This window comes from Notamacropus eugenii, chromosome 1, assembly GCF_028372415.1.
Source record: "Notamacropus eugenii isolate mMacEug1 chromosome 1, mMacEug1.pri_v2, whole genome shotgun sequence".
Taxonomy (NCBI): Eukaryota; Metazoa; Chordata; class Mammalia; order Diprotodontia; family Macropodidae; genus Notamacropus; species Notamacropus eugenii.
Genome location: NC_092872.1, coordinates 112,091,248 through 112,379,605, shown reverse-complemented (window position 1 = coordinate 112,379,605; position 288,358 = coordinate 112,091,248). Strand labels below are relative to the sequence as shown.

Sequence of the window (288,358 nt, the reverse complement as noted above, 5' to 3'; positions counted from 1 at the left end):
CCTACTTTCAAAAAGTTTATGCTCTAATGAAGAGACGACATAGACATAGATAGATACATATATAATAAATATGTCTATGAGCATATGCAGATGTGTGTACATATATGTATATATGTTTGTTTGTATATATACATATATGTGTACAGAATAAGTATAAAGGGAGTTCATAGAAATGTACTGGAGAGCTCCAAGAGCCAAGATGGTGGAATACGCAGTAGGTTCCTATCACTCTCCCTTTTTGACCTCTTAAAAAACCCAGAAAATACAACCCCAGGAAAAATACTGGAACAGCTGAGCCAGCAGAAAGACTGGGTGGAGCAATTTCTTAGCCTGGAAAATCTGGAGGCTCAGCAAGAAAGGTCAATTTCGCTAAGGTAAAAGGGGAGCACATTCCAGGATAGGAAGTATCCAAGAAAACTATCAGCAAGTCCCACCTCAGCAAACCAACAGGAGATCCTGAGCCCCAGGATGGTGAAGCAGGAAAATGTCAACACCAAGACCTCCCATTTACCTTACAATAGTCAAGAGAACTGGCAGACTCCAGTTCAAAGAACCACTGACATAGCCCTAGGCAGGCTGGCATCCCCCATCAGTGGACCTCCATGTGATTCAGTACAGTCCCTGATGGGTAAGCATCCTCCAGTGGCCAAACCTTCTTGTATTCAGGGACAGTCATGAGCAGGCAAACATCCTTCAGTAGCAGACCTCCAAGTGTTTCAGTGCACTCCAAGATGGGCAGGTGTCCCACAGTGGCCAGATATCCATGTGCTTCAGCATGGCCCAGGGGACCTCCCCAAAGCTTCAGTGCAGATCCAGGGAAAAATTTCCAACTGGTCTTAACACATGCCAGAAAACACCACTAGAACCCTAGCTCAGGACCAGGTAAGCTGCCAGATCCCTAGATTCCCTAACTGCTAGCACATGAGGCCCCAGCACATAAAGCCCAGTGACTCCAACAAAAGAAGTGTGGGACAGTACCTCCTGCACTCTAGGAGGAGATCTCAACTTTAAAAGTCAGGAAATAGACAAATATCATGAGTAAGAAGCAAAAAAGAACACCGACTATAGAGAATTATTATGGTGGCAAAGTATATTAAAATACAAACTCAGAAGAGGAAATCATTGTCAATACCTGTACAACTGAAACCTCAAAGGAAAATATGAATTGGTCCCAAGCCCAAATAGCCTTCCAAGAAGAGCTCGAGAAAGATTTTAAAAGTCAAGTAAGAGAAGGAAAAGATAAATTGGGAAAAGAAATAAATATGTAAGAGTCAATAGCTTAGAAAAGGGAAGGACAAAAATGTACTGAAGAAAACAACTCCTCTAAAAATACAATTGGCAGAATGGAAAAGGAGGTACAAAAATCCACTGAAGAAAGGAACTCATTACAAAGGAGAATTCCCCAAATGGGAAAGGAGGTACAAAAGCTAACTAAGGAAAATAATTTGTTAAAAATTAGAATTGGGCAAGTGGAAGCTCGTGGCAGTATGAGATATCAAGAATCAGACAAACAAAAACAAAGAATGAAAAATAGAAGAAAACATAAAATAACACGTTGGAATAATGACTGACCTGGAAAATAGATCCAGGAGAGATAATTTAACATCTATTGGTCTGCCTGAAAGCCATGATCAAAACAAAAGCCTGGACAGCATCTTTCAAGAAATTAGGTCTATCTTACACAGCTTAGAGTGGAGCACAGTCCAGCCTTGGCCACAGGCATGGAATGGAAAAGACTAGAGCTGGCTTCTGGGTACAGCATCACAGGTAGCATCTGCGGTTCCCAGATTTTTCAACCCACAAACACCAAAGACAGCTTCAAAGGTGAGTGAGAAAGTTCTTTCACCTGCTTGGGCAATCTGGCCTCAGCCCGGCCCCAGGGCAGCAGCAGCCACAGCAGCAGCAGGATCCACCTTTGGAGTCCTCAACCAAAAGAGCCTGGGGGAATCAAGAAGCCGATCTGGGTCTCAGTTCTGAGTGGCAGTCCTGGGGTGAGGAGGAACACTGGAGTGGTGGAGCTGGTACAGGTTCTGGAGAGGGAATCCTACTTGCAGTTCCAGAGCAGAAAAGAGTACTTTCAGTTGCTCTCAGACCAGAGCACAGGCCAGAAGAGGAGTAAATTCCTCTTCCTTGAATTGGGCCACCTTGGAGGAACTGAGAATTTACAGGTCCCTAGAGTATACCCTCAACTTGACAAAGGACTCAAAAGTCAAGTAACTGGCTGGGAAAATGCCCAAAAAAGGGGAAAAAATAAGACCATAAAAGGTTACTTTCTTGCTGAACATGTATTGTCTTTCATCCTTTCTGATAAGGAAGAACAATGCATACCATCAGAGGAAGACGTAAAAGTCAAGGTTTCTACAACCAAAATCTCCAAAAAAAAAAAAGTACAATGGCCTCAGGACATGGAAGGGCTCAAAAAGGATTTTGGAAGTCAAGTAAGAGAGGTGGAGAAAAAATTTGGAACAGAAATGAGAGCAATGCAAGAAAATGATGAAAAGTGGGTCAATGGCTTGCTAAAGGAGAACCAAAAACAATGCTGAAGAAAATAACACCTTTAAAAATAGACTAACCCAGAGGCAGAGCAAAGATGATGGAGTAGAAAGATGCATATACTTTAGTGCTTCCATAACAGCCTACAAAACACCTGTAAAAAATGACTGAACAAATACTAGAGCAACAGAAGCCACAGAACAATAGAGCGAAAGAGGTTTCCAGCCAAAAGTAACCTAGAAGGTTGACAGGAAAGGTCCATCTCACAGGACGCTGAGCAGAGCAGAGCCCAGCCCTGGACAAGTGGCAGTGGTAGGAACAGGACGTGAACAGACCTCCAGGGCAGAGTTCCCAGCATGGAGGGCCCCAGCTACCTCAACCCACAGGCCACAATGGTCAGTGTGGGAGGACTTTCCCAACTGGGTGAAAGGGGAACGGGGTTGCTCCAGAAAAAGCCCCAGGTCACAGCAACAACAGCAGCAACAGACTGCAGGCAGCTACTGTGGTAGGGTCCATAGTCCAGGCAGCTCAGCTTGAAGCCTCTGGTGGTAGGGAGCAGCTGATCTAAACCTCAGCCCTGAGTGACAGCCCTGCCCCCACCCAAAGCCCCAGGGAATCGAGCAGTTCAGTCAAATCTCAACTTTGAAGACAAAACTGGGGAGAGAGGCAATAGGACCATCCTCTTGACAAAGGATTCAGAAGTCAAGTAACTGGCTAGGAAAATGCCCCCAAAAGGGAGAAAATAAGACCATAGAAGGTTATTTTCTTGGTGAACAGGTGTCTCCTCCCATCCTCTCTGATGAGGAAGAACAAGGCATACTGTCACAGAAAGTCAAGGCCCTTGCTTCCAGGGCCTCCAAAGGGAACTTCAATTGGGCTTAGGCAATAGAGGACCTTGAAAAGCGAGTTAGCAGCTTGCTAAAGGAGACCAAAAAAATGTTGAGGAAAATAACACCTTTAAAAAGAGGCTAACTCAATTGGAAAAAGAGGTCCAAAAAAACAATGAGGAGAAGGAGGCTTTAAAAAGCAGAATTAGCCAAATGAAGGAGAAAGTTCAAAAGCTCCCTGAACAAAATAGTTCTTTGAAAGAGAGAATTGAGTTCAGGGAAATGAATGACTATGAGATAAATCAAGCAGTTAAAAAACAAAACCAAAAGTTTGAAAAATAGAAGATAATGTGAAATATCTCATTGGAAAAACAACTAGCCTAGAAAATAGATCCAGGAGAGAAAATTTAAAAATTATGGGACTAATTGAAAGCCATGATCAAAAAAAGAGCCTAGACATGGCCAAATATCAGAGTTCTCAGGTCAAGGAGAAAATACTGCAAGCAGCTAGAAAGAAACAATTTGAGTATTGTGGAAATACAATCAGGATAACACAAGATCTAGCAGCTTCTACATTAAGGGATCAAAGGGCATGGAATAGGATATTCCAGAAGTCAAAGAAAATGGGATTAAAACCAAGAATCACCTACCCAGGAAAACTGAGTACAAACTTCAAGGGAATAAATGGTCATTCAAGGAAATAGAGGACCTAGGAGTAACTGAGAACTCTTGACACAGGACTCAAAACTCAAGTAACTGACTGGGGAAATGCCCAAAAAAGGAAAAAAAATACGAAAAGCAGGTTCAAAAGCTCACTGAAGAAAACAGTTCTTTAAAAATTAGAATGGAGCAGATGGAAGCTAATGACTTTATGAGAAACCAAGAAATTACAAAACAAAACCAAAAGAATGAACAAATAGAAGATAATGTGAAATATCTCACTGGTAAAATGAGTAACCTGGAAAACAGATCCAGGAGAGACAATTTAAAAATTGTGGGACTACCTGAAAGCCATGATCAAAAAAAGAGCCTAAACATCATCTTCCATGAAATTATCAAGGAAAACTGTCCTGATATTCTAGAACCATAGGCCAAAATAAACATTGAAAGAATCCACTGATCACCTCCTGAAAGAGATCCAAAAAGAGAAACTCCTAGGAATATTGTAGCCAAATTCTGGAGTTCCCAGGTCAAGGAGAAAATATTGCAAGCAGCTAGAAAGAAACAATTTGAATACTATGTAAATACAATCAGGATAACACAAGATCTAGCAGCTTCTACATTAAGGGATTGAAGGGCTTGGAATATGATATTGCAGAAGTCAAAGGAACTAGGATTAAAATCAAGAATCACCTACCCAGCAAAACTGAGTATAATACTTCAGGGGAAAAGGTTAAAGGACTTTCAAGCATTCTTGATGAAAAGACCAGAGCTGAATAGAAAATTTGACTTTCAAACAGAAGAATCAAGAGAAGCATGAAAAGGTAATCAGGAAAAAAAAATCATAAGGGACTTTCTAAAGGTGAACTGTTTATATTCCTACATAGAAAGATAATATATGTAACTCTTGAGACTTTTCTCAGTATTTGGGTAGTTGGAGGGATTATACACACATACATATATTATATACTACATATACATATACATATATATATATACACATATATATATATAAAGACAGAGAGCACAAGGTGAGCTGAATAAGAAGGGATGATATACAAAAAATAAAATTAAAGGGAGAAAGAGGAATATAATGGGAGGAGAAAAGGAGAAATGAAATGGGGCAAATTATCTCTCATAAAGGAGGCAAGAAAAAGCTTTTTAAATGGAGTAGAAAGCAGAGGAGGTGAGAGGAAAAAAGTGAAGCTTACTGTCTTCAAATTTAACTTAAGGAGGGAATAACATGCTCACTCACTTTGGTATGAAAATCTATCTTACACTACAGGAAAGTAAAGGAGAAAAGGACAGAAGGGCGGGCAATGGGAGGAGGGGGAAATTAGAAGTAAACACTTTTGAGGAGGGGCAAGGTGAAAAGAGAGAATAGGATAAATGGGGGCAAGATAGAATGGAGGGAAATATAGTTAGTCTTATACACATATATAGCCTGTATTGAATTGCCTGCCTTATCAGTGGGGATGGGTGGGGAGGGAAGAAGGGAGACAAGTTGGAACTCAAAGTTTTACAAACAAATATTGAGAATTGTTTTAGCATACAACTGGGAAATAAGAAATACAGATAATGGGGTATAGAAATCTGTCTTGCCCCACAGGAAAAGAGAGAAGACAGAAATAAGGGAAGGGTGGGGTGTGATAGAAGAGAGGGTATACTGAGGGAAGGGGTAATCAGAGTGCAAGGTGTTATGGCGTACAGGAAGGGGAGAGATGGGGAGAAAATTTGGAACTCAAAATTTGGTGGAAATGAATGTTGAAAACTAAAAATAAATTTTAAAAAAACTTCTTAAAAAAAAAGACAATGCTCCCAAAAAGAAAAAGAAAAGAAAAGAAAATGCTATCCACATCCAGAGAAAGAATTATGGAATCTAAGTGCAGATCAAAGCATACTACTTCCTCTTTTTTTGTTATTTCTTCTTTCTCATGGTTTTCCCTTTGGTTCTAACTCTTCTTTACAACATGACTAATGTGGAAATATGTTTAATATAATTGTACATGTATAGTCTGTATTAGATTGCATACCATCCTAGAAAGGGAAAGCAGAAAGAGAGGGAGAAAATTTTGGAATTCAAAAATCTAATAGAATGAATGCTGAAAGCTAAAAACAAATAAATAAAATTTTTTTTTAAATATTTAAAAAGAGATGCATGAGATAGGGGTGCAGGACACTAGCAATTGGGGGTTCAAGAGGTTCAAGACCCTACAGTCTAAGAGTAACTTGGTCACTTTAGAAGTTACTTATGGTTATGCTTATATCTCTTAATTTATGCAATTTTTTTGTTTGTCATTGCAAAATAGAATTTGCTGAGTGTGAGAAAATTGAAGGTGAACTGGGGTTGTGCCTATGGGAGCAAGGTTTGAGCTGCCGATGAGGGATATTTTGCTGAGTCTTAACTATTCAGACGCTCAGATTGCAATAAGAATAGGCAGCCAACTAATGTGTAGGTCACACAAATATAGTGAAATCTAAATAACTGGAAACATAACTAAAAACTAAATATAAATAAATAACATAAATATTAAACAAATGTAAAAATAAATAAAATAAATAAATAAAATAAAATAGCTAAAATAACTAAAAAACTAAAACTAAACAAGTGACACACAGCAGAGAGCCTAAGAATCATTCAATACACACTGGCAGGAAAGCACACAAGGAAGATTATAACAAAGTAATAATCAGCTGTGTAGGATGTAACAGGTGGAATAAGATTGCATAGAGTGAGACAAGAGTATATAAGAGCCTATAAGGCCAATATTAAGCCAGGGCATTTCTGGTTCATAGCAGAGCTATTCTCTTAGCCTTGTAGAAAAGCAAGTTTAGCTAAATTACTATATGAGACTAAATATGTTACTCCACAGTTGCAAGACCATCACTCCTGGTGAGTCAAAGGCTCACAAGAAGTATTTAACATACTTTCCATCATTTGGTCAGAGGACTATAAATGGTTGTATAGTAATAGTAGTAGTTGTAGTAGTAGTAGTAGTTGGAGGAGGAGGAGGAGGAGGAGGAGGAGGAGTGTTAACACACAGATATACTTATCATCTGAAAAGTCACCATGCCTCAGGGGAGCAGATAAAAGGGAAGAGAAGTTGCTTCCTTTAAAATCTGAAGTAGTACAAGTATCATTTGTTATTTATAAGATCACAAGATATACAAAAGTAATTTTATTTTTTTATCAAATATTGCATGTAGGCCTACTTAGATTACAGAAAATTAACATTTTTAAGTAGAGCAATATTGGAGAAAAATGAAACGAATCATTTAAAATTATTTTCTCCAAGAATATTTGATAGAGGAGTCACAGAACAATTCTTCTGAACTTTATAAGAACAAATAGGGCTTCTGTTACACAAATAGAAGGAAAAGGGGGATATTCCTCAATAATATTACAGGATAAATAAATTTTAACACATACATGTATATATGTATGTGTATATTTTACAAGTATTCATTTTCTTTTCCTCCAAATACTCACCCTCCAAGTGAATGAGAAGAAAGGAAAAGGACATTTTTTATAATAAATATGTATAATCCAGAAAAAACAAATTCTCACATCAGGCATATCCACAAGTCTTCATTTTAAATCTTTTACCTCTCTGGCAGGATGTGGATAGTGTATTTCATCTTCAGCATTCTGGACTCTTGGCTTATCATTGCATTGATCAGAATTCTACTATCTTATAAAGCTGCTTTTCTTTATAATGTCCTCCTATAAATTATTCTCTTAATTCTTAGTGTATCAATCTGCATCAAGTTATAGAGGTCCCAGTTTCTTCTGAAGAATTACAGCATTCTTTATGGCACAATACTCCATTACATTCATATCATTTCTTTAGTCATCCCCAAATGATATGCGCACCCTTACTTTCTAATTACTTGTCACTACAAAAAGAGCTGCTAAAATATTTTTGTGCTTAAGAGTCATTTTCCTCATTTATTTTATCTCTTTGGTGTATAGACCAAGTAGTGGAATCAAAGAGTACACACACTTTAGTGACTTTAAAGGCATGGTTCCAAGCTGATTTCCAGAATGAGTGGACGAATTCACAGCTCCACCAACAGTATATTAGTGTGTCTGCTTTTCCATAGCCCATCTCACATTTGTCATTTTTCTCTTTAGTCATCTTTGCCATTCCAATAACTATGGGGTAGAACTTCAAAATTACTATAAGTGATATGGAACACTTTTTTCATTTAATGGTTGATATTTTTTCACGTAATGGTTAAATTTATTCCTCTGAAAACTGCTTGTTCATATTTATATTTATCTATTGTGGAACAGCTCTTGGATCAACAATATGAATTAGTTCCTTATCAGAGAAACTTTCACAAAATATTTTTTCAGTTACTTCTTTCTTTTTTCCTTCATACTTCATTAGTTTTATTTTTACAAAATCTTTTTTCATTTTATATAATCAAAATTGCCCATTTTAACTTCTGTAATTCCCTTTTTCTCTTATTTAATGATGAGTTCTTCTTTTATCCGAAGATCTGAAGGGTAATTTCTTCCTTGCTGATGTAATTTGTTTATGATGGTATCTTTTATGTCTAATGTGATGCTAATTTTAAAGTAAAGTTTATAATAAAGTGAAGTTAATAATAAAAAATAATATTGTGGATCAATATCTCAAACATAGAAAAACTAAACTACTACTTGAAATATTAGCCAATAAATATATCAGCAATATATTAACAATATTAGCATATTAACGTATCCTCACCAAATAGTGTTTATACTATGCATAAAACTACATAAGAAAATTAACATAAAGCTATAAACCAACAAATAATACATTATATCAATATATGCAGAATAAGTCTTTGATAAAAATCCAACTCTGAGTCATGATTTCTAAACAACACTAAAAAGAAGACATATTGAAGTTTCTTCCTCAGCACAATACAAAAAATCTAATTAAACCTAAATGCAACATAACTGTCAGTGAAAAAGTGTTAGAAGTATTTCTGCTGAAAACAGGTAGAAAGGAAGAATGCTCACTTTTCATTATTTTTATTTGACATTGCATTAGAATTTCTAGCAATTATAGCAACTCAGAAGAAGAGGCATTTGGGATAAGTTTTAGAAAAAATAGAGGGAATTGTTAGAAATGACAATACATGAAGTATTTTTTAATCTATATAGTTAAAATATAATTGAAGAAGACATGTCAATAAAAACAAATTAGGGAAATAAGTATGACAAATATGATGCAAAAATCTTGACATTTAAAATATATAAAGAACTATTAAAATTCACAGCAGTAATTCTCAAAAGATAGTCTAAGGATGTGAACAGAGAAGTTACAGAAGAGAAAATTTTGTAACTACACACTTGAAAAAATGTTCATCCTCACTCATAACCAAATTGATACTAATTGAAGTAGCATTCTAGTGCCACCTTATACCCATGAAACTGGAAAAAGTAATTTAAAAGAAGAAAAGTCAAAACTGATAGAGTTGTAAACGAACAGGTGCAACTCATTCAATTGCAGGTGGAATTGCAAATTTGTAGAATATTTTTTATAAGGAATACACAATAAAAGCTACAAAAACAACCATACCATTTAACTTGATAATTTACATTGTAAAAATAATTGCTGAAAGTGCAATTTTCTTTTTTTAAGGGGTAACCATTCAAAGATTTTCACAGCAGCATTATATGTAATTGCAAGGAAGAAATGGAAATTACCTGAATGTCAATAGGGAACCACTCAAATAAAATTGTGATACATGAATGCAATGGAATACTAGAATGCAATTAAGACTGACCGATAGAACTACAAAGAAATCTGGGGCAGAGGGTGGGGTGGGAAAGTGCACAGGAAACCATTGTGAAATACTGAAAAACAAGGGGAGGGGGGAATGTACCAGCAAAAGAATATAGTTCATGCTAACTATGGCTATATAAAAGGAAAAATCAACAAGAATGAAGAAAGAATCCTGATGAAGACATAGAGAAAGTGATTGAAAACTAAAATACCTTATGAAATAAAATTAATTTAAAAATAAACAATTACTAAGCAAATTTATTTGACTACATTAATGGTCAATGTTATGTTTTAATAAAACATTTAATTTGAAAAATAAAATGCAGTTTGACTAAATGAATTCTAACATACCTCCAAACTTTAAATCTATGGTTCTATGAACTTCTCAGAACTTGGTAAACCTCTTTCATGAATCACTGTGGACAGAATCCACAGAATCTCAGAAATAAGAAAGCTCACAGAGGTCATTCAATTCAACTCCTATCTGAACAAGAATTCTATCAAATCCTTCCTGAAAGCCTTTCCTTGAAAATTTCTGGTGAAAAAGTCTGGCTATGGGGGAGACAAACTTTTATACATTAAAAACAATCAATCAAATAAGGCCAATTACTAAAAAGGAAATAATACATTAGGCAATCTGACTTCTAATTGGATAAATGATTAGGGACTTTCCAAGTGGGAGGTGGAGAGTGGAAAGGTGCAGTTCCCTGAATTTGGTAAAAGAGGTGTCTCACTCTACCAAGGTCTCTGTAAACAATCAAAGAAAAATGGAAAAAATAACTGATTGCTCAGATGGAGCAAGTTTTCAGATAAGACATATGCATTGTTTGAGATGTACAATTGTGACAAAACTCCTTGCATCACTCTCTGGATCTTACTGGGTTTCTGGTCTAATCAAGCATAACCGAGGTCCTTAGTTAAAGGTCTCTAAGCAGCAAATAGAGATGATTCAGTTTTCTAACCACACAGGGCTTTGTTCGAACAACAAAATAACACAATTCTTACAATTCTCACAATTAAATAAAGTTTTCTCATAGGACAGAATTTATACTTAGACCCACAATTGAATAGAAAGCTTCCAAATTGACTCAAAAGATGGAGTCAATTCAATATAATTTACTTAATTCCCACAACTGTCCACTTGCTGTCCTAATTCTCTCAATGCCCTCACTTTTCTCCTTTTTGATTTTATAGGGGAGGGAACAACCCACTCCCACACCATGGATCACTTATCTATAAACCAAATCTATAAGATTTTTCACATATTCATGATTAGAATTGTATAAATCAGGTGACAGATCAAACTACTTAGAGGGCTCACACTGCACTAATTTTAGGAAGGGAGATTTACATGTCATCAAGGTAACCAAGAAAAGTTAAGTGTAAACATAAACATTATGAAAATAAAGGCCAAAGCAAGACAGCGATGATCATTAATATTAACTAACATCTTTCCTTGTATCTTAATAACCCATGTCCAATGTCCTTTTCATCAACATATTTTGTTCCAGAGTCTCAGATGTCCCATGTAGTTGTCTGATACCTGGAAATCTTGTCTTGGACATTTTGGAAATGGCCTCATTCTCAGGACAGCTAAGCTGGGGGCTCTGCTTCTCTGGATCCAAATCACTTATCATGGTTTCTAGATTAAAATCTGCTAAAATCTGACAGTAACAAGACTTAATATAACATAGTACAATCTCTAAAATGTGGTTCTCCAAACATTTTTTAAAAAAATTCATGAGTCTAACTTGTAAAATGAACTCTTTATTTTTTAATACTACCAGACAATTTTAAAATGGGGGAATAATTTCAATTTTTTATCATTATTAGTAAATTTTATATGTAAAATATTTTTATATGTAAAAAATTTCATATGTAAAATCCTTAATTTGATTTTCAGAACTTATTACTAAAACATAATCAAAGTCTGAATTTCCATACTAGATACATTTGGTAGCCAGTTTTACACATACACACACATACACACACACACACACACATACTTGTGTGCACATATTTATTAGAGAAAAAAAATCTAATTGGATTGCTTTCTCAAAAGTTACTATTCTGCTTAATTAAAAAACTTTTTTCATTACATCTTTATCTTTGTCTAATTCCCCCATTGGGAATATATTATATACATATTAAATTTGATGACAAGTACAGATAAAAATTGTAAGATCTGTTACACTTATATCCTATTATAATAACTTAGAAACAATATCAATCTATTAATTAATAGATTTGCCTGATTAAAGAAATTTGCTAAGAAGGGAAAAAGAGGGCCATAGTTAAAGCAATATCAAAATTTGTCTCCTCAAGGGCACAGAGTGACCTGAAATATACTATAACAGGGGAAAAACTCCTTTAGCTCTGTTTGATTCCAGGCATGAGCTATATCTGACAGCCAATGTAGTCACAGGGCATCAAAAGAGTCAGGATTTACCAGGATGATGAAATTTCCTATTTAGAAAGAAAATAGCACAATGATGAAACTGAGTGAAGAGCAGCTTACCTTAGGCCATGCCAAGGTCATTCCCCTAAACTTTTCTCAGATCCTCAGATTGGAGTACCTGTCATTTTGTACCACTGGCTTCATGATAATTTAGACAACTATCACTGTAATTAAAATTCAAAACAATAGTAAATAATAGCCCTAAGAGTTTATCACAACTTAGGGCTTAAATATCTTTACTTACGTTTCTCTGACAGTTAACATTTCATTTATCCTTTACATATAAATTACAACAAACCACATTCTGCTGTTTGAGACATACAAAAAATACCTGATACTTGATTTATTCATATTAAATGCATTGAAGTTCAGCATTGTTGAACCACCTTATACATTTTTGTAAGTGATAGCCAAAAATTTTCAAATGAAAGCTCACTCTTTACTATAGCAAACTTACAATTATTATTATAAGTTTTAAAACAAAATATACCTCATTAATTATTTAACAGATTTCAAATAAGTTTTATTGTGTTTTTAAGAACTCAATTCATAAACTAACAGCATCCAGATAAAAGAGCTGTTTGTCTAACAGCATTTCTAATAAATTGATTTCTCAAATTTCATAATACTAGGAAATTTTAAAATATAACATACATATATATTTAAAACATGAAACAGTCAATTAGCAGTCAAATGACATCAATTCAGCTGAATGCATTTCCAGATTATCCTATATACAAAATCATTAATCTTATTATCTTTGGAATTTTATACTAATCACATCTAAATCCAGTATAGCATTATCAAATATGGAGTAATCACATTCAATTAAAGAAATAATAACATTGATAATAGCAGTCAACATTTATATAGTACTTACCATATGCCAGTCATTGTGTTAAGCACATTGCAATTATTATACTCTCTCATTCTCACAATAAGTTTGAGAGGTGGGTACCATTATTAGTTTCATCTTCACAGATAAGGAAACTGAGGCAAACAGAGATAAGATAACTTGCTTAAGATCCCACAGCTAATAAATTTCTGAGACTGGAATGTAATTCAAGTTTCTCTGTATTTTTCCAGCACCTTTATTTGAGAATCTGATCTGAGATGAGAGGAGTTAGAGGGTTAGAGGGTCTCTAAGCTGGAGGAGTCATGGTGTCTCTGAGCAGGAGGAGTCACAGGGAGTCTCAGATTAGCTGAGATAGAATGAGAGGAGTGTTAAGGCAGGGGGGATGCATGCCAAATTAGGCAAAATATGCAAACCATATATTCTTTTTAAAAATTTCTTTACTGTGGGATTGCTTTCAAACTACATTACATTTAAATACAACCACATTACATTACATTTAGGCCATGACTACATTACATTTAAAACAATAGGGCTATCAATCATTGGGGGAATTATCTAAGTCCTGTTTAACCCTAAAACATTCATGAACTTAATTCCTTTTATCCCTTAAAACAAATTCTACAGAGTAGTATCCCAAAACTCACTAAAATATAAGCATATTTTAAGCTCAGCTAAGTAAAAACTTAATAATTAATTTTCATTCTTCTTAATCTCTAAACCTCTCAAATCTATTAAAATGTTTTATCAGTTTTAAAAACCAGAAAAGTTTTCCTTTCTGTGATTATCTGACTTTATTTCTCTGATTCCAACATGGTCAAGTCTGAAATGGAAGGGGAAAAAAAGAATTTTGTAGGGCTTTTTTCCCCTTGTAACCTTGTGTCTTGACTGTAAGCTTAGAGTGGGGGTTAGTCCTACTGAGACAACTGCTTCAAGTATGAAACTTCATTAATCTTTCCCAGCATTCCAAGTTCTTTGACTGTAGCTTTTAGCAGTTTTTCTGGCTGGATACGTTTTCCTTTGAGAAATTTTTCAAGATAACAGAACCTACAAACAAAACCAAAACACACACACACACACACACACACACACACACACAACTTTTGTCTTCCTGCAACTTTATAAAGACATATAAACACATATGAAATAATAAGACAGAAAAAAATGGCACTGACAATTTTAAAAAAATTTACAGTAATTGAAAGTCCCTTCTTCAGATCAATTTTGGGACCTATTTAGATTTTCACATATTTCAGCATAATTTGAGAACTTAATCTTTTAATCACCTCCTCCAGTTCTATATGGGAATTTACACCTGTTTCCAAACTATTAAGAATTTTCCTAAGGGAGTATCAATTCAACACCTTTCCCTGGTCTCGTGTTAAAAGAAATTTTTCCACAGAGGAACTCTTTGGTATTTTACTACCACAGGAACCCATAATTCTTCTCCACCTCTGAGGGAAAATCTAATCCTAAATTACCCCACTCTCTGGAATAAACTTAGCCTAAATCTAAACCACCCCATTCCCTGGGGAAAACAAAATAAAATTTAAACCACCTATTTCCCTGGGGCATTTTGGAGAAAAATTTGGAACTACATCCAAAGGGTTATAAGACTGTTCATATCCTTTGACTCAGCAATACCACTATTAAGTCTATATCTCAAAGAGATTTTAAAAAAGAAAAAGTAGCTATACGTACAAAAGTATTTATAGGCACTCTTTTTGTGAATTGGAGAATGGCTGAACAAGTTGTGGTATATGGTTGTGTTACATTATTATTGTGCTATAACAAATAATGAAGGCAGTGGTTTCAGAAAAAACAAAACAAAACATGGTATGAACCTACGCAAAGTGAAGTGAGAAGAACCAGGAAGTCACTGTGCACAGTAACAGTAATATCACAAGGATGATCAACTGCGAAAGACTTGGCTACCCTGATCATTATGATGATTCAATACAATTCCAAAGGACTCATTATTTTTTAAAAATGCTATCCACTTCCAGATAGAGAACTGGTGAATTCTGAGGGCAAATTGAAGTATAATTTTCCTATTTTATTTTTCTTGCTTTTGAAAAAAAAAACTATTAATATAGAAATATGTTTTGCTTGATATCACATGTATAATTGATATAGTTTGGTTTCTCAGTTGGTAAGGAAAAGCATGGGAGGGAGGGAGAGATTTGGAACTCAAAATTTTATTTTTAAATTTTTCATTTTATTTTAATTTTTTTAAACTTATTTATTTATTTAACTTTTAACATTCATTTTCACAGAATTTTGGGCTCCAAATTTTCTCCTCCCTTGTCCCCTCCCCCATCCCCAAAACACCAAGCATTCCAATTGCCCCCATCACCAATCTGCTCTCTCCTCCATCATTCCTCTCTGCCCTTGTCTCCATCCTCTCCTCTGTTCTGTTGGGCCAAATAACTTTCTATACTCCTTTACCTGTATTTCTTATTTCCTAGTGGCAAGAACAGTACTCGACAGTTGTTCCTAAAACTTTGAGTTCCAACTTCTTTTCCTCCCTCCCTCCCCACCCCCTCCCTTTGGAAGGCAAGCAATTCACCATAGGCCAAATCTGTGTAGTTTTGCAAATAACTTCCATAATAGTTGTGTTGTATAAGACTAACTATATTTCCCTCCATCCTATCTTGCCCCCAATTACTTCTATTCTCTCTTTTGATCCTGTCCCTCCCCGTGAGTGTCGACCTCAAATTGCACCCTCCTCCCCATGCCCTCCCTTCCATCATCCCCTCCACCCTGTTTATCCCCTTATCCCCCACTTTCCTGTATTGTAACATAGGTTTTCATACCAAAATAAGTGTGCATTTTATTCCTTCCTTTAGTGGAATGTGATGAGAGTAAACTTCATGTTTTTCTCTCACCTCCCCTCTTTCTCCCCAAATTAAAAAAGTCTTTTGCTTGCCTCTTTTATGAGTTATAATTTGCCCCATTCCATTTCTCCCTTTCTCCTCCCATATATTTCTCTCTCATTGCTTGATTTCATTTTTTTTAATATATGATCCCATTCTATTCAATTCACTCTGTGCATTCTGTCTCTATGTGTATGTGTGTGTGTGTGTGTGTGTGTGTGTGTGTCTGTGTGTGTAATCCCACCCAGTACCCAGATACTGAAGAGTTTCAAGAGTTACTAATATTGTCTTTCCATGTAGGAATGTAAACAGTTCAACTTTTATAAGTCCCTTATGACTTCTCTTTGCTGTTTACCTTTTCATGCTTCTCTTCATTCTTGTGTTTGAAAGTCAGATTTTCTTTTTAGCTCTGGTCTTTTCATCAAGAATGCTTGAAAGTCCTCTGTTTCATTCAAAGACCAATTTTTCCCCTGAAGTATTATACTCAGTTTTGCTGGGTAGGTGATTCTTGGTTTTAGTCCTAGTTCCTTTGACTTCTGGAATATCCTATTCCATGCCCTTTGATCCCTTAATGTAGAAGCTGCTAGATCTTGTGTTATCCTGATTGTATTTCCACAATACTTGAATTGTTTCTTTCTAGCTGCTTGCAATATTTTCTCCTTGACCTGGGAACTCTGGAATTTGGCCACAATATTCCTAGGAGTTTCTCTTTTTGGATCTTTTTCAGGTGATGATCGGTGGATTCTTTCAATATTTATTTTGCCCTCTGGTTCTAGAATATTAGGGCAGTTTTCCTTGATAATTTCATGAAAGATGATGTCTAGGCTCTTTTTTTTGATCATGGCTTTCAGGTAGTCCCCTAATTTTTAAATTGTCTCTCCTGGATCTATTTTCCAGGTCAGTTGTTTTTCCAATGAGATATTTCACATTATCTTCCATTTTGTCATTCTTTTCATTTTGTTTTGTGATTTCTTGGTTTCTCATAAAGTCATTAGCCTCCATCTGTTCCATTTTAATTTTGAAAGAACTATTTTCTTCAGTGAGATTTTGAATCTCCTTTTCCATTTGGCTAATTCTGCTTTTGAAAGCATTCTTCTTCTCATTGGCTTCTTGAACCCCCTTTGCCAATTGAGTTAGCCTATTTTTCAGGGTGTTATTTTCTTCAGCATTTTTTGGGGTCTCCTTTAGCAGGGTGCTGATCTGCTGTTCATACTTTGCTTGCATGTCTTTCATTGCTCTTCCCAGTTTTTCCTCCACCTCTCTAACATAATTTTCAATATTTTCTGAGCTCTTTTTGAGTTTTCCCATGGTCTGAGCCCATTGAGTGGGCTGGGATACAGAAGCCCTGACTTCCGTGTCTTTCCCTGATGGTGAGCACCGCTCTTCCTCATCAGAAAGGAGGGGAGGAAAAACCTGTTTACCAAGAAAGTAACCCTCTATAGTCTTGGTTTTTTTTCCCTTTTCTGGGCATTTTCCCAGCCAGTGACTTGAGCTCTGAATATTCTCCTCACACCCACCTCGCCTCTGGATCCTCCCAGCCAGTGCTTGGGGTCTGAGACTCAAATGCTGCTTCCCAGCCTCAGGGCTTTGGGCGGGGGCAGGGCTGCTATTCAGTGTGAGATCAAGTTCAGCTGCCTGGGTTGGGGCAGGGCCACCTCAATGGGCTCAGTTCCCTCAGGGGGTTTATGCAGAGACCTTCAACAATGGATCAGGACTCCTGCCTGCTTGGGGAGCCCTGGTCTGTTCCCACCTCCGCTGGTGCCTCCCGAGGGGTCCTGAGTCATGAGGGCTCCCCACTCCCCTCTCGACCCGCCGAAGAGACCCTCTCACCCACCCTTGTTACCTGTGGGTGGAGGGACCCACGTGGCTGCTGGAGATTCTGTCCCTGAAGCCTGCTCGGAACTGCTCCTCTCGGTGATGAGCGGCCAACGCAGGGCTGGGTTCTGCTCTGTGTCTGCAGCGTGAAGAACCTTTTGCGAGAGGTTTTCAGGCTCTCTGGAACAGAAATCTTGTCCACTCTGCTGTTCTGTGGCTTCTCCTGCTCCCGAATTTATTGGCAGCTCTTTTCTACAGATATTTCATGGGCTGTGGGTTCGGAGCTAGCGTATTTGTGTGTTTCTACTCCGCCATCTTGGCTCCGCCCCCGGAACTCAAAATTTTAAAAAGAAAAGAATGTTAAAACAAATAAATAATAATTTTAAAAACTTATGAAGAAGGACTATGGATAATTATAAATAACTTCATCTCACAAAAGAGAAAGAATATGGAGGGAGGTAAAACCAGTTTAAAGAGAGATTGGCAAGATCTCCACCTAAACAAAGTTAACCCAAGGAAATTGAAGGATAAAAATGGAAAGAGCAATGAAAACATAAGGAAAATGAAAAAGTTTTGCAAAAATAATTTCAAAAGGCTTTTTTTTCCTTCAAGGATGGTTGAACCTTCACACTTGGACACCAAAGTAACAGGCCTTCAGGAATTAAAAAGAGAAAGTAGAAATGATACTAAAGAGAAAAAGTACTCAGATTGGATTAAGTATACATAGAAGTCATCCAGGACAGAGAAAATACAATTTTGAGGGCACTGAAAAGTTGTTTTGCAAGGTATTTAAAGAAGGTGAATATATCAAAGGCATGATAAAAATCTTGAACTTTATTGATACCAAAACACCAATGATAACAACCACCACCACCAGTTACTAGGAAAATATTACTAACTACTAGCTTCTAGACCTACTCTCCTATCTATACAAAATCTTTCCGAGGGACATCTATGCATTAATAAACAATATTTTGTTTTTCTCAGTTGCATATAAAAATTATTTTTAACATTTTTTTTAAATTTTGAATTCCAAAATTTTTCTTCCCTCCCATGGCTCCCTCCTCCCTGAAATGGTAAGCATGTGCAATCATGCAAAACATATTTCCATATTAGTCATGTTGTGAAAGAAAACACAAACCGCAAAAAAATGGAAAAAATAAAATGAAAAATAGTATCTTTTGATCTGCATTCAGACTCCATCAATTCTTTCTCTAGAAGTGGATGGCATTTTTGATCATGAATCCTTTGGAATTGTCTTGAATAACTGTACTGCTGAGAATGGCTAAGTCATTCACAATTGATCATCATACAAATATTGATGTTACTGTGTACAATGTTCTCCTGGCTCTGTTCAGTTAGTGCAAGTCTTTCCAGGTTTTTCTGAGAGCATTCTGCTCATCACTAACTATAATACAATGGTATTTCATTACAATCATATACCACAACTTGTTCAGCCATTTCCCAATTAATGGGCATCCCCTCAATTTCTAATTCTTTGCCACCACAAAAAGAGCTGCTATAAATATTTTGTACAAATAAGTCTTTTTCCTTTTTCTTTGATATCTTTGGGATACAAACTTAGTAGTAGTACTGCTCTTTCAAAGTGTATGCATGGTTTTATTACTCTTTGAGTATAGTTCCAAATTGCTCTCCATAATGGTTGGATTAGTTCACAACTATACTAACAGTACATTAATATCCCAAATTTCCCAAATTCCCTCCAACATTTATCGTTTTCCTTTTCTGTCATGTTAGCCAATCTGAGAGGTATGAGGTAGTACCTCAGAATTGTTTTAATTTGAATTTCTCTAATCAATAGCAATTTAGAATATTTTTTATATAACTATAAATAACTTTGATTTCTGCATCTGAAAACTTCTGATTCATATCCTCTGATCATTTGTTGACTCAGTTCTCTAAGGATTTGAGGAATGAGGCCTTTATCAGAGATACTTTCTATAAAAAAAAAATTTCCCCCAGCTTTCTGCTTTGCTTTTATCTTGGCTGCATTGCTCTTGTTTGTAACAAGCAGCATTTTGAAGCATTAGTCTTCAATTGAATACATCTTTATCATATCACAATCATCGAAAAGATGTAGTGAACAAAAGATTCCATTGTGTTTAGTTTTTTTATTACAAAAAAGCATTTGATTCATTAGAACAAGCTGCCACTTTCTTTTTTATATCTCCTATCCGTCTATCAAGACGATTCAAGATCTTTTAAAAGATGTAACAACAGAAATAATTATCAATTATTACTATTCCGTATATATCTTGAATGTTATTTACTAGTTATTTACATGTATTTCAAATTAGAATGTGAACTTCTTGAGGGCAGACACCTTTTTTGCCTTTCTTTATATCCCTAGCATTTAGCATAATTCCTTTCACATAGTAAGTGCTTAATAAGGGTTTGTTGGCTTGCTGACTTGTCTTATTGCATCCCCAGTGCCTAGTATAGTGCCTGGTGGATGATTAATAAATGTTTGTTATTTGATTGATTTCTAACACCAAAGCTATCTTTTTATCCAAGACAACACTGTCATATTAGGTTTGAATTTTATAAGATGTATGCAGAAGGCAATGTAGTAAATTTCAAGTCTTTCTCTTGGAATTTAAAGATGTATATCATTCATGTAGTATAGTAGGTATATCGTTGGAGTTGATGTCAGGAAACCTGAAAGTAAAAACTAGCTCTGACACTTTCTGCTTGCGGTAGCATTATTTCCTTTTCTCTTCTAATTTCATTTTTAGAATGTTTTATTTTATTTTTAATTTATGGAATGAAACAAGCATTTCTATAACAGTGTAATAAAAAAGATACTTGCACATGAAACTGCACATCTATTATGTACAATTTGCTTCTTTTAAACATATAATGAAGTTATCATGTAAATTTTTTCTTTCTTTTTTTATTCCTTCCCCCATCCTAGAGATTGCTACCATTAGACACAAATATGTATGTGTACATGTGTATGTACATATACATGCATGTATATATATATACATATAAAATCATTTTATACATACTTTTATTTATAAGTTCATTCTCTGGATGCAACTGTGTTACCAGGAAGAAGTTATTTTATTTCTCTGGGGCTTAGTTCCCTCCTCTGCAAAACAGGAAGAATAATGCTAGTACTACCTACCTCTCAGGGTAGTGAGGAATATGCTGTGTAAACCTTAAAGTAATATGTAAATGCAAGAATTTTTTAATCTACATCAGTGATTATATCAATAATCACTAGGGTAGAAACCTTTACAAATGCAGATTGGCAGTATGTCTATAGTTTATAGTTTTAGAGAGTTGCCTAGGACATCAAGTGGTTAAATGACTTTATTGCTGGTTAAATAGCCTTTACCATGTGTCTGAGGAAGAATTTGACCTCAGGTCTTCCTCATTCGCAGGCTACATCTCTTTTATACTACGTCTTCTCAAATATGAGTTACTACTAATTTTTTAAATAAATGAATAAATTAATTTCCCTGTTTATATTATAATCCTATAAAAATTAGAGGTTTTTGTTAAAAGCAGAGTTCACAGGAATTCAAACTGTAGTGATAAATTATTTATTTTGGATTTATCAGTACCTATTGTGTTCACCCTCCTCAGTCCTCCTGTTTGTTACTTGAGGGTCAAGGATGTTGCTTTGTTTAGCTAACTGGGTGGTATCACTCATTCCACAGGCAGAATCTTTACCTTGGCAGTCCAATGGTCACTCTAGAAGTTATAAACATTCACTGGGGAAGAACAGAATTCCCTGTTGCTCTCAGAATCAATAAACCTACTTATCTATCTAGAAAGTGTGAATTATTCATTTAGAAATTAGTTCTTGAGTCTACAACTCTGGCAAACCCTACTCCTTCTCTGAACTTGTTATGTTTCTGATCCCTGGTCACAGAGCCTTGGCATAATGAAGTCAAATTTTCATAGAGACTAACAAACGTATAGCATCTGCTTAGGTTGGAATGTTGAAGGGACTCTTCCTTCTACTTCAAAGCAAGTGTTGATATAAGTACCTGTTTCTTGTGCCATAAGGATACTTTTGATTGTCTGACTGCTTCCTTTGTCATGTTGTTATTTAGTCATTTTCAGTCATATCCAACTCCTCATAACCCCCTTTTCTTGGCAAAGATACTGGAGTAATTTGCCATTTCCGTCTCTAACTCATTTTCTAGACTAAGGCAAACAGGGGTTAATTGACTTGCCCAAGGTCACTCAACTAGTAAGTGTCTGAGGCCAGATTTGAATTCAGGAAGATGAGTCTTCCTAACATCAGATCTGGCATTCTACCTACTGTTCCCCCGAGCTGCTCCATCCTTTGCTATAAGGATACTTTCAATTGACTGCAGAGCTTGAACTCCGTGGATATACTGAAAAAACAACATCTGCTTGGCAGGCCTTTCCTTCTTTCTCATCTTGAGGAGAAAGGATGATTCCTTGCACTCTGAAGGAAGGACAGAGGGATGCTGCCAAGCCACAAGCTATTAGCATAGGGCCTCACAGAGAAAATGAAGTCAGGGGTAGAGAAATCTCCTATTTGTGTCTTCCTTTCTTTGTACAGGGCTTTGTAAAACCATGAAAGGTAGCTGCCATATCTCTCCACTTCCTGGGTTATGGTTGTTGTTGTGTTTGTCCTTCATTCTTGAAAAGGACCATGACATCAAGATGATGACATGACTTGCAGTTGACTTTGATTTGAGTGAGGGACCAACCTCACTTTCTTCTCCTGTGCCATCTGGATCCAGTGGCCTGATATTCATCAGGACAGCTGGAGATGGCCCAGGATGCAATAAGGTCTTATAGCATTCTCACTTTGAGTGAGATACACCCATTCAATGAATAGACTTCATTAAGTAGTTGCTCAAAGGATGGCCCCTTTAATCAAAAAAAAAAAAAAATCAAAATGGGAGGAGAAGATCTTCAGGGTTCCTAGGTAAAAGAGAAACAATTACTATTTAGTATTTAAATCCACTCTGTGCTGGGTGATGGGGACTTGTCCAGTCTAGCAGCTCCAGAGTGAATTGGGTTTAAGGCTTGATCTTTGAGGAAGAGATATAGCCAGTAAACTCAGAGGAAAAAAAGCAGCTATTGTACTCAAGCGGTGAAGTAACAGCTTCTGAAACAACAACGTCATTGACAGAAACAGAATCAGGCTGGCCAAAAAGGAAAAAGAAAGATGCTCTCTAAAAGGAAAAGAGCTCACTTGGTATTGATCAGGGGAAGTGAAATGGCTAATGAGCAGCCCTGTTGCAAATGCCCCAATGTGGCTTTCATACTCCCTCTCAATCGATTATAATCATTCTATGATTCTTTATTGCTTTGTGTTCTCTTTCTGTGTGGAAATAAAACTGTCTATTCTATACCTGATTCATGTCTGAGTTTCTTACTAGTTCCTCCCACTCTCTCCTCCCACTTATGCGGAGGACTTCTTAGACTAGAGTCAAAAATGTGATTATTCTTCAGGAGTCTGGGGTGGGGGGTGGAACTGAAGTATCTGACAGTTCTACTATAGGACAGGAGAGAGACAAGTGCAAAGCAATGAACCCAGGACAAACTTGAAGGGAAGACAAAGAACAGGAAATGACAAAAGTTGGCAGTAATCTAGCAGTGCTTGGCTAATCACAACACTGGACATGTTTAACTGTAGACACTGATTTGGCTCTTGGCAGAACAGTAATAGTAACAAAATAATGTATGATAAAACATTGAAAGGGACTGCTTGCCAGCTACCAATCCCAGACAAAGGCAATCCCTAAACAATGCCCAAGTGACTTAGAACTCAGAAGTTCCAGGGAAAAAAGTAGTTTGAATTTATTTCGTTGGCTAAATCATTCCTCCTTTGAATGGGCAGAAACGTGGACAATTCAATACATTTCCCAATTGATGATCATCTCATGCTTGCATGAAGGCACTGAAACTCTGAACTCTTGGAGGAAGAGGATCTTGCCTCCCTCTCTAGCATTAGGATCTAATACACTTGGGAAGACAAAACCTCCAGGGACCAGTCTTTGAATAGCCCACTGAAGAGCAGGGTGAGTAGACTCAACAGATGACCCTGTCATTCTACCCTACAATACTTCTTTAATCTTGACTATGGTACTCCCTTGCTTAAATGTGTGTTTCATCATACTTCCTATGACAAATTTCTTCTCTTACCAGCCTCTTCTTGCCCCACTGCTCCTTGATGTATAAGAAACAAACACCACAGAAAGGGCACTACATTTGTATACTAGGACACTACGCATACTAGGCACTTAATAAAATGCCTATTGAATTAATTGCAATCATTTAATTGAATTTTAAAGTTTCTTATAAAACTGAATTCAGTGTAACAGAAGTTAACGCTCTGGAACAAAGATATTGATGGAACATTCCTTATAGGGAAGCTAGTTCTTTTGTTAAGAAACTCATGCTCAGACTAGTTAATCCCTGCCCAAAACCTGTTGGCAGTCATACAGACAGTCTTATTGACATCCAGGGATTCATTACCAAAAGAAAGGAAAGTATTTATTAAATGAGAAATCAACTGTTTATTTCTGTGCTGGTATTTGGATGCTAATAATCCACTCATATAAATAATAATTGCTGATATTTATGTAGCACTTTAAGGTTTGTCCTGTGCTTCTTATCTGATGTGGTCCCATGAGACAGATACTACTGGAATTAATATCTCCATTTTTCAGAGAAAACTATGGCTCAGAGAAATAAAGTGACTTGGTCATGGCGAGGAAATACCAGAGACAAAGGCTCGACTTAGTCTCTGTTGACCTCAAGCCCAACACTCTTTTAAGTGCTCCAAACAATTATATCACCCCACCTCATGTAAAAGTAATTTTATGTTTATAACATTTCTCCTAAAGAGTTCCAGATTCTTTGATGAGCATTTGTAGCTGGAGGAATATTAAACAGCACAACACCCCTGTGAGGGAGGTAAAATGGGATTACTTACTTGAAAACTTCATTTAAAATTTATTGCTAGTTAACATAAATACACCATAGAGCACATGATTTTATTTGCCACTGGCTTCCTTTAGAGTGTGAAGCACATAATCAGGACAAAGAAAAAAGTTTTGTCTTAGAACTAAATTACTTTTCTTTGTATCAAGGGATTCTAGAGACAGTCTATGAAAATGAAGGTTAGTGATCAAAAGATAATGTAGGGCAGTGATCAGGAGAGTTCCCCTGACACACTTGGTGAGCTTATAGGGTAGTAAGAGTTTGGGTCTTTAATAGTATTTCATCCATTGGGGATGCATTGAATTGGCTGATTGATCTATTATGGACCAGAGCCAACTCCCTGTGCTGGGACTACGAAAAGGGGAGACAATTGCAAAATCAGCCTTTCCCTTTTTGAGTCCCTTCCAGAGAGATCCTGAGAGAGTAGCAGAGCTAAGAGTGAACCTAGATCTTGACTGGGGGACAAGGGAACTGGATATGTGGCAGGAGGTAGAGGGACAGAGAGGAAGCCCAGGCATTAATAATACCTTGCTGGAAAATCTGATGGGTATTTTGAGTAAGAGAAATTGTGACTCTAAGAAAAGATTTCCTGGAGACTTCTGGACCCCAGCCTCCTGGATAGTATATGGAGGGGGGAGGAGAACTTCTTGGGTAACATCACTTCTAACTTCTGAACAACCCCAATTTACTATACAAAGAAAGGAGATTTTGTACAAGAAGACTTGAAAAAGAAAGAAAAATTGGGGTGGGGGGAGGGGAGAGATGGGGAGAAAATTTGGAACTCAAAATTTTGTGGAAATGAATGTTGAAAACAAAATAAATAAATAAATTTTTTAAAAAAAGAAAAGAAAAAAAGAGTACATTTTGGTCTGTATTTGGATAATATCAGTCCTTTCTCTGGAGGTGGCTAGCATATTTCATCACGAGTTCTTTGGGATTGTCTTGGATCAATTTAGAACTCAAAACTAAAAAAATGTTAAAAAGTTTCAACAAGTAATTGGGAAAAGAATAAAATAGTATAAAAAAATAGAGGGAACTTCCAGGGCAGCATCATCCTAATGGATGTCAACCCTGAGAACAAATGACCAAAGAGTCACACGTTTTGCAACTGTTGTTAACTCTAAAAATACCAAAGAGCTCACACAGATTCTCACAACCAGAATTAACTCTGAAAAATAAAATTATAAATAAATAAATAAAAAACAGAGATAACTGGTCACAAGTAAAAAGCTTTCTTTTTTCCATTGGAAGAGGGAAACTAGATAGATATATGTGCCAGAACTCCCTCTAGTAGCTTTAAGTGGGTAAATCTCAGTACATATACTAGTAGCTACAGAGTGAGCTATAGACCTGACAGTGAGGGATAAGAGCAACATTGTGGTAAGTCTGACTCATAGCAGGGTTTCATGACTAGAACACAGGTACTGCAGGTACTTGTCTGAACTCAGGGGCCACCTGGTACTGGTGTGAAACAATTCTGGGATTCTGCCGCTACTGAGTTCATCCAGAGGGTGAGCACAAAGGACTGTTGTTGTGCCAAGTTCAGGGCACAGTTTGCTTGCTAGGCTTTAGCTCTAGAAAATAGGGTGTGTCCTAATGATAAAAAGAGAGGAGTAAAAAGAGAGGGGTGGTCTTGGCATGAGGATTCTGACATGGGGAAGAAAGGATTAAACTCATGGAACCTCATAAATGCAGAAGCACTGAGGTAAGATTGTGCCATTAAGTGAGGTAAACAAAAGACTTGGATTGTTTATATGAATTATTCAGAGAATACAGGTGTGATGGGAAAGAATTTACCCCTTTAGCAATCTCAAGTTTGTTTTTCTTCCAAGAAGAATCCAAACCCTTAGATTAGTACTATAATGATGGAGTCCTGGATGTGCCTCTGAGGTGTAAGTGGAACTCACCAAAATTATTAGGGGGTGCCTCTTTAGGATTTACTTTTAGGATTTATTTCTTCTGAGAGGAGTCCAAACTACATGGTATAGTAAGAAGTTTGAGGGATAAGATAACATGGAGGAAGTTGGGAGGAGAATAATTTTACTTGTGTACTGACTATCATAAGTTCCTTTTGTGTTTTCTGTATTTTTGAGAGGTGAAATAAATGCTGTTTTGTACCTGGTATTCATTCTTAACCTGAACACTCTTTCAAGAACTGGGGATCCTTTCACCTAGTTCTGTGGAAACAGAGACATGGGCTATGTGAGAGCTAAATTGTGAGATTTCTAAGATGGAATTTTGGGTAAAGGCAAAATAAACCAAAGAGATCTGATTTATTTTAGACATACAATAAGGGAAAAGAATCAAATAGAGGGAAAGGATACCTCAAGGTCTAACCTGGTCCATATAAGCTAAGAGCACGAAGGCCCTGTACCACATGTTATATAATAAGAAATTAGAAACTAAGACATTAAGACACACCTACGAGCTTCTGTTGTGCTTTAACCATTTGTATGAGCACAGCTCTCATTGGCAACTAGGCAGCACAGATACAGAGCCAGCCCTGGTGTCAAGAAGACCTAAGTTCAAATCTGGTCTCACAAATTGATTAGCTGTATGACCCCGAGCAAGTCACTTAACTCTGCCTCAGTTTCCCTATCTGTAAAATGAGCTGGAGAAGAAAATGAAAAGTCACTCCAGTATCTCTGCCAAGAAAACCCCAAACAAAGTTATAAAGAGTCAGACATGACTAAACACCAATAAAAAGCTCTCATCAAGCATCACAGCGGTATTGTAGACTCTTGTTTTGTCAGAGTTTTTAAATTAAAACTTGGAGCATTAAAGTTCATATAATACAACCTTCTCATTTTATATATACTTAAACTGAGGCTCAGAGAGGTAAATTCACTTGTCTTGGGTTTCACAAATAACCAAAGTAAAAATTCATAATAAGCAGAGTTCCCCTCATAAACACTGAATTACAACATAGTAGAGTGCGAGTGGGGAAGCCAAAATAGAAGAGATAATATGGTCCAAAAGTCAAGATCAGGGGTAAGACTTCCATCAAGAACACTTTGTCAGGAGCAGGATGGGACAATGTCCAAGGGTCTCTCATCTGGAAGTCTTATCTGTAACTTCCCAATCTGGAGCCACATGTTTGGATTAGAAGATAACCCATGCAGTTAGTTAACAAGCTGTTTAGTAGCCCCTGCTCTCTGTACCCTATTTCCAAACGACAACAAATGATACTACAGAAACCACTCCCCAATAATTATACTACTAAAGCTCAAATATACTTCAGCTTAATCTTTACAAGGCTCTTCACTGTCCACAAATTACCATTTAACTCTTTCCAAATGGTTGTCTTCTGTCCATCAAAATGGAGACAAATAGCTTCATCTGCATGATCAGACAGGTTAAATTAATGAAAAATCAGCAGTAGTCTAACATTTCTGTGACATTTAGAGTTCAAAAAACAAAACCAGCTTAGATAAGGGGCCCAAAAATCACACATAAAGAGTTGTTTCACAAAAGAGAGATTGAATGTGTTCTAGCTGGTCCCAGAGAGCAGAACTAGGAACAATGGGTGGTAGTTTCAGAGACTCAGATTTCAGCTTAATATATAGACAACTTCCATAACAATTAGAACTCTCCCATAAAGGAATGAGTCATTTCAGGAAATACTGAATTCCTCAGCAGTGAAGGTCTTCAAGCATATGTTGGAAAACTACTTGTAAGGGTATTTTTATTCATAACCTCTGAGGCCCAACCTTATATTTTTGTGATTCACATCAGATAAGTCCCTCAAGAGAAGATAAAAGAAGGGAAGAGAAGGAAGAGGTGAAGAAGAAAGAAAATTGAGGAGGAAAGGAAGAAGGAGAAGCAGCAGTAAAGGAAAGGCAAATTTAAAGAAAAATATATTTTCATCAGCCAGGAATGGGATAACCTGACAGCAAGAAAAAGAAACCATGTGAAGCTAGAGAAGTCTATTTGACTGCCATAATGAGTGGTTATGAAATGGACAAAGTAAAGAGATTCTTGACTCTTTTTAATCATTTTAATCCAGTTGAAATAAATTTAAAAATATTTAAAATATATTTAAAAATAAATTTTTATTGCTGTCTTTGTATCTCTCGCATTTAGCATAATGCTTTTGCATAGTAGGGGGTTAACAAATAACTGTTGATTAATGAAAACCAGTGCTTATTTTACTATCCAATGCTGCCTCCCCTTAGCTAGCACTGGTTGTGATCTTACTCCCTGACAATGATTACAAATTGCTCCTGGATCTCTAGTGCTTATTCCTTAGACTTTGCCGATCTACTCCACTGCCCCTAATTGTCTATTTGACATTCAAGGTCCAATCCTTCGACTGTGCTCCTCTTATGACAACAGTCTTGAGAAAACTACAGTCCTGAGAAATATGATGGAGTAAGAAAGGAAAAGGAATGTGATAATGTGATTGATCCCTTAAGGCTTTCTCCAAAAACGACTTCAAACTTAGATGCAATCAGAGTTGGACTCAAACGTCATTAGGCTATTGATTTGAGGAGGTAAAGAAAAATCTAGCCTACAAGGAACAGTACAATATTTCATTATGTTAACATGAAATCTCAGGACTTTACTGAATAGGACCTACTGTGTATTCATGCCAGGCACATTGTCTTTCCAATTAAGTCATTTTTATGACCCACTGTGAAGAGTGCTCTTTCTGAGGGTGTTATTAGTTAAGCTTTCAAGCTTTGGAAGGTATTCTCACACTACATGGAGAAATAATTGATTTTCCCATCCTCTTTGTTTTACCATTGTGAATATGCGTTTTGCATTATATATAATCAGAAACAATGTCTGAGGTGAAGCTGGAAATTAACAGCTCAAATTATTGATTCTTTCTATTTTGAAACCATTTTGTTAAATTATTCCCACTACTTTTGCCTGACTTGAACATATAATGTTCTATTGCAGCCAGTTATCAGAAAAGTCTCTCTTTTTTTTTTAAAGAGACCAGCACTGCTCTTTGCTATTTTCTGTGTATTTTTTAAACTAGAGCTCAATGGAAATTCACAACTACTCATGGTATATGAATTGTAGTTCATTAACTATTACCATCTCTGAACATTGTTATTCTTTTTACTATTACATATTCCTGGAATTAAATTTTTAAGATTTCTCTCCATACAGTAGAAGCAAAATTGAATAAGGAGTAAATAATTACTGATAATTTTTGCCAGATATTTTTATTAGAATTTCACAGTAACTGCTGAAAGAATTTTGTATTTTCCTAAGGAATATTCGTTTTAAAATTAAGTAATATGCATGACTATTTTAAAGTCAGACTGCTACACTTAATGTCATTAATAAACAATGTAATATTTCCATACTCCCACACTGTACAGTATGTTAGCATATTATCATACCAACCTATCTCTCCCTAAATGTGATGGCGAACCAAGAAAAACAACTTACACTATAAAATGAAAGTAAAATGTAATATTGAGTTAACGCAGAGGCTGACTCTTGTCTAGATTCCCCAAAATCCTGTCAAAAATATCTTTGTTTTGTTTGACAAAGCTACTTTTTGGTAACTTTCTGTGAATTTGGGGGAATTAACTTCTATAATTCACATCAATTCACCGAGTTTTTTAGGAAATCACCTTAGTTTCTATAATTTAGTATTGCTACATAAGTAGCTAAAAAGATAAAAAGAGGTTAAAAGTAGTGAAAATATTGATAATGTTTAAAATTGAGGATGTTGACCCACAAGATATTGAAAGGGTGTTTATAATATCAATGGTATAAAATTAGATCAATGTTAATTTACCAGTGTAATATAATAGTTTGTCACCATTTCTTCCCCTCTCTCCATAGGAAAAGCCATCATCTGGCTGACTATAAGTACACCTGGCTAGTATATCTCCTAGAGAGGATAATGTTATAATCCATGATATGATTTAACTGAAGGGAAAGGAAATAAGCATTTATACAGTGCCTATTGCTAGGCTGCTAAATGATTTACAATTATTATCTCATTTGATCCTCACAACAACCCAGTGAGGTAGGTGCTATTATTATTCCTATTTTACAGTTGAAGAAGCAGACAAACAGAAGTTAAGTGACTTGTCATAGGTCACACAGCTAGCAAGTATCTGAGGTCATATTTGAATTCAGGTCTTCCTGACTCTTTTCCAGCAAGGATCCTGACATACACAGGAGGGTCTGCTGCACAGGTTCTTAGATCTGCATTTCTAAAAGGAAAGCAACTTTTGAGGGGTCAATAATTACTTTAATCAAGCACATGTATCATTCACTTAGTTCAGGAGAAAAAGTCAGCACCCTGAACTTCAGAGAAAATACAAATAGAGAAACAAAGATCAACAGACAGGGTTTCCAACTGACTGACCATAAGCAATACATACGTGGTTACCAGAGAGAGAAGCACCAACATCTGGGTTTTCAAAGCCGGGGAGCTCCATAGCAGCTGCCCAGAGTCTCATCTGATCAAACAAACACTTCCAGTGAGTAAGCCCCAAAATAAAACCTCACCTCAGAATATTTACACACTTTTCAGAGCTGGAGGGCAGGACCTTCTGACCCAGTGCTTCTATAAATATTAACAAAAGGTACTTGAGATCTATTAGTGGGTGGGGAAGATCTAAATATTACAGATTTCAATCCTAATGCACTATCTACTGTGCCATCCAGCTGCCTCTGAGCTGAATTTAAATTTTTCCTCAGGATCAAACTGACTGAAAGAAACCAGGACCAGTGTACTTATGAAAATCAGACATGGCAACACAGAATCAGTATCATCACGAATGATCCTTTTCCTCCCTCACCTTAAGTTTTTATGATCCTTAAAGCAGACACTCAAATGCTGCAATTATTTTTTTTCTGCAATTGTTTACTAGACAATGACAGAAATGTTTATAGAGCCCATCTTTTGGGGAGAATACCTGCCTCAGGCTGGAACCTTGTTATTTAAGTTTCAATGTTAGAATAAAATGAAGCACTTAAAATCATTCAACAGTTAAGAAAAGAGGGTTTACCTAGCCATAACATATAAAGGATATTTACCAAAGATACTGCAGTACTTAGCTAGAGTAGATGTGGCTCCCTTGCTATCCACATAGAAACATATATAATGACTTGAATGGTCTTAGTATATCCACCAAGTCTAAGGAGTTTTAACTCCATGTGGGTGGGCTTTTTTATGCGCTCAGATTAGTAGAGGCTGCCAAAAAGCTACATTGAGGAAGGCATAACTTAAGCGTTGGTCCCTGTGCCAACTAAGTGCCAGGGATGGTTTTTCATGTTTCAGGGGAAAACTAATCCAACTCATATTATTGGGGAGAAAAAAGAACCCTGGCACTATCATACTGTCAGAATCAGAAGAAAAAAAAAAGGTTGACCATGACATAAAGGGAAAATAACAAGTCATGGAGGAAATGTGGAAAAATTGGGACACTAATTCAATGCTGAAGGAGTTGTAAACTAGTCCAGCTACTCTGGAGAACAATTTAGAACTATGCCCAAAGAGTATGAAGTGGTACATACCCTTTGAATCAGTAAAACTACTACTAGGTCTACATCCCAAAGAAATAAAAGAAAAAGATGAATATATTTGTACAAAAATATTTATAGCAACTCTTTTTGTGGCAGCAAAGAACTGGAAATGAAGGAGATGCCCGTAAATTGGGGAATGGCTGAACAAGTTGTGGTATATGATTGTGATGGGATACTATGATGCTACAAGAAATGACAAACAGGATGATTTCAAAAAACCTGGGAAAAACTTATATGAACTGATGCAAAGTGAAGTGAGGACATGGTACAATATAACAGTAATGTCATGTGGATGATCAACTGTAAAAGACTTAGCTACTCTTATCAAGACAATGATCCAAGAGAATTCCAAAAGACCCACTGAGAAAGATACTATCTACCTTGAGAGAGAGAACTGATGAATTCTGAATGCAGTCAAACATACTTTTCATTTTCTTTATTTTTATTGCTTTATTCTGTTTATGTTTTTTTCACAATGTGGTTAATATGGAAATGTTTTTTCATGACTTAAAAATGCAAATAATAAATACCTTGCTTTCCACACACATACAAAAATATTAACCAAAGAATACTTCTAAGGATCCATTTCTGTTCAGTGAATTTACTCTATAGAATTCAACATGCATCTCCTGCTTCTATGCAGGAAGGAGTCCCTCCTCATCTCTTTTCAACATCCTTAACTTCCTTAATGACTCAGCTTGAGTGACACTTCTTTTCTGAACTTTTTCTTGAGATCCTTACCTAAAATTGTTCCATTATCAAATTTTCCTAGATTACCTGTATGTCTCTTCTGTTCCAGTCTTTATCTACAGATTTTTGAGAATGTGTCAGGTATACATAAAGGTATAAGAATGGAACGGGTTGACTTTTTTACATTATATTATACCTGTAGTATACTACATCATTGCCATCATAGAGGTGACTATAAGGTGCAGAGAATGCAAGATCCAACTTCACTACTGATTTACTGTAAAAGAGCATCTGCTTTGGTAGGGTAAGAATTACCTTAAAAATTCTCTCTCACAGAGAGTACCCTCCACACAAGTGTTAAAATCATATAAAATTCCTTGAAAAATGTTACAGAAGAAAACTTTTCAGTGAATCTCTGATCATTAATATCAAGCAAAGCATAAAACAGCAGGACATGCTCTCACCAAAGGCAGTTGTCACTTTCACTGAAGATATCCCGTACAGATACCAAATCCAAGAAGGATTTCCTATAGATGTTACTTCATGAGAAATACAGAAAAAAGAGAGACCAGAGCTACAAGAAGACAGAGACCAACAGGAGCCTTCAGTTTCCCCTCTTGGTTTTCGAGAAATCTAAAAGGAAAATAAACAAAAGGGAAAACACAGAACTGAACAAATTTCTGGAGAAACTAGAGTAAAAAGACTTATGGCATTTTCTAAATGGGATAGCAAAAGAAAGAAAATATATATTTCTCAATACCACACAGAGCAATAAAGACTTAATAGCACAATGTTTTAAGTTTTTCAATAACTTGACTGAAAAAGGCAAATAGAAATTCACATTTATTTTTTAAAAAATGATATGGGTTGAGAAGGAATGTGTGAGTTGTTATCTCATTATCATCAGCAAATGTTTATAAATTGTGCTAAGTAAGCACTGGTAATACAAAGAAAGGCAAAAACACGGCCCTTCCTTAAAGGAGTTCACATTCTAGTGGGAAAGGTAATATGCAAACAACAATGTACACACAAGATTTGTACAGTGTAAGTGAGAGATGTTAAAGGCACTAACAGAGAGCTTGGGGATGGGGGAGAAGATGAGGACCTATTTCTAGTCACTGAAATGGTAAATTCTTCTTCCTATCCAAAATAAAGAGTGTGACTCTTTTTCCCATGTATTTTTCTACTCTTTTTCCCTGAAGTTTTGAAGGCACTACTAATTGCTCAGGCAAAGAGTAGGGAGGGACATTACTACAGTCCTGTAATGTAACAGAAGTTCGATTTGGTTAGATTAAAGAGAATAATGAAATTGTATTCAAGTACTAGATCTGCATCTCCTTTAGTGCTCCATTTCTTCATGGCTTCCTTTCTATCAAATACCAAAATTAGAGTTACAGGACATTTATTCTCATTCCAATGTAGTAATGGACTTGAGAAATGAAGCATCTGTGTTTTCCAGTATAGAAAACCTGGCTTTCCGCATCCTAATTTACCTCCCTTGGCTTTTCACAGTGCTCATACACTTTCATGGCATAAAGAAAGGAATTCTTCAGTAGCCACCAAACGTCTTTATCTGAGCTAAAACACTTAAGAGATCGCCATGATCTGATGAATACAGTATACTTGTGCTAATTTACATAAGTTCTCCATAGACTTTATTTAAGATACATGGAAGTAGAGAGGTGAGCTGTCTCAAGATGGCCTTGAGTAGTCCCAGCTGTTCCACTCATCCTGCGACCCTCTCAAATAATGGGGATATTAGGGGTATCACTAGGAGCTTTCTCAGCATAAACCTAGACCTCTGCTAAACTTAAAGAACCATTCTTTGAGGTCTTGGGGTTTGTGGCTAAATAAATAATCAGCTCAGTTTTTGTATGGCCCCAGGTTAAGAATGTTTTATTTTTACGTTTTCAAATAAATGTTCATTGTATTTAAAAATGTAAAAAAACAAAAACATTCTTAGCTCATGGACCACATAAAAATAGGTGGTAAGTTGGCCATAGTGTGCCCACCCAGAAATAAACCAAGAATAATGTGTTAAGGCCCCATGGCTGGAGATCAGCCCAGACCAGGTTAATTTTCTCTACCCTTGAGCCAAGTACCTAACATATTCTCAGGCTTGGGTGATATGTGTAGTCTAGGAGTAACTCCAATGGCTTCTGGCGTCTGTGTATTTCCACAACACTATTAAAGCAACTAAAATAAAATGAAGAGTAAGTATGTTATGGTCCACATGTATCTCATGGTGCCAGACAGACAGGCTTAGGAAATTTAGGAAAACAACCTCCTAGTTATCTTTCATTCTTCCCACTCTTTTACTAAGGCACATCCAACCAAGTTGCCAAATCTTGCTGATGCTGCTACCACAATATTCTCGCATGACCTCCTTCACTTCACAAATGCCACCACTACCTTTATTTAGTTCTACATTTCCTTTTATCTGGACTATTGCAATAATCATCTAATTGTTCACCCTCTAATTGCTCATTCCAGTTTCTGTTTCTCTAGTCCATTGTTCCACATATCTGTCAAAATAAACTTCTCTTAAGTGCATATTTAACCCTTAACCAGTAATCTTCAGTGGACTATAATTTCCTTGAGGATAAAATTCAAATCTCTTAGCCTAGCATGTAAAGACCTGTATAATCTGGCTCAAACCAACTTTTCCAACTTTATCTCTTACTACTCTCTGACAAACTTAATGTAAACTTCCCCTTCACTTCCCCCTTTTTTCCTTCCCTCTCTCTATCTGTCTTTCTCTCTCTCTCCACTTGTTCATTCTATACTGATGTTAGCAAACTGGGTGGCTCCCAGAAGGAGTGGTGATTACAACACATTTTCACAGTTCCAGAGCTAATGTCAGTGGATAGAATACACTCCTATTACTACTTAAATAAGCTGTATTTCTCATTTAACAATACAGTCAGGTGTTCATTAACTCTTCATGAGACACATGTACTAAACAGAAATCAAAGCACGAATTATAACAGTGTTCCACCCATAGACTGGGGATACATAATCAAACTAATGCACACAATTTCTGGGGAGTAAAAAAAGGGACACAAATTTATACAATCATACCAGAGAAGTATATATACTTATACACACACACACATACACACATGCACGCACACACACACATATATACATATACATACATACATACATACACATACATATATATACATATACATATATATATACATATATATGCATATATATATATATACATATATATATATATGCAGAGAGAGATAGAGAGAGAGAACATACACTTCTGGCCTTCAGGCTTTGATGTCCTTTTTCTCCATCAGGAAGAGTCTTTGCAACATTTCACTATGGGCCTGGCCTCTTCATGCTACTCTTCTGGACTGCTCTTTTAGCAAAAGCAGAAAACCCTAAGCCTACATTCATGCTTAGGTCTGCTCCCTTGACTAGACTCTAAAGGATTTCTATCTCTCAGGCAGTAAGCAGGTAGCTGTTCAAGGAAAAGCAAAGGAAAAAACCTGCTTTCCTTCAGGCCATTCTTCAAAGCAGCAGGTGGTAGTACCAAAGTTTGGAAGTCTCTGGCTAGCCCTGATTAGATGCTTCCTCCTAAGATCAGTTCTCAGTTTTGAGCTCTTTTATTAGCTCTACACCCAATTCAGTTTGGCTCAACTATATTGTATTGGTTCAAAGCATAATCCTCAATGAGATCATTCACCTCTATTTCAAGTTGATAAACCAAAATCAGCTTTTCTGCCATCTATACCATAATTAGAAAATATAAATTTGTCCTATAACCACCAAAGAGATTTCAGTTATTACTTTCTAAATACTCAGGTCAGTCACATGCAAACAAATGCTTGGAAGCAGGGACACTGCCATATTTTTCCTGAATTAATGTTTTTTCTCTCTCTGGTTGCCTTTTTCCAATGTTTTTTTTCCACAAATGTTCCTATTATTCACTTTTCCACCTCCCCTTTCCAATCAGCTAAACTGTCCACACCTCAAAAGGATATCGACCTTCTGGATAAGCTGAAGTTATTCCCCAGACTCAAGATTGGATCTATATTCTATCAGCATTTGTGCAAAATATACCCATGCAGCGTACCCATTTCTTCTCTCTGCCTTTCAGAAGCCTTGACTTCCTTTACCTCAGCTCAGGTGTCATTTCCTCAGTGAAGTCTACCTTGATCCTCCAAGTTAGTGTTATCTCCCTCAATTTCCTTTGTATTATATTAATTTGTGCATATGTTGTATTTCCTTACCTACCCACTCCACATCACAAGAAAATGTAAGTTCTTTGAAGTCAAAGAGTGTTTCATTTCTGTCTTGGTATCCCCAACCTTTTGCCTCTAGGATTGCAGTGGAGCTCAGAACTCTTTGTACCTTTGGGCCTTAGGATTTGCTTTCAACCTGGACTGCAAATCCACGGTTATTCACATCCCGAAATAGGGTCATAGATTGAAAAATGAAGGACAACACAGAGGTCATTTTATAGATCATGAAAATGAGGGCCAGAAAAGCTAACTGGTTTACTCAGGGTCACACAAGTGGTAAATAATAGAGGTTAGATTCAAACTCAGGTCCTCTGACTTAAAATCCAGTTCTTTATCCCTACCACCATGGATAGCCATTAGCAACACATTTCATTTTGCAGAACAAGTCAAATAAAAGGCAGGGAGAAGAAATAGCAGGGAGCTCTTCTAAAACAAGAAAAGTTGAGAAAGTATTTGCAGGAAGAGGCCATGCCAATCCCTCTCAGAGAATCAATCACTGAAAGTGTGTCAGTAATCATTCCTATCTTTAATTGGCAATAACACAACTGAAATTGAGCATTTAAGTACAGGAAGCAAAACTGCTGACCTCAATATGCCTATCAAGCTCATCTGACTGAAGACAAATATGAAGGGTTGAAGATGTAAAGTGAATTAATGTTTAGCCAATAAGAAAATTGTGTATAAAATCAAAAGTTTATTCTATAGTATTCTTTTTCAGAATCTTAAACTAAGCTAACTGGAATTCTTATTAGGAAACAATTTTGAAATAACTGATTTTACTTCTACATGGATATAAGCACTAATTTTTTTAATGAAGCACATGTTTGGATTAATAAATTTTCAAAAAGATATTATAACCCACAAGTCCAAGCTCTCAGTATTCTAAAAGCAGACATCACACACAATTCATAGACGTAATACATGTTTTATTAGACTCTGACATTTGTCAGTGTCATTTTTTTAGTTTCTCATTTAGTTTAGTTTCTCTCTTTGGGTCTGTAGATGCAACTTTCAAGTATCTTTTACTACTTTAATGAATTAAACCTAAACTTACACTAGAGTAGAGGAACCAGGTGGGAGTTATGTCTTGGCCAAGACCAGGAAGATGATCAATAAATTTCTGTTATTGGTATGGATGTCTCTGGGATGGAGACAAGACTTTTCTCCCCTGGAGGAAAAAGAAACACAAGTTCTTTAATGAAACAGCTGAATTATAAAGAAATATTACTAAATGACATCTGCAAATAACACTTCCACCCTTTCTTTCCATCTTTCCTTGTACTTCCCTTCTAATAGCTACATTTTCCTCATACTTCAGTATCCATGAAAGCCTTCCAGGAATGATCTAGAGATGATTTCTCTGTCCTCAAAATTTATAGTATTCATTGTCTGTACCATGACTCATTAGGCAATTAATATACATTATATTTAAAATGTATTGTCATTTAAGGTTTTATTAATTTTTTTCATTTTAATATTTTTACAACTAGATCACAAACTCTTTTAGGAAATCTGTTACATGTTTCTTTGTATACCCCACAGTAGTTAGCACAGTGCTTTGCATATAGTCAATAGTTGGCTCTCAGTACTTATTGAACTAGTTTAAAAATAATCTCTAGTGAGAGATAGAGGTGTTTTAATGGTTAAAGAGCTAGTTTCAGTCATGATAACCTGATTTCAGGCTCTGCCTCTGATACATACTTGTGTTACCCTAAGCAACTCAATTAGCTAAGCAAGGTAACAAAATAGTTTCTAGTCTCCTTTGGTAAAGGGAGTTTCCTCCCTATAAGTATCCTACACCAATGAAATCAATGGTCTGTACTCTCATACTCTCCCTTTGCCTCCCCTCTCCCCCCAAACACACAAACTTTAAAGACTACTAAATTTTAAACTCAGTTCAGATGAGGTTTGTTACCAACCCCTGAAGTAGGTTCTAATAACTTCTCTAATCATAGATCTTCATTAGAATGTTGCTTTGCAATTCTCCCAGTTTGCTTTGTATGGAATAGTAGTTTAAATTGGCCTTTAGAATTCAAATCCCAATTTTGATCTGTGCTGACCACAAAACCAAAAGCAAATCACTGAACTTCTCTAAGACATGGCATACAATGTGCCTACAAGCTTTAGTTCCTTTACCCCGAGTTTCCTATACCAATGAAATTATAGACCTAGTGTTGATCTCAATTTGCCTTAAAAGTCAAAACACAAGAGAACACGTTGAGAAACAATTCATTTGGACCCCTATGCTATGCCACTCAGTATTAATCCGTTTGCTACGTTTCTATAGGATAGTAATTATAAGTTCTGCATATAAGGCCCCATAGCTATAAGCTGCAGATTTTAAGTTTGCTTGCTTAATCATAGAAAGATAACTAGGGGCCCTCCACCCTTTTTCTGCCATTATTGTGACCAAGTGCAGCTTGGCAGAGGTGATTCAATGACATGGAAAGTCCCCCAACTTATTTGTATACCTCCACATTTCTCTCTAGTCCAACAGGAGCAGCTGACCATCATACAGCCACTTAGTCAGTGGGGATATCCCATGCTTCACTCAACCTGAGACCTCCTCTGTTGACAAACCATTTGTAGCTGGTGCATCAACTTTTGGCCCCTGAAGAAAGATCTATCAGTTAATAGGATTCTGTACTTTGTGCGGCTCTTTGGAATGTTCAGGTATCAAATCTGGTATCAAGTCTTATAAAAATAAGACCCTGGAAGAAGGAAGCATCTCAAATTGTGAGGAAGATTTGAGGTCCATTTTATTAGAGGGGACTATAGATCCTTTAATAAAGTGCCATTGACTCAGAGCTTTGCCTCATTCACTTTTATTGTAGGTTGGACACTTTTAATCCTCACAACAATTTCCCTACTTCTTTAGAAAAATACAATTCAGGACTGGAAGGAATTCAGAACTCCAACATTTTCATGATTAGAAAAAAGAAGCACAAAAAGGTGGTTCAAGATAACAAAGCAACAGAATCATGACTAAAACTCCTGCTTACTATTTTCTAAAACAATGTTACTTCTCAAGACTGTGGGATTCCTGGACTCCTGATAAAAAGATCTGCTTGACTCCCAGGCTGTAACTGATTTGTTTTGTTGTTTGTTTGGGTTACTTCAGACTTCCTATATGTCAGAAAGTGACCCTATTTGGGTTTTTTTTTTGGCAAAGATACTTGGGTGGTTTGCCTTTCCCTCTCCAGCTCATTTTACAGATGAGAAAACTGAGGTAAACAGGGTTAAGTAATTTGCCCAGAGTCACACAGCTAGGAAGTGTCTGAGGCCAGATTTGAACTCATGAAAATGAGTCTTCCTGAGTTGCAGCCTGGCACTCTATCCACTGTACCACCTAGCTACCTTAGAGATGATTTGTAGCTGGAGCGATTTACCCCCTACCCTGTATTCAAACACTAATCTTCAGTATCAGTCAGTGTGTGCTTTTAATGGGAACACAGTCTTGTTCTCCTATAGCTGAGCCCTCCATTTGATACCCTTAAGTAACTGGATTTATGCTTAATTCCTCTACATGGGTCCCTGCCTGATATCCAGCTTCCTCTGAGACTTGAGTCTTGCCTAGTTCCTATCTTTCCCTTTAAATTCTTCTGGGGATTAGAATCTTAATCTCAAACACGATATGAACGGGCAGTCTTCAGATAAAGAAATCAAAACTATCCTAGTCACGACCCACAACCCATAGAACAACTACAAAGAAGTAACTCACGGCGAATTCTGCACCCAGAGGCCACAGAACATTGGAGCGAGGGAGATTTCTGTTCCGGAGAGACCTGCAAACCTCTCGTAAAAGGTCCTTCGTGCTGCAGACTGGGCTCCGGGACTGAGAGCTGAGTACAGCCCTGCCGTGGCCGCGGCACCGAGAGGAACAGATCCGAGCGGGCTTCAGGGACGGGATCTCCAGCGGCCGCACAAGTACCTCCACCCACAGGTGACGGGGGTCGGTGAGAGAATCCCTTTGGCGGGTCGAGGGGGGAGTGGGGTGCCCCCATGGCTCGGGCCCCCTCAGGAGACAGAAGCTGAGGGGCAGCGGCAGACCAGGGCTCTCCAAGCAGGCAGGAGCCTGGATCCATTGTTGAAGGTCTGTGCATAAACTCCCTGAGGGAACTGAGCCTGAGAGGCAGCCCTGCCCTCACCTGAGCATCTGAATTTAATCTCACACTGAATAGCAGCCCTGCCCCCGCCCAAAGCCCTGAGGCTGGAAGCAGCATTTGAATCTCAGACCCCAAACACTGGCTGGGAGGATCAGGAGGTGAGGTGGGTGTGAGGAAAATATTCAGAGGTCAAGTCACTGGCTGGGAAAATGCCCAGAAAAGGGAAAAGAAATAAGACTATAGAAGGTTACTTTCTTGGGGAACAGGCATTTCCTCCCTTCCTTTCTGATGAGGAAGAACAATGCTTACCATCAGGCAAAGACACAGAAATCAAGGCTTCTGTGTCCCAGCCCACTCAATGGGCTCAGGCCATGGAAGAGCTCAAAAAGAATTTTGAAAATCAAGTTAGAGAGGTGGAGGAAAAGCTGGGAAGAGAAATGAGAGACATGAAGTCAAAGCATGAACAGCAAATCAGCTCCCTGCTAAAGGAGACCCAAAAAAATGTTGAAGAAAATAACACCTTGAAAACTAGCCTAACTCAATTGGCAAAAGAGGTTCAAAAAGCCAATGAGGAGAAGAATGCTTTCAAAAGCAGAATTAGCCAAATGGAAAAGGAGATTCAAAAGCTCACTGAAGAAAATAGTTCTTTCAAAATTAGAATGGCACAGATGGAGGCTAAGGACTCTATGAGAAAGCAAGAAATCACAGAACAAAGCCAGAGGAATGGAAAAATGGAAGATAATGTGAAATATCTCATTGGAAAAACAACTGACCTTGAAAATAGATCCAGGAGAGACAATTTAAAAATTATGGGACTACCTGAAAGCCATGATCAAAAGAAGAGCCTAGACATCATCTTTCATGAAATTATCAAAGAAAACTGCCCTGAGATTCTAGAACCAGAGGGCAAAATAAATATTCAAGGAATCCACAGAACACCACATGAAAGAGATCCAAAAAGAGAAACTCCTAGGAACATTGTGGCCAAATTCCAGAACTCCCAGGTGAAAGAGAAAATATTGCAAGCAGCTAGAAAGAAACAATTCAAGTATTGTGGAAATACAATCAGGATAACACAAGATCTAGCAGCTTCTACATTAAGGGATCGAAGGGCATGGAATAGGATATTCCAGAAGTCAAAGGAACTAGGACTAAAACCAAGAATCACCTACCCAGCAAAACTGAGTATAATACTTCAGGGGAAAAATTGGTCTTTCAATGAAATAGAGGATTTTCAAGCATTCTTGATGAAAAGACCAGAGCTGAAAAGAAAATTTGACTTCCAAACACAAGAATGAAGAGAACCATGAAAAGGTGAACAGCAAAGAGAAGTCATAAGGGACTTACTAAAGTTGAACTGTTTACATTCCTACATGGAAAGACAATATTTGTAACTCTTGAAACATTTCAGTATCTGGGTACTGGGTGGGAGTACACACACACACATGCACACACGCACACACACATAGAGACAGAGTGCACAGAGTGAATTGAAGAGGATGGGATCATATCTTAAAAAAAAAAATGAAATCAAGCAGTGAGAGAGAAAGATATTGGGAGGAGAAAGGGAGAATTGAATGGGGCAAATTATCTCTCATAAAAGAGGCAAGCAAAAGACTCATTAGTGGAGGGATAAAGAGGGGAGGTGAGAGAAAAACATGAAGTCTACTCTCATCACATTCCACTAAAGGAAAGAATAAAATGCCTACTCATTTTGGTATGAAAACCTATCTTACAATACAGGAAAGTGGAGGATAAGGGGATAAGCAGAGTGGGGGGGGATGATAGAAGGGAGGGCATGGGGAGGAGAGTGCAATTTGAGGTCAACACTCATGGGGAGGGATAGGATCAAAAGAGAATAGAAGTAATGGGGGACAGGATAGGATGGAGGGAAATATAGTTAGTCCTATACAACACAACTATTATGGAAGTCATTTGCAAAACTACACAGATTTGGCCTATATTGAATTGCTTGCCTTCCAAAGGGAAGGGGTGGAGAGGGAGGGAGCTAAAGAAGTTGGAACTCAAAGTGTTAGGATCAACTGTAATGTTCTTACCACTAGGAAATAAGAAATACAGGTAAAGGGGTATAGAAAGCTATCTGGCCCTACAGGACAAAAGAGAAGACAGAGACAAGGGCAGAGAGGGATGATAGAAGAGAGAGCGGATTGGTCATAGGGGCAATTAGAATGCTGGGCATTTGGGGGGGGAGGGGAGAAAAGGGGAGAAAATTTGTAACCCAAAATTTTGTGAAAATGAATGTTAAAAGCTAAATAAAAAAAAAAAAAAGAGGAACAAAGAAAAAAAAAATATCCTAGTCACATAAAACATGCTCTAAATCACTATTGATCAGGGAGATGCAAATTAAAACATCTCTAAGACACTACTTCATACAGTCAGACTGGCTAACATGATAAAAAAGGAAAATCATAGTTGCCGGAGGGGATATGTGACAACTGGGACACTAATATACTGTTTGTCGAGTTGTGAACTGATTCAACCAATTCTGGAAAGCAATTTGGAACCATGTGCAAAAGTTTATAAAACAGCACTTTTAGGTCTATATCCCAAAGACATCCAAAAATGGTGAAAAGGACCTACTCATGCAAAATTATTTATATCAGCTCTCTTTGTGGTGGCTAAGAATTGAAAATTGAAGGGATGCCCATCAATTGGGAAATGCCTAAACAAGTCCTGATATTTAATTATGATGGAATATTATGCTATAAGAAATGAAAAGTAGGATGATTTTGGAAAAAACTTGGAAAGACTTACATGAATTAATGCAAAGTGAAATGAACAGAACTAGGAGAACATTGTACACAGTAATAACAATATTGTACAATGAAGAATTGTGAATGACTTAGCTATTCTCAGCAGTATGATGATCCAAGACAATCCCAAAGGACTAATGATAAAGCATACTGTTTGCCTCCAGAGAAAGAACAGATATTGTTTGAATACAGACTGAACTATGCTATTTTTCATATTCTTTTTTCTTTTACTTGAGTCTTCTTATGCAAAATGATTAATAAGGAAATGTTTTACATGGTTGCCTATGTATAACTCATATCTGATTGCTTATAGTCCCAGGAAGTGGGGAGAGGAGAGAGGGAGGGATAGAATTTGGAACTCAAAACTTCAAAAAACCCCAAATGTTAAAAAAAAATTTGTTTTAACATGTAATTGGGGAAAAATAAAATATATTAAATTTGAAAAATAAAATATTTACATAAAAAGAAGGTATGCACATATGAAGAAATTCAGGGACCACAGAGTTGGAATCATAGTGGAGAATATTTGAGCAAGGATCAAAGGATGCAGCAATCAAAGTAAGATTATTATTGGAATATACTATAGACAACCTAGATGGAATGGAGAAAGATGAAGACTTCAAGAATCAAACAATAAGCCAGGCACAAAGACATAATGTAGGGATAATAAAGGGATTCAACTATCTAGAAATCTGCTCAAGCTCTCCAGAGCACCCAATAATTTCTTGACTTGCCTTAATGATACCTTAATCCTTCAAAAGATAGAAGCACAAACAAGAAAAAATCTTATTCTGTGTCTGATTCTCACTAAGAAATACAAACTGGCAGCTTTTGGCTGAAACAAAAAGGAACTTATAGGAAGGAATCGTTTTATTTTAGGGTTTGTTTTGGAGAAAAGAGAGCAAATCTAGGAATAGTCTGACATGCTTCCCTCATTTGGGAGAGGTAGGATCCTGGAATCTAAAATTCAAGGGGGAAGTAAGTTGAGGGGGGAGGAAACTCTCAAGCATGAAATGTTGAAGTCACAAAAAGAGAAATTCTGGTATAAAGAAAACAGGAGAGTTATCGAAGAAGAACAATGCAAATGAAAGGGGAACTGAAAAATCAATTTGGATTTGAAAAAGACACGAACAACTGACACAAATTGTAGCAGCAAGGACCCTGACACGTCCAGCATGGCCTCCTTCCACAGCTTCTTAGATCTGTTTTTCTAAAAGGAAAGCAACTTTTGAGGGGTCAACAATCTTCTTTAATCACTTATACCAACAGGGAAAATGCAAGCAGAGAAATAAAGACCAACCAACAGGGCTTCTAACTATCTGACCACAGTTCAACAAACAGGTCCAACTGTATGACCATTATGTACATACATGATTACCAGAGAGAAAAGCACCAGCATCTGGGTTTTCAAAGTGAGGGGGAAGGGGGAAGGAGGACTCCTTAACAGCTACCCAGAGTCTCACCTGGCACATGAACCTTCTTCCAAAGAGTAAGCCCTCAAAGCAAAAATCTCACCTCAGAGTATAGATACACTTTTCAGAGCCAAGGGGTACTACCATCTCATTAGCAATTAACAAAAGGTGTGGGCCTTCCTACAAAGCAAGCCTGACCTAATCTCAGCCCCATTAATGGGTGGGGAAGATCTTTACATTACACAAATATACAAGGTGTCTCAAAGATCTTAGTGCAGCTTTAAGCTTTTGGGGACATCAGCTTTAAGCTATTAAAACTTAAAACTGCACTATCTTCTGAAATACCCTATACAAGAACCAGAGCAATTTCTTTAAAAAAAATTAGTGGTCAAAACTGTCTGAACAGGCAGTCCTCAAATGAAAAAAAAAGGAAGCTAACAAACATGAATGAAGCAAAAGAAATTCAAATCAAAACAACTCTGAGATTCTACCTCACACCTATCAGTTTGACAGAGACAAAAAATAAGGAAAATAACGATTGTTAAGAGACTGTGGGAGAACAGCACAGTAATGAACTATTGCTGCAGCAGTTAATCATCCAACAATTCTAGAAAGCAATTTGAAGCTATGCCCCAAAAAGTCACTAAACTGATCCAGTGTGAAAATACCACCATTAGTGGCATATACCCCAAGAAGGCTGAAAAGAGAGGGAAAGGACTCGTTTACATATGTGTGTGGGTGTATACACACAAATATATGTGTGTATATGTGTATAAAATGCATCAGCACTATTTTTTTAAGCAAAGAATTGGCAGGAAACTGGGTGCTCATTGATACAGAATGACTGTAGAAATTGTGGTATATGAATGTAATGGAAATCATGTCACAAGAATGTGACATATTCAAGTAACCTTGAGAGACTTACATGAACTGATGCAGAGCGATATGAACAGAAGTAGAATAATTTTCATGGTAACCTTTATCATAAACGATAACAACTTAGATTTTTAGATATCTTATTAAAGCAGTGACTAATCATGACCTCTGCAATAGGGCACACATTCCCTTCATAACATGGATTAGGAAAAGGAAAAGGTCATGAAGCTAGGATTGATTGGTCTCTGGATGGGAGAGAGTCTCAGGCTGTACCTTCCTTAATGCAACTTCTTGGTGGCCTCCAATTCCTTAGGGTCCCATCTATGTGGGTACCACCATATGAGTTATCCTGCTTTAATACTAACCAGACATATTTCCATAGGGGCAGGGGTAGGAAAGAGAGGGACAGTTATAGAAACTAAGTGCCACTTTGCTCTTATTGCTATGTTAGAGCTAAGCAAATCTCCTTTTGTTACCTGTTCAAACCTAAACTCACAGGATGCCCAGTGTCAGGCCTGCTTCTACCACTTCAAGAGACTGATGGTGGGAGGGATAGATAACACACTGGATAACAGTCAGGATTTAAAATTATTTTAATAGTAAGTAATAGCCAGTTCTGGGCACCACATTTTAGAAAGACCATTATAACCTGGAGAGCAAAGAACAGCCAAGATGCAAAGGATCTGTAGTTCACACCATATGAGTCTAAGAGTTGTGTGGTGGTACTTGAGCTGGCAAGCAGCACACAGAGCTGTCCAGCCCTCTTCTCCACCCCCTACATTTTTGGACATAAGCTTTTTGCTGATCTGTCTTTTCAATCCTGTTGGATTCTTTGTGACCCCATTTGGGGTTTTCTAGGCAAAGATGCTGGAATAGATTGCCATTTCCTTCTCCGGGGAATATGTTAATCCTCTCCTTTTAATGTAACTTTATTTCCTTAGTCATTTCCCATTAAGGAAATGGCTTTGGTTTCAAAACACTCTTGAAGATTTGGAAAAAATGCCAGCTGCCACTTCTCAATGTCCGTACCCAATCATTGCCCCAGATATTACTGACCCATTTGCCAAGAGGAATCCTAGTAAAAATATTTCTTATGTTTTGGGAAGTTGTAATTGTAAATAGACAATAGTCTTCTGTAGATTTGAGCCCCCAGACTGAGATTGCATTCTGGTAAAATTATCATACTTTTAAATCATTCTGCCTTCTCTCCCGGGATGCTCCACAACTGTATTCAACTGTATTTGAATAATAATAAGCAAAGATTAGTATTAAGAGTGGTTAATTGCTTTTATCACATTTTTTGGCTTAACAGACAAACTTTTAAACACAGAAAGGTAAACAACTACTTAATACTACCTCTTGGGAAATATCAGACTTGCCTTTTAGGTAAAGAGGATGGAGGGTGGAAGAAATGAAAAATCACTAGGTTCCAGCTGTATATTAAATGGATTTTCAGCAGCAATTCACCTTAATATGTCTTATGCATGATATGCCCACAAAGCCTTGGTACTAAAGTGTACAAAAATCTTATCACAGCTGACCTTTGCAATTTCTTTTCTCTGGTTCCCATAGGGCCAACAATTCTGTTGCTGTGCCACTGACAATTCTGGATGACTCTCTAGGCTTCCTGTCACAACTCTCCCCTAGGATTGGAGGGATATGTTTATGAGTTACATCAGCCTCCTCTACCAGTCCCAGAGACAGGATAAAATGCCCCAAGGGTTGAAGAAAGATGAATGGTGTGAGATTTCCAACTGACCAGCAGTCACTCAACTGCAGCATCCTAATTTCCTTGGTGTTAGGCATGGCCAAGTCATTATTACATGAAGATCACTTGAAGAAACAGGAAAGTTTGGTCTAGAAGAGGAAGGGTTTAAGGGAAATACATGCAGATAGGTATTTTGGGGCCTGTTTATAAGGAAGAGGATTTAGCCTTTTTATCTTTGGTCTGAGAAGAAAGAACTAGGACCAACAGACGAAAGCTGTGAAGAGGCAAAGTTAGACTTGATATGAGTAAAAAGAAGTAGAGGCTACCTCAGGAGTGTGTTCTCCTTTACTAGAAGTCATCAATGAAGAAAGGCTAATCACTTGTGGTGTATGATATAAAGGGAATTCTTGTATTGTGTGGACTAGATAGCTTCTGAGATCTCTTTCAACTCTAAGATTATGTGATTCAAGTGTTTAAAAATGAGATTTATTATGTCAGGAACCAGTTTGGGATTATGGAAAGTGCTGTCCAATATGTCTAGTACAGTCTACTCTTTCTTTTCTTCTATTCTGGGCCCAGATCATAGTGTATACAAGATGTATGTACTGATAGACTGAATCAATGGGCTACCCATCTAGCTGCATAACCTAGTCTGGATAATACACATCCCTCATCTGTTTGTTTTTCTAATATGGACTGTTTGATCAACTGAGTTGAAATTAAAGATCTCGTTGAAAAAGAACTGTAGTATTCCAGGGCCTGATGCCATGAGCACGGCAATCTGCATTAGCAAACAGGAACATCTGAAAGATAATCGTCCATACTGATTTCCCCTTCCACTTGTATTCCATGTAGGATAGCTTCCATAAGACTAGATCTCTTGGCTTTATGGTTCGCTTGTTAGTCAAGAGGATCCCTAAACGTAGTACAGCTTTCTCATTTTACAGGTACGTTTTGCAAAGAACAGAGCGCTAGACCTGCAGTCGGGAAGACCTGATATTAAATCCTGCCTCAAACATTTCCTACCTTGTGTGCTCCTGTGCAAGTCACTTAACTTCTGTTTCCTTCTTTTTCCTTGTTAAAATTAGGATAATAATAGTACCTACTTTGTGAAGATGAAATTGGATAATATTTGTAAAAAATGCTTGGCACATACTAAGGGTTATATAAATACTTATTCCCTTCTCTTCTCCTATTTCATTCCTCCTTTTCAATGATTTGAGGATACTTGGTCTGGACCTTGAGAATATTAAGTGGATGACTCAAGCAAGGCTCTGTTCAGTCATTTTCAAATTGTTTTTAAAAGTTATAAGCTTTCATTCAAGAACTGGACTAGCAACAACTACTGGCACTGCTGTAGCCTTAATTTACAAACGACTTTCCATACAATAACCTCATGAGGTAGATAGTGCAAATATTATTATTATCTTCTTAGGGAAGAGAAAAAAAGAGGATGTCAAAGAGGTGAAATGATTTGTCCATGGACATACAGTATGGGAAATACTGGAACCAGAATTCAGATTTCAGTCTTTCTGCTAGGGTCTTACAGACTAGTTAAAGTATTTCTATCTATGAGAGACTTTAGAGATCACTATCCTCTAACACAACAAGAAGACAAACAAATTACATTAATAATAATGATAATTTAAAAGGGTAGCTAGGTGGTGCAGTGGATAGAATGCCAGGCTTGGAAGCAGGAATACTCATCTTTCTGAGTTCAAATCTGGCTTCACACACTTACTAGTTGTGTAACTCTGGGCAAGTCACTTAATCCTGCTTGCCTTAGTTTCTTCATCTATAAAATGAGCTGGAGAAGGAAATGGCAAATCACTTCAGCATATTTGCCAAGAAAACCCCAAACGGAGCCACAAAGAAACAACTAAACAACCACAACAGTAATTTAAACAGATAGCACTTGAAGTTAACAAAGTACTTTACATACTAAATCATTTGATATTCTAGTCTAGCAGTATCAAACTCAAATAGAAATGGACCCCTGCTGCTGGTGCATGCTGCCGTAGAAAACTACGAATTAACATTATCTATGCAAGTTTGACACTTCTGGTTCTAGTCTATCATCTTTTATTTTTTTCAGATGATGAAATTGAGGTCCAGATCTCTGGATTATTTCCATTACACAATTTTGCCTTACAAATGTAGAACCTTCTGACTTACAGTTTTAAAATATATTTCCCAGGTTTCTGGTTTATGGGCTTCATTTTAGAAAAACAGTGATAACTTTAAGGAAGATAAAAATATACATTTCTTATTTTCTTTATGATTGCATTTGAATTAGAAAAAGAGTTTACAAAAAGGCAAAAGACAAAAAGTCAGAGATGGGACTTGAACTCAGACTTCTCCCATCTGCCAGATCCAGTACGCTTCATACAACGCATTGTGGTTTTTCTTGATCCAGAAGGACATGAAGAGAAATTATAAATATCCTGAAGTCAGCCAGAAATTGGCTCTTGTTACCAACAGTGAGCACTTTAGCCTCATCTTCTGGACAATATAACTCCAGGCTACATATGTAGAAAGGAGTAGATCTGTAGAAAGACAACACAGAGCAAAGTTTGATCAAAGACTTTAAAATTTTTAGTTTAAAAAAAGAGAGAGTGCTTAAAAGTAAGCTGACTTTTGCAACTACTTTTGAGTTTACAGAATTAAAAATGAAATGTATGAGATACAGTCAAAACAGGACACAATTATTTTTCAACTCTGAGCCCAAAACAGTAGTTTTCAAAAAAAAAAGTAAACTTCATGTTTTCAATCTCTCTTAAGATTGTCTCTGTAATTGGGTAGGCACTTTTTCCCATTTGTAGACAGGATAGACAATTTCAAAATAAGTTGGCTTCTCCCTATAGAACTCAACACAGACTCCTGTCTTTGTCTTGAAAGTGGCCAGGGGCATGAAAGCGAAGCCAGGACCGGTGGGGAGGTTGTAACCAGGGAAAACTGCTGAGTCTCTGATCTTTGATGAGTTGCAGAGGATTGAGAAGTGTTTAGGGTGTGAAATAAAGATTTATGAAGTGATGTCTTGACCTCAACAAAATTTTTCTTTCTCTAATGCTTCTGCTACTTACATCTATATCCAATTCATCTGATCTCTGGTCTTCTGAAGTGAGTCAAACTTTGCTCCCTTTTCTCCCTGTGAATGTAGATCGAAAGCCTCCAGGTGAGATAACAACATTTAAAAGAATAGGGATTGCAGATGTAGAAATTCTGTTAAGTATTCAGGAATTTTTCTGCATATAACACATTTTCTTCTAAAGTTTTTAAGTGAATTCCTAAGGTCAAATAATTTGGTGCCTATTTTAAAGATTAGAGTTGAATCAACATAGCTTTTAGAGAGAATCATTTCACTTTGTACATAGTCTATTTCTCTTCCATATTAGAATAATAATAATGATGATGATAAAAATTTTAAAAATATAAAAGTTTGCCTATCTTATCCTTTAAGAACAGCTTTCTCAATATCTGGGGTTTTCTTGGCATAGATATTAGAGTGGTTTGCCATTTCCTTCTCCAGTTCATTTGACAGATGAGGAAACTAAGGCAAATAGGTTAAATGACTTACCCAGGCTCACATAGTTAGTTAGTGTCTGAAGCCATATTTGAACTCATGAAGATCAGTCTTTCTGACCTCAGGCCTGGCATTTTATCCACCGTACCTCCTAGCTGCCCCAAGTGACTCATTCAGGATCACATAGCTAAATAAGTGCTGAGGCAAGATTTGAATTCACATTCTCCTACCCTCAAGTCCACCAATCTATTCACCTTGCTACCCAAACATACCTTAGAGTCTGGTGAAAAAGGAAAAAAAAGAATGAGGCTTGGAGTCAGTTTTCTGAGAATAGAGATTTGGGGACTGAGTCCAAAAGCAGGGCTATATCCAAAACTTAGAAATCAAGCCAGGTGTAGAAGAGACAAGCAGGAATAAAATACTGTAGAAAAAAAGGTCCAAATTCAGTCTGAGCTCCAGGGAGTCTATACAAGCAGAGAAAGGGCAAACAAACAGCAAAGAGTCAAGCGACAGGTAATTGTCAGAGATCCAGGTAAACAAATCATCAGTGGAAATCCAGCAGGACTGCATTTGCTAGGAAACTTTATCAGAGAAACACAATGACAAAATAGATTCAATGCTGAGCTACCAACCTAGAGCTCCTTATACTTCTTTCTAAGAACAAGTCTGGGGTAGGCCTGAAAAAGAGTGGGCCTGGGGAGCCAAGATGGCGGAGTAGAAAGACGCACATACACATAGCTCCAAACCCACAACCCACAGAACGGCTAGAAGGGAGCAACCCACAGTGAATTTTGCACCCAGACGCCACGGAATATTGGAGCGAGGGAGATTTCTGTTCCGGAGAGACCTGCAAACCTCTCGCGGGGGGTCCTTCGCGCTGTGGACTGGGCGCCGGGACTGGGAGCTGAGTGCAGCCCTGCAGCGGCCACGACACTGTGAGGAAAAGATCCGAACGGGCTACGGGGACGAGATATCCTGCGGCCACGAGGGTCCCTCCACCCACAGAGGGACCTGCAAACCTCTCGCAAAAGGTCCGTCGCGCTGCAGACGCGGAGCCCAGCCCAGACCTGCGGTGGCCGCGGCTCCGCTTTAGCAGGCTTTAGGGACGGGATATCCAGTGGCGGCACAAGCCCCCCCACCCACAGGTGACGAGGGTCGGTGAGAGAGTCTCTTTGGCGGGTCGAAGGGGGAGTGGGGTGCCCCCATGGCTAGGGCCCCCCCCCCGGGAGATAGAAGCTGAGAGGCCGCTGCAGACAGGGGCTCACCAAGTGGGCGGGAGCCTGGATCCATTGTGGAAGGTCTGTACATAAACCCCCTGAGGGAACTGAGCCTGAGAGGCGGCCCTGCCCTGACCTGACCATCTGAACTTAATTCTCACACTGAATAGCAGCCCTGCCCCCGCAAAAAGCCCTAAGGCGGGAAGCAGCATTTGAATCCCAGTCCCCAAACGTTGGCTGGGAGGACCAGGAGGTGAGGTGGGTGTGAGGAGAATATTCAGAGGTCAAGCCACTGGCTGGGGAGAATGCCAAGAAAATGGAAAAGAAATAAAACTATTGAAGGGTACTTTCTCGGAGAAAAGACACCTCCTCCCTTCCTTTCTGACGAGGAAGAACAATGCTTACCATCAGGCAAACACACAGAAATCAAGGATTCTGTGTCCCAGCCCACCCAATGGCCTCAGGCCATGGAAGAACTCAAAAAGAATTTTGAAAGTCAAGTTGGAGAGGTGGAGGAAAAACTGGGAAGAGAAATGAGAGGGATGAAAGAGAAGCATGAAAGGCAGATCAGCTCCCTGCTAAAGGAGACCCAAAAAAATGTTGAAGAAATTAACACCGTGAAAACTAGCATAACTCAATTGGCAAAAGAGGTTCAAAAGGCCAATGAGGAGAAGAATGCTTTCAAAAGCAGAATTAGCCAAATGGAAAAGGAGATTCAAAAGCTCACTGAAGAAAATAGATCTTTCAAAACTGGAATGGTACAGATGGACGCTAAGGACTTTATGAGAAAGACAGATATCACAGAACATAGCGTGAAGATTCGAAAAATGGAAGATAATGTGAAATATCTTATTGGAAAAGCAACTGACCTGGAAAATAGAATCAGGAGAGACAATGTAAAAATTCTGGGACTACCTGAAAACCATGATCAAGAGAAGAGCCTAGACATCATCTTCCATGAAATTATCAAGGAAAACTGCCCTGAGATTCTAGAACCAGAGGACAAAATAAATATTCAAGGAATCCGCAGAACACCGCATGAAAGAGATCCAAAAAGAGAAACTCCTAGGAGCATTGTGGCCAAATTCCAGAACTCCCAGGTGAAAGAGAAAATATTGCAAGCAGCTAGAAAGAAACAATTCAAGTATTGTGGAAATACAATCAGGATAACACAAGATCTAGCACCCTCTACATTAAGGGATCAAAGGGAATGGAATAGGATATTCCAAAAGTCAAAGGAACTAGGACTAAAACCAAGAATCACCTACCCAGCAAAACTGAGTATAATACTTCAGGAGAAAAAATGGTCTTTCAATGAAATAGAGGATTTTCAAATTTTCTTGATGAAAAGACCAGAGCTGAAAAGAAAATTTTACTTTCTAACACAAGAATGAAGAGAACCATGAAAAGGTGAACAGCAAAGAGAAGTCATAAGGGACTTACTAAAGTTGAACTGTTTACATTCCTACATGGAAAGACAATATTTGTAACTCTTGAAACATTTCAGTATCTGGGTACTGGGTGGGAGTACACACACACACACACATGCACACATGCACACATACATAGAGACAGAGTGCACAGAGTGAATTGAAGAGGATGGGATCATATCTTAAAAAAAAAATAAAATCAAGCAGTGAGAGAGAAATATTGGGAGGAGAAAGGGAGAAGTTGAATGGGGCAAATTATCTCTCATAAAAGAGGCAAGCAAAAGACTTATTAGTGGAGGGATAAAGGGGGGAGGCAAGAGAAAAACATGAGGTCTACTCTCATCACATTCCACTAAAGGAAAGAATAAAATGCACACTCATTTTGATAGGAAAACCTATCTCATAATACAGGAGAGTGGGGGACAGGGGCACAAGCAGGGTGGGGGGGAGGATGGAGGGGAGGGCATGGGGAGGAGAATGCAATCCGAGGGCGACACTCATGGGGAGGGAAAGGATCATAAGAGAATAGAAGTAATGGGGGTCAGGATAGGATGGATGGAAATATAATTAGTCCTATACAACACAACTAGTATGGAAATCTTTTGCAAAACTACACAGATTTGGCCCATATTGAATTGCTTGCCTTCCAAAGGGAAGGGGTGGAGAGGGAGGGAGCTAAAGAAGTTGGAACTCAAAGTGTTAGGATCAAATGTAATGTTCTTACCACTGGGAAATAAGAAATACAGGTTAAGGGGTATAGAAAGCTATCTGGCCCTACAGGACAAAAGAGAAGACGGAGACAAGGGCAGAGAGGGAGGATAGAAGAGAGAGCAGATTAGTCACAGGGGCAATTATAATGCTTGGGTTTGGGGGGGGAGGGGACAAAAGGGGAGAAAATTTGTAACCCAAAATGTTGCGAAAATAAATGTTAAAAGTTAAATTAAAAAAAAAAAAGAGTGGGCCTGTAAAAGGGTGGGAGTTTCTAACCCTGAAGGTTGGAGGATTTAAGGGAAAGGAACCAAATATAACCTTCCTGCTAAAACATTCCTGTTCTGTGTCCTATTTTCATAGGGTTCTATGTTTTGTTAGTTGGCAGTGGGGGTAAGGTGCAATGTATTTAACCATGTAAATCAATCTGTGCTAATGTTAATTAGCCAGTGTATTAACTGTAATTTGATGATTTGCCCTAGTTAAATTACATACCTCTTTAAGAAGTCATTTTTAGGAGGGATTCTATTAGTGAATATTTGTGCGCACTAAGATAGTTGGTAAAATGAAGATATTATTTTTAGTCAAAAAGGGCCCTTTTGCACCTTCCAAGTACCGCCAAAAAGGACTTCCGCTATAAGTGTGTACACAGATGGGCTGATCTACTTGAATAAACCAAACTGTGACTGAATAATGGAACTTTATCATTAGGCACTTCCAAATTGTTTAATTATAATTCTCTTTTTTGTTAGATATATGCTCTTCTAATTAGGTGAATGATGACTTGTGTTCTTTGAAATGGACCACTAAACATTTTAAATAATGGAAGAAGAATATTTTGAGATTGAATATTTTCTATCTCCAGTGTCTGGGAGAGAGAGGGAACACAGTGACTCTTCCCTGGTGGGGCACTCACGTGTATTTCAAGAAGTGCGCTTATTTAATTTTTGTTTTATCTAAAGCTCTATTACTCAAAGAGTAGAACAAGGACCAATGAGTAGGAATTACGAGGAGGTAAATTTTAGTGCAATATAAATAAGATCTTCCTAAGAATTAGGCTAACCCCAAAACAAGAGGCACATTCTGGTGAAACAAAGATTTCCTGGTGGCTAGAAATCTTCAATTACTTGTTGGGAATATTATGGTAGAACAGATTCATGCTCTCCCTCTAGAACAGGGGTTTTTAATCTGAGGTTTGTGAACTTCAAAAATATACATGTATTTTAGTAATTATTTCAATAGAACTGTTTCCTTTGTAATTATTATTTTATTCACTGAAAAACATTATCCGGAGGAGACAATCACAGGCTTACCCGGCTGCCAAAAGGGTCCATGACATCATCACAAAAATGGTTCAGAATCCCTGTTACAGAAGTTGAGGCTGACTCAACCCCAGCCACTGTTTTCCAGAGGAACAGCTTCTCTTAGAACAACATCTTAAGGAAACAGTTTATTACATTGGGAAGGAGGAAAAGGGGAGGGGGGAAGGAAAGACAGTTAGACAGGGACAGAAGGAGACAAAGAAGAGAGAAGAAAAATAAGAGAAAAGAAGAGAGCAGAGAAAAGTTATTGCTGTGAAAATGTTGACTTACTATAATGCTCACATGGATAATTATTGATGTTGGCCCAGAAAATTAGGGAATCTCAGAATTCTAGAGTTGGAAGGGTACATTCAAGGCCGTCTAGTCTAACATGTACTTAACAAGAACTTCCTCCAAACCATCCCTAGCCTGTCATCCTCCAGCCATCCTCATGTCCTAAGGTAGCCCACTTTACTTTTGGAGAGTTCTAATCTAGGAATTCTTAATTTTTTTTAATCATAGATGCCTTTGACAGTCTAGTGAAACCAATGGACCCTTTCTCATAATATTCTCTTAAATTAATAATCAAATTAAATGCTAAATTTCAGTTAGAGGTTAATAAAAATAAAGATCTATTTCTAGACCTTTTTAAATCTTTTCATGGGCTCCTGAGGTATCTGTTGTTCATCCAATAAAATATGAGTAGTTTCAGTTAAAAGTGGGAATTCCTTCTATTTTCCCAATCTGGTAGAATTATACTTGATTCAACTTCTTCATTTTTTCCTGTTTCCGTGGCATAGGTGATTTATCATTGATTTTTCCCCAAAATCAACCTGATGGAAACTTTGTTTTATTTTTCAGTAAATGTTATACAAAAAAATAATAAAAATAAAAAGATGTTTTCCCTTATATTGACCCAAAATCTACATCTCTTCAAGTTCTAACCAGTCTACAGCATTTATTAAGCATTTTCTATGAACCAGGAACTCTGCTGCACTCTGGGTATATATACAAAGAAAAGTAAAAGCAGTTCCTCTCCTCAAGAAGCTCAATTACATGGGGAAGACAACACTTAATAACTAGATGTCTACAAGATATATACAAAGTATGCAGAAAACAATTTCAGAGGGAAAAGTACTAGCAACAAGGGAGACTTGTAGAAGATGGAATTTGAGTTGAATCTTGAAGAAAGCCATGAAAGCTAAGAGGTGAAGGTGAGAATGAAGAATATTAGAAGCGTAAGTGCAAATTGTAAAGATATAGAGACAGAAATGGAATGTTGTATGTGAGGAAGGGCCAGTACATGGAAGGAAGTAAAGTGTTGACAACTAGAAAGGCAGGGAAGGGCCAAGTTAGAAAGATGTTTAAAGATAGAAAGGATTAATGGAAGGAAACAAGCATCTATGTAGTGTCCACTATGTAACAGGAATTGTGTGCTAATTGCTTTTTATAAATATTATCAATATTTTTTAATTGTATAAATATAATCAAATATTGATTTGACCTTCACAACAACCTTTGCAGATAGGTGCTTTTATTATTCCCCTTTTACAGTTGAGGAAACTGAAGCCGAAGTTAAATGACCTGGCCAGGTCACACAACTAGTAAATGTCTGAGGCTGAATTTGATCTCCTGACGCCAGATCCAATGCTCTGTCTACTGTGTCCTTCCTCAGATGCCTTGAATGACTTTATATTTGATCTCAGAATTAATAAGGAGTTACTGCATTTTATTAAATAGGGAAATGACATGATCAGATCTATTTTTAAGAGGGAAAAAAATCACTTTGGAATATGAATTGGAGGAGAAGGTAGGGGTGGGGACACCAATTAGAAGTCTATTGAATAGTCCAAGAAAGAGGTGATCTGGGCTTGAGCTAGGGTTGTGGCTAAGTGAATAGAGAAGTGAATACATGTGAGAGGTGTTGGAGAGAAAGAAATTACAAGATTTAGCAAAAGATTAGATACATGGTGTGAATGGGAATGAGAAGCTGAGGAAGACAATGAACTTGTGAGCCAAAGTGACTGGAAAAGGTGGTGGTACCTTTGACAGGAAATTTAGAAGAGAGGTGGGTTGCCTGAGTTGTTCTGTGCACATATTGAGTTTGAGATAGCTTTGGAATATCTAGTCTGAAATAGCTAATAGACAACTGACACTATTAGAACTGTAGCTCAGGAGAGGGACTAGGGCTAGATATATAGATGTAGGAATCATCTTCAGAGAGATGATAATTTAACCCATGAGATCTCTGAGTGAGACAGGAGAGTACACAAAGAGAAGAAGGTCTAGGACAGAGCTTTGGGGGATAATACAGATTTAGATCTCACAAAGGAGAGACTGAAGAGTGGTCAGACAGATTCAAGGAGAACTAGGAAAGAACAGCTACATTAAAAAACAGAGAGGATAACATCTAAGAGGAAATGAGTGACAAAAAAACCAACAATGACAAAAGCTGCAGAGAAATCAAGGAAAATGAGGACTGATCAGTGGTTGTCAGAATAAGCAATTCCGATTTTACTCTCTGGAGTCAAGAGTTACTAGTCTCCTTTCTTTTCTACAAGGCAGCCTTTCCAATACTATCATATCTTCCTCCGGAAGTCTTCTCTACAAACTAAACAACCCCTATTCCTATGGTGTGAATTGAAGGTCTTACATTGCCCTAAAAAACAGACCCTCCTCTGGAAGCTCTGCAACCTATCCATTTATTTTCGCCAACTCTAATTCTTTGCAAGCTAAACTACTGTATTGTGGAAGTCCTCAGGAGCCTGTAAATGGCCTAAGTAATGAAAAGGCCTTACTGTTTCATTGACTGAATTGTCACCATTGCACAGATTCATGTAGGGTAGTCTAGTCACAGGGGTGGGGAACCTGTAGCCTCAAGGTCACATGCAGCCTTTTGATTAGTCCAGTGAAGTTTGGATTCAATCAAAGGGCTGCACTTGAGGATATAGAGGGTCACATGCGGCCTCAAGGTCACAGGTTCCCCACCTCTGGTAGGAAACCAGTTTAGGGTAACAAACATTTTGCAGGCTAATATTTTCGGGAGTTTTCTGAGCAATTTTTTATTTATTTTAACCATCAACAGAAACAACAAACTTTTAATCAATAGAAATTTCCTCTCTGTCTTTTTCTCCCTTTCTCTCTTTATATATATATGCAAATATTCATAGCAGTACTTTTAACACATCAATGACACCTATTAATTAGAGAATGACATACAAATTGTGATATATGAATGTAACTGAATATTATTGTGCTATGAGATCAATGGATATGAACTTAGAGAACCATTGAGAGACATAAAATGACAGTGAATTAAGCAGAATAAGGAAAACAATATAAAGACTACAACTATACAAGGGTAAAGAATAATAAATGAAATTGAATGCTGTATCATTGTAATAGTTGTGAAAGAAAAGAACATCCTATTCCAATCCACTTTTAACCAAATTTTTTATAAATACACTGAGATACAAGCATCCTGATTGGAAAGAGAGATTCTGGGTAGAGTTCCACCTGCTAATAAGGAAAAATCTTTCTTCCCCAAGCAATTTCCAACTCTCATTTTATAGTGACTGTGAAAAGAAATATAAAATTCTATAGCACCAAAAGAAATGTCAAAATATTAGGAGACATCCTTTTTTCCAGAGCTAAGGCCCAGCAAGCAAGCTTGTACCGTGAGCTTGGTATAACAATAATCCTTTGCACTTACCCTCAGTAATTGATGTTCCCTAAGCTCAGGCAAGCACCAACAGGCCCAGACATGAAGCCCTAATATGATGAGATTTTTTGTCACTAGACAACCTTGCTTCACTGTTGCTATTGTGCCTCACAGACTGTTGCTACACTAGATTGTATGACTCTTTTATCTAGCCACAAGTAAATAAATCAAGGTTCAGCCACACTGCAGGGGGTCCCCCTACCAGGGGCAAGGCTCCAGCACACGAGTCTACCTCCTTGCTTGCAAGCTGTTTCCTTCACTTTGAAATTAAACTTCTGTTTGGTTCCTGATTCTCCTGTCTTTCGCCTGCTCTGTTCAGCTCTGGCCATCCAGTCAGAGGTCCGTATAAAAGTATATAATTTTCATTAGAGATATAAACTTATTAAACAAAAAGATCAAAATTAATGTTGGCACAAACCTTTGGAGAAGATCTTGCTTCCTGAGAAACTAGGGACTCTTCCTCTCTTAAATAAAAGGGAAACTCTCTTTATCTGGTCCATGATATACTGACAGCACACTTCTCTCTTGGTTTCATTAACAACAGAACTTACCTTCTGTATATGCAAACACTGATTCTGCCTTCTAGGAGGGGACAGGTTTTGATTAGATTCTAAATTCAAGAATGACAAGGTAGCTTAAGAATTCCAGACCAAGAACACTGCTAAATCAGTAATTCTTAATTTTTATAATACAACAGAAATCTTAGTGCTACAAGTTTCCCCATCACCAAGCTCAGTCTCAGAGCAGAGTTGGGACAATGGACCTCCCTCCTTTCATTACTAAGGTGGGGAACAATGGGTTTGAATGTTCGGTTAGATGTGTTTGAAGGATTGCTTAGTTTTGCTTGTGCTTATTCTCTTTCTTTTTAATATCTTTGTTATGATAACAAAATGACAACTACCATTCATATAGCACTTTCAGGTGTGCAAAGTGTTTTATAAACATATTCTCATTTTATCCCTACAACAACCTCTAGGAAGTAGGTAACATTATTATCTTCATTTACAGATGAGGAAATTGAGGCAAATGGAGTTTAAATGACTTGGCCCAGGTCACACAGCTAGTAAGTATTTGAGGTCAGATTTGAACCAGGTGTTTCTACCTCTAAGCTGATCCACTGGGTCATCTAAGTTACCTCAAAAGAGGCATGTCTGTAGAGAGATGACCACTGAACCAACTAAAACTTTAAAGGTCACCAGAGGAGGGAATATAAAGAAAGAGAGCCCAGAAGAGAGTCTTAAGGAATATCTCTTGTTAAAGGAAGGGTCATGAGTGATGATAGAACAAAAGAGACTGAGGAGTGGTCCAAAAGGTAGGATAAGAATCAAGAGAGCAATCTTGTGAAAACTCCAGGAAGTAAAGACTATAAAGAAAGATAGGGTGGCCAATAGTGACAAATTCTGGCCATCAAATTGAAAAATTAAGAATTTACTAGTAATATTGGAGTGAACAGTTTCAGTTGAGTGATAAGTTAAAAAGACACACAAAAAAAAATAGGTAGAGAAGTGAGTAGGAAGGGGGGAAATAGAAACAACAAGGAGTACCAGCAGCTGACCTCTTGTTTTTCCCCCCTAAGAATTTGTCTACGAAAGGGAAAGAAGGAGCAAAGTCTTGGGGGAGATAGCAGAATCAACGAAAGAGTTTTTTTAAAAAAAGGATGAAGTGAGACCTTGGGTATGTTTGGAGATAACAAAGAAGTTAGTAAGGAATGAAAAAAAAGACTGATGGTCAGAAGATCAGAAAGAGATGGAATGATTTGAAGAGGAATTGACAGAAAAGATAGGATCAAGTGAATAGGTTGGCCTTGGCTGGAAGGACCACCTCTTTCTAGCACTCTTATCATCTTTACTCTGGACCATTACAATAGGCTCCTAATTGGCCTCTTGGTCTAACTGGCTGCCTCCTCCTCTTCCTCTTTTTAATCCATCTTCTACCAAACATTTCTTAAGGCAGAAGTCTAACCATGCTACTTCACTGCTCAGCAAACTCCAGTGACTCTCTATTATCTCTACAATCAAAAGCAAAAACTTCTTTTTGACATTTCAAGCCCTTAATAACCTGGTTCCAATCTACCTTTCCAGCTTTACAAAAACAAACCAACCCTTCACACACTCAATGGTTCAGATAAATTGGACTTCTTGCTATTCCTCCAGGATCTGTTGCTTTTCACAGATTTTTCCCCAAGCCTGGAATGCACTCCCTCCTTCCTCACCTCTCTGCTCCTGAGAATTCCCTAAAATTCCCAGAAAAGCTCATCTCAGAAGACTACTTTTTACATAAGGCCTTGTGTACCTATTGTTTTCCTAGGGAAAATGTAAGTTACATGAGGGCAAGGACTCCTGTTTTTCCTTTGGTCTTTGTCTCCCTAGTGTTCAACATGTTTCCTGGCACCAAGTGGATATTTGATAAATGCTTGCTGATTGACTAAGGAACTGGTGGAAAGGAAGAGAGTGTGGGTGAGAATGCAGATGAATTTGAAGCAAATAAAAATGAAAAGGGGGAGCTCAGTAAGCTTCAAAAGCTCAGTAAGATTTAAAAAAGAGCTCAGAATGGATATCTTCCATCTTTTTCAATAACAGCAGTTTTCTCTGTTGAATTTTTCTGATGCTAAGAAAGCTTGATCAGCCACTTAATCACTCTTTTTTTGGAGAACTTGTCTGTTCACCTAACTTGCCTACTTATTTACTGGAGAATGAATGGAATGGATCTAAGTAAATAATTTTCAACTGATTTGAGGGGGACAATTTATCTGTTTTTCTTCAGGTTTAAGTTACTGTTCTATTTTTAAAAAATGTTTTTTGATTTACATTAAAGTAACAGGTCCTTGCCAATCATACAACTAAGCTCCTAAGTTTTTCTCTAAGGCATTATATCAGGTGATATGTCTTAATAATTTCCAACTGTATAAACTTCTAAGGTTATTTAATGTATACAACTTAAAGTCACTTTTAAAAATCACATCTCAAAATTTTAATTTGCTAGAAAGTTACCCAATCTCTAAGTTCCTCATTCAAATTTGAATTTTGTGTAGATCTGCACTTTGGAAGTACCACAGAAAAAACAGGGGCCCCATTAGTGATCCTACCTATTCCTTTCAGTTGTTTTCCCTTAAAGGATGAAAGTCTGAAAAGTCATAAAAGTAGAAAACAGTAAAGCATATTTTCCAGAAGTCCTGAAAAAATATTCGACAAGTTAAATAAGAAAAAATAAGCTTTCCATTTTCCCCATTCCTCCCCCCTATTAATGGCCCATTTTTATTTTTTAATTTCTTAGCATTTTTACTAAAATGTTGCAGCTAGTAGAACTTTGTTTATCTGTTTATAAATGACTTGTAAATGGAGAGACTGAAAAGCATTATACATTTCGTGACTGTATGGTAATAATATGAAGTAAAATCTCAGATAACTCAGATTTTGAGATCATTCTGAGAGAGGCCATGCAGAAATTTACTTTTGCTTATCACATAGTTTCTTCATTCAAAAGGCAAGATTGCAAAGGGATGTCTAAAACGCTGGAAAGAACAAACTTTCACATACACATAATAATATTTATGTGATCTGTGAACTCTTTTAAAAATATATTTTGATAACTATTTCAATATAACTAATTTCCTTTGTAATCCTATGTAGTTTATTTTATGCATTTGAAAACATTATTCTGAGAGAGGGTCCAAGGGCTTCACCAGACCATCCAAGACACAAAATAGGTTAAGAACTTTAGATTTAGCTAGAAACAATTCATATGCTAATTGTAGATCATTAGGCAGCATTCTATTCAATTAGATGGGGTTACAGCAAGTACTCAGATAATAAAATTGTGTTTAGTTAGATATTGTATAAATTCAGATTTTTCAGTAATTAAAAAGGATCTTAAGTTAGGCCAGACTGGTAAGTTGCCACAAGTAAGCTTTAGAGCTGAAACTGAGAGCCAGGAAACTTTATTTTCCCTAGGCAAAAGTTGAAGATTGTGGTTTGTATATGGAATATGGTTTTATGTCTTCATTACAACACAAGAGATTTGGTCTAGTTAAAAATATTGAGAACATGATTTTTAGAGACATAATAAAAGATCATAAAAAGGAAGTTTGACTCTTATTAATTAAAAAGCAAATAATATTCCTAGAGAACATTACTGTGGGAAGGTGGGAGACTACAAGGGCAAAATGTTGCATACATTGTAAGGTTCAAACAATATATAAATTTCTTTTGCATTACTGCTTTTCTTTGTTACAATTCCAGCGCAGCGGTGGTTATTTCCAGAAATTATTGCGATTTAAAAAACAAATTAAAATATGGATATAAATAGAAATATTTTAATATTTAATCATTTATTATTATTAAAGTAGCCTTCAAAGTGGCTTCTAGACTGTTGCGCCCTGAATGGTTGCCTACTTTACCACCCTTGATGCGAGATCTGCCTAGTCCTTCTGAAAATTTCAAATTCCAAATAAAAATGAAAAATAATTGATTAAAATGGGCCAAATGCCTCGTCACTAGGAGGCAGATGTTAGACTGTGGTCACGTCAGGTTACAGTAACAATCTTTCCCTACTGAATGTATCCTTTCAATTTCTTTTAATCATCAGAGGGTCAGTTTCATTGTTGATAGCAGTTAACCTTTTTTTATTGCTTTCTCCCCACAAAGACTGTAAAAGCCTTGAAGGCAGACCTTTTTTGGTTGTCAATTTACCAAGTCTTTATTAAGCCCCTAAACTTCAATTAGGAAAAGAGGAATGAAGTATTTGGGAACACCTGGCAGCAGGGTATAGTGGAAAGCTTTGGAATCCGAGGCCGTAGGTTTAAATCCTCTCTCTTTGCGATCTTGGTCAAATGTTTAACCCCTCTGAGCCTCAATTTTCTCTCATCTGCAAAATAAAGGGGCTTAACTAAATGACCACTAAGATCACTTCCGGTTGAAATCTATAAGTTTATGTTTCCCTCGGCCTGTCCACTCATTGCAACTGCACTGACTTGGGGAGAATATTCATTGGTAAAATGTTAGCTTTAAAGGGCAGGAAATTCTTCAGATAAATAGCCCAATATACATAACTATCTTTTAAATTTTGATCAAATTTCTCTTTTAAGTCCTACTAAGTATTTGAAGCCACAGAGTCTGGTACACAATATATCATACTAAATTGAAAATGAATTTAAATGTAAAATGAAAATGCAAAGTACCCCAGAAGGCTTTCCTTAAATTGAATAATGGGTTGTTGTGAACCAGGCTCTCAGAGGTATTAACAATATTCAAAAGAAGAAAAATATCAGCGTATGTTTTCATCTGTTGAGAAGGAGCAAGAAACAGAAAAGTAAAGTGGTAGAGAAGGCACTCCTCTTCTATCAAAAGGTGGGATTGGGGTAGAGGAGAGAGATTCTGTCTCAATCCCTATGTATATATAGAAAAGGAGCTCTAAAAGAGATGGAGAGAGGAGGAAGAGGCCGGGAGAAGGGATGAGCGAGTGCAGAAAGGCGTTGGGCCTGGGACTGAGGCGGGGAGCGGCGTCCAAGCCAGGTCGGTCCCCCGCGGCCGCGTAGGCGCGGCAGGGAGCCCCGGATACCAGCACCTGTGCACACCGCGCTCTTCGCAGGCAGGCGGCAGCAGCTTCGGTACGGGCCCTTCCCTTCTCAGAGAGGAGGCTCGGAGGCTAACGGCGATCCTGGGAGCCTGTGGAAGGAGCAGCACGAGGACGGAGGAATCCACAAACTGTAGGGAAAGAAGTGCAAAGTGGAAGCCTTCAGCAAAGGTGTTGATGCAAAGGGCCGGCGGGAGGAAAATAACGGCGAACCAGCCCGGCGTCTTGGAGCCCGTTTCACTCAGCTCTTCTCTAAGCCAGGCTCTCGGGAGCCTCGGAGAGTGTCCCCAGGAGCTGCATTACAACGGGCGGCTAAAAGCGGCGATTTCGAGGAGACTTGGGGAGGGGGGCGCAGGATTTTGCTCCAGGAACTAACGCCTCCGCAGCCTGCCGCCCCTCTTTTTCTTATTTTTCTCTCTAGAGCCAGACTGCCACTGAGCCAGACAGATGCGCGCGCGGACAGACACACACACACACACACGTGTGTCCCCTTCAAGGAATATTAATAAGGGAGCAGAGACGCACGCACACTGAGAACAGCTGCTCTCCTCATGACAATGCCATGTTTATTTGGTGGTGCGTGTTTACATACAGCTTAAAATTATTTTGCCACTTCCTTCATTTCTTCTAGTTTCCCTCTCCCCCACCCCAAGTTTCTCCCCCCTACCCTTTTCGGCTCCTTTAGCTCCTCTGTCTTTCGGATTAATTCACTGTAAATAATCAGCTCAGTATGGAACGTCCCGCTTGTTTCCAGACTCTGAACGCTTTATTACTTCGGGGAATGTGATTGGGGGCAGGAGGGGAGGTGGAGGGGGGTGTAAGAAAAGGAGGAGGGGGTTAGGAAGAGAAAAGACACTGAATGACTTGGGGGGAGGGCAAAGGGATTTCCTCTGCTGGTAGACAGAAACAATTATATATACTATCATTAACAAAATTTACACACACACATACACACCCTTTGATTGCATCCGCCGTACGACTGCTAAAGAAGGGCAGACGGGCCCAGCTTCCAGGTCTCTCTGGCTGGCTTAATGAGGTGCACCCAGCCCCGGCTATTGTGTTGCACGGAAAGAGAGGCAAGAGAAGGCACCGATATTAGCTGCTGCGAGGAGCAAGAACCAGCCAGCTTACCGCCCTGACTTCAAGTGGATTGTGTGGCTTTGGAAGTATTTTACTGAAACGAAATCATCCATCACTGGAAGATTTGGGGCAGGGCTAAGTGAACTTAGATGGGGCTTTTCTCTTAGGTTAGCACGGTAGTGGTGCTGGTGGTGGTAAGCGAGTCATTTCCTCTAGTCAAATGATAGCACAGGTCAATTTCCTCTCTACCTACGCGGTCATCCAACCCCTCAGTCCTTCACCTTTCTGTTTTGTTTGGGTGGATCCCTCTTCCCGCTTCCTCTTCTTCCTTCCTTCCTTCCTTCCTTCCTTCCTTCCTTCCTTCCTTCCTTCCTTCCTTCCTTCCTTCCTTCCTTCCATCCACTGCCCCTCCCCCCTCACTGTTGGGTCTGAGACCTCTTTGATTGTTAATTTAAATGTATTTCTGATTGGTTAACATTTTCTCCCTTTTTGTTGTGATTATTAGAGATTCTTTAGCCCAAGCTTCCCCAGTTCTGCGCCCTGAAAAGCAGTTTTGAAAAATTAGTGCAAAAAGCATGACAAAGCATTATGAGGTTGCCATGGTAAGTGTACTTTTAAAAAAAATTACAATTCTTGTATTTTCGGTTTGTGGATTATTTAAAAAGACTCATTACACACAAAAGGCTGGGGGTTGGGGAAGATAGGGACAGTTAAAAACACGGTAGATTTTATATCTCTTCACTACTACTGGGGGGGAAACAAGACATTTTTATGTTTTGTAAGTGTAACACAGAACCTGATTTGGTTATCGGTTTAATGCTGAGTTGGGGGTAGGCGGTAAGACAACGAAGGTTGTGGGGGGAGGTGAGAAAAACATGAATTAGGTCTATTGTCTATTTATGTGAACATTTGCAAAATTAAATCCAGTGGTGATTGAGTCGTTTCTGATAAAAAAAAAATGCTAGGGAGAGAACACTGGCTAGTTAAAAATGTTCTTAGCTTACTCCCTTCAGCAGCAGTTACACCTCTGGTCTTTTTACCTACCTCAACTCTTTGGTTTAATCCAGGTTACTCTTAAAGATTACATACCGACACCCTCAGGTACCTTTAGCCCTAAGAAGGGGCACCAGATATTCAGTTCTGAAAGGAAAGGAAGATCGGGCGTGGAGGGGAGGAAAGGAGAAAATGCTTGTCACACACACACTCTCTTCCACCTCCCCCCCCCCAAAAGAACAAAAGCCCTAAATGGATAGTTTAAAAGTCTCCCTGAAATGTCTTCCCCCTTTTATTTCTCTGTTTTACACTATGAAGAATAGATCTGAAGAATTTCGAGAGATCTATTTAGCCACTTCCCTAGCAAAACTGTCCAACTTAAGCAGTGGTATCAAACTTTAACAATATCGAGTTTGGTGAATCTTTTCACATCCTTCAGAGAATTTTGTTGTCTTGTGGGTTATACATTTTAGAAAAAGTTAATTGTGCTCAGTATTCTTAAACTTTTCTGTTTGGGGAATCTACTCGCCTTCTAAATCGTCAGCAGCTGTTGCCATGGAGATGACTGTGATGCCCTGTATTGTAAGGGACCTGCATAATCAGTCGTCCACTCTTTCATTTCTGAAAGGTGGGATAGGAAATACATTTCTGCCAAAGAAGTTTGTATGTTTCATTTGAAACAATTTATGAGTTCTTGATGTATGCTGAAATGTACATATACGAATGCATACGTGAATGTCCATGGATTGCTGTCAGGATAAGAAATTGGAAAGGACCTTACAGATTTTCTAATCCAACCCCTTATTTTTGGGGGGAGGAGGGGGGCAGAACTAAGGTGTTTTTTCCAAAAGCTAAGTAATACCCCAAATATGAGACAAAGTGTTCTCTTCATTTTGCATTTTAATAATGATATACCAATTTTATTTGCTGGATATTTGTTGTAACATTTACTACATCTGCCTATATGCCTATGAAGCTTTCCATAGGAAACTGTTGTAATTTACCAGTAACCTTATATGCCTTACTTTCCAAACAAATCATTCTTCCTTTTCATCCTGCTACCTATACCTTGTGTGGATGTAGTTCTTTTTAGTTTATGAGAACTTTTAAAACTGAAAGTATTCCACCATAGTTGCCAAAAAAGGAAAAATAGTGACTGCAGGCAGCCCTTCAATGTGTATTTAGCATAAATTGCAAGTCTCTCAGAAAATGTCAGAATATATTATGGAAGAGGATAATTTGTGGTAGCCAGAATTTTCATTTAGAAAATTGTTTTTTTTTTTGGATACTTTAAAACACTAAGCAGTTAATTAATGAATTAATTGTCAAATCACACGAACATTGTCCCAGATGATGAAAAGAGATTAAATTCTGAAGGAACATATTTGATTCCATAACTCCCTTTTATATCAAGTAAAATAAGTAATAATCATAACTTAAAAGTATCATCACAGAGTAAGTAATCACCATAAATTAATGGGTTGAAACAGCTTAACCTGGATGTTTTATTAAATGAAAATAATCCATTTTAAAATATACTTCTTTATTCAGTTTTTCCACCTCTGTGTGGATGAAAATGTCATTGCAACTGAAAACAGCAAAGAATAATTTCTTAAAGCGGACAGTTCAAATTCTGGACATTCTTACAGTAAGCAGAGAACGAAGTGCTTTTCTGATGGCAGCACAACTATTACCAAGTAGGTTTATCTATGTATTATACATAAATATGTATGTAGACATACACCTAAATACATTTTTCTCTACCATTTGGGAATATTTTGAATTCCCAAGCATTATAAATATAGAGATTTCCTTTCATTGGAATTGAATACTATCTAACATTGTCTGATAGGATATGTTATCACCTTTATCATTCACTTTTCTCAGAATTCTAATTCTAATTGCTATTATAACAGCCATACAAAAGCCAAGCAGTGGCTATGCTCTGATACCTAAGAGTTCTAATAAGGCAGAACTTGGTGTGTTAGTCATTGACAGCAACCTGTAGCATATTCAAGATTCTCTTTCCGAGTGATTGGATTGGTATCTTTAGTTGGAAGAAAAACAAAAACTGGAACAAAACTAAGAAGGGGTGTAAGGGAGAAATGCCAAGACTGGGAACATTTAGCTATTATATTTACTTTTATAAAAACACCTAAGGCAGCAAATAGAAGGGAAAAGAGCCAAAGTTAAGTTAGTTGTAGCAGTAACTACATTAATAAAGCAGTACAAAATGAAGAATAAAAAGATTGCCATATTTAGTAGAATATACAATGAATATTTTATTCGTTTTTTTTCTTATATTCTTTGATAAACCAAAATGGTTACTCTTAGAATAAAAAAAGTCAAAACTAAGATGTGTCTGTTTAACATAAAGTATAAGTGCTGTATTAGAAAACTATGAGAGAAAATACAATAAATTACAGTTTAATACAAAGCTGAATTTCTATCAGTTTTTTTTTTTTTACATAATCTTCATTAGTGTTGAAGATGGGGAGAATTTTCTTTTCAAATACGCATCTATTTGGTAAAACACAAAATGTATGAAGACATATGCACTAAGTTGGTTCTGAACATAAGGGCTTAGTATAGCTAGTCATTTTGTCCCTGGCATATATAACTACTCAAGTCTGAGTTAATTGCAAAAATACTGTGCCTACAAAAAAGTATGTGTATATGTGAAACATATGACATTATAACAGCTATTTCATAAAAAGAAAAATTTATCACAAACTCAGTTATGCCTATTAAATGGCCTGGAATAAAACAAATTACATCTGCTTCAGAGAACAACATAGTATTGTGATTTTCATTAACTTCAAATTCAAAATCTTTTGGATCATTATAGTATGTTGAAGTTGTTTTAAGGTATAAATTATTATTACTTGATTTCACAAATCTTCTTAATGGATATTTTGATCCTTTAGGTTAAGTTTTATTCTGGTACATAGCCAAATGTGATTAAGTTATAAGCTTTATCTTTCACTAATAAGAGACACATTTCAAGAAAAGAACCTCTCCATATACAATTCTATGAATCAAAATAATTATATTGTAGAAATTCTTGATAATAAACAAATAAAAACTAATGGGAGAGGGAAATAATCTAAATTTATTGTTTTTCTATAAACAGAAAAGGCCCTAATTTTAAATTTATAATATTTACTGTAAGAATAAGTGAGAAATAAAAATATTTTCTTTTAAGGAGTGAAAAGGTCCCAACATTTTTCCTTGACTAAATGCTCTATTTTTATTGTTTTTCTTATGCACCTTTTTTATAAAACCTTTTTTTGTATAGTCTTACGTAGAAGAAGGTAGGAAATGTATTTTGGGCCAGCATAGTGAAAAAATGGACCTGGTAATTTTTTTTCTGACTTATTTACTTATTGTTTCACAGGTAAAATGAAATGTAGATTTGATACACTTATTAAGATAATTTAGGGAGGAAAACCAAGATAATAGTAGAAAAGATATTTGGATGAAAGTTATCAGTATTCAGCAGAAAAATGTATAACTATATTTTGCTATAGAAAATTGTCTTAAAGTACTTAAAATAAGTGCATATTCACTCTGAAATAAATGTGTTCCTAAAAAGTATATAAATCAAATTTTTGAAAATCAGTTTACTTTTAGTCTATTGAGAGAGCTTACCACTCACAGGAGACTTGACTCCTTTTACCAAGTGAAGAATCCTTTTATAATGCAATTTATCTTTTTTATATGTTTCAGACTTTCTTAGGATAAGAACACATGTATTATGTTTTAAGCTACATTATTATAAAGGTTTTATAGGTTTTCTGGGTTTTTTTTTTTTTAGCTGAGTCTATATGGGAAAGGGGAATACACACACATATACACATACACACACACAGCCTTATAGGAAAGGATTTTTTTTTGCACTGAATTAAGTATGTTGAATGTCTACATTAACAATACCTGCCAAATTTGAACAAACTGTATTTTTCACACGAAGACCTATCTGAAAAGATTCTTGAATTTGGACTAAAGAATGATAACAGTTAAAATTCTCATTTGGGTGTAAAATTCAGATCAACTTTTGTTCAATAGTGTTAACAGTAAAAGCTTCACATTGAATAAAGTACCCAAATGATTTCTATTATTTTATTTGTATTTATAAGGCACCCTTAACTGTATTTTATTGGTAGGATTATAGCTTACAGATTTTTTTGGATCTATTTTAACTCCAGCTTATTATAGCCTATTTTGTGTATATCCATATATTCAAGTGCCTATTGAAATATGTGTCTAAGTATATACATATGTGTTACAGATACTTAAAACTATATGTGTCATCATAAAAGCTTAATGGAAAAAAAATCAGGCACTCTAAATTATAGAGTTAGCAGTGATAGGCTGTTGTTAAAATATAAATTTATCATTACACTAATAAGTAAGTGCAATTATTCTTCAGCCAAAACCCACAAATCTTTTAACTCTAAACAATTCATTCCATTCTAAATGTGCATTCGTTATTTTTAAAGTTGTCTTTCTACTAAAATGAAAAAAAAAAAAACCTTACCACCTTTTTTAGAGTAGTCTAGGTTTTATGCATGAAATGGATTAGTCATTGTATTTTTTTAATTTGTGATTTTCATGAAACTTTCATAAATAAATGTTCATAAAATTTTCCTTTAAAATGAATTAGTCGTTTTTATATTTCAGCAAGCTTTATAAACATCTTTTTAAATTCTCATTTTTACAGCACCTCCTTTTTCTTCACAAATAGGAGTGATAACCCTGTTTTGATTTGTTGTATACATTGAAAACCACTGAAACAAATCTTGTGTTTTTTTTCTCTCTGGTCTTTTTAATTGCTTTCAGAATTCTTGTGTGTTCAGTACAAGGCTATGCATGCTGGGCCTTGAACTCATGAGTTTTCCAGAGCTTTTCAGAATATTCAGAAAATGGAAAAGATGGTTATAATAGTCTAGCTTAGAAGCATTTTACTTTCAGTTCAGAAAGGAGGAAAGCAGGTATAGCATTCATTGCTTTGGCATCAGTCTGTTGATATGTATTAAGTGCTTACTATGTTTGAGGCACTGTGCTAAATACTGGGAAAAGGCAGCCCCTGCTCTCAAGATGTTGGAAGTTTAATGAGAGAGATAACATACAGCTATTTACCAGCAAGCTATATGCAATAGGATAAATGAGAGGTTATCAACAGAGGGAAGGCACTGGCAATTAAATGGGATTGGGAGCCATAGAAGCCAGAAGTCAGATGAAATCAGGAGATGGGGTGTCTTCTATGAGACTCAAAGGATCTGAGTTAAAATTCTGTCCCTGACTCTTACTACTTTTGTGACTATTTTTGTGACCTGGAGCAAAATTTCCCTGAGTGCCTCAGTTTCCTTCTCTGTAAAATGGAGGAGGGGAGGGGTGAATTAGAACTGATTGCTTCCATTTCTAGTTCTATAATCTTATGACAAGTGTAATTTTACATTTCATAAAAGGATAAAAAAAGTAATCAAAAGTCACTGTAATGTGAATTTTAAAAAGTGAATGTTTACAAGAGTACTCCCCCTCACCCCACCCCATACATCCTGGGATTTTTGTCAGTATGGAGAATTTTTTGTTGTGGAACATTTCTCCTCTGGTATATATCAGCAATTTGTAGGTTCTAAGGGTTAGAGTTAGTGCCTGGGGCACGGAGAGGATAAGTAGCCTGCTCATTGTTTTACAATTCCACAAGTCAGACTTGAGCATAAGGCTTGCCCTATCTGTGATAGCCTGCTGCCTCTTCTAAGAAGGCACTGAAGAAATTAAAATATTAAAGCTCTGACAAAAATAACCAGAACCATAGATAAGATGGGGGGGATGGGGCTTTTGACTCAATACCTAATTTAGAGCAGACTGCCAGTACTTTCTGTCCTTCAGCAGGTAGAAACAACAGAGCTTAGCAACTAATTAGCAATAATATTTAATTAAAATAAAAAGTGACCAGATGGTGTACTGGGGTGAGCTCCTTCCTCAAGCTGCCCAGCCTCCACCTAACTGGCAGCTTTCTCCAAAAAGTCATCGATTTGGAGTTCCTTCCAGAGTCTATGTTCTCTCTCTGTCACCACAAAAGAGGGCATGCTTTACAGTAGTGACCCTAAGAGTGTTTGGTACTTTACCCAAGCAGAAACAAATTCCTAGTTACATTTCTGAAAATAACGATACTTAAAATTCACAAAGCATTAATTGGCACAATTAAAATTTAGCATAAGTCCAAAATTATTACCTATCTCCTATAGTGTTAGGGTCAATGAATAGCTAAAGTTGCCACAAAAAGACAAACTTTAAAATTCCTGAGTTATTGTTTATTCATCAGTGTGAAATTTGAATTTTGATTTAAACAACATTGGATTTGATATCAGAGGACTTGGGATCAAGTTTTGGCCTTTTTATAACTCAGTGTGTCCTTAGGCAGTGACCACCACTTTTATGGAAGGGGTTGAACTACATGACCTCTGTGGGCCTTTCTCCCTCTAAATCGATGATCTCATAAATATATGTTCTGGTCTTAACATAGAATAAAATAATATATTTTTTAATAGATAATAATGACTTCTGTTCTCTTGGTGCAAATGAAGAGATCTATCACTTTTCTTCATGAAAAGATTAAATGTAATGAGTCTTTGTATGTAGAAATATCCTCCCCCCCCAATTTTTTTGGCTCTCTTTTGCAAGGACCATAAAAGGTAATTTGCTTACAAAGGGGAAGTACAAGTTAGTGGTTATATGAGTCTAAGTTCTTCATGATTAGTTTATACTATTGTGCAAAAGTGAGCCATGTTAGAAAACCTTTAACATGTTGATTGTGCATATGTTTTGTTGTTAGGAGTAAAATGAAGGGACGTTAGTAGCACGGAAGGGACCTTAGAAGTCATCTAAACCAACTCTAGAATTTTACAGATGAGGACGATGAGAATCAGAGAGATTAATTCATTTGCTCAAAATCACACAGGTAATCATGCTTTCCATGCAAGATGCAATTTTCATGCTTTCCGTAACAGAAAAAAAACAATACCTGACAGTCCTGTGAAAAACCATAGAAATACAAAAGTTATTGAATCACACAAATGCTGATGGACACTGTCTTTAAATATCGTAACAATTTGTTTGGGAGTGAAGCTGTAAATTATTTTAAAGGAAATTATATAGGCATTTAAAAATGGTTCTTTTAAATGGAAAAAATATGGTTTCACTTAGTAAGAATATAAGTATTGACTCTGGAATCATAACTTTGCTTTTTTGTCATTATTGCCTTTTCACTTACAACTGAGGGAAAAAGAAGTATTATTAATATGAAGTTTTCCTTATATATACTTAAGTTTCTTCCTTACCTTATATTATCTTATTATTATTATTATTATTATTATATTATCTTATATTATCTGATGCCTTGAAGAAATGTGAAAGTAATTGTCCCTATAATAGTTCATATTTAAAATAGTTTTTATCACAAAAATTACAGAGTACCACCATGGAAAATATCTTTCTTTTAAAGCCCTGTAAGTTAAATGCCAAGTAAGAATATCATTACAAACTTTGCTTTCTTAATGATATAATTGGGCTAGCCTGTTCCTGCTGGGAGCTTCTCCAGGCATCCATTTCATGTTTCCATGTGATCAGTTTTAAGGAAAATCCTCTCCTCATTGTTATATGTATGATTTTATAGGAAGGAAGCGTGTGAAATACTCTTGAACTCATTTTACTTGTGATTTTGAATAGCTTTCAGATTAGAATGATTCCCCCCCGAATTTTATAGGCTTGCCCAATCCAGCTGTATATTTTATATGCTAATGTAAATTCTATTTTTGTTCCCGTTGGGGGTTTAAGTGATTATAATTGTGGCTCTTCAAAAGCCAAACAGATGATGATTGCTGCTTCAGGAATATACCAAAAGAAACTGGCTTTCATTAAACCTGCTCATCCACTTCATAATTATCTCCATTTTATCGAGCTAAGAAGCAGGAAAATGGCAAGTACAGTTCATTGAAGCCAGTTCAGTTATTTAAACATCACTTTACTGAGCTAGCAGGAGGTGTTAATGGGGGGAGTGTTTTTATTCTAAGGCTGTTATATAGCCAGTAGCCCAATGGTGCTGCCATCTGGGAGCCTATGGACTTGAGAGTCAGAGGCCATGGGAAGCTAAGTCCAGGGGTGATGAGCTGAGTGACTCTGAGGAGGGGTTCAGACTGCCTCTAGTGGATACAGAACATAGTTGTATATTGGCAGCTGTTCTGAAACATTTTATTTGCCTTTCCTCTGAATTAGAAGTAGAAAATATAATGAGGCTTCATCCAAAGTGAGCATATTTAGTATACATAAATTAAATGTGTAGGACAAATTAAAATGTAGTTTCCTGGGAAATATAAAAAGCATCCTGACAAAAGATGATCCTTTACATGACTCAAAACATGACACTTGCTTTCAAGGAGACTCCTGCAGAAATTAAAAAAAAAAATAACACCACTTAGTTTAATTCTATAGTAAGGTAGCAAATTCACCCAAATTTCCTGAAGGATTAGTTTTCATAGGTTGATGCAGTGAGGATGGTGTTTTCTCTACTCAAAGTTATGAGCCCCTTGGTTTAGTAGCTATGTTCTGAGGGTAGGGCCATATACACTGACCATATACACTGTTGTATATAGGGAATAATGCTACTGATACTGCCTCCATAAGATTACTGAGAAGAAAGTGGTATCTTAAATATAAGGTTCTTTAGAAATATGAGCTGTTATTTTTGTGGCTGGTGGTGATGAGAATTCTCTTTCTGGGGACACAAGATGATCCCTGCAACTCTCACTCTGTGAACTTTTTCTATGCTAGGGATGTTAGAAATGTGCACATTATATACAAATACATACATACATACATATATATACATTTATATATACATCTGTGCACACACACTTACATGATCCAGCAGATACTCAAGCTACCAACTATAAGAAAGCAATTCCTCACTTAGGTGAGAAATCCAGGAGTTTTCTTCCTTCTGTAGGTTCTAAAATAGTTCAGTACACGGTAGGGCCTAAAGGGAAGAATTAGGATATTACATTTATTTAGAAATGTAAAGAAAAAAACTTTTGGGTCTTTTCTGCAATAATCTCTTCCCATGTCATAGTTTAGCAAATTGAGTGCCTTTTTACCTGATACCGGTTAGCATGAATGTTGATGTCTAAGTGTTTGGGGAATCATAATCAAAAAAGTGTTTGGGGAATCAATTAAAAAAATTTTTAAAAAACCAACAAAATAGAGCTTTTGCATAGTCATGAAAAGACAGTACTTTTATGGTGAGGTATTAGGTAATAAAAAAAGTTACTGGAACTGAGGTGTGTGTGTGTGTGTGCGTGTGTGTGTGTATGTGACTGCGTGTATGTGTATGTGTGTGTTGGTCTAAGACTCATTTTTCTTAAATTCCATTGTCTAAATCATGTTTTGTTTTTGTTTTTTGACCTGTTTGCTTTTGACCAGATCTGTCATTCATCATTATGGGGAGTTCTTGGTTTAAAATTTTGTTTTCCTCTACTAGTACACAGGGCATTTTTTTTGGAGAGTTGCCTAGGGCATTGAGAGATTAAATGAGTTGTTCATGCTCCTAATGCCAGTATATGATAGAAGTGAGACTTGAACATACAGCTTTGTGATTCTGAGGCCAGCTTTTTATCCTCTATCCCACACTGCATTTTGTTCTTATTTTATCTTTCCAAAGAGTGTCCAAACGTTATGTCATTTTGTCTGCACAACCATGTAAAATTAGTAGGTCAAGTATTAAAGAATCACTGAATTTTATAGCTACAAGTAACTCGAGAATACATCTCATCACCCCTCTCCTTCCCTGGCTCTTATTTTAGAAATAAAGAAACATAGGCCCAGAGAGGGAATTGCAGAGCCAAGGCTAGACCTCAGCTTTTCTTATTGTTATTCCCATTTTAAAACGGAATAAATTATCAAGTACATTACTTGCTTAAGGTCACATGTAATGTTTAGAGGAAAGGACGCTGCATTTGGAATCAAGAAATCCTGGGTTAAGTTCCTATTTGATAGCTTTGTAACATAGCCATGTCAGTTAACCTCTAGGTAATTTCCTTATTTGTAAAATTGGGATAATGTAGCCAATAGTATTTATTTTCAAGGTTATGGTGAGTATCAAGTTTATATAATACATATGAAATATTTTACAAACTTTAAAGCATGATGCAAAATGTCAGCTGTTATTTTGACTACATCATGTCGCATTAAGGTGATGATTTAACCCCTCTGCTCATGCTGCCACCAGAGGGCAACTAGGCTTTTGCATGGGTAAGCTCCGTGGTGACTTGTAGGTTTTGCATTTTTAGACCAGAGGTCTTTTGACCAACAAAAGCCTAAAACTCTCCCAGGTGACCAGGTACCATAGAGATTTCTTTAACTCTTTACCAAACTAACTAGATTACAGAAGTGGTCTGCAGGAGCAAAATTCCTTGGTTGATACACTAGGTATTTGCCTCCAGAATTAGTTAAATTACCTATTGTCTATTCCTCCCGTTCTGGTACTGCATTTTTTTCAAGATATTCACAGCACCTAGAACTTTATATGTACCTTCCCCTCCCAATCCCCTGCTACTTGCCGTCCCCTGGTCCCTCTCCCTGTCATTGGCTGTGTCTGGGAACTCAAGGAATTGCTGGGAATTTTTTTTGAGTTCTTCTGGCTACTTCAGTCAAGCTTAAGTTCTGGCACCAGTGGAGTGACAATTGAAGTTATTCTTGACAGTTTCTTGCAGAGGTGTGAAAAACTTTATTTTCTACAGAATGTGAAAGATTTGAAAACTAAAATTAGGACCAGGTCTTCACTTTATGATGGTAATCCCAGTTTATTAAAGGCTATCCTGACTGAATAAAAGCTTCGACAGGTCCTGCCATGTCTATATACTAAAATAATAGCACCTATCTCTTAGGGTTGCTGTGAGGATCAAATGTGATAATAATTTTAAAGCATTTAGCAAAGTGCCTGGTGCATAGTAAACACTATAGAAATGTTAGGTTCATCATCATTATCATCATCTTCTCCTCCTCTTCCCTTTATCAAATGGAAAGCCTTAAAATGTTTGCCTGGTGGACTGAGATTTGTCTTCTGAAGTTTAGTCTGCTTAACTTCAGAGGGACTCATCATCATATTGCTTGCTAAGGTTATCAATTCCTCAGTCATTTTGGTTCAGTTGTTTTCCAGTCCTGTCTGATTCTGTGACTTTATATGGGGTCTTCTTGGCAAAGGTACTGGTTTGCCATTTCCTTCTTCAGCTCATTTTGTAGATGAGGAAACAGGCAAACAGGGTGAAGTCATTTACCCAGGGTAACACAACTAGTAAATTTCTGAGGTCAGATTTGAACTCAAGGAGATGAGTCTTTATGACTCCATGCCCGGGACTCTATCTACTGTATCACTTAGCTGTCCTTTTTCAGCCATAGTTATTCTCAATAAATATCTACTGAGTATTACTGGGACTTGTGTCAAAACCTTAACATCTCAGGAGAACGTACAAGAGTTCATGTTCAATTTGTGTAATCTTTGAGAATCCAGGATCACCTTCATGCCATAGTGAGAAATCAGAGCAGGACTCTGGTGGAGGTATTCTAAGTGTATATGTTTGTATGTGTGTATACATACATGTATGTATCTATTTCATATATATGTGCATATATATAAATAGAATATTTGGTATTGCTAATAAAAATCAATATCCTATCTAGGTATATATGCTTAATACACATATAAAGATAAGCATGTATGTAATGTATATGTGCACATATGTACATATATCATTCCTAGCAAATTATAAGAGGCATGGCAAAGGTCTTGCCACTGTGGGAAACTGGATAAACCCCTTTCTGTGTCCTTGAATTTCTTCAGTGATGGTGATCTCTAATGTTCCTTCTGGCTGTTGTATGTAATTGAATGGAATAAGTATTTATCAAACAACTGCTACTTCTTCTACAACACTGGTGATTATGACTACTACTACTACTACTGGTAGCTAGGTGACTCAGTGTAAAGAGCACTGAGTCTGGAGTCAGGAAGACGTAAATTCAAATCCAGCCTCAGATGGTTGCTACATGTGTCACCCTGGGCAAGTCACTTAACCTCTCTTTGCCTTAATCCACTGGAAAAGGAAATGGCGAACCACTCCAGTATCTTTGCAAAGAAAACCTCTTGGCCATTATTGGCACACTGTGGTCCACAGGGTCCCAAAGAGTTGGACATGACTGAACTACTACTACTGCTATTATTACTACTACTACATAGCATTTGGATAGCACTTACTATGTGCCAAGCACTATGCTAAGCATTTATTATTATTATCTCATTTGATCCTCACAACAGTCTTGAGAGGTAGGTGATATTATTATCCTCATTTTACAGATGAGGAAACTGAGGCAAATAGAGAGCTTAAGTGACTTGCCTGATTTACACAGCTAGTAAGTTTCTGAGGCCAATTTTGAACTCAGGTCTTCTTAATTCTAGATCAGTGATCTCTAGAAGAGACTGCGCTTACGTAGCTTATAGAACAGTGATTCCATTGGTTCTAATTTGGAGCCAGGGTGGACCTATGGCAGGCTGCTGGAGCTGGTTTAGAGCAGACAGAGCTTCAGACTACACCATGGAGGTGAATGTTCATTCTACCCAGATTGTACCACTTGCCCTCTTGAAATGGTGGCAACAAGCTAAAGAGCAAAAAAAAAGTTAATATTTTGAGAGACATTTATTAGTTTACATTTAGTTTGCATTAGTGTGCTGAATGAGAATAGGCTGAAAGAGAAATCATCAAAGACTACAATAAATCTATGACTGGTAATCAATGACCTCATTGTTTTGCTAAGATATCTTATGGAGGTTACTTATGTCTCTTTGTCCTTTAATTCAGTTCCCTGCAAATTAAAAAATAATGCATACTTTGTATCTTTCATAGGCCCATTATGGCACTGAATATGATGTTTGAAAAACATCCTTAGTTGTATCTAACGTGGCAGAAAACTAAGAGGTGATTTGTCAGTAATTCAAATTGACTTGTATAGATAGCCAACTGGAATATGTTGGACTCATGAATCTGATTTCCATTGATCATAGAATATAAACAAAATGAAATTGAAACAATCTGTTATAATCTAAACAAAGGCTAGATGTATTTTATAATGACACTGAATCTAAAGAGTGACCATAATAAGCATAGGGGAAAACTTGTCTTGTTTTAGAAGTATCGTTGGAACCTAAAAGCCCGATTTTCCTGTTCAGATAACCCTAAAAAAAACCTAGAGTAGGTAGGGTAGGGAAGACAGTATTTTATGATGCCACATAAGAATCACTACAGCCATACTATAAACCCATAAATAGCTTACGCTTAATTGATAAAAGATGTACTTTTAAATTACTGGGAAGGAAAAATACTCCGTCATTGCACAAGGGCTGTCAATGTCTTCTACCTTTGTTCTCAAAGAGAAAACAAAGGTGGGTATCGTACAATTTTTATTTTAATCTATCTGCCTCCTATTTTTGTGCTAAAAAAATTGCTCAGTTTTGGCTCTTATGTAAAGTCACGATGAATGTCCTTCCGGGTCAGTTTGTTCTCTAAAGGAATATTAGCAATGAATCTAAATCCTTGCTAACTACATAATTCACACTCCTGGGATTTGCTGTTTTAGGATTTTTCCTTTCTGATTTGGGCTTGGCAGCATCATTTAGAATAGTGATGACTCATGGTATGAATAAAAGTTGTTTTTCATGGGTTTACACATCTTTACACACCCTTGAATTGCAACAAAAAATGATTTTTTTAATTGGCTCTAACTCATGCCCAATAGATAAGACAAAAAAAATGATTATAGCAACCATGTTTGGTGTAAAACATTATTAGACTACAACGTATGTCAAATGAGTACATGAATGAAGACATTTTTTACTTTCTGTCTTCTCTTTTTAAATGGTCATATCTCACATCTGTAAGTTATTAACTATGTTAAGTTTTTAAAGGTTAAGACAGTAAAAATATAATTTATTACATTTGATTTAAAAACGTAATTTCTAATTTTTGTTATGCTGCTTATTTTGCAATTCTGATAGTATCAGAAATTCAATTTCTTACTTGTAAAATGAGTTAGAATAGATGATCTCTTAAGATCACTTTATCACTTTAAGATTGTTTTATAATCTTATTCTAGTGATACTATTCTTTTTTTAAAAAATTCATAAAATATAAAGCTTAACTAAATGGCAGAAAGTCAGGAATTTGTTAAAGATATAGAGGGTTATGGTGATATTCAAGGAACCAGTCTTCCACTGTTTGGAATTCGATATCAAAGGAATATATTAAGACTGAAGACTATATAAACTATTTGGGTAAATAGGGTACCTGTTATGGCATCTGAGCTGTACTTAACTGTGTGAAAGCTATTACAAAGCCAATTTTTGTTCAATTTCATTATCTTATTATTACTTATATTAATTTTATTATTCTGTTTATTGTGTGATACATGCTTATTATAATATATTTTATTATCATGGAAATGTTCTTTTGGGGATGAGGGAAGCAATGGCAGCATGTACTTAAGGTGTAAAAGAAATCTAGGGATGGCTCTTTAAGGGATTCAATTTCATTGATTAAATATTTATTAAGCATTTATTGAAGAAGAGAGGCTTTTGGGGTGGGAGGAGATCCTGAGAAAAGAATGACAGCCCTTCGGCAAGATAGGTAGGTTTTTACACAGAGGATATCTAAATCATTAACTGATGGCTATTAATTGAGAGAAATAACTTGGCATTAGACTATGCAACACTCATATTCTGAGAAGGGTAGAGGTGGTTTCAGTCAGAGAAACTGGGAAGGTTTTTAAGAGTAGACAATATCTTAGAACTTTAGAATTGAAAGGGACCTTAGCCACCATTTGGTCTAAACCATACCTAAAAGAGATTTGTACATTGAACTATTATTAACAACTACATTGTTAATCTGACTATTCAGCCAATTCCAGATTCATCTGATTGCATTATTATCTAGTCCATATTTTCTCCATCCTTTATATAAGAATAGTATAAGATATATTTTCAGGTGCTTTGCTGAAATCTGTAAAAATCATGTCTATATGATGGTCATATACATACATGTATGTATGTGTGTATACACACACACATACATATATATATATATATGACTAATGGCTATCCAGCCTTGGCATGAAAGCTCCCAATGAGGAGAATCTACCATCTCACACAGCAGACAATTATACTTTTGGAAAACTAGTAACTGTCCCCTGATCTATTAGTTTGATAACCCTGTAAAAAAATGAAATAAGGTTAGTTTGACATCACCTATTGATAAGACTTTATTGTCTCTCTTTAATCACTACAATTCTTTGTAGACATTCACAAACTATTTCTTGGATGATACATTCTAGGTTACTGTTTTTTTTGTAAGATCCTATATTTTCCTCTTTGCAGTTTCCATCAATTATTTCTCGTTACTATTAAATACTTGAAGATAGCTATCATTTCTCTGCCCCTCACTCCCTTCTTGTCCTGAGATGTCTTTTCTCCAGGAAAAATATCTTCACTTCTTTGAACTGATTATCTTATCACCATCCTGGTTGTACTCATTTGGATGTTCTCCAACTTATCAATTTCCTTCTTATACTGTGGTACCCAGAACTAAAAACAGTATCATAATTATATTTTAAATAAAATACAGCCCAGATGTGGTCTGACCAGGGCAGAGTAGAGAGGGACTTCTTTACTTTTTTATTCCTGGAAACTTGGTCCTCACAATGAAGTCCAAGATCACATTGGTTTTAGGAAATGTCATACCATACTTTTGACCCATATTTATTTTGCATTGCACTAAACCCCCCAGATTTTCAGATAAACTGCTTTCCAACCATGCTGCCTGAATTCTGTTCTCATAAAGCTGATTTTTAAAATCCATATTTAAGATTTCATATTTATCCCTATTGAATTTCATCTTATTAACTTCAGCCCAATGTCTTTCAGTCTTGTAAAGGGCATTGTTGGATTCTTACTCAGTTACCGAGTATGCTACCTATCCTTTTCAGACTTGTGCCCTATGCAAAATTGATTAGTATGTCATCTATCCCTTTATCTAATTCATTAACAAACCTGTTAAACAGCATAGGGGCCAAGCACAGATCTCCAAAGAAGACCTCGTTCCAAATTGTCATTGAACTATTAACAAATACATTTTTTAATATGCCTACTCAACCAATTCTAAATTCATCGGATTGCATTATTATCTAGCCCATATTTTCTCCATCTTTTACATAAGAATAGTATGAGATGCATTTTCAAATGCTGTGCTGAAATCTGTGCAGATCACATCTATATTATTCCTTTGATCTATTGCCTTAGTAACTCTGTTGAGTTACTTGGGCACTTTCTTCCTTTTCAAGATGTTCTTTAATTATTTCTCTGATCTATTCTAGAATCTTCCCAGGAACTGAGGTCGGTTTCACTGGCTTATAGTTTGAAGGCTCTGTTCTTTTTCCCCTTTAATGAACAAGATGGTACTTGCCCTTCTGCAGTACTCTGGTACCTTTCCCATTCATCACAATCGTTCAGTTACCACTGACAGTGGCTTAGCAATCAGATCTACCAGTTTCTCGAGTTCCTGAATGTGTACTTCATTTAGGCCGTTTGGATTCACCAGAGCTAACCAGGAGCTCCCTTCCTATAACCTCCCATATGTTTGGTACCAACTCTGATTGCTACTATTGATATATCAAATCCAGTGAAAAGGTCATTCTTTTTTGACAGAGGAAAGAGGAAAAATAGGAATTCAGAAGCTTTGCCTTCTCCAAGTTATCTGTTATCATCACATTGACTTCAAACAGCAGTCCTGTACATCGTTTGATTCTCCTCTTTTCCACAGTATAGCCTAAAACAAAAACCTCCTTCCCAAATAAAACAGCCAAAAATCCTTACCCTTTTTGCTGTCTTTTGGTCTTCTCATCAACCAGTTTCATCTGAGCTTTCAGTCTTCTGATCCTTTTTACAGAATATAGCCATGCTTAGGTATTCGTTCTACGTTGCATGTCCATGTTTCCATCTTCTTTACAGATCTATTTATAATCTACATTATTTGTTTTGTGAATTATTCTGTGAGCCCATATTGGTCTCTACAAATAAGTTCAGCTATTCTTTCTCATTGGAAATTTTTCTCTTTTGTCTTCAGAATTTCATTTTTTAGTTTCCCATTCTCCCTGGCTGATGTATCTCATAGAATTTTATTCCAGGGGATCTGTATTTTTCCTTGGACTCCTTTTGAAACCTGATTGGTCAATATTGAGGGTGTTTGACAGACTGGCTTTCCTGTCCTGTCCTCCCTCCTCCCTACAAAGGAGGGAGTGTTTCCTCTCCAAGGTTCTCCTCATTTCTACCTCAGCAACCAATTTCTCCCTATTAGTGAGAGATAGTCAGTATAGAATTTTACCTTGGTGGTTCCTCCACCTTTTGAAGGATGAAGTTAACATTGACAAATCAACGTTCTGTTGTTCTGCTTAAGGCAGAGAGCTCCAGTAGACGTCTGGATAATTAAATTTTCCCATTATTACTATATTGTTCCTATGTGACAGGCTGGTTAACCTGTTTTCTGAACTCCTCATCTATTTTTTTTTTCTTCTTCTGGCGTTCTGTGGTATACTCTAATGACAAAAAGTAGTTCTCTTTTTCTCTCTACTGATCTTCACTCACTCCATACTAGTCTCTGGTTCCTAGATTTCCTCTTGTAAATATAGTAGGAAGGTATATACCTTCCTAATCTGTACTGTTTACCTCCTCCTCTCCCCACACACTTCTTTAGCTATTCTCTTTCTTTGGAATATTAGAGTCATATTGTAGTTATAAGTTTCATCCCATCAAGTATCAATAATACCTGTGAAGCCAAGAGTGCCTCCTTGTGATTGGACCTCTTATTATATTCCTAAATTTGGGGCATTTGTGTATACATATTTCAAGCCATGAATTTTACTACTAATTCCTTTCTTGGATTTTATTTCTTGAGAGCTTATGGATGCCTCAGTCACTCCTTTTGTTCTCTCACTCTATGATATCCAATTTGGTGGATCTGTCTTTCTTTCTATTTATTTGCAGTTTTTTTCTCTCCCAATCTTTTTACTTTAAAAAGACTTTTTGATTGGTTATCTCACAAATAGATATCTTTATTAATTAGTTGTTTTATTTGTTTTTGTTTATAAATTAATAGTGTATGTAAAATTTATTATTTATGATATAAAAATATCACTGCCATAGTAGATAGGGATCTGATCTGGAGTCAGAAAGACCTGGGTTCATGTCCAGCCTCTCACAAATAGGCTTTGAGACCCTGGGTAAGTTATTCAGTCTCTTAGTGCCCCTAGCAGTTCTGTGACTTAGTCCTACTTGCTGGTCAACATCTGGTGGGAGGACTTTCCTCACCAGAAGTTCCTCATGATAATGAAGTCATAGTTCTGTTTCTCCTGCCTTCAATTCCTCCATCCTCACCCACTTCACAAAATCCAAATTCAGAGCCCTTACTTTTATAATCTCTAACTATTAAGTTACTGATTCCTGAGGGGAGAGAGCACTGGAGCTAGAGTCAGGAAGATCTGAGTTCAAATTCAACTTCAAACACTTAATAGATATGTGGTCCAGGGCAGGTCACTTGTTTTGCCTCCATCTGCCTCAGTTTCCTCATCTGTAAGTAAGGAAAATAATATCACTTACCTCCCAGTGTTGTGAGGATAATATAGATTTGTAGAACCTTATGGTAGACTTGGTATAAGATGTCAGAAATGGAACAGTGTGTGGGGGGGTGCAGAATATCATACCATTTATCATGTTTACCTTCTCTGGTTTTAAGAGACAGTAGGGCCTAATGGATAGGATGATGGATTTGGAGTTAGGGAGATCTTGGTTTGAATCCTACCTCTTGCATTCCTTACTCATATATCTTAGATGAAGTACTTTACTCTTTCTGAGTACAAATGTCCTCATTTGTAAAATGAGGATAATAATGCCAGTGTTGCAGTTTTTACAGAGTTGTCATATAGCCACATATCATGTTTTGTGATATATGCCATAGGCTTTGCAAAATTTTAAATAGTATGGAAATGTCAGTTGTTATGAATTAAAAGAATGATACTGCTTTTGATAAGGCACAGAAGGGGTTATAGCTTTGCAAATAGCCATTGTGTTTCTATAAATGTTCACTCCTTAAGACACTAGTCCGTGGACTACATCAAGGACCCCTTTAGACCCCAGGGGGTTTCTGACCATTCTTTGGGAAATACTCTGCTAGGGAACTGACTGCACTCTCAGATAAGAGCTCTCTGTTATAGAACTTAGATGGGTTGGCAGAAAGAGAATCTGCTGACTTTTAAAGCACCGTACAATGTTCACCTTTGGCATTGCTCCAGAGGAGAGCTAGCTAAATGGTGTTATATTTGGAATAGAAATTGAGCAGCAAATAAAGAGGCTGAGTTGACAATTTGTCACCATGTTACTGCTTGAATATAATACAAAGAATAAAATAATCTGAGGTGGGTTTCTTAATCCATAAACTACCTGTAGGTAATTTAGCATTTTTTGAAAGCTTCATTCCTGTACATAAATCAAATATTAGTGACTATGAGACTTAAGATAATTCTAAATGTTTATTGTTGCTGTAACTGGCTTAAGAGTGAAAAAAAATTATGGCAGAGGAAGGTTAGATTGATGATCTCACAGTAAATCGAAAGAAAAGCAAAACTTGTCTTAATGTCCAGTGGCACTGTTAATTAACAAGCTTAATCTGGTAGATAACCTATATAAGTTGGTTCATCAAATAGATATATCTTGAGCAGATATAGATGGAAAATAAGTGAGGTACAAAATTGAATAAGTCGAAAAGAGCAGATTGAATTACATTTGTTAAATTGTACAATGCTTTTAAGACCCCAAACTTATTGGGGAAAAAATTTCTTTCTTTTTAATACCAGTCTTTTAATACTAATCTTTGGAAGATCCTATATGATTGCAAAGCATTGAATACAGTGTCTGAAGAATTAAAATTGCAAGTCATCCAAATAGTACTTTGTTGAGCATGAATAGGCAATAGCATATCACCAAGTGAGAAATGCTCAGGAGAGGGTAGCAAAAATCAGAGAAAAGGGCGATTGGACCAGGAATTGGACTAGGGATAACCAAGAATTAGGAATAACCAATGGCCAGACAGCATGTGTGGAGAATTGATTGAAGAACATGAACTGCACAGGATTAGAAGCATGACTGTGAGGCAGTCTTGATTGTTGAGAGTACTGTCCTCAATGACATTTCAATTCTATTAAAGCAACTAAGAAATGAAAGAAAACACTCATGTTAAGTACCCTGAACTATGTTCTCCAGAAGTTCACATATGCATATGTATACATACGTACATAATAACGTATACATACGTACATAAATACGTACACACATACATCTATATTTATGTTTATATATATATATATATATATATATATATATATATATATAAAATACATCTATATTCAGTGTGTTGATGGTGAGAGGAAAGTTAGCATTTCACTTGAGGCACTCTACTTAGGAATTCTTGAGGGAGAGGGATATAAAGCAAAGACGAAAGAAATATCTTTAAAACACACAGAACAAATTCTAAGATGCTACAACAATTTATAATATCTTGGACTGACTATGCCTCATTAAAAAAAGAATGGGGCCTGCTATGTGTATTTATGTTTTGTGTTTTACTTTTTTTTTTTAAACCTGTTCAAAATGCCTGCCTTAATATTTCATCTATCTTTTCCTGTCTTGGTAGAGCTGGAAAGGATTTAGAGGTCATCTACTCTAAGCCTCATTTTAAATATTAGAAAACAAGTCTAGATAGGGAGTGTGATTTGCTTAGGGTCACACCAACTGGTTAGTCAAAGAGCCGGGACTAGTTCTGACTTCTAGCCTAATCATTCTGTTTCCAAGTTGCCTTTTCTTTAAGGGGGGGTTATTCACAAAGACTACCTCAAGTCAGTTTGTGCTGTTTAAAATTCCTCCATACACCATTTATCTGACTTACAGATGTCAGAAGAATTATAGAATACATTTTAAAATTTAAAAAAGAACAAACTAGACTTAAAGATGTCTCATTTATTCACCAGTTCTGAAATTCAATGATTACAAAGTAACCTCATTTTCTTTTTTTTTTAATGGGTACTTGATTGTTAGATCAAAGGAATCCTGTAGGTATAGTGTATTTGGACTTTAACTAGGCCTTTGGCAAATCCTCTTATGATCTCCATTTCAAAATGGTAAAATGTGGGCTCCATGACAGTTCGGCTAGGTGGATCTAGAAGTAGGTAAATTATTCTATCCAAAGAGTGTTCATTAAATTAATGTGGAGGAAGGTGGTTAGTGGCACACATAGTAGTCTCTGTACTTGACCCTATTCTAGCTAGAATTTTAATCAAAAACTTGAAAGAGAAAAAACATGGAAGGCATATTTATTAAATATGAAGGTGATACAAAGTAGGGCTGGATGACAATCAAAATTCAGAAAGAATGTGACAATCTGCAAAAATGGGCTAAAACTAATGATATGAAATTTCAGTGAAATAAACATAAAGCCCTGAATTCAGGTGACAACATTAATTGCAGAAGAGCAGTTCAGTGAAAAAAGACCTGGGGGTTTTAAATAAACAGAAGCCCAATTTGAACCATATGTATGGCATAGTACCCCACAGATTTGGGGGTTGGGAATAGGAAAACTAGAGCAACCTTAGACTGCATTAAAAGAAGGATCATCTCTAGATAAAAGTAATAGATGCACAGCAGTCAGTACTACTGATTAGACCACAGCTGAAGTACTGTTTTCATTTTGGGGAGATATATTTAAAAAGGATATTGATAGAGGAGTACAACAAGAACGGGGAATAGTTGGGAAATAGTGTCATATAAAGGTGAATAAAAGGAATCAAGGATTTTTAATTTGAAAAAGAATATTTAGTGTAAACATGATTATCCATCTTAAAATATTTGAATTCATTCTGGAGGGCAGAACTAGAACTAATAAATTAAGGTAATATGAAAACAAATTTTATTTAAGTATGAAAAAACTCTGAAATAATGTGTCATTTGAAAAGTTAAATAGATTGCCTTGTAAAATAGGAAATTAAAATAGGAAATTCCTTGCCACCAGGCATGTATAGAATGTTGTAGCAGGAGTTCCTATATTGGGTAGTAAATTGACCTAGATAATTTTAAAGGTCCCTTCAAAAAGTCTAAAATTCGATTAGGTAATTGAAAACAACTTTTTTTTTGTTTTTAATTACTTTCTATTATAATTTTACAAACCAGGTTCAATTTTTTACACAACTCTTGAATACTGTCGTTACCTATATATACAATCTTTTTAAGTATTCATTTTTTTGAGATTAAGAAATAAAAAATATGCTAGAAAATATCAGGTCTTCTATGAGTTAAATAACTGACATAAAAGAGTTTTTCTTTTTATTTTCTCTAGTGAAATCTAGAAATCTCAGCAAGAGAAAAAAGCTATTTCACAGTAAATGGTGTCAAAATAATTCAAGGAAATGTCTGTTTTGTTACTCAAACAGCTTAAACAGTCTGTAACACCATTTATGTTAAAGCTTCCAACTCATGTTTATAAAAACTGACATTTCAAAATAGCAGCATTACCTAATTTCCTATCTTGGAGTGAATATGATCAAATGATTAGGGTATTATTCACATCACAACTCCATTACAGTTTTCTTTAAAATAACACATATGTATACTCTCAATATTCAAGCAACAGATTTGTTTACTTTAGACACATGAAGGGTTAAAAGGAACTATGTGATGTTGCATGCTCTGAGATACAAATACAGGCTAGAATGATACAGGCTAGAACTGTGTATTTTTTCACTTGTGTTAATCATATTTTCTTGTGACTATCTGACATTCAAACTATTTGACTTGACCTTGAAGGGGCCAATCTTGCCAAATTTATAAGAATTATCTTATAATATATGCTGATGTCTATGAAATAATAATACAAGGGTATTAATTTTGCCATTATTTATAGTTTCATATTAATTTGGACCTAGCTTTCCAAAAGTGGATTCCAACATATACATGATATTATGAATGAAACAGACTGAAATAGACAGACAGATATATACAAACAGATAGACCTTGGGCAAAGTCAATTAATTACTCAGTACCATAGACAATTCTCTTGAGACTAAATTGCAGAATGGTTACCAGTTTCCAATGGTTGAGAAGTTCCTTACACGAATTAAATAGCATGCTCAAACAAATACATATTCTGCATAAAAAATACATATATTTGTATTTATGAAGAACTCAATGCACATTTCTCTTTCTGTCTCTTCTCTCTCCCTCTCTCTCGTCCCCTTTCTCCCTCTTTCTCCCCACAAAGGAATTGCTTTATTTCATTCAAAAATAACAAAAGTTCTTATAAGAACCTATTACACTGTCCCTCACTATATTAATTTGATTAGTTATTTGGAGTAAAAATTCCATATGTAAACACCAGAAATAGAAAGCTAGAGCACCTGTGATACAGTTAGAAAAACAAAAAACAAACAATGCCAGATTTAGAACTAGAAAACAAGCTGAAATTTTATCTCTGACTCTTTTAATAAGCTGTATGACTCTAGGAAAGTCACCAGGCCTTTCTGAACTTATTTTTCTCGTCTATGAAATGGAGATAATCAAACTTGCACACCCTAACCAACAGTTGTGGCAAGAAAAGTACTTTATAAATCTTAGAGGCATGTATACATATACATGTATATGTGTGTATGCTATAAATGTATAATTGTTAAATGATTACTTTTGGGAACAGAATGGGCATAGTGACATTATGGAAAAATCAATAAGAGAAAATATCTAGATTAAGATTGAAATTGTCTTTCATGAAAGTAAGAAGTTTTAAAATGTAATTTACATTTTATTAAACTGGATTGTTGTATTGGGGCCAGTCCAGTAGATCCTAACAGATACCATCTGCTACTGAGCAATAAAGTTGCCTATTGACATTAAAGATCAAGATGTTTTTGTTATACTGATGTGGCCCTATTCAGTCTGATTATAGGGAGTAGTTCACTGAGCACTTAATGCTAATATCAAAAAAAAAGTGAGCCTAGTTATTGCACTAAATTAGTCAAAATTGAAACCAGGAAGTATAGTGAATTGCCTTAGACTGTAATTAAGGAAACTAGGTTTTTAATTCTAGTTCCTTCTATGATCTTGAAAAAGTTATCTAGCCTATCATTTGTCACCTGTAAATTGGAACTAATACATATCCCTCCTTATTTCTTTGTACAAATATGTTAAAATGCTTTGACCTCTTAGGATAAAAGCCATCAAGTCATATCTCAGCCTCAGGTCTGTTTTTAAGCCCCCATCCCCTGAAGATCCAGTGCTTTTTAATATCTAGACCTATGAAAATATAGTTTGGAAATGTGTTTTGGAGTTTTAAAAAAGGAATAGAATTTGCCATATTTTGTAAACTCTCAAACCATGGTTATAACTGGAAATACAATAACTAAAACATTTAAGAAACAGATGAAGATCCGTAGAAGAAATAATGATTTTAAAATCTCATTGTTACATTAAGTATGATTTTGGTGAATTGGGGCTATGAAGACAAAGTAGTATAGTTTGGGGAAAGGAAAAGGCAATTTATTAAAACTTGGTTACTGCTATGTCAACAATCCCCAACTTTGTTTTAATAACAGTGCAGTGTTCAGTATATAAACACATAACATATAATAAATAGAATTATTTAAAACTTTGTCACAGAATTCTCAAAATAAACATTTTGATTTGGTAAAATTTGAAAAAAAACAAATATATGGAAAGTGCTTAAGGACAGGAGAGGAAGAGCATCTTAAAATCAGTAATAATAGCTCACATTTATGTAGCACTGTGTCAGAATAACAAAGTGTTTTGTATCCATTATCTTTCCCCCCCACTATAGGCACCTCATGATATAATACAAACATTAATATCCCCATGTTATAGACAGAGAAACTGAGGTTCAGGAGCTTAAATAATTTGCTCAATAGGTCAAAAAGCTAGCAAATGTTGATATCTTGAGTGGGCACTCAGGCTTTTTATGGTGAACCTTTGAGGACAATTACACTGTGCATAACAGGCTGGAATTCATGTGGAGAATTTTTCTTCAAGTGCTTGTACCATAGTCATTACCTCAATATGATGACAGGAAAACGATGATTTAGAAGGAAAAGCTGCCTTACACTAACATGCACTTTTCTCTCATTAAGGGATTCACTTAAGGGCCTGCTTGTAGCCAGGGAGTGCATAGGCATATATACACACAGAACAATATAAACTCTTATCTGTATTACAAAGCAGGTAACAAGTACAAAGGGTTTTTACACCTATAACTATTGAGCAGGAGGCTCCTTGAAATGATATGATTCATATTTTAACTTTTAGATTTGGCTTATTTTCTTTTAAATATTCAGGGATTAACGGTTTAAGATTTAATAATGATTAAATTATTTTACAAAGTACCCCAAATAGAATTGGATTTTGAGTTTTTTTATAACTACTTTATTTGAAATGCATTTTTATTCATTTCCATTCTTGTTCCTAAATTAAAAAGATGTCCGTAAAGTATCATTTAAATGCACATTGATCTGAGTTTCCTGGTTAAGCAAATAAAAATGGTTCAATGCCATTATTTGCCAAGTGAAGGTATCTAACAATACTTGAATTCTATAATATAATACACAATTTTGGAAGTACAGTGTTTCCTTTGCCACCTTGTACATTTACATATACACTCCCCTGAAGAACAGATTACTTTTTATAATCTACTTCTGACATAAAGGTACAAGATGCAGTACATAGTGATCCATGGGTTGTGCTGAGAGTCATGGGCCATTCATTTGGTCTATACAAATATCTTACACTTTGTTTTTGAACTCTTTTACTCAGGGAAAGTGTAATACTTTAAACATCTAGAACCATAATATCCAATAGTTTGTTGTAAATAACTCAAACAGTATATATTCCTATACTGCAGTTTTCTGCATAATTCCCTGAATCATTATCTATAAATTATCTGAGTAAATGCAACAAAATGATAGAATGTGGGGATGGTGGGTGGATGGGGGAATGGGTAGACTGTATATTTAGTAAGAAGCTAAAATATTAGTAGCTTAAAGGATTGTATTTTGTAAGAGTAAGTTTTGCTTAGAGAAAGCAAAATATCCTGATATCTCTTTCAAATCAATTCAGTGATAAAGCTCTGTTTGTTTACTGGGGGGAAGAAACAAAAAAAAAAACCCTAAACTTCAGTTTACTGAAATAGCTTTCTACTAGGATTATCTGTTTATTCCATAGTGAACACAAAACCACAACATTTGTTTCCAGTATAGAAGACACAGATCTTTTTGGTTTCAGGAAGAGAAGACATGAACATCAGATTATTTTAAACTTGACTTAATTCCCTATAACCATAAACTTTATAAAGCTTTATAGCTTTGTTTGTTTGCTTACTGTAGGAATTAGTGGGAATAATGGCAAAGATACATCCCCCCCTTCTTCCCAGAAGCAATTTTTAAGACAGGTGAGCAATTAAAAAAAAAAAACCTCAACAATATTTAATTATAGAAACCCCTTCCTCTACCTACTGAAAGCATTTTAATGATAGTTTACTTTAGTGGTCTATCAGCAACATGCTGCTTGTGCCACCTGAATTTCAATTTCTTAATTTACAGCACTGATAAAATAGAATTGAGCTGGATCTGTGCTGCTCTCTACATTGGGTTGGTCTTATCAAGCGTGAAGTTTGGCGCATTGCAAACCTATTCAAGTGATTATCTGTTGAGGACCTCTTGAGCCATCTCCATCTCTGCAGTGTGATGATAAGACAGCTGTTTCTCTAGCTGCCGTGTCTCTCCGGGCCTCAGTCTTCTGGTACAAACTAAGGCTTTGTTACAGTGCCCTGGTGCCGTCACTCTGTTGTGCAAGGGTTTGATCTGAACACACAAAAAAGGTGTGTGTGGAGGGGAGGGAGGTAAGGGAGGGAATAGGAAAGGAAGGAAAGGAGAGGGAAGTTGTTGAGGGGGAAGGGAGAGTGTAGATCTGATTGACTAGCTGGTATGCCCAGTCTTATTATTTTAAATTAAATGTGTATTGCACATAAGTGGAAACATAAATCTTCAATGTAAGAAACAACTGGGAAGCAGGAGCTCTACAGCAAAAAAAAAAAAAAAAAATGCTTGTTTCTAGTTCATTGTAAGATGTAGATTGAAATAACTGAATTGTAGCTGAGATGAACAGCTTCCTTAAATTTCTGAAACTTTTATTTTTATTATGATGAGGAACTTTGAATGAAATTTATCATCAATAGAAGAAATTTTAGTGATATCTTTTTAAACAGAAATTCAGACTCAGAATCAGATAGTACTAATTTTCAGTATCTCATCTCCATCTTTTCTCACCCTCTCCTCCCATTTTGGGCAAATAAGTAGATTTTTTTCTCTTGCAGTAGCTGCTGGTGAGTAAAAAAACATCTAGAACATTCGTGGAAATGTTTACAGACCCAACTATTTGTATATATCTATATATCTTAAAAACATGTGCTGTCTCCTATATTGCAATTGGTATGATTCTTAACAAATCCAGGCAAATTATGGTTAAGATATGCAAATATCTTACTTAAGCTAAGCAAATATGCTACTAAATATTTTCTCTAGCAATATCATTCATTTGAAACATTTTGTCACATTTAATTAGCCATAATTTAAAGAAACGATGTTTCTTTCAGTGTTAAAATGTGAACTAAAAAGTTAAGAGTAATTCCTCCTACATGGTCCTTCTCCCCCACCCTCCTTTTCCCCCTTCTCCTGATCTTCAGGCATGTTTTTTTTTTTTTCAAATGGGAGTGGAGGAGAGAAAGGAAATGAAGTCTACATTTGCAAGTTTATTTAGTGCAAATCTCCTAATTGTGAATGTCTCTGATATTAAGAACTCTTTACAAAACAGTCGTCTACTTTCATATTAAAGGACTTTTTTTTTTTTTTTTTTTTTTGGAGGGGAGGGAGTGTGAGGAGTGGGAAAAAAGGATAGAGATAGAATGGGGTGGGGAGAAGGGAAAGAGAAAGAGCCGGAAAGCACATTTACTGGGATGTCCCCTGGGAGTTTGCTTGGATAGACATATGAGCTGTATACATCAGTCTTTCCAAAAGCTAACAGCATTCAAATTTATTTTACGAGAGCACTTTAAGTGAAGTGAAGATCATTAATGGGTAAGGGAGCTTCTGTAAAGTAAGAGGATTACAAAGGGTGTTTTGGGTGTCTAGTATCCAGATATTGTCCAGTTTATCATGATTGTCAAGCACTGAGAAAACCAAACCTAATTGAAAACAGCTTTGTGTCCTTGTGGCACACAGCACCTTCTCCCCCAACCTTCGTGTAAGTCTGAAAGATTCCAAAGAGATGCAGTGTCTCTATCTCATATGAAGGCAGAAAACTCCCGCCCTTCAGGGAAAAGTTTTAGGCAGGGGGGGGGGGGTGGGGGGGGGGTCTACATATCTCTGTCCATGGTCCTGCATTATTTTTGTTCAGGGATGCAATGGACAGTACATACCTATCAGGTTTCTCTATAATTTTTCTCCTTTTTTTTGGAATAGGAGTTCCTAAACTGCTGAAGTTAAACTGGCATGTTAATATGTTAAGAAAAGCCATCAAAAAGTTACCTATAAAACCATTTATCTCTTTTCATTCAGATTTTAAAATCTCATATTTCCAACATTAAAAACAACTCCCTTCCCCCTCCCCCAGGCGCAACAATTTATGCAGAATGATCTTCCTAAACGGAAGAGGAGTATTGTTTTGGTCCAACAGCTCTAAACCAAACACAGTAAGATAATTTACATAGCTAAAAGGGTTTATTGATTTTCAGGGTTACCGAGGTGGTTTCAGAACCCTTCAGGCTAATGCTAATGTCTAGACCTAAAGAGTAGGAAAGAAGACAAAATGAGAGGATTTTTATCCAAAAGGTCATTGTCCTTACTATCAAATGGACATATAATAGTTTCATAACTCTATGTTAGGAAAATACATAAATTAAGTTGTAGGTTTTCATTATTTTTGGGAAAATAAATCAAATTCCCCTTTTCAACTTCTTGGTATACCACCACAGACCTCGTCATTCTTAACTGACACGGACCCCTTTATGTCTTTCTCTGTTGCTGAAAACCCATAGTTTGTAGAAAACTTTTTTTTTAATTCACAGATAATTATTACAATTCTTTCCTAATACGGTCATATCAAATAATGCCTTTTCTTATAATAGTACTTTGCACATAGTAGGTGCTCAGTGTTTGCTGAAATAATTCATGAATATTAGTAAACAGGAGTTTTTAAAATTCATTTATTACTGGAAAAATTTAAACTTAAGTACAAACAATGAGTTCATAGTTTATTATATTCCTGTTTTACTCTCATATGATTTGCATGTAATAGTACTTCATTAATTATAAATATATCTTCATGTAACATGTTAACATAATGTGAGTTTAAAAGTGGAGGAGGCTGTATGTAGGTAGCATTTGTTAGAGGCAGATTAATTCAACTTTTATTCAAAAAAGTTGAAGTATATGGTGCACTTGGAATATAAGTTTGAAGTGGTTATTAATTCAGAAATCATCTGTTGATAGGATGATAGTTAAAGTATTTTAATTGTCAGTACATTAAATTATTTTGCTCAGAGTTTCTAATATACTAAAATACGTTGAAAATAACTGCTGGAATTGCTTTTAAAAAAGGCAAAAATAAAACAAAACCTTTAAAAAAAAAAAGCGTAACCCTCCAAACACCTCATTTCACAAAACCAACAGGAACTGAATTTAAATGAAAATGAAATACCTATATCTACTTAATCTCGGTATTGGCATTTTGAAGACACAAGCTTATATTTATTTGGTTTACTTTCTCCCCTCCCAATTATTCTCAGTATAAATTGTAACCTTAAATCTCTTTTCCTATCTTTCTGTATTATTATTCATCTACCCCACTATCCTCTCCCCAAAGAGGGGAATAAAGCCCTCTTTGGAAAAGTTATTCTAACTGTAATCTGCTCATCTCTTTTTTTTATACACATACACAAACACATATAAAAAATGGAGATATGGCGATACCACAGAGCCTTGATTTTAACATCATTGGAAGGCATGGCTATACTTAAAATCTTAATGCTAAGATAGTCTAAATGCTAGGCAGTTTTTCAAAAATCTCCCTCAAAAAACTAGTTATGCTAACAAAGTAAACTTATGCATTTTAAACTATGAATAACATCCATTCTTGTACATTATTAAATGTAAACAGGTTTCATTTCCAATTACACAGCACTCTACTTCACCCATGCTGTATTTTTAAAAAAAGTTATTGCTGTTTATAAGAAACTATAAATTCCACTCTTTGTTCCTTAGGGTATGTGATCTGTTCTAAGTGGTGGAGTCTTTTCTTCTTTTTGTCTTTCTCCACCCAGATCTTTTCCCCTTTACTTCAGTCATTCAAACACCTATTCTAAGCCATCGGGTTCCAACATGAAACAAGAGGGTTGTAAGTTCAAAAGTAAGACCCCCCAAAAAAACTATTGCAAAAAACTAAAATAATTTAAAACATAAATCTTAAGATTAGATGTTGAGTCAGGCCCTCTTTTACTCACAGTTATTCATGCTGAATAATAGAACATGGAGGTTGTTATACGACCAGAAGGGAAATAAACAAACAGGTTTTCTGTTCTTTTCCATTAATCATTCATCAACACTCAAGGACATTCTCAAGGAACACAGTTTTACTTTATATGTCTCTTCCAAATCATTATGATCGGCATAGATCTGTACCTCTGCTTTCCTCCCACACTTCTAACCCCTAACTCCACCTTCTCTTTTATGGTATTTGCAAAAAAGAAATAGCTGATTGTACTAAATAAACACCTAAAGGAATTCCTCTCTGAAGGATTGGTATTGGTTATTGAAAACATCCTATTGTTTGTGTAAGAAAAAGCTATTACTGTTTAGGAAGTTCTCTCTCTCTCTCTCTCTCTCTCTCTCTCTCTCTCTCTCTCAGGAATTCTGATAGGAAAAAAAAAAGTAGGGTCAAGTGAAATCTGTCTACCATACATCAAGGCAATTCTGAAAACTATGTATTCACTTAGAGCAGGAAATGGATACCAGTAGGTAAAGGTATTTTTCAGTCTGCTGAATGTTGCTGAAAATAGGTTGGTGGTTAAAAAAACAAACAAACACAAAACCTATTCTTGACCTGTAGAGGAGAAATATGAAGAGTTTACAAGTTAACCTCAAATTCTGAGAGAAAACATTGATGAATACTACCAGCCTCTTTACCATCAGCAATGCATGTGTGGTCCCACAAGCTATTCTGCTAGCCAGTGTAGGGGGGTGGTTTGCTCCTGTTTCACAGATAGCTGAGCAGTTCTTTTGGGTGTCATAGAAAACTTAGTCAAATGCTGAGCCTTTGCCCCGAAGCTCTGTTCTTGGCCCCAGGGGGCTGAATTCACATCCTTCTGCCCCAGCGTGTGATAAAGGTAAACTGGAGCCATCCTCTTGCACAGGATTTCTGCTTTCAAGTCTTGTCCTATAGGCATCTCTTCCCCTCAGTCCTCCCCCCACCCCCAGTTGCTAACAAGATATCTGCAATACAATTTTTATATGCATATTTTAAGATAGACACAAGGAATGCATCTGGCGACTCTGCTAAGACCCGTCCGAAAACACGCCAAAATAAACTGCGAAAAGCATGCGGGGGGAAGTCACGGATGGACATTCCATTATTTTCTCGCAGATCAAAGAGAGTGAGCCACCAGTGACTCATACATACCAGGCAGATAGTTTAATGTTATAAAGAAACGTGCAATGGATGCGGCAGTAACTGCAGGGGGTGGAATTTCGGTGGCAGACATTTAAGAGGAAAAGGAGGAGGGAGATCATGTCAAATAGCAAACTCTGGAGTTCAGCCCAACCCTCCCACGCTGCTTTCCTCGGGCTGCTCCAGGCACTTCCCTTCGCCGCCAGCCTTCAGTGTGTACCTCTCGGCACAGCTTACCTTGAAAAGGGACTCCATTGAGTGCCTCGGAGTGACGCGGCGCGGCAGCCAATCGTGGCCGGGCTCCGCGCTCGGGCGGCCCCGAAGAGCGCGCCGGCACCAATCGCGGGCCCGCAGCCGTGAGCAAGTTGCGTTGCAGCCAGGTTCGGCGTATGCTTCCGCGCGTGCCGCCCGGGATAGGATCCTGGCACGGCTGCTGCACACACGCCTGTGCGGAGGCGGAGGAGGGCTCGGTGATACGGTGCTATAAATCTGGGGTCCAGTCCACCTCCCTTTTAAGACGTCCTCCCCCCTTATTTCTGTTCTCACTTAGAGATGCAGCAGCTTACTTCTGTAGCGAGCCGCTAAAAGCCGACACAGAGAAAGACATCGGCTTTTTAAAAAAAAGACGTTCTTTCAGTCCCTTTTCTTTGTTCGTTTGTTTCTTTCTCCCTTTTTGTGTAGTTGAAAAGCAGTAGGATAGTGTCTTTCTCTCTGTCTCCTTTTTTTACTCTTTTTAAGTTTCCCCTCCCCTTTCCTTTCCCCCCATTCCGTTTAGCGTTGGACGTTGGGAGTCGGAAGCGTTTTCTTCTATTTGCTTCTTGAACGCTGTCCACAGTTTAGGTTCCGTGCTGTCTTAAGAGAACTGTCCAGCTGCTTCTTGCTCATCCTTATTGGGAGAACGGCACCGTTACTTTAAACACACACACACACACACACAACCTTAAGGGAGAAAGGTAAGTTGCAGTTTGGTTTCTTTAATCGTTCCTTGCAGCGATTCCCTGGCAAACACAGACAACCTGTAAGTAAGCGAAATATCAAGTTAATTGCACATGATTGTCTTTCGTGTCAAAGGCATTGCTCTGCATTATGAGAGAGACTTAACTATGTGTAAACATTTTTAATGTGCTGCATATTCACAGTTACCACTAGCAGAAACTAAATAGTCCGTGTGGACAGAGGCATAGTAATGATCGTACTAATGTGAAACTAGACAGACTGAGAAATAGTCTCTGGATTGAGATTCGAAGTTCATTTCATAAGAATACATTTGTAACTTTGGTGCTAGTACTTGCATGCCTTTAGTGTATATAAAGGAATATAGATCATTTAGAAGAGGGTTAGCGGTTAGCACGTCGAAAAGACAAGCCTGGGCTTTCAGATTTAGAAGAGAGAAACCTCCAAGTTTAATTGCATTAACTGAATTCATTTTGTTAAGGATGACTAGATGGAATGAAGAGATGAAATTGGGCATTGGGTTGTAGTTGACCGAACCAAGTGCACGCAGCCTGTGTTTTGGGGGTGGGATAGGGATGATTGGGGGGCTGTCAAAATCGATGAATGGCTAAATGCGTAAGATCCAATTTAGGGAAGTTAATTACCATAATTCGACCAACACCATTGAAGCCAATTTAAGGGCAGATTCTTCAGTCTATCCAGCATACGAGATTCTCTTTGTTCTGAAAAGCCTAAATGAGATCCTCTGAGCTGTGTCAGTAAAACGGCATTTTTTGGTGAGGGTGTTCGCGATACTCAAGAAGCAGAGAAGTAGATTCCAACCTCTGTCCTTGGTCCTATGCGTTTGACTTCATCTTGGGGGGGGGGGTGGTGAAAAGGGGGGAAACCCCTTTTCAATCTGGTAGATTAGGGATTCGCTGCAACTACAACTATAGCTTGCCCGACTACGTAACCCTCTACCGAACCCCTCCTTCCTCATTGTATCTCCCCCCACACCCCCATTTCCTCCGAATAGCTATTGTTAAACTGACACTAGAGAAAGATGGTAAAGGATGTGATTCGTTTGTCTGGTAAGACAGATGCACATTTCAACTTCTGTTATTTCTCAGCGTTTAGGTGATACCAGCCCCCTTTTTCTTGCAAAAAAAAAAAAAAAAGGGAAAAAAATGTAAACCTGGGTTAGGTATGGGGGAAGGGCTCGAATAGGGACGTGGAGGTGAATGATGGGAGATGCCCGATTTACCTATGAGAAGTTTAAAATTATTGGCACTAGCGAAATTTAGGACTGCATGTACGTAGATGTACCCACGAGTGGGGGCAAAGACGAATATAAGGTTTAAAGATTTTTGTAATTGTTCAACTCCTGATGCTCTCCACCCAATTCAGTTTGTGAACCTTTTTTTTTTTTTTTAGACACTTCTAACCTTGACTGTACTTAGGGATCTGATGATAAGACAGTGGTGGTTAAAACTGCAGGCAATGTCTACCATGTGGGTTCATGGTTGGAGAGGACCTAGCATTGCCATTGTTGTTCAATTTATGCCCAGCACGTTGCCACATACCCACCTATTTCACATCTGAAAAGAATTAATATGAGAGCTCTACAACTGTGGTAAATTGGTGGTTGGAAACGTTCCCCATTTTCACTTTCAAGTATTGGTTAGGGAACCTGGTGTTGAGACTGTGTATTTTAACTCATAATTACTAGTTGCAGAACTAGATTTATTGTGGTAGAATGTGAAAAGAATAGGAAATTATTTGATATTTATGATTCACATCGTGGATCACAGATTGGCTATCACTGTACCTTCTCCAAAAAAAAAAAATCAGAATCTCCTCTCCAGTTAGGTTGAATAAAATTCGTCACCTTCATCTTTCCCTCTTATCTCTACTTTTTTTTTTTCATTACTCTTAGGACTAGAGAATGTTTTAGAGAGAAATGATCTATTCCTTCAGATTGGATTGTCGATTTGAGACCTACAATGAAGGCTTAAATTTGAGGAACTGCACAATAGACAAGTAATTGAAGAAAATGCATGTCACAACTGAGCTTTATTTTCTTAAAGGAAGAATGAGGGTGTGTGTGTCTGAGGTGTGTGTGTGTGTGTGTGTGTGTGTGTGTGTGTGTGTGTGTGTGTGTGTGTGTGTGTAGTTTAGAGGCCTCTACTTAGGAAAGCCCTTGTGTTTTTTTTTATAAAAATTATCTTAATTGGACTACACTAGAAATTTCTGCCAGAAACTGATCCATTTGAATTGCTGCAGACCATAAATTTTAATGTTGAGGACTTGAAAGTCTTGGCCTCACTTGCTCTTTTCTCCACCATAACATGCTTTTGAGGTGTGAAGTAAAAAGAAAACCAGATCAGCCCTTTCACATGCCACCATTCATTTCACCAGCTCTTTAAACTAGTGCTGAGGAGTTCAATTTAACAAGAAACCAACTACCAAGTTACAAAATTTGCCACGGAAATACTGTATTTGGATGTGGCATTAGAAGAACTAAATTCAAAAGAGAACCAGACCTACCAGTCAATAAAGAAGCAAACTAATAAAAACTAGGACATTCCAAGACTTTTCAGTTAGGGTAGGGAGATTTGGTAGAACCATTTTACAGCTAATGTGTGCCAGCAAGCACTAAAGGGTATTGTACAAATAGCTGTTGAAAGTAAGGTCAAAACAAAAGGAAGCAACCAACTGAGCAATTACCGCTTTAATTAGGTGCAACTCTACAAACAATAAGGGTCAGTTAGGCGGGAACGGGATGTAGGGCTAGCATGGTCATAGGATAATCCCGACACTTCTCAAAATCAAAGGGAGCGTTCGCCCTCTTCGTGGAGGATCTGGGCAGAGCGTCCACACTCTGCAGGACTCCCTAAGTAATTGCCGAGTTCCCTACCTCACTTTGGCCGTCTACTTAGTCCAAGTAGTTAAGCCGTTTACCTCCCCAGCATGAAGAGCCTTCCTTTCTGCCGTAGGACCGAGGTGAATAATAGGCCGGGCTGGAATGTCCGGCTCTTTTGCTACCTACGCTCGCCCCTCCTCCCTGCCCCCTCTCTGTCTGGGTGGGGGCGGGGGGAATGTTTGTGCACTCCTTCCTGGACCTCGCTGCATCAAACCGCATCATGCCCTTGAAGTGACAACCTCGGGCACGTTCTTGCGGCGATTCCAAACGCCTTCTGCTCCATCAGTCTCCTTCCCTCCCATATCCTGAGACTTCAGGTAGGTGTGACAGGTGATTTTTTTTTTTTCTGAAGGGAGGGAAAAAGCGAGGGGCTTCTAATGGAAGAACCACAGGTGTTTTGAAGGAATTAAGGGCTGGGCAGGTGTGAAAACGTGCTGCTTGGGTGTCCCCGGTGATGTGTGTTTTGACTTATGATCTGTAGGATATAATCTGACTATGCACAGGCTTTTTGGGGGAAAGGCGATTGAATGGAGTGGGGGCGGGAAGAGGATGAGCGTGGGGACGCCCCCTTGTTGAAGAGTGAACAGTTTCGAGGCTGCTGCTGGGGGGCGTTTGAAGGATGCGGCGTTTGGCTGACCATGAGCTAGCACAGTACAGGATATCCTACTTCGCGTTCGAAGCTGAGTACAGCACCCCGCACAGGTACTGAGGGTTTCATCGTTGAACATTCGGTACCCTGGAGGATCAGAGAAAAGGCGGGGGTGGAGGGACCTTTTTGAGTTTAAATGAAGGGCAGGAACCTTTCAGCCGAGAGTGTAAAAGAAGCCTTTTTAAACTTTCTTTGCAACAATCTCAAGAATATAAGCAGAACAGCCCGAGTGACTCCCCGGATGACCCTTTTAAAGGCAGTAATAGTACGACCGCTTTGGTCAATTGGCACCTGGAGCAGGCTGCAGGAGGAACCGGCCAAGTCCTCCTCTCCTGCACGGCTCAGCCGGGCGGAGGGTGGGTGGCAGGTTTGTCGGGGATGACCTGTGCAGGCTGGGGAAGGAAGGGTTTAGCCTCTGCGCTCCGAAGCGCTTCGTGCCAGCGGCCGGGATTCTCTCTGGCCGTCCGAGACCGCCGCTGCGGCGCTCCCTCGGAGCCTGGGGCTCCGCCTCTTGGCGCTTTTCCAAGGAAGCCCCTCCTCCCCGCCCTTCTACAAACGGCGGGACTCTGCCTCCTCTCCTCTCTCTTTCTCTCTCTCCCAGGCCTCCCTGAAACAGGAGCAAGAGGTGGGGGTGGGGGCGGGCGAGGGTTGGGAGGGAAGATCGTTAGCATCTCGGGGCGGGGAGGGGAATTGCATGTTCGGCGCCGGCTGGTCCGTCCCCGGCTTCCTCTCCGCCTTCCCGCCACCCGGGCCGACGCGGGGACTGCTGCGAGCCGCTTTTCCACGGATCCTCCCCCAGCGATTCTCCTGCTGGTGTGACGGCGGCGGGAGCAGAGGCGGCGGCGGGAGCAGCAGCTTTAGAGTCGGAGAAGGCAAGTGTGGATTCGGGTGGGCAGGAGAGAGGCTGGGGGGAAGCAGGGGGTGCCACTCGCCTTCCACCCCCGCCCCCCTTGATCACGGCTCTGTGTCTTCAAGCGAAGGCAAAACCCGCGATGCACACCACCCGCCTGGGCTCCGTACATCTTTACACTCGGGTTCCAATGTACCCGCCCCCTCCTCCCTTTTAAGGACTGGGGTGGAGAGGATTCCCCCTCCCCCCAGGGAGGGAATAGTGTGGATCTAGGGAGGGGAGAAAAGGGGGGACTAGAAAAAAAGAGAGGTGATAAGCTTTAAGTTTTTGGAATGCAGATGTTTGTGCGGGGTGGGGGGCGTAGAAAAATCGGCAGCCTTGGGAGCTACAGCCGAGCGTCTTTAAGGGGTTTGGGTCGGGGAGGGAGGGAGCCTCGAGCGAAGTGTGCCGCTCTCTTTCCCTGTGGGGTAGTGGGAAGCCCCAGGCGTATTTGGGGGGGGGGTGACTGACGCCTAGGTGGAGAGGGAAAAAGCCGGAATCCAGGTGAGCATCGGGGGTGGGTGCGGTTTGGGACTAAAAGGTCCTCGGTTCGAGAGCGCGACCCCGCCTGGCAGCCCAGAAGGGGATGCATCCGGCCAGAGCCTCGAGGTAGCATCTCTCGTGGGCTCTTTGGAGCTGCACCTCCTCGTGCGTGGTCTTCCGGGTGGGTCGTTTGGGGATTTGCAGCAAAGCTGTCGGCAGACATGGCTCGTAGCCGTAGACACCCAGGGACGGTGGCAGGATTGTCTCTAACACGCTTTCCTTCCTCCCTAAATGGGGTCCAGGGCTCGGGAGGATGCAGCTGAGCAGCTGCATTTTCAGGTTTGCACGTGAACAGGACGCCGAGCGCCGGCGAGGGGCAGGGGAAGCCGCAGAGCGGGGTGCGCTGAGTGCAGGTTGGGCATGCCGGGGAAGGGACCCCGCTCCAGCGACCCTCCGGACTGCAGCAGCCGCACCTTGCCTTGGTGGGGGAGAGGCGGGGCGGGACCGTGCACGAGGGGACTAGGGGGGGGTGTGCCGGTGCTTGCTGCCGCGCCGTGTGACCCAGCGTCCGTGTGGTCCGTGTGTCGGGCGACGGTCAGGAGGTTGGAGGTTGTAGCTGGCAGGTCCTTTTACAGTTGCAGGAAAAGATGACCGGCGTTTCTCACAAAGCAAAAATCGAAACCATGTAGCAGAGAGCTGATTATTCCTGGGGGGATAAGCTGCAAAGCCTAATTTAAAAAAATTCAATTTGCCTGCATCTCTCTTTTCCAGACTTTGTGATTAAATGGCCTTTCTTTTACCCTGTTAACCAAAATGTGGAACACGGGGATGTGTTTAGTTGTTTTCTTTACCCCTAATCCCATGTCTTAATATAGTGGAAGTAGCGTAGGATTTGGAGTCACAAGACCTGGCTCTACTGTGTGACCTTGGACAAGTCACTTCTGTGACTAGTGTTTTTCGTGTATAAAATGACAGGATTGAATTAGATCTTTCTCCGAATATATTTCGGCCTTAAATCTAACCTTGTGAGCCTATTTCTTTTTTTTTTTCAAAATTGTTCTAAGGACTTAGGGCTCTTGTAAATGTGTATAGTGGGGGGGAGGGGGGGGAATACTGTCTGACATCAGGATACAATTCAAATCCCAAATCTACTATCTGCCTATATGACCTTGGGCAAATAGGGGCAAACAGTTCTAGACTTCACATTCTTCATTTATGAGTAGATGAGGGCATTGGACTAGATGATTTCTAAAGTCCTTTCCATGTCTATATCTGACTATAAGAATTTTTTCCACTATCATCCTGTTCTTAGTAGTTTATGACTTCATAAAGATACAACTTCCCATCAGAAGTTTTTGTGTTGTCAGCTTCATTTAAAACTAAGCTAATCACCCCCTAGCAACTGGAGATCAATTTCTTTATTCCCTTAGGTAAAGCCTATTTGCCTAAAATGACTAATGTACTGGCCTTGAAATAACTTTACTCATGAAATATTTTTCCAAGGCTTTTTTCTTTTTTCTTTTTGCTAAGGTTGTGGTAATTTGAGGAAGCCATCCTAAAAGTCTCCATTTTGTTTAGTTGGTGAAACTTTAACATGCCCACTAACAAGTCCAGACATTTTGGCATAAAAATGATATTTTTTGATCGAATAGCAAGTTGATAAGAATATTCATATTTTACTTGTTACTCTGCTACGTTTCAGGTCAAAGGTACATTTGAAAGAAGATACATTTTAAACTATCCCTTGGAAGGTAGGAAGGAAATGGACTTGGAAGTAGGGGTTCAGAGAGAAAACAAATGGTTTACGTTAAATTTTCTCAGCTCTCACTCTTACCATCTACTTCTTAAGTCTTTTTTTCCCTTGACAAATATTGTCCCCATTGGGTAATCTCTGAACAAACGCTTTTGGGGTCAAAGTCTGCTTTGAATAACTTTCTGCTGCCACCATTTGGCAAATTAAAGTTTTTTTTTTTTTTAATCTGAAACCCCTTCTTTTTGGGAGGAGGGTGCTCCTTCATTCACCATTATCTAAGATATATTGTATAGCTCACAATGTCAGCTGTTTTAAGGTAACTCCAATTATACAGAATATTAACACGTGAAATATAGAAAATAGAAAAACTTACAGGTGCTTGTGTTCCTTATACCTTGATGGACTCCTCCTATTTCACTTGTTGCCTAGATCAGTATCTTACATGTTTGGATCATTTGATTCACTGGATTTTTCTTTGTTAATTCACCCAGCGTCTTGGGGCACACATTTATTTTTTTTCTTTCCTTATTTCTCTTGTGCCGCTTTTATACATAAGCTTAGCATTAGGTTGAAATTATTACTTGAAGCAACCTAAGTCTCTCTGGACTTGGGTTTTTCCTCCATTCTGGACGCACAACCTGCTTTCACGTTTCATAGTGTTGTTTGGTCAGTCAAAGACTGTCTGATGTCTTTGGCTTTTAGGGCTTTTGTTAATTGAGTTAATCATTCCAAACTGATTGGTTGTTTCCGAACTACTCTAGATAGTGTTCTTTTATTCTAAAAGCATTAGGCTTTTTTTTTTTTTTAAACAACAACTACAAAATGGTAGACAAGGAGCCTAGGATGATCTTCACTCTCCCCATCCCCCAAACCATTTTCCTAAGCACTCAACTTTGGGCATTTGCCTCATCTCAGACATTAGCATAAAATAGCACATGAAGCAATTACTTTTTAGTTCTTCTTGCTCTAGCCAGGCTATCTATACTCTCAAATCAGCATGAAATGTGGGGAAGGAAGATTTTTGGTGTACTCCAGCTTTTCATCTATACTAATTTTGCATTGTGACTTGTGATTGTGGTGTCTTTAGAGCCAAATAATCCTGCTTCTTGATCAAATGATGTGATGTGTGGAATATTTTGAAATCTTTTAAAGCATTGTATATGTATATGGATAGGGGTTGGACCTGCCCTTTTGTAACAGTGAAAATCATCTGGTATTCGGTGCAGATTGACGACATACATGATGGCACCCAGGGTGGAGTCATGGCAGGAACCTGCATTTGAGAGAGAAGACATTCTGCACACCCCCGCCACTTGGGTGAGGAAATTCTTGTACCAATGCAAACAGGCATTTTCTGTAACTTAAAATCTTCAATGATTATTTAGAATGCTGAAAGATGGTGAAGTGATTTGCCCAGCATACACACGAAGTGAATTTAAACGTGGCCAGTTCTTTCATATTACCCTACTATCCCAAGCTGCCTTTCTACATTCATCCCTGTCAGCTATCACTCTCATTACTTGTGAAAAAAACCAGAGTGCATGTTAAGGTCATAGTTCTAGAGTTGGAACATACTTCAAAGACCATCTAGGCCAACCCCATGATTTTATGGATGAGGAAAGTTGGGAACCTTGAAGGTTCAGTCGCTTGCCTGAGGTCATCCAAATTGTGTCAAAGGTGGGATTTGAACCCATCGTCTCTGATTGGAACAGATGGTCTTTCTACTGCTTGTCACTTGCCAGCCATTGCCTTCCTTAAGAACTATTAGTCAAACTGGGAAACTTAGAGTGTGGGTTTGTCTTAAGGAGAAAAGTGTTGTGTCAGAGGGAATGGGAGCTGTTGGGTGAATTCCTGGTCAGATTCTGGTTTTGGTTCAGGGCTTTTTTGTTTGCTTGCACCTGGAAGACTGCTCTACTCTGGAGAGCCAAAGCCATTGCATTTTACCTGCTTGAGTCTAATGAGGCAAGGCCAATCAGTATTCATGGTAACTATATCTGTTACCTTTCACACATCTTTTAAACACTGACTTTGAACCTAATACTTGGTTAGCGTCTTATAGTTTCTATTGCCAGGCACTGTTAAGTAATATAAACTGTTGAAATGTTGAAATTTAGAGTCATTGATGTAAGGATAGGTTCCAAACTTCATCATAGTTTTAATAAACAGAAGCAGTTTCTGATTTAGAGTTTTTAATAACAGAGTGTTCAAAAAAATAGTTGGCATTTTCACAGTATTTTAAGGAGAGTTAATAAATTCTTTACATACATTCTCATTCTCACAACTCCATGAGGGCTTCTTAGGTGATATTGTCCCCATTTTACAGAGAAGGAAACCAAAAGTAGAGATACTGACTTTCTGAAGGTGACACAAACATGTGACTTTTTTTTTTATTTTTTTAAGCTTTGAAACCCGAAGGCCTGGTGTTTCTGAAGAAAGTAAGTTTTATAAAATGATAAATGTTGCTTTCTTGCCATCCACAAAAATGTATCAGTGATTGTCGTAATGTGAACAAAGATGGACAAAACCAAGTACACTCAACTACATTTCTGTATGTAGGTTTTCCTCATGTTCATAAAATTGTTCTTCATATTAATAACATGGAACCCAATTTATATGGCAACCAAAGTATACTTCTTTTTTCCAGAAAAATATTCAATTAAGAACACTTTAATCTTCATCCTGTAGAATTGCAATTTTCAGTGGTTGTGAGTGCAGTGACAGAAAATTAATGGTGTTTTTAAGGGGGAGTGAAAGGAAATAGGTTGAAGACTTTAGTGGATATTTTAACAACTAAGTCTTGCACTTAATGTATGCATGTACTTTTTTTATCATGAGTACTAATCTAAATAGCAGGAAGTTTATTTACAGTATTTTGAGGGGGGATTTGTATAAGATTCCCATATATGAAATTGAAGTTATATTTAATTAATTGGGCATGTGGCGGATGGGTTGTTCTTTAATAACTCAGATTGTAGAACTTCACTTAAAAACAACCAAAAAAAAATCCAAACAAATAAAATGATTGATTAACCCTTTTATTGCCAGATGTTTCCCCTCTCACATATGTTCACTTTGATTTATAGTTCTGGATGCATAATCAAATTAATTCTATCATTACTCCTGGAAAGCATGTGTCAGTTTTTTCCCTACAGCTCCACTCACCATCCCTGTAATTTTCCAGACCGAAATATCCCTCCTGGCCACTACTGACCTATGGATGTTGTCCCCCCCATTATAATATAAACAGTTTGAGGACTGGGGTGTGATCTTCAATTTTGTGTCTGTATTCCCAGCACTTAACACAGTGCTTGGCACATAATAGGTACATAATTGCTTTTTCATTAATTTATTATACAGCAGAGATAGAACATTATAGAGAATTAGAAGTTTTTCTTGATTATCTGTGGTCTAAAGAATTAATTAGAAATCTTGAAAGAACCAGTAATTTTTCATGCTGCTTTTGGATTTTAAAAATAATTTTTCATTAGTTGAAATGTTTTGGGAGTTTATTTTTTTTTAATTCTTTCTCCATCTAGCAGCCATTTACCTTTTATCTCAATCCCTAACTTTGTGGGTATTGGGTGGGAAACTTAAGTGGTAAAGTTCATATTAGTCTCTGTTTTTGACTGATAACTTACTTACACATTGATAACTTGTTTAGAAATTCTGAAAAGAAATCAAATTGGTTAGCTCCACATTTCCAACAAAATTGTTTGCTTTGTATAAATGTATGAACTTATTTGTGTATGGACATTCATGTGTATACTTCAGTATTTCAAGGATCTGTGATCTTAACTCAGATGTCTACCATTTCACATAGCCTTTGTCTCATGCCTTAGTATCATGTCCTCTTGAATTGCTATGGCACAAACAGTATACATTTTACCCATTGGCCAAGGACCCTATGCTCTAGTTTGATAGATTCAGAGCCTCTTTTCTGGTTTATCTGTGCTTGTCCTTGGGAGACAGATGTACAGTTTCATCCTGCAACCAGTGCTTCAAACTTTTCTTAATTGGTAGCCCATGCCTTACCTTATTCTCTGAAAGCATCAGAGAACTTTAGTGGGGAAGTAAAGAGTGTGGTGGTGACCTTAACTTTTTTATGGGAGTTATCCATAAATTAACAGTGTCACTGAAGATGAAATCTTGAAACTTTCTAAACTGATCTTAATTTTAGATAGCTTGAAAATAAATATTTGCTTTTGAACCCTAGCTTTATAATAAATGCTATTCCAGAGGTTTGTGGTATGAAACAGTCTTAAAGGTAGAAATGCCTTAATGATGAAGTATTTAGACTTTTGTAACCAAAAGCTTTTGGCTAGAAATCAACAAGAACCTGGTTTATCCTGAATTAGACTTATTATGAGCAGTGCTTTGATGAAGTTCCAGTGTACCTAGGAATGTAGGTGTCTTAAACAGCCATTTAAGCTGTCTTGTTAGACTTACCAGAGCTCTGGAGGATTTATTTTACAGCAGTTCTAATCTGCTGTTGTTAGAAGAGTCACTTTTGCCCCTTGGTGCAATCAGAACTAAACATGTTAGTTGTTTGTCTTTAAGTGCCTCATGTACCTACCTGTAACCAAATGCTTCAGGTCCCCGGTTAATAAAACTCTTCCTGATCAGTTTGTGTTATAGGTTTTCTTTCTCTGGCATCTAATATGAATTTAATCTCGGCAAATAGGAAGGACAGGACAGGACTGGAAGTCTAAAGTTTTTAAAGTATTTGACAGGAGATGCTGGTGCTAATTATATATTTGGGCATTTAGCCTTTCTGTGACTGTTTGCACTTAAGTAAAATGGACACAATAAAATTCTTCCTCCTATTTCACAGGGATGCTATTAAAGAAATAAAAAATCTAAAGAAGTGAAGGGGCGACGTGTTCTACTATAGCTAGAATTCCACTTTTTTTCCACGGAGCTGCTAATGGACAGTGGCCTTCTTGGGTGAATTTTTACAGTGTGTATAGCATATATTTGCCATTGTAATAAAGATAAATCTGAAACCACAGGGTATTTTTTTTAAGGTTGTTACTTTATTTCTGTGCCATGTTTATAGCTGATCTTGACTTGTAAGAGCACAATTTTATTTTATTTCTTTATGGGTTGCCACTCCCTCCCTGCATAAAGAAGTGGGATGTGATGGAAAAATGCTGCATTTTGGAATCTGAGGGTGTAGGTTAAAATTTCTGTCTAGGTGTCCACTTTTCTGGTTATCTTGGTCAAGTTATTGAACCTTTCATCTCCTTTGTTTTTTTAATCTATAAAATGTAAGAGTTGAACTGGATGACCTTTAAGATCCCTTGTTCTAAATCTGATATTATGATTAAATTTCAAATTACTTTATAGGTAAGTTAATGGTCTACAAGTGACGTTGATATCAGGCATATTTTAAACATGCCTTTAATCTGCCTTAATGTTAATTTCATCCTCCTGTGATGTATATTAATTTCTTTTAAGCCCTAGTCAGGGAATTTGTTTCTATTTTATGAAGTGGAATTGTGAGGAAACAAATTTATTTCCTGTTCATTCCCCAAAAAATCATGGGGAAGGAGGGAAACTTGCTTACCAAGACATTTTGTCATCTGGAGCTTCATTGGGAGATAGGCTTTGACTTCAAAGATGCTGCCACTATTTGGGGTTAAAACTTCTGGATTTGCTGGCGTCTTGTCCTCTGTCCTTTTTATAACTCCTCTGTAAAAGTGATGATCTTTTTTAAAAAAAAAAAAAAAAAAAAGAATGTCCTGCACTTTAGGATCCTTACTACAATGGCAAATATATGCTATGTATATAGTAAAAATTCACCCACTAGCAACTGTCCACTACCAACTCAGTGACAACATGGAATTCCAGCTATAGTAGGATATACATATAATAACCCTTCCTATTTTGTTCCTATGGCATTTTCCTTGACTCACAGGAGTCAACTCATTTAGGTGAGGTGCACAGCTAACCTTAAATTGAAGGAATATGAAATCATCAGTACAGTGTCAGGTTTTCATTATGAAGGTGTTGCTTGTCAGACAGTTAACTTTAACCATTTTGTGTTGTCAACCTGTATATAGTGCAGATGTTTTTCAGGCTTCTCCCAAATGTGCTGTTATCCATTCTGTCACCGCCACCTTGTCTTCTCCTTTCTATAACTATTTTCCTTTTAAGGGTATTTCATTTTCCTCCCCCTCTCCTTTCTGAGGTCCTGATTCCACTCCTGTCTCCAGCCCACTAGATGTCACCCATTTGCAGCTATCTCTGGCAGTCTTTGGCTCCACCCACTCACGTTGCCCTCTGCCTGGCTTTCTTTGACAATATCAACTTTGTTTTTCTGTGCAACATGTGCTGTTTAATTTTTTTTTCAGCTAACAAGCATTTATCATCCCTTCCCCCCAATTGAGGGGAACAAAATAGAAAAGCAAAAAACTTGTAATAAATTTGCATTCAAGCAAAACAAATTCTTACATTGACCGTATCCCAGAGTAGAGTCTGTAACTTTTCAGTTAGGAGTGTGTTCTTCATTCTTGTGTATTTATGAATTTACATGCAGTGCCTCCTCAAAATTATATAGTCATTCTCTTTGGGAAGAAGGACTTTTTTCTACAATTAAATTTGTAGATGATATTTATTAACTTTTTATGTTTTGTTCCTTTTAAGGTGAAGGGTTGCCACTCCCCTTAAGTGTGTTTAACTAATCTGTGCAAAACAAGTCTCTTAAAATTCATCTCTACTGAGAAGAAAAAGGAATTTGGACAGCAGTGTAAGGAGAAGGGCCCTGGATTTGTTATCTGAAGAACATGGGTTTGAATTTTGACTCTGCTACTTACCCTGTGACATTAGAGAATTGAATTTGCCTGGGTGAGACTTAAGTTTCCTCATCTGTAAAATGAGAGATTTGAGCTGGATGAGAAGTGGTAAAAGACATGATGATTGACCCTCATTCCTTACGCCTCTTGAGATTCAATTTGTAGTAGTATTTGTTATGAAAAGCTTCATTTAATGAACACCGTGGGCAAGACCTCGTAGGAAAGAAGGTGGTATAAAATACAGTTATTGGACCTAACAGTCATAAGAATTAGGTGGGATTTTGATAAGCAGAGGTTGCAATAGGACATACAAGGCAAAGTGAAAAACATGGGGAAAGGAGATAACCGTGTGTATTCAGTGAAAAATAATACAATTTGTATATAAAAGTGAGTCAAATTGAGATTGGGAAATATGGCTAGAAAGATAACGTTAACATTAGATTGTGGATTGCCTTGAATTTTAGTCTTTGCTAATAAGTATTTTTTAAAAATGCTTTCTAATAATGGGCAAGTGACAAGATAAGTGAGATTACTTGAGGAAAATGAATCTGGCAGGGCTGTGCAAGGAGTTAGTATGGGCAGAAAACTGCTAGAAATGAGGGTTGATAACAAAGTTTAGCTAAAACAGAATTCATACCCCCAAGGAACTTAGAAAAACTAGATGAAAGTCTGAATGGGCATTTGGGAATGGGAATGGGGGAACAAAGGGAGGAAAGAGGGTTGAAAGACTTGGGCCTTTCAAAATGTGTGCAGTTTTTAAAAAATACTGGCTTTGTAGAAAGACCTGGGTTTGAATCCCCTCTACCATTTTATTACCAGTATAAATTTTGGGGCAAGTCACATCATCTTTGGACTTTGGTTGCTTCAATTGTAAAATATTGGAATACATAATTTCTAAAGTTGCTTCTCTCTAAATTTGATATGGATGAAGTCTTACTTTGTGAAATGTGCAGAGGGAGTTGATTCTGTTTTATCCTCCAAATGTGAACTTAGGGGCCAGTGAGTATTTCGGTAGTGAATTGAACATATTCAGAATCTTGTGAGATGAAGAAAGACAAATGCAGTTTTAAAAAATCATCTTAAAAAGAAGGATTTTAAATGATGTGAAAGTTGATGAAATTTACTACAGTGTTATTTTCTTCATGTTACTTCTAGGACTTTGTTCTAGATGGAATCCAGGGGTTTAATCTTAGACACTTATTAAATATTAAGGTATTTATACTTTTTTATGATTAAAGTCTTATGACTCAATACTAACAGTGATCCTTAAGTTGAATAAAAATATGTGAAATGTGAAATTTTTTTTGGAAAGCACATTAAAGTGTGCAATTTTCTTAATGCAATTCTACAAATCCTTTTGAGGGCCTGCTGATGTAACAGATACTGTAGCCTGTTGGGAAACTCTGGGTTTTGGAAAAATGTGTGGAATTAGCTGTGAGATCCCACTGATTAGCTAGAAGTTTGTACTGGATCCTAGGAGGCTAAATTTTTCTCTCTCTCCCCCCCCTCCCCCAGTTATTAAACAGAAATTGTTAACATTTGAGAAACCCATAGAACAGTGGCTCTTAGCATTTCTTTGGCCGTTTGCTGAAACCTGTGAACCCTTTCTCAAAAGAATGTTTTTCAACTCATAAAATACAATGTATAGAATTAAAAGGAAACCTTGTAAAGTGAAAGTTTTTTTCCCCCAACTCTGAAATCTGTCTTTGGACCCCAGGTTAATAACTTCTGCCATAATATATTATGTAGAGCAGGTGTATCTGTCTTTTTACATTACAATGCATACTTAAGGAGGCCTCTGGGACTGTTGACTTGTCTTAATCTCAGTTCTTAGTACAATATCTTATACATTAGTACTTAGTTAATGTTTGAATTGAATTGAATTTTTTTTCTAATGAATTAATTGCTTTCGTGAATTCTGAACTAATATAAATTTTGTTTTTAAGACAAATTTTATTGGACTAATCAAGGAGATATCGGACCCTTTGTCGTTTATCACCTTTTTACTTTTCTCAGCAATATAGTTTAAAACCACAGGAATAGCAATGGAGGTAGAAATTTTGCAAAATTAATCTTAATAGAATTCCAGAAAACTTCTGAAAGAAGCATACTAACTACTTCTTAATGAAGAGATTTTGGACTTGGCATGTTGTAGAATAAGATTTTTTTTGGAAATGGTCAATGCTGAAATTTGTTTTGAATATGTTTATTACAAGATCCCGCCCCCCCCCCCCCCCCCACCATGGGCTGCGGGAGGAGAGTGGGAGACAAAATAATCAGAAAAACAATTAAAAACATGTTAACTTTGAAAATCTCTGCCCAGATATTCACAAATAACTAGGTGTTTTTTATTTGTTACTGTTCCGATTCCTATTATTTCTCCAAAGTGTATTAGACTTTTTCCTGTCCATTGCCCTTCAAAGTGTCTCTTTGGTTTCTCCATTTCTTAAGCCTTAATTTCAGCCTTTTATATTAACCTTTCTTTTCTTTTTCTAGATATCCTTCTACTTCTTACCCAAACCCCAAAGGTTCTCCCTTTAATTTTATGCCATCTTCCTTTCCCAATTCCAAGCATCTACTTATGTCATTGTGTTTTTAGGAAAAGAAACTGTAAAACTTAATAGGACTTTATTAGGTGCTATAAGAGGACTAATAATTTTTCCTTAAACTCATTCCTAATGAGCTTTTTATTTAAAAAAAAAAAAAAAAGAAAAAATCTTCAGATAGCTTTAAAAAAACCTTGAAGGACTGATCTTCAAATATTGTAGAATAATGTTGCATTTTTTATCTGTCGTCTTTGGACTCCTCACCCCACCCCAACAACTGCATATGAATGTGGTGTCTGGAAGAGTATGAGATAATTAGCTTTCTCTTTTCTGCCCTTCACACTCTCCCATTGGTAGTAATCTTCTCTCGGAACTTACAATAGTGTTTTAAAAAAGAATGGCTAATACATAATATTAAGTGATGTATTAAACTTTACCACCGTATTAAACTAATTTATCTTGAGGTCAGAAATAGTGTCTTCAGTGTCTTGTCTTTATTAAATTTTGTTTTTCTTAGCATGAAGCATTCTGCTTTACCCTCAAAATATAGGATGTTAGTAAATGTAAGTCTCGTAATTTCTACTTAGTATGAGTATTTCAAAAGTATATTTTTCCTTGAGAGGTAGATGCATAATGAATAGGAGAGGGCTAGCCTTTGAGTCAGAACCACCTTTCTTCAAACTCTACCTTGGACACATACCAGTGTAACCATGGATGAGTCTCTTTAACTTTGAGTAATGATAGTAGCTAACATTTGTATAGTATATGATGTTTACAAAGTACTTTAAAATTTTCTGGATTTTATTCTTTCAACTACCCTGAAAAATGGCTGCTGCTGTTGTTCTCATTTTACTGATGTACATATATGCAGGTTAAATATTTTGCCCAGGATCCTGCTTTAAATATCTGAGGCAGGATTTGAACTCCTGGTCTTCCTGACTTCAGATCTAGCTCTGTCTCTCTATCATTTATTTAGTTGTGCAGAAGCCCAGAGTAATCCACAACCAAACTTGCTCATCCAAATCTCTGGTAGAATTTCTTACTATACTGGGAGCTCCCTGTACTGATAAAATCTGAACCCCACCAAAAACAAAACACCATCTCTCTATGACTGTCAAAAAGCCTGGTGCCAACAGTTAAGGGAAACTTTGTGTATGTTTAGTGAAATTAATATTGATAAATTTTAAATAGGTAGAGAATATTTCACTGCATACTTCATGTTTGTGATTCAGGCTCATGTTTTTAAAATTGAAAAACTGACCAGTCCTCAATGTTTACTTAGCTTAACTTTGCAGGTGTCTAGAAGCATCACTCAGGTGCTAATAAACCTGTTTAAGATCAGAAGTGTTTAATTCTAACAACTTTATTTATTCAATCACTTTAACGTTCATCAGCCTTGACATTCCCAGTCAGACTCTCTCTTACTCCCTCAATCCACCTCCATTCCCTTTTCAGTGCTGGGGAGGGAGTAAGAAATAAGACCAGCTGTTTTGTGAATTATTTTACCAGGTATTCTTTCTCCCATGAGGTTTGTTACAGTTAGCTTAGTTTCAAATGACATATAGTTAAAGGTATATATGTGGGTAAATAAAATTAAAAAATTTTGAGGTTTTGGCTTTGGAAAGAAGCACTACTACAGGCTTAAGTATGAAGCTGATATGGGTATACTGGGATGAATGGATCCAGAATTCATATGTCCCCATAATGCCTGTAAATGATGTAATGAAATGTGGGCTTCCTTTTGCCTGGAGAGTTGGTGCCACTTATTGGAACAAATATGTTCATTTTTTGATAATACCTTCAAGTGAATCCTTATTTCACAGGGGAGGACTAATAGTAAATAACAGAGGTGAGAAGTTTTGAGGTTTTAAAGGGGTGGATAAATCTGGCACTAGCATAATCTGTCAAACACCATGTACTTAATTTGTCAATCTCTTTCTTACACCTAAGACCATAAACACAGCTGAGATATAAAACAGTAAGATGGGGTAACCGAGGCAGCAACAGCTTCAGGTGAATTCATAGCCAAGAGTCTCTAACTTCCCACTCCCTACATTTTGTTACTCTTGAGAGAGAGCTGGGTTATAACCTCTTCACCCCTTTTCTGTCTTTTTAAAGATTGAAATTACAGTAAAAATTCTGTGGTTGAGTAAGAAGAAATCAGTTATTGAAAGGCCCATAGATTGTTGTTAATTTTAAAATGATCTAGGAGAGGCAACATAATATAGTAGTGGACAGAGAAAGATCTGACCTTAGAACCTGGAAGACCTGGGTTTAGATCCCATACTCATGCTACTTTATGACCATGTCAAGTTACAAGGTGCTTGAGTGTGTGTGTGTGTGTGTGTGTATGTATGTATGTATGTGTATGTGTGTGTGTGCGCGTGCGTGTGTGCCTGTGCCTGCCCCTGTACATAATCAGCTTTCTAAGACTAGAGGTCAGAAACAAATTGCTGACCTGCATCTGTGGAGTTTCTGTATTAGGAGTTTTCCCTCTTTACTCATGTTTGGGACCCTTTCTTGTATACTTTATAAACTTAGCAGGGTGTTTGGTGTATATGAAGGATTAGAAAAGGAACATGGACTCAGCAAGATCCAAGTTCAAGTTGCCATCTAACACATCTGCTGTGTGACTGTGGGCAAGTCACTTAACCTTGAGAAATGGCAGGGAATCTGCCCTGGTAGAGGAACTTCCTTATCAGGAGCTTGAGCTTTCTACGTTGATGAAATCTTAGGATAGCTTGAAAAGGGGAAAGGACATTTTTTATGCTTTTAATGACTAGGTTTTCGACAAAACTTAGGTTTGTAGTTGGGTTCTTTTATAATCCCTCCCTACTCCCCATTCTCTTCCACTGAAGACAATTCCTGTTTAACTTTACTTATCTGAAGAAATTTGCTACAAAAGGCTTATACACATATTTCAGAATTTTGGTTGATAATTTACATACCAATAGGGACCTCAAAAAGATATTGCTTGTGAGTTGCAGATCAAGGCAGAACTTTGATAAATCTTAATCTCATTCAAATGATCACATCTTCACCTCCAGTTTACAATAGCAGTGCTAATACTAGGGAAAAGTGACATTTAAAATACTTTAAAAATTGATATTTACAGCATGGAGAGTTTTTTAAAGAAAAAAATGCTTTTATTCAGAGGTAAAAATCAGATATGCTACTGATTTTTGCCAGAATTTGAATTGACGCAGGAATTTTAGTAAAGCATATTATCTGATGTTTTTCAGTCAGAAGTTCCCAAACTTACTTGGCCTATCCTCTTTTCAAAAAAAAATTACTGGGAGGAGGTGCCCCAGGAAGTCTTTCTTTAACCTTTTAACTTTTTAAAAAATTTGTATCATTTAAAAATATATCAAATTTTTTAAGTTTTGCATCTTAAATTTAATAATTTATTGTAAATTATGGGATTTTTTTCCTGCATTGAAATTTTGATGCAGTATGGCATCATGCCACTGTATAATTGTAAACAAGCCATTACATGCACATATTCCTGCAGATGCATGCTGGACTTCCCAGCAATGCAAGAAGCTGGCGTGCCAACACTTGCTTGTTAAGACCTATCAGCAACTTGACCACTGATGGTTATAATTCGCATTTTGTATGTTTATTTGGAAAATAATGTAATCACTATCAAATTAGCTCTGTTATGCAATAGATGGAACATGTACAAACGGTTTTTCAGAATTTTCTTCTCTTCTTTCCTTATGCTTCCACTGTCCCCTTATTTTCATTCAAGGCCATCCAGTTGTACCCCAGGCTAATCCTTCCTCCCCCATTGTTTCAGGGTTCCCCTCAGTGGGCGGTATGGCCTACTTTGGGAACCTTTGGTTGCTGTTAAGCCTGTGAGGTGATATTTTTTTAATTCATATTAGAAACTTTTAGTAGTATGGTTTCTTAATGAATTGAATTCTTGTGAGTATCTTCAAAAAGATTTTCAAGTGCAATATTTTCCATTATTTCCCTTTACCCAGGTGACTATCAGCAGCCCAAATTAATGCTATTTTAGTACTAGTACTGTTTCATTTCTTTATTATTGTCCTTGCTTGCATTGGAATTCTTATTTTAATTTGCATAGCTGAGAATCTTGTTCTTAAATATATGTAGAATAATGTATTCAACAGCTCTGTGTTTGACAAAAGTCTATTTATACAAATTGTGTCTTTACTTATAAAAGCTCTACATTTATTATAATATTCTATAGAGTATCAAATGATGAACCATCAGGGTAGTTAATTTTTTTTAAGGCTAGAATTGGATGAGGAACAGACCTGAAATCTGTTAAGTCAGTGATACATCTATTTAGACAGGAAAAGTGCCAACATACTAGAGACATTCAGCTAGAGACATTCAGCTGTGGTTCCCGTTAACCTCCAGTTTACCCTTTTTGGAGAGTGTAGGGAGTTGATTAAAAAGATTTCACCAGTTTGTTAAATTTATATTTGAATTACTTACTTTGTGACCTTGGGCAAATAATTCACCCACATCACCTTGGTTTCCTTATCTTTTAGAAAAGAGGGGTGGCTATATAGTCCTTTTTAGCTCTAAATTTGTCATGTTGGTGGTAATATTATAAGAATAAACAGTATGATAATATGATATAGGGGAGTTAGATGAGGGATATTTCATAGCTTTGGGAAATTGTTGTGGGCATCTTGGGCAAACTGTTGTCCCTCAGTTCTTTTGTCTGTAAAGTGGGGATAATGATATTTTTTCATCCCAACTCACGGGCTTATTTCAAGGTTCTATAATCTCAGAGCTCAATGGACTTGAGCTATTACTAAAATTGATTTTGGTGTAGTCACCTGATCTTTCAGTTTCACATTTCAAGTCCCTTCTGTCTCATTTATAACCTTATCTGTCTGGAAGATAGACCAGAAAATTTCCAGAACCCTCTTGGATCCATTTAGAGATGGAAATAACAGCAAACTCTACTTTTAATGCTTAGGGGTCATTCGTCATTCAGTTCCCAGGCTACTGGGCTTTCTAATTCAAGCCAAATATTAACTTTTGTATTCTGTTTCTGGGTAATTTAGGTTCTTAATGTTCTCTTCTGTTGTTCCATACCCATGTAGCAATCTTTTTGTTCAATAAGTAATTTATAATAATTTTTAAAATTTACAGATTTGTAAGAACTTTGAAACTTAAATTTAGAATTTTAAAACTACTTAAAATTAAAATTTAAAATCTTTAAAAATCTAATGGATTGCAATGGCCAAAGAATTCGTCACCAAGTGACCAAACTACTAGCCTCAGCTAGGCTATAGTATACCCTGAAGGTAGATAGGGATTTGGAATAAGAAAAATTCCATTAAAGTTACATTTTTAAGCCCTATCAGGACTTATCTGTGTTGCAGTGATTCATCCCTTGAAATCCCAAGGTTACCTCCATACCATATTGAAGCATCTCGCAGTAGGATTCTTGAATTTTTTTTGTACACAGAGGGCCTCCACATTCCCTTTCATATTAGTACTGTATTTTAATGATGGAAATGTTAATGGAGAGTTAATCTTTTAAAAAAAAAAAATGAAAGAATAGAGGAAGGTTGAGAAGGTGACGTACAAGCTGGGCAATTATGCTATGGTATTAATTTTAATATTTTAAAGTATATATGACAAGTTTAACAATCTTCTTTGTTTACTGAAATACTTGAAATTGAAAAAAAGTTATTGCCAAGATTGGGTTAGTTTTATTGTAAGGAAAATAAAGAGAAAGACTGAAGCGCTTTACCATTACAGAACACTAGAAATGTGAAGTTCTTAGATTCTCATGCTCTTTTTAGAGAAAGAAATTTCACACTTCCTTCCCCAATGACATTCTTTTATCTTAATTCAAGTCCTGTTTAAAAAAAAAAAAAAAGTGACCTTATCACAAAAAGTAAATATGCAGTAAGGGAAGTAGGTGGCTACTTAAGAAAATTAGATTTCATTCTAAATAGGTGGAGCTATTTTAAAAAATCACAAAATATTGACTTAATGGCAGTTAAATTGATGTAAAGAGTCTCCCTACTATTCTCACTTTCAAGGAGGTAACCCCTTTTGTAAAAATGTGGTTTTCCCCAGTCTGAAGGGCCAAGTGAAATAAGGATTAGAGCCTGGCCTTCCAGTGTAAAGTTAATGAAAGTTGAAATTTCTTTGCCACAATTTAGGATGGCAAATTTAAATGTTCAAAATTTAATAACTGACTAGAATTTGAAGTTGGACAGCTATTGGAGCTCTATTTTATAGGCTCTTGTAAACTTTGGGTGTTAACATTTTCAGTGAGGTCTTCAGTTTTTCCTCCTCCAGGCCTTTAATAGTTAGTGTATAGATAGTTCTGTATTTCACTACCTCACCTTTTTTACTGAGTGAAATGAAATACTAAAGACTTAAGAAACTTTAAGAGATTCTCAATGAAACCTTCACCCCTTTTTGTAAGTAAATCATGGAGTATCTTGTTTGCAATATAGTAGAGCAGAAAGTAGGTGCTTGGAATGAGAAAAACCAGCACCCATAATGTAATAGCTCTGTGTCCCTGAGCACAACAAATACTATGAACCTTAATTATCTTAGTTGTAAAATGAGCATAGTACTTCTTGTAATTTTTACTCATAGGGTGGCTGTCACAAAAGGGCTTTTGAAACTTTGACACCTGATGAGCTTATTAGTTTTGTCTGGACTTTTCATTGGTGTGGGGAGTTTGCATACTGAGAGTTTACCTACACCAATATAAACACTCAACTCCTCTGTACCTTAGCCTTAAGGTTGCCCATTATGTGTATGGCTAATGTGTATGAGATGGGGTCTGGACTTCCAACGAGGTCTTCCAGAGCCATGCCCCTTATCCATTCTGCTGTTATTATTATCATTTGTAGAAGCAATAATTGCAATCTCTCAGGGTGTTTTCCTTGCTTCTCTTGGGCACTTCCTCATATACAAAGTTAATCATGACTGACTGGAATCAAAATGTTTCATCTGTGAGGGTCTTTGGAGATCATCTGGTCCAGTCCCTTTCTTTTTTACAGGTAAGGAAACCAAAGCTCAGAGAGATGAAACACTTCCTTTCTTTTATTCATCTCTCAATTTCTTCCCTTTCCTCCTCCCTTTTCTTTCTGAAAGAGAAAAACAGTCTAAGAGCTTTTATACACTGTCACTAATCCTTTTCTTTTCAAAAACAGAGTCCCCCTTAGCACTTTTCTTGAATTGGAGGAATTTCCCTGTGCTCTTAGTTTTTGGAATCTTAATCTAGACATAATGTAGTGACTGGTACTGCAGTCATCCTTGGATCTAGTAGATGTTATTCCATGTGTTAAGTGCATGATACATTGATGACATCCTTCTCCATGACTGTTACACCACTTCACAATATTTCATTCCTAACTTATTTGATTCTTCATCTTTTTGTTTCCCTCCCTTGTCTTACGTTAATAATTACTGACATTTATATGGCACTTTGAGGTTTGTAAGCTGTTTTACATTTGATCTTCTAAAATATGATCATAAGTAATATTGGACATCGATACCACCAATTATATTGTCTTTTCAGCTATTAACATTTAAATAAATTAAACGTAACCTATAAAATGTCATAATTTCTCCTTTTGTCTCCCACTGGAATTATTCCCATTCAGTTTTCCTTTCATATGGCTCCAGTTTATATGTAATTTGTTCTTTTGGGGTTTTCTTTTGACTTTTCATTGATTCCTAAAGATCTTTCAATGTTTCTGTTCCTCACACTTGTCAGTCTTAACTGAATTACAGTATTCTTTTACATTGTGGGACATTTAGATTGCTTCCAGATTTTGTTATTAGAAATGAGATTAATGTGAAAATCTTAAAATAGAGCTTTTTTGAGCTTAATAATTCTTTAAGGGGATATTTCCAACAGAATAATTTTTGTATCAAAGCATATTTCATGTGATCTTCACACCAACTTTATTAGGCAAATAGTATAGATATTATCATTTTTATAGATGAGAAGCTTCAGGCTCAGTAAGGTTCATTGACAATAGGCAATAAGTATTATGAGTCAGTCACTCCTCTTGTCTTCTGTGCTTCTTGCGCAGTATTCGTATTTTATTGTCCTACCTTGTATCACCAGCTCTTGATCTGTATAAATGTTATTCACATCGTGTATCACCCATGGTGAATTTTGAACATTGGCACTGCTTCTCATTACACAACATGCTTCCCAACACCTACCAGGCATGCACTGAGGGAATATAAACTAATTTTAACAACTTAAGCAGAACATAGTTAGGAAGGCAAATCTCCTACCCCCATAAAACCTACATAGTGAATGTCAAGGCTGGATAGCAGTAGCTTTTGTATTTCTGGTCCCCCGAATTAACTGAGCTTAAGTAATAAATAATTTTTTGTGTTATTGCTTCTCAAATTTACTAGTGCAAATGTGAATCTTAATATTTAAGGATGTAGTCAGCTCATCCAAGTTTATAATTTAATCAGCATGCTTTCTATTTCAACATGTTTGCCATGTACTTGACATATTAAGTAGAAATGTCTTATGAGCAGACAGTTACAGAATCCCTTCTCCTCCTTTACTGCTTAATCTCTTTCCGTCTCTGGATTGTCCAAGTCACTGTTTACCTATTAAACTAGTCCGGGTCCTACTCTATTACCCACTGCTATTTCTGCTTAGATACTTAATTTTAAGAAAACTAATTTTCTTTGTAGAAACTGCTGCCAAAAGCCAAGTTGGAGCATTAATTTACTGCTTGGGATCATAGAATCATTTATAGCTGGAAGAGATCTTTAAGGGTTATTTGGTACAACCCCTTCATTTTTTTTTCAGTCGGTGAAAATGAGGCCTGTAATAGATAAGATGACCTGCCGAACATCACAGGGGTTGTAATAAATATGTCTGGTATTTGAACCCAGACTCTATGACTCATAATCTTGGCTTTTAGACAGTCATTTAATTCTAAAAATATGTGTTAAATGAATGGTAATTTTTTCATTGTTTAGTTGTTTTCAGTTGTATCCAACCCTTTGTAACTTCATTTGGGGTTTTCTTGGCAAAGATACTGGAGTGGTTTGGCATTTCCTTCTACAGCTCATTTCTACAGGTGAGGACCTGAGGCAAATAGGGTTAGCCTAGGGTTACCTAGTGAGTTTGAAGCCAGATTTGAACTCGGAAGATGAGTCTTCTAATTCCAGACCTGGCACTTTTTCCCAATGCTAATTTTACTCCTGCTTCACTCCTACCTTTAGCTCCATGAATTTCATTGGTATGGATACTTCTTTCACTGATTTCTTTTTCTCCTTCTGTTCCTGATCATAGATATGAATCTAGAAGAGAAGATCTTCAAGGCTCTCCATCTAGTTTAACTCTCTAATTTTGCAGATAAAGGAAAATGAAATCAAGGAAGTTACTTGTTCAAGTTCACATTCATGGTAATGTGAAAGGTGAGATTTGAACTCAGGTTTTCTGATTCCAGAGTCTGAAGTCTTCATGAGCTGTAACTAAGGTCAGGGTTAAGAACCCCATGGAATTTAGCTAGCCTAATTCTTGAAGGACAGATATTGGTAGTCTGTCCTTAGACATGTATTCTAAGCCTTCTGAGATTGGTAAAACCTGCCAAAGCTTATGTTTTCTGGTGTAACTTTGGGGCTAGCTCTCACCTTTATGCCATGACAAATTATACTAAAATAGCACTTCAGTGGAAGAAAATAGTAAGAACTAAGAAATAGTTTGGGGTAAATATTAAAGCAAAAGGAAAGAAGAGATTAGGAAATAGAAGCAAAAATAGAAAGTCTTTTTCATCAAGTTTGCTTGTTTATTTGACACACACTGAAAAAAAGAGGATACAGAATGTTACTATTAAAAAGACATGCATTATCATTGATTGTGGACATTCAAAGATCAGTAGATATACAGTGACTAAACTAGTAAAGATATACACTGACAAATTACTGGCCCCAACTTTTATTTCTATAGATGATACCCTCTAGTATTTGTGAGAGCGTTTTTGTTTTAAGTATCTTTTCAGTAAAAGCCTTGCACAAATCTCATTTTAATACCAACACTTGATTTTAAGAGTCTGCCTTTCAAACTAGATAGCACTTGAGAACTTATTTGATATGACGCTCATTTTTGAAAACACTTATTCTGCTTAGTTACAGTTTTTCTCTTATTTCAAGTTCAACTTCTTTGCATGAACCAAAGCCCTTTGAAACCTCCATATTTCCTTCTTTTGCTTGAAGGAATTTGATTTGCTTGATAGAAGTTCACATTTCAGTCTGAGAGCAAGGGAATTGGTTCTCATTTGTCTTCAGTCAGCTCAGCATGTAGCATCATCAGCTAGTTCACTTTTTCTAGGATAAGATTGACATCTGCTTGATTCCCTTCTCCTACCCTCCACCCCAACAGATTATATGGACCTTTGTGCAGGTACCTTAATCAGTTGCATAGCACAGAATACAGGTGCTTAATAAATCTTTGTTTTAGTGATATTTACCTATTTGAATCTATGCTGAAGACCACTGTTAAAAAATTTTAATTGGGGGATGATCAGGGAACAGGGTCCTTGGTTAATAACCATATGGAATCAGACATTTACAGTTGTAGAAATGAAACCTTAGATCATTTTGGTAAAAGTTTCATTTTTCAGATGAGAAAATGGCTGGGCAACTAATTTATCAACATTAGTAAAATACTAATACACTAAAATTATTCTTAACATGTTAGATTTGATTTGGCATCTTGCTATTTGTTAAACTTGACTGATACTTTCGGCCAGTTTGGTCTTGAACAGGTTATCTCACTTGGCCTATTTCTTCATATGTAAGATCCTCTAGGGGACTAAAATAGATGACCTTCAAGATTCATTCCATCCCTAAATCTGTGATCCTGCAAGGATGCTGTTGTAAACATCAACCAATACTATAGTGAACGAGAAATGAACAGAAGACCAAATAACAATTTATAGTATAAAATGAACTGTGTTTATGTCACTGCTGTTTCCCTTATGGATAGAGACTTAACCACATATCTCTTGGGTGTGACTTAAATGGTGATTTTTATGTCTGTCATGACATGAAGGAAAAGATTGACTTTGGTAGCTTTCTGTTGCCTATGTGGCTAGGATGTTAAAATCGGGGTTGTGTTTATTTACATAACTCAGAAGCACTTCTTGTACAAAAAAATTTGAGTAAAGATTTACCCCTTGTTTCCTTTTTTCCCCCAGCTATGAAGTAAGTAGAGTTTATAAATATCCTGAATTAAATGCAACTAAACTGGGATAAGAAGAAGGCAACTGAGTTTTCTGGCGATTAGGGAACCAAATTCTTTAATTCTGTATTGTCTTTTATGGATCTTAGGGAATGAACGTTTTTATTCCTGGTATCTTCTTTCCTTCTGAAGGTTTAGAACAGGTTACCTCAGGCAAACACATTGATCAGTGATGGTTAACCTCATGCTCTTGTGTGTGTGTGTGTGTGTATGCACACACATTCTCCAAGGTTGAGCAACACCATCTGGTGTGTTGTAGACCTACCTTGACATAGGGTTGTTTATTTTAAAGCAACTCCTTTTAAAGCTGCGGTATGTTTAATGGGCAATCCTGCATTGAAGACTTCTGGTATGTTGGCAGTTCATCAAAGCAAGGTTGTGATCCTGTCACTTCTCATTAATGAAGGCTTTTATTTAGCTTAACAAATCATATCTCCTGTTAATATCTAGTCTTTTCATAGTGGTAAACTTGAGGGGATGTTTGACATATTTCATTAGTAGTGACCAGGATTGCATTGTTATAACCATTTGTTTTGCTGAGGTGTAATTTTAAATTATAAAAATGCAAATGAACAAAGTCAACTGTGTTTTGCCCCTTAAAAAACACAACTTTTTCTTCAGCTAAGTAGATGCTTCCGTTAGACTGAAATTCTTGCTACCATATATTATGTGTTAAATATTGGATTGTGGATTTAAAAGAAGGGATATTAGAGGTATTAGAGGTCTAGTTTCCTGCTAAGAAATAAGGAAACTGAGGTCCAAAGAGTTTAAAGTGACTCATCTGAAGTCATACAGGTAGCTAGTAGCAGAATTGAGATTTAAACTTGAATTCAGTGACTGAGAAGGTCAGTTCACTTTCCACTGAACTCAACTATTTATCACTATACTTTTGGCTAGGATATCAGTTCCACAAACTAAAGACATTTTTTTTCTTGGTAGATAACCAAGTTGAAGGCATCTGCAGCATATTAAGACTTGAATAATAAATGTGAAGAATCATGCAAAATCTTCTTCATGAACATTTCTGCTCCTAGGATATCATGAAATTATTCTTCTAATTATGTCAGGAAGATAATTCACTTTGTGTCTATCTATTCCAGAACATTCCTTTTATAGATGAGAAAAATGAAGCCCTGGGGGAGTTTGTGATTTGCCCAATGTCAGAAGTGGAATTTGAAGCCAGGTCTTCCGACTTCAGTGTCAATAATTTATGTCAGTGTCCTTTCAATCATAGCATTTGACTTGTCTTTTTAACTTTTTCAATATGCTTCAGTAGATTTTTAGAACATCTTTTATGCTCATGCTGCATGAAAGTAAGTATTCAGTTACTCCTAAACATGATATCACCATGACAGGCTTTGATAGGGATATAGGAAAAAGACATAACCCTCACCATTTTAAGCAGCTGGTCTAGAATAAGCCTGAAATACAGGAAGTGACAGCAAATAAGAGAGTATTTTCGAATTTATATGAGAGGGAGGGAGCAGTAAGGAGAACTGTTATGAAGGTAGGTGAAATGATTTTGATTGTGAATGGGGCAGGTATGACTTAGGCAGAGGGAGATAGGGAGATTCAGACAAGGATAGTAATAAGAGCAAAGGTAATGAGATAGGAATGAAAATGATTTTGTTTGTGAGATAGGGAAAAAGGGTCAGTGTTGATTCATTAGGGAAGGAACTACTGAAGGTATTTGCATTGGATGGTAATGTGGTGATGAAAGTGATGGTTAAGAAAGGTTAATCACGTGTAGGGGGTATGGTGGATGTTTTGGATTGAGGAATATGGGATGAGAGAGAACAGTTAAGAAGTTATTACAATAATGGAGTATGTTGTCAACGGAGGCTTAAACTTAGAGTGCTGACAGTAGCACTGGAAAGAATGAATGCATATGAAAGACTTTGATACTTCTGCCAATGGAAGAGGTAGGAAGCAAAGATTAGTTTTTAGCTTTTATGCTTAGGTAATAAGAAAAAATGGCATGACTATTGACATAGGGAAAGTTGGGAGGGAGATCTTATTTGGGGGGAAAATGACTAGTTCTCTAGTGATGATTCTTTGACCATGTATTTGAGATGATGGTATATGCAACTTGAAATGTCCAAGATAGAGATATGTTATGTGGAATGGGAATTGAAGCTGACCGGACTAAAAGATTTTGAAATACCATTTGTAAAGATTGAAACCAAATTTAGACTTTCTATGTTGATATTGTACAATGGTGCTCATAGTAATAGTCATTTCTGTGTCCCTTTTAGAATAAGGACTGTGCTTGTGATTTCATTGATATAGGGAAACTCTCCAGCAATGCAGGTCTGCATCTTCTCTGCAGTTTATCATCTTAGCTCACTGAGAGGTTAAGTGATTTGTCCAAGGCCACATAGCTGCTACATGTCAGAAGAAAGACTTGACCCAAGGTCTTTCTGGCTTTGAGACTGGCTCTCTATTCATTTTCCCTTGCTACATTTCATGGCACTCTTAAGGCTAACATACTCTTTTCTTCACTATAACCCTGTGAGGAAGTTATTGTAAATCATCATCATCCACTCCTTACATGCGAGCATATATACGGCTATGTAGTTGGGTATTAAAGGAGCCAGAATCTTTGTCCTTGTTATATATTACATTTATGTGCTGGTTACAGTTCCATTAATTTAATACCTACTTATTTTATAATTTGAGGGGGAGAAAGTACAAGATAACCAAGGGGAATAAGGAAATTCTTTTGGTGATGGTATTTCTTTGGAAGAATGCAAGTTTAAAAACTGAAGCAAGGTTTTCAGAATGAAAACTGATGAGTTTTCTGATCTGATGAGAGAACTAATTAAGAATGAGAATTCTGAATTACATAGTACACTGTCTATGAAGTGTCTATTTAACAAAGACAAAAAACAAAAAAACCTTTCCATATCATCATGGGCAACAATAAAATAAAGTAATTTGGTTACTCAAATCTCCAGTGTTAAGTATTCTTAGATAAAGGTATTTATGGGGCCCATGTATAAATATACTGTCACTTGCTCTTTATTTAGGATGAGTCCAAATGTGCCATGTCCACTGGGCTTAAGTATCAGAGAATCCTGGCACATAAATACAAAAATATTCAAATTAGCTTATTTGTTATGTCTCTCATCATACCATAAGCACCATTTTTATTCTTACTGTTCATTTTTTGCTGGATTTGGAGTTAGAGGACCTTGACCCCTGACCTCCGTTTCCTCATCTGTAAAATGAAGGATCAGACTAAATGTTAGATTTTCTGCATGTGTAAGTGTGTGACTACTGGTGAGGGCTCCTTGCTGTGCTCCCTAATGATTGAGAATAACATTGTGTTCTAACTGAAGTTGACATAAGGAAAGATGACTGACTGTTTCTTAGGATGTAACATGCTGTAGGGCAGAGGTATCAGACAGTGGCCCAACTAGATTTAAATGTAATTGGTAAATACTTAAAATAAATAAAAATACAATAAAACATAGGTAATATTACATTTTAAAGCTTAAGTTAATATATGGCTTGTAAGGATTCTTACATTTAAATTAGTGGCACCGTTTCTCTTTGAATTTCAGATGGCTGCTTTAGAATATGGGAAAGGGTAGGATAAGGAGGTTGGGAGGAATATATCTTAACATGTACATTGATTGATTAAAAAGTAGTATTTTTGATTCTATAAAATTCTACTTTGGCATATGGGTATCTATTCTGGATGCCAGCTTGTCTCTGCCGTTGCAATGCAAACTCATCTGCGAATAGAGGGATTGTTTCATTCTTTTAATTTGTAATTCCAGTGATTAATAAATATTTGTGCTTAATAAAAATTTTAATAGTAACAGCTACCATTTACATAGCATTTGCTATGTTCTGGACGCTGTGCCAAGTGCTTTACAGTTCTCTCATTTGATCCTTACTACCTTGTGAGGTAGATGCTGTTATCACTCCCTTTTCCCAGAAGATGAGACTGAGGCAGATAGAGATTAAGTTACTTGTCCAGGGTTACACAGCTAGTAAGGGTCTGAGACCAGATTTGAACTTGGGTCTTGTAGACTCTAGATCTGGCACTCTATTTCCCGGGACACCATTTGACTAAGGACCAAAGTCCCCTCTTTTACATAGAAGCAGCACAACTTTCAAATATGAGAAGGAGCAGGTGGTGTTCCAGCTTAAACGTTTTGCCTAGATTGTGGAAATTCCGTATCCTGACTCTAAGATGTAGGTAAATTATATTAAGTATGTAACTCAACTATGTAGAGAAATTTCACATTTTTCTTTATTCATTTCTTCTCGTTTCTAAAGTAGAATTGATTATCTTTGGAAAGAAATTTGGATGTTTGCCTCAAAATGAATGAGTTTCATTATGGATGTTGTTATAGGAGTCATCAATACCCAAAATATTATGTGCTCTTTAAAATCAGATATGATCCTTGCTGAGGGAACCTGGAATCATAGACAAAAGGAACCTGATAATAATCATTAAAAGTGAAGGTGTTAGCATGTCATGGTGTAAACCTGCAAGTGCTAGATATAAAACTGTGAGGTGGTAGTTGTTGGTGTTACTGCTGCTGCTGCTGTTGGGAAAAACCTACATTTATTGGGGAATGAGAGAAGAATGTAGAAAACTGAAAAAGCCCGGACTCTCCATTTTATTTAATAACTACAACACTTGCAGGGAGTTTTGACTGTCACTTTTCTCACCAGACTGTGTTTCTTGTTTGGCTATTGGATATCTAAAGAAGTTTCAGTCTAGCTGGAAGGAACTTTGCATATAGCAAGGCAATTAGAAGTTCTTAATAGAAGATGTGCTAATTAGTGATCTACAGTCTCTTTAAAATAAGGGTAGGAGAGCTACTTATCAAACATCAGTGTTTGAGAGTTAATCTTATTTACCCGGAAATAACTGTAGAAACTTTAACTAGAACATAAGCTCTACTTAGCCTCTCAAAGTTAGCATTTAGTCGTAGGGTTGAGAAGGTATGAACTGATGTGCATTGGAGGGGGGGGAGTTACTTCTTTTAAGTGTTTTTGGTGCCAGTGGAATCAGTGGTCTAATTCTGACCCTGAAAAACAGAATGATTTTCGAGGCAAGGTTCCATAAAAATCAGGAAGGGATGTCATCCAAGAGTGCAGGTAAAAGGATTGATCTTAGTAAAGAGTCAGAGAGATGAAGGGGAAAGAGTAGGTGATGTTGAATTTTGAGAAAATGAGATTTCTTTCATGAAATGACTTCATCTCAGCAAAGTAGGTGGCTAGGTAATCTGCAAATCAGTCAATGAACAGATGTTTGAAGTTCTTCTATGCCAGGTACTATGCTAAGCAATTTTTACAACTATGATCTCATTTAAAAGGTAGATGCTATTGTTAGATGAGAAAACTGAGGCAGAAGTTGAGTGACTCTCCCAGTGTCACACAGCTATTAAGTGTCTGTAGCTGGATTTGGACGTAGGTCTTCCTGTCTCTTGTCATGATGCTGTATCCACTGCACCACCTAGTTCCCACTATGAATTTGATGGATCTTTCTCTTGAAAGGAGATATGGGGAAAAAGGCTGGAAGATGGAGAGTTGTATGTGAGAGGCAAGGAGAAGGCTGTTTTGCAGAAAATGGGAAAGGAATAATGTATAAGGAATGGGAAAGGAATAATGTATGAGGCCAGAAAGATAACTTGAGGATATAATCTTTTGGAGAAATAGGAGTTTTGACCTTGGCACAGAGAATGGCCATGTCTTTCTCAGAGACTGGAGGAAAGGAGAAGTCAAATGATTTTAAGATGAAGAGAGAGTCCAGAGAAATAATGAGTGATGTCAGTTTTTTCTCCCATTAAAGTAAGAGGCAAGATACTCAGCTAAGGGTTGTGGGGATTGAGAAGATGTGGGACTCTTGAGAAGAGAGATTTTGGAATAGGTTGACTGAGAAGTCAAATAGGGAATCAGTAAGGGAGAAATAAAAGAATTACTTTGCTGCAGTGAGAACCAAGTTGAAACTGGACAACATGAATGAATAATGACCTCAGACAGGATGGTTGTGTTATGTTCAGCTTATAAGTAGGAGGTGAGGAGGCGGATTGTGAGAGTAATGCAGGGTTTACATTTGGCAATGAAAGAACCTAAAATAAGGGGGCAAGGGATTTGAGAGGAGGAGAGGATAGAGCCAAACTGGGTAACAGTGGGGTTGATTTTGGAAGATGAAGTTCAGGCAATAGAAATGACCTAAGAAAGTATGAAGGGATTGGAAGCTTGGGAGGTCTCTGAGGAGGAAGGTAGTGTGTGTGTGATCTGGGACTTGAAGAAAAGGCTTGTGTCACCAAAGATCAGAAGATCACCAAGTAAGAGTGAAAGTCCAGCTAAGGTTAGTACCATAAACTTATAATGGTTGAAATCCAGGCATTCCATGCTTATCTAAAGGGGAAACGTACTAATTTTATTGTTTTTAGAATCTTAACATCTCTAGGCAAATTGACTTGTAGATCAAGAATGAAAAGGGACATTGGAAGTCATCTAGTCCAGCCATCTATTTATATATTAGGAAGCTAAGGCCCAGATTGAAGAAGCCTGCCTGCCCCAAATTTTGTATTTAATAAGAAGGAAAAACAAGGTTTAAACCCAGGTCCTTTGACCTTGTCCAAATGCTGTGCTCCATCTTTTGAAAGCATGGTTTTTTATTATGAGACCTCTGATGGGAATTGAGTGAATAACGATTCCAAGAATAAGAGTTTATGAATAGAGGTTGACATAGAAGACAACAGCTGATCTCAAAGCTAGATTGTAAGATGGTAGTATTTTTTTTTTTTATTTCTCCTAAGTTACCAAGAATGACATTAGGACTTTGGTGTATCTGAAGATATGTTGTTAGTATTTATGCTGTTTCCTAAGCCATCTTCCTTAGTAAAATCATTCAGTTTTGTATAGGCAACTAGACTTAAAGAGGTAAAGGAATATTAATATTTTCCTTTCATGTAAATAGGTTTTCAAACCTAGGCTTTCTTTTCTTTCTTTTATTTATTTATTTATTTAAAATTAAATTTATTTATTTAACTTTTAACATTCATTTTCACAAAATTTTGGGTTCCAAATTTTCTCCCCTCCCCCCCCAAACGCCAAGCATTCTAATTGCCCCTATGACCAATCTGCTCTCTCTTCTATCATCCCTCTCTGCCCTTGTCTCCGTCTTCTCTTTTGTCCTGTAGGGCCAGATAGCTTTCTATACCCCTTTACCTGTATTTCTTATTTTCTAGTGGCAAGAACATTACTCGACAGTTGATCCTAACACTTTGAGTTCCAACTTCTTTACCTCCCTTCCTCTCCACCCCTTCCCTTTGGAAGGCAAGCAATTCAATATAGGCCAAATCTGTGTAGTTTTGCAAATGACTTCCATAATAGTTGTGTTGTATAGGACTAACTATATTTCCCTCCATCCTATCCTGTCCCCCATTACTTCTATTCTCTTTTGATCCTATCCCTCCCCATGAGTGTCGACCTCAAATTGCACCCTCCTCCCCATGCCCTCCCTTCTGTCATCCCCCCCACCCTGCTTGTCCCCTTATCCCTCACTTTCCTGTATTGTGAGATAGGTTTTCCTACCAAAATGAGTGTGCATTTTATTCTTTCCTTTAGTGGAATGTGATGAGAGTAGACTTCATGTTTTTCTCTCACCTCCCCTCTTTATCCCTCAACTAATGAGTCTTTTGCTTGCCTCTTTTATGAGAGATAAGTTGCCCCATTCAATTTCTCCCTTTCTCCTCCCAATATATTTCTCTCTCACTGCTTGAGTTCATTTTTTTTTTAAGATATGATCCCATCCTCTTCAATTCACTCTGTCTCTCTATGTATGTGTGCGTGTGTGCATGTGTGTGTGTGTGTAATCCCACCCAGTACCCAGATACTGAAATGTTTCAATAGTTACAAATATTGTCTTTCCATGTAGGAATGTAAACAGTTCAGCTTTAGTAAGTCCCTTATGACTTCTCTTTGCTGTTCACCTTTTCTTGGTTCTCTTCATTCTTGTGTTTGAAAGTCAAAGTTTCTTTTCAGCTCTGGTCTTTTCATCAAGAATACTTGAAAATCCTCTATTTCATTGAAAGACCAATTTTTCCCCTGAAGTATTATACTCAGTTTTGCTGGGTAGGTGATTCTTGGTTTTAGTCCTAGTTCCTTTGACTTCTGGAATATCCTATTCCATTCCCTTCGATCCCTTAATGTAGAGGCTGCTAGATCTTGTGTTATCCTGATTGTATTTCCACAATACTTGAATTGTTTCTTTCTAGCTGCTTGCAATATTTTCTCCTGGACCTGGGAACTCTGGAATTTGGCCACAATGTTCCTAGGAGTTTCTCTTTTTGGATCTCTTTCAGGCGGTGTTCTGTGGATTCCTTGAATATTTATTTTGCCCTCTGGTTCTAGAATCTCAGGGCAGTTTTCCTTGATAATTTCATGAAAGATGATGTCTAGGCTCTTCTTTTGATCATGGCTTTCAGGTAGTCCCCTAATTTTTAAATTGTCTCTCCTGGATCTATTTTCCAGGTCAGTTGTTTTTCCAATGAGATATTTCACATTATCTTCCATTTTTCCATTCTTCTCTCTTTGTTCTGTGATTTCTTGGTTTTGCATAAAGTCATTAGCCTCCATCTGTGCCATTCTAATTTTGAAAGAACTATTTTCTTTAGTGAGCTTTTGAATCTCCTTTTCCATTTGGCTAATTCTGCTTTTGAAAGCATTCTTCTCCTCATTGGCTTTTTGAACCTCTTTTGCCAATTGAGTTAGGCTAGTTTTCAAGGTGTTAATTTCTTCAACATTTTTTTGGGTCTCCTTTAGCGGGGAGCTGATCTGCTGTTCATGCTTTGACTTCATGTCTCTCATTTCTCTTCCCAGCTTTTCTTCTACCTCTCTAACTTGATTTTCAAAATTCTTTTTGAGCTCTTCCATGGCCTGAGCCCATTGGGTGGGCTGGGACACAGAAGCCTTCATTTCTGTGTCTTTGCCTGATGGTAAGCATTGTTCTTCCTCATCAGAAAGGAAGGGAGGAAATGCCTGTTCACCAAGAAAGTAACCTTCTATAGTCTTATTTCTTTTCCCTTTTCTGGGCATTTTCCCAGCCAGTGACTTGACCTCTGAATATTCTCCTCACACCCACCTCGCCTCCAGGTCCTCCCAGTCAGTGCTTGGGGTCTGAGACTCAAATGCTGCTTCCCAGCCTCAGGGCTTTGGGCGGGGGCAGGGCTGCTATTCAGTGTGAGAATTAAGTTCAGGTGGTCAGGTCAGGGCAGGGCCACCTCTCAGGCTCCGTTCCCTCAGGGGGTTTATGCACAGACCTTCCACAATGGATCCAGGCTCCTGCCTGCTTGGGGAGCCCCTGTCTGCAGCCGCCTCTCAGCTTCTACCTGGGGGGGGGGGAGCTGAGTTATGGGGGCACCCCACTCCCCTCTCGACCCGCCAAAGAGACTCTCTCACCGACCCCCGTCACCTGTGGGTGGAGGGACTTGTGCGGCCGCTGGAGATACCGTCCCTGAAGCCTGCTCGAATCTGTATCTCTCGGTGCCGTGGCCGGGGCAGGTTTGGGCTGGGCTCTGCGTCTGCAGGCGACGGACCTTTTGCGAGAGGTTTGCAGGTCCCTCTGTGGGTGGAGGGACCCACGTGGCCACTGGAAATCCCGTCCCTGAAGCCCGCTCAGATCTTTTCCTCTCAGTGCCGCGGCCGCTGCAGGGCTGCCCTTAGCTCCCAGTCCCGGCGCCCAGTCTGCAGCGCGAAGGACCCCCGCGAGAGGTTTGCAGGTCTCTCCCGAACAGAAATCTCCCTCGCTCCAATGTTCCGTGGCCTCTGGGTGCAGAATTCTTCGTAAGTTACTTCCCTGTAGCCGTTCTATGGGTTGTCAACTTGGTAGTGTACTTTCCAGGGATGTACACATTGACAGTGAGGTTGATGCACGCATTGCCAGAGCTAGCTCAGTGTTTGGAAGGCTCTTTGGTATCTAAGGGCTGTGTGATCCCGTGGACATGACCCTTAACTTTTCATTGTCGTGGGCCAGTAACTTGTTGCTATAGTTACCACAGAGAGAAGCACTAACATCTGGGTTTTCAAAGCTGGGGGCTCCTTAGCAGCTGCCCAGTCTCATCACACCAAACAAACACTTAGGATCAGTAAGCCCCCAACCTAGGCTTTCTTTGTGGGATGTTTTGATTAAAAATTTGATAAAAATAATACCTTTTTCTCATTAGGTAATTATTGGGATTGAGGGAAAACTTTGTGGTCTGGTTTAAAACTTGGTTTCCACCAATAATGGGAGGGTGGCTTAGACTGCCTTTTGGTTGAACTGAATAAATGATTTATTCTGTTTGGTTTTAGTTCAGTTGGAGATTACTTAACCCTGATCATCTGTAGTAGGGGATCAAATAGAGCTGCTAATAGTCTTTTTTTTTTTTAATTTTAGGTTTGTTCCACCCTAATAACAGCATAATATGGTTAGCTCACTTCGGTGTCACTGTTGTAATATGATGTGTTCAAGGACCAGTTACTTTGGCTTTCTTTGGCAGACATAGATGACAGTTCACAAATTCATAGATATTAGATTTGGAGTCAGGGGTGGGGGTGGTGGGATGGTGGACTGAGATTTGTTCAACTTAATTCATTTCTAGAATTTGGAAAAACATATTATTGATTATAATGATGATGCATATTTTCATGTGCACAGTCATTCGCAGAATATTGAAGTACACACTTGCATACTTAAGGTTTTTTTTTTAATTGTTTTAAAGGGACATACAGTTAATAGAAGTGATTTTTTTTCCCCAGTGCTCACCCAAAAAACGAAAAATGCTCTGTGTGATTGAATTTGGCAATGATATTAGTAATTCAGTAAAATTCAGTAAAAACATTATGTAGCTATAGGAAATCATTTTTGCAGTATGGCAAATAGTAAATCTTTGGATCATAGGAGTCAAGCAACAGAATTTTTGAATCAAGAAATTGGAAAACCACAAAGCAAGATTATGTAGCTATAGCCTGCCTCTGAGCAATGTTTAGTTTTCATAAGAATGATCTCAGCTTTTATTAGGTTTTCATCTTAATTGAAAAAATTGATTTTTTTGGTAGGAGGAGTGAGAGTCCTTTTATATCATGTCTCAAAAGACAGGAGCTGTAGGTCAGATAATTCTTTAAATGGATGATTAATGTAGGGAGGAAGGGGGAGGTTTTTTAAAAGAAGTAGTAGTTTATTGGAAGGGAGAACCTGATCTGTAATAGGTTTTCATGTGTGTAAGGGGACCTTGATAAGAGATAGAAAGGTTGAGATGGAGATGGATGGAGCAAGACTCTTGTTTTGTTGTTACCCTGCCTTCTGCTATACTGACCACTTCCCTAATAATATTGTTCCTTTGTGTGGGAGGGATTATACTTTTGAACTAGTACTGGCAAAGTGTAGATGAAATGCCTTTTGTTTTAAACCTGACTATTGCTAAAAAACTTTTTACTATTTTTGAATGGTTTAAGAGAAAAAAACTTGGGAGTTTACCAGAAAGGTAGAAGTTTGTTTGTTCTCACTACCACAGTGGGAGTCATTGTGCCTTAGGGAAGAAAAGAAAACATAGGTAAAAACCTTAATAATGTATTTTTATCATGCATAGACATACTCTCTCTCTCTCTCTCTATATATATATATACCTACACGCACACACATATATGTGTGTGTATATATGTATATATGCACACACATATACATAAATGTAAATAATGCCTGCCTTTTCCTGGGATTCAGTTTTTTTCTGACTTGTAATATGGTGCCACTGCCATGAAGAAGCTAGGAGAAAGAATAGTTAATATTAAAACTGGTTGTAAAGCACTTGGGGGAAAATTTAGCTATAGAAATACTGAGCCACAATAAATCAGTTCAAGTAGATTAGACATGTTAACATTAAATGTCTTATTTTGTGCCAGTTTTGAAATGAATAAAAATAGATAAAATAAAAATGTATTTTTCCACATTTAGGGTTGCTTTAGATTTTATTCCATTTAAATCCTGACAATCTTAAATTCTTCATCTGTGCGTGATGTTCTGAATCATGATCACCTCCCACTGTACTTTCTGCATGTCAAATTTTACACTATAATGTTCACAGTATATTTATCTGTTTAGGACAATGATTTATTTTTCTTCTTATTGACTCACTTAGGTGTTCTGACACAGGCACCTGCTTTATAAAACCGACACTTCAAAGCTGAATCAGCACACACATTCAGTATGATCTTTTGAAACTGGACACTTAAATTTGGTTTTTAAGTTTTGAAGAACTACCAAGATACTCTGTTAAAGGTCTAAAAGGAGGTGCAGGTCCTGTTATAGATATCAATTTATTTGAGGTAAGAGGTGGGTGTGTGTGAGAACAATGAAATTTCAAAGGAGAAAAATTGGTAGTGAAAGTAGGAATATCTGACCTTATTAGAATTCTAAAATTTGTCATAGGTATCGTATGTAACAGAGCCTGTAGAATTTGCAGAGTACTGTGCCTCCTGATAAGTCATTGTCATGAGGAAAGTGGGAACACAAATGCCTTTTTACCCCGTATTTCATTTGTATTCTGTTTGCCAGAAAATCTGCCCTTATCTTTGGAGGTACTGCCAAATTGTCTTGAAATAGTTAAATACAAAAGATTAGAGTTTAACCAAGGGTTTTTAATAAAGTTTTCTCAGTTGCTAGAGATTAGTTAAGCATTCTACATCTGCTTTTCTTTAAAATGCTTTTCTTTTTTGAGAGGCAGTATGATGTGTCCTGGAATCCGGAAGACCTAGGTTTAAGGCTTTGTGACCTTCAGACTTAACCTCTCAGTGTACCAGACTAAGACTGCAAAATGGCAAAGCAGGTGAAAATATACATGCATCCCTATTCGAATTTCCTTACTTGTACTTACCTATAGCAATTAAATCATAGGACGGGTAAAAAAAAATCCCTTCCTTTGGGGAAAGGCACACAGCATTACTAAGATTTTTAAATTAGAGTTCTAAAAACTCCATTTGTTGTTTCAAAAGAAATTTATTTGTCCAGGAATAATTGGTACAATGGGGAAAATCTTTTTTTCTCCTTGTCTTAACTTTTTTTAAGCTGCTTTTAAGTATTCTGGTGTGACAGCTTGCCTTTTTTCTGCAAGGATGTTTTACATTTGTTTAAACAATCTGCCTTGGGAAGTAGTAGATGGCTCTTTACAGAACCTTTTGGATGGGAAGTTGGAGAGTTCAGTATTCCAGCTAGGCAGAAGTGGGAGAAAGAATGAAGGATGGGAATCCAACTTTAGCCTTGATTTTATTGATTTTTCTAACTGCTTCAGTGCTTGTTTTAACACCTTGATCTATAAATGCCCTTGTGGTATCTGCAGTATTTGTTTCACCAGCAAATGCTGTATGTCCTGGGCCATAGTAGGGTCTACAGGAAAACCAAGCCTTCTAGCCTTTTACAACTTTACGTACTTGGAGGAATAGTAAACATATTTATTATAATTCCTTGGAATTTCAAAGCAAGGTAATTTAATATGAACAAATCAGAACTGAGGTGAAAAAAGCTAGGCAATTTGGAAAGACTTTTCCAAGACTTCCTTGGAAGCGATTTGGAAGTTAGAAGTAAGAGAAAAATGTATTGGTAGTATTGTGACAAAAGAATGATTTGAAAAAGTCTGTTTTTAACCTTTTGGTTGAACTCAAGTGGGAGTGGATGTTTATTCCGGGAGGCCAGCGATTCAAACTCAGTCCAGGCCTAAGGGAATAAGGGCCTGAATTAGGATGGTAGTTCTAGAAAGAAGGAAGACACCAATTTGAGAAACATTGATTGTAAAAGCATCAGAGGAATAGAGGGGGAAGGGAGGGAGAAGAAAGCATGATAAAAAAAGCAGTGAAATTTAATTTGTAATGTTATGCAAATTGTTGCTCATTTTTCTAAATGCTTTCTTTGATTCTAAAACAAGTACTATAGATTTTTCGCTTATCTAAATTCTGTCTTTTATTACCTTAGGTCAGTAGCACTTGGATGTTTTAGAAGTTTACTACCTCTCCTGTTTAAAACTTATAGCATGTAGTTTTGTGGATGGTCATTAACTTGAGTAACTTACTTTGATCTTTGACTGATACAAAGAACTGATGATTCTTTGACAGAGGTGATTTTTTGGGAGACAAATGGTCCAGGATTACTTCTTAGCCTAAAAAAATTGAAGGAAACTGTTCTCAGGAGTAGTATTTTTTTTTTTTTTTTTTTTAAAACCAGAGCTTTCATTAGTACAGAGAATTCTCAATGTATTAATTCAGATAAGTGAATCCACTTATCTGTGCCTGGAGCACTGAGGGGTCAAGTTACTTGCCCAGGATCACATGGCCAGTATGTATTGGGAACAGGGCTCAAACCCTGGTCTTCCTGATATCAAGCTATAGCTCTCTATTCACAACTTCACAACTATGACTCTTCACTTTTCTCCTTTGCATATGTGGAAACTGAGGTCCACAAAGGCTGCAGTTTCTTAAATTCACACTATTAGTGGCTATGGCTAGGACTTGGAACCTGTTGTGCTTAGCTCCAGTTATTGGGGATGAGAGAAGGAAAGGAGCATTAATAAGGCATGTTTTTATGATAATTGCTCAGTTTGGGGAGAACTTTGGCCAGAACGTTCTTTTCTGTGTCTTCAGTTGCTGTGGTTGCTAAATCTCATTTTCATAAGGATTCTTTGTATCATGCGTATGTGTTCTGTCTGGTATTTGGGGTGGAGTTGGAGGAACTCTACTCCTGCTGATGGTAGGAAGTCTTTAGAGGTAAGCCACGGGGATCGATCCCTAGTGTACTCTCCATCTTGCTATGCTTATCAGTGACTTGGAGGAAGACGCAGTATTTGTATTTGATAAAAAGCTGAAAGTAAGAGCGAATAATGTTGGGTTTAAGTCTTCTTATTCAAAACTCTTAACAGGCTGGAACAGTGGGCTGAATCTAACTAAAGGAGATTCAAAAAGGTTAGATAGGGAGTACAGCTCCTACCTCCAGGGAAAATCATATGCAGAAGTATACGATGGTGGAAGATAGGCCTAAGCCGTGATTTTTGTGAGGAAAAAAATACTTGGGATTTGTTTTGGACTGAGGGGGTTAATGTAAGTCAGAATGTGGCAGCCCAAAAAGCTATTGTGAAATTTCTGTATTAAAGTGTCCAAGGGGAGAGATCCTTTGTACCACATCTGGCGTATAGTAGTATTCAGTTTTGAGTGACACGTTTTGGAAAGCACATTGGTGAGTTGAATTGTGCCCCAAGGAAGGCAGGAAGAATTGGGAAGGGTATTAGATGAAATAATAAGGAATGTTTAACTCAACAAGAGAACAAATGAGGATAGGAGGAGCAGTGGTGCAGAGTATGGTTTCTACTTCCAACTATTTGAAGGGCTATCATTTTTAATAGGTGTTAGATGTGTGGTGCTGCTGGCAGCAGAATTGGAATCAGGGAGAGAGGCAGATTTTGGCTTAATGGAAGGAAAAGATTTTTCAATGTGAGCTGAAGAATCAGATGGTTTGCTTCAAGTGGTGAGTTGATTGTCATTAAGAAAGATTCAGATTTTTATTTAATGACCTAATATCAAGGATATTATGGAGGGGAATTACTACATTGACTCAGAGCTTAGGTTTGACCTATGAGAGATCTCAAAACACTTAAAATTTTGAGAATGTTATCTTGTTTAATTATAGGAAGATAGTTTATCCATGCATTAAAAAAAGGGGGGAGGAAATCCTTCCCCAGGCCCAACTTTTTGCTTGCCAGAGATCTTGGCAAAGCTGTTTATTATGTAGCAGGTAACCTTTTACAAAAGGTATATGGAAAAGAATAGCTAAATGTCTGACTGCCAAACTTCAGCAGCACAAGTGTCAGATTCTGAGCTGTATGGATTATTTTGAATAATGATTGATAGTAAAGCCAGATCTAATTAATGAGGATGTTTTCTAAGCATTTTTCCTGAGAATCCATTCACTTAAGAAAATACTTGTATTATTTCATGTAACACATAAAAATCCCCAAATAAATTGATAAAATAACACTTACCTGATGCTCCAACTTTAAAATTTTCAGTTTTATAAGTCATTCTTTTGCCTCCAAGTGCAGGTTTAGTAGAATGTAAAATGCCAAACGTAGAAACTGGAAAGGCAAGCCAAGGTTCTCATTTAAAAAAAAAAGTCCTAGCCATCACAGACCAATAAAAAAAGAGCCTTTTTTATTTTGAAGTGCTCCTTCTTTCTGTTTGTGCCCTTGATTTTATCACCTGCCTTTTCCAATTCAAGGCATGCGTACCTTGTCCATTAACACTGTTATGACCATCACTATCTTTATCCCCCACCCTACTTCCAAGTTGTAGTTCCCCCTCACCTCTTCCAAACTTGTATTGTGAACACTTTTTTCTAGGTTCACAACCTCAGTGTTTACCCTCAGCTCCTCACTTACCTCACATATAGTCAGTTGCCAGGTTTCTGGTTTTTTGTTTTAAATTGTGCTTTACTTTCCCCAATTACGTATCAAGAAAATTTTTAGTATTCATTTTTACTAAATGAATTTTTACTAAAATTCATTTGCGTGATTTTGAGTTTCCAATTTTTTCTTCCTCCCCTCCCCTCTTCTGAAAATGGTAGGCAGTTTGATATTGTATTATTATGTAAAATGTGTTTTCATATTAGTTATGGGAGAAGAAACATATCAAAAGGAAAACAATACAAAAAAAGAATAACCCAAGTGAAAAAATTACACTTCAGTCTGCATTCAGAGTCCATCAGTTCTTCTCTGGATATGGGTAGCATTTTCCTTCATGAGTCCTTTGTACTTGTGTTACATCATTGTGTTGCTGAGAAGGGCTGAGTTATCACACATTGTTGCTGTTGGCTGTGTACAGTGTTTTTCTGGTTCTGCTCATTTCACTTTGCATCAGTTTGTACAAGTCTTTCCAGGATTTTCTGAAATCTGGTTGTTCATTCCTTATTGCATAATAGTATTCCATTACATTCATATACAGCAGCTTGTTTAGCCGTTCCTCAATTGATGGGTGTCCCCTTGATTTCCAATTTCTTTGCCACCATGAATAGGGCTGCTATAGATATTATTGCACATGTAGGTCTTTTCCCCTTTTTTTATGATCTCTTCAGGATACAGATCTGGTAGTGGTATTGTTGGATCAAAGGGTATACTCTCTGGGCATAGTTTCAAATTGCTTTCCAGAATGGTTGGATCAATTCACAACTCCACCAATAGTGCATTAGTGTCCCAATTTTCCCCACATCCTCTCCAACATCTATCATCTTTTTGGTCATATTAGCCAATCTTATAGGTGTGAGGTGGCACCTCAAAGTTGTTTTAATTTGCATTTCTCTATAATCAGAAGTGATTTAGAGTACTTCTTCATTTGCTCATAGATAGCTTTGATTTCTTCATCTGAGAACTGCCTGTTCATATCTTTTGACTATCAGTGGGGAATGGCTAGTATATACTTTAGAAATGAGGCTTTTATCAGAGACCTTAACTGTAAAGATTATTTTCCAGCTTCCTGCTTTCCATCTTGTTCTTGGTTGCATTGATTTTGTTTGTACAAAAGCTGTTTAATTTAATATAATTAATATTTATCTATTTTATGCCATCCACATCCAGAGAAAGAACTTCGGGAGTCAGAACGTTGAATGAAGCAGACTATTTTCTCTTTTGTTATATTTTATTTTGTTTTTCCCATGGTTTCTCCCATTCACTATAATTCTTCCATGCAACATGACTAATGTGAAAATGTGTTTAATGGGAATGTATGTGTAGAACCCATATAATATTGCATGCTGTCTTCGGGAGAGGGGTGCAGAGGGAAGAGGAGAAAATTTAAAACTTATGGAAATGAATTAACAATTTAATTGTTAATAAATTAATTAATAAATTTGGCAGGGGGGATTGTCTATTTTACATTGTGTAATGATACTCTCTGTCTCTTGCTTGGTCATGAATTCTTCCCCTCCCCATAGTTCTAACAGGTGGACTATTTCTTGCTCTCTTCCTTTTCCACCTCCACAGTTTTTCTCATCTGACCTCTTTTCTCTATTTACATAAATTTCACCTTAGTTTGAGCCCTCATTACCTTTTGCCTACTGTTGCAATGGTTTCCTACTTTGCTGCCAAGCTCTGCTCAAATATTGCCTTTACATGAAGAGATTCAGAATCCTGATGGTGTTAATGTGGTATCGTACTATCCCTGGCTCTAATACAACCAAGTCCATGGCATTTTATCCAAATCCTGGGTATTTTGTATATCCTTATAGGAGTATCACTTGTTACCCAATTCCCTTATTACCTAGGTTGTAAGACTGGAACAGGAACCCATCACGGTACTTAAAAAGTCATTACTTATCTGTTCAGTGTCCAGTGGGCTCCCCCTTTACTCTAGGATAAAATAGAGCCTTCTGTTTGGCAATTTTAAGTGTTTAAAACCTGATCTCAACTTGTCTTTGTAGCCTCATCATATGTGACTCATTTCCTAGTCTCTGCCATCCAGCCAAATTGGCCATCTCTAGTTTTCACACACAGACTTCCATGTCTTGTCTCTATACCTTTTGGTGGCCAACAATTTCCCTGGCCCCACCCCACCCCCATGCCCTGACACCTCTGCCTTAGACACCTCTGCCTTATAGAATCCCTATTCAAGACATGTTTTCTACATTGTCTTCTACACAATGTATTTTCTGATGTCTTCCTATTCTGAACTGCTAATGCCCTTTCCCCCATCCCTTTTTTGGTTTATTCTGTATAGATTTATGTAGATTGACATTTTCTTGATAGAATGTGTGTTCCTTTCTGGTACCCTAAGTGCCTAGTACACGATGCCTGGCAAATAGCAGTCACATAATGTTTGTTGATTGATGATACTGAGAAAAGTAGCTTTGTTGTCCATTAGAATAGATTCCTCCACGAGACTGGAACGCATGGTATCTTCTCTCACTTCTGTGAAGTTTTGATCATGGTCAGATATCTCAGAGCATTAACCCTTTAGAGGATGGTCTACTTTTGTGTTTATAGAGCTCTTTTGAATGTGGCAGGAGGCTCGTAGAAAAAAGTCCTCAGTTCCACAAAAGGGGTGACAGTTTTCATGTGTCTCATGAAATTCAATCTCAAAATGCTGTTAATTTTTTCTTTTATAATTTTTCTTGCAGCTGTACCTTGTCCATTATACTGGTGTGACCATCATAAGTAGTACTTTAAGGACTACCTAATGGAAGCTAATTAAGAATTAGCTCTTGAGTCCGAGGTCCTAGGTTCAAATCTTGGAGCTGCCACTTAGTACTCTATGTGATATTGGAGTAAGTTACTTTTCTTTTCTGGACCTTAGCATCCTCATCAGTAAGATCAGGAAATTGGATTTGATGACTTCTAAATTCCCTTTTAACTCTAAATCTGTGATCCTATGACCTTTTCTCATATCTGCCAGTCTCATTCTTCCAATTCATCCTGTATATACATCCCTCCAAGATTAAACTGTTTAAAACATTGCATCCAAATGTTACTTTCCTACTAAAAGGAAGCTTTCTCTTGCCCAGCTGTCTCAAGTTCAGATTCATTAACATGGCAATCAAGCCCTGAAATCTGACCTCACATCATCTTTTCACTTTTACTTTTCGATATTTCCTTTTGTGGGGGTAGCTAGGTAGCACAGTGGATAGAGTATTAGGCCTGAAGTCAGGAAGACTAATCTATCTGAGATCAATATTAACCCAGACCCTTACTAGCTGAGTGACTCTGGCCAGGTCTCCTAATCCTCCTTGCCTCAGTTTCCTCATTTGTAAAGTGAGCTGGAGAAGGAAATGGCAAGCCACTGCAGTATTTCTGCCAAGAAAACCCCAAATGAGGTCACAAAGGTCACACTAATGTAACAACTGAATGACATTCCCTTTTATGGGTGTCCTGATCCCCCAAGATCATTCTACTCCTTATTCCCTTCAAGCAAGCCATGTTTATTCTCCTCTCTACATCTTTTCTCAAGAATCACAGAATTAAAATTTTATGGGACCTTTAAGTATGTATATTCCAAGTACCTCCTTTTCTAAATGAGAACATTGAGTCGCAAAGAAGTTGTTACTTACTTAAAAGCCACATGGCCAGATACCACAACCTTGGATTGAAACTCTGGTTTTATGATCTGTATTGGCAATTTTTAAAAATTCTAAAGCACTTCATAATATAGCTCTGAGTTTTGTTTCTAATCCATAGGTTCTTTGGTCTCAGGACCTCTAAAATTGAGGACCCCAAAGACCATTCTTATGTGGTTTATATATCTATTAATGGTTAATGCATAAGAAACTAAAACGGATATAGCAAAATATTCATAAAAAACAAAAAACCCAATATATATACACATGAATAGCATTTTTATGAAAAATAGTTATTTTCCAAAACAAAAAATGACATTTTACATTTTTTTTTTTTTATAAATTTCTTTAATGTCTGGCTTAGAAGACAGCTTGATTCTCCTATCTCCTTCTGCATTCAATCTGTTGCAGTGTGTTATTTTGTTTGAAGTATATGAAGAGAATTCGGTCTCATAGATAAGTACTCGGAAAGGTGAGGAATATTTTAATAACAAATCTTAGTATTATTATGAAAATAATTTTGACTTCATAGACCCTTTGAAAGGACTTTGGGGACTCCCAAGAGGTGGGCTGCAGTCTGTACTTTTGAGTACTCCTTTGTGTAGCCTTTAGCTTTATGGAGAGCCGTCCCCATACCTGACTTTCACATACCTTATACTCCCAGCAAACTGAGCAGTGACTTATTTACTGAACATATCCTGCGCTAGCTTTTGTATATATGGTTCTCATTACCTGGAATTTATGCCTCCTGATGTTGCCTTTAAAATTCTATCTGTCCTTCAAAATCCAAATTTTATACTATGTCCTTCATGAAGGCTTTATAGAAGCAACTTTGGTGGCAGAGTGGGTAAAATGCTGGGCTTGGAGTCAGGAAGACCCAAGTTCAACTCCTACTTCTTTGATGTATGACCATAGGTGAATCACTTTTTTTTTTGCTTCCTTATGTATTAAATATGGGAGTTGATGGCCTTTAAAGCCCTTTATTCTCAATTATGAGCCTGTGAGAGGCAGATTTCAGCATTTGTAAAAACAAGAAAACAAAGTAGAAACTAACAAAGCTGTACAAAAATGTAATGAAAACTCTCTTGAATGAACCCTCTATGAATCCCATGGTCAAGGAGATAATGAGTTCCCTATCACTGAAGGTCTTGAAGTTAGAGGCTTAGATGAATTTACTTGTTGGGGATGATGCAGAGGGAAATTTTACTTATACATAGGTTGGACTAGATAGTGGTGTCAGACTCAACTAGAAACCATTGCAAGGGTATGGAGGGCGCAGGGCAGGTAAACCATACGTAAGGATCCCTGTGGGCTCTCAATTGACTTAGTTTTAAAATGTGATGTTATCTATATTTTGTTTCATTTTTATTTATTTTGTTAAATATTTCCCAGTTGCATTTTTATCTGATTGTATGTTTGATACCTCTGAACTTAGATGATCTCTTCTAAACCTGCGTTTTTAAAAAAAATTTTATAAGGACCACATGCTTTTGAGACCACTGTGTAAGCTTCCTGATAATGTACTTATGAAAATATACCTGTCTTAATTTTTTGTCTTAATAAACATTACTTCATCCGCCTTGCTCTGGGAAAGATTTGCTCTCTTCTTGCCTAAGATTCTTATAGCTTCAGGGTGACTTTCAAAGTGATGTACTCCATCTCTAGTTATAAAGGACAGATCAACACCAGTTGGGTACTTGAAAGGATAAGTGTGTTTCTATTTTTAAAGATAGGTTTTTATTGAACAGCATATTTTTTTTTAAAAGGGAAGAGAGGCTCTTACTCTCCCTCATAAAACTCCTGTTATTACTCTCCTGATCTGCCAGTAATCATCTTTAGGTTGTCAAGGTTTAGTAGCCAGGGGAACAGATTTATTTCTAAATCATTCATGTTTATAAACTGGAGTACAAAGTAAGCAGCCGTAAAAACCTCTTTTCCTGGAATATTCTAATCTACCTAATTTCCTTCTATATATAGATTAGCATTACTTAATGCTTGTGCTGCCATGACCAAGTTTTTATTCTTTAAGATTGAGATTTAATTTTCTGTACTTAAACCATACTTTTCTTTCCAAATACACTTCTATTCACTTCTTTAAAAAGTGAGTATCAGCTAATAGTGTATGCAATTTTAGGCTTTCACAATGGGAGCATGTTAACATTACTAGAAAGTTACTTGTTCAGCAACAAATTCAGGCAAAGAAATATCCTTGATGACCTTGAGATGCTTTCCAAATAAAATCCCCAAATTCCTCAATCTTGAGATGCTACTTCTGTCCTTAATATAGCATGAGAAGGGTTGTTATTAATATCAGATCCCTAAATTTAAACATATACTTTTATGTATATATATATATATATATATATATATACAGTGTGTAAACTGTATCTAATATAATTGATTTCCTTTGTAATCCTATATTTTATTTTACACATTTAAAAACATTATTCTGAGAAATGGTTCAAAGATTTCACCAAATTGCTAAATGGGTCCATGAGAAAGGAAGTTAACCCTTAAAGTATAAATAATATCAGTGATCAGCCAAGCTTTTTACAAAGAGACTTATCACTCATAATGCTCACTAATTAAGGATATAGTATGGAGGAGCCTGTATTATATAACATAATCTTAAGAGTCTATAAAGAAGCACCAAGGAATATGAAATATTAGTAAAGCAAAAATACAAAAAATCTGGATGGACTGCCAGATAGACCAACCTTTTATATTGAAAACTACATTAGCCAGACACCAAAGTTGGATCCACCAACACATTGATCTGATTTCCCTCTCCATATAATCATGTTTTGATCCGTCCTGGGAAGCATAATGTTAACTCCATATATAATGTTAACTCCAATACTACTATTGTATCTCTCTAAAACACATCTTTTTAACCTTTTCTTTAGTGTGTCATGAACCCCTCTCTCAGCATGTTTTTAAATGCACAGAATAAACTATATAGGATTACAAAGGAAACTGATTATATTGAAATAGTTATAAAAAGTATTTTTAAGAAGGTTGTGGAATCCAGATAAAGATCCCCTGCTATAGAATTTAGTGTTCTGCTCAGCATTTCAGCACCAAAGAAGTACTTGTTAGTAATTCATTTGCTCGCTCTCTCTTTTTTTCTTCCTAGGTTCCTGTGTTTCCTTAGTTATCAATGTGATGTTATAGAAGAGAGCATTGGATTTGGAGTCCAAAAGGCCTGGTTCAAATACTGACTTTGCGGTTTATCTCTGAAGTACTCATTTGTTCCATCTTGCCTAGAAAAAATTTTTTTCCTTAAATTAGAAGTATTTTGGCATGATGCAGTTGAAAAGAACTCTAGCCCAGGGATGAAGAAATTTCTAAATGTTTCTGAGTATCTGGATTCCTAATTTTTTATACCTTTGGGCATGAGACTTGCTGCAAAATTGAGAGGATTTGACCTAGAATAATATATTTAAAACAAGAATCTACATATGAGGAAACTGAGTCCCAGAGAGGTCAAATAAAAGTGCTTCAGGTCACATAGGGAACACACACAGCAGTCAGGATTTGAACTCAAGTCTTCTGGCTCCAACATTCTTTACACTGTGCCATTCTGCCCCAATCTTTCATTTAATTCAACATCCACTATGTGCTATGTGAAAGGCATCCTACCATCTGCTGAGACCCTGCCTCTTCTGTCTTAACTAGGTCACTTATATAATGCCCTTCATTATTTGCTTCCCAGTTGCTAATACCAACATCCCCTGACTACACTATCTTCATTTCACATATCTTTATGAGTCTCACATATCTTTATGCTGTTTTGCCTATCCCAAAAGGATGTATGATCATGTAGCCAGGGATATTTGGGAGGGGGGAATCTTTTCAGCTTCCTGATACATTTGAGGTGCTTAATAAATACTTGTTCTTCCTTACTGGTACCACTATTTTTATAACCACACAAGTTTATAAACTTGAAGCTATTTTGACTCCGTATCATTTGTCCTATGTATCCATCAATTGCCAAGTCTTATTTCTGCTTCCTTTCTTTTTCTATTGTAACAGTGTTGGTTTAGACTCTTATCTCTTCTCCCCTAGGCTCTATTGAAGTAACCTATTAATTCCTTTTCTTGTTTCCAGATTCTCTTCTCTTGTCCCCAACCCATTTTTCACACTGAAGTAATCTTAATATACTGCTATGGTCCTTTCAACTCTACTCTAAAACCTTCAGTAACTCCTTATTGCTTGCTTTAAACTCTGACTGGCATTCAAGGTCCTCCTTGACCTAACATCTGTCTGCTCACTAACCTTGTTTTACCTAAAATGGCTGCTTGCCATTTCCTTTCCTTGTCCTATGTAAGCTCTGTGCCCTAAGTCCTGTGAGGACACCTGTAATGTGCCAGGCAAATAGCACTTGTCAACACCCAGGTAGTTATCTTCTCTCCATGAGGATGTGTGCATGGAGGGTCCAAGTTACAACTGACTTTAGACTGGATGACCTTCATTTTTCTTTGCCCAGAGCTGACAAGCTTTTCTTCCAATGCCCCCTTCATTTTTTCTCTCATTGACTAGACTGAGGTTGAAGGAACCCAGACTCTCCCCTTAACTCCATTGTCTAAGCACATTCTCTCTTTTTCAGTGGTGGTGGACCTTCCTTCCTCTTGCCAAGGCAGGCCAGACTTGATATTTCCATCCACCTTACAGCCATGTTGTTAGTGAGTGAGCTCCTTAAGAGAGGACTCTTCTTCAATTTGTATCTCTTGGATTTTAGCACAATGCTAGGCAAATAATAAGCACTCAATACAAGCTTTTTCATTCATCCCATATTTTAATTCACCTTGACAAACTTAAAATAGACTCTCTGTTACAGGTTCATTGATGACTTTGCATAAAAATGGAATTTCCCTGTGTTTAGATTGCTGCATGGCAGGATCTGTTGGGGTCATCCAGATCCATATAGCTTTGGCATATCATTGGAAGTTGTTTGTGTGTATTCTTCAGCTCCTTCTGTTTTTGCTTTCAGCAGCCTCAATTAAATGATAGCAACATGGAGAGCTGGGAGATCATGCTGTGAGCCGACCTCTGTGCAAGTGTTTTTTCCCAGTGCTATATTAGTCCAGTTTCATTTTAAGTAAGCTTGTTCTGCCAACTTAATGTAAGGTATATGACTTAGAGGGCAGTGCCAAATGAGCCTGTTAAAAGTCTGTGGCACAGCCATCAAGTTTAAAAGCTATCACCACTCCCTCTTTATACCCAAAGTCAGCAGCCCTTTAGAAATCGTGTGACAGGTCGTCATTTATTTCACATTTTCTGCTTTGATAAGAGGGACCAACTTGAGGCAAATATTCCATTGATACATTAGCTATGAGTTAATAGCCTGCCAAGGAGTAGTTAACTGTTCTGAACAAGCAGAATGGAATTTAGGATGGGTAAGGTGTAGAGAAAAAGGTGTTTAGGGTTGAGGTCAGAGATTTGGGTGGTGGTGGCGGGGGCCACTGTTGAAGGGGGAGAGACTAGTGTGACACATAGCAAAATTTACCTGGGTAACCTTTTCTCCCTGCTGGAGGCTGCCATGTCCATCAGAATCATATTTAATTTTGATTAAGTAAACATCTTTTTATCCACTGTGTACCTGAACGCTATTCTAGGCTGTGGGGAACAAAGACAAAAATAAGATAATTCTTACATTCAAGGAGCTGATGTTGTAAGTGCATATATGTGTGTGTATATACACACATACACACACACACGCACATAGCCACTTGCTACAAGTTGCTGATTTTTTTGTTGCAGCTGTTCAGATGGGAATGGGTCATTGCAATCCGTGTTTATCTGACAAGACTCTTAGTAGATATGCTAGCCATTTTCCTTGAATTTTCTTAGTCAACTTATGATGAATGTAAGATTTGTCGGGGGGAAAGGGTCCATCCCCACTTAAATTCATCACAGTAGACCCAGATATCTCAGTGGAATCACTCAAAAGTAAATTAGATTGGAAACAATTCCTTAATCAATTTGGAAGGAGTTTTAGGGGCTTGAGTCATTGGAGAAAGTCAGATGATGCATTATAGGACATATCTTGTGATTGACTGAAGACCAAATTATACCTATTGGGTTGCATAGCTAGTTCAGAACCAATCAGTGAGATGCAAAAGGACTTCAGATTCAGGAGCTAAGGATTCTAGCTGTCTGAGAGGCATTTGCTCTTAACTATGTTCAACCAAAGAGATTGGATTTATAGGAGATAACACATAAATGTAGGAGTAGGGAAAGATAGTAAGGTTAAACAGAAGGCCTCCTGAGACAGGCAGCCTCCTTAGAAAGGCAGATGTCCAGACAGAAATGCCGAATTACAACCTTGTGAGCATAGAACAATCAGAAGGCCTGAAGATTGTCCTGACATCAGTAGCAACATTCTCAGACCAGCAGTGACTGGGCAGAAAGGCAGCTTCTGGACCATTCAAGGGCATTGATTGTTGGAACTCAGCAGAGAGCTTTATCTAAGAGAAGCTTCATGAAGATTCCACAAATGGAGAAAAGGACTTGTAAACAAGAGCTATGATTATCACTCTCACATGTTTCCTGCATATGTGCTTCCCTACCATTTTACTATGAGTTTTGAGGATGCCCTCCCAAGAGGACATTCTGTATTCAAGGAGAGAGTTATGCTCTTGGGTTTGGTGAAATTGTTTCTTTAACATCTATTTTTACTGTATCTCTTAATTAGTAAATATTCTTTCTAAAATCTAATCATGGGGAGACACACTGTTGGGGGAACATGAACAATAGTACTAGAAAACCCTCTAGTCCCTTCGGGTTACTGTCCACTTCTCTCAAGCAATCTGGACTGCGTGTTCAAATGTGAATTGGGGAAGCAGCTCAAATTGACACAACATGCCACTCATTTCAGAAGCAGGTTTTGTTGTCTTCTGCTGTTTATTGTAGATAAAAAGAAGTACTTGGTTTTTCCTCTGCTTTAAGAGGGTACATGGTATTCACTTTCAGGCTTACTCTATTGATAGTGGTGTTGATTCTACAAAGTAAGACTACATTAAAATGTACTTGGGAAATATTTAATAAAATATATTAACAAAAGAAGACCACATTTTTTACATAGACAAGGGAGGTCAAAGTCAAATAGAAATGATGGCCACTATAGCTATAGATCCTTACAGGTGCACATTGATCTAGAAAACCACATATTGGCATTACCTCTGTTCCATTGTATTTTTATTTAGTTTGTTAAATATTTCCCAATTAAATTTTAATCTGGTTCAGCCCAGGGTGTTTGACGCTTCTGTTGTAGTTCATTAAGAGTAAAATTAGCTATATAGATGCTTTCTAGTTAGCTTTTAGGTTCAATATCAGTTACATAGTAGGCACCCAGTAATTTTCTGATTGTGTTGTAATACATTTTCAGTGCACTATTTTCAAACTGGATTCTTGGCAGAGTTTCCAATCATTTAGGAGTAAAACAAGAGAATGTGTGACTTCACTATTTCTTTCCTACTTTACAGTGAAAGTTCTTAGGAAGTATAGCAGTTTGTCACTTAAATCTTTTTTTGGTGCATTGTGGAGTTTAAATTTGACACTCAAGTCTTAGAAGCGTGGTAAGAAGTTTGAGAGGAGAAATGGCTATTTCACCAGGTTTTGGTACTCAAAAATACAGCTATTATTATTAACCTTAACCTCTACCCCATATTCCAATGTAAAATACTGTCCTTAAGAACTTGGGTTAGTATTCTGTGGCCTCTGGTGCTGATGCCTTTTTGAACGTTAGTTTATTCATTCTCCATTTACCCTGTCCATGTATTTTTTTTTTCCTTTAATTACTGCTTTTTATCAGGTAGCTACCAATATACAGAGTCCTGGGAAGCAAACAGCTTGGGACAGAAAAAACAAAACAAAATGAGAGAGAGAGAGATACACACATAGACTCTCTTTCTCTCTCCTTTGATTCTCTTTTCAAAGGCATGGCGATCAAGAACATACAGAAAAACTGTTCTTGAATATGATAAGCCAATGAAGCAGTGAACTTTTTTTTGGTAACTATCAAAGAAGAATCCTGGAAAACGCTTAGTATGCCTCCCCTATGCTGACAGTCCTGCCACCTTCATGCCAGACTGGGCTTTCCCCCTTAATCTTCTGACATGAACTCTAGTCATTTGGTTTGAGTTTAGGTGGATATTTCCTAAATTATTTGCTGAGATCTTTAGTTCCTTGTGGAGATGTGCACAGAAACTGAAACAATTTTGAAATGAGTAATTTTCCTTAAAAATATTTAATATTATGTATTAAAATCTTTATGCAGTAATTTTGAAGTGGAAAAAAAGACCCATCTTCCTCTCTTAATCTCCAAGACCAACATTTCTCAGCTGTAGCGATACATATCAACCCAAAAAGGTTGAACATATACCCACCCTATTTTGGGAAATGAAGATTTCAGCTAAATCAGAGTGATTGTTATTATTGGCTCTGGTCTTTCGACATAAAATGAATCGTGGTATGGGCCTCTATATGTGTACGTATGACAAACCAAAATAAACTATACTGGTAATGTTTACAAACACATAAGGGTGCTAATTCAGTTTTTGGAATTTCACAAGGCAGCTGGTGGCATGCCAACTATCACATTAGAAAATTTTCACCATCCCATGAGGATAGTTTTCCTTGTTATTCTTTAACTTCTAAATTTAATAAATTTAATCTAGTTTGAACTATTCAGAATTTAAAAAATCTTTATGGATCATATTTTTATATACTATTTCACTTTGTTCTCAACATCTCCATTTTACAGTTGGGTAAACTGAGAGTCTGGTGACTGTTATAAATCAGCGGCAGAGGCTGGACTAGAAGTCATAAAATTCTTATTAGGTGGAGAATTGTATTAAATTTTAGTATTAGCGATGCTTCATTAAATACATTCCATGCATCATCCACTCATCTTTTTAAAGTATGGAAAATAAAGCTCCCATTTTAAAAGTATGTTTACTTGTTTTGAACTCCATTATTCATTATAAAATAGTTGTCCTAACAAAGTCCTGAAATTTCAGGCATAAATAGATGAATCTAAATACCAAAAATAGCATTTCTATATATACAGCAGAACACAAAAAAGAGGATTTTGTATGAAACCATGAATTTTTATTTCCTAACTTTTGCTTTTAAAAGGCATATATTAAATTCTATGCATTGCTTTAAAAATTCTTTTGTTTGTATGTCCTTCTGTGAAGTTCCGTTCTCTTCCATGCCTTTAAAAAAGGTTTCAATAACTTTTTTGTTTTATTTCTGAGTTTTATTTGGTATTACTATTCCTACTTATCCCTTTATTTTTCCTCCCACCCCCCTTTAAAACTGAGGGAAAGAGCATGGAAAAACCCTTGTAAAATTAAGCATAGTTATGTAGAACAAATTCATAAAATGACCATCTCTTAAAAAAAAAAAATGTCTTTCTGCACTTTTTGAATCCAGAGGTAGAGTAAGGTATAATTTTCTAGAGATATTATTAATAATTAATAATATTATTATTATTAACATAATATAGTTTTCTGGAGATATTATTGAATGTTGCATTGATCCGAGTTCTTAAATATTTGAAAGTTGTTTGTCTTTATAACGTTGTTAATTGAATAAATTCTTCTCCTGAGTCTACTTACTTCATTCTGTATCAGTTCATTAAGTCTTCCCAGAATTTTTTGAAACTATTTCTTTCATGATTTCTCATGGTACCATAGTATTCTATTGTATTCTTATACTGCACCTTTTTTAGCTGTTGCCCAGTTGATGAGCACTCCCTTAAATTCTTTATCTTTTCCTTTTAATCTTCTCAGGATGAGGGAGTGTTTTTCCCTTGTGCCTAATTCCCTCCTAGATGTCCACTCTTGTCCCATCCACTCTTGATTCTCTGTTGTTTGATGCATTTCCTTTGTGCATTTTTAATAAGAATGAGGCTTTTCTTTGATGCCTGTCGCCCTCCCTCCCACATGTTCCTCCATGTTTGTATACTCCAGTGATAAGGACTAGTGTATTCTACCCTCTTCTACTTTCTACATTAATGTATTCGTTTTTCCTTTCCTCCCCTTTTCTTTGTTAAAACTGTCCAAACATAACCATTCCACTCTGCTATTTTTTCTCCTTTATTTAACTCGCTCAAAACTCTTTGAGTTAAAGTTCTGAAAGAGAACTTGTGCTCTTCCTATGTTTTTCTTGACCCTTATGTTAGTATTTCAAAGCTCCTCTTTGGCTTTGATCTTTACATTAGGAAATGTTTGAAAGTCGTCTTCTCTTAAGGGTCTACTTTTCTCCCCTGAAGAATTATGTTCACCTTTGCCAGGATTAAGTTGTTTTTGGTGATAAACATATCTTTTCTTCTGGAATATTATATCCCATGATCTCATTCACAGGAGAAGCTTCCAGGTCTTCTGTGAATCTGACTGTGGTTCATTGACATACTTGAATTGCTTCTTTCTGGATGCTCGAAGTATTTTTTCTTTGATGTAGCAGCCCTGGATTTAATAGGACATTCCCAGGACTTTCCCTTTTGGAGTTTTCCAGGAAATGACCAGTGAATTCTGACTGCCATCTGATTGAAATAGATCTAGGTTTTGTTTTTTTTTTTATGATTTCTTGAAATATTATGTCCAGGTTGTTTTTTGTTTTTTTTTTTAAACAAGTTTTTTTTCCTTAGCTTTTAGGGAATCCAAACAATCTTATCTCTTTTTTTAGGTTAGTTTTTTAATATTGGATTACATTTTCTTTTTTTTCCTACCCCAGTATTTTGTTTTTGTAGTATTAATATTTCTTGATGTTTTATGGAATCTTTGGTATATTTTAGTTTTTAGGGAATTTATTACTTGGGTAAAATTTAATACATCAAGCTTTTTTTTTTTTATCCTTTAAATTCCAATTTCCACAGTTTTTGTATTTTATTTTTGTAAAAATCTTTTGTTTCATTTCAATCGTCATGTTGTCCTTGTGAGAAATCCATTTTTTCCCTTTGAGTTTCTGCTTATAGTTATGCAGTTTCTCTTTTGGGGCTCTCTTAGAGGTACAATGATATTTTTTAATAGGTCAGTGTTTTCTTTCCAATCTCAGCTTTGGTTTCTTAATTGAAGGAGCCAGGCTGTGTTTCTTCCCTCCCACCCTAATTCTATGCTTTTGAGTAGAGTGGTCGCCTTGCTTAGTCTTAGAATTCATGCTTTAACTTTTACCTCAAGGGTTAGATCACCTTGAACATTTGATATTCAAGCTTTGGGTCTCCAGGTCTTATTTCACATCACAGTTCAGAGAACTGGTGACTTTGAAGCCCCTGAATATTTAGGCTCTTCTGGGGTCTGAACGCTGCTAAGTGTCGTGTGTTGCTATCACTCACCAGTGTTTCTAAGGTCTGGTTTCTGGAATATCTGGACTATACTGCCTACATGTGTCTCTGGTCCATCTCTGATTATTGGGAGGCCACCAGCAGTGGCTCTGTATTCTTTTGGCTTTGGTTTTCTGGATGAGGATGAGGTTGTGGGCTGGAAGAAGTTCCTCTAGCTCCTCATTGGATTTCTAGATCATTATTTGGTCTGGTATAAATTTCAGTGTTTTACTGGTGTATGTATGTAGTTACAGAGAAGTTTTGTCACCATTAAAGCAGTCATCTTGGCTAGGAAGTGGCCCTCTTTGCTTTCCTGATAAGGAAATTGAGACTTAGGTTAAATTAAGATTTTATCTCTGTTTGCTATGCCAGCCTGCCTCCAGATGTTCTTACCTCCACATTATCCAGGATGGCAACGGTCCTTTCTGTTCTTCTTTGCCACTACATAGCTATATGACCTTGGGCAAGTTACTTTCTCTTTGGGTCCTAGCTTCCTCATAAGTAAAATGAAGGGTTGGACCAGATGAGCACTTAGGGTCCCTTCCAGTTCTAATTTGTGAAGAGGAGAAAAATCAACCTGGAAAGTAGTTAACAGTAAGTACAATTTCTTTTGTTGTTTGGATTTACAAGATGGAGTATGTGTTTTGCACTTTTGAGAATCTTTTTAAAAGGTTTTTGGACTTTTAGCATTTTTTTTTAATTGCAGGAGAATGCCAAACGTTTCTGAAAAGTAACTGGTAGAATTGAGAGAATGCTGAATTTGGACTCTTAATAACTTTCTATCTTTTCAATTGATAGAGAATAATTTAATCTCTTTATAAAGCACTCAGTTTTTTTAACTTTTGTAGATAGATTTTTTTTTTTAAGCAAGTCTTCTTTACTTAAAAAAAATGAGAAAAATTATATAGTTTCCTTCTGGCCAGTAGCTGGAATCACTAAACTTTTTTCCCTGAGGAATGGCCTTGGAGAGAATAGTTGAAAACCATCATTATGAGCTAGATTGATGGAGGGTGTGTACTGCCTGCCCATGTGATTCTTTAATAATTTTCTATTATCCTGCTTCCCCCTCCATCATAATTGGAAGGAGGCATGAAAGTTAATTACTTATGACTTAACAAAACTGTTAATTGCTTTTTTTTTTTTTTTAAAAGCATCGACTGGGATACAGGGTGCTCTTAGGACATAGCAAAGAAAATCAAAATCCTAACTGCCTTTGTGCCTTTTGTCAGTAATTTAGGAGGCACCAAAGTGAGCTTTTGCTTTAGTGCCTTGAAAATGTAGCCCCTTGAGAGTGAGGTTAATTAAGGAAGGGAGGAGGAGGGTAAGAGGAGAATGCACTTAACATACAGCACTACCCTCTAGTGTTCATTTTTTGAACCACCTCCAAGTCCCTTCACACATATGCAATAAGATGCACAGGTAGTGTCTAAGCATGATTGATTAAGGGGTGTGTCAGTTTTCTGTACTATAACTGTCTGTGGCAGTTACATTAAGAATCCCTGCCAATAAAATATTTTGTCTATTCTCTTATTTTTTTCTTTCTGGCTTGTTTAAAGTAGCCTGTCATGCGAATCCATTTTGTTGAGTGGAGAACAATTTGAAAGGCCTCTTCTTTCTGTTCCTTTTTCCTGCTTGCCTTTTTTTCTTATAAACAGTGGTTTGTGATATAGCATGAGGTAATTTTTAGAAAGACTGACATGGGAATTTAAGATACTTAAATTTACCAAGTATTTTGGGTGCATAAGACCCCCAACAAGGCTAATTTTTAGCTTTCTAAGGGACGTCACCTCTTTAATTCTTTGGAGTTCTTTCTTTTGTAATCCCCAGTAGATCTGTTTTGTGAAAGTCAAGTTATAGGTCATTATCTTATTTTAGAAGGATGTTTCAAATGACAGAAGGAAGAGCTGTTAGTGATTTTTTTTCCCCCTCTTCCTTTCTAGTATCAAAAATTTAATTTATCAGAACTCAACTTTTCTCCTCAGTTTCCTGGGTATATAGTATAAAATTTACTGTAGATATATGGATTACGGTCTGAAGGATTTTAAAGGAATCATGATTTGATTCATGTGGACCATCCCTTCCATTGGATTTTATTACAAGCCCAAATGAGAGGCTATGGCCTCCAAAAAATTCTCCTGGTCACCAGTTACCTGGTTGGGAGCCTTTTCAAATTTAGCCAGACTGGTCTTTATACTGAAAGTGGCATAATGTGTCCACATTGTTCTTCAATTTAGGTTATACATTTATCTAGCTTTATATTATTTGCTTTATGTAGTACCCCAGACTTTTAGGTGAATGATTTCCTGTATTCCTTGTTGTATATATCTATTGGGTAAAGGGTAGAACTAAATTTTTCAGTGACTTTAGTATCTGATTTATGGTTTTCTCCACCCTATCCCTTTGCGTACTGTTGTTAACAGGATTTTTCTGAGCCAATCTCTAACCTGAGAGTGCTTGGAGTCACACAAAGCAGGTCTAGAGACAGGAGTGCCAGTAATCAAGTAGTTTAATTAATCAGTTTCAAAGTGAGGAATGTTCTTTTAGCTGAAGTAAAAGCACAGGTGTAAATCACAAGTGGGGGAAGAGGTGGATAGTGGATTACAAACAATCATTTAGTGGTTTCCCATGAGAGAAACCCCTAAGTTTCACAGTACAACAGTTTTGGAGTCAAGTCTTTGAGGGTTGTGACCACCTCCCCTAAAGTACAGAACCAGAGTTCTGTGGAGGACACAGGTAATACAACCTTTGATTCTCTTTCCTTAAGGTCCAGTGATAGCGAGTGTTGTAAGAGTTTTGTAATCAATTTAAGCTGCATTGTGAACTCTGCTCTGAAGCCAGAGAGTCAGCTCTTGAGAAAACTAAATTATTAGTATATTCATTACACATACATTGATTAACATGAAGCTTATAAATTCTCTTCTCACTATCTGGGAATTTCAATATTTAATTCCTCTTAATTCCTCCGACTCCCCAGCACCAAGGATTTCCTTCCCTGACGTAAACTAACGTGCAGCTCTCTGAGTTATACCGCCTCCTAGATTCAGAACTTTGAAATTTCACTTTCTCATCACAACCATTTATCTGCCTTTTTCACTTTCATTTACAATGAACCTGCTTTTGAACCCAATCCTTATTCCTCTACTCCATTTCCCTCAGTCTGGTTTCACTTGCTTTCTTATTTAGCATTGACCCAATAATTAGCCATTTTAATGCCTGGCTAGCCTGCGTAGAGAAATAGAGTGCCTGGGGAGGAAGACTTGAGTTTTTAACTTCTCATCCTTAATTTCCTCATCTGTAAAAGAGGGATTATAATAATAGCACCTCCCCAGGAAGGCTGTTGTAAAGATCAAAAAAGATATATGTGCTTTACAAACTTTAGAGTGCTATATAAATGTTATCTGTAATTGTCAACTTATTTTTACTTGCCTTTACTCCTCTTTCCTCCCCAAAATTCTTCCAATCCTTACCTGCCAATATTCATCCCAGGGAAATTAAGCTTCTGTTTCATGGTTGTAGAGTATTAGTAGGAAATCACTGAGTGAAGCTGAGTTCTTCATTGACAGATTCATTAAACAACTTCAGCCAGGCCCTTGTTGCTTTGTGACATTTCTGTTCCACCTTTAGTGACTTCATATGCCAAGCCCCGTAACATCTATTCTAAGTCTTTCTTGCTGTCCTTTCCTCTTATGCATTTTTGTTAACTTAGAACAGATCTGTTTTTCTATTCAATATACATTTGTTTAAAAAAAAAAAAAAACCTAGGTAGCAGTTCAGTATATTATACAATCCTTTTAATCTTGAAGTGTTTATTATAGTTTACAATAAAAACAAACTTAAATTTAGTAGAAAAAAGTTTAGCCCCATCTTTGTATTCTCAAACCTTACCTGTACCATCACCTTTTCCCTCTCCTTCCCTGGGATCATCTGAAGTAGTTGTTTTCCATTCCTCTCTAATAACCCTACCTGCATTCTCAATACTGTTCTCTCCTGCCAGGGCCTTGTTCCAGAAATTATCAGTTCTCTTGATTGAATCTTAAGGCAAACCTTTTCACTGGTTCTTTCCCATGTCTTAGAAATTTAAGTTCTCAGTCCTTTCCCCCTGATATTTCTGTCTTACTTAGTTACCATCACTTCTGTCTTTCTTATCGTTTTCTTCTAAGCTCCTTGAAAAGGTTGTCTGTATCCAACTATCAGTCAGTAGGATTCATTAAGGATCTTTTCTGTTCCAGGTATTGTGCTAGAGCACAGAGAATACAGAAAACTACAGATATACAGAAAAAAAATACTGGAAAAAAGTCTCTTTTGAAAGAGTTTACATTCTGTTGGGGGAGGTAAGATGTACATATATAAATAAATGCAAAATAAATATTGGATAAGGTAGTGAGGAAGGGTTTTCTTTGATGGTAGTGGTCGGTCAACAAAATTATCACTTTTAAGGAGGTACCTGAACTGTAGTCTGAAGGAAATGAGGGATTTTATGATGCAGAGGTGGAAAGAGGCTTATCTCCCACGCATAGGACCTTGAAAAGCATGGTACTCATTATCTAGACCCCGTATGTGGCAGATCAGTATCAAAGGAAGGAGCCTACTGTACACAGAGCCTGGCCCCAATACAAAACTCCAGTCCAGTAAGTAAGGCTAAAACAATGCAACACAAGAAAATACTTATGGTACAATAAGGAGTTAAAGTAGATGACCTCTGAATTAATTTCCAGCTCTAAATGTTACAATTTAAATAAATGTATGTACATATAGGTAGTTATACATACATGTTATATAAATAAATCTTATAAATTTGTTAGAATTCAGCCAGATCACCAAAAAAAGGACAGTTATGGCACATGATTCCACATGAATCTCCTAACCTTGAATATCAGAACAAGCCAGTCATCTGGTAAGTAGGAGAATGGAGCAGGAGTCAAGATACAGCCAAGATAAAGCAATGTAGGCTGTTGGCAGCTACATGCAGTTACTACAAACCAAAAGTAAACCAAATATAAAAATGTGATGTATACCTGACACTGAATAAAGGGAAAATAAAGGGAAATGGAACAAAAAAGCTTATTACTTATGTGATCTTGGACAGATTTTCTCAGATACCTCATTTGAAAGATTAGAGGGTTGGACTAGATGGCTCTCTTAGGTCCCTTCCATCTCTTTACCTCTAATCCTATGATACTCAAATTAAAGAATAATTCTAGAACTTTCCTTAGAATATGGAGATATTCCTTAAAAATTAAGATAGCGTGATAACGTTATTGATACTGCTAGGTAAGTATGACCTTGCAACAGGTGAAGAGAAAGATCTGGAGATATGGAGATTTGCTGTTCAGCTACATAAAGGTGGTAGCCAAAATTGCAGATGTGAATGAAAAATTGTTAAAGGAAGAGAATGAGGATAGAAGAGAAAGGAGTGAAGAGGAATGAGAACAGACGTTTGAAGAATACCTATATTTAAGAGATTGGTAACAGGATCAGGAACTATTCAAGAAGACAGAACTGATAAAAAGTGAACCAGAAGAGAAAGGTGTCTCTAAAGCTAGAAGGTGAGAGAGCCTCTAGGAAGTTAACGTCAAAAGCTGTAAAGAGACCCCAAGAAGAAGTACATGAAGTTGGTGATTGGAAGTCATTGGTTATAGGTAAAAGAGTTCTCAAAAGTAACTACAAATGATTGTCCTCATTGTTAATGTAATTACATTGTTAACGTGATTGTTCCAAATCATTATTAAGAGAAATGCAAATCAAGTAATTAGCTATGAGTTTTTACCTTATAGCAAATTTATAAACTGAGAAGACAAGTGCAATGATGTCCTATTGGTGTAGCTTTGAAATGGTGTAGCCCAGGGGTGGAGAACTTGCCTCCTCTAGACCACATGTGACCTTCTAGGTCCTGGGGTTTGGTTTTTTGACTGAGTCCAAGTTTTACAGAACAAATCCTTTTATGAAGGGGATTTGTTCTGTGAAGTTTGGATTCAGTCAAAGAACCGTTCTTAAGGACCTAGTGGTCCTCATGGTCCACATGTGGCCTGGAGGTGGCAGGTTCCTGCCCTTGGTGTGTAGCCATTCTGGAAAGCAATTTGGAATTATGTACAGATTAGTACACATCCTTTAGTTTAGATCTTGGATATATCCAAGGAGCTTAATAATAGGAAGAGAAAGATTCCATATATACCAAATTGCAACACTTTTATGGTTGCAAAGAAAAAGAAACAAAGTACTAATTACATTTTGTTTTGAATTAGGTTATTTGCATATGTGCATATCTCCTTACTGGGCTGTGAGCTTCATAGGAGCATATTATGTGTGTTAAGCTCTGAAACCCAATAGCACCTAGCACAGAGCGCAGAAGATAGTAGTTTTCCCAATAAAATTTGATAAATGGTTGAAGCACTTAATGTCTTTATTGTCTGCTTTATGGATTAACTGTGAGACTTTCCTTGTTTTAAGGCTGTGCAAATAATTTTTGATAAATTGATGGGAAATAAAGTCAGAATTCAAATGTTGATGTTTTGGTCAGTCTCAGTTTAGGAAAGTGTCAATCAGATAGACCAACAGAGACAAGATAAGTTAAGTTGGAGTGAAAAATAAATATAGTGAAGTTACATACATGGAAAATGAATCACAATAACAACTCTGGTTTCACTGTCTTGAAATATTCATTAGAGAATTCATTGTAAAATCTGAACTTGGTTCTTCTGACTCTTTCCCCCTCTCGACAGTTCTATTTTAATATTTTCTCCTGTTCTTTACTGGAAGTGAGGCTAAAAAGTGACCAACTCTCTCCAATATGCTTTCAAGGCCTGATGGTCCCAAAATCGTTAGTGAAGGACCTCTGAAATAGTTTACTGCTCCTAAATTCTCTGTTATACTAAAATAATAATGTTGAAGCATAAAGCCTAATTTCAGGGAGTGGATGGGGCAGGGGAGGAAGGGGGCAGCAGCATGATACAATCATGTGAACAAAATTCTGATTACTTCATTATGTTCATAGTGATTAAATTGGACCTTTGTGATATAATTTCATTTTGTACATATTATAGTGAAAGATAAATTTGGGCTTATGTGTAGAGTTATAGTAGAGCAAGGAACTTTGAGTCAGGTGACCTCAAGTTCAAATCCTGGATATTGACTTAGCTACTTGATTTTGTCAAGTGACTGTTTCTCTGGACTGATTCGGAGAGTGAGGTTGTTCTCATGATCTAAAGTCTGACCTTATACCTATAAATTCTAGAATAGTCATAGAACAAATAGCCATTAGGAATTTAGTCAGATATTTATACTTTTTTAAAAGTTGGAATTATTTTTAAGTGGGACATCCTTACTTCACTTCTAACACCATGAGTAGTCAGGGTGACTGTAGCCAAAAATATGGATGAACAAATATTTAAATATGTGATATATTAAATGAAAGATGGTTGTAAACGGTGCATAGGTTAGGGAGTTAGGAAGACCTGGGTTACAGTTGCACCCCTGACCTGTACTGTGACTGTGACTCCTGGCAAGGCTTTTAATCTTTTAGTGCCCTAGACAAAATTTTTTACTCTCCAGCATTTAGCATAGTCCTGGAGCATAGTATGTGTCTAATAAATGTTTATTAACTAATTGAGTCTTTAAGACTATAACTTTCAGAGGAGGTGCCAAGCAGCATTGTTTAGGAGTTTCCTTACCTTGGGAGTTCTTTACACCAATGAAATCACATATCTGGTTCCTGTCCCCTAAGATAAACACATTTTAATAACTTTATTCCTTTAGATTTTATCTAGATTTACCATGAAGAGCTTTCCAGTATGAATACGCCAAAGAGTGAGAATGGAAATTTGTCCAGGTCTATAATTTTTATTTTTGAAAATAAGAGAAAAGTAGTCCAAAGCAACAAGAATGATTTAGAGAATCTTCTGTTCTCATCTCTATTAAGGTCTATTTCCTCCTTGGGCAGCTAGGTTGTGTAGTGGATAGAGTGCTAGACCTAGAATCAGGAAGACTCATCTCCCGGAGTTAAAATCTGGTCTCTGACACGTAATAGGTGTGTGACCCTGGGCAGATCACTTAACTCTGTTTGCCTCAGTTTCCTCATCTGTAAAATGGACTGGAGAAGAAAATGGTAAACCACTGCAGTATCTTTGCCAAGAAAATTTCCCAAATGTGGTCACAAAGAGTCAGATACAATTGAAAAAAATGACTGAAATGAAATGTTCTTTCTTTCTGGACTGATAATCAGTAAATATTTGTTAAGTGCCTACCATGTATCAGGCTCTATGCTAAGTGCTGGAATGAAAATGTGTGGCATATATTTGTGGTATAACCTTGGGTGACAAGTCACTTCCTCTCTCTGGGTCTTAGTCTTGGCTGTAAAAATTAAGAGCTGGACTAAACAATCTCTAAGGTCTCTCTCTACCAACTTTGAATTCTGTGGTGGTTGTGTTACTGAGATGAGTACTACTCCCTAGTCTCCGTTAAGATAACCTGCTCTCTTTGGTGCTTCCTTTTTTCTCTTATCTCTCATATCTAATCAGTTGTTAATTATGGCTCATTTTATTTATTTTCTATTTTCTTTGCTGTCATTCTAAATCAGACTGTCATTACTGTTCTCCTCAACCATTGCAGTAGCCTTCAAACTGACTGCCTCTGTTTCTCTCCTGCCATTGTTCAAACAGAACTACAAGATGAATCTTCTTAATATGCTGATTTGATCATGTCACTCCTCTTGATCAATTTTCAGTGATTTGCTGCCTATTACATGCCACTTGAAGTCTAGACTTAGAGCTTTGCCTTCTGGAGTCTTGACATTCTTGGTCCACTTGCCTTGCAGGCCTCATGTTATTTTTTCGTGTCCTATTCATTATTCAAATACTCCATGTTCGAGTCAAACTGAACTAATAATTGTCCTTCCCATTGTTTCCTGTACTTGGGCATGTTAGTAATGCTGCTTGATGTTTCTTAGTTCTGACCATGATACGCACAGCGAAAATATTTGCTGACTCTAATATTAACATACTAGGTTTTGAGAGACCTGAAAGAAATTCATTTCAGTGACTTAACTGTGATTTGGTACAGAGTAAGTACTCAATGGTTAAATATCCATTTAACAAGTTGTTACTTTATTCCTTGGTCTTGAATAATAGTTGAAAGTCTGAATAGTTTAATATTATGAGGATTGGTTTTAAGGCAATAATGAGAGGTCTTCACCACGCATGAAAAAGTCCATTCATGCTAAATATAAAGTCTTTTCTTGATCTTGAAAAGCTTAAATATTAGGCGTGATTGGAATAGTCCTCTTTTAGATTTTAGGGAAAGTACCCTCTTGTTACATATTTGTGAGAAAAATACATTGGTAAGAACTTCAACAGGAAAAGAGAACTAAATTTTAACTCAGAAAATTTCAGCATTTGCCACTTTTCAGAATGAGGATTATACTTATCCATTATAAATTTCTGTATTAAAAGGAAAACCAGCTAATGGATAAGAATAGCTGTTAAGTACTAACACCATGAACATAGTCTGTTATTATCTAACCTTTTAAACCTAGTGAAGTGAGATACTTAAATAATACAATGCCCATATATGGCCAGACTGGTTGTTTCTATCAGTATGATCTGTAACTGGCCTGCCTTTCCTTGTATGTAACAAGTGGTGTGGAAATAAATGTGTGTATGTGTGTGTGTGTGTATTCTTAAACTTTAGCAGATATTTTTTATACACTTAGGAAATAACCCCTGAATTGGATAGAATTTCCTCCCCCCCAAAGTTAGAGGATATGGCTTCTCTAGCCACCGTAACACATTGCCTTTTACCTTTTAAGACATCAGACCTTTTTAGTGTGAACTTCCAGATCATCGAGATAGCAGGGAAACTGCTTTGAGTACAGAAACCTATTTTCTCCCTTACACCCATCAGTCTTAATCTTCAGTGTTCATCCCTGAAAGAATTGGCTGGGGAGAATTTCTGCTCTGACTCTAATGAATATCTTATTTCCCCTTGCTTTACTTTACTTCTCTCTCCCTTCCTTCTCAACACCCTTTCGTCCCCTCCCTTCACTTTATTGTGAGGGAGAAAAGAGAAATCAAAAATGATACTTTAACATAGACATTGCACGTACTTCCTGCTTCTTTTAACATATTCTGTTCTTCTGTGATAATAGCTGACCATTTATGTATAGTATTTTATAGTTTATAATGTACTTTCTTTAAAACAAACTTGCGTGGTAAAGTAATAAAAATATTTCTATCCCCATGCCAAGGAGATTGAAGCACAAGGTAACATAGCTGGTTACGTAGAGGATCTGGGACATGAAATAGATCTCTTACCTTTAGTCAGTGCTTTTTCCACAGTACCAGGCTTATTGTTAGATCGTTATAGTGTGATGGTTGCATGTTCATGAAGGTAGGAAACGTGTCTTAAAATGATTTATCCCCCAGCGCCTAGTACAGAATTTAATGCCACAACTAGAGCCCTGCAAATTCAGCTTTGACCTTGGACATTTATTAGCTTGTTGTGACCCTGGGGAAATCGCTCTGCCTTGGTTTCCTCACCTGTAAAATGTTGGCAGTAATAGCACCTACCTCTTAGAGTTGTATCTTGTCTTAGGAAGATAAAATTAAATAACATTTGTAAAGAACTTTGCAAACTTTTAAAAGCTTTTAGCTATTAGCTATTTTTACCATCAGTCCTTAAAATTGGTGAAATGAGTGACTTATCTATATGAATTGTTCCCCAAGGCACATATTTAGTTGAATTGAACAGGCATTTACTAAATCCCTACCATATAAAGGGCTCTGTGGTAGTTAGCTACTGTAGAGTATACAAAGATCAGTGAGATAGTCTTAAACTACTAGAGTAGATAAGACATGTATACATTAGGTTTTAAGTCGATAGGAGAATCTCTAATACCAAGAGAGTAAGGACTGATTAATTCCAGTTAGTAACCACAGAATGCTTCATGGAAGAAGATGGTATTGTAAATACTAAAAAGTTAGATTTTCATAAAATGTTGCAGTTTCAAGGTGGTATAAGATAGCAAGCACCCCTGACCAATCAGCTTTCAGGGGAAGCAGCTAAGCTAACCTCAAAGTTCTTGATAAAGGGGGCCTGACCCTAAACCGGCTGGGGTCAATGACCGGGAGAAAGCTTTTCTTTATTGTGCTTGCTTAATGAATTCATTGCATATGATCTGACACTCCCCATATAGGATTAGAGTCTCATTTTCTGTACATTTGATGCATGACTGCAGAGGGCATTATGACAAGGAGCTGTGTGAAGTGGAAATGTACCAAAGATTGTAACCCAGAAGGATCAGGACCAGTCCTGACCTGGAAGGGAGGGACATCCAAAAATTAATACTATATAACTTGCTCTTGCTTCTATATAGGTGCACTTCTCTCATAACAGGGAATGGGCCCTCTCTTGCGGGAACCGTAATAACCAATTCTTCTTTCCCTATGGACTTGTTTTGTTATCGGTCCTGGGTGTAAGCCTTGCTCTCGATGGGAAGGGGGCTTTCGGAGGGCCCTGTTTTTGGCACTTAAGTCTTCAAAGAAAGGAATAGCACATGTTTTCACAGTCAGATGAAGCGGGGAAATAGCCGGGACCACCATGGGCAGTGTAACAGGAATCAGAAAGTTAAGTTTGAGATTAGGAAAAACAAGTCCAGTTTGGCTGAAAGAATAGTGGTGGGTGAGGCCTGAGTGGAGAACCTTGGCTGTTAAACCAGGATGGATAGAAGTTGGACATGATAAGACTTCTGAAACCCTTTAGAGTACTAGATCTGTGTTACTGTGATTTAGGGATGGAGAGGACCATTAAAGTCATATAGTCCAACATCCTCCTTAGAGGAAGATGTTTTAGATGAAACCTAACAGAGCATACTATGCTGATTGTTTTAATTTTAATAAGTGGCAGTAAGTAGCTGAAAGACTTTTGAGCAGGGGAGTCTAATGATAAGAATTACACATTAGGAAGAGATGTAAATGACAGTTTGGAAGAAGTTTGGACTGTGGGAGGTTACTTAAGAGGTTATTATAACAGGTTGAGAGAATAAAGGCATGTTTACGGTAATTAATAATGAGAATAAAACCAGTAGATGATTTGAAAACTGATTAAATATATGAAGAATTTTTGTGAAGGAACTAAAGACACAGGTGTTTTGAGCCTTCGTATCTAGAAAAATGGTGATGCTATAGTCAGAAATAAGGAAATAAGGTTAGTATATATTTTTATTTTTTTTTAAATGGAGAGGTATTCATTTTTGTTTTAAGATTGATAGAACTTGAGATGCCAGTAGGATTTCCAGCAGGCCACTTGGAAATATACTCTGTATATAGAAGGTACTTTGAAAGTTTGTATTATATTAAAATCACTTTAGCTTTCATTCCTTCTAGACTATTTTAATATGATAAAAATTATCCAGCTCCTATCAGAAAAGTAGTTATCTTTTTCCTTCCCTTTGGGTCAACTCTGGTAGTTATGACACCCATTGTTGTGAACTTCCTGTTCAGCCTTTTATCTAATTGGTGCCTTATAAACTAGAAAGTGAACCTACAAACATTTATTTAGCATATATCATGTGCATGGCACTGTGGATATAGAGACAAAGAAGCCCCTGCCTTTACTAGATGGTGCCTTTTACTTTTTGAAAATTCTCTGTATAATAGGGGCTTGTGTTTAGGAATTTGCTAGCAGGTTTACTTACAACAGGAAACACTGGGTGAATCTGAAAGTGTATATGGGAATTTAGATTGATATTTGTGCCATTTTCTGTTGATGGACAAAATTTTGGAGTTTTGGATACCTGCCTTATATTATTGAATGTTGATATTTTGATTATTTGGGAGAGAGTAAATAGGGAAAAGAGAGAACATAGAGGAAAGACCAGAGAGGGGAAAATGCTCTTATGTAGATAAAATAATTAGAGGAAATTTTTCTTTTAAAAGAAAACATAATACACTCTAGCTCAACTCTTTCAGGTGACTTAATTCTAAAGATTGGCTGTGATTGTGGAAGGAGGATCCATGAGGGGAATGAAGAAAGTTCAAGCTGACAATATAAAGTAATGAGGGGGGTTTGGAGTGAAAAGAAAAGGAAAAAAAGTCTTAGAGAAGAAAAGTCTTATGTAAGTTGCCCATTTATGCTGGTTGGGGTCTAGTAGTTGAAGTACAAATGTAGTCAGTAATTAAACTGGGATCCTCCTACCTTTAGCATGACTCCTCTCAAATGGCTAGAAACAAAAACATGACATTAGTATTTTTTTTTCATTTACCGTAATCACAGACAGACAAACTCAAATCAGGGGTTGGTAAATACCTAACTCCTGTAAAGTCACACTTTCCAGAGAAGTTTACATTTCAAACAGTTCATTTCTCTCATACTTATGTGTTCCCTTTGGGGATACTTATTCTGAAGGTTTTTGCATTTTGCTGTTCTCGAGTCAAAGCTTTTTGGGTAGTTGTTCAGAATAAGTGGTGATGGCTCTAAAATAACTGGAAGGATGTGTGATGCCCCTTAAAATTAAAGGGACCTCTGTGCCGTGTATAAACTGTTTAGCCACAAACATCAAGTCTTGTCCTGATCTCTAAAGCAGCTGCATTTAGAACAAGGTAAACACAGAAATGGTGACACTAAGAACTTGAAAGTGCCTTCACCTGAAGTGCTGCCATTTTTAAACCAGGTCTTCCAACACTGTATTTAAATTATATATTTAAAGTAACAGCTAGACAGTCAGATGGGTTGAGCTCTTTCCTGAGTAGATAGCAGTAGTGTAGTAGTATAAGAAATGGGTCTCAATTCACATTTGTCTTTGTGCTGGCTCTGAGCTCCTTATTCACTGTATGAACATGGATCTGTTATATTTCTCTGATCCTTTGTTTTCTGATCTGTAAAATGCAGATAACACTTTTAAGCCTTCCAGCTTTTTTTTTTAAGGGTCACATGAGATTATGTACTTTTTAATGATAAAACCTAATATAAACATAGATTAATTATGGTATTTTCTTAAGCAAAAGGTGCCTCTAAATATTTATGGAAAACCCACGAGAACCGCTTATTAGTTTTTATTTGCTTTCTTGGAGCTAAAAACTTAAGAACCAGCTAACAAAGTTAATGTCAACTTAAAAAAAAAACAAAACTGATTCACTCCAGAGGTGATTTTGAAGATTTCTTTCATCCTGGAAATGGGAGAAACAAAAAATATTTGAAGATCTGAAGATATACAAACATAATTAGGTATAACCTAGATTTATAAAGCAGATTCCTTAATAAATTAGAAAAAATTGAAGCTGTATGTATGTAGCAAGATATTACTTTAATTGATGGAATATGAGCTATATAAATAATAATCTGATTAAATCTCTCCACTCCCCCACCCACCCACACATAGACACATGTATCATAACTTTTTGGTGAATGATTTTGAAATGGAGAGAAGCTTCAGTGAGAAAGATCTTAAAACAGTTCTGCTTACCTCAGTCATAATTAGGAATTTTGATGGGTCTTTGGGGATCATTTTTTTCATACCTGTGAAATAGGAGACTTAACAGTTTCAGGCACCAGGTCTCCATGGTCCAAACATTTTCAGGATAATCTTAAAAGAAACCATTTTGTTCTTTTCTGTTCATGAGCACTTCATGAGCATAAATCTTTCACTATCAAGACAACATTCAGCCTCCTCTTTAGTACTTTGGGGAGTATTTCTGTCAGTTATCACTTACCCTGATTTGGCAATCAATGTCCTACTGAAACATGCTTCTTCTCCCTTCCCCCTTTTTATTTTTATTTTTCCTGATAGGAGCTGAGAGGGTTCTATTTCATATATTTTGGAGTTGAATCAAGAGATTTGAATGCCCTCAAATTACTCTTTATTTGAATAAAGCAGATTGCTCCACCCTATAGTGTTGAATCTGTCAGAAAGTGTGAATGCTGGTTTGCTCCCTAGAAGTGTGGTGATCTGATCTCTGATATTAACTGACTATATCTTTGAGAGAAAATGCATAGAAGTCCCTCAGTACCCTGCAGAAGGGAAGAATAGATAGAATAGTTTACTTAATCATAAATCAGTTTCTTTGTAACTCTCCCTAAATCAGTACTAACAATTTATAGTGATAGTTGTAACCAGGCACATAGCCAAATGTATACAGATGCAGAATCTTAAAATTTTATACACAAATAATAAAAGAGCGTCATGTTTTGTGATTATTCTATGAAATTATTCATTTTGCAGATTGGAAGCCGAAGTGGCATAAACCTGTGAGAGATTTTCCCTACCCAGGCCTTTCCTGCTCTACTCTCTCTTTCCCCATCACACAGTCATACATGTGATAACAGAAGTTTTGTTACTTACCTTACCTAGGTGGTGCAGTGGATTGATATAATATTTATCTGTATCCATATTTATGTCTATATTACATGTACCATAGTACTTTGTAAAAATAATCTATATCTGACCTGATCTATAGAATACATTTACTTAAAAAAAGATATAAAATAAAATTTACCTTTTGTAAAAAAAAAAAAAAAATTTCACTTGTGTAGTACTTGAAATAAATTGTATTTACATTGGCGACATCCTACTTTAACATTTCACACATCCTACCTTATCTTATAAATGTTATTTCCTTTGGTGGAATGGAAATTCCATGAAGTCAAATATCCTTTAACTTTTATCTTTTGTATCATTAGTGCTTAATGCTTATTAAATTCTTATGGACTACTGATTTCTAAATTCTGTGTTGAAGAGCACAGTGGGAGAAAACCTCTATATTACTCAAGGAATACTATCCACAGAGGTCACTTAAAAATTATTTGTGTTCCCAGTGGGAAGTAATAGTTGTAAACTTAGATTAGGTACTGCTATATATGGTGCTTTGTGTTTTTTGTGATGTGATGCTAGTCGCTATTATAAACGAGTATTAAACGGATAATATAATAAACTTTGTTATCCAAATTCATTTTAACAAACTGTCTTTAATGGACAATTCTAGCAACTCTAGTACAGTAAAAGATGATGACCGTGGACGTTTTTGTACTTTCTAAACTATAGAAAAGGAATTATTTCTTATTTCTTATTTTCTGAAAACTGTCTAAATGGTAACCTAGTTGGCCAGAATAATGAATCAAACCATCTTATCCCTAAAAATTCTAGAGAAGTTTCTTGTTAGAAAAAGGGAAGAATTAGAAAACAGTGTAGAATATACATAGAGGTGTTCTTGCTTCTATCCAACTCTGAATAGTGCTATATTTAACTGCTCTTCAACATTGAAGGACAAATACCCTTTATACACTGTTGGTGTAATAAGCCCTGGACAAAGGGATAGTTATGGATCCAGAAATAAGTCTGTAAGGTCTTAGATACAAGATGAGCAAGTACTATCCTCAGTGACTGAAGTTATCCAGATTCTACCACCTTGAATGGAGTTGTCTACAAGAAATTCCCTGAAAGTATTTATCAGTGAGTCAGTAAACAGTTATGTGCCACACATAATGGCATTATGTGAAGTCCTTGGATACAAAAAAGAGGCAAAACACAATCCTGTCCTCAAGGAGCTCATGGTCTAATAGGGGAGACAAATAAAAATATGCAAACTAGGTATGGTTGATGTATAATTTATCCTGTATTATGCTTTGGAGTCAGTTTAATGATAAGATTAAAGTATCTTCTGATTTTCCATCAGGAAACAGCCAAACTGAAATGTAATCAATAACCAATGATTTGTAACCTTGAAATTACGTTATGTCGTAAAAAGTTTTTAAAATAAAGATGAGTAATGCAGTAGTAAAAGCGAGCAGAAAGGTGATAATTATGATAAAGGGTAGAAAAGAGGTTTGATTGAAATCAGAAAGTCTGTTTTAGCAGTATCCAGGGGTTGAGAGTGTTCTAATTTAAGAACTGAATGAATCAGATTGCTTGCTAAATATACTGCCAGGTAGAGAAAGATGTACCTCACTACCGCCCTTAATGTTCATTAAGAGCATCTGATTAATTTTGCCTTGATTCCTTATACACTCATGTTGACTTCTGATCATTAGTTTTCTAAGTGGCCTTCCCACTGTGGTAAACATGTATATTCTGAGCTAGGTGACTAACACATTTCTCTTTTGTCAGTTAATTGAATTGACATTCCACTTAAAAAATAAGTCTTATGCCTTTACATGTCATGAATTAGTTGAAGTTTCAAGGATTGATTAAAACAAACAAAAAAAGCTGCGTAGGTTCACAGATTAAAATTTTAGGGATTAGGTCTATGTGGAATTAACCTTAACATAGAATCCTGTGTGCCCCTACTTGAAATAGTCTGCCAGTGACAGCTGCCTCCTAAGAGGTGAAAAATCAGTTTAAAATTTGGGGGCCCTCCATTCATACAAGAGAAGTCTGAATTTTTCTTTTATGGAGTTTTACAGTACGTTATAGCAAAACTTGGGTTAAGTATTTGGTCACGGTTTCTGTGTCATCTGTGGCTTATGCAAAACTCCCCCCAAAATCTCCATTTGATTTCTTTTGCTGACTCACAATACATTGAAACCTCAGTGAGGAAAGTCACGATGTCGGAGGGGATAAGTGTCTATGCAACTGCATTGTAATTGCTATCAGAGTATTGGTGCCACTGAGGGACTTGTCTTATCATGTTCGTAAAACTTAATTCATTGTTGCTATGAGCAAAGAATTCACTGCCTGGTGGATACCTGTTTGTGAACTTGGCAAATCCTTAGATAGCAGACATTTTGCCCACAGATCCATATTTGAAGCTTTCCCAACTTTGGAAGAGCCTACTATGTTTTGTGTTCTGTAAGTATAAGCCTTTGAAGAGCCAAGGTCACTTCCAGTCCAAGATGATGCATTGAAAATTCAATCATAACTTTGGTTAAAATTCTGCTTAACCCTTCATGTCACTAATGATTTTGATAAACATTCTCTTCGAATTCTTCATTTTTCTCAGAACTTAGCTCAAGCACTACCTTTCCTGCTTGTAGCATTACACTGCCCCTCCCCAACTCCTACTGACTTCCAAACAATGACACACTATTATTTGCATTGCTTTTATTGTGTATATATTACATTTGCATTATATATGTGTATGTGTGTATATGTATGTATGTATATACATATATACATACATACATATACACACACACATATATTCCATGCTTTCCATTAAATATGAGCTTCTTAATGCAGATGTATCTTCCCCTAGATGGAGAACTTCATAGTCATGGTGCCATAAGCCATTTAAGCCTGCAGGCTGCTATACTATACTATAAGCCATGCTTTGACTTGGATCACTAATGCTTTTGTGAATATGATCTGAGCATACATTAAATCGCTATTGCTACTGCTTGCCTCTTCTGCCTTTCTGTGTAAACTATTGGCTGGGAGCAGTGCATAAGTAGCTGAGATTCATTTCTAAATGAATCTACTTTTCTACTGCCTGAGACTGTCCGTAGTACAACACTAAAGGATTTCCCACTCTAAATCTCTGTACCAGTTCCATGGTTAGAAGCTAATAATTTTTTCAGCAGGTTGGAGGACAGCTATAGTACTACCACTTGATAAGATCTATGAATGCTAAGTGACACTCATTGCTAGACATACATTCCACTGTGACTCCTGTTGACCTAACTTAAGTACTTCATTCTCATTCCTTCAGTTTCTGCCCCGATGGCACTAGGGCTAGAAATACAAAGTTGGGGACTTTGTAGGAATGCAAAAAGCTCATCCTCTTAGTAGAGGGATTGGTTGAGATTTTATGAACGGGAAGCTCTAATATCTATAAAATGGCCAACTTTCTCTTAGAAAGAATAAGGCAGTGCTTAGACATCCTGGAATATATTCATAAATGATACCATGCCACATTTCCAATTTTTTGAGCTACCCTTTACTGCCCAATTCAGTAAAAGGAGTATAGCATGCTTCTCTTAAAAATAATTTTTAAGCTTATTTGAATGGAAAGACAAAACAGAGAAATTATTTTTATTATATTGCTCAGATTATTTATTGGCACATTATTAGTGCCTATTACATACTGATCATATGAATGAGCTGAAGCTTCTTCTCTCTCCAAAGAAAGAAATAATTTAAAAAATAAATTTTAAAAAGGGAAGACTCATCTTTGGAACATATGGCTAATTTGATCTTTAACATTTAACTTCATTATTGTACTGCCTATGACCTACGTAACAACCCATTTGCATTGTATCCTGTGTAGTAATTGCCATGTCTTCTCATAATTTGTCCATTAAAAGAAAACACTGCACTCTTTCTTCTGTGTCTCCTTCAAATGAAAAGTGTAGCACTTAGGCTGCTCTTACTATGCTGTGTGATGGAGCGATCTCATTTTCTGATGATTTATGATCTGGATTGATAGGTGCATAGGTTTAGTTTTTTTTTATTTCAGAGACTTCCAGCATGACTAATGTGAAAGTGTTTAATAGGAATGCGTGTGGAACCCATGTAAGGTTGCATGCCATCTTGGAGAGGCAGGGGGAGAAAATTTGGAATTTAGGGAAGTGATTGTTGAAAACTGAAAACAAATAAATAAACTTGGAAAAAAAAATTTAAAATTCAGAGACTTCTATCTTTGTTTCATCTTACAATATTTGAACTTTAAGGTGGCTGACTGGAGTTGGCTAGAACTTGTAAATGCAAATACCATAGTAAAATAACTTTCTCTTGGTTCAACCATTATGAGACAGATAGTCATCTATTTTTATCATGAGTGCTTTCAGAGAAATAGTATCTTTTTTTTTTTTTTTTTTTTTACTTTCTCATTTCTTGTAACATTTAAATCTTTGAATACAGGACTCAGATCCACTTACTTTGTTGATAGGTTTGGTGGGGTTTTTTTTTGCTTTTTTTTTTTAAAGAAATGAGACCTTTATCTCTTTTTTTGCATTCTGATTCTTTGTTGCTACCAGATTCCCGAAGACAGGAATAAATGACTTATTGATGTATGCCTCTATAGCATTGTTGATAAGTAAGGCTTCCATTGTAATTGTAACATTTTCTTTTCAAATTTTGTCCTTGTTTTTCCTCCTTCTTTAGAGAACAATTTGATCTGAAATGCCTTTGGAATATTAAAAATACACAACTTGCAACACTGAGAGATAAATTATTTCTTTTGTAATTCAATTGTTAGCCAGAAATATGATCCCTGTGGAGCTGATAGAGTATACTGAAAGTTAAAGTTTATTCATTTTTTTCTACTATTTGAGCATAGATTGGAAAAAAAATCAATGAAGACATTTGAATATCATTCCTTTCCCCAGGTATTATCATTAATCATTTTGGCTACACTAAAAGAAGACTTGAGTGATGAATACTGATAAGGTTTTTTAAAGTTAAAAAAAGTCCTCAAAATAATTTTTCCCCTTGATATTTAATGATATTATTAGAATTGTAACTTATAATAGAATTAAGGAATTTGAAACTCAATCCCTTATTCATTGTGTGTGGGGGCTAGGGGGATTTTTTTCTTTAAGAAGTTTGATTTTTTTTGAGGGGGAGGAGGTTACTCATTTGAGTAAAAGAAGAAAGACTAGTTTGACATCTAGAACTTTTCGACCTGAAATTTAGCAAATTGATCACTCACACTTAGTTGGATTATATTTCTTTGTCCCATGATTCCCTGCTCCCACATATTGAAAGCCAAGTAATAGTTCTCTCTCTCTCCCCGAAATTACAGGATTATCATAATAGCATCATAGACTTCTCTTAATTAAATTTAGAAAAGATGGAGAGGCACTACTCTTACAGCATCAACTGAGTTAAGCGCCCACAGTGTGACAAGCAATGGGCTAGTTGCTGCAGGTATGAAGACCAAAATGCAACTCCTACAAAGACCCTTAATTATCCCTTCCATATAACGACTTTCCCCATCGAGGTTTCTATATATTGTGGGTAGCCATAAGAAATTAAATGGGAATTTTGAGGGAGTTTTGTGAAAACCATAGACAACATAGAGCCTCTGACCAAATACTAAATTCAAATTTTACAAGGTAATGTAAACATCCCATAAAAGAAAAAAAAAATCAGTCTTCTCTGGTATGAAGGGAGAGACAAAATTTTTATGGAGATTTTCCAGATTATGGTGGTGCCATACCCCTAGCCTCTGAGATGTGGGAGGGATAATTGTATGTTATTTTGGGGTCCTAGTTCGTGTTCTAACACTTAGCTAGCTGTGATGCCTGTGACAGGTCATTTAACTTTTATAGGCTGCAGACATAGGTGATCTCTCAGATTCTCTTCAGGCCTTTTTATCTTTTCTCTTTCTCATTAGACAAAGTAAGTCATCCGTCAGCGTTACCCCTGCTCCAAACACAATTGTTTTCTGTATCAAATGACCATTTTGGGCACTATTCAAATGCCCCTAGGCTCAGTCTGTGCTACTGCTTTGTGTGAAAATGTATTGAGAGACATAAAAAGATATAGAAGGAGTTGCTTTCTCCTTCTCTTCTCCCTTCCTCCTCCCCACCAAAAAAAAAATGACATTTTTTTGAAAGGGGGAATACTTTTTTCAACAATTTTTTTCAAGATTTTAATGGAATACACAGGTGAAGTCAGATAGCAAAGTTTCAGTGTGATACTATATCATGTCATGTATGGAATGACATCAAGAAGTGCTGTTCCAGTGATGGATTCTGTAGCTGTTATCTAAGGACTTGAAAGGTGTATCAGCTTTAGTGTTCACTACCAGGTGTTTTTTTTTTTTTTCTTTTTCCTGGCCACAAAAATTAGAAGTCCATCTATTTAAGGTGTTGGGGGACATTTTTATTTTCTTAGGTAGAGGGTAGTCCTTTCATTGATGATACCTAGCTCCTTAAAACATTTAAGTATAAACTCAAAATACAGCTGTTATATCTTAAAAAGAATTTTCAAGCCAAAGGAAGCTATATATAGGCCATGCAGCAGAATTGCCGATGGTAAGATTCAGGAGAATGAAATCTCATGTCCTTTAGTGAAGGGGACACAGCTTTGCATTTTTAGTAACTTAGAATTTTTGCCCAGAATAAAGGTAAGACTCATGTGAGCAATTTATTTATAACTTCCAATAAAGGTACAGGTCTAACCAGATCAGAAAAGACTGTCCGATGTGCATAAAATGTATAAATACAGCAAAATCCTTTTTTCACAGCCTTCATTCATATGGTGCAATAGAATTGTTTTTCATGCATACTGACCCTTCTAAAAGAAGTGTGACAAAATTAACTCATTAGTTTTTATCTCCAGTGAAATGAGATTTGGGATCCTAAATTTAATCTGATTCTGTGAAATGGTTCCTTGAAACTTACTGTCAAAAAAATTAGGCTTTTAACTTCTGTAGGTGTTTAGGTCATATATATTAGGCATTAAGAGAAAGGACTGAGAACTTAGAAGAATTAGTTCTAGTTCTAGATCTTTCACTTATCCAACTGTATGATCTTGGAATAGTTGCTAACTTCTCTAAGACCTAGTGTCCATAATCTTCAAAATGGTCTACCCAACAGGGATCTATCTTGTCAAGGTCAAGTGGAATGTTGATGTAATACATTTCATAAATAACAAAACATTAAGCAAACACAAAGTGGTATTATTAAGCTGGAATTATTATTAAGTTGGAATCTTTGTTCTTGCCTTCTAGATATTAGTATGTGCCTAATAGGCAGCCTAACACAATTAGTGCTTGCTTTATCACATTATGTATGTAATTAGTATTTTCTACAGCTCTTTTAACAGGTTCAGGCTTTAGTTTATTTTGTATACCATGGATCAGACATATTTCTCTGAAGGTGTTGAGTTTAGAAGGGAAAGAATATGCTAAAAATTCTTCATGATACCCTTATAGTTATATGAAACATAAGAATAGGTGCCCCTGTGGAGAAATTCCCTGTGCCACCCTATTTCCTCTACAATATATAGAGGCTTTGAGAGTTGCATGGGGCATTAAAGGGTTAAATGACTTGCCTGGTGTTACACAGGCACTTTTGTTTCAGAGGCAGGACTTGAACTCGGGGCTACCTGGTTTTGAGGTTAACTATTATGCTAGGCTGCTTCTTTATAAAATGTACTTAGAAATATTTCCGTATTTCCAGGGAAAAATAGCTTTTAAAGTTATGTTGTTAAAAATCCAGTGGAGAAAATGTTAAATTAGAATATTTTTGAGGAGTGGTAAATAAAAAAGGATATGCGTGCGCATGCATGTATGTGTTTATGTATACACACACTTTCACAGGATGCAGTTTTTCATTGTATATATGCTTTCACTAATATATGTTCTATTTGTGTGTATTGTGCATATTTTTTGTGTGTATTTATACATGTTTATGTTGAAAAGTCATATTCTGTGCTCATACATGTCAAGGAAGTTTGTAGTCCTTATTTATATTACCCCAGGGCACTTTCGACTAAGCCCTTGTATTCCTGGGTTATTGTTTCTGAATTACAGCAGTCAAAAAGTGGGCCTACTTTAGAACAGCTGGGTGGCCGAAAGAGCAGAATTGGGATCTTGTGTCAATATTGTGGCTCTGTTTAGTATCTGGGAAAGTTGTAATAAGTTGTAAATGGCCCATTAACTATATGGGAGGCCTCATAGCAGTGCTAATTTGCAATCGTGCTGGGTTTGCAATTTACATATTAAAAAATGATCACTTGGTGCGTTCAGGGACGAAACTGATATCCAATTCAATCCCTACTCTAAACATTTCTATTTTTTGGTCCAGTTATTCCAATTGAAAGATGCTGGTTTTACTGTCTCTCGGTACATGTGAATAATTCTCAGTGAAATTGTTAAAAAAAATCAGTTTGATTATAGTAGCAAAATGTCTTCACAGGGTTTCAGTTCACTTTTAATTTTAAGTCCCAGGACAAAAAGAAGATTGTCGCTAATGGAACAATCTAGCCTCTTCTTCCCATAACTATTTTCTTAATTACCCTTTCAGTATTTGGGGGAGAAATGGGAGAGCTTTTAAGAATGTTTTGCAGAGAAACTTTACAAAACTGCATGATCAACCACTTTCATCATTGTAAAATTTTAAATCAAGGACATTCTCTTCCCTCTCTTTTACATTCTAAAAATGTAAAGAAGTAGCGCACAATATTTCTCTAGATGTTGTTTAAGGTAGTGTGTCAGGAAAGATGCCAAGATAACTAGTTAATACTACTTTTAAATCAGGCTCTTAATTAAAATGCGTATTTTTGTGCAAGAAAAGTACACATTAAACCAAATTTGGAAAGATTAGATTGGAATTGCCTCAAATTCAATTAAGCCACACTGCATGGACGTGCTGGGAATATAAATACAATTACTGTAAATTTGTACAAACTGATTTGTTGCATTATCTTGCTAATCTAACATACGGTACTTTTTGTGTCCATATTGCAGACGGCAACTCCAAACTAACATGGCAGTCAGACTGTGTGATGTGGCTTCTCTGCTTAGAAGTGGTTCGTGGGCAGCAGAGCCTTGGACTGGGGTCTGTGGGATTTTTCTTAAATTCTGTAGGCTATTTTTTTTAGCATGTTGCAGTAGTGCTGAGGCCATACCAAACACTTGAACCTTTCATTTGGCGCATACTATGTATGTTCTTATATTTCAGCTCATTTTGTATGGCCTTGCTTAGGATTTTGAGCACATTGCAATTTTTAATATGGTGATAAATGTAGAATTAGAACCACACTTTGTATAACTTGTAATCTGAATTAGGTTTTGGTGCAGATTCAAAGAAAAGAGTGTAACGTTTTGAACAAAAAAGTTTTGGTATGGTCTGAATACTAAGTTACAGTAACTTGCATTCTGTTTCACTATGTATTTTTTTGGTTACTAAATTTTGAGGTTATTGACAAATCCTGACAGTTTAAGACTGTTGAAATTATTTTAAAAAAAATTTTTCTGGCTGAAAATCATTTGCCCAATAACTGCTGAACAAGTTCTCATTCTGTGAACAGTTGTGTTGAGCCTATCAATGGAATATGCATTATTTGTAAAATATAGCACATTAGTATCATTTTATTCTGAGCAGATGGTTCTATAGCTGAGAAATGCTGTAATTTTCAGTGTGCACAGCCTACTGCAGCTGTTCACTTGAATGTTGGCTTAGGATCTCATTCTTGCCACCTGAACATGAAAATAATTGTGCAATTAAGTATGGATTGTTTGTTGTCCTTGCTAAATTCAGCTAATTTCAATCAATGGAGACTTTTATATTTTAAACACTGTCCCAGTGAGCTTTAGACAGAATCTAACATTTGGGGCCCCATAGTTCTTTCATATAAACTAACTCAAGAACAGCAGGTGGTTTTTTGTTTGTTTGTTTTTGTTGTTATTTTTGAAAATTGGCCTTGGTCACTCTTTTTCTGAAGTTCACTGTTTTGATAGGTGAAAGGAAAGGGTTCAACCCGTTAAAAATGGAGTTTTTAGGGGGATGGTATGTAGAGAACTCCGGGCAGTTTGGAATGACATTATTGTTCTGCAAAATTGTATTGATTAAGATTTCTTAAGACAAACGTTCTTTTCCAGTTGAAGCAGATTTATTTCATTTTATACTAAAAAACACAACATCCTTAATGTAATATCAGTGGTATAACCTTCTCACCAACGTGTTTCAGGTGCTCCTTATTTGTTTGTTGGGTTTTTTCCCCTACCCTCAACATCCCTGTGAAGGAAATATATAGAACGGATGAAAGAATTCCCTTCTTGGAGAGATAAAATAAAAGTTCGGAGGTACTGAGTGAGACTTATCCAATGCCATAGAAGTAGCCTGGTTTCAATTTCTCTTTAATTACGGTATTGATCCTAGGCCAATCCACTGTTCCATGTGGCCTCCTTTAAGGGCCTACTAGAATATCAGTGATTTGGTTATTCGCTTGTATTCCCTTAAAAAAAATTTAGGTACTATAATTTAAAACTACTTTTTGTCTTCCCCTTATCTCTTTTCCTCTTACCTTCTGTTACTATAATACCTCCTCCCTGACTTCCATTTCTTTTTTTTATATTAAGATATTGAAAATTAAAATTCCCACCAATTGAGAACTTTATCTTTTTAGAAGTTGTTTCTCTGTGGAGACGAGATTTTATTGAATGTATTTGGAGGGGCCATGCTTTGCAATAAAGTTTCAGATTTTAAGAACCCTAAAACTTTAATTGATTTGTTTTAGGGTGTCTAAAGACTTTTTGGAAAACTTAGGGGTGTGGTTTGTTACTCTTCTGTATGAAGAGTTATAGGTTGGATGCTCTGAATGCTAGACCTCATTAATTTTTAGAGTATTTTTTTAATAGTCTAGATCTCTATTGGCCAACATTGATATTTATCTAGCATACTTGAAGTTTGTAGTTGTTTTTTAACTCACATTCTTATTAAAAGTATTGCTCAAGTTAGATTTCCTTGAGCTGGTCATTTTTAAAAGTTGATTTGTTTTCATTGTGACTTTTTTGTGCGTGTGTAAACTACACAGTTTTACTAGTGTCAGACCAAAATGCCAACTTTAATTGTGTAGAGATTTTATTTTGTTACTCTAGACCAGTTGCTGCCACTAGCCTAGTGGATTTGTTAGGTGGTATTTTTTTTCCTTAGCTCAAATGGTGGAGAGAGGACTAGGTGGAAACAGTATTCCATAGTCATTCCCAAACTTTCATTCAGATGTTTTTCCACTGCCTAACATGACATTGATAATTTTTTTTCCTCTCAAATCACAGGCAGGATAGTTACAGAATGCTATTAATCAAAAACTTTTCAATATGTAACCAAAACAGTACATGTTGACAAAAATGTGCATTTATTTCTACTTTGATTTTTAAGCTTGTAGATGTTAGTGTTTAAAAGTTCTAAATTCTAAGGAGTTTATCCAATTCTTCTTAAGCTAGGAGGGTTTTTTTTTTGCAGCACCTTATATTATGGGGTTCAAGTCTGTGTGCTTTAAGCATAACAAACTTAACCTGAAGTCCATGGAAGTCCCAGGTGAGTAGGGGGATCTTGAATAGATCCAGAATGTGATAGAGGATGTTTAATTTAGGAATTTGTTCTGTACTTATATGCATGCACAGCAATGCACATATGTATGTCATAAGTAATGTGTAATGTTAAAAGCATATTTCCATAGCTGATGGGAAAGTGTGGGTATTGTGGTTTAGTACAGACTTTATTGTAATTTTGACAGTACAACTTGTGTTTAGTGACATGTCTTTAAATTCTTGGCTGGAATCTTTTAATAGATAGTGAAATATGAATTCTGACATTTCTTATTTTCTCTGTTTTTAGCAGGTAATTGCTGCCATGGAAACACAGCTGTCTAATGGGCCAACTTGCAATAACACAGCGAATGGTCCAACCACCATAAACAACAACTGCTCATCACCAGTTGACTCTGGGAACACAGAGGACAGCAAGACCAATTTAATAGTCAACTACCTTCCTCAGAACATGACACAAGAGGAGCTGAAGAGCCTCTTTGGGAGCATTGGTGAAATAGAGTCCTGTAAGCTCGTAAGAGACAAAATAACAGGTACGTAGTTATACAGCTTGCTCCCTGTTGGAAGAATATTTTTGGAGGTAGGAGGACATAGGTTGACATTAGACTTACCTGCTTCTAAATCATATTGTGCGAAAATTTTATACAACTTGGCTAGTTTCTTCATTCCTGAATATGTTAATTGCATCAAATTCACAGTGGCATTTTATGTTTTTTTTTTCCTTCTAAGAGGATCAAAGTTAAGCCATATGTGTATTAACTGGGTGCTAATATTCTCTAAGCTCAGTGATAAAAATTATGTTTAAAAAGGAGGAAGTTGCTATATCATCCAAACTTTCTTTTTGAATTTATCAGATTGAATTTATGCTTCAGAATTACTGTAGTGGAATATGGACATTTAAGGAAGGGCATGCATGCTTTGTCCCTCTTTTTAAAAAGTTCTCCTTTAAGTTTCTGATTCCATTTTTGTTTATGTATGGGCTAAAGCATATGGAAACATTTATTTTGCTTTTGTATAAAGTCGCTGAACAATAAGTATTAATTTGATTTGATTTGCATTTAGTTAGCTCTTCAGTTGTCACGTTAACAAAAAAAACACAACCTGCTCAACTTAATTCTGGGAAAATGCTGTGTGAATGCTGTCACCTCAGACATTATTTAGCAGGAGCAGATGCAGCTATATACCACTTCCCTTTCTTCATGTGTTTTTCACTTCTATATTTCTGGGTCCTGTGATTGTGGTGGTTTCTTAGTAGTACTAGCCTTTTGCTTCCGTGAGGGTCTAACTTTTTCCCCTATTAATTTAGGAAGAGGAAGTAGTAGAGAGCAAAGGGGAGCAAAAAAAGGTAGAATTTTGCAAGCCGTCCAGGAATTAACTTCTGTTTTTTCTAGCTTAAAAAAAGAGCTGGACAACCAAATTAGCCAGATGTCCTTCCTTACCACTTCTATTTTGGAATATCGGTCATGTTTACAATCTATGAAGATCAGGAATATTAAGAGTTAAAACCAAGTGTGAGGGGGCAACAATAATGAGATAATCAAAAAGCCCCCAAATCCTCAAGATTTACTTCAGTCAGTTATCTCAAATTCTCTTCAAAACTTTTACCTGAACTAGTAAAACATTATGGCGAAAAAGAAGTTTTACCTTTTATTTGCATGTCTTGTCTTCCTGTGTTTATGTTAACAGTAAAGCTGTCAAAACGTTGGCAATAGGAAGTAGGAATGAGAAATAGGGCAAGGGCATGGAGTGTTTTGAAATTACATCATATTCCAAATAAATAGAGAGTTAATTCTTTTACTTTCCTTATTTTTCTCTCTTTTGGATGCTCAGAAGGAAGAAAAAAATGAAGTAAGGTATATCCACCAACTTTTCCTATCAGCTTTTGACAAAGCAAAAGGAAATTAAAATGAACAATACAAAAAATAGAAAATCTGAATTTCTTAAATCTGCCTTTAAAAAAAGTGAAAACTGTTTGAAATCTCTGACTCCCTCTCTCCCTTTTCCCTGCCATTTTGCACACACATGACAATACAGTCTTGTGGTTCTCGTTCTGTAGTCTTAGGTTGCTTTCAAAGTTTTAGCTTTAGTCGTATTATCAGCTGAATGCCAAGGATTGGACATATTCCCCATTACTAGGATGTATGTTATAAAATGGAAGGTGAAGAGGCAGCCTACGTAGGGAAGTGCCTATTTTAAAACATCCTTTTTCAAGTTGGTATGTTGGAGCCATTTAACTTATTTTAATATAGGCCATGAAAAGGTGTGTGTGTGTGTGTGTGTGTGCATACATGTATATATGCATATATTTTAAACACTACAAACACATAAATATGTGTGTATATACACACGTAAATAGACATACGTATGTTTTTTAAACACATAACACCAGATGAAATGAATTATTAAACATTAACCTTCGGAAGATATTTGCCTTCTGCTAGCAGTTCTCAAATTAGGAGTTTTGTCTCTTCTAGAAACATGCCAGCAGAGTCTCAGGAGAATTTTTAGACTTTGAGAGAGCCATGACCTTGTTCCATGTTCTTGAAGTGGGAGGAGGACTGCAAAATAGGGATGTAAATTGCTCCTGTGGCGTTTTGAACATTTCCCTTTATTACTAGTCTTTTTTTCTTTAATCCTGTCCTTTAATCTTGTACTTCTTTTTGAGGTACATACAGGTCAGTTGACCTTGGAGTCTTTTTGAGGGGTATCAGGAATGTGAGATAAGTAACTTGCAACTTAAAAATAGGGTTGCTAGAAATACTTGGGGATATTGGCAGGGGAAGTGGTTCACAATTTATGAATATTTGTGTGGGAATAATTAGGAAAATATTCTTATACAGATAATAAGATTCCCTGTAGCACGGAAAGATTCATAGTTAAAGATTTGACAGTTTGTTTTTTTTCCAATTTATGAAGGAGTTTGTGTCAAGCAGGGGAGAAAAGGGAGGCTTCTTTGTCCTTTATGAAGTTTACCTAACTTGCCCTTCCTTCTCATTTTATTAATGTTATATATTTTATTTGACATTCTCTTAATCATAATTCTCCATTATCCAAGACATTAAACATCTTAAAGTTTCAACAATATTCTGTTGTTTCAGTATTAAATTTATCTTGCCATACTGGAAAATAAGAGTTTATCACCTGTCCAAGATTGTTACCATTTACTCCAAAATAATGGTAAAATAGCAATAATTTTTGTAATGTTTCTATTTATGTTATGATAATAGCTTTTATGTTTATATTTGCAGTAGCTGTAATAATAATAGCTTTTATTTAATTTATATAGCATCTTTTGTGTGCCAGGAACTGTGGCAAGAGCTTTACAGTTGTTATCTTGGTTCTCACAAAAACCGTGGGAGGTAGGTGCTATTATTATTATTACCATTTTACAAATAAGGAAACTGAGTCAAACAGGTTTGCCAGAACAGAAAGAAATGCGACCACTAGGAGTCAGCAGATTCTTGATTTATGTGACCCTAATTTCAACGTTTATACTTTGTCCTGTGATTTCTCATGGCAGCTGCCTCTGTTCAAGCCAGATTTACTTATAATCATTAATTCTCCAATTGTTTTCTAAAAGAATCAGAGTTGGATAGAATGTGCAGGTCATCTAGTCCAACCTGTGCTTGTGTAAGAGTCCTCTTGATAGCATCATTGGGGTCATGGTCATCCATCTTAGCCAGATGACAAAAGGAAGGGCAACTCACTCCCTTTGGCGGTAGTTCCATTCCATTTCTGGGTAGCTTTAGTTCTTTATGTTTGGACCTTCTCCTATTGCTTCTTGTTTTGCCCTCTGGGGTCAAACAGGAGAAATTTAATTTATTTTCTCTTTTGCTTGACAGTCCTTAAAATGACTGAGGACCAACTGTCATGTTCTCCCTTAATCTACTGTTCCTCTCATGAACAGAACATCCTCATTCCTTCAAAGATCCTTCTGTGTCCTTGGCTTAAAGTTTTTATTATTCTGAATAAGCTTCTCGATATTCTCCAGTTTATCAGGGTCTTCCTGAAAGAGTTGAACTTAAAAAGCACCAAATACCAGATTTACAGGAGATAGAGACAAAGAAGCTTAAAGTCTCAAGTACAGTTGGGACTTTTTCCATATTAATCCTTATCTTTTAAATCACAGTTTATGCTAATGTTGATCTTATCTCAAGACTGAATTAGACTTTAAGATGAATGGACACATTCTGCTTTGGAGTTGAATTCCACCATCCATAGTTCGTTCTTGACCGACATTCTTTTGGTGCCCAAAATTCCTCAGCTGCCTCAGCAATCACAGGTGGTAGATCCAGCCTTGTGTAGACATTAAAATGAATTTAGACTCTTAGTGGTTTCAAATTCAAATAGAAGGGATCCCCATGACTGCATATCATTGACTTAGAAAACCATGATTTAACATTATCTGTGCTGTATTATATTTTTATTTGTTTTGTTAAACATTTCCCAATTACATTTTAAACTGATTCCCTACCCCTTGGGCAGCAGTTTTGACACCTGTGAATTTAAGAAATTTAATTTACTTTTCTGGTCTCTGGATGAGCCATGAAAGATATACCATTCCAGTTGACTAGTCTATACTCTTTACTTCATAGCATAAGCAAAGAGGTACGGTGCGGCAATCATATCACACATGAGAAACCTGATGGTTCCATGTTTACAAATGTGAAGAAAAAGTAACTTCACTCCCCCCATCTTTCTATTCCCAATCCTAATCCTAGTTTGTGTTAATCCTAGCCAAACAAATATCAAAATCTGCTAGCACAGATGGAAAAATGTTCATGTCAGCTTTGAACCTGGATGGAAAGAGGTAGAGTTTTCACCTTAGTTTCACTTAGTTCCCTGTGATACAGTTGAAGACAGTGTACTCTATTAAGTTCCATAAAAATATGTTTTTCCAAAATATTAGTACCTTAATCATTTTATCACACTTCTTAGAATTGACACCTGTTTTTATTTAGGGTGAAATCTCTTTAATATTTTAGTTTGCTCAGAGGAATTTTAATCACAGTATCAGTATATTTGCAAATGGTAATTCATATTCTCAGTCTACTTTGTTAGATCATCATCCATGTCATACCTCCTCCTTAAACGTGTTCCCCAAGGCTCTCTCCTAGGCTTCCTTCTCTTTTTCTCTCTCTGTCCTCTTTTGATAACTTCATCAGCTCTCCTGGGTTTAATTATCACTATGCAGATGGTTCACAGGTCTGTATATCCAGTCTCTGGTGCTCTCCTGTGTTTGTCCCATGTTACCAACTGTTTATTGGACATTTCAAACTGGAGGGCCCACAGGCACCTCAAACTCAAAATGTTTAAAACATAACTCATTAATTTCCTCCCCAGCCTACATCTTTTAAAGTTCTGTTGAAGGTACTCCCGTTCTTCTAATTACCCAGGTTTGTTATATTTGATTCCTCACTCTCAGTGTACAAATCTAGTTTGACAAATGTTTCCATTTCTACCTATACAACATTGCAACATCTGTCACCTGCTACTTTATCTCTGTATTCACGTAGCTGCCACCCTAAGGCATGTGGTTCTATAGTTTCATATATAGCAGAAATCAATTAAGCTTTTATTAAACACCTACTATATACCAGGCACTTTGCTAGGCAGTTAGGACACAAATACAAGGAAAAAGCAATCCCTACTTTTAAGGAACTTACAGTGTATTAGAGGATTTAACAAATAGATACTATTATAAGAAATGTAGTTAATAAGCAATAAATAGAATAAATTCGGATAAATATAAGATGGTTAAGGGAAGAAGGGTAGGTATAAGAAAACAGGATTGTGATTCAGAAGGCATAGGTTCTGTTCTATGCTTTGCCTGTAACTAGCTAGGTGACTTTGGGCACGTGACTAAACTTCATTTCTACATCTGTAAAGTGATGCTTTTAGAATAAAGAACCTCTCCATTTCCTTTTGGGTCTGAATGTTTATTTCTATATGTAGTCTGAAGACTGGGGCTGACCAAATCTTGTAGAAAAATAGTAAAAATTTTGCAGGAGGCACACATCCTTTTGGAGAACTTTTTTATCGCACTTAAGTCTGGTTTATCTGTACTCAGCTGCAGAATTATTACATCTTTAAGGTAGTATTGACACTGATTTAAAATAGTGATTATAACTTCAGAAATAAGAGAATCTAAGAATTAGAAGCAGCCTCAAAGACCACTTGATTTATTGAATCCTTTCAATCCTGCACAGGTAAAGATTCCGGTCATTAAAAGACTCTCATTAGAGATAGAAATTCTTCACCTAGTAGTGGTAATGGGGATCTTAAATGTCATTACATTTTATTTCTGATTTTTCTAGCTTTTGAGATCTTTGACAAATCACTTAAACTCTTAATTTAAGTGGTCTCAGTTTCCTCTGCAAAATAAGCGGGGGAGGAGAAGAGAATTGGATTTAAGTAGCTTTCTGAAGTTTCTTTGAGTTCTGATTTTACAAAATCTACAATAATTATATAAAGTCACTGCAAAATATTAGAGGCCATAAAACCTAACTTAAATCTTTCATCCTGCAATCAAAAGTCATTTTCTCTTATTCTGTCCTTTTTCTTTCTCTTATTCTTCATGTAGAAGTTTTTAAAATGCATTCCCATGTGTTTATAAAGCACATCATATTTTGATCATCTTTCTTGAAACACAGCAGGTATGGTGCATTTTCACAAGTCACCTACTTACTTCTCTGGGATACTAGTCTCTTTATGGGAGCAATGTGAATATACCCTTACTCAAAATACTTAATTTCTGTTGAAGATCAGGTATTTTTGGTAGGGGTGGAGTAGTTAAGGGAATGAAGTATGTGAGTAAGGAGCAGAGTGTTTTGTCTTAAAATAATGACAACTCAAAGTTTTGCATGAATGTGGTTTGTAGCTATTGAACATTTTTAAAAGGGCCTGCCATTTGCTTAGATGATGTCTTCCTGGGATTAGCATGTTCAGTGATATAATAAAACAGACATTGGGCACCTTCTGTTCACAGAGAAGTATGTTACATGCTGGAGGAGGTGCCTTATTTATCGAAAACAAAACTGTTCTAATGAGTCAGGTCAGTTAAAATAGTTCTTTGTAAGTTCCACCTTGAATATTGCATATAAAGATCTCATTTGTAAGAATCTTTTAAAAAATCAAATATTTTAACTAGAATGAGTCACAGTGATGTTAGTTAATATATGTGATATTTATGCATTGGAAAGATAGCTTGAACAAGCTTCCAGGTACTGCAATTTCCTGCAAGAATTTTCATATTAATATAGTGAGGATATTAATAAAACATTTTAGATTTCAAGTTTTTTTTCCATTAAAACTTAATCTCCCTTACTCAGATTATAGTTCAAAGTTTTTAAAAGGTCACTGATTTTTAACAATTGAATATTATGTCAGCACACATGTTAACTTTTTTTAAAGAACTCTAATTCTAAAAACACACTAATAGCGGCCCATATTGTGACCTCCATAGAAGCAGAAGAATAAGTAAGAGTGGTGTTAATTCCACATCTTGAAGTAGTTTTGTTCATTTCAATAATTTACTACCTAATTTTTTCCCTTATGTTTGTCTCCCAAGTAGGATTGTAAGCTCATTGAGCCAGAGATAATATTTTACTTCCCTGTGCAACTTCTCCCCACTTGCTACTACACGTGTTTTAGGGTGGAGTTTAAATGTATCCATTACTTTGGATGGCTTTGTCTCTTCAAATCTAGCTGAAGATAAAGAAGGCTCTTCGTATATGTATCTGATTTAAGTTTGACCCAGTGTAATAGCTGTCATATGAGCAACTATGAAGGGTCCTTGTCCCTAACTACGAAGTGGATGTATATCCCTCTTTGCTCCAGCTACTTTCCCAAATAATCTATCCCAATCTGTCAGTAGTTAGGTTTAAAAAGTTATTTTTTATTTGTGTTTTTTTTTTAGACTGAATATGTAGAATTCTACGTAAACAGGATAGAACAAAGAGTTGGACCTGGGATTTCGTTGCTAATAAGGAAATCCTAGATGAGGAAATGGCCTAGTAATGCAAATAGGCATCTTTTTCAACTGTATAGTCTTAGTTGCATGCAGGGCACATCTTCAGTTTATGTCAGAGGTGTGACTTGAAACAAATAGGTCCCTATACATATATATACACATATGTGTGTGTATACACACACACACAAGCCAAAGAAAGGATGGAAGAGCTATCATATTGGGGAATAATTGTTAATTCAGTTTCTTTCAGGTCGTCTGTAGACATAGGGAAAGGTGTTCTGCCTTGGTTGGATGGGATTTGAATTCAGAAGATGGGTTTAGATTATAACTAACACTTATTAGCCCTTGTGACATTGAACAAGTAATTTGACTAAAAGATCTGTAGTCCCTTCCTGTCCTAGATCCTATTTGTCCTTCTAACCCAAGCTAGCATCATTATTTTGGAAGCTAATATCCATTCATGGGAGCGCCCAGTGATTTTAGAGGGTAGTTTGAGTATCTAATGTGGCAAACCTTAAAGTGGAAAGAACAGGTAGATTTCTAAGGCCTCGGAATGCAGGACAGTCTGGAGACACAGTCGTAAAATAAATAGAAATCCTACTGCTCCAGAGTTAGAGATTGTATTTGAACCTAGATCTCCCTTGATTCCGATACTTGTTAGTTGTTCGTTCTTAGGCTAATCTCTCTGAGAATGTTTTCTCATCTCTAAAATGGGGATACTGTCTGTAGTAACAAATCCCAAGGATTTTATGAAGCTCAAATAGGTTAATGTATGTAAAGCATTTTGCAAAAATACTAAAGCACTGTATAAATGGCAGCTGCTTTTAAAAAAAATGAGTTTATGGTTAGGACCCTAGAGTAGAGGTTAAACTTACAGCTCATACTTGAAAATGAAAGAGTTTACCTTATTTCAAAGAAATTCATCTGATCGGAGAGGCAAGAGTAGTTCAGTTATGTCAAGATGCCGGCAAAGAAATCTGAAGAGTATAATAGCAGAACTTTCAGATCATCTTGGCCAGAATAAGGCCTCTTGTCACTTCTAGCCCTTTCAACACTATGCTGCCTTCATTCCAGCCATCCTTATCTCTCTCCTAAGAAACCTTTGACTTTGCCCATGGGACCATAGGGCTGTGAGAGGTGAGTGTTTCCCTTTTCTGGTCTGGAACCAGGCCTCCACTTAATTTCCCATGCAGAACCTTACTCCACATCCTCTTCCCCTGAACTTTCTGGCTCCCTCTCACATGTTATCTTACCCCACTAGACTGTTAAGTCTTGAGGGTAGTGGGAGTCTTGCTTGGTCTTATTTAAATCTGGAACATATAAGTAGTACTCAAATACTTTATCATTCATTATTCATCCATTAATGAACTTAAAGAAGGAATTATGATGAGGAATATTTGGGTAAAGGTCAAAGGAAATTTAAAAACAGAAGTAACATCACTGTGAGACTATGCCGCAGAATGTATGTTCAAGTGAAGGAAGCAGATGGTGAGTTCTTGATGCATATCTCAACACCAACACAAAACAAGATGTATTAATGAAGTGAGACTTCAGTTTATCAGTTCTGCTAAAAGCAGAATATTTAAGAAATTCTTAAATTTCCTTGCTAATTCTTCTCTCAAAAGGAAGCAGTAGTAAAAGGGGCTTTTACTCTGTGGCTAATTCTGTCCAAAAGAAGGAGTTGTTTGGTGAATTATAAGGAATAAGAATTGGGAGAAAATGATTATGTAATCCCACATTTCACAGTTCTTGACGTAATTCAGAAATATAACACAAATTCAATAAACCCAGTTTCACAAAGTTCAGGGAAAAGATAGGTATGATTTTATAACTCAAGAGTTTAATACAAAAGACATCCCAAAAAGATGAGGGATTTTCTAAAAATAAAATCATGAATGAATATGGTAAGAAAGGGAAGTTGGGGTCTAAAGTAACCAGTAAGGCAGGTTGTTTAAAAATGTGAAAATGATAAGGGGACATATAGGTAAGGACAAAGATTGTCATGAGTTTTTAGTCTTAGAGCCCGTGATGCACTTGGTAAAGGCTACCAAAGCGGCATATTGTAGCTCAACAAAGACAACAATTAGAGCTATGCAAAAATGGAATATATTGCCTCATGAAATTTTCTGATAGAGACTTTACTTAGGGGATGCTTTAAAAGGGAATTCATGCTTCAGGTAAGAATTGTGCCAGGTACCCTTCTTAAATTTAATGTTCTTTAAAATAGCTATTTATAATAAGGCTAATAATGAAAGATAGTTGATTATATCAGTAAAATAAAAAAGGATAAAAGGAAATAGGGGCATCCCAAGGTGTCTTAGACTTTTATTTCTTTAAAATGTGCCCTCTAGTCAGCATCTCATTATAACTATTTTGTAGAATATCAGCTTGTTAATATTTTAAATTGTAAAATTTTTAAATTGTTTACTTTGATTTTTTGAAAGGCAGAATTATGGTGTTGTAGAAAAAATTTTACTAATGAGGTTTTTACTTCAGGCACCATCACCATTTAGTAATGCCTATATCCAAAATGTAGAAAGAAGGTCTTTGGTATTTGTGTGTGTCTCTGGGAATAGCTCATTGTTAGAACTCAACTATCACGAGTTCCAGGAATATTTACTGGGAGATTCATTAACAAGGGAAATAACTTCTCATGGGAAGAAATGACTAAACTGGCTTTCATACCTGGGTGAATTTGGTTTATCCGAGATACTGTTGTGGGTTATGCCATTCAATCAATAAACATTTATTAAGCACCTACTCTGTGCCATGCACTATCTAAACACCGGGGAGAGACAAGAGGCAAAAGATAATCCCTGACTTCAAGAAGCTTACATAATGCAGGAGCTTAGAAATGTTAAGTGAACCCAGCACTAGGGAATATGTTCTTGGAATTCTAACAGGTGGTAGGAGGATTATGTGACCATTTATGGTTGAGTCAAACATCAACTTTTGGGGTTTGGAAACTGTATGATGTTCCCATATCTTTTATTTGGATGCTAAAATTTCAGATGTAGCAATAGAAGGTAGGAATGGAGTTGAAAAAATATTTCAGAGAGAAAGTGAACCACTTACAGGTATATACATCTACTGATACAAATCAAATCAGGATTTTTTTCAGGTTTATGCTGCTGGATTTATTTTTTAAGTATATGCTCTTATTCTCTAATAATTCTTCTTATTTGTCACTTATCAACTTAACATTTGATTCTTTTTGGTATCTGTTCAGTCTTTAATGGATCTACAGGCAATAACTACTTTGGAGGGGCAAAATTAGTAAATCAGAACTGCCTCCTCAGCTGCTGGGAAAGGGGTACTTGTAGCTCCAATTTATTTTGGAAGAGAAAATTTGTACCTCATATATAGTCTGTATGCTTCTATTTAATGGATTCTGAGAGCCTGTTTCTCAGAGTAGACAATCAAAAAATTAAATCTTGACTGCGTATGTGCCGGCAGGCTATTTCTCTTGGTGTCAAAAATTTTGCGGAAATGGAAGATTGGTGAAGAACAAGGAAACTTGAGCAATGTTTCAAAACAGAAAGGGCCCATATATGGGAATTACCTTTTCCCTACAGGGGTGGATAAAGGTCAGGATTGGATGAGTAGGTAAAAGTGGTGAGAACTGAAGTCTAAGTGTGTGTATGGTATTATTAGATGAGCATTATGACATATAATGATAATTGGGGGCTTCCTTATTAGTATTTTTATATAAAGAGTCGTTAATTCACCTAACATACCTTGGTCTTTCCAATACTTACCTTCCATAGTTTAAATGATGGAATGTCACCTGGTTTTATTGCAAAGATGATACTTTCCATTCTCAGCCCTCTTGTTGTTCAGTTAAAAGCTAGTTATAAGATGGGCTTATTTATAAGAATCTTCTAGAATTCTATGCAGGATTTAGTGGTTCTTTACTTTTTTGTACTATGGACCTTTTTGCAATCTGGTAAAACCTAAAGACTGCTTCTTACTATATATATATATATATTTTTACAGATTCATTTATTTTTAGTTTTGAACATTAACTTCCATAAGTTATAAATTTTCTCCGCCTTCTTCTCCTCCCCCCTCCCCAATATAGCTTGCAATCTTATACAGGTTCTACATATAAATTCTTATTAAACATATTTTCAATATTTTTAAGTGCGTGAAATAAAACATATAAGGTTGCAATGGAAAAAAATTATAATTAAAGCAATTATTGTAACAGTTATCAAAATATTTTTAAAAGCATTTACAGACCTAAGTAATGATACTAATTAGTTGGGTGAGAGAAGAAGCGACATAGGATAGTAGATAGAGTTGTGGACTTGGAGTTGGGTCAGTAAGACCTCAGTTCAAATTCTGTCTCTGACGCTTACTGTGTAACCTTGGATGAGTCAGCCTCAGTTTCATCATCCGTAAAGTGAGGATAATACCTGTAATATCCAAATTATGGGGCCAAACCTAAAATGCTTTGCAAACCTTAAAGCATTATATAATGTAATGGCTAATAGAACGTAATGGCTCATGGAAACATAGCCCGAAGGGACATCAGCAGCCGCTATCTAGTTCAGTGTCCTCATTGTACAGGGTCTTAAGTCGAGGGAAGTTAGATTGTGACTTAGCCAAAGTGAAAAAGTATATCTGTCTGTCTGTCTGTCTATCTATCTATCTATCTATCAGAGAGTCCAACTCTGTACTTCCTAGCAGTTAGGTGACTGGATAGAGCACTGGGTCTTGAATGAGGAAGACTTGAGTTCAAATTCAGCCTCTGATACTTACCTAGTTGTTTGACACTAGGCTAGTCATTTTAACCTCATCTGTCTCAGTTTCCCCAACTGTAAAGTGGGGATAATAATTGCACTTATCTCCTGGAGTTGTAAGGATCCAATAAGATATTTAAGTGCTTAGTGAAGTGACTGGCATATAGTAAGTACTTAGTAAATACTTGTTCCCTTTCCCCCTAAAATTCCTTAGTTTGCTATAGTTCTCAGATTCTATTTAGTATTTTAGTTTGTTTCTTTTCCAACTTGTTTTCTTCAAACCCTCAAGTGCTTGTAATATAGACTTCTCCATCCTCTCAGGAAGCAAAATAACAATAATAGAATATGAAAAGTACATTAAGTACATAAATGGAATAAGGGTCCAGTTAGGGGTTCTGTCAACATCCGTTACTTTGTTTTGACTTGGAATTTGACCTGTAGAAATTTTCCCTTCCTGTGCAAAAATACCATCATGCTGGTTCATGAACCTGTCACACAGAAAGAGGCATGCCTTCAGAGCATTGCATAAATGTGAGCTATTATTTGAAATGTAACCATGTAAAGCAAAAGAAATCCTCAAATACTTAGAATTACAGGATTTTAATTCCCCCCCTCCCAATGTTCTGCTTTCAAAAAATTAAAAGGGGAATATTAATTCTTATTTTGGAACAGGTACAGAAATACTTAAGTATCTTCAATGTATCCAAAAAGCTGCTTGAAAATAAATTCTTCTAGGATAGTATAAAAATCTTAGGATAATGTCATTCTTCTGATGTAGAGTAATATAAATCCTTTGAGATTATAAATGCCCAAGTAGATGCCAGTCTATATTGATAAAAGGTAGTCTCTTCGCTGGGAGTTTCCTAAAGTCATGAAAGCACAGGGTCTGATTCAAAAATTTCAAAAACTTGGGTCAAAAAAATACAATAACCTCTTTCTATCCTAAATTGATATATTTATAATGGGGGTAATGTCTCATCTTCCTTGTGGGTCCTGCCTAGCCCTACTTTTCATATTTTATGACACATTGGAAATGAATACCTTTGGTGTAGTTGAGTTGGCTGGCATCACTTAATTTCTTGTAGCTTCTAGATGTACTTAAGAGTTTTGCCAGTGATGTTTTAGAGGAAGAAAATGAATTCTATGTTATGAGTATAGTCAGCTTAGCATAACATACCATTCAATGTTAATGTTTGGGGAAATGGGTGTTTTGGTTAGTGAATTTTTCTGGTGGATATTGAAGAAATGAAACTAATCAAGGAAAAGGGTACACCATGGTAGAATAAAGTCCAGATTCATATTTAAGGAAATCTAGAACAAGGCCTGCAAGGATGCTGCAATCCTTGGAGACTTTGCAGTTGAACCCTGAGCAGGCCGTGTGATTGTTCTCAAAACAATTCTCTTCTCTTCCTGGACTGTTTGTTGGTGTACCTGAGCTAGTATCTCTCTATCACCCCAGAAGGATGACATACTTAACAGTGAGGAACTTCCTACCATCCAACCTCAGTCTTTCTGTTGCAATGTTAAAAGGTTTTGTTCGTTCTCCCTCTGTCTGTCTCTGTCTGTCTGTCTGTCTGTCTCTCGCTCTCTCTGTCTCTCAACCCCCCCCCCCCATCATGGAACCTGAAATAAGTGTTGATATTCTTTTGAAAACTTTCCCTTGTCCCCTTTTGTAATGGTTCTTTAAAAAGACTTCGTTCCAAACATAAGCAATTTAACTTGCTTTAAAAAACAAATTTGGAACCTCTTGAAGTTCTATTTGACTTTCATTCTGCTGCTTAAAATTTAAAGCTATTACTGTGAAAGGAAAAGCATGATTGTGGCTAAGAGTCATTGGAGTATGTGACTGTAATGTCTGTTGTTCAGGGACCCTCCTAGTTCAATAAGATACATCCATGAATTTGGCCAAAGCAAATTAATGCTTCGGCCCTACTCAAAGATTACCTACTAGCTTATGGAAGGGTCATGATCTGTGTGGGGGCAAAGAATACATAGGAATCACAAGTTCTTTATGTGTTGGCATATCACTGCATATATTTGATATGCTCTTATTTTATTTTAGTTTCTGATGCTGAGGGCCAGAGCTAATAATATGCAGACAGATTCCTGACTTCTGTAGCAAGATGAGTGGCAGTGAAAAAGTCAAATTTTTTTGTGTTTCATTAAATAGAGGCATGTACATTTACATCACCTATTCAGGTTATTTCCTCTTCAAAGCTGCTAGGTCCCTAAAAGCATAATATCCAGTCCAGGAGTTAAACTTTTTAAAATATGTGAGTATTTTACCTGTAACTTGATCTCTTAGGGATGACACTGTGACTCAGTATTTCTTGCTGTTCAGTGTTGTTCTTTTTGCTTTTAAATTTGAAAAATCATTGTTAAATACACTTGCAACTATCTACCTAGTAATTGTTTTAAGTCACTAAAGAATGACTCTGATTTCTGGAGATTAGAGAGAGGAGGTTAACAAGTACATGGCATTATGGAAATGTAAATCTTCTGAATATTTAATTTTACTGATTTTTACATAGGGAGGGCCTGGAGTCCAGAAGGTCTGAGTTTAGATGTGGCCTCAGACACTTGGCTGTGTGACCATGGGCAAGCCGTTTAACCATGTTTGCTTAGTTTCCTTCTCTTTAAAATGAGCTGGTGAAGGAAATGGCGAATTACTCCTAAACGAGGTCATGATAAGTCGGACATGACTGAACAATAATTTTTACATAAGTGATCGGTATTTGCCTGTATGACTGAATTTCTTGAGATTGAAGTCTTTAACGTGAGATGGACAACTTGAGATTTTTAATTTTTCAGTCTGTCATTTATAGTAGATGATTGTGTCTCAGATGCTGATCTAAAGATGTTATAATTTACCAAATTCTAAAGTAAGATGTTATCTGAACTTAAATTAGGTTGCTATTTCAAGGCAGCTTCCTCTCTAACCCGTGAAACACAGGCTGTTCTGCTAGTTATTATTAACTAACATTACAGATCTTTTTCAGAGCAAGCCGATTTCTGATAAATGTTCTCCCAGTCCAAATTCTCAAGTTGTGGGAAGATTCTGTAACTAGGAACTTAACCAGAAGCAGAATTGACTGGAAGGAAGATAGTCATTTAATAAGGCATTCTTGGGGGGTAAGAAGAGAAAAGAAGTGGAAGGGCACTATAAGACTCTTAGAAGTTGTGATGATATACTTAATCTTTCTTTAAAAGAATGAAAAAGCATTTATTAAGCTATTATGAGCTATGTATATTGCTATATGTTCAGGAAACACACATATATACACATATATGATATAATTTTATGTTTGAATGTATATGTGTATATGTTATATATTACATGTATGCATATATAGATATGCACATATGCGCAAATATAAAAATATACAAATATATAGTGAATACAGTCCTTGTCTCAAAGGAACTCTCATTCTTATCAGGAGAGACAACACATTATAGGAGGGTTCAGCTGCAGGCCATCTGTGAGGGTATGTTGATAAGTCAAATCACAGTATCTTTAGTGCACATGTGGTAAGGCCCAGCAGACCTCTATCTGACTGCAAAAATTCTGTTTGATGATTCTCTGCACATCCAATGTTATGAACAAGCTTGTGTGCTTGGGATAAGGCTGAAGAGGCCTAGCCAAAAACCTTTGGGAATTGGGGAGTGAAGGCAGAGACGAGAAAGGGTGTTGGTAAGAAGATTGAAGGGATGGGTTTTCCCATAGCACCTGCTCCTCTGGGCCCACTGCCAAGGGTTAGATTGGGGCCACCTTGGGTAGGGAAGAAGTGTTCCTGCTGGGCCCTCCCACATAATTCTTTAGTGTTTCATTGGAGTGGTACTGAAATGGGGAGCAGTAAGAGTTTTTGTTTAGTTGTTTCAGACATGTCATGACCCCATTTGGGGTTTTTTTTTGGCAGAGGTACTGGAGTGGTTTGCTGTTTTCTTCTCCAGCTCATTTTATAGATGAGGAACTGAGGCAAACAGGATTTAGCACCTTGCTAGGACCACACAGCTAGATTTGAACTCAGGACAGAGGAGTCTAAAGCCCACTCTATCCACTGTGCCACCTAGTTGAGCATAGTAATAATAGTTGTCCCATAGTGCATGAATATTGTTCAGAGTGAACTAATTTGGCTTAAAAAAAAAAAGATATCCTAAGAGAATTATTTCTAGAGACTATTTTTAAAAGGCTTAAAATTTCATTATCTTTTGATACTTCTCTATATTAGAGGTCTCATGATTATTCCCTCTAGCAGTGCAGATAACAACTGTCCAGACCTTCTCATCACATCATCAAGTAAATCTTCCACAAAAGTACCAGATTCCAAATTGTTTACTTTTTGAGCTGTTGTCTCAGTAAACACTATCTTGAGTTTGTTTCCATTTATGTGTATTAGCTCATCCTAAAGGTTGACATCCCTATAATATAAATTACTTGGATTTTATTACTAGACTTCTGTAAAGGTGAAGACATTTCCAAGCTGAGGCTAATTACATTAAAATCTGTTTTTGAATGCTAACCACCTTACTATTATTGGAGAATAATTTTTAGGAATTTTCAAAGACTTTATGTGGAATGTAGAAAGAATGATTTATTATGGGCACACATATAATACATTTTTCCATTCAGTGGTCACAAATTATGAGATAAAGTTTTCTAATGGCTAAACTACTTGGAATCAAGATCTGAGTTCAGATCCACCCTTTTGATACTCAAAATTCTTGTGACCATAGCCAATTCATATCTCTGAGCCTGTTTGCTCAACTGTAAGAAAACACTACCAAAAATTCCTACTACATGGGATGATTGTGAGGCACAAATTCAATTTATTACTGCTCTGCACATTTGAAAGTGCTGTATAAATGTCTTTTTTGGCAGATTTCACTTTGTGAATAGAATAAAATCCCATTGATACATTAAACTGATGCATTTTCTCTTGTTAAAAAAATTTCCTGTTAAAATGCATATAGGTTGTATTTTAGATCTTGTTTTTACCTCTTAGAATACACATTTTTCCCATCGTTATACCTTCAGATTGGGATTTTTATATTACTATATATAGTAACTTATTTATTGTTGTTAGTATTGTGCTCTCTTGCCTCAAATTTTACAGGTCAGATTTCTCAGTACAGATTTTCCCTTATATTTCAACTCTGCTGAAGGTCCAATGCCTTGCTTACCTTGAACTTAGTGTTGGGAATTTGTCTCATCTGTGACACACAGCCAAGAGTTTCAAAAGGGACTTGTAAAGTTGTGTGTAAACATGTTCAAGAAGGGCAAAGGACTCTTGTTGAAGTCACAGGAGCCTTGCTTTTACATCAATAGGTGCCAGTGCTGAGTCTGAACTTTAAAAGCCACTAATGACTAGTACTTGTTATTTGTTTTATTAACATTCATTTTTTTTAAAATTTAAGTTCCAAATTCTCTCCGGTGAGAGAAGGCAAGCAATACTACATCATAAACATATAATACATTATATTTATATTTAGAAAGACCATTTTAGTATTGTGGTTCTAAAAGGGAATTTCTCCTGAGTTCTTTTGGCTATGATACAGATTCTGATATACTGCACTGCCATTTTGAGTTTCTCTGCTTCTATACAACATATTTTGGCTGTTCTCACACCCTATGTTGAAAGTATTATTTGAATTATTTGATTATCTTCTGCTTAAATAAGAGTCAAGTTTCATTCTTTTCTCTTAGGTTCTCCAAAAAACCTCAAAAGTATTTAAATAATGTCTGTAAGCTGCTGGAAAAGCTACTATTTTTTCTTTAAAAATTTAACATTGAATATAAGATTCTTTGAACTAGATTTACTTCTGGACCCTTTTTATTTTTAAAGGATAAATCTTTGCAGGGCAATGTATAGGGTTGTTTGGAATAAATGCTTATGTATTTATCCTAGGAAATAACATAATAGAATAGTATCTTACATTTGATTTGTAGAATTCTTTTGATATCCAGTATCAAAAGTTAAATGATAAATCTGTTTAAATAGCTATAATTTGGTCTGTCAGGTGGTATTCCTCATCCAGAAAAATACTCAGTTAGCCATCCAAGTTTCTTGAAAGTTCATTGATAGAGCTATCTGATTATTGTACCTTTGTCTTTTGCGTTTTCTGATAATCAGTGTTTTGGATGTATCTAGTTCCCGAAAAATCTACATATGGCAAAGCTATACACAGTAAATGAAAAGTGTCTGATCAGTGGACCTTCCAGGTTTACAGATCTAGACCAGTGCTTCTTAAGCTGTGGGTTGGGACCTCTGGGGTCCTGAAAAATTTGGTAATAGATGTGTGAATGGGCAACAACCAAAAATTAATTAGAAATCAAAAACATAATGTATCTGAGGTATTTCTAGCAGCACTTGACTGTGTTGCATCTCACAACTTCACTGCAGCCTTGGTTCTGAATACAAAGCATGCCCGCTTTTCACTGCTCATGCCCTCAGACCACACATACATGCCAATAAGAATGCTGCCAAAATGTGAAGAAGGGTCTTTGAGAGTGGAAAAAGTTTAAGAAGCCCTGATTATTGTAGTGGGAGTTACTTAGCCCTTCAGATTTCCTTATTCAAAATCTTTTGCACTTCTACTAGACATTTGTCTGATTGGAAATATTCATTTTCCTTTGGAATGTTACATCAGAAATGTTAACATTTTCCTTTGAAATGTGTGTCTTTAACTATCTTTTTATTCCTTGATTTTTGAGTGATTAGGAAAATATGGTAGAAGAAATGAGATGGTCAGCAGATGTTCTTGCACACTATTTTACAGTAATTCAGGCCTACATGAGCATCTTACCTCTGGATTCAGAAGATTCCAGAGTCTACTGATATATGGAGACTCCCCTGCGTACAACTACTGATATGTGTGTTTATCTTTAGAAGTACAGATATGTCAGTGAGTAACTATCATTTTTATATATCCAGACCTTTTAAGTTTTTAGTTAAAATCCAGATATACATGGAAAAACTAGGATCTTAATTCTGCTGGAATAATATAAATGGCAGCGTTCTGTGTAGCTGCATTAAATGCTAGCTCTTAGCAACCGCCTCATGCTGTGTCTTAGAAGATCAAATTAAATTCTTCATCTTAAAGATAGCTTAATTCCAAGTTTTTCTAATCATGCTATATAGAAATGCATAGTCATCTCACCTATCAGTCCATTTTAGATTCATATAGCCTTTTACAAAGAATAAGAATGTTAAGACATTTCTGTAGGTTTAAAGGATTCACATTTCATGCTTTTATTCTGATTATTTCTCTTTTTTTTGTATTTCTAAATTTATTTATTTAACTTTTAACATTCATTTTCACAAAACTTTGGGTTCCAAATTTTCTCCCCGTTTGTCCCCTCCCCCCACCCCAAAACAACGAGCATTCTTATTGCCCCTATCACCAATCTGCCCTCTCTTCTATCATCCCTCCCTTCCCTTGTCCCCATCTTCTCTTTTGTCCTGTAGGGCCAGATAACTTTCTATACCCCTTTACCTGTATTTCTTATTTCCTAGTAGGAAGAACAGAACTTGACAGTTGTTCCTAAAACTTTGAATTCCAACCTCTCTTCATCCCTCCCTCCCCACCCATTCCCTTTGGAAGGCAAGCAATTCAATATAGGCCATGTCTGTGTAGTTTTGCAAATAACTTCCATAATAATCATGTTGTGTAAGACTAACTATATTTCCCTCCATCTTATCCTGCCCCCCATTGCTTCTATTCTCTCTTTTGATCCTGTCCCTCCCCAAGAGTTGCTCCCTCCTCCCATTGCCCTCCCTTCCATCATCCCCCCCCACCCTGCTTATCCCCTTCTCCCCCACTTCCCTGTATTTTAAGATAGGTTTTCTTACCAAAATTAGTGTGCCTTTTATTCTTTCCTTTAGTCGAGTGTGATGAGAGTAAACTTCATGTTTTTCTATCACCTCCCCTCTTTTTCCCTCCACTAAAAAGTCTTTTGCTTGCCTCTTTTACGAGAGATAATTTGCCCCATTCCATTTCTCCCTTTCTCTCCTCCCAATATATTTCTCTCTCACCACTTAATTTCATTTTTTTAAGATATGATCCCATCCTATTCAATTCACTCTATGCTCTCTGTCTCTGTGTGTGTGTGTGTAATCCCACCCAATACCCAGATACTGAAAAGTTTCAAGAGTTACAAATATTGTCTTTCCATGTAGGAATGTAAACAGTTCAACTTTAGTAAGTCCCTTATGACTTCTCTTTGCTGTTTACCTTTTCATGCTTCTCTTCATTCTTGTGTTTGAAAGTCAAATTTTCTTTTCAGCTCTGGTCTTTTCATCAAGAATGCTTGAAAGTCCTCAATTTCATTGAATGACCATTTTTTCCCCTGAAGTATTATACTCAGTTTTGCTGGGTAGGTGATTCTTGGTTTTAGTCCTAGTTCCTTTGACTTCTGAAATATCATATTCCGCACCCTTCGATCTCTTACTGTAGAAGCTTCTAGATCTTGTGTTATCCTGATTGTATTTCCACAATACTTGAATTGTTTCTTTCTAACTGCTTGCAATATTTCCTCCTTGACCAGGGAACTCTGGAATTTGGCCACAATGTTCCTAGGAGTTTCTCTTTTTGGATCTCTTTCAGGCAGTGATCAGTGGATTTCTTGAATACTTATTTTGCCCTCTGGTTCTAGAATCTCAGGGCAGTTTTCCTTGATAATTTCATGAAAGATGATGTCTAGGCTCTTTTTTGGATCAGAGCTTTCAGGCAGTTCCATAATTTTTAAATTGTCTCTCCTGGATCTATTTTCCAGGTCAGTTGTTTTTCCAATGAGATATTTCACATTATCTTCCATTTTTTTCATCCTTTTGGCTTTGTTTTGTGATTTCTTGGTTTCTCATTTTGAAAGAACTATTTTCCTCAGTGATCTTTTGAACCTCCTTTTCCATTTGGCTGATTCTGCTTTTGAAAGCATTCTTCTCCTCATTGGCTTTTTGAACCTCTTTTGCCAATTGAGTTAGCTTATTTTTCAAGGTGTTATTTTCTTAAGCATTTTTTTGGGTCTCCTTTAGCAAGGTGTTAACCTGCTTTTCATCCTTTTCTTGCATCTCTCTCATTTCTCTTCCCAGTTTTTCCTCCACCTCTGTAACTTGATTTTTCAAAAATCCTTTTTGAGCTCTTCCATGACCTGAGCCCGTTGAATATTTATTTTGGATGTTTGAGATACAGAAGCCTTGATTTCTATGTCTTTCCCTGATGGTAAGCATTGTTCTTCCTCATCCCAAAGGAAGGGAGGAGATATCTGTTTACCAAGAAAGTAACCTTCTATGGTCTTATTTTTTTTCCCTCTTTCCTGGGCGTTTTCCCACTCAGTTACTTGACTTCTGAGTGTCCTCTCCACACCTACCTCACCTCCACATCCGCCCAGCCAGCGCTTTGGAGTCTGAGATTCAAATGCTGCTTCCCAGCCTCAGGGTTTGGTGGGGGGCTGCTATCCAGTGTGAGATTAAGTTCAGGTGCTCAGGTCGGGGCAGGGCTGCCACACAGGGCTCAGTTCCCTCTAGGGGTTTATGCAGAGACCTTCAACAATGGATCTGAGCTCCTGCCTGCTTTGGGAGCCCCTGTCTGCTGCTGCCTCCCAAGCGGGCCTGAGTTATGGGGACACCCTGCTCCCCTCTTGGGGAGCCAAAAAGACTCTCTCACTGACCTTTGGTGCCTGTGGGTGGAGGGACCTGCTCGGCCTGCTTGAGATTCCGCCCCTGAAGCCTGCTCAGATCCGCTCCCCTCGGTGCCACGTGGCCAAGGCAGGATTGGGCTCTGCTCCAGGGTCCAGTCTCTCTGGAACAGAAATCTCCTCCACTCCATTGTTTTGTGGCTTCTGCTGCTCCTGAATTTGTTGGGAGTTCTTCTTTACAGATATTTTATGGGCTGTGGGTTCGGAGCTAGCATATTTGTATCTTTCTACTCCGCCATCTTGGCTCCTCCCTATTCCCATTATTTCTGGGAAAAGAACTAGGAGTTGTCTTGGCTGATATGACACCTAATTTTTCCAGAATAATATAGAAAAATGCCATTTAATAAAACCATTAGTAGATATGTTATTCAACAATCAAAGGAGAAAATCATAATATAGTGTAAAGACTACTACATTGAATTGAAGAACCTCAGTTCAGATTCCCAGGTAGTAGTCACCTCATAGCAATATGACCGGGAACAATCAAGCCACTTAATCTTTCTGAGAATCAATTTTCTCACCCACAAAATGGGAGTGTTTCTAATCTTACTTCACAGGATAGTGATGAGGACACAATAATATATAATGTGTATAGATATACTGGTCAATTCTAAAATGTAATATAAAAGTAATTTTTGGAGGATCTTTCATTAAGAAATCTCATTTTAGAACTATTAAACTTAAATTATGTCAGTAATCACCTATCATCACTGTTTCCTTATTTGAGGGTTTGCTTTTTTTATTACTTTTTTTTTGTGACTGCTGCTGTTTTATAGGGTACTGAGTGAGGAAAAAGAAATTCATACAGTTAGGGAAAAATTTAAAGATTGTGTTAGGGGCAAAGATTGACAGTTGAAGTGATAAGCAGATAGGTGCCCCAGTGGGACCTAAAATATAGCTGATAGATGATTTAAACTAGATATGGTCATTTGTTTTTAAGTGATGTTCCCCTTTGGAATCTCTACCAATTTGAGCTTATCCTTAAGAAGATATATTCTAGGAGAAATATTGGTCTAAAATGTTTTAATTTTGTACCAAGGAAGATCTGTGTTACAGAGACTTTGTTTTATATACAATACTCTTAAAATGTACAATGTGTATGGAAGTGTACATTTTATTTGGTGTTTTAAGTTTAAAATAAGGTAAATATGTGCTAATGGTAATAGGCTACTGAGTAATTATAAGAAGTTAATTTCTTAAGAGACTAACAGGATAAGCTCCATGTGATCAAGTGAAGAGTAGTTGAATACCAGCAAAATGCTTTTTATACAGTCTATACAGGTTTTATGTGTTTCTTGTTTGTTTTTTTTTAAGAAAATTGTTGTTTTCTGAACGTTATATAACAGTGCTAATGAGACTGATGGGATTAATTTTGTCCAAACATTCAAAGTTCTTAGTGAATAGGAATATCCATTTATCTGTTGTCGATCATCTATTTCCTACGTAGTGTGTGTGTATGTGTATATCATAGGATATGCATGTTATATACACACGTATATATGTATTTTATATATCTATATGTATCAGTGGAGAAGCTGCTCTCATAATTATGAAGTTTAACTCATAAGGCTGCCTTCTTTAGCCTACTAGTAACATAGTGTTGCTTGAGATGAACAGTACTCAAATATATTATGGCATTTTTTGGTTTGTTTCCTAACTAATTACTTGGGAAGGGGGCAGTTGGTTTTAAGTGACTTGCCCAGGGTCATACAGCTAGTAAACGTCTGAGGCTGTGTTTGATCTCAGGTCCTCCTGACCCAAGGACTGGTCCTCCATCACACCATCTAGCTGCCCTTTCCTAATTAATTATTGGAAAACATAGTCTTAGAGATGCTGTGGCATTTCTAGTTGGAATTTTTTTTTTATGTTAAGAGTAGGGATACCCTATTAATAATACATTTTTATAGAATATCTTGATAGTGATAGGGACATGACTAACATCAACTTTATAGGCTGTGATTGTACCAGACAATTAATATGTTTCAGGCTATGTGATTTGGTTAGGCAAATGTATGTAATTTTGAGATTTTGCCAAAAATGAGAGATTAATATATGGAACGTATTGACTATCCATTTTTCTCTTAGAGAAAGAAATAATTTCTAATCTTAACAAGGATTTAGATTATCTCTTAAGTAAAACTCCCTACAGTTAGGGTCATTAGAAGATAAGCTTTCAAGGCAAAGTATGCCATTTTAAAGATAACCTTTATAGCTTTACAAATACCCATTTCTGAAAAGATTTCTGGGAATTACAGGTTGCAAACAATTTTAGAGGTCCTCAGTACAACTTTCTCATTACTCTTCCACCCTGTCTCCCCTCCGTCTGCCTCATTTTACAGATAAGTGAAAGTACCTGTCTGAAGTAACACAAGCAGTGAAATGGCAAGGGCTGGATTTAAACTAAGGTCTTCCTGCTCCAAATCCAGAGCCAGAAGGAGGGAAGGGAAAGAAGGTGTTTATAGCTAGGTTGGGCCTTATTCAGTGTGAAATAGTAAGTAGAGCCCTGGACTGAGTCAGAGTATTTGGGCTGGATTCTATCCACTCTGTTATTGTGTGCCTAATAGCTTTGGGCTGAGTCATTTCACTTTCAAGAATCTCACTTATCCCTGTAAAATGAGAAGATTGGATTAGAGAGGGTTCTTAACTTAGAGTCCATGAACTCTGTGTTTGAAATAGTTTATTTCCGTATTCATTGTAGTTTCATTTGAGGTCCTTTGTATTTTGTTTTATGTGTTCAAAAACCATTCTGGAAAAGGGTCCATGAGCTTCACCAGAGTGCCAGAAGGGGCGCATGATGTTTTTGGGTTTTTTTTTAAAGGTTAAAAACCCTTGTACTAGAGAGAGACTTCTCAGATTTCTTCCTGAAAATTGTAAAGGGCTCTGAGTCTAAGTCATGTATGTCGTTCTAATACTTTATTTTATAGATGAGAGAACTGAGGCACAGAAAAATGAAGTGAGCCCAAGATGATCACATCTAGTTAGTACCTGAGCTGCTTCTGGACCTTCTGATTCTCATTTTATTGCTGCTTCCCTTTATTCCCTTAATCTCTGCCTGTTTTGACCTAACCTTGGAATGAAACTGCCATCCAAAGTGTCCCCAAAGCCCTATGTGTAGTATTCTTAGGAAGAATCACTTTGAAGAGTCAGTTGTATTTAACTTTATTAAAACATTTTTTATAGCTTACAGAAAAGGTGAAGAAAAGTTTGGGAGGATGAAATGTTCTTAAATTACTTTAAAACATCTTTTTGGTTTTTCAATTCAATCAACATTTTTTAAGTACTTACTCTGCACAAAGTGTCAGATACCTTCCCTCTGTTAGTTATTTCCTGTTTATCCATTATATACCTTGCTTTGTACATATTTGTATGTTTTCTCTTCCATTTGATTGTAAGCTTCTTGAGAGCAGGGACTACCTTTACCTCCTTCTGTATTCCTGGCTCTTAGCTCAATGCTTGACACACAGTAGATGCTTAATAAATGGTTATTGATTAATTGAAATAAAGGTGTAACTGAAAGAGGAGATGGACTGGTCCCATTGGAAAAGTGAAGAATAACTGATAGATATCACCTGGATTGGTAACTCCTTGAAGTTAAAAGAACTAGAGGAGGGGTGTTGGGTGGATTTCCTTGTTGCAAACATAAGGGAAGACTTGAAGCAAGCATTGCTAGGATGAACAAAGTAGATGAGTTGTAGGGATCATCCACATCACTTAAATCACAGACCCATGACAGTATATAGACATTGGACTAGGTATCATCTATTTAAAAAAAAAAAAGGTGAGAAATGTTAACTTCTATTTTAAGGAATGATTTTATAGTCCATTGGTTTGAATGAATAAACTCTGTGCAGAAATATAACACAGGTCACAGTGTGATAAGGGAAAAGGCAAGTCTGTATGACGTGTAAGAAATTTGTGGAGAGGTTGAGCCCATGAATGCTTTGTGGAAAAGTAACCCCTGAGTGCGGTATTAAATGAAATAGTATTTCTGCAACTATGGAAGTCATGTGTGCTCAAGGTATTGATGAATCCACAGAAATAGAAGAGGGCAGAATGATATGGTTGGAAAATGAGATATGTCAAGGGGAAGAGATGAAATGCGGCTGGGAAGGAAGATGAGTGTCTCAAATTGTGGAGGGTCTTGAAGTAGGGTTTTTTTATTGTTGTTAATATTGTGCCATACGCAAGGGAGGGCCACCGAAGATTTTTGAGGTGAGGTGTAATAACTGTGAGACCTGCATGTGAAAGATAGTGTTTTGTCTGTGTCCGAGCATAAGAGCAATGATTGAGAGTTCAAAAGGACCTTAGAGATCATTTAGTCAGAGGGGGCGTGTCACCCTCTTTTTTGCACTCTGGTATGTGGACACTTCCAGAATAATGTTCCTAGAAAAATAAAATGACTAAGATTATAAAGGACTCCAGTTACATTGAAATATAATTATGTAAATGTATTTATTTAATAAAAATTTCATGGACCCCAAATTGAGAACCCCTGATAGCTAGTTCAACCTTCTCATTTTATAGATGAGTTAACTGAGGCCAAGAGAAATTATGCGTGACTTGTGCAAGGTAGGACAAATAGATAATAAATGACAGGCAAAGTTTGAACCTCATTTCAATTCGGATGCATTTTCCACTTTGCTGCCTGATTACTATGTTGCTTGAGAAATTAAAAAGTAAAATAAATTTACTTGATAAGTAATTGAGGCATTTAACTGAACAGATACCTATGAAAAGTCAAACCTCACATACATTTACAGTAAAAGAGAAGGGCACATTTATTTTTTATTTATCACACTAGTTTATGTAGTAGTAAGCTAGTGTTGTTCCCCCCCCCCACCCCCCCAAAAAAGTTTATTTTTGTTTGGTCAAAAATACATTTTAATTTTCACTTCGTTAAACACACCTGTAATGAAATTTAAATTCAGACACTTAGAAATAGATAAATTTTCTACCTAAGAAATGAATTTTATTTGAAAAGACTGCTTGCATGATATGGGGTGGCCAATATAGGAACTACGCCATTTTGTATTTTTCTTTAGAAGCCATCTGTTAATTAAGGGGACAAAATGTTCTTTATCTGACAGTTTTTTATAAAGTAGGCTCTTCCCTAACAGGAAAAATAAATAAGTAAACAAAATGGATGCTTATTCTTACCCAGCATTTCTCTGATGTAGGTTGCAGGTCACACGTTATCCACTGTGAATAGATTTTATAACTTTTACCATGAACTGCTAAACTTACTCTGTGGATTATATACCATTGGGATGGTTGTAGGTTTTTTTCACCATTCCTGCTTAGTAGAGGCCTTTCTAAGTCTCTTCTAGCTGCATCTGCAGTATTTAAATCGTCTTCCTTTTATAGTCAGCATTTATGTACCAACCTGCTGTAATAGAATTGGTTCATTTGGGGATTTCTCATAACTACAGGAATCAGGGCTTTATATAGTTTTCAAAGTAGAAGAAAAATTTTCACATAGCATTTAGAAGATGACAACTTATTTGCAATAAAGATAAGCAAACAAAAATTCCCTCCTATAGAAAGGCCAGAACTAAAATATTAGTTGCTAAGGTTTTGTATTATTATATCCTTTGTGTTTAAAATGTATAGAATTGATTTGGGGCATTTAATGCCTATGTAGTTTTATTGGGGCAGGTAGGGGGTGTAATGGATGGAGTGCCAGGCCGGAAGGTAGGAATACTTTCTCTGTGACCCTGGGGAGAGTACTTAACCATGTTTGCCTCCATTTCCTCACCTGTAAAGGGAGTTGGAGAAGGAAATGGCAAACCAATCCAGTTTCTTTGCCAAGAAAACCCCAAATGGGGTCACAGAGTTGAACACCACTGAAATAACTGAACAACAATTTTGTTCCCTTTCTCCATGTAAACATTATATTTTTGTACTGTTTTTTTCTGAAATATGCCCAATTTAACTGGTGGCTTTTGCCTGGGAAGAACCCTTCCTTGCATCGAGTAAGTACTTTTCTGTGAGTTAAGCATATAAGTCTCAGAACCAGTGAGGTTTTCAGTTTTCCAACAATCAGTACTGTCCTCTTAAACCCGGATTCAGTTCAGTCCACTTGACCCTTCATAGTTAAGACCCTTTTATTCTTTGTCTCTTCATATTACAAATGAAAACATAAGTGCATCCTCTTTCAGGCATATACTTTCCGGAATCATCTATAAGCAGCTTCCCAAGAGGAGAGTCAATAACTAAGAAGAGTCTAAGCATCTCTTCAAAATACTTTATTTCAAAAACAAGAACAAGATTGTTCAAAATTTATGTTGTAGAATTTGAGAAAGTACATACTCAGATTTAGTGATTAGGGTATGTAGGCAATGTGTTGCTGCTGTTTGTGCTTCGTTTTTTCGAAGAGGACCATGACATCAGGGAAATTATGACATGATTTGCAGTTGACTTGGATTTGAGGGAGGGAGGGCTGTGCAAAGTCACCAGCCTCACTTTCTCCTCCAGAACCATCTGGGTCTAATGGCCAGGATTGACCTAATCTAATGGTCAGGATGACTGGAAATGGCCAGGATGCAATGGGAGACCCTGGCCCTTTTAGGCTAAGGCCTTCTCAGGTTCTTACTTTTGAGTTAGATAACTCCCATTCAGTGAATAGACCTCTTAAAGAAGTGAGTCAAGGGATGGCCCCTTTAATTTGAGAAAAGAAAAATAATCAAACGAGGAAGGAAAGACCCTCAGGGTTGCTGGTGAAAAAAGAAACAGTTGTCATTGACATTCGCTCTGAGCCAGCAGGGCCCAAAATATAGCCGTTAAGTGGTGCTTGGGCAGGAACCTATTGTGGGCCAATCTATGAGTTTCTGAATGAAAGGTTTGGTGAAAGAAAGAAAGATAGGAAAGAAACTCCCCAGTTAACTGGGCAGCTTCTAGCCATCAAAATTTACCTTCCTTTGGAGAGGAGAGGGAGAGCTGAGTTACCCAACTGGCTAGGTCCCCATTCAGGCAACTTGGACTACTCCCAGGTTGTCTTTTGTTTTTTCGAAGAGGACCATGACATCAGGGAAATAAATGACATGACTTGCGGTTGACTTTGATTTTAGCAAGGGAGGGCTGTGCAAGGTCACCAGCCTCCCTTTCTCCTCTGGAGCCATCTGGGTCCAGTGGCTGGATATTCATCAGGATGACTAGAGATGGCCCAGGGCATATAGACAAAAGTGTACTTTGTATAATTATGAAACGTGAAAATTCACCATCATGATTGCTTCCATATTAATATTCAAAAACATAGCCAATTTAGGAGTGATTAACTTTTATGGGTAGAGGAAGGATGACTTTAGTCTTCATTTTTGAGCCCATTTCCAAGGAAGACTGTGAAAATGAAGTCTTTGCATTATGCAACTTTGCTTCAGTGTGTCAGAAAAGTCTGTTGGGCTCTTCCTTCACAGATGCTGTTTGTAATCTCACTGTCCTTTGGTAAAAGTGTTCTTATCTTGGGTTGGTGAACTTGTTTTTTAAAAAACAAAACACTATTTTAATTGAATTTGTTTCCTTTGTAATCCAGTGTATTTTATTTTGTGAATTACTTTTTAATTATTTGGAGTCTCCATAGTTTTTACCAGACTTCCAAAAAAAAAAAAAAAAGGAATCTCTCCCTCTCTCCCTCTCTCTCTCTCCCTCTGTCTCTGCCTCTCCCTCCGCCCCCCCTCCCCTCTACACAATAACACTCACACACGAATCCTTGCATTAGGAAATGGCCTTCATGAGTTATTGAAGCAATTCCCACTCTTTCTCATCCCCTCTTCTCCCTCCCCCATAAAAAAATTCAAAAACCATTTGGTAATATTATTAAACCTATTTTAAGTCAGAACTGGTACTTGGATTACAGCCTGTTATCAGACTTTTACTGAAAGTTTTTTCTAGCTTAATGGGTCCTTCCATAGCTAGACTTTTACTCAAGAGTTTTTCTAGTTTGATATAGGTCTTTCCATAGTTTGTGCCTTGATGAGATATCAGAGTATTTGTAACGAAGAGCCTACGTTGAAGCTTTAAAACATTATCCATGTTTTTTTGTGGCCAAGAGTTTTTCTTACAACTCCCTTTAACAAGTACTGACAGATGGACAGCTGTATTATTCTTTCTGCATGTTAAGGGCATCAGAACAGAAACACACACACATACACACCATCCCCTCTGGTTATTTATCATTTAATTGGGAAGATTAGGCTGTCTATCATGCAAATGGTAACATCTTGGGGCCTAGAGCTAGGGATTTGATGTGGTTAGAAAGGTTTCTAAGGATGGTCTTGATGTCCCTTAATGTTTGGATGTTCCCAGTGTTTGGAGGAACATAGTTTGTTGATGTGAAGTATATTCCCAACAAAAGTTAGGTAGGGGGACTAGGAAGTCTATGAGCTGAAACAAAAACACTTGACTTATTACATCAGGTTTTGGTCTGGAATTAAGCTAGGAATAAGCAATAAAATAGGATGGGGTTCACTTATTAAAAATCTCTTTGCCTTTTAGTAAAAGTATGCAATGATCTAGAGAGTCAAAGCTGGCAGAAGGCTTGTAGAAGGCTACAATAACTCTCGTCACATTTCTGGACTCTTGCAAACTCCTGCTTGATGAATTCCCTTACTGTTCTCTCTAGTCAGTGTCCAGTGCTGCTGCCCAAATTATCAGCTTTTGTTTAGTACTTTGACAATGCTATCTCACTGGCTTAGCTTTCCTAATGCCTTCTTGTGGCTTCATTTTGCAAAATAGAACACATTAAAAACCCTCACTTGTTATGTCTGGACTTTATTAGGATGTCTTGGAGATCTTACTATACTATTATTTTCTGTTTTCCTACTAATCATTGACTTTCCTCATGAAGATAAATTCATTGTTCTCTTTATTTGACCATCTTATTCCTGCCTATAAGGCTACTCTCTTTACTTGAAATAAGCCCTTTTTCTTCAGTCTCTTGGAAACTACTTGGTTCCTAAAATTTCATTTCTTAAAACTGAAATTTCTTCCAAAGACTGCTTTTCCTACTTCTACACTGATTAAATGTGAAAATCCAGTGAATCTAATTCCATTGCAGCAACCTACTATATGTGAATTCTACAATACCTCTAACTTCACTTTATCAAAACATTAGTGTACTTAAGGTGAGTACTTGTTTCAGATGCCTCTACTATGCTTGCTCTTTGTTTTAGTGTTAAAATTTTGAGCACCTTAAGGGTCCATCTTATTTTGGAGATTTTGTAGCACAAAAAGCTTTTGGAGTATTTTAGTTGGTAAGATAGAAACAGCTTATGCTAAAGAGAATTTTGACAGCAGTCCGCAAACATCTATTAGGTGCTCACTGTGTGCCACACAGTTGGCTCTAAGATTTGGCCAGATAAATTGTTTTATATGCTTCCATAAAAAGCAGTTCATGTAAATTCATCTTGTTTTAAATTTACATTTCCCCCTCTATTCCCACACCTGGAATTTTATCAGTTTAGAGTACTCAAAATATGAAAACTCCCTCCAACGATGCAGATAGGCAGTTCATCCTTTCCTTGGAAGTGAAACCTTCTACAGCCAGAATGTGTCATACAAAATGAACCCTGGTTTTCCTGACTCCATTGGTGATTCACAATCTATTATGCTGTGCTAGCTGTCTTTAAATTCACTTCAGATATTCATCTCTAATTTATCTTTTTTGTAAACAGGGATATCACAGGCATGTACCTGATGCAGTTTTGCTTTTGAATATTAAAATTACATGGGTGGATGATTCATTTGGACAAACATTAAGTGCCTAATGTGTGCAGGACGTTGTGCTAGGTGTGCTGAGTAAAGAAAAGAAGGCTCAGTTTGCTGAACTGCTGTTCTGGAGTAATAGAATAATCAAAGGTAAAATTGTTCATGTCTGAGCAAGCTCATCTCAAGAAGGGATTGTTTCTTTCTTTGTACTAGTTAAATGATGTGGATAGAGACCAGTACCTCTGTCTTTCTTGAATACTGTCATTTTAGCTGGTAACATTTTGTAGTTAGAAGTTATGCTTTGATCTGTCAGTTTTTGGGTAACCAAAAACATTCACATCCCAGGAGGCACTGAATAGATTTCTCAGATTTTGCATTGGAAGCTGTTGGTTAACAATCCTCTTGATTTTTAAGTCTTTCAATTGGTCTAACCTTACCTTTTATTTTCAGAAGGAAATTTACTTATTTCTTAATTGGAGTTCCTTTGTAAAGTAAGTGTACTGTAGATTTTCATGGTCAGTATGTTTCCTATTCTTTAGGACAAAACAGGGAAGAATTCAGAGCTCTACAGAAAATTTGGACATGTTTGATTTTTGCAAATGACATTTAGCTATTTTTAGGCACAACTGTGTAATTTAGTGTGACACATCAAACCAAATAGATTTGTTACATGAACTGAGAAATTATTTTGCTGTAGTAAAGTTATAATTATGATGTTTAGTGCTTCTTTGATTTTTCATGCCAGTTCTGAATTTTTTTTTTAAAAAAAAAGGTCACTGGCAGGAAGAGAAAAAACATGTTTAGAAGCTGCCCTGCTGTTCTACGGCTGCTTAGTTGTTCTTTATTCTTTTCTTTTTTTGTGAGAGTTGACACCCAGTTGGTGGCAGGGGCCAGCAACAGATGCCCCTTTTTACTATCACAGTTGCTGGTGTATTTTCCCCTGTTTCTTAGCACTCAGTACTTCAGGAATTAAAAAAGTCTTCTATTTTCTGTCCCCATCCCTAATAGAGTTAATATAAATAAACCCCTTGATTTTAAGTATTACGAGGTAAAGGCAAGTAGCAAAAAAAACCCCTTTATTAACAAACTTAAGGTATTCATTAGAGAAACCAGAATATTTCAACGGGATTTTTTTTCTAGAATATTTGTTTCAGATTAGCAAAAATAAGGCATAGTTGAATTAGCACTGGAATAGAATTCAGCAGATCCTGCTACATTTAGTCTCGGTCTCTATTTCCTTGTCTCTAAAGTAATGTTAATGCTGATGATAAGACTTGTTTTTAAGGACACATGATATAAAAGTGCTTTGAGAATTGTAAAGCATAATATCACATACATGCAATGTGATTATTTAAAATGTAACAAGTCAGAATCTGTTTATCCTGAGTAAAAAAAAGTCTCTCCTTGAGTACCCATCCTTCCCAAGCAGGGCCCTTAGACTTTAACTTCATCATGGAGACCTCTCAGTTTTTGAAGATGGGATTCTTTTTTTTTTAACAGGAATGGTATAAAATCCATGGGGTAGGAAGTTTGGTCTCTTGAAGACCCTGTGTTGCTAGGTACAAGAAAGATATGGGGTACCTGAGTCCCAGAGAAGGAAAGGGACTTGCAGAAAGCTGAAATTTAAACCTATGTTTAATCCACTGTGCTACTTCTCAGTAACAGGTGGAGGATTGAGGGTGGACTTAAAACCCATAACCTTTGAATCCCTGCATATATATCTCTTTCCACCCTTTTTGGTTTTTCAAATTTGGTCTCAAGTAGTTTTTAGTCACAGGAAGTGTATGTATTAAAGATGGAGTTCATTTTATTTCCTGCACCAGTGTTAGGTTGCTTTTTTCTTCAGGTTTCAGTTACAAATCACCCTATTTCTCTTTTCCTGTACAGAATAAGATGTGCTTGCCTGGTGCTACTTTTCTAGGGAGACTTAGAATTTCCTAAAGTGGATTGCAAATTGGGACCTATTCAGAAATCACAACTTAATGCAAGGTCCTAATGCATTGCTAGAAAAGTTGGTAACATACAAAACTACCACCAATTGTGTGATCAGTGGGGATAGCTAATTAACTTGAATGGAAAATGCATGAGTGTTATGTGGATACTTGCCCATCATAAGTAAATTAGTAATCACTAATAAATATAATGCTGACCAGAAACTTCAAATTTAATAGAAAATCTGCAATTTCAACAAATTAACATAAGCCTAAATAAATTTCTAATGCCTTTAAAAAAAAACCTATTCAGGGATACCTTTCTATTTATGTCAATTTCATGGTTTGAAAGGGATCTTTAGTGAGCCATCTGTTTTCTGCATTATGTGAATGGATAGGTTGAATTTTCTATCCTTGTTATAATCCCTGATAATGTCCTTTGGAAGCTTGTTAAAATGCCTAAGAGGCTTTTGGGGAAACTCTGTTGCTATCCTATTATACTTTCCTTTCTAGGGTTTCCTATTCCCTAAACTGAGAATCTGTCCTGCTCAATCAGAAGAAAATACAGAGACCCATATTCATAGCTTGCCTTTTTTTTTTTTTTAATGGATGACTTTCTAAAAATGGCATACTGTATTTACAGAAGGCAGGGAATTAAAGTTGGCAGGAACTGAACATTTAAGATTTGTTTACTGAATACTGTAGAAAGGAATATCGAGTCCTTTATGCCACTCGTATTCTAAGGTCCTCTCCCACTAGACCCATTGGTGTAAACATTGTGCCTGATTGGCTTCATTACAGATTAGATACTACTCTTTTTAATATGCCCCCTTTTGTTTCTGGTGCTTGAGGCTGGAAGGGAGAAACTGTGGTACACAGCTTTTCTGACTAGAGAAGCACAGTGAATGCTCAAGAACAAAATTCCATCTGAAATAGTAGGAATTTAATAGTCTGTAGACATACAGTGGAGTTGAGGAATGAGAAATGAACATTACAATGAGGGAAAAAGAGTCTTAAAAAAAAAAAAAAAAGCAATGGAAGATGAGGAAGAAACAAGGAAATTCCCTGACATGAAGATAATGTAAAATCAGATGCCTGTTCATTTTCTTCAGGCTCACAGTATTGAAAACACACAGATGCTTCAATTTGTTCTTTATTCAGATGGTCTCCATTTTCCTATGTCCACCTGAAGGACCCAGGAGAGCCTGCCAGTCAGAGAATATTGTGGTGACCTATTTCTAGGAATAGAGAAGTATTTTTAAAAATAAATGTTGCATTGTACCTTTCTAGCTCTTGAAACATCATCACTTCTTTAAATGAAATAATAGATACACATCAATCAGTGTAGACACTTTTTATTGTTGATTCAATTACAAGGTTTTATAAAATTCACTATCTGCGTTTTTCATTGACTTGTATTTGAATAGTCTCGGCAGACTCAATTATATTAGTGAAAAAGCACTTAGAACGAAATTACATGCTGACACCTCATAATTCATACTTGTAGATCTGTGAAACAGATTTATGTAAATCTATCAGATTCCAAATAGGACATGATTTTTAAATTGAGATTTCATTTTATTATGATAATTGTGAAAATGCCAGTTTTTTAGGTTGTAAGGTATTTAATGTTTGGAAGAAGCTTCCTTATCAAGCCAATTACTTGTGAAGACACAATATATCTGACCATTCTTTTTCTATGTATGACATATTGCATCTGGACAGTGTAGTAACTTAAAATTTTGGAACTGTGTTGTGAGGTGGTGGGGTATAGTGGGATGAGTACCACATTTGGCTTCGGAGGACCTAGATGAGAAATCTACTTCTACTTAGTTAAAATGGCTTGTCCAAAGGCCATACTATATATCTGGCGTCAGTTGCTTTTATTTGTGAAATGTGGGGCTTGAATCAGAACATCTCTCTGGCCTTATCCAGGATTAAGTTCTGTGACTGTGCATGTAGAGGAGCTCCTGCTCTGCTGAAAGGCGAGATGACCAGAGTGAAAGAAGTAACATGGACTGAGAAGAAATATTCAGGTTTTAAACATGTCACTTTTAAGAAGGACCTTTGGTGTAACAAGTCTTATCAACTAGTTAAAAATTTGTCTTGGATCAGATGAGGTTAAGAGAGGTTCAGAGGTACTTTGTAATTTGTACAGTATCATTAAGTTAGAGTAGGAGCTGAGGTTTAAAAGTCCAGATCTCTTGCATTTACCATGTGGGCTTTAATATATGTAAAAAGTCAGTCAAGTGTGCTTATCAATAAAATGTTGATAGTTTGCTAAATCCAGTGATGGTTCTTTAGCTCAGTCATCATATTAATTGTTCAGGAGGTCTAAAGTGAACTCCACAACCTTTTTTATAACTGATAATAGAGCCAGTTTAGACATTTGAACAAATGTTGAAGAATCCTAATGACTCAAGAACCACCCAAGTGATTTGATTGTAAAGAAGAGTGGAAGGTGGCAGGCAACTCTTCATGGCTGTTTATCTGGTCACAAGTTATTACTTTCCTTCCCTTATCCCTTACCACCCCTTCATTTCCAAATATATCTCTCCCCTTCCCCCACCAGAGAAAGAGCCATAACAAAAGGGGAAAAGGCAGTTCTGTAAAACCAAATAAACATTAGTCAAATTGGACAGTATGTGCTATTTTCTACCCTAGAGTCATTTGCCTTTGCAAAGGAGAAGACAGATTTATTAGCATCTAAGAAGGAGATTTATTATCATATCCCTCGGTCATTATAATTACACAACATGCAGTTTCAATTTCTGTTGTAGTTTCCATTTCTGTTATAGTAACTTTTCATGTTCTCTTGGTTCTGCTTACTTTACTTTGCATCAGTTCTATTAATCTTCCCATATAATATTCATTGTTCATGGCACAGTAACATTCTTTTGCATTTGTATAGCATGATTTACCTATCCATTTCATACTCAGTGGGCATTCTCTTTGATTCCAATTTTTTGCCTCTACAAGAAAATACTACTATAAATGTTTTGGTAGGTATGTGACCTTTTTATTTGTCATTAACCTTTTGGGGATATACGCCCAACAGAGATTTCTTGATCAAAAGGGTATGGGACAGTTTAATCTCATAATGTAGTTCTATATTGCTTTCCAGAAAGCACATACTTCACAACTCCACCATATTTGTGTAACAGTTTTTATATGACTCCTCCAATGTTACTATTTATGTCTTTAGTCATCTTTGCCAGTTTGTTCATTGGGAAATGAAGGCTTGATGCTGTTTTGATTTGTATTTTTCTTATTGGCGATTTGGAGTTTTGATACAGTTTTCAAGTTTAATTGCTTGAAATTATATGCAGACTTTGGGGCACCATGAATTTCACATTTATAGGGAATATAATTCCAAGAGAGGCATCATGGTGCCATGCAGGGCCAGGGTTCAAGATCTGCCCCTGACACATCCTGCATGTGTGACCCAGGGTGAGTCATTTGACATTAGATTTCTACAAACTTCTGAGGCTAGAAGTCATAAAGAAGGTTTTGGTCAGCATTGATACTTCTTCATAGACACATTTTCTCATCTGGATTATTGTTAAAAGTTAGAGCAAATGAAACTTGGGGAAGTTGCTAAATTGCATTGGTAAGGGAGAGTTTCTCTCCAGGAGTTAGTTCCCTGTAACAGTGAAATCACATTTAGTTCCTATTCTGTAGAAACAGCATTATAGGAAAATATCCAGGTATCAAGTACTTTACCACATTCCTGTTGAATATAATATGTATATGGTGGCATGTTGGACGCCCACTCCCACTTTCTCAACCTCCTGCCCACCCCACCCCCCCAAAGGCTCCTACTCAGGTTTAAAAATGAAGTCTTTACTTTAAGCAGCTTTAATACTTTCATTATATTTTCTTAGGGTAATCTTGCCTCCAGTACATCTCCTAGTGGGCAAAGGGCAGGGACACAGGAGAAGCATGCTTGATGGTAGTGATTACAGGGAGTGGGATCAGGTAATGCAGATTGCTTGGTTGGTTGTTTTTTTGTTGTTGTTCTTGAAGAGGACCAAAATGATATCACTATGATAAAATCAAGTTTCAGTGTGTCCGACTGTGGCTGATCAGACCAATGTGAGCTCGGAATGCTCTACCACAGATAAATGCAAATAGATGATAGAGAACTGACTGGATGGATAAATGATCAAGCATAGTAAGTTATAGATGTAACCATTCAGCAAAGTATTTATTAAGTGCCACACTATATCAGGTACTGTTCTAGGTTTTGGGAAATAAAGATAAAAAATCAAATGGTCCTTGCCTATAAGAAGCATATTCTGTTAAAGGAGACAATGTATGCATATGTAAGTATACACATTATATGAAAATTAAATTCAAGGAGCAGGGAAGCAAGAAAGGCTTCATGTAGAATGTGGGAGAAATCAGTCATGAAGGAATTCCTGAGGGAATTCTGTGATCTGGGAGTGAATATGGCAGATAACTAGGTGATGTATGACAAGAGACAAGGGAGATAGAGTGTAAGTTACAGATTTCAACCAGCTTTGATCAAATTGTGTAGTGCATGAAGGGAAATGGTGTACATTGAGTTGAAGTGAAGCTATGAAAAGCTTTCAGAAGCAAAACAGAGGAGTTTATACTTTAACCAACCATAAATCTCAATGGTACTCTGTCACTGGTGTTTTGTGTCCAGTGTGTTTCTTCTCTCAATAGTTGATTTGAGATCATAGATTTAGAACTTGGAGGGACGTTGAGGATCGTCTGGTCCTGGGGTGGAGAACCTACGCCTTGAGGCCACATGGTAGCCTTCTAAGTCCTTGGGTGTGGCCTTTTGATTGAGTCCAAATTTCACAGAGCAAATCTCCTTAATAAAAGGAGATGTGTGGTCTCATGGCCTTGGATATTCCACCCCTGATCTAGTCTAAGCCCTTTCTTTTTCTGAGGAGGAAACCGAGGTCCATGGGAAGTCAAACAATTTGTCCAAAATTAGGCAGATGTCATGTGGCTGAGCTGGGATTGGAGTTCAGGCACCCCTCAACTCAAAATTCAATACTCTTGCTCTGATTAGAAACAAGAGCAAAATCCTGCCAGAGAAAACATGTTTTTGGTAATTAGTTATATTATCATGCTTATATTGTTGTAAAGGGGCAGTGGTTCCCTGGGATAGAGGCTGGGCTTAGAATTAATTAGTGTCATCCTGACACTCAAGAATGTGTTCATAGGCAAGTGAAAGCATCAGATTTCGTTTCCATTTCTGAACAAGTTCCCTCTAACTGTCCTAGGTTGTTGGAATATCTTAAATGGAATAATTGTTACAAACTTTGAAAACCTCTAATGTGCTACATAAAAAAAGTCAAGGATCATTATTCAAGTTTTAATAAGCTTAAATTTTAAAATCCAAAATGATCTAATCCATCTTCCTACCTTTAGGCTGGATTGTACCAGAACTGTCTCAAACAAAAGAGAATCTATGCAGTTTTTAAAGATTTCCTGAGGAGGGGATTCCAACTACCAACTTTGGTACCTATTCTAGTGCTGATTGACTCAATTCAAATTGTTCAACTCTCAGTTCTAGGCCTACTTCTCACTGGGGCACTTGGCTAGGCTTTGAGATCTTTTAAAATATCTACCCTAAATACCAGAACACTGGGGCTTAACTGCTTTACCTTTTGTTTGCAGCATGAATGGAAAGCATCTGGTCAATCATCTGCATTATCATGTATTCTTAAGAACTATCTTTAGTCTCTGTTAGGTTTTTTCTTATTCTAGATAAATTGCCTCTTAGATTTCTGGGTTCAGATTTATTTGGAGAATGTTTTGTTGGTGAATATCTATTACTTTATGCTAGCCTAAATGTATAAGAATATTAAAAGTTAATTGAATTTAGATACAAAATTTCATATTTTATATGCACATAGGCAGTGAATATTGTGGAGTGTGTTATTGACCTGGTCTGTAAGTTGATTTGAATGATCTTATGCTGGGTTTAGCCACTTCACCAGCTACACTACCTAATTAGCTTTTAATGAACAGGGATCAGCCACCCTACATGGCAAGGGAGTTGGTGCTGTTGCTTTGGGATAGAATAATCATTGACCCTGAGCAACTGCTTCTTGGAGCTTGGGAGGGAACACGTGAACTGCCAATATACTGAGTATAAAAATTGACCCCAATTTTGATCAGGATTTTTTAAAAAAACTTTAAAAGGTCAACTTTTATACATTGCAGTATATGGTATCCTGAAATAAGATTCTTTTGCCAACTCATGAATTTTCTATGACAGTTGAGAGTAGTGGATGCTGTAATATTTCATTGGCTGCTAAAGGTCTGTCTTTGCCATTGCCGTAAATGTTATATGGTTCTTTCACCAGGTTGTAGTATTGTGTGCAGCAAGGGAAGAAGGAAGTCCCTAGAAGGACAGGGACTCATTAATAAAGAAGAATTAGAATAAATCTAAAGGTTTCTACTGTTGTATAGAATTTGTGGATGAAATAAGAAGGTCATTAATAAATGGATCTTGGTTTTGGTTACACAGGTACAAAGGGGGTATTTGAATAATTTGCCATAGAATAACATTTAAGTCAAAGTAACACATTTTCCTTCCTGCTTTTTCCCCTAGCATTTAATTGGTACTTACTTGTTTGGTTGTATAGATTGAGTATTGCATACTGAGGATGATTAAGTTTGTTTTATGACACTTTTGTGTTTAGAATAATATTTAAATTGTAACTTATTTTTTAATGCAGTGAGTCACATGTTTTGCAATCTACTTCTGTAACTCATGTCCTGAGTTAGCATTAGATTCATCTTAGAAGAAAAAAAAAGACTTAAACTCAAAGGGGTAAATCTGTAACAGTACATTCCAGCTTGTTTTAGTGGATATCTCTCCAAAGAGAATTATTGTTTTAAATTTTATACATAGTCAATAAACGTTTATGAAGTGCCTACTATGTGCCAGACGTTGTTCTGAACTCTGGGGATTCAAAGAAAGACGAAAGACAGTTCCTACCCTTGAGGAGCTCACAATCTAATGGGAGAGACAGCATGCAAACAACTATATATACAAACCAGTTACATAAAAGAAAAATAAGAAGTAATAAACAGAGGAAAGGTACTAGAATTAAGAGGGATTGAGAAAGGCTTCCTGTAAAAGGTGGTGTTTTAGCTGGGGCTTGAAATTGAAGAAAGCCCAGGGAGATGAAAGTAAGAGAGTATTCTAGAGGCACAATTGACAGCTAGTGAAACTACCTAGACCCATGAAAAATATAGTGCCTTCTTCAAGGAGCAGCAAGGAGATCAGGGGAATGGAAATACATTTATTAAACACAACATACCTAGGATACAAATAGAAAATCAAGACAACCCCAATGATCTCATGTTCTAATTGGGGGAGACAACCTAGAAAGGATGTTTATTTTCAGTTCATGGCACACAGAAAAAGAGTAGTATGGGAGGGATAGGAAGCATGGCAGATGGCAAGGTCCAGGAGATCTTCAGGAATGACAGGGATGTCCTTTAAAGGTTAAAGTGGAGTGGGGCTCTGAGATATTTGCATCAGAGATAAGGATCTGGAAGGAGAAAGTCCTCTGTTCCCTATGGTGGGCACTGGTAGGGGTGGCTGGTCTTGAGTCATGAGGTAGGAGTTGACTGGCTAGAGTGGAGAAGGTGAAGGTTCTTTTTCTGCACTTCCTCTTTCCTCCATTTTGAGGACAATAATAGCTTGATAGTTACCAGTGGATAAAGTGCTGGATTTTGAGTTGAGAAGACCCAAGTTAAAATTCTGTTTTAGGTATTATCTATGGGACCCTGATCAAATCATTTACTAAACCTTGGTTTACTCATTTGTAAAATGGAGATAATGCCACCTACCTCACAAGGTTATTTGTATGTATCAAATGAACTTGTATGCACATACACACACACATACATGCATGCACGTACACACACTATATCTATATCTATCTTTATGAAATTTAGTAAACCTTAAAGCACTATGCAGATGTTAGCTGTTGTTGTCATGCACCTACTATGTTCAAGTAATTGAACTTTGCTTCTATTCTTGTTCTGATTAACACTTCTCTTATTTAGACTTGGATAAACTCACTTTTCTATACCTAAATGGATGAAGTATTTCTCAAAAAGTCTTGATAGTTTTTCATTTCAAAAGTAAAAATCCCTGGGTTTGACTAGATTTTCTTGATTTTTAGCTCCACTACCCCATTCGTGCTGTTCCTTCACCCCCTTCAGATTAGGAAACTTCAGTAGCATCCCTGAACCAAGGCTGAAAACTGGATCCATAGGCTACACAAAATGACTACTTTGGAAAGGATCCCTAATGCTAAGAAGCTTCTTTTCTTTGATATAGTAAAACACTTAATTCTCTTTTCCCTCTTCTACAATAGACCTTGAACTTACCTAATATAAAACCTTGTCAGATCATACATTCTGCCCCATATCCATTAAAGAAACTTGAGGAACTTCCATCACACATGTAGCCTGCATTAAAAATATCTTCTAAGAAAACAGTAGAGTGAGCTGTCTTATTTTGTGTCCATATCTGTAGTGCCTAGCACAGTGATTGGCCTGTAGTAGCTATTTAACAGATGCTTATTGAGTTGAAAGATCAATGGTTGCATAACTAGCTAATCATATAAATTGTAAAGTAGAATGAGCACTGTCTTAGGAGTCAGAGGACCTGGATTTAAATTCTGCCTCTGAGACTTATTATGTGTCTGACCATGGACAAGGCATTTAACCTCCTAGGGTCTACTTATTTGTAAAAATGAAAGAGTTGAACCAGGTGACTTTGAAGCTCCTTTCAAACCCTAGATCTGTGGCCTTAGGAGCAGATTCTTTATGGATCTACATAATTCTTCTCTTCCAGAACTAACTAACTAACTGACTCTCACTCTCTCTCTCTTCCTCCCTCCTCCCCTCCCTCCATCCCTAACTCACTTGACAGCTGAGAAGCATTGGAATATCATGTAAGCATTAATTTCAAGAATGAATGTGAAAGGATTTATTTTTAACACAGATGGATTGGTGCTTGTGCCCAAGCAAGACTATACACCAAACTTTGACTTAATGATTGCCAGCTCCGAGGAACTAATGTGTGTCTTCTTTTTCCCCTCCCTTTATTAGGGCAGAGCTTGGGGTATGGCTTTGTGAACTACATTGACCCTAAGGATGCAGAAAAAGCTATCAACACGCTGAATGGATTGAGACTTCAAACCAAAACAATAAAAGTATGTTTGTGTTTTTTTTTTCCTGTCAATTTTTATAGCTGCTTGGAGCTTTATAGGTTGTTTTGTTTTTTTAAGTACAAAAACAAAACAAAAAATCTGATGGGTGTGTGTTTGGGAGGGGTTGATATATTTAAAGTTATATAGTTAATCTGATCTCCTCTACCTATTTATGACTGTTAAAGCAATTTTTTTTTTTTAAATAAATAAACTTCTCTGAAGCGGGAAAGAGAAACTAATCCTTCACAAGTGCTCCATTCACCTTTATTAGTGAGTGGTAATTGAGATTTGCTGGGAAGAAACTTAAGTATCCCTTTGCAAGTCTAGTTCAGTTTGAGATAAGTGAATTTTGAGGGTTTCTTCCCTTAAATTATTTCTTTTCCTCTATCAATGGTATGTGTTCTTTTAGCTTTGCAATGATTGGGATAACACAGTTCCACATTTCCAGAAGTTTCTGAAAGCTAACTGCTGTGTTAAGCTCTCTAGTCGGCAGGTAACAATTTTTTTTTTTTTTAAGATGGAGAAAAACCTTTGATTCTGGAATCACTAAGTTAATCTATAACCAAGGCATTAATAAGTGGAAAGGGGAGATGAGATGCAGAAAAATAGCAGTAGTTCTTTTTCTGGAAGCTATTTATGGTCTTATTAGGTATTTGGAATGCTTGTTTTTGTTTTAAGTTTTTGGAAGCTATCAACACTTGGAGTTGCCTCTATCAGGACTATTAAAAGTATTTGATAGTCTATATATTGTTATGACATTTTATATACTTTATTATTGCCTGATAATATTAATTTTGCCTTCATAAAAATCACCTAGCAGGTCTGGCCTGTCAATGACCTAAAAAGCTATGGCCTGTTAAAACTTATAAACGAATATTCGTGGCCTGAAGTTCAAGGCCTCAGAGTTCAAGGGTTTTGCTCAGAAAAAGAGATTCAGCCTTCAGCTGAAAACCAACCACCTAAGTAGAGAGGAGAATTATGTATGCACCAGAGAACTTACCCAGATTTTTTTTTTTATCTAAAAATTAAGAAATCATTGTTTGTTGACACTTAGACTTTTAAGTTTGTATTGACTTCTCTACTCATATTCTTGTATGTATTCTGTGATATTATATAAAATTGTGATATTATATAAAAAGATCAGAATTTGTAGTAGCACATCTGTTATGTATGTGTGGGTACACACATATGACATGCACTTATACACAAACATAATCCTTTGCTAAAAGGCATAATGTTTCTAGATGTGTACAAGGCTTCTCTTCCTTCTGTCCTTGATTCCATCATTTCTTTCTGGAAACTTTTGTTAATGGTAGTTTGCCTCCTACACCCTTCAGTAGATGAGTGAATGGGATGAGGGTAGGTAAAAATGGAAGTTTATCCCCTTTTCCCTATCTCTAGTGTCCATGAAAATCTATATCTCATTAGTTATATTTCTCCAGAAAGTCTGACTTACTAGATGGCCTGACTGCAAGGAGTGGTTGGGGAGAGCATATATCAGGAGTGTTGAAAAAACAGGGCACCCTCTGGGGGGGAAAATGCTATCGTTAACAAGAGACAAACTATTGCTGTGGGGTCCTTTTCACTGACTATGACTGTAGGTTTTATCCTCGTTGGACTTACCTTCTAGAACAAGTGGAGAAAAAGAATCTACAAGTAAAGGATAATAATGACTAGTGACTTTTCCATTCTGGCATCTGTTACTTCCTTTTGATTTTCTGAGACAAAGGAGCTAGTAACAACAAGCTGTTCTTGTTCTCCCTTCCCCCATTCAATTCTTTGCAAAATATCAGATAACAGCTGGTACCCCCAATTTGGCCCAGATTTCTTTGGGAGGAAAAGCACAACCACTTTCCAATCCTGTATGATACTTTAATTTGTCTGCTTGTTTTTTTTTTTTTTTTCAAATTTTTAGTTTCAATTAGAGATGACTTGTGTTTTTTCTCTTTTGAAAAGGATGTATTAAGCCAGATTTTCTTCTTTCAGTGCCCAGTCTATTCCTTGATTCTGAGTACTTTCTGGAAGCTGTATTGTCTTTCAGATCCCTAGAGTATCCTTCCATAAATTTTTCTTCTCTGCCCTCCAATCCATCTGGCTTTTTGTAATTAGACTAATCTTCCTAAAACATCACTTTCATTATTCTACTTGCTTACTCAAGAATCTATAATATTTCCATAGTACTTACCATACTGTCTAAGGTCCTGGCTTCAAATCCTCTACCCTTGCCATTCTTTCCCTTCCCTTCTCCCTATTATCTTTTTCTTGTTTGTTCAACCTTACTCTCTAATATTCTCAAAATACTAACATTTGGTGCAGTTAAGACAGTCTCTTCACATTCTTCTGGCCACACCACATTAATTCCTGATTCTGTGGTTGTGCTGTGCCTGCTGTCTAGAAAGGACCTACCTATTCATCTTCATTGATCTGATTTTTTCCATATTTGAGGGGCCAGCTCAAATCTTATCTCCTCCCTTTGTCTATCACTTCAACTTGTCTTTGTGCCTTCTGTAAAATAGGATAATACTTTTAGTCTGTACCATGCAGTTTAGCGAATAATTATGTAATGTTTGATTCTGTGCCTGTTATTAACCAGATACCAATCTTATCTCCTGCTGGATTATTAACCCTCAGAGTTAAGGCCATAGCTTTTTCTGTTTTTAACACAGTGCTGGGCACATAATAAACTGCCTATCGCAAATAGACTAAAAATGGATTTTATTCCTTTATTGGAGTTTCTATATATTTACATATAGTACATTGATCTATGTTCATAATGATGCCTGATTCATTGTAATATTTGAAAAAGCTTTCTGAGTCATCAGACAAATTGTACTATATTGAATACAGTTTGTATTAAGCTATTTTATTTTCAATTTTGACAATTAATCATCCATATACAATATCTTTTCATTAAGCTATTTAGTTAACCAGTATGCCCTATTTTCTGATTATGTTAGAATTTATAAGACTATTACAGAGATCTGTAAATTTTAAATGGAGCTTTAATAAAATGTAATATACAACATATGTTGCTCTGCTCTAAGTTATAGAGAAGGTACTAATCTGTACAAGTAGAGTACAGGACTCATCAGGAGTTCTCTATTCTCCGGTGAAATCCCAACCACAAGTCTGGTCTCATCTCCCTACCCCCTTCCTCCCTTGAAAAAAAAAAAAGGCTTAGAAATCAGGCAACTTTTGAAATTTTGTTGCTGTTCGGATTTTATCAAATAAACAAATTCCATGGTTAATTGTGATTCTGCCCTCTTGATTGTACAGATAGTAAAATGAAAGCCCCGGAGAGTTATATAGATAATAAATAAGTGCTAAGTGTGTTCTGTAATCAAAGTACTGTAGCCAAAGGTATAAGATGGAAAGTTAAAGGAAATGGAGATCTAAGGTAATTTCCTTCATTCTGTTCCAAAATAGAAATTCCTAGACATCAGTGTTTATTGATCTTTCTGGAAACTCACTAAATGATTCATGAGCCTACCAGTTAGGGGGAAAGGGAAGAAAGGAGCAGAAGGCATGTCCATTTCCATTTTCCCCAATAGTATGTGCATTTAATCTTATATCTGGTATAGGACAGGAGAAACTTTTTTCTAAAAGCATAAATCTTGGAGAAAAGGAGACACATGGAACTTACTTTGTCCTTCAGGTAGGCTAGTATTATTAGTTTATATATGTGTGTGTGTGTGTGTGTGTGTGTGTGTGTGTGTATACACGCATATAGGCACATATGCATATATGTCTGAGGTATTTCATGTAAAAACTTCTGATAATTTGGGAGTCTCTCCATTTTGTGAATTGATCTTGTCCCTTGAACTTTCTTTTCCTTTAAACTCATTTCTGTTGGGGGTACCACCAACCTCTTAGCAATTCATGTTCATAACCATATTTAACTCTTCTTTTTCTGTATCTAATCAGATGTTTTGTATCTCTCATGTCTGCCTCTTCTCAAGCCAGTAGTTCAGTCCCTTATCACTTATTGCTTAGGCTAGTGTAAAAGTCTCCTACTTGGTCTCTGTGATTTGAAAATCTCCCCTTTGATCCATCTTTTTCATAAATACCAGAATATTTTTGCTAAGGCACAGGCCTAACCATTCCATTTCCTGCTTAATTAAATTTCACCATAACCTGATTCCCACCTACCTTTCCAGCTTATTTTAGTACTGTTCCCCTGGATTCTTTTCTGCAAACAAACTAGGCCACCTTTTGCCTTAATTCTTACCTAGCCTTCAAGTATTAAATGTTTGTTGCCTCAGACATACTGAGACCTAGGAAAGACCTTAGGTTCAAAGGCCAAAGTCTCCCACGGTATCTAGGGCCATCACTAGCCATCCTGACTTGTCTTGCCATTGGCCTATGATGACTCTAGAAGAGAGAGTGAAGTTGATGACTTTGCATAGTCCTGCCTCACTTAAATTTAATTTGCTTGCAAGTCAAGGTATCATCTTTCTGATGTTACTATTCTCCTTCACAAACGTGTGTGTGTGTGTGTGTGTGTGTGTGTGTGTGTGTGTGTGTTTTAGCTCAACTGAATTCTACTAGATAGCTGTTTCCCAAACTTGGTATTTGATCCCCATCTTTGGACATTTTACAAGCTGTTGTCAAGGGGTCTACATTGTAGTGGGAGAAACAACAGGCATAGGGGAGTGGTAGCTGGAGAAGGGGGTTTAAGTCATAGGTATGGTAAATGGAGCTGTAAGTAGATATTCTCATTCGCCTTCCAGAAATGAAGTTGGCAAAAGGAAGTTTACAAGGAAATTGCAAGAGAGCAGGGAGTAAGATGAACTTAGGGCTGCGGCTTTCCTGAAATAGTAGCCAGGGAGAGACAGCCTCCAATCAGGATAGGAGGGAAGAAGTTTCTCTAGGTTGCAGACAGAGATTCAGGATTGTCCAGGAGGAGATGTTTCTGTAGCAAGAGTTAAACAACTCTGCCAAAGAGCTTTCTTTCCTTGGTCATCTTTCTGTATGATGATATATTAATGAATGAAACTTGTCAGCTTTGAAGAAATTAGCTGTTCTGGCAACTGGCTCTTTAAGTTGTAGGTATTTAGAAATAACTAGGTTTGCCTATGGAAGGTGCTTTGCTAGCCTTTGGAAATTGAGTTTATTTGTCAGGGAAGTCATGATTAATTCATAATACTCTCACAATATATCCTTGATGATAATCATCTGGTGCTAGAATTAATATAGTAAAGTCTTCCTAATTTGGAGGGTTTTTAATAGCTAAGATTTAGTTTAATATTTTTGCCACTTTTTAATTTAACAATGCCTTATCTTGGTATTCATCTTATCCTATGCGATCTCACTTTATTTTCTAGACACACACTTCACATATCCAGGTTGGTTTATAAATTCCTTGCATATCCACATCTGTCTCTTTAGTCAGCTCTTTTTATTCCATTTTCATGGAATAAACATTCCATACTGTGGTGGTAGATTTCATTCTTGATATTTTTAGGCTGCTTTTTCCTACAACATTTTAATCTGCAGGGTTCTCTCTGTCCTTTGTTTTTGAAACCCCTGAACTCTGTGAGACTATACCAAGCATTGTTTCTCTTTGATTTCTTTCTCCATTTTAAAGAATGAAATCATACATTAAGCAAGTCAGGACTCACCTGCTCTGCTTTTATCATAAATAGAGCTCCAGCAGATGTCTGGTTCCTTGATCTCTTCCAACACTACTCCATCATACCTCTGTATCCGGTTTGTGATCTTGCTTGAACCAATATTTTTCTCAGTAGCGCTATCCATATATCTGTGTGTGTCCATCTGTCCATCTATGTGTCTTGTTCCCTGTGTCTCTTAGTCTCTGTCAGTCTCTCCTTCTGCCTCATTTTCTCTCTGTCCTCTCCTTCAAACGTGCTTCTCCCTCTAATTTGTACCATCATGCATTGACTTCCTGTAAGGTGGGGTATTACACCTTTCTGATTGATAAAGAAGCAGGACTCAGGAAGAATAAATGACTTATCCAGTGTCTCATAGTTAGATTTTAGCCCTAGAGCTTTGGGACCAAATCAGGAGCAACAGAGTGAGCCTGTGGCATAAAGATCTTTTAAATAGTATGTATTTTGTTCTTTTCATTAAAATAAATAGATATGTTTCCACCTGTTTTGACTTACCTTATTAATGAGAATCTCCAGCCTTCGAGACTAGAGAGCTTAGTTCTAGAAAGAACTTGGATGCTTTTCCTAACAGCACTTCTTTCTCTGCTCCTTTATCTCCTATACCCCACTTCCTCAGCATAAGTGGTCCCTGCTTTGTGTCATGATAATTAGATAATCTGATAAAACCATTGTAATATAGCTAAATGACTATGGACCTGAATAGTTGATGTCAAAGGGCCTGGCTTCAAATAACAGCTTGGGCCTTACTGTTGGTGTGACCTTGGGCAAGGCCCAACCTCTTCTCTAAGATGAGGAGGGTTGTCTTGGAAGATCTAAGGCCCCTTCCAGCTCTGTCCTTTATTAGAGTGAGTCTATTTCGTTGTACTAATGAACTAATTGGAAAATTAACATTCTAATTGAATCTTCCCAGTGCTCTTCCAATAGTTCCAATTCATTCTAACAGGCCTTCTGAAGGCAATAAATAGTTATTTGGTCTTTCTGTATCTTTTATAAATTAAATTTCAAATGTAGAAAGCAGGACAGATGAATGTGGTGTGAAATCTCTCTGGAGTCATTTGGAGGAAGACTTCCCACACATTATAGTGCAATTTCCCCCAAAAATTATATTCTAAGAATATTACAAGAAAAGCTTTTCTTCCTTGAAGACTTTTTACCCCAGATTGTATAATTCTAAACTCTTTATAGTACTTTACTGAATGTTAGTAAGAACAAACAGGGAAGGTTCTTCTCTCTCTCTCTCTCTCTCTCTCTCTCTCTCTCTCTCTCTCTCTCTCTCTCTCTCTCACACACACACACACACGCACACACACACGCACACACACACACCCCATGCCGATATCATTTCTTTTTTGGGAAGACTGGGTCTCTACTTGCCATGCTCATGTTGGAAATGAGCAGGCAATTTGTAGTGCGGGTCACACTGCTGATCAGCACAGAAGTATATTGACCGTTTCTTTTTTTTTCTTTTCATTAATTTATTTTTAGTTTTCAACATTCATTTCCACAAGATTTTGAGTTGCACATTTTTACCCCATCTTTCTGCTCTCCCACCCCAAGATGGCATATTTTCCGATAACCCCTTTCCTCATTCTGCCTTCCCTTCTATCACCTACTCCCCCTTATCCCCTTCCCCACTACTTTCTTGTAGGGCAAGATAGATTTCTATACCCCATTGCCTGTATGTCTTATTTCTCAGTTGCATGTAAAAGCAATTTTTAACATTTGTTTTTAAAACTTTGAGTTCCAGATTCTCTCCTTTCTTTCCTCCCCATCCACCCTCATTGAGAAGAAGCAATTCAATATAAGTAATACATGTGTAATTATACACAACACTTCCATAATAGTCCTGTGGTGAAAGACTTAACTATATTTCCCTCCATCCTATCCTGCTCCCCATTTATTCTGTTCTCTCCTTTGACCCCATCCCTTTTCAAAAGTGTTTCTGACTATCCCTTGCCCCAATCTGCCCTCTCTTCTAACATCTCCTCCTTGACTTCCATTTCTGACCTGATACAATTTGCCCCTATTTTAGCAGCCTAGTGGCTCTCTACTCCCATAAGTTTACCATTTGGTTTAGTAGTTAGTGTTGACACCTAATAGACTTAGCCTTACTTGTAGGTCAGAACACCTAAACTTGAGAAATTATAGGCATTTGCCATTGTTCTTGGCTTAGGTATTTGAATTTCTAGTCACTCTTTATTTGCTAATAGGCTGTTGAGAGAATGGATAAACTGAAAGTCAGAAAGTTGACCAAAAAGAAGTAAACAGATGTACAGTTAAATAATGTAGCAAAAACCCAACTAATCACTGGAGTAATTTTGTGAGTTTAAAGTTCAGAGGCTATATATTGTTATGATTCCTTATTATAACTCTTCTAAAGAGACTTTGGACAGAGAGCCTGAAAGATACGAAATTGCTGAAAAATTCATATCTTCAAGCTTGAACATACAACACCTGCATCACTGTTTGGAAATACTCAGAGGATATCTTTCCCCCTCACAAGCCAGGGGTTTTGAAAGTTAACCTAGATCATGAGGCATTAATTACTTTTGCATTTGGGAGGCACTATAACATTAAAAGAAAAGTAGAGAAGAGAAGGAAGTTCCAAAGGAAGCACAGACAAGCCAGACAGTACTGAAAGTAACATAGAATTATACAGGGTAATTTGGGGATACTCTGTACACTTTCAGAAGAAAGTGGTATTAAATAAAGATTTAAATTTCGTATGAATCCTTTTTAGTTCTCTCTTTTGTGTTTGAAGATACTCTTTATTTAGTGTCTGTGTTAGTGACAGGGGAATATCTACCCCACACATGTGAAGACTTCCCTAGACAAAATGGGCAGTTGAGAACAATTTATTCCAATGGCCATGAAGTCAGCTGAAGCCAACTGCGTACTTGGCCATTTCCAGTTGTCCTGATTTTGCCTTGCAACTAGACCTTGACGACTCTGGAAGAGTGAGGCTGATGATATTGTGCAGGTCTGCCTACCTTAAATCCAATTCATTGGAAAGGCAAGACACCACTCTATGATGTCTTTCTACAGAATACTCTATGATGTTCTTCGTCCTCTTAAAAAATCAATAAGTTTAGAATTTTTTTTTAAACTTATGATTCATCATATATGGGGAAATTGTATGTAAAAGACCAAATGGGAGGAAGAAATCTATGAAATTTGGAGAAAATGATTGAGATTTTGAATTATTTAATTAATTACTACCAAATTCACAGGAAACTTAGTTTAGACACTTTTTTATTATCCAGTTGCCTAGGGACTGAAATTGCTGAAAATGCAATTATGATGCCTTAGCTTTTGGTGTCTTGGATTATATCATATCTTTGTCATCAGTGTTTACAGCCAGTTGAACTGAAGGGTTTTCGTTTCTTGTTGATGTTCCAGGCATGCTAAATGAGGAATGTTTAGAAGGGGTGAAAGGGCAGAAATGAGGCAGAAAAGGAAAGTTTTGTATTATCTGTGAAGTTGAAATTCATTCGCAATTTTTGTTTTAAATTCTGATGTGTAGTGGACTTTTGAACTAACTTGAATATTTTGAACACTGTGCAAATGTATGGTAGGTAGCAGCTAATAAAGAACTTGCCTTGGTGGGTATGGAATGGTCTAAAGTAAATTGTTAGGCCATCTAGCTCCAATATGGAGGGCAGAGGCTTCTCTGAGGAACAAATAGAGGTTACCCTACCTTCTTCTAAAGAACTCTTGAGGTTTAATTTAAGGACAACTATTCCCCAAACCAAGGATTACTGGCTTTGTAGCTAATGGGAGTCAAAGGGAAACTTTGCTCAGTGAGTTATTGTTGTTGGGTGTTTCTGTCCTTCAGTAAAAGCAACAGTCTTAAATATTCCATTTCCACCAGAACAGATCAAACCTGAACTAGGACATGGTATTTGTGGTAATGGTCAATCTTTGAAAAAAGGACCAGAAAAATGGACCAGTCTTGAATCTATACTAATTGTTCTTGCCCAAATAACAGGAAATTGAATGCATTAATTATCTATAAAATGCTTGCTATGTGTGAGACATAGAGACAGGATATCCTTTGGAAAGACTTGGCTGGCCTTAGACTTCCTTGCACACTTAATAGCTGAGAAACCCTGGACGAGTGACTTAACCCCTGTATATGTCAGGCACCTCCCTAGTACTTAACTTTTCTACAGAATAGGGTTACCACCTGAGGTTCCCTATACTGATTGAATCACAAGTTCTTTGGTTTATTATCTGTGTACAAAGAAAAGAAATCTAGCCAGTAATCCCAAAGTTAACTGAGCAGCTTCTGGCCATCAAAATTTACCTTCCTTTGGAGAGGAGAAGGAGAGAAAGAGGGCAAGGACAAGCTGAATTACCCAACTGACTGGGTACCCATTCAGGCAGCTCAGTCTATTTACAGGTTGTGTTTGTCCTTCACTTTCTAAGAGGACCATGACATCAGAGAAATGATGATATGACTTGCAGTTGACTTTGATATGAATGAGGGAGGGCTGTGCAAGGTCACCAGCCTTACTTTTTCCTCCAGAGCCATCTGGGTCCAGTGACCACATATTCATCAGGACGTCTGGAGGTGGCCCAGGATGCAGTAGGAGACCTTGGCCCTTTTGGGCTAAGGCATTTCCTGGTTGTCATTTTGAGTGAGGTAATGCTCATTCAGTGAAGAGTTGTCTTAAGGAAGTGAGTCAAGGGATGGCCCTTTTTAATTAGAAATAAAAAGGGAAAAAAAAAATCAAGCTGGGAGGGGGAATATCCTCAGTGTTGCCATTCCAAAGAGAAACAAGTTACCACCGTACATTCACTGTAATCCAGGAGGGCCTAAAATACAGCCATTATGTGGAGCTTGGGGAGGGACCTATTGTGTCCATTCTATGACCTTCAGAGTGAACTGGGCTTAAGGTTTTAAGAAAGAAAAATCTAGCCAGGAAACCTCAAGTTAACTTTATTTTCTTCTCTAAAAAAGCTCTCTTTCTTCCCTCCTCCACCCCCTCTCTTCCTTCCTCCTTTTCTCCCTCTCTTTTTCCCTCTCCCTTAAACTCAGTTCACTCTGAAGCTCATGGATTGGACTACAATAGGTTCCTGCCCAAACTCCACTTCATGGCTGTATTTTGGGCCCTCCTGGTTTATGGTGAATGTCGGCGGTAACTTTCTCTTTGGAACAGCAATGCTGAGGGTCTTCACCTCCAGACTTGGCTTTATTTTCCTTTTCTAATTAAAGGGACCATCCCTTAACTCATTTCTTTAAGACAACTCTTCACTGAATGGGCATTACCTCACTCAAAATGACAACCAGAAAAGGCCTTAGCCTAAAAGGGCCAGGGTCTCCCACTGCATCCCGGGCCATCTCCAGTCCCCGGGCCATCTCCAATCATCCTGATGAGTATGTGGCCACTGGACCCAGATGGCTCTGGAGGAGAGAGTGAGGCTGGTGACCTTGCACACCCCTTCGCTCAATTTCAAGTCAGCTGCTAGTCTTGTCATCATTTCCCTGATGTCATGGCCCTCTTAGAAAAAACAAAGGACAAACAGAACCAAACCACAGTCTGTGTACAGTGATTTGTGTTGTTGCTAACAAGATAAAAAATGATAGTAATCGGATGTAGGGCTGAAAGGGAACTTAAGGTCTATAGCCCACCCAACTCCCCTCATTTTACAGATCAAAGAGAGTGAGGACTAATGTGTGACCTACTCAAAGTCAAACAGTGAAACCTGGGATTTGAACTTATGGACTTCCCAGGCCTGTAGTGCTCATTATATTATGTATACCACAGTGCCTCTCCTTGCCTTCACTGAATGAATTGGAAAAGCATTTAAGTGTATGCTGTGTGTGTGTCAAGCCCTGAGGGAATAGAAAATGAGTTTGCTTAAAAGAAGCTCACAGTCTAATCAGAGAGAGAAAAGAGGGGGTATAGCTTCTACAGTATTTGCTTCTAGTCTACAAGAGACTGTTGTGGTAAATGTCACTTTTGCTTACATCTTAGGCCTTTTTAGAGGGCATGGATATTTAACCGGTTCTAAATGTCCCTTAAAAGTCTCCTCTTTCAGTTGTGTGTTGAGAAAGACCATATTAAGTTTGAAGTCAGAAACTGGGGTTCAAAATCACTTTTTTTAAATCTGTTTAACTTCTTTGACACTAATAATTATAACTGCTACGATAAAAAGAAAGGCCAGCTTAACTACAGATCGTCAAATGTCTGTGTGTGTATACATACACAAACACCCCATACGCAATCGTGAGGGTGCCCCACCATGGGGAAAAAGGGCAGCATGGTATAATGAATAAAGGTCACTTCAGAGCCAGGAAGCTCTGGGTGCAGGTACTGACTGATTTATGCTGACTCTGTGATCCTGGACAGGTTCCTCAACTTTTCAATACTTCACGAATTTCTCTAGTACTCTTAAGATGCAGAGGAGGTACAAATCAGGGATATATGAAATATGTGAAACCCAGAGACCAGAAGTGACTTGTGCAAAATCACATATAAATTATATATAAAATACATTTCCATTAATCCTGAATTGCTGGGGAATAGGCATATCTATCTATTAACTGCATGTTGTAATTACCTGTTCATAAGAATCATGAATCGCTTTTAGACTTTATGGTGGAAGCTATAGCTTGCAGAAACCTTGTATTTTCACCCACTACCTTGAAACAGTAGGTCCTTAATCTTTGGATTAAGTTGAAATTCAGAGAACTATATTGAAATTAAATTCTCAATATTCATACTGTTTTGAACATATTTGGTTGAGAAGGTGTTTTGGTATCTTTGTTGGATCCCATCTAGCATGTTCCTTTCCCTCCTTTCCCCACTGTAAATATTAAAATATTTCAGAAGATATAAGAGACTCATTCCCTTCATGTTGTTCTAAACAAAATCCCTGGTGATTATGTTTTTAATTTACACTTGTCCCAAATGTATAATAAATGTACACCTCTCCCCCTAAACAAACCACCTCTAACTTATTTTAGCCATCTAGATAAATATGAATTTATTGTGTGCTATAGGAGCCCTTTGATTACTACGCCCCAAATACATTTGCAACAGATTTTTCTATACACGCAGCATATTGGAAAAGCCAGCAATACACAGGTTTAATTTAGACTTAGTGTTCCTTAATGTAATTTTTGTCTCTTTTAGGCGAGGCAATGATGGCTGTGATTTCAGCCAAATTGCTTTGAATGTACCTGTCCTACTCTCATATTCGTGAGATGTATTAATAGTAAGGAATCTCTCCTAGCTTGCAGCTTTTTCATAACAGTGATCTTTTCCATTAACCAGTGTCTCCAGAGAACAGTGAGATATGTATTTATTGTGTAAAAATGCCTTCACCCAGCAGCGAAGAAGATGAACTGTGAAGGTGAGGGGGAAGGGGAACCCTCCCCACCCCCACCCCCTCACCTTTGTACTTCATTCTTATGGCATTAAAGAACATTGATCTAGCAAGTGGCAAAAGGGGATCCTATTTGGAGGTTTAATTAAAGCAAGTGCATTTTATTGATGCTATCAATCAGCAGAGATTGAGGGAAAGGGCATGGTGCCAGACCATTTAGTGCTCTTGACAGGGTAATTAAATACCTCAGGACTGGATTCTCAAGATAAAGTGAGGTGCTTCAGTAAAGCTAAAGCACTAGCAGGGCTTGTCTTAGAACAAAGGGTAAGGGTGGTTTTCTCTTTCCCTACACTCTCCTCCCCCAACCCTTAAATTTCTGTAGTGGTTATATAAATGATAATTATATGATCTCTTAGCTGTGCTATAGTTAACAATGTTTCCATTATAAACCCCTTCTTACAGGTAAAATCTTTCTACCTGTCACAAGGTCTTTAGGAGTACAGCAATTATTTTTGTTAGCTTTGTTTGGAGGGGGAGGATTTAAGCTCAAATGTCTTGTCATATTTGGTAGGAGAAGATTGTTTTTGAAAGTACTTTTAAAGGCATTTTTGCAAATTATTTCATTGAAACACACCTTATCAGGTTATCTTATTCTGCCTCTCTGAGTTGAGAGGAAAAAAATGATAGGTTTGAAGCTTAGAAAACAGCTAAGAAGTTTTAGGCTTTTCTTTCTTTGCAATAACAGTGTTAGATATAAATTTTATAATGACAGGTCCCTATCTAAATATGTAAGTTTTCCTTTAAAGTTTTATTAGTTGTTTTTAGGATTAAACTCTTAACTCCTTTATAATTTTTTTCTTTAATTCATAAAAGTTACAGGAGGGAAGGGAATAGCACAAGCTACTATTAGGAGTGCCAGAGACAAACCACTGTAATTGTAAATTGTTATAGGAAATGGATTGATAATTGTAAATAGTTTTTTGTTTTGTTGTTTTAAATCCTCTGTTCTTATCTCTGTTTCAGCATAGTTACTTCATTCCCAAAACACTCAACAAGGATACAGATTGAGGGCTAAAAAGAAATTCCCATCCTGTGCTTTGAAGGAAGTATGGCTTTTAACGAGCGATTCTAGGATCTTGTCCTGTTGACTTGGGAATTTTGATGATTTTTTAGCACTGTATATCAGATTCAGATCAAGTCCACCAAAAGCATTACACCCTGATATGTTATGGTTTGCCTATAATAAGATAAAGCAATGGGACATTACATTTGGAAAGGGGAGGATTAGAGATCTCAGAGGAAACCCATGCCTACAAAGATATTCTTAAACTCTCTCTTCCTCCACACTCCCAAGGTCATACAACTACCTATTGAAGATCTGGCAGTAGAATAGGAATCACTCTTCGTTGCTTATTTATTTTTCCCCTTTCTTTTGTATGTTTTCTCCCCAGTTAAAGCTATGTCCAGATGGGGAATGTTGGCTTAGGCTCTTTTTATTTGCCATGCTTGCCGAGGTTAAGATTATATCAGTAATAATAGCTAGCATTGACATACTGCTTTAAAGTTTGCAAAACACTTTACAAATATTGTCTCATTTTATCCTCACAACAGTCCTGGGAGATAGGTGTTGTTTCGTTTTGTTTTTGTTTTTTTGCTCTCATTTTGTTGATGAGGGATCTGAGTCAGAGAAGGGTTAAGTGAGTTGCTCAGGTCACACATTTAGTGTATCAGAGACAGGTTTTGAACTCAGGTCTTCTTGTTCTTTGAATATCTCCCCCTAGGAGCGCCTAAACATCTTTAAGCATTATGAGAATATTTTAGACCTGGAAGGGATCCTAGTAGCCATCTAGTCCCAAAACCCCCCTCCCAATTTTACAGGTGAGGAAGCTCAGGCCCAGAGAGGTTATGTTTAGAACAAGATCTCAAAGTCACACGTGATAGGGGAAGAATTTGAATGCAGGTCCTTGGGCTCCCAAACCAAGTACTTCTACTACCACACTGTAGTCCCTGCCCTGTTTCTAAACACCAGCATTTCACCCCATGTTATGTAGACATACTCTTACTCTATCTTGATAAATTGTGGAAGATTTTTGTAGAAGAAAACAACTTAGTTTATATTTTAGTCATATCTGTCAGACATGTTGGTCACCTCTTTGGCAAGAGGTTCTGATCTAAAGAGCTCTTTCACCTGCTGAATAAGGAAAGACCTTCCCTGCCAACCAGTTCAACTTCTATTTTATAGTAATTGTGAAACAGTATGGCTGTAGTTAAATACAAAGATGTAGCTGAAGTTAGGTTTTTTTTTTCATAATTAATTCAGAGAGAAGAACATTATTTAGGTACATAACCTGAGTGAAGATGTCTTCCTGAAATTAACTGTTCTTTTTTTCACTCAGGGGTTCTTGATAGTTTTTTTTTCCCTCATTTTCTTTTATTTTGGTCATAGATCCTTCTGGGGAGTCTAAAACCTAAACATCGCCTCTCAGAAATGAATAAAATAAAATACATAGTATTACAATGGAAATAAATTATCTTGAAATAGTTATCTATATACATGCATGTGCATGCAAAAGTTAGAAATACATTTTCTCCGGGTTAAAAGCCCTTGCTCTAACTACCCCCTTCTCTAAATCTGGTAAGTGATAAACAAAGTTTAAATTTTCTCCAAACAAAGCTTCAATTTTCTCCTCACATAACTGATAAAAAGATTTCCTCACTGTTAGTTTGTTCACCAAAATTCCTATAAGCTCAGGGGTGGGAGCCTGTAGCCCCGAGGCAAAAAAAGTGTAGAGCTTTGAATCCAAACTTAACAGAATAAATCCACTTAATAAAAGGATTGTTCTGTAAAACTTGAACTAGGTCAAAAGGCCACACCCAAAGACCTAGAAGACATGGTCTTAAGCCTGCAGGCTCCTGATCTAGCTACTGGTTCTCCTTTCTTTGGAGAATTAAGTATACTTTGTATTTTGATTTTGGTTAAGGATGTTTATAACATTAATTCTTACTTTTTGTTTTTGGACACCACTGGCACTGTAGGCCAGGGGTCGCCAAACTCAAATAGAAACAATCCTTACAGGCCACATAATTAATGTTATTTGTGTCGTTTCCCAATTATATTTTATTTTGGTATGGTCAGAACTAGGGAGTAAGGGGCAAGAGGTCCTCGAGTTTGATATCACTTTTGTAGGCTATCTACCAAGGCTATTAGTCTTGGAGTTCAGTAGGAGTGGAAGTAATAATAATCTATTACTGTTGTGGGGTCCCGAGCACCCCTCAACCTTGTCACTGTGAGTTCGCTTGTGTAGGAATTCTAGAAACTCTCTATTGGTTTTAGCTCAGGCCAAGTACAGTGTACTGCCTCTCTCACTGTGGAGTTAGAATAATGACATAACATTACTTAAAATATATTAAGACATTTTTAAAAGTTCAAATGAGCATTCTAATGTCTTTTTATCTACTTTATCTTAACATTCTAATCAGATAATTTTAGTATATGTGTCTTATTGCTCACATTAGGGAAAATGTCTAAAGTTAGATACACATAAAAATGATTTTAAAATGTATAAATAAAAAAATGTTTTTGAAACCCTAGGCAATGATAGGGATTCTCTTAGAATGGTTTATTGAATGGGGTTCTGGACTCCCATGGGAATTAGGACAATTTGAGTTAGAATCCTTTCGAAAGCTTTGGTTTCCTTATCTGCAAAATGGGAATAATAATATTATACTTATTTCAAAGGGTTGTGAGAAGCAAAAAAGGCAGGATAGAGAGAGTGCTCTGTAGGCTTCAAAGTGCTTTAGAAATGTGAGTTTATTTGTGACTTTATTTTAAGTATATGTAATTTCCTTATCTTGTATGTTAGGGATTTTAGTCTCTCTGTGACTTAATACATGGAATTTGAGTTCTGTTGCTTGAAAATTTCATCACCCTGAAGCTAACCTGGTGATGAACCTATTTGATTTAGCCAGCCTAGTCCTTGGGGAACAGAAATATAGTTCTAGGCTTTACTAGAACCAATCAATTTGGCATCAGTGGGGCAGGGAGCCAGTCTGACTAATGCAGTAAGACACCCTGAAGGAGGTAGAGGAGACAATATGTGCTGGGCTAGTCAAACTGCTATTTTGACCACCACCTCAGTCCCAGGTGGAGACAGTCCAGAACCCTGAGCCCAGTTATCTGTCAATAGCAGTGCTCCACCTAGACCCCTGGCCCTGCTTTTATCCTAGACTCTACAGTCATTAAGGGAGAGAAACCCTTGCAGAGATGAGACTTGGGAACTAACTTCTCAGCAGTCACAGCTACTAAAGATTCTGTCTGTAGAAAAAGTACTTAACACCAAAGTCCTTAGTATTGTCAAATGGTCAGCATCAGGAATGAATATTGTTTTATCAGTGCAAGTGACATTTAAGAAGGTGCATTACCATCTCCTTTGCTGCTGTACCCCAAAGACCACATTAGAATGTGAGCTCTTTTGGAGCAAAAACTACCTTCTTTTTGTCTATTCCTATCCTCAGCTCTAGCACAGTGCTTTACACATAGTAAATGCTCATTCATTCATTCCTACCTGTGAAGCTGACTTTCTATTTGCTATACCTTGACTAGCTTTCTTAATAACTGTGCTTACTAAGGATTTTTTAAAGCAGTTAACTGGTAGAAAGTATTTAAGTACTTGAATTCACCATGATGTACTGATAGAGATTTTTGTTCACTCCTCTTCCCCCCTTCCACCCTCTGTTCTGTTCTCTCCTCCCGTTGTAAGCCAGAGATTGATTTGAATTCAGGCCCTCTTGACTATAAGGACAACCTACTACTGTCTCTTATGCCTCTTGTCAATATAGGGAGAGAACTGGGAGTTGTTTTCCTAGAAATGATAAATAAAGGCATGGGAAAGGAAGAAATCAATCAAGTTAAAAGTATTAAAGCAAAAGAAAAAAACACTAAGGATAGAGCCAAGGCAGATACTTCCACTAAAGAGAGAATGGGGAGGAGCTCACAAAGGAGACCAAGAAGGAGTAGTTAGGAGGAAAATAGAGTGTGTGGTCCTGGGAGCTACAGGTTAATAGTGCCTTAATGCTACTGAATGGAGAAGGATGAGGACTGAGAAAAGAGCAACAGATTTGGCAACCATGAGCCGTTAGAGTCATTGAAAATAGTGTTTTCAGTAGAATGTTGGAGAAGAAAGCTGGACTGCCCAGAGTTCAGGAGTAAATAGGGGCTATGGAGTAGAGGCAGTGAATGAAAGAGTTAGACTTTAAGTTTTTTAGGCCTTAAAATAGTTTTTGTCATATAATCTCAATATTATCAATACTGACTAAATTTGGTTTTTAATTCTAATCAGTATTAGGTAGAGCACTCAAGAGTGCTTTCTTTAGATTAAGAATTTGATTTTAAGTGAGTGCATTGATACTGAAATTATAAAACAATCCTTGGGTATTGTTCATGAATTCTTCTTATGATCTTTTCTGTTACTATTTCAGTAACTGCTTTATAAGAGTTCTTTTCTTTCAAAATTAAAATAACCCCCTAAGATTTGGCAGGATCCTAAAATAGCAAATATCAGTTTAAAGTGACATTGGAAATAATCTAGTCATCCATTTTACAGATGAGGAAGCTGAGAATAAGAGAGGAAAAATCACTTCTACTTTTAACTAGTTACGGATGACCTACCTAGAACCCATTTTTTCCAACTCCAACCCAATGCACTTTAATTTGTTTTTCTATTTTATATGATACTTCATGCATTATAGATTTTAAAGGATATAACATCAGATTCTTTGAGCAAACAAGAATAACCTTTAATAATTCTGCTGAAGTGGTTCCTTCTGTAGTCACAGTTTGTTCTAGGACATAGTTGCTGTAAACTTATTCAGCAAATACTTGAATGAATCCCTCTTTACTATTTGTGAGGTACTGTGGGGAATACAAAGGTGATTGACATGGTCCCTTTCTCTCAGGAGTTCACAGTTTTGTAGAAGAGTTTATAATCTAGTATTAAACAAGTATTGTGAATTACTGTTTGCTTGGAGAGGATATTAAATCTTACTGCACATCTGGTTTTATTTATGTGAGACCTCAAAGCATTGGGAGGAATGCTAGATTTGGAACTAGGAGACCTGGATTGTCCCGCCTTGTCCTTAATTTACAGTGTGACCTGAGACAAGTCACCTAGCTATAATTTGCTCACCAGCAAAATGTGGTTGGACTGCATGATATCCCTTCAACTTACAACATCTCTACAAATTATCCACAGTTTGGAATTTTAAGCACTATAGATATGAAAAACACATTTATTAACTATTCCTTTTGGAAATACTTTTTCCTGTTTACTATTCTCTATCACCTGCCTTCTATCTCCATCATTCTCCAGGAGAGATGGTTAGTTCACCATGGTTGGCTCCATGACATAATACTCTGACAAGTTTCTTTTGAGGTATTACAGGAGTCAAACGTCCATCAAAAACCACAACCACTATCTTTGGTTTTTTTGCTTTATTTTTGGCACTAGGCTGTTTAGGTCAGAGGAAGTCCATATACTTTATGCTATGTGTTTTTTTAAACTATTTAACCCTTCTCTTGAATATGGGGATTGAATGAATTTTCCATGTTGAGAAAGGAGTGCCTTGGTTTTTGAAATGACTTCATAAGGAAGGAAGAAAAACACTCTTCTGTGACTATAGTTTGTGTTCAGCTTTATTTTTGTCTTTGACCAGTTGGGCTTAATTATTTTCTAAAATAATAAAATAATCCCCTCCAAAGTTCTGCATTGGTACTTCCATGTGGTTCAGGTGACCTGGAGTTCTTGAAGGTTTTTCCAGTAGAGCACAAGTTCTTCTGGTCTTAACAAGAAGAGTTTTGAGCACAACCCACCCAGTAGGTTTGGCAGGGAGGGGGTGGGGGTTGGGGTGTTGGGAGGATATTACATCTGAGGACCCAGCCTAGCCAAATTCACAAAGGATATGCTCCAGAATATAGGCAATGAAGTTAGCCTTTTTTTTAGCCATAGCAACTCACTGCCCACTTCTGCCATAGGGATTGTAAACTGATGTTTTGAAGGGGAGTATAAATGCATCATTTTGAAGTGTATGTAGGGAAGTGTAGGTAAACATTTAACAGATTTGAGATGAATTTAACTTTTAAAAATCTCAATAATTAGACTATTTTTCAAACCTCAGAATGATTTTAAATTCTAGTGCGTTCTAGGAATGCAAGAAAGGTGACTGATCTTTCCATGTTGCAGTTTAAGAAAATATTTGCTATGTTATTCTGAATCACCTGTTTTCTTATCCATAATTGTGTGCTTGACCCCTCTGAGTACCAAAACTAAACACCAACAAACAAAAACACAGGGAAGTTGAAATCCCTCGACTGGTTTGACAGAAATGAACTGCCAACCGCAATGCTTTAATAAAAAGATGTCTATTAGGGCACAGTCTATTTCAACTCTCATTTAATAGCTACACATGGATGATGCTGTGTAAGGCAGCATTTAATAAACACCACTCAGTATGGTTTTGTAGTGGCTAAGTCTATGACTTGTGAAGAAGAAAATCCAATTTGTCATTCTCTAGTTGCTTTGTTGCCTTAAGAGAAAAAATTTACCTTCCTTCCCTCTCCTCCACCCCCCATTCCCCTCCTCCCATTGAGTTTTTGTATTCATATTTGATGAAAAAAGCCTCAGATTTTAAAGGTTCTCTTTACTTTAAAGCAGCTTATTCCTGGGATGTGTAGGTTGTTTTTTCCCCTTAAGTATAATATTGCAATTTTGCCCCTAAATTCAAGAAATCATTGTTCATAATTGAGTTAGGTAATGCTACTATTGCATTTTCATTTTGAAATTCTGTCCTTTGCTTCCTGGCAATTTAGGTCAGAAATCTGTACCTTTTGGAATAGAAGCTAGACTGGAAAGTGTCATTTTTGGATTATTGAAGAATAGCACGGTGTTGCTGACTTCTTTTTTTCCTCTCTTGTGTACTCTCTTAAACACTATGTTCTTTGTAAAGAATAAAAATAGACAGAGAACTTTGTATACCAAAGTTTTGGCTTTTTTCATGGTGAAGACTCAGGGCCTTGGTTTAATCAAATCCATTTAAATCGGTAGTTAGGAAGCCTGATTTGGGCATTTAGTTGTGAATTCTGTGTGGCATGTAGGTAAAAGCACTGTATGAACCTGGGCACAGCTTTGGGTTTCAACCTTGGTGAAATGGGGATGATAAAGCTTGTAATAACCTATGGTGAGAGACAGCATGCAGAGAGAGGACAGATAGCTAGTCTTAAAGCCAGGAGGAACTGAGTTTATTCACTTTCTGCCTCTGATAGCCACTGGTTGAGTGACCTCTCAGTGGTTTAGGCTGTCCTCTAAGATTACTGCTTTCAGAGAAGACACTGATTTGCATGGGTTGAGAGTTTCCTCACCCTAGAGTACCCTTTCTGTGCCATTGCAATGACAATTTTAGTCTCTTTATCCCTTTCCCTGTCTACCTTAGAGGTGGTGGTAGGGAAGTATTTTGTGCTTTTTATAGAAATGCAAGTTGTTATAAATTTTTCATTTGATAAAACCTTAAATAAATTTAGGCTTCAATTTGTGAAGGTTAACATTACAATTTAATGACATGGCTAGGTCATTTGAGTATTTCTGAACTGATTTTGTAGTTTTAAAAATGTCCTCTTTTTTTTACCAATTAAAGATCTTCCTTTTTTGCTTTATCTTTGAGGCTTCTCGTTGTCCAAATCATTGGGCTTTTAGTATTGTGTCATTTGCATTCTTGAAAGTTTGTACTTAAAACCTTGTGTTTGTGGAGGATAAAAGGTATGGTGGATTTTTTAGTCCCATTCTTTTCCAAATGAGCTATGGATAATTCACCAACCAGTCTGACACTGGTTTCTTCATTTTAAAAATGAGGGTCTTGGACTAGATTATTCTTATTCCTTCAGGCTTAAATTCTATCTACTTATAATGATGCTAACAATCACATTATCTTTGGAGAGGGAAAGACCTCACAATTTGAGGACTTAAATTAGACATCTTTGTAATGTTTTAATGTGATCAACTTGAATGATTAAGCATGAACGTCCACTGAAATAATTTCCTTTAATCTTCGTAAATCTTTAGAGGAAATATTAGGAGCTCCAGAAGATTGGGACACGACTTACAGTGGTCTGCCAGTAAAATTTAAAAGGGATAGTAGGGAACTTTCCAAATACAGTGTCTGACATAAATGTCTAATGATCTGAGATATGAATAAGGAAGAAACCCAAGCTATCTGTAATGTATTGAAAAGCATATGATTAGAAAAATATTTATAGGGGAAATGATGATCAGGGCTCCTTCAATCAATTCCCAACTGAAAAGGGAGTAGATAATAGGCAAAGTGCTATTAAGTTCTTAAGTGAAGTACAGTATTTAAAAAAGGGTGGGAGAGGAAGCAAACAGATATAAGTTAAGTACATACTAAGAATTTTACAAATATTCCCTGATTTAATCCTCACGACCAACCTTAGAGGTAAGTGCTTTTATTCTCATTTTACAGTGGAGGAACCTGAGGCAGACTGAGGCAAAATGATTTGCCCAGCAGGGTCACACAGCTATATGTGTCTGAGGTCACGCATGAACTCGAGTCTTCCTGACTGACCCTAGGCTCCACACACTATCCATTGCAGCACCTAGATGTACTTTTAAGGTGTATGAAGTTCTTTCATCAAAACTGATGACGTAGAGAGCAGCTAGTGAGGGAAACACTCTCTAAGAAACCAGGTGAGAATTGAGGCAGGAGGCTGCTTTTAGACTTGTGATCTCTCAGCTGCAGAGAGGAACAGGTACAGGGAGCCAGGCTGACGCCTGCCCAGCAGAGATGCTGTGCCTAGGGAAGTAGCGTGTGGATGTCAGAAGAGGAGAAAAGGCATCAGAGCTGGTGATGTGACTTGCTTTTTGTTCACTCTAATCCATTCTTCCTAACTGATGCCAAGTATGTAATTGTGGGAGAGTGCCAGGTTAGCAAGGGAAATGTTTTGGAGCTGCTATTGTTATAGTACCAGGTGGCGCTTACTAGCTCTTAGCTCTATGACCCTGGGCAAGTCTCTTAGCCTCTGTTTGCCTCAGTGTCTTCATCTGTAAAATAGGGATGAAAATAATAGCACCTATCTCCTAGGGTTGTTGTGAGGGTCAAATAAGATGATAATTGTGAAGTGCTTGGCACTTTATGTTATGTGTTAGCTATTATAATTATTAGATATAATATAACTAATGTGTTAGCTATTTATTAATGTTTGTAAAGTGCTTAGCACAGTACCTGGCACATAGGCCTGATAAAGGCTTTTTCCTTTCCTTTCTTCTCTTGCCCAAATTTACACACGAGCTAAGTTGAGATCTGAACCCACATCCTCTGACTCTTCCACTCTTTCCACCATAAAAGAACACTTTTTTTTATATAAGGAACTAATGACAAGTTTAAATGGAACCTCACCCACTTGAGGTGAGAGGATTCCCCCCAAACTGAAATGGAAACCTAGTACATTTCATGTCTAGTGACATGTCAAGTTGTTCTTTTATTATTCATAGAGATGTAACCATAGATACTGTTTAACTGGCTTTTTCAGAGGCTTTGCAGAATTTAAGAAGGGGGAGGGAGGCCATGGGGCAACCACATGGATCTGGGCATACTTTCTGTTGATCTTTAGGCCAGTAGAAGCACCCATTAAGCATGCTACATATTTTTAGATGGTGATGAGGAAATATCAGCTACAGAAACTATACTATCTCATTTGCAGTTAGCCAGCCTCCAATTCTTAGGTTGTAGACACATAATTATAATGGGTAAATCTATTTTCATCCCTATTCTTCTCATCCATTCTAATCTCATTTGATCATTGAAATTTGTGAAGAGCAATTTGAAAAGCTATAGGTAAAAGTGCTCATTTGCATGGAACTCTCCCTCCTCCCTCTCCCAGGTAATTCCAATATCACTTGTCTTTGTTTACTGTGCAGCTTGTTAGGGCAGTGGAAAATTCCAGGAAACCTGATTTTTAAATTGGTGTCTCTGGAGTAGCAGGGTGTTCAGTGTTGTACTACCTGGATCATCTTTAAATATTTAAATTGCAGACTTTCTGTCTGCTTCTCAAATTAGAGCCTTTGCTTAGTAGTTTTGACATTTCATAACCTTGATCTTTAGGCATTAAGTATTCACCTGTGGAAATAGCAGTAGAAGGCTTTATTATTTTTTTTTAAGAAAGAAAAGAGGAAAAAAGGCCAACTGTTCATTCCCTGTGTGTGTGTGTGTGTGTGTGTGTGTGTGTTAGTCTGAGTCTGAACATGATTCTTGAAGAAATATGCTCTGACACTCAACCACTGGAAAACATACAAGAGGTTTACTCTGTTATGATATTTCTAGTTATCATTCAGCAGACATTTTTTTTTAAAGCAGCTGTAGTGTATTGGAAAGAACTGCATTTAGAATCAGGAAACCTAGGCTCAAATCCCAGATTTACTACTTAACTGACTATGGCAGGCTATGAGTTTGTTTCCTTACCCGTTAATTTTTTGATTGCAACATATACCTTGCATAGTTGTTACGAATGGAATAAAATAAAATAGTAAGCATAAAGTGCTGACCACTCAAATATTATGCAGATATCAACTTTTTTCCATTACTGTTTAAAAGCCACTTTGCCTGGCACTGTGGGGGGGACATGTGGAAGAATTAAACACAATCTGCCCTTCAAGGGGTTTATAGTCTGGTTCATCAGAATTTGGCATAACATGAGTCAATAACAAATCTTTCCTGCTTAGCCTGTTATAATATTTTCCCCATAGGTCTTCTACACAGCTGCCTGAATAGTCTTCCTATTACCATCTTCTCTTTGGTTAGTAGTATATTCCCTGTTGTTGTATCAACTTGTGCTCAAGGTATTTAACTCTTTTTTCTTTCTCCTAAGCTGTTTCCCCAGGGCCTGAGCCTTAAAGCTATCCTCCCAAATTGGACAATTCACTTTTCACTGACCTCAGTCTTGGCCCCAGAGGAATACTAGGAGGACAGAATTGGCTCCAGATGGATGCCAGTCCTTTTTGCTTTAGGACTGGTAAATTCACATATATCCTGACATCCTGTCCCAGTTCCATCTATTCGCTACCTGAGTACTGTTACATCACAGTGCTGTAATATTGCAATTCCACCCAGAACACGATTCTATCTTTTGGTTTTCTATGTCACAGGAAGGGTGGGAGGCAGAGTTCTTGTGAAAGCCTGTGGGTTGAACTGCACATCATTCTGAGAGTATAGTTTGAGAGATTGTGAGAATCTGAGGAAAATGTCTAACTCTCCCTCTTGAGCGTTGAACCAGAAGTTAAAGACTATCATTTCTACTATATCGCTGAGATTAAGTCGGTAATCTACTCAGAATTTTTAAGTAGTCCCCCATCACCTACTGAAGAAAATAAATTCTTGATTGTGGAGCTGGACCATGAAAGGATTTAAATGCTAACCTACTGTCTGGATGTACACCTTTTTGTGTTTTCTAGAATCAAGCTAAAGTGATCTACTTTTCATTTTTTGTCTATTTCTTGCCCTCTCCTTTTTAAATTGCTGTTATTCATGCTAAGTCCTTCCCATTCCTTAATGCTTAACTCAGGAGCTTCTTATGAAGCCTTGATCTGTTTTAAAGAAGCAAACTCTCCATGAATTATGGGCAAACATGGATTCTGTGCAAGTGACACGATTTAATATAGCAAGCTTTACATGCCTACTGTGTACTGATTTTGGAGATGCAAAGACAAAAATGGAAATAATACTTCCCTTCAGGGAACTTATATTCTACTAGGACATTTCAGGGAATGTTTGGACTACTTAGGAGAAACAGCTTTTCTAAGCCTTCAAAAGCAACAAGCACATATGAAGGAAGTATCAACATTATTCTCCACTGATATAGATAAGATCCCATTTGTAACTACCTGTCACCCATATGGAAGGGATGGGATATACCGTACAGTTTGGCAGCCTCCCAGGTTATTCTTCAGAGAATCCAGGCATCTTTACTTCTCTATTAAATCCTCAGGACTGGAAATTTAACAACCCTGCATACTGTTTTGAAATTATTCCTGCTCCTTGTAACCCACCACCACTTTTCATATGTTTGACAACATGGAGAAAATGTTGACAGTTGTAAATCAGAATACCTGGTAGAGACTCTAGAGATGCCATTTCATATGGAACAAAAATGGCAATGGACTTTGATTATCTTAGGCTTATGCATCCTTGTTTTGTTAACCAAGTATTTGGTTTCGAGGAGTTCAGAAATGGTCCTTATGATGTCTAAGGAATAAGTAAAGATATTTTAGGAATTCAGTTGTGCAGCTTTTAATCAGAATAAATGACCTATTTCAAAAGACTACCATTTCAGAAAATAATCATTCCCCATTGTTTCCCGTGCTTATGAAGGCCTCTAGAGAAGGGGTGGGAACTACAGACTGACAAGTCTGAGTTTTATAGGGAGTCTTGATAGAATTTCTAACAAATAGCAACCAAAATACTTAAACCATTGAAGGGAGAGGCAAAATTCTTCCTGTAAGGGGAAATCATGCCTGACTAATCTCTTAGAATTCTTTGGAAGGTTAAATAAACACATAGACAAGTGTATGGACATAATTCAGACTTTCAAAAAGGCTTTTAGCAATGTTTCACATTAAAAAAAATTTTTTTTTAAATTAATGGGTTGTAAGGAGGATAGAGGATAGGGTTAAAGAACTGACTTAAACACAGGGGACAAAAGGTTATGATAAATTGGCTGTGTGTTCTGAATGAAGAAGTGTGTTCATTTTGTCATCTCTGGGCAAGGATTAATACACACACATTCTCATTCTCTGTCTCTGTCTCTCTCTGTCTCTCCCTCCTTCCCTCTCTCTCTCTCCTGATCACATTTTACTTTGCAAAAGACTGTGCATCAAGCCAGTGGGGATAAAGGGCAGGAAATTCTCATGAGACTCAGTGTGGATGTGCTTAACTATAGCAGAAAAACCTTAGTGTCAATGTATATGACATTCAAAGTGATGGGGCCTGATCTATCATTTACAACTAGGAAAACAACTTCTATCTTTTAGCAGGCTTATTGAAAACACTGATCTAACAGAAGAGGCTCTACTTAGCCCTTTATGTATCATGATCTGGCAGTTTGAAGCCTGTGTTTTTGAATATATAAAATAAAACCATAGGGTTGCAAAAGAAAGCAAAGTTAGATACATTTTTGTTTCCTCTCCAAATTCATATATCCCCTGATATATGACCCATGGATTCTAAGTTAAAAACTTCTGATCTGACATGTTTTTGTAATCCAGAAGGTCAAGATGCTTGACATCAGTGATAAAAATATAGGAAATAAAGCTAAAGGTATTACCTTAACCTCGTGCTGAGTCGTGGAGTGGCCTGTACCTCTGAAACCCAAGAAAGGCTCAAAAGTCCTAGAGAGGGGCAACTGATGGTAGTAAAAGCAAACAATAATTTTCTTTGACATCCGGTGGGGGTAGGTTTGGGGGAGGTTGTGTTAGGATTTTTGTTCTGAAAGGGTATGTTTAGGGTTTATGGATTTAATGTAAGAATTCTAGATTTTTAGGGTACCCAGAGAAGCTTGGAAGAGGCATTTGGCTACAAATAAAAGGAGTTATATGGGTAACTGAGGAACTTTAATACCCTAAGAAATGATACAGATTCTAGAGGAAAGTTAGTAAGATAACAGATTATAAGCTTGAGATATTTGGGGATAACTTTGGAGGTTGTTTCTGAAAAGCTGACCTAATATATTATTTTTCTGAACCCTGTGGGTAAGTAGATATTTTCTGCTCTCCCTGCCCCCATGGTGTTCTCAACTTGGCCACAATTTTTCCTCAATCAGAATTCAGATTAACGCTAGATTAAACATGAGTTTAGGTACTCACAAATGGAATGCCCCTTGAATATCCTCACTCTTTGCTAAGAGGGTGATGAGAATGGCATACCTGTCTACTTTGATTTTCCTTGCCTCTTCAAGGTTTCCTATGCTCGCCCAAGTTCGGCTTCTATCAGAGATGCAAATTTGTATGTCAGTGGACTTCCAAAAACAATGACCCAGAAGGAACTGGAGCAGCTGTTTTCCCAATATGGACGAATTATTACTTCCCGTATTCTAGTTGACCAAGTCACTGGTAAGTAGACAAGTAGCTGCTCTGTACAGTATCTTTCACTCTCTTGGGATGACAGATTATGAAATATTCTGCCTTCCAATACAGCAGTCTTGCCTCCAGAACATATCAAAGGTATATGTGGGCCAGAAAATGCAATTTTCTGCTGGAATTGTTCATAAATATGCATGGACAAAAATAGATTGTGGTGTGTAGTGAGCTAGCTTGAGTCCTTTCCACCCTGAAGGTACAGGTTTTGAAGCCTGTTTCATGGCTTGTAATAAATTTACAGCTGCTATAATCTTCCTTTCCAAGTTGCAGTGTGAAAATAGCTCCTTATAAAATGCTAATAAACAATCTTATTTCTATTAAAAAAAGCAACATTTAATGCAGAAGTGCACAGGTGGTCCTCTAAGGGTTAGGATTCCACTGGACCCAAACTGGTCCTGGGGTTGTTTTCAAGGTGCATTCTGCAATAGTATGAGCTTGTATCTAAGGTTGTAGAGCTTAATAGTTAAAAGTAGATGCAATCTGCTTTAATGTAACTTTTAACAAAATGGGAAATGGCAGAATTATAGGATGTATTTTTCAGTAGTAAGGTAGAATTTAAGGGAGAAGTTTTTGACATCTTGAATTATTTTTTGAGCTAGAAAAATTTTTGATCTTCTTAAATTCATTTCCCCTTTCTGTTTCCTTATCTATAAAATGAGGGGACTCGATTAGGTGACTTAAAGTTCCTTCTAGTTTTAAATTCAACAATCCTATGAAAGAAAATTCTAGATTAACAGACTTTGAATAAATGTTGGCGCAAATGCTTTTTCTTCATATGAACATCAATCTGCCTGATGTGAGTCTTATTAAAAGTCATACAAATAACTATTTCTGTTCTGTTCATACCAAACATAGCTTTAATTAGGTTTGCTCTTCTTTAGGTGAAAGAATCACCAGAGTGGATGACTTGGGGAAAGAGCCTGTGAGATACAGAGTTTCACTCTATTAGGGAAACCAAAAATTGTCTGATAGTTATGCTTGTGAAACCAAAGTCTGATTTTCTCTAACTAGTCCCTTTTACTTCTCTCATAATCCTCTTTACTCCTGTTAATATCTCACTTACAGTTATGGAGAGAAATACATTCTCTTGCGGATGAAGTTAAATAGTAAATGTAATCCTTGAAATCTTTACACAATCCTTTAGAGCAAGAGTTAATGCATCATTATTTTGTACGTTTCATTAAGTTCTTCTAGTAATCTGCCCTTGGTGAAGGAAAGAGTTAACCATAATCCTCATATGGAAAGTATTTCCTAATTGAAATCCCAATATGACTTATAGTATTTATATAGAAAAAGCTAAATGAATTCTGTCAGCTAACCAAGGTCCAATGAACAGTACTCCAGTACATTCAGACTGTAGGCTACCTTATTCTGCAACTAATAATTTGCATTTCAAATGATCTGTGATAGCTTGAATGGGAGTGTACCTGTCATTTGACGTAGATCATAATCCTTCTACATGTTTGTATGCTGATTGACAAGCAGTGGTCACAAAAAATAACAAAGCAGGTAATGCCGCTTTGGATGACAAAAATTTCACTGCTTCATTGGGCCTTGACAACCTGAAACTTGTCTGGCTTGGTGTAGGACATGCTAAAGTTTGTGCTCTGCTTGGCATATTTGAGAACCCAGTGTCATTTGAGGGGGAATTTTACTTGCTTAATGATCAAATAAGTTCTAGAGATGTTACCTCATTAAGAAGGAGCACCATTTGCTGTTTCTTCCTACCACTTAAATTTTCTCCCTCCCCCCCCAGACACTCTAGGCTCCCTCTCCCTCTCCTTCTCCCCCTTTTTCTCCCCCTCTCCCTCTCTCCCATCAGGTGGTGTTATGAGATATTCACACCAACTGAGATCATTCATACCAACTGGATAGTAAGTTTAAAGTGGAATCCATGCCTGGGGTAAATCTGCGTCCGCTCCATTTTGAATATGAAAGAAATAGTTTCTCTATATAAAAGTTAACTGAAGTAATGAATACGTCACAGAACTGGTGGAGCAATTCCATGGTACTGTTCCATATCTTTCTCATTAATCTTTAGCTCTCGAAGGAGTTGTTTTTCATTGATTTGGTGAACTCACAGTGTGGAAACTCCTCCTACCAAATGGAGATTTGCTTTGCAATTTATGGTTTATAGTGTTTACTACAGCAGGTTCTGAGAACTTAAGTGATTTGCCCATGGTCAAGCTAGTTTGTATCAGAAGCAGAACTCGAACTCAGATCTTCCTAACTCATGACTGTTCCTCTGTTCAGTGAAATTCATCAGCAGTTTATAAGTAAACAATTAGGAGATAAGGGCTGAAGATTAGCGCAACATCTCCAAACGTGCTCACTTTGACAAGGTATTTCTCAGGCAGTGGAGTTAAATACAACATGCACATATCTGCAGACTTGGTGAGATTACTGAAACAACGTAAAGTCTCCAGGTGCAGAATTTTGGGAAGCATTTTTCATGCCATGATAGCCTTTACAGCACAGTGCTGGGATGAGAGTAGGGAGTGTGTCAAAATCTACACGTCTAGATATTGGAATTATATAACATTTGAACTCTTAAGAAATTATTCCTTTTCCCTCTGCTATGCATCTTTCTTTACTTTCCAGCAAATGATGTGAGGTTTAATGTACATCATCTGTCCTTTATAATGGTCTGAGGACCCTTTCAAGTAATCACTTCTTAAGGCATTAATGACATTAGGTTGTAAGATACTCTGAGCACTCAGAATTTCCTATATATACGTAATCCATGTTTAGGGAAGATAAATATTGTTACTTTGGAAAAAGAGAAGTACCAAATAAAATAGATGGTTGTAATAGAAATAGACAGGCACTTAAAGATTGAAAGTTCAGAGCTTAGAGACAGTTAAGTTGATGACATCTGTTAAAAGAGTTCCTTTTTCTTCTGTGAGGAAGCAAAGTAATATCCCCAGAGAGAGGACGCATTAGCTGTTGAACTGCTCCATCGCTTAATCTTAGCTAGAAAGCTGAGAAGGAAATTTGAGCTTATGGCATTCTGTTCTTAATGTAAAATGTTTCATTCATTTTCACAGTTATGGCAGTAATAATTGTGTCCAGAATATTTTGGTCTGCCTCATATCTTAAAGTCATTTGAGCACAATTTCATTTAACCAAAAATGACAATTGTATTGTTCAAGAAGATAGTAGGCTTTGATTTGGGAGCATATCCTTAAAGTGCAGCTCATTTTAATTTCAACTACAAAATTTAATATTAACTTTTAATATTTTTATATTATACTCAGGTAATGTCTTCCTTTTATGTTGTTTCTTCAGTCTGGTTCTTTTTATCTGCCCTATTTATAATCTAATGAGAAGTGGGCCACATGTGGTCCACAACACTCTGGAGTGTGGCTGAGCCAAATTAAAATGTAATTAGGAAATATTTACCAAAATATATAAAAATACAATAAAATATAAATATATTACGTGGTATTCTAACTCACTTTACACCCTCTGGAATCTTTATGTGTAGTTTATTGGCCCACATTTCTTTTTCAGTTTAACACCACTAATCTAAAGAAGTTGAGGTAAGAGATCCATCCTGCATTGCTCATTTAACATAACACAAGAAATGGTGACGATATTTTTAAAAGTTAGATAGATTTTTGGATCGTTTTTAAAAAGTAGTCGTTTTCTCTAAATGGCACCTGAAGTGCCTAAAGGACACTAAATCAGCCCTGAAGTACCTTTTTGTTACCAGGGTGTGTATGTTTTAAACATAGCTTAGTTTTATTTTATTTTACTTAAAAGGGAAATATTGTGTTGACTTAATTCGGTTTCTTGGGGCAGCTAGGTGGTGCCAGTGGGATAGAGGACTGGGCCTGGAATCTTCCTGAGTTAAAATGTTGTCTCAGACATTTGCTAGCTAAGTGTGACTGTGAGCAAGCCAGTTAGTACTGTTTGTCTCAGTTTCCTCATAAAAAGAGCTAGAGAAGGAAATGGCTAACTACTCCAGTATCTTTGCCAAGAACCCGCCAAATGGGGTCATGAAGAGTCAGATACAACTGAGAAACAATTGAAAGACAAAAATGTGGTTTCTTAGTTAATATTTGAGGAGCCACTTTCAAGTTTTCCAAAAGGTACTTGGGTGTTATTACTATTTTAGTCTGTTATATTGAATCTGCATGTTTAAAGGTAGTAAGTAATAAAATAGTCGGTATTCACTTGGTTTTTTTGGTTACTCTAATTTATTCCTAGCAAACTTAAGTTTAGAAGAACTCTGCATCTGGCCTGATACGGTAGTTATCAATGTGTAGATTATATTTTCTTTGAATATGAAAATGTAAAGGTAAATGAGATTTAATAGACAAAAGTATATTTTTGAAAAGAGGGAAATTAATGTATTTTCCCCTTCCCATCCAATACAGGAGTGTCAAGGGGTGTAGGGTTTATTCGATTTGACAAGCGGATCGAGGCAGAAGAAGCGATCAAAGGTCTAAATGGCCAGAAACCTCCAAGTGCCACAGAGCCAATCACTGTCAAGTTTGCTAACAATCCAAGCCAAAAAACCAATCAGGCCATTCTCTCTCAGCTGTACCAATCTCCCAACAGAAGGTATCCAGGACCACTAGCTCAGCAGGCTCAACGTTTTAGGTAAGTTTGGTTTCATTTTGGTCTGACGTGTTGACATCAAAGTACTGAAGGCTTACTAGCCACTTCCAGGGGGCAGTGTATATCCCTCAAGTTCTCAAAATACATATTTCACATGAAATGCCTTTGGTGGGGTATCGATGTTGCATCGTGGAACTACAGAGATAACAGGCTTAGGAATCATGCCACTTGTAGACACTAGGGTAGAAGGAAAGCACTCTTTATTCTTAAGCATTCTTGACCAATAGAATACTTAGTCTCCATTGGTGTTTTCATTCATTTGTGCCTCTTACTATTTTGAGGTTGAACTCTTTCCTTTAGTCTATTAATCTGCTTATACAAAGATAACTATATTTATAGCTATCGGAAGGATTTAGAGTTCTTTCCTTTCATTCATTTTTTTTAAAGCCCTTATTAGAATGGTGATTCTTAACAGTACCATTTACCAAAATAAATTAATAAATAAAATCAAAATTTTTTAGTTCTTTCCTAATGCTAAATTGACAGTGAAACCAAGATTGCTCTGTGTGTGTGTGTATGTGTTTCTGTGTCTGCACATGGACAGCCTAATTCTCTTTTGTGAAAGAATGGAGACCTCCCTGTGATTTTCACTAGGAAGGCAGTTTCTGTTTGAGCAAGTTGAATATACTTAGCCATATGGGATTTGCTAACTATAGTGCCACCCACCCTCACTCTAGCTTTATTGATTATAAGTGCATATTGATTTTCTTTTCTTTTTTAGAGCAGATAAGCTGGTTAGAAAAATATAATCACAAACAACTGTCCAGTATACAAAAATATTACAGAGTACTAAATTTAAATACATATAAAGGACTGATAGAAATGAATGGCAAAAAAAACTAGTGAGTGCTTTCGATTGTCCATTCTAAACTTTCCCTGTAGCTGGGCTTAAATTTTTTCTTTTAAAACTTAATGGAAATAAATGCTTTGTGAGTTATGAGATGGAATAGAATCATTTCTTATGTTTATAAAAGCATTCGGTTTTTATTTGTAACGGGGGAAGTCCTTCCAAGTAGGCCTTTTCCTCTTGAAGTGGTAGAATGGTCCCCAAACCTGCCTTTTGACACGATGACTCAGTGTTTGCTTTCTCCTTTACCTTAGCCTTTTCTTTTGGGAGAAAAAGAAAGAGGTTTTTAAATTTTATTTCTGTTACAGATAGCATCATAGCTGTGAGTCAGATTTTGAACAGTGAATTTCTTTCCATAGCATTAAAGAATGATTTTTGTAAGATTAAAAAGGAAGAATTCCTCACATTGTAAAGGGGTACAATAGAAAGAATTTTGTGCCATTTTCCCAAATAAGGTCCCTATTCAGAACTCTCTGGGTAGAGAAAGGACCTTGGGTTATATTATAGTAGAGCTCTGAGTATTGAGGAGAAGAGGTAAGGAGGACACTCCTTAATAGTTTTATCTACATTTGAATAATATCTAACATTTATATAGCACTTTAAAGTTTGCAAAGTGCTTCACAAATGTCTAATTTTATCCTCCAAACAACCAGGGTGGAGCGTGATCTTTTAAAGATTACCACATATTTTTTCAAACTTATAATTATGAATATAAAAAGTTTGGCTGGAACATAAACATAATTACATGAAGACTTTTGGATTTCCTCGTTCAAGCTATAACTTTTTTTTAAGCAAATATTCCTTCAGAAAAGTGATACCTTTAAAGTTACATCTTAAAACAAGTCTTTCTGGCAGAGTAGCATCTTGTTAGAAGTTAAATGGACAGGAAGGCAAATAAGGTCTCTTTGGGGGTGATTCTAGGGCAAAGATATGGTGATAAATCAGCTGAATCTTCTATTCTGACTTTACAAGTGAAATGCTTAAATTCAGAAGTTAGAATTATGATTGACTTTGTTTTCCGTACCTTAAACTGGAGTGTAAAGGAACAATAAATGTGATCCATTGTGTTGATCAACTTAGCTGTCCACCTCAATAGGAAGAAATATTGTTTTGTCCTTGTCTGTTTTCCCTTCTTACACCTCTGTCTCTACATTCTTATCTTGGATGAGACAAAAATGATAATGACATTTTAATATAAACATAAGCTTTAGGGGGCTACTAGGTTACCATGGAGAAGTTTTGAATAATACCTTTATTCCTAGGACTTAGTGTTTAATTTGTAAACTTTAAGATTTTAGAGTTTTTTTGAATAATTTTTTCTTTATCTCATTGTTTATCTTATCACTTAAGAGTCATTTCCTCAAGATTCTTGGTAAATTGAATGCTTGTTCTTTTTCATATACTGTGTACATAAATGTTTTGCCCCTATATCAAGGCTCCATTTTCATCGACTTTGTGTTTTATTAAATATTTGCTCTTTTGGAGGATGTGATTTTTTAAAGTAATACATTTTTCTAGTAATAAAATACCTTGAAATATTTGAAATGTTGGAAAATTTTATTTATGAATATTAAGTGCAGTTGAGAGAATTATGATAACTTTGGAGTAGTCATAATCCACATGAACTGTTCTGGTTTTTAAATTTTAAAAAGTGAAAACTGTCTACTTCAAGGTTATGTTTTTAATCTCTATGAGAGTTTGCAATTTAGTCTGTCATGCCGTGTGAAGAAAAGGTAGGAAAGAAATTATTGTAATAGGAATAATTTGCTTGACTGGCCTGATGTGAGTATTTTATTGCCCACAATTTAGAAAATAAGGTAAGTGTATTAGATTGGATCAAAAATCTAATTCAAGCCCCATGATGAGTTTCTGGATAAATAGTGAATGGAAGTTGAATTAACTTTCAGCCAGATTTTCCATATTATCTTTTCATAAGGCTGCCTTCATTTTCTTCAGTTTGATGTCCTTTTTATTGGGGGTGTACATAAAAACTTGTCTCATATATGGACTTTTAAAAGCCTTTGAGTAGCTCCTTAGTTTTAACAGAATTTGTCAATAAGAATTGCAGCTGATTGGCATGCTGGTGGTATTGTCACATCCCCCTTTCTGAAGGGAAAGAATTATAATAGCTTTGGAGTAGTCTTAATATTTCCACAATAAGGTTCCAGCTGTTTATCTTAGAAAATACATCGTGGCATTTAACTACAGATTTCATTTGGAAATAGAGATGGTATAATCCTGGTATACTTTAATATAGAAAATCATTTTGAAGCATATATATGTGAAGCATCTTTTTTTTCCCTGTTAACTTCCATTTTTAAAATAGGTCAGGGTTTGGTTTGGTTTTGTTTGTTTTTTTTTTATCATTAGATAGATTGAGTATATCAAGATGCTTTATGGTCTTCCAGTCTTAGGGATTATGCCATTCCTTGGCTCTTTCAGCCTTCTTCCTATTACCTATTATATCATGACTCTGTGTCATGATCATCATACATACTTTGGAATCCTTTTCCCCTCAGTCTCTGATCTACAGACACACACATACACACACACTCACATTCACACACACACACACACACACACACACACACACACACACACACACACACACAAGCTAGTGGGTGGGTATCTCTAGATCCTAGGGCAACTTCTCCTCTGCAGTGCCTGTGTCCTCTTCCCACTGAGAGTCAACATCCACTCAGATGTTTTATGTATCCTTGGGTCACTGTCCATTTGAATATAGGAGAGTAAACTGAAAGAAGAAGAAACATTTGTGTTCCAGGGAATAGTACTGGCAATATTAAAACAGTGGACTTGTAGGGTAGACAACATTAGGAAGATCCTCAAAAAGTCATGAGGTAAATGATTCCCTATTTGTCAGAACTTAGAGACTTTGGGGTGTTAGAGGAATTTTTGTTCTGAGATTTGATCCATGACTCAGCAGATTTCTTCTCTGTATGTCCATGATTTGGGTAGTGATAATAAGAGGCCAGTCTCTCAGTACTCCTGGTTGTTGCTAAACATGCTACTTTTGGTAGTGGATTGGTACAGTAGAATCTCTGGCATAGATGCCTTTGAGGCATATGAATGGTGAGATTCTATTTTGAGTGAATTGAAAGCTAGAGCACACATTTGAAGAATCATGTTTTTAAGGTTTCTTTGAGAGGAGCCTAAAATTTTTATAACTTTAGTAAATAAGGTAACATTTTTGGAGCTTTCAAAGACTTGTCATTTAATTGGTATAGGTACTTCCTCAACACACGGATGTTGTTCTGCCTGAAAAACATTCATCTAGTGTCTGACATTCTTTTCATAAGCCTTCATGGCATTAAACTGGTCCTTAGAAGGCAGACACAGGATTGGCAGCTGCATGTGTTTTTGAAGCCTTTCCAGTGCCCTGATAGAAAAGCATTCAGGCTCATCCTAGTATCTCAAGGATGTACTTGATAATGATGGGCATGGAAGCCCCGGTAACAAACACCAGATTAATTCCTTGAGTATCAGTTAATTTAACTTTCTTAAATTCAATAATTTGGGATACGTGTAATCAAACAGCCTCCTATGAGATATGCAGTTTTTGTTGTTACTTTCAAAAATTCGCCAGTTACAGTCATATTAATGGTCTATTAAGCAAATAAACAATAGCACTAACAAAAAACCTTTCATTTTAGATTAGGTAGCTAATTCGATGGGAATTAATACATTTTGACAATTTAGTAGCTTTGAGGTATTCATTCTTTTCCTTAAGGTAATAAATATAATTACTTGTATTTGTCCTGTCAAATTCTACTCTTTGGTGCCAGAGAATACAGGGAAATGCCCTGCGTAGCCAAAGAGAGAAAAGAGAAGCAAACATAGTTCCATTTGTTGCTTCTAAGGACAATGTATATGTTATCTGGTCCCTGAGTCTGGACTTTGGAAACCTGGACTTTCCTTTGCAGAACAGGGAATTAGATTGAATGCTTTACTATTCTGCAAATGGTTGAAAATTTAACATGCCGTTTTTTTAGTCTTAAAAGAGAAATGTGAATCTGATGAATTGGGGTTAATCAATTAGAGAAATTGTATTTGAATATCTTATTTGGGAAGATTATTTACATGCTAGCAGTATCAAAATGAGAGGTGTCACTTATTACCTTCAGATATAGAGATATAATGAACTTTTCCTCAAAGTAAACACAAAATAAGAGGAAACAATTATGTAAAAAGCATCACAACAAGCCACATTTAAATAAGCAAAAGAGAAAAATTTAAATGGAATGCTTTTGAATTTAATTGGAAAAAATGTCATGACATTTTAGTCCTCTGTCTTTGATGTTAAGGAAAATCTCAAATTCTGTCATCAAAGTCTGTGCTCTTCCTTCTTCCCTATTTTCCATCACATAACTTCTGAAATCTTAAACAGGCTTTAAACTGTTTGTTTTCTTTATCCCCAAGAAGCATGATGTGGTAGAAAGAATATTAAGAAATTTGAAATGTGAAGATTCTACTTCTGGCTGTGCTAATAACTGGCTGTGTGATCATGGGCAAATCAATTGACCAGTTGGCCCTCAGTGTGTTTTTCTGCAAAGTGATGGGGAGGCAGTGGGGGGAGCTTGCACTAGATGGTCCCTTCCTGACTTGAGATTCTATTTTCATGGTACTATGTTTATAAAATTAAAAGCAAAGCCCAGAAGTAAGAATGTAAAGTCAGTCATCCAAAGGGTCTAGAAATTCTGCTTTTCTCCATTTCCCTTCCCTTGTGTCCCTCTCCTGAGGCTATTATTTAGGAATGAGCTGTCACCATAAAGTCTTTTCACATGAGGCACTATAATAGTTATAATGCAACATTCCTTGACCAGTCTTCCTCTCAAATCCCTAAATTTGGTGTTGAACAGGAGAAATTAATTATTCTTAGGTACTATTAATGTTGAAATAGTAATTAAATCTTAGGGAAGATGAATGAAGTCTCGTACTTTTTTCCCCCTCTCTGGAGGATTTTGACCAGAAGATTACAGTGGTGACTCGTGATACTTCCCTTACTAGTGCAGTGTCACAAGCAGAGTTGCACTGACCTGTAGTAATCGGAAACTGTTGTTTCTATAGGAAACAATGTCTGCTGGAAGTGCTAATGGGCACTGATGTGTGGGAATGTGCACCTGTTCTCACAGTCACACGAAAGGTACTGTAATGCGTGTCACCACTGTGTTTACTGCTGCTCTGAGGCTTTGCATACACATGCTGTAAAAATGCACTCAAAGATGATGGCAGTAACCAGCCAAGCTTTCTTAAGCACACAGGGGAGAAAATAGAAGACTGAACAGTTTGCTAAATGTGTGTTTTGCAGGTTGGACAATCTGCTCAATATGGCTTATGGAGTAAAGAGGTAATGAAGAGTCACATTAGGTTCATAATATTCATAATTGTCCCCACCCTAATTGGATTAGTTTGCATTTAATTTTGGAGAAAGAGGTTACTTTCATTTATTTATTTATTTATTTTTCCATAAGGTTTGTGTTGGGTTTTATTTTGCATGTTCAACTGAATGAAATGCTTCTTTTGAAGCGTATCTGATTCAAGGGAAGTTTTCATACCATTGGATGCCACTGAGTCTTCAAAAAGCAAGCACCATTTTTGTTACGTATTGCATTGCGGCGTCATAGCATGTTTGTGGGTTTTAAAAACTGCTTAATTCATCCATCAGCTCTAAAATATTCATGGCTTTTGTGGGTAATAGGGTTTGACACTGAGTCTGGCAACCATTCACTTAGCAATTTACGATTCAGAATTACCTCGGCTGCATAGCATGTTATTGCAAGCTACAGATTATCTTTTGTTCAACAACTTCAGTATTTGTGTGTATGTGTGTGTTGGGGTTGAGGGTAAAGGAAGTTGGGGAGATGGCTAAGAACTCTGAGGGTTGGGTACTAAGGGGGAAAACAGGGTAAGATGACTGTAACCAGCTTCCTTTCTTGTTCTTGTTTTTGTTTCCTGATTTGTTTAGTAGGTTTTCTCCAATGACCATTGATGGAATGACCAGTTTGGCTGGAATTAATATCCCAGGGCATGCAGGAACAGGGTGGTGTATTTTTGTGTACAACTTGGCACCGGACGCAGATGAGAGTATCCTGTGGCAAATGTTTGGGCCCTTTGGAGCTGTCACCAACGTGAAGGTCATTCGTGACTTTAATACCAATAAATGCAAAGGTTTTGGATTTGTGACTATGACAAACTATGATGAGGCTGCCATGGCAATAGCTAGCCTGAATGGATACCGCCTGGGAGACAGAGTATTGCAGGTGTCCTTTAAAACAAACAAAACGCACAAAGCCTAATGAGTTTATTGTCCTCAGTCCGTTTATATATGAAAACTATACAACAAAGGCAAGTTAAGAGAAACTTTATACATTAGTAAATGTCTTTGTAAGTCAGTGTTGAGATGGGGATAAAATGACTACTTAGCATCCTAAGAAATATGTGAGTTTTTTATTGCTAGTATTTGAATTAAAACTTCTTAATATCTTTATGTTTGAATATGGACAAGAGGTACAGGGTTTTTACCTGTCACATTGCATTCTATTGCCTTCTTTGAAGAAGGTGGACCTTTTAAAGTGTTTCAGCTAAGGGAAGAAGTTTCTTTTCTTTTATGTAACTGCCTTGAACATGTGAGTAAATATTGAGGCTTTGTGTTGTAACCCTTACGTTGGTTGTGTTCCTTTCCGTTCTTTTCTCGGTTTGCTTTGTGTTTGGTTTACATTTAATGCATTGCTGTTATGTCTGTTCAAGAAAAAAAAGTATTTTGAAGTTTACATTTTATTTATAAAGTTTAAAACAGTATTTATTTTGTAATTATGATTTGGGTTGGGGAAGGGGGGGGCTACATTATAAACGCTTATTGTAAGAATACTGGAGAACTTTTCGTAAAGCAGTACCTTGCCAAAGAGATAAGAGCCTCTTTGATGTGGGTTTAAAAAAAGCATCTATTTTTATAAAAAAGAAAATTTGGAGAAACTTTTTACTGGTCCTGGAACAAATATTTTGACTTGAATACTTTGAGAAATCTCTTCATATGACACCTAGTGAGCTTTTAAAACTTACCAGGAAATTTGCAGTGGTTGGAAAATTTAGAAAGATTTATGAAGTAGGAAAATAACTTTGGAGATCTTTGTATTAAAGAAGTAGAATCATTGGGAACACTGTTGATTTCATTTTTGTAATCATCAGTGGAGTGTCCGATCATCCTGGTTATTATGTGATAGGTGGCTCACATTGATTTGTGATTTTGAAACAAATAAAAATTTACAAAAAAGAATATATAAGAGCAGGCAAGAAATTTAAATTACCAAGAGATGGGGGAAAAATCTGTTCTTCCTAAAGAATTCCCTTCAGATAGAGCTCATGGTGTTTAGTGATGTACTTGCAGTATTGTTTGAAGAATTGTTTTGTCTTAAGAAAAAAAAAGAAAGACGTTGCACACGATTTGTACTGCGGCAAATCATCAGATGTGATCTGGGTTGGAGATATTTGAAGGTGTTTTGAAAGTTATGTTCAAGGCTAACACCTGAGCTTTGTGTAATGTAAATAAGACCTTGTGTTTATGAACCTTTCAGCTAATTTGTTGTTTTGTTTTGTTTTTTCTTCCTTACATGCCAAGTGATGTTCAGGTTTTGAATGTTTTGGTATCCGTTTTTTTTTTCCTTTGTAAATGGCATTAACATGGTTACTTGAGGTCCTGCTTATTCATTTCTGTTGTCCTGGGGACTTGAATTTACAGTGCATCAGATTTGTTGCTGATTTTGTCTGTAGATAGTCTAGCTTCAGCTGTTTATGGTGATGCTACATTTTTGTTTATAAATATGTTTGTGGTAAAAAAAAAAATGAGTATAACCATAGGTTTTGAACAAATTTCCTTACATTTTTCATACAAAAATCATAAATACCTGTATGCTATTGAAATTTAACTTTGTATGATGCTTAAACGACTATTTGGGGAAATAATAAAATAAGTCTTTACCATGTATGGAAGAAATTTTAAAAATACGAAATATTTTCTGATTAGCATCTAGCTTATAATAAATTTTCAAAAAAGCTGAGGGCAAAATGCCTTCTCCAGGATGCACTGACAACTCAATAGTTACGTCCTGCTTTTTGTATAAACTGAGATGCTCATATGCTTCCCCTTAGAACAAGCAATGTGCTATGCATAACATAGTTGTACATTATCATTGCGGTTGCTTTGACTTTTTATTTTTTATTATTTAAATTGTAGTTACAAAATTTTCAGTATAGTACAGTACATATACTGTGAAGCGCGTGCTAAAGTGAATAAGCGGGTTTTCATGCTGACCCACTCAATGCTATTCAGAAATCAATTGGCTTATAGCACTCTTTCATATCCTTAGGTGCATTTAGATGATCAAAGTTAACCTTCTGCATATAAAGAAAAAAACTTTAAAAAAAACACATGTATATACTTAAAAATAAGATTTCCCACTTGGGAAAACAGTAGCTACATGCTTCTTTCCTATACTATTGTAGCAAACCAAGGCATTGATGAGAAGGCATGTAAATTGTGCTTCACTTTACAGTGTTTATCAGAGCACTTAATAAAATGTAAGGCTGGTATTTATTTGAAGTTGTACAGTATGACTTAATTCACATTTGTTGGAATAGAAAATATATTCTGTTGAGTATTTAAGAGGCTGTACATGTTTTCTTTTGTGTTTGAATCCTTTGTACTTTTTCATGTTCAGTACATCAATAAACAAAGTTGAAGGGAAAGAACAGTGTGGTGAGTAGGTCTTTATACGCAACTGGTGGGAGGGGATGCTTTTTCAAATTTTGAGAAAGTTGTGTTCCCCAAAGGTTTGTTTTGAAAGAAGTATCATCTAATGTGAGATTCCCAAACGTCTCGAAGGCAAGTGGATTTAAATCAGACATGGAAAAAAAACAATTGAATTTGACCCTCTGACTAGTAATTTCCTAAGTATCACCAAGTGGATAATTTTATAAGAGCACACACCATCATTACCTAGTAAAACCATCTATAGAAATGTAACTCTGTTGCAATGATGGTTTCATGTATTAATGTTTCGTTTTATAGTGGAATTCAGTTTGCTGCTTGAAAGGGAAGCGACAATATTCTGTTTGCTTCGGGTGAGGGCGGATAAACCAAATTATAGACTTGAGAAATTGAACTTTAATTGACTACCATAAGTAGGGTTTATCTTTTCTTTTGTTTTTAAGGTTAGCCTTACCAAAGTGCTTTAGTATGAGATGGTTGCCAAATTTTCTAATGAGAGCCCATCTAAAGAAGAACCGGTGCTACATTCATGTTAGGGATCATTTGCACATAGATGAAAACTGTGATATTAGAATTTCAAATTTACTTTGAATTTTTGTTGCATTATCACCTCTCCTATTAAAGATACATAACTTTATTGTCTTTTTTGGTACATGTTTTTTCCTTTAGGATTAAGATATGGTTTGATAATAAGGATTATAATCACCTCTGTATATTAAAAGATTTAATTTTGTTGTAGCATTCTCCTTAGTAAACCATTCTCACATCAGTGGACTTCATTAAAGCCCCTTTTGGCAATAGTCAAAGATTCTAGCTGAGTGACATAATTCTTTCCCCCTTCAACATGGAGCTAATTATCTAATATTTAATTCTTTTGCTTTTATTACCTAAATTTAATAATAAAATTTTCTAGTGTTAATGTTCTTCATTTCACTTTCTTGTCCTCTTCACTGATCAATATTTTGATGGATTATTCAGTCAGACAGTGGGATATGTATCATAGAGTCAAAAATTTAAGAGCAAAATCACTGAAGAAAGGGATCTAATCCCTTCCCCCCATCCCAATAACTTATATTTAGACTGTCCTCATCCCAATAAATTAGCAGATTTTTTTTTGAAAATAGGGTGCAAATGTGTTATCTTTTACTAATTAGTATATTTGACTCTTATCTAATGGTCAATCCAAATTTTTAAAAGTAAACGCAAGTTTATTTTCCAATTTCAGATAAAGTATTTCCTTATTTTTATTGTTATAATAACATAAAATGGGTGTTGCAAAATTTTTCTAATTTCGTTTCTACTTTAAAAAAAATAGATTGGACATAAGCCTTAAAATGCAAATAGATTAACATTCTGAAGTTTGCCCAGATTTTTAATATGCTTTGTCTATACAAGACTTTCTTAGTATATATGTCTTACACGTTTTGGATTAGGGCAGTAATTTACCTCTATTTTCTTTTCTTTCTAAAACTTTTGACTTAAATATATAGGAAATAGGAACAGCTAGAATTGCTAAAGACTAAAAATGAATGAATAATAAGAGGTTTAAATATGGAGAGAATATGTCCATGTGCTTTTCATTCAATTGTTACTCATAATGATGGTATTTTTGCAAATGTCAGCAATTTCTGTTCTTTGCCCACAAAGAATCACTGTAAGGTGGGGCAGGGAATGTCAGAATCACCCCCAAAAGAGGACTGTTACTCTTTCAGTTTGAAAAATGAAGTGTTATTTTAGAATATGTAATATTTAGACATCAACTATGTCAAAGTACCCATTCATAAAAACCAAAAACTGTGTCATGCTTTTTTGAAAAATAGGAGTCCAGTTGTGTGTATTGAGACAGAGCAATAAGCGCCAAATTCTTGTTTTACCTCTTCAAAATTAGAGATTGAAGCATTGTCCTTTTCTTTCCTAAGTTAAAGTGTAGATTTGAATAACTTTTAGTACGCCACTGAGAAACAGATTTGGATTGAACATCTGAGATTTTCCTGGTATACTCTCGTTGATCCTCTAGCCTGGTATCAGCGTCAGGAGTTATTAGTATGAGCTTGAGACAAACTTAAGAATTAGTTTAAATCAAACAGTTATTCTAAACCAGATAACCAGTGTGGCATCAACTACAATATTTAATAAAGCCCTATTTATTCAGAATATTTAGAAATGGAGAAGAAAATGGCAAACCATTCCAATATCTTTGTCAAGAAAATCCCAAAAGGGACCACAAAGAGTCATACACAAGTGTAAATGACTACGCAACAAAATTTATTCAAAATGATTAGTTGGGAAATAGGCTAGCCAAGTTAATCAACAGTGTGTGTGTGACTGTGTCTGTGTGTGTACGTGTGCACAATAGCATAGATACCATGCAGAGTATCTCAAAAGTCTTATTGCAGTTCTAAATCTTGAGTAGTTTTAATAAACTTAAATTTCAGTAATTTTGGAACACTGCATATGAGGATGATGACGTTATTATCATTTACATATGTGCAAGGCACTGAGCTAAGTGCTTTATATTTACCTCATTTGGTGGTAGAAGCAGCCCTGTGAGATCGTAGGTGCTATTATTATCCCCATTTTACACATGAAGAAACTGAGATAAACAGAGGAGACTAAGTGAATTGTCCAGAGTCACCCAGCTAATAAGTGTCTAAATCTGGATTTGAATTTAGATCTTCTGGACTCCACATCCATCACTCTATTTGCTGTACTATCCAGCTGTTCCATGTTCTAGAATTTTGAAAATTGGTATTCTAGTTACATCTTAGATAAACACATGCACAAATACTTCAGGATCTTGGCTGGTCTGTAATCTCACTGATGTGGGTACTTCAAAGCAAATCACAACTACTCCTTCCTGTGTAATTCTTGTCCGTGTTCTCTCATAATTTCTCCAGGTGTTCTGACCGAAATGCTAGAGACCTTCTCTCTAGAGTTTTGTTTTATTTTGTTTAAATCCATTTTGTGGCATATGTTAAATATGCAACTTGCCCCACTTTGCAGTTTTATGATTTTGGAAACTTGCTTGGGGAGTTAACAACTTGTCTAGAGTTGCACAGTCAGTATTTCTCAGAGGAAGGACTTTAACCTAGGGTTTCTTTACTTTCAATCTATCTTACTATCATCTATTCTGCACACTATCTCTTGGTGCAGTACATGAGGTACCAGCTTTATAACATCAATTTTCCTGTTTAGTCTATATCAATGATTTCATCTATGTAAGGAATTCGTTAAAACTTTCTCTACCGATTCAGATCAGCAAATCATCTGTAATTGATACCAACTCCTTTACTGGTGAGGAAACTGAGGCCCAGAAACTTGCCCAAGTTCACAAGATGACTGGCAAATGACAGAACTGGTATTTGAACCAACTGGCTAACTTTAAATGTAGCCTACTTTTTACTGTACCACACTGATCATCTTTAGAAAATGGCCTGCAGGTAGGTACCAAAAGGCTGTGACTTGCCCATAGTAATAAAGCTGATAGGAGTTAGAATTTGAACTTAGATCTTCCTCTATCCTCTATGCCATGCTCCTTTCTGTAACTTAAGTATAAATAAATGCACATAATATGATCAAGTTTCAAAGTACTAATACTTTAATAATAAAGTACACTTAATTCTAAAACTATACTATTTTAATCCTTTATTTACCCAGTAGGAATTTTAAGACCTTACCATGCTACAGTGTTAGGACTATAAACATTAGTTTTCATAACAGAATACTGTAGATGTAAAAACTATAAAAATTGGGATGAATTTATTCTGACATTATGCCACATCCTAGAAGTGGCTATAAAATGAAATCTCTAATAAGTTTTCTTTTAACAGAGAAAAAGAGAGTGCGTGCATGCATGTGCGTGCGTGTGTGTGCATAAAGAAAAATCTTGAGTTTTCTGGTTGTTTGAATTCTAGGTAACTTAGGGTGCTACATGGAAAAAAAATTAACTAAAAGGGATTTATGACCTGAATTAAGATTTTATATTGTCCTTCCTTCTCATTCCTGCTACATTTTCATTGTGGAGATTATATCCTGATTCAAAGGTTACCAGGGGCTTTTAATATGCTTGGTGGTACAGAAAACACAACCCTCCCATTTAATACAGGAGATGTTTCTGGATGATGAGCATTGTATTAGGTAGCAAAATTTCTTCCCCCACACCAGCCATGTGTTGCTCTCAGTGCTTTTACTTCTTTCAGACCAAGTGATTTAAAATCATAATGATAAAGATTTCCTATTTAGCATTTATATAGTTCCTGGTGCCTTAGCATATAAGTACACTATATTATTAGATAATTCATTTTTGTTATTTTCTTATCCAGACTTCTCAAGCATAACTCACACAGAAGCTGTGGGGAAATTGTACAACTTAAATGTTTCTCATTCATTTTCAATACCATAAGGCTTAGGTTTCCCCAACATTATGCACTCCACACACACACACATTTTATTTTATACTTTGGAATCTAGGAAAATAGCCATTCTTTACCTTTCAATGAGAAATTATGCAACAGGGAGAAAAGGGAAATTTTCAGCCAGAATTTCTTTGGAAAATAGACCACAGCGGTCATAATTATTTCATGGGCTGTTGTTGAAAAGTGGTCTGTGCTCATCTACAATTCTACTAAAAGATGGTCCAGGGTTACTGTGGTTTGTTACTATAAAGATACATTCCTGCATGATAAAACCATACCTGTTTCTGAAGTCATCATCCACTTCAGGGAGAGCCTTATGAAGTTGAGACAACTACCGTGTTCCATCTTGCTTCCTTCATTATTATGACTTCCTTCGTTGTATAGAAGAGGAAACAAACTGATTATGCAGTTTATCCTGTCACAAAGGTCCTTAGAATCTAGATATTCTGATCCCATACTCATTGCTCTCTTCCAGAGAATATCCTGCCTCCCTATTGTATTCATGCTTTAATTGGCAACATGTGACTCAGGAGAACCACTTGCCTTATCCTGGATCTAAGGGCAGATGTACTGTTTCTTTTTCTGAGTCAAATTTTCTTTACCTTGGCATTGACATGTAATGAGTTTCTTAAAAAGAAGAAACCTATGGCTTAGAAATTTTAACTGAAATGATAGCTTTGACTCTTCATTTTTACCAAGAATATTTCCAAACAAATTTTTATTTAACTTTAGTTCTCATGCCTTCAAGAGCATCTAGTCCAAACCCTTTCCCCTAATTTTATACTTGAGGAAACTGAGGCCCAGAGAGCTTGCAATTTTTCCAAGATTCCACCAATAAGTACCTTCTCTCCCCCTCCTCTCCACAACAACACAGAAATACTAAAAATAAAAGGTGCTCATGTTTCTAAATCTTTTGCCCTTTGGTTTTTTGTTACAGTCAGAGTTCTGAAATTTGCTAGATGCATAAGTCATCAAAGGTTCATTACAGGTAAGTTCATCTTGTATTTATCGTGGTTATTACCTAGCATCAAAAGTTGAAGGACATATCTCATAATAAGGGATGGAGGAAATTAAAAGCTCATTTTTACTTAATTTGCAGGGTCTTAAAATGCTAGACTTTTAAGAGGTGGAAATAGACTAATTTATTAAATTGTGTGAGTTGACATTTAATGCATTAAATCTCATTGAACTTTGTGAATCATAACTTTTATAGTTGCCACGTTCAAACTTCTGTTGTTTTTTAAAATAGTATTAAGGTGCCATTTATTTTTTATTCTGACTCTAAGGAAGCCTGCTTCTAAAAAAAAAGGGGGGAGGCAGCCCTAAAAACACAGGAGAAAGTTCATTCTTTGGTGTTGCATGTTATTTAATAAGATGTCACCATTGGAAGAGAAAAGACTTTTGGCGCTTAATTATGATTATTATCCAGGTGTAGCCAAAACAATTTAGTTATACTTTTCACTGAGAGCTTCTTGGCAACATATGCTTTAGTAGCTAAAAAATTGACTCTAAAGTCCTCATGAGTAAATCTCAGCCAGTTCCATATTTCATGAACTCTATTTTTACCTCAGAATGCAAATTTTATTTTTGCTTTATCATACAAGTACCCCAAATGAGAAACACTTAAGTTCTTTGTAATGTGTACAATGTGTCATTAAGACAATAGTAACAAATGAGTCAAGATGAAGTTCAAAGGGGTCCATAAGTTTTCACCTAAATGAGAAAAGACAAGTGAAGGTAGTGAGTGGATTTACAGACGGAGAACCTACTTACTGACAATATGAATTCCAGCAAACTACTTAACATCTTCTGACCTCAATTTCCTTCTCTGTAAAAAGAGAAGATCCTATAACACTTTCCCTGAGGTCCCAAAATGCACATCTTCTATGTCTGCAAATCAGAATTTTGAGGGGAGATGGGGTGGAGTGGGGGGAGGAGCTTCACTTTGCTCTTGTCACTGTATGAGAAGATGAAATTTGGCAATCCTGTCCAGAGTGGTGAGTGGTACCAATGTTTCCTGCCTCCATTGAGGAGGGTAGCCATTTCTAATAGCCAACTCTCCTCTCCTCTTATCTTTGTTCTGTCTCATGCTACAGTAAGGTTAACAACATTCTGCCACTGAATGAGGGAAGAGGAGGAGATGATGATCCAAATCATGGGTGAGTAATTTCTCCTTCCTCCTTGCTTCATAGGGTCTCTGATTGCAGTGATATTCTTCGAGGGTCTCAGTAAATAGTATCTCCTTATGTGCATGTACTCAGAAAAAGTGTCTGATGGTAGAGAGCACTTTGCAAAAGATTGATGAAACTGAAAGACACTCATTATCGTGCACCTGGATCCTCCTGTGACATCACAGGCAGGCCATAAATGGCTGCCTAGAAGGAGCCACAGCCCCATTTTCCCCTTTCTTAACAATGACACACAGATTGGACTTGTTCTCTATTCAAGCTTCCTTATGAGTAAATGTCTATTTTTACGGTTGAACTGCACTTTAAAAATAGCACCAATCAGTGTGACTCTTCTCCATATGTTAAAAGTTGTACACTAGTTAAAATTGCTCAGATGTTTTAAATCTTTCTACACTTGGGGTACATTTCATTTTCTATATGGAAGTTTTGAATTTCAGGAATTTTCTTTTTTCTTGAAGTAGCTATTTTACTGCTTGTTTACCCCCAAGTTACCCACCCCTCCTCAAGAAAAGGAAAGGAAAAAAAAACCTGTCACTTGAGATCTCTGTACCGTTAATTTTTTTTTTTTTTTATTAACCAAGGCTTGAGATGGCTGACTGAAAATTCCATTAATATTTGGCGAGTTACAGTTTTCATCCTGTAGTGATTGTTTATTTTTGTTGCTGGGAGCAATTAGCTAGAACAGTCACAGTTGCAGCTGTTAGATACTATAAGCTCCAGCAGAGATTACCAGAGGCCTTGTGCACATTTAGAATATCTATTTGGATTTGTTTTAATGGATGATTCTTTGGATGACACTGTACTAGCTGCTGTTGTTTGATCTTGATTGCATCGTACATTTGACTTGGTGCATCAGCATGACATATTGACCATTGTAGCTGAGATAGTCAGCAGTCTTGCTGAATCCTGAGCAGATGAGTCTGACCTGGGTTTGAAATAACCTGCACAGGTCCTTGCTATCTTCCTTAGGCTCAAACCTCTATGTGACTCATCCCAAGGCATTTCTGCTGTTAACTCATAAATAACTTTTATTATTTTTCTTAAATTTGTTACATCTTCTTTAGGTTTTTTTAAAATTTGCCGGGAGTATTGTTGAATTAAATCTGTTGTTTGATTGTATGATATGTAGATACAGATATATAGATACTTCAATTTGTATTTTTCCCCATTTGCATATAAACTCTTTGAAGGCAGGAGCTGTTTCATTCTTCCCTGGAACGCACTCAGATTCTCAAAATGACCTATGACCTCATTGATTTGAATGTTTCCTCTCTTCCTTCTAAAAAATAAAAAATAAAAAAGAGGAAAAAATAACAGTTCAGAAACACTTGCCAGCACATCAGGGACGTTGTATGTAATATACGTAGACTTGATAATAATATGTCATTCATTTTCTTCTGTCTCCTTCAACTTTTCACCCCTCTTCTTCTTGAGCTTATATCTTATAGAGGCAAACAGCTTATATAGGTTTCTGCAAGTCAGATAGAAAGGTCCTGAGAATATAACAGTAAAGCATATAGCAATGCATTTTCATTAGTATGACTTTATTGATAAAACGACATCCGTATCTGATGTTGGACCACTTGACAGTTTTTTCAAAACTGCCTAAAATTTTCTTGTATCCCCAGTACTTTACACATTGTTGTTTTTATTATTCAGTCATTTTTCAGCAGAGTTCAACCCTTCGTGACCCCATTTGGGGTTTTCTTGGCAAAGATACTAGAGTGGTTTACTATTTGCTTTTCCAGCTCATTTTGCAGATGGGGAAACCAAGGCAAACAGGGTTAAGTGACTTGCTTAGGATCACACAGCTAGTAGGTGTTTGAACTCAGCAAGATACTTGTCAGCACTCTACTGCTCCACCTAGCTGCCCCACTTTGCATGTAGTAAGCACTTAAATGCTTTTTCATTTCATTCATTCAGTGATGAGGAAGATCTACGAGGTGTAGTCCATAATGTTTTTACTTCTCCTATTTAAGACTTGATTACATCTTTAGGCTTTTTCCTCTTTTCTATTCCTTAACGATCCCTTTGCTTCTCCCCTTATGCCTCCTACAATATTTAGCATTGGGGCTGGCACATAATTGGTACTTAATAAATGCATGTTGATTTGACTTCTCTGTTTCTTTTTTAAATTAAAAAAATTTCTTTTGTTTCTGTTGTTTAAAGTGTTAACAAGTCAACCCTCTGCTCCCATTCGTTGTTTTTGTTTGGCATTTTTGTTACTTTCTCTTTTCCCCTTTTTTCCTTCTGTTACTTTTTTTCCCTTTTTTCCTGTTGTTAGGAATGCTTCAAAGCCTCTTTTGTTGAGCCTGCGTCTTTTTTTCTTGAAGATTAGGCCCCAGTTTGCAGGCTGTGTTAGGGTTGCTGCTTGTGTTACTTTGCTTTTTGAAATACGTTGTTTTTGTTCTCTTTTGCTACTTCTCATGTCTAAAGATTAATGTCTTTCAGATTGTTTCCTTTGGATTTGAAGGCTTTCTGACCACTTGCAAAATTTATTGTTTGCTATTAAAATGTTTAACTTCTATATTATCTTGGAGTTTGAAGTCTTTTATGCACATATACTCTTTCCCCTCCCTGCAGTCCCCTTTTCTGTTCTCCCAGAAAGTACTTTGCTGTCTGTCTTTATTCATTCTGGGCATTTTCCTGGTATTATGATTTCCTGCATTATGGTAGGCATTAAGATATAAGCTTCTCAAGAGGAATGATTATTTCTAGCTTCGTAATTTTGTCCCTAGCACTTAGCACAGGGTTGGCACACATAGTAAGTGCTTAATAAATATTTTGTAATTCATTTTATTTTTTGTTGCCTTCAGGTTCTTTTGAACCTTAAGTTGTTTTTGGTACGCCTTGTCTTGAAGGTCAACCATTTTGGCTTATATAGACTTAACATACTTTAACATTGTTGTGCTTCTCTTTTGCCAGCTTTTTCTCCTGTCTAATATTTCATTTCTGAATCTATTGATGTCTTCCTTAGATTCAAACATGGACTTTTTTTAATCTGCTAGTTGATTTTTTTTTTTAATTATGCATTGAGAGCTCTATGTTCTGTTCTGTATCATTCCTCATTTATTTTATGGATTTTATTTCTTGAATCATCATGGAGTTTCTTGTTGCTCCATTTTCCCAAGAAGGAATTCATGGGATTCTGTATTTTATCAGGTATTGGTTCACTTTCTTTTGTAACACTTTTATAAGTGATCCCTTTGAAACTCATGTTTCTTGCTAATTTTAGGATCCTTCCTGTTGATTGATCTGCTTCTAACTTGGATTTCTGTTTAGGATTTTCTCTTGAAATCTTTAGTGTTTCGACTTTGGAATTTTATATTTCCCTTTCTTGATTCTTTTGCTGACAACATAGTCAGAGCTGTAAGGCTGAGTTAGCTTGCTTCTATCCGGAGTTATTGGGTTTGTCTGCTTGGGCCCCCTCCTTGAATGCCTTCAGGAGTTGGCTTTTTTTTTTTTTTTTCAACATTTTTAAATATGATACTCCAGGGAGAGAAGACTCAGCCAAACTGGGTTTCAGTCTGTTTTTCTTTATGCTTGGCACAGACACATGCTGTTGTCTCCACTCCAATTATTTCATGATTCTTTTCCTTTCCTTATGAAGCAGGACTTAATAACTTAATGGTACATTTTTATGCAGAGTAGGAAGTGGGGCATGGTGTTTTGAGCAGAGTGTCTGCAGCCTTGGAGATCCCTAACCTAAAGTCATTCCTGTCATCAGGCAATCACAGCTTCACAAAACTTAGGTAAGAACTAGGTTTATTACAAGAGAGAAGAATGTGCTTGTGGAATCCAAAGAATCCCATTGAGTTTTATAACAGCAGGACAAAGGAGGGAGAAGATACCAGAAATCTCCATTTAAAAGGGAGTGACTGGAGCAACTAGGTGCAATGGGGTACTGGCTGTGGAGTCAGGAGGACCTGAGTTCAAATTTGGCCTCAGACACTTAAGACTTACTAACTGTGTGACTGGACAAGTCGCTTAACCCCAATTTCCTTGCCTTCAAGCCCCCCTCCAAAAAATGAAAGGGTTAGGGTTAGGGTTAGAAAGGGAAAGGTGCAATAAATGTGGGAAAAGGACAAAAACCATCCCAAATGGTAAGAGTAAAGTAGTGGCAAAAGCAGAGTTCCTTTCCTTTGAGAATTGCTAGACTATTAAGATAGGGTAGTTGCTTATCTACATGAGTCTGAGCTGCACAAGCAGTATCTCAGCCTAGAGTAGCCTCATTGGCTTCTGTCTTGACTCCAAGGACATACAGGGAGTCCATTTTGGGATGCAAATAAGAAATTATGTCACCTGGGACCAAGCGGGTGGGGTGTGAGACTTTGTCCTTGACACATTCAGGGCCTTCTGCGTACTCTTCGTAAAGTGTTTGTGGAAAATAAAGCAACTCAAAAAGATAAATCTGAGGGATTAGTCAGATTGCAGTACTTTTTACCCCTTCTTCTTCTTCAGTTACATGAGGCTAGGCAGAGGTAGGAAAAGGAGGATGAGTTCTGGTATCATCTCTGGAGCAGAGAAGTGGGAAGTGATCCCACTAGGGACTCCAGCTCCTAAGTATTAACTCATGCCTCTTCTATAGGAGATGGAGTCTGGTTGGAGAGTAGTGCTGACTGGAATGATCCTATGTCAAAACTTTGTTTTTACGTTATTTTCTTTGTTCTTGCAGATTCTCTTATAGCCATTTAATATGTGGTACATAATTAATTTTTAGAGAGTTAAAAGGGTCCAGAAAAAATGATGACACCTCTTCTGTTGCACATTTTCCTGATAACACTTTTTACTTTCATTCTTTTCATTTCTTTTGTGTTGCAGATTGCAGCCTGCTTACAATCAGTTAAGCATTAATTAAATTCCTACTGTTTATCAGGCACTCCGCTGAATGGTGGGCATATGAATACAAAGAATCAAATAGTCCCTACTCTCACAGAGCTTGCCAACTATCACGCACAATGAACCTCAACATGGCTTTCTATATATTCTTTTTCCTTTTCTTTGGCATGTAACAGGCTCATAATAAGTGTCTATAAATTGAACTGAATCGATATCTTTATTTCTTTGGAGTCTAGAACTTTGATGGAAGGTAAGAGCACGGAATCATGTGTGTTAGTACAGGTTTGTTATGCAATCAACCCGTTATATATAGAAATAATCAACTTGCTTTCTACCCTGGATTTTATTTAGAAGGCCAATTAAGTGCTGTTCAGCTCTTGGAAGTAACTACTTTTCTAAAGTATTTCCACATTTATTTTGTGGAAGTAGGAATGAATGCTTAATTTATTGGATGCATTTTTATTGCTCTCCTAGTCCACCTTCTTGGAGGAGGATATGATGGTTGATTTGTTTTTATTAAAGAAATATAGCTTGCTTTATATTCTGTACTTATTCATAAGACTTGTTTAAAGGGTGCTTTAATAAAACTTAAATTATCAGAATTTTCCCCTGATCTTTATGAAGAAATGAAACAATTTTTGGAGAGGAGGAAAAAATTAGAAGATTCTGGAAATTGCATTCACATTTTAGGGAGGAGCATCAGTGAGCTGTAAACTCTTCTTAGGATATTAACTACTGTAGGAATCCTTCAAGCCCTCATCTCCAGAGTCTTCTGTCCTGACTAAAATATTCCTGAGAGAATAATGTTTTCAGAAGGTAGGGTTCCTCAGCCTAACACTTTGGCTTACAGCAACTGAGTTCATAAGAAGACTTGCTCAGGCAGACACTTAGCAGAGAAACTGATCTCTCTCAATGAGATCTCACACATGTAACTCTCTTTCTCTTCCTTCCCCTCCCCTCCCTTCTTCTAATAGACCACTCTGCAGATATTGGATTGTTAAGATTCTGGTTCTTTTTGTTTTTAATAGGCTGCCTATAGGCAACCTCAAAATGGAAGAAAGACTATTTTCCTCCTTTGGGGTTATTATAAGAGCTTAATAAATATTTGTTGATTGATTAGGTTGCTGCTGCAATTCACCCTTATGGATCCACTAAGTGACCTTCTCTGCTGAACTTTGGTAGCCACATTCACAGTCCTGGACAAAATAGGGCAACCCTACCTCTCTACATGCTCTTTAGTAGAGAGAGGTCAGGTTCAAGAAAGTTACTGTCTAGTCCTTACAAATGTTTCACCCCTTTATTACCATAATAGTTTCTATATAAATAAAAATTTCGTGGAGTGTGACTTAGTGCTTTCCTTTCTAATTCTCTCTTAACCTTCTTTCTGTAACACATTCTTCTTATATTTCTGTTGGAAAACTGTTCTGAAAAAGGCCACTCCATCTTCTCTCTGACCTTTTGCACCCTTTTGAGATTCACGTCCTGCCCCAGAATAGAGGGCTTATAGTCTGGTTTATTTCTCCTTATTTCCATGTACAAGACCTTTAGTCATTCGATAAGATACAATTTTTTTTTTAACTCCATCTTGGGACCTCTCTCTGCCTTGGGTCCCTACTTCTATGGTGGAGTCATAACTTTGATGATGGAGGTCTGTTTCATGCCACATTTACCTATGGAAAATGCATTGTTTTGGGTGGTGGTGTATGTATGTGTATTTGTGGGTGTTGTTCTGTCACCTGCACCATTGGACAAGATGATTAAGTCCACTGCACCAAAAACATAAAACCTCACTGGGTCTGGTACGTCTACGTTTTCCATGATAATAAAGTTATGTGCCTACCTAGACAAAACTCATTTATGCCTTATGAGGGATTATTTTCTCATATTTCAGTTTCTCTGTCACGGGCAATAATAGACACTAGATGATCAGATGTGACATACCTAGAGCACAGTCCATGTCAAGAAAGCTATCACCAATCTTGTTATAGCTTATTGGTTTCCATCTATAGAGCTTCAGTCTCCCCACTCCTCTTGGTCATAAACCTAAACATTTTTCTATTCTTTTAATGGATCCTTGATCTGGACAAGCTTACCCATCAAAACATCTGTATTGTAATGGGGAGGGATTTCCTACCAACTGCTCTTTCAGTTCTTTATGGGACACATCTTAAAAATTCCTGTTTACGTTACTTTTCTCAACCTCAGATGAGTATGATACAATATAGCTGATCAGTCAGGCAAAGGGCTAACTTCCCTGCCTTACGCCTAACATCAAAGCTACAACCTTTTCACTTCACAATGGTTGATAAACAACTGGGAACCCTTGGCGATGCATGCTTTCCTCCATCTTTCCCTATCCTGCCTTGGAAAGACCTTCCTTCTTCCACAAACGTCACAAGCCAGATTTCTGGGAAGTATTACTGAAAGAATAAATTTGTCAGCATCTAAAAGAGGAAGTGTTGACTGAGCCAACAAAGCTTCATCAAGAATAGGTAATTCTAGACTAACCACTTTTTCACAAGATTACTAAACATGTTGACTAAGGGAATATTGTAAAATGTATTTTACCTAGATTTCTGCAAGACATTAGACAAGAATCTCTTTTGCTCTTCTTGGTAACAGGAAGGAATGCCTCAAGAGGAATGATTATTTTTCTTTATTCTTTCTATCCAAGCTCCTTTCACAGTGCCGGGTAATTAATATATTAGGTGCTTAATAAATGGTTGTTCATCGATTGCAATTTAAGAGAGGCAGGTACAGGCTTGTAAGGAAATACTTCATTACAATTGATAGCTTTCCAAAAGCAGACTGGTCTAAGAGATAATGGAGGCTTTTTAGCCAAGGCCAAGTGACCCCATATTGAGGTTTTTGACCAGGCATTGATTGGACTAGATGGCCTTTCAAGTCCTTTCCTACTCTGATTCTGATTCAGCATAGTAGTGTTGTATTTCTTAATTTCCACATGACTATTGCCACCTGGGCCTGATCTGATTGAAAAAATTACATAGCTGAGTTCAAAAGACAGTTGACATTGCCCAAGGAAAGGCAATATCCTACTGTTTCCACCAAATGGACAGAGATAAAATCATAGATGCAGACAACAGTGGCTCTGTTGTTATAGAAGGCATATGGAGTGGGGAAGAGGTGCTGTGAACATAATGAGTCCAGGGCATTTCTTTTGAGGATAGGACCTCACAGTCAGCACATTTTGCTATTACAATTGCTCCCGTAAGTTCTATTCTCTTCCAGAGCCTACAATATGACAGGAGAAAGGGAAACTGACTTCATAGCATGTTGGGTTTCTGTGACCTCTGACACAGGTACTTCTAAGAGAACTGGCAAAGGCTCAAAAGATGATGTCAGGCTTTACTTTTCACTTCTCTGATGAGACAGTTGTTACCCAACCTTTCAATGATCCTTTGGGCTTGAGATTTCCGGCAATTTACAGCATATCTCAATGCCTAAAATTTTGCCAGACACACATAACATTGTGTTAATATTAACATAATCATAGCAATCCAGGTGAAGCAGATATCTAAATGAAATAAAGAGATCTTACCTGAATATCTTGTTCTTAGCCCCCTTTAACATGCAGTGTTCTATAACTGCAGTACTATAATCAGCCAGACTAAATAAAACAGCACAGAGGGTTCTGTCTCTCATTGCTTTTTTATGCTGCATATAGACATCCTTGCAGTATAAGAGAGATGTGCCTTAGTTAGAACTGTTGGCCACAGCTGCTGTTTTTCTGCCTAACAGATGAGTTGCATCACCTTCTTAATTAGGGTTACATCTAGTTTGGTGAAATGACTCAAAATCATATCCCATGAGGATCATTTGAAGAAACTGGGGGTATTTAACTTGGAGAAGAGAAGACACAGGAAGAGTGTGTTATAGCTATCTTCAGATACTTGAAAGATCCTTATGTGGAAGAGATTAAATTTGTTTTGCTTGGCCCTGGAAGGCAGAATGAGAACCATTGAGTGGAAGTCAGGCAAATTTCAGTTCAATATGAGCAAAACCTTTCCAGAGCTGGCTAAATTTGGAATCCTCCTTATAGAAATACGTATGACAGGGACTAGTGCCTCTCTTTTGGCTGCTGTCTAAATTATTGGAAGAAGCAACGAGTTTTCTACGTCACACCTTCAAATGAAGGATTTGTAGAGGGATTCTGTGGAAGAAATTTCTATTTCAGATTTGTTTTGGATAACATGCCTTCTAAGATTTCTTCCAAGATACTGTGATGCTTCATATTGACTAAAAGGACTATTTTTATGCTGATGGTAATAATAGCTGACATTTACATACATATGTATGTTCAAGATTACAAATTGCCATACATAAGTTATTTTATCCTTACAACCTGTGAGATAAGTATTCTCCCCCCTCTTCCACAGATACCCATTTTATGTTGTAACCAATGTGTCACACACACCCCACAGATGTGGCCTGGACTGCACTGTCAGGAGAACAGTGAACCCCAAAGGTGGGTCTTACTAGATCTGAAAGATTCCCCTTAGTGGGTTGTCCTAATGTGGCTATCAGTTCTTCAGCAGGAAGGAATATACACACGTACACGCACACACGCACATTAGGACAACCCCACTAAAGGGAATTTTTGATGTGAACAAATGCTTCATATTGGTACACATGTGCAACCATGACATTTAAACATCAGTTTTTGGTTGGAAATGTTAACACCTCAAGCTCTAAAAGGAAGCTACTCTTTTTTTTTTCTTTTTTAATTGCTTTAGTCTAGTGATAGCTTGGCATTTAAAACTTCTCACAATTTGACTCTAGATTGCCTTTTTTGGCTTATCGCACTTTATTGCATTTTACAAACTGTGTTAGAATGCAGTTCCAAATTGTACTACTTGATGTTCCTTGATCTTGGTATTCTATCTCCAGCCTCCATGACTTTGTATATCTCCCATACCTAGAATACACTCCTTCCTTACATTGCACATTTAGAATCCCAAGTTTCCTTATGGCCAAATTCATGAATTTTCATATAGGAAACTGTTCATGATCCCCCTTTTTTATTAGTGTTCTCTCCCATACATGTTTATATGTATACATATCTGTTGACATGTGTATTTCCTCAGGAAAACGTGAGTACCTTGACGATAGTGACTTTTTCACTGTCTTCACAGATTCATGGAAATTGAGAATT

The 288,358-nt window shown here is 36.8% G+C and overlaps 1 protein-coding gene and 3 long non-coding RNA genes across 11 annotated transcripts; 3 read left to right on the top strand and 1 right to left on the bottom strand.

Moving 5' to 3' along the window:
• Window positions 1-50,124: 50,124 nt before the first annotated feature.
• On the bottom strand, window positions 50,125-66,686 carry LOC140523700 (uncharacterized). Its single transcript, XR_011973445.1, has 3 exons — window positions 66,486-66,686; window positions 51,143-51,207; window positions 50,125-50,605 (listed from the first exon to the last, which is right to left on the bottom strand). It is a non-coding gene; the product is annotated as an uncharacterized lncRNA (long non-coding RNA).
• A 2,468-nt stretch (window positions 66,687-69,154) lies between these two features.
• LOC140523692 (uncharacterized) lies at window positions 69,155-74,847 on the top strand. The gene is made up of 2 exons (XR_011973440.1): window positions 69,155-69,300; window positions 74,445-74,847. It is a non-coding gene; the product is annotated as an uncharacterized lncRNA (long non-coding RNA).
• Window positions 74,848-103,855: 29,008 nt separating this feature from the next.
• On the top strand, window positions 103,856-271,720 carry ELAVL2 (ELAV like RNA binding protein 2). 8 transcript variants are annotated; one of them, XM_072612233.1, is made up of 8 exons: window positions 103,881-104,073; window positions 183,484-183,574; window positions 186,356-186,599; window positions 229,231-229,334; window positions 257,307-257,460; window positions 261,870-262,095; window positions 268,287-268,325; window positions 268,947-270,237. In XM_072612233.1, the coding sequence occupies exons 1-8, from the start codon at window positions 103,991-103,993 to the stop codon at window positions 269,272-269,274; spliced, it is 1,269 nt and encodes a 422-aa protein (XP_072468334.1). In that variant the 5' UTR covers window positions 103,881-103,990; the 3' UTR covers window positions 269,275-270,237. The 8 variants fall into 8 exon arrangements, with proteins under 8 accessions (XP_072468380.1, XP_072468334.1, XP_072468325.1 ...); XM_072612224.1 differs by having other exon boundaries at window positions 268,944-270,237; XM_072612251.1 differs by lacking the exon at window positions 268,287-268,325 and having other exon boundaries at window positions 268,947-271,720.
• Window positions 108,373-112,153, top strand: LOC140505852 (uncharacterized). Its single transcript, XR_011967681.1, has 3 exons — window positions 108,373-108,462; window positions 109,546-109,580; window positions 111,977-112,153. It is a non-coding gene; the product is annotated as an uncharacterized lncRNA (long non-coding RNA).
• Window positions 271,721-288,358: the final 16,638 nt, after the last annotated feature.

Bases quoted from the DNA above. Each gene is read 5' to 3' on its own strand.
- ELAVL2 (XM_072612224.1), top strand. From the start codon at position 103,991: ATGCGGCGTTTGGCTGACCATGAGCTAGCACAGTACAGGATATCCTAC. The intron at 183,575-186,355 runs GTCTGTGGGATT...CTCTGTTTTTAG, and splicing joins CAGCAGAGCCTTGGACTGGG to CAGGTAATTGCTGCCATGGA. The intron at 262,096-268,286 runs GTAAGTTTGGTT...TGTGTTTTGCAG, and splicing joins CAGCAGGCTCAACGTTTTAG to GTTGGACAATCTGCTCAATA.